General features: G+C 46.3%; 2 protein-coding genes and 1 long non-coding RNA gene across 5 annotated transcripts; 2 read left to right on the top strand and 1 right to left on the bottom strand.

Annotated features, from left to right (window-relative positions):
• The first annotated feature begins 6,370 nt into the window (after window positions 1-6,370).
• On the top strand, window positions 6,371-17,709 carry exosc2 (exosome component 2). Of its 2 annotated transcripts, XM_038782193.1 has the most exons (9): window positions 6,372-6,553; window positions 9,841-9,942; window positions 11,204-11,249; window positions 12,875-12,964; window positions 13,721-13,786; window positions 14,583-14,651; window positions 15,934-16,110; window positions 16,442-16,570; window positions 17,580-17,709. In XM_038782193.1, exons 1-9 carry the CDS (start codon window positions 6,438-6,440, stop codon window positions 17,658-17,660), a joined length of 876 nt encoding a protein of 291 aa, XP_038638121.1. In that variant the 5' UTR covers window positions 6,372-6,437; the 3' UTR covers window positions 17,661-17,709. The 2 variants fall into 2 exon arrangements, with proteins under 2 accessions (XP_038638122.1, XP_038638121.1); XM_038782194.1 differs by lacking the exons at window positions 13,721-13,786; window positions 14,583-14,651 and having other exon boundaries at window positions 6,371-6,553.
• A 7,214-nt stretch (window positions 17,710-24,923) lies between these two features.
• LOC119955805 lies at window positions 24,924-29,835 on the top strand. Its single transcript, XR_005458530.1, has 2 exons — window positions 24,924-25,051; window positions 29,302-29,835. It is a non-coding gene; the product is annotated as an uncharacterized LOC119955805 (long non-coding RNA).
• Window positions 29,836-46,735: 16,900 nt separating this feature from the next.
• On the bottom strand, window positions 46,736-226,020 carry abl1 (c-abl oncogene 1, non-receptor tyrosine kinase). 2 transcript variants are annotated; one of them, XM_038782500.1, is made up of 11 exons: window positions 225,585-226,020; window positions 97,628-97,792; window positions 96,488-96,783; window positions 70,752-71,024; window positions 58,924-59,008; window positions 55,407-55,584; window positions 54,033-54,217; window positions 52,981-53,133; window positions 51,748-51,837; window positions 49,836-50,006; window positions 46,736-48,487 (listed from the first exon to the last, which is right to left on the bottom strand). In XM_038782500.1, exons 1-11 carry the CDS (start codon window positions 225,715-225,717, stop codon window positions 46,752-46,754), a joined length of 3,465 nt encoding a protein of 1,154 aa, XP_038638428.1. In that variant the 5' UTR covers window positions 225,718-226,020; the 3' UTR covers window positions 46,736-46,751. The 2 variants fall into 2 exon arrangements, with proteins under 2 accessions (XP_038638428.1, XP_038638429.1); XM_038782501.1 differs by lacking the exon at window positions 225,585-226,020 and adding an exon at window positions 130,837-131,380.
• Window positions 226,021-251,378: the final 25,358 nt, after the last annotated feature.

Raw genomic sequence — 251,378 nt, 5'->3', positions numbered from 1 at the left:
CACAAGCAACTTGACACCTGATTTCAACAAACTGGTAAATGACTGCAGTCAGATGCATCATTCTCATTGACATTGTTCTGTTACTGAGTTACTTTGTTTTTCAAATAAATGTGCTTTTTTTTCTTTAAAGACCTTTTATTTTGGCTATTTAAAATATTAATTATTTTACTTAATATACTATGCGGCCCTTTAAAATTGTGAATTTCTGAATGTGGCCCTTGCACGGAAAGGTTTGCCCACCCCTGCCATAGAACATGCAGTGCAGAAGGAGTCTGCACTGACCCACTTCAGCCCTCATTTCCACCCTATCCCCGTAACCCAATAACCCCTCCTAACCTTTTTGGACACTCAGCGCAATTTTAGCATAGCTAACCTGCACGTCTTTGGACTGTGGGAGGAAACCGGAGCACCCGGAGGAAACCCACGCAGACACGGGGAGAACGTGCAGGCTCCGCACAGACAGTGACCCAGCGGGGAATCGAACCTGGGACCCTGGTGCTGTGAAGCCACAGTGCTATCCACTTGTACGACCGTGCTGCCCAAAAGTTAAAGTCCAACAGGTTTATTTGGAATCACTAGCTTTTTGGAGTGTAGCTCCTTCAGCAGGTGTAGGAGCTGCGCTCCGAAAGCTCGTCATTCTAAATAAACCCGTTGAACTTTAACCTGGTGTTTTAAATTCTTACTGTGCCCACCCCAGTCCAACACCAGCATCTCCACATCGTGTACTACTACTCAGTAAAGAAGATGTGTAAAGAGGTCAGATCAGTCCATAAGAGGGTCTATCGTGTCCGCACCGGCTCCCAAATGTGCTACACAGCTAGCCCAACCCTATCTCAGTAGTCCTTTAAATCAATCCCTTTCAAATATATATCCAGCTCTCTTTTGAAACCTCCTATGGAAACTGCTTTCACCACTCTCTCAGGCAGCGCATTCAAAATCCCAACAACTCTCCGAGTAAAGAAGTTTTTCCTCAGGTCACTCCGAGCTCTCTTGCTGACCATCTTCAAAATTGTGACCCCTAGTCACTGACATAATGTGGTGAATGTATTATGCCAATAATCCACCCTTGTATTTGTATCTGTGCTATACTGTTGCAGAGGGCAGCAGAGCGGAGCTACTGATTGCCTGTTCCGGGGAGATTTGCATACGTGCAGTGCAGTCACCCTAATTTGAAGGTGGTTTGCGAAGGGGCTGTTGTCAAGTGACTAGTGGTGTTCCACAGGGATCCGTGCTCGGACCTCTGATGTTTGTGATCTACATAAATGACCTGGAGGAAGGTATAGGTTGTCTGATTAGCAAGTTTGCAGATGATACTAAGATTGGTTGAGTTGCAGATAGCGAGGAGGACTGTCAGAGAATACAACAAAATATAGATTGGAGAGTTGGGCAGAGAAATGGCAGATGGAGTTCAATCAAAGCAAATGCGAGGTGATGCATTTTGGAAGATCAAATTCAAGAGCGGACTATATGGTCAATGGAAGGGTCTTGGGGAAAATTAATGTGCAGAGAGATCTGGGAGTTCAGGTCCATTGTACCCTGAAGGTGGCAACGCAGGTTGATAGAGTGGTCAAGAAGGCATACAGCATGCTTGCCTTCATCGGACGGGGTATTGAGTACAAGAGTTGGCAGGTCATGTTACAGTTGTATAGGACTTTGGTTCGGCCACATTTGGAATACTGCATGCAGTTCTGGTCGCCACATTACCAGAAGGATGTGGATGCCTTGGAGAGGGTGCAGAGGAGGTTCACCAGGATGTTGCCTGGTATGGAGGGTGCTAGCTATGAAGAAAGGTTGAGTAGATTAGGATTGTTTTCGTTGGAAAGACGGAGGTTGAGGGGGGACCTGATTGAGGTCTACAAAATTATGAGAGGTATGGACAGGGTGGATAGCAACAAGCTTTTCCCAAGAGTGGGGGTGTCAGTTACAAGGGGTCACGATTTCAAGGTGAGAGGGGGAAAGTTTAAGGGAGATGTGCGTGGAAAGTTTTTTACGCAGAGGGTGGTGGGTGCCTGGAACGCTTTACCAGCGGAGGTGGTAGAGGCGGGCACGATAGCATCATTTAAGAAGCATCTAGACAGGTATATGAATGGTCGGGAACAGAGGGAAGTAGACCTTGGAAAATAGGAGACAGGTTTAGATAAAGGATCTGGATCGGCGCAGGCTGGGAGGGCCGAAGGGCCTGTTCCTGTGCTGTCATTTTCTTTGTTCTTTGTTGCGGGCTTCTCCTATGGGCCATTGTATGGCATTACCCATAGGGGTACATGTTGGGGCATGTATGGGCTCCGCCCATGGGTCCTCCCCTTGAAGGGAGGTATAAAGAGCAATCGACCTGTAGGCAGTTCTCAGTATTGGATCAGTCGCAGGCAGGCACTGTTCTAAGTTGATTAAAGCCACGGTTTACTTCTACTCTTGTCTCGAGTGAATTGATGGTCACATCACATACCAACTAGTGGAAACAAGATATCTTATTAAATTTGGTCATTGTAAATCCGAACTACTAGAAAAGGGTCCTTCATAGAATCAAGGCTGGGTTCATATAGCTGTTTGCATATAGCCAAACAGAATGGCTACATAACTGCACTTCTAAAAGGTAATTTTATTGAATATCTGCTTCAGTACTAAGGGAGTGCTGCAGCTGTCTTCATTTGAGACGTAAACCAAGATCTTGTCTGTCCCCTCAGGCAGATCTGTAAAAAAATTCTCTGGCACTATTTCAAACAAGAGCAATGGAGGTGTGTGTCCTGGCCAATTTATCCTTCAACCAGCATCACTCAAAACATTATCTGGTCATTATCACATGGCTATTTGTGGGAATTTACAGTGTGCTAATGATTTGCTGTGTATTGTTAATATCCCGGATCAGACCCCAACATTTGGTCGTGTACCGGACAAGAACCCCAAGCACTTTGTTTTATTTGTAAAACTGTGATTAAAGGATACTACGCCCCAGGAGTGATTCCGCTGACCAAAACGTATCTTTAATATTAAAACAAACTTTATTCTTAATACAAGATTAAACACATTAACATCACAGAAAATAGCTTACAATTAACAGTTAAACAATTATTTTATTCGCAGTTAGAACTGACGGCTTTTATTATTCTCGAGAGTAGGACACACACATTTGATGTTTCTTGCTTGCGGCTACAACCTGACCAACAATTCTGTCCAGGTCTCTCTGCCCCTGTGGAGTCAGTCTGCGGCCACCATTGGGATCCTTTTCGACCATCTTCAGCCCCTCGAGACCCTGCAGCACCTTCCTGGCCACGCACTTGGAGCCACGACTGAAGTGACTGGGTTTCACACCGTTCCGCTGATGGCCACTGTAAATCTTGGTCATGGCGCCAACTCCGACACCAACCCGCAGGTATAGGTGACGCACTGTGGAGGCAGCTCGTGTATAGAACCAGTTCTCATCATAAGATGCCAATTCTTTGTGTTTGCCCAGCTTCACTGTGTCGACCCAATCAGGCACTTTTATCTTGCCAGACTTCTTGAGACAAGCACCCAGAGCTTTGACTGGGATCCAGGGAGGAAGGGCCAGTTAAACAATTCTTAACAATAATAGGAAACACTTTCACATCTAACTGATACCATCTCCATCTCCAATTAAGCAAAGCCCACCACAGATCAAAAAAGATTTATAAATAAAGTTCGCAAGCATAGGGATGCTTGCTGTTCACTGGATAGAGATTTCTTGGAAAAGACTGCTTGAAGAGAGAAAGAAATTAGCTGCAAGTCTCGCTGTCTTTTGGGGCCTGAAAACTAAACTGCTTGCCACAAGCCTAGCTCCCCACATTAATTTTATATTCTCTATCCCCTTTAGACTCCCTGATCTGCTTACCTAAGTCTAAACACGACTCTCCAGGAATCTCCTTCCTATAAGCAAAAGTCCATCAAGCCTCCCTTTGTAAACATAAGGTTGGAATGAATGATGATCTCGCTTTTATGACATCATAATTGCATTTTATTTTACAGCCAAGGTCTGGATATCTTAACTAGATTCTTTAAAAAAATATTAGGCAACAGATATATATATATTTATACCTGAACTCAGGCTTTTAAAGACATTACCGCAACAGATATATATAATAATCTTCATTGTCACAAGTAGGCTTACATTAACACTGCAGTGAAGTTACTGTGAAAAGCCCCTAGTCCCCACATTCTGGCACCTGTTCGTGTACACAGAGGGAGAATTCAGAATACCCAAATTACCTAACACCACGCCTTTATATATAATATAATCAATATTTTAAAATCCTAATTACAACAGTGACTTTACTTCAGTTAATCCACTGCTTAAGTGATTTGAGACATTCTGACAATGTGAAATGCACTGTATCATTGCACCTTTTTTTAGTAAATGTCTAACCGAAGACGTGGAACAGGAACTTGAATAGGTAGCCCCTTGCCAGCACAGACAATTTGGCCCATTAATATTTATCCATCTTTCTACAACGTCCACATCAGAAGTTTTGGCATAATGGAGGGGAGCGCATAAAGAAAATCAAGTCAGGTTGTCGAGACTAGGCCGCCTCCCTGCAGAAGTAACTTGGCTAGCCCCACCCCTGCCTTTCCCCCTGTGCTTTCTATTGCCTTCAGGGCTTGGGTGGGGCGCTCTTTCCATAATTCAATTCCCACTCAAAAGCCCCATTCAAATCTTTCCCCCATCCGCATCTGGGTGGGAAAAGTGGAGGCAAGCTTATGTCAAAACTCAAATTACTGCGGATGCTGGAATCTGAAATCAGAGAGGACAAAAGATGTGAAAGGTCACTGGGGACTGCCATTAACACTCTTTCCCCTTGGTATCTGTGGCCATTAGCACCCGGTTTCCCTGGGTTTCTGTGGCTATGACTCATCTTTCATTCTCACTCCACAGTATAAATATTTCCCACTTTCTCTGTCTGTTAGCTTTGACAAAGAGCCATCGGACCCGAAACGTTAGCTCTTTTCTCTCCCTACAGATGCTGCCAGACTTGCTGAGATTTACCAGCATTTTCCCTTTTGTTATGTGAAAACTTGTTGAGTAAGAGGTCTATCAACACCAGGTTAAAGTCCAACAGGTTTATTTGGAATCACTAGCTTTCGGAGCGTAGCTCCTTCATCAGGGGGCACAGCCTTGTGATAAACGTTAAATTTTTTTGCGGGTATTCTGTGTTGTGTTATGCTTCTTCATGTAGCATAGGCTGCTTCCTTGATGTATACTCTGAGAAAGGAAGGTTCAGACTTGGATATAGGTTTAACACATTTATTGAACAGTTAACAATTCTACTTGAGTTCGACTCTGCTGCTAATCTTGCTATAGTAACTCAGTCTAACTAACCAGTCTGCTCTAAGCCATGCAGTGGGTGTGATGCTCCGATCTGCCCCTAAGTGTCGCCTAGGGAAAAGAGAAAGTGTGCGTGCCCTGTCCTTTTATATGGGTAGCCCCCTTGTGGTTGTGTCAGCTCTGGGTGTCTTGACTGCCTATTGGTCGTGTCCTATCTTACTGACCTATTGGTTGAATGTCTGTTTGTCCTGATGTCTCCGGTGCTCCCTCTAGTGTTTATTTAGTCCCAGTGTATTTACATTAACCCCTTGTGTATTTACAGTGATGCATATCACCACATTCTGAACAGTCAGCTGGCTGGATCTGGACGCCAGCAGAGCCGCCCGTGCTGTTGGGATGAAGGAATCATTCATTTGAAGACCATGTTGTGGGGTTGGTTGTGGAATCAAAATGGCGGCGCCCATTTTCCGGCGCCGGGGAGACCCGCGGCGAGCCGTTTCAGAATTTTACTGACGGTAAAACGTGTTGTCACATCGATCGGGCAACGAAGAGAGCCGACGCCACATCGTCCAGAGGCTGACGACGATTCCTCCTCAAGAGGTGCCGACCAGAAGCGGCTCGCCAGCCAACAGGATGGCGGCGGCGGGAGGCCGGCCGCCAGCAATCAACATGGCGACGGGCGCCCGGTCAGGCGATTTGCCAGGAGGAAAAATGGCGACCCCCATCAGCGGGTCGACTGCCAGCACTAAAGATGGCGAAGACCGTACTAAGATTTAAATATAAAATGGTGACCTGAGGCGTTCGCCCTGTTTTTTTTTTCCTCATCCGCAGGCCCTCTAAATATTTACATTATTTCATTTCATTTTATGTGCTTATTCCAGCATCCCGGCAGTATTTTATTTACAGGTATCGCCCCTGCACTCACTCCCGCCAGTGTCAAAGGTTGTCACGATTATGGATGGATTGCCTGCGATATTGTCATTGGTCAAAGCGGACTTGCCAGAATGAAAGATGGCGATCTAGTCATTGGTAGAAGCGGATCTGCCAGTAGGAAAGATGGCGACAGTCATTGATCGAAGCGGACCTGCCAGCATGAAAGATGGCTTTGGTTACAAATGGCGACTCGCTTGGGGGGGCGGGGGCCGCCGCCGCGCCAGTCTGAAAGATGGCGGTAGACATTCGGTTAGCGACGGCGCGAAAGCGCGTCCCTTTACCGGCGGACGTGGGTAAACATTTGGTGTCACCGGGAGACACGATCACCACCGACACCGGCTTCATGAGGTAAAACCATAAAAAAAATGAGGTGAAGTTTGGTTGAAAAGTGAAGCGAGGGAGGAGGGAATCCGACGTGCGTGGCCGGTCGGTCGGGCCTCGGCTTTGAGTTGTTGAATGATCGGTGGGAGGCTGGTATAACGGCTCAGACTCCATCGCCATCAATATAAGCGAATGGGCAACAACTGAACTCGCTCAGCATCTGACCCACAAGCTGGTATTGACCACACCTGCGGTCACTGATGGCGGTTCTGGGCTCCAGCACATGGAGGAGGTACAAAAAGGGGGGGATGCTGCTGGAATGGGTGCCTGAATCAGAGGTTTATAAATATCCCTTAAAAGTCTTATGGCACCAGGTTTATTTGGAATCACTAGCTTTCGGAGTGTAGCTCCTTCACCTGCGCCAATCAGGTCACCGTACTCACCGCTGGATCGCAAGTGTCCGCCGTGTCAATGAAACAAATGCACCGACTTCTGACGTTTTGAATCATCGGCAATCAAGCCAGATCCACTCTGCCACAGTCCAGGGAACAACTTTGAAAGGTCCAACCGTTCCGCAAAGCAAGCTCGCGCTCTGCGCCCTCGACAGAGGGCGGGTGACAATCTGTTAACTGAGCTGTTCGGTCTCTGAGGGCGTGCTCCGTCTAGTCTTTGGTACAAGATGTTTATTCAAGAGTAATTTGTCTTACACAATGGTTAGCACTGCTGCCTCACGGCGGCGAGGACACTGATTCGATCTTGCCCCCGTGTCCGTGTGGAGTTTGCACGTTCTTCCCCCGTGTCAGCATGGGTCTCACCCCCACAAAGATTTTTAAAATAAATTTGGAGTACCCAATTCTGTTTTTCTAATTGAGGGACAATTTAGCATGGCTAATCTACCTAGCCTGTACATCTTTGAGTTATGGGGGCAAAACCCATGTAAACACGGGGAGAATGTGCAAACTCCACACGGACAGTGATCCAGAGCCGGAATCAAACCTGGGACCTCGCCGCCGTGAGGCAGCAGTGCTAACCACTGCACCACCGTGCTGCCCCCAAAGATGTGCAGGTTAGGTGGGTTGGCTATGCTAAATTTCCCTTTAATTGGAAAAAAAATTAACAAAAGAAGAAAAAAAAGTAAATTGTTTCTATTTTATCAGAATTGATGTATTAGGTGAAACAGCAAGGGAAAAGAATCAACACATCTGTGATAACCCTCACAAAGACCACAGGGAATCACTCAGCAATTTCCCCGTGGGGCTTGTGGAGGACGAGTTCCCATAGTAACAAGCGGGGGCTCATTACCGACCCCTTAAAATGCCATCCCAGCCGCGGACAGGGTGTTCTATTAGTTCGGAGCTGGGAGATTTGTGTTATGCGCCTAGGGTGCAGCTTTATTTTTAAAGTTTGGAATAAATCTGTTTAAACCTTCACCTCTGTGTTTCCTGAATTACTACAACATCGCTATGTATTGATTTCTATGCTCTTTTGCAAACACAGCTAGACTGCCATTTGCAAACATAGCTCAACTTCTAGCATATTTAATAGACCTCTAGCTCATGGCCACCCTCCTCAAATATCTTCTTGCATTCATTCCAATGTTTCAATATCAAGATCCATTAAGCTGAAGGTTGAGGATATTTGGATGTTGCTACACCACTTAACTTGCCAAAATTGCATATTTCAACCTTCATTGGCAGCCATGCAGTGCAATCTGTTGTTCAGTTTGTGAAAATCACCAACTAATCAAAGACAAGTTATTCTGTTATTAACCTGTGTGTCATTACAACTCCGTATCCTGTCGCTCTAACCATGAAGGGCATCAAAAGCAAGTGGCGAGTGCATTGAGCCAATGTTGACATTGAAAGATTATGAAAGGGGTTCAATGGAATAGATGCAGAGAGAATATTTCCACTTGTGGGGCTTTGAAAATCAAAGCTCACACTCTGCTGCTTGATGTCCCAGATGTGGGAGAGCCTTTATCATTCTGCACCGTAACTCTATCTACCTTCCTTCGTCCTGTATTTTCTTAATATCATTTTACAGTGGTGAGAGTATGTAGGATAAGGGAACATAACCTTAAAATCAGAGCTAAGCCATTCAAAAATTAGGGAACACTAAAAACGGTAAATGGTTGCATTTAATAACTTTAAATCTGAGGTTATTAGATCATGCTGCCCAAGGATATGCAGCTATGGTAGATGGACACCTAACATTTAAACACAGATCAACCATGATTTGAACAGACGGGCTGAATGGTCTATCCCGGTTTCTACCAAAAATCTACCAATTTCAGTTGTGAAATTATCAATAGGTACCTGAGCCCGACTACCTTTTGAATGGAGTGACTAGATTTCCACTAACCTTTTGGTGTGGAGGAATATGTTGACTTCACCCCTGAATGGCAGGCTCTAAGTTTAGGGTTAGACTTTCGCACCGGCCTGCAATCTCCACTTTCCTGCTACAAGAGGAGATAGTTTTTCTTTATTCACCCCATCAAATCATTTAATTATTTTAAACACCCTGATTAAATCACCCCTTAATCTCCTATACTCGAGGGAATTTAAACCTAATCTATGCACTCTGCCCCCCCCCCCCCCCCCCCCTAATTTAACCCTATTGCCAAAACTGTAGTCTTGCTATGGTGCCTTTTATGGATATACAGAGGGAGAAATCACAGATTAACCATCGTTGATAATGTGAAACCCTATTGAAATGGTTTTAAAAACCTACAACACATTTTGTAGGGAAGTTCAAACTAACGGTGTTACATTTTGGTGCAAAGGAACAGGAAGTGGCCATTTAGCCCTTCAAGCCTGTTACTCATTTTAGTGAGATCTTGGCTGATTTGCAACATAATTTCACGTTTCGGCCTTTTCCCAATGTCCTTTAAGCCCTTTGGTCAACAAAAATCTATCAATCTTTGATATGAAATGATCAAGTGACTACATTTCACAATGCCTGCAAAATGCTTTGGGATTTCATGAAAGCAAACAGAATATTATCCCATTGGATGCTTCCTGACTTCTTAACCAATTGTTTGTTCTAATATTTTTCTAATAAATTGTAATCAATTCAAAGAAACTGAAAAATAATCATACGGTTTCCTTTTCCAGTCTCCCTGTGGGTTTTTTTTCCTCCTGGGCTTTTTCAGCAATGTACAGGACATTAAACAGTAACTCCCAGAGAATCAGGAACCCTGACTGGGAGAGGACAAATCTAACAACTGAAAAAAACTCGAGCCTGAGTGTGTAACTGCTCTGGGTTTTGTGTGTGTGCAGACTCCCTGTTACAGTATAAATCTTGTCTTTTTCCAGAGGCCATGGTACATACATGGAAGATGAGAAACTCATTGCATCGGTCGCCGGGGCTGTGGAAAGAGTCAATAAATTGATATGTGTCAAGCCACTTCAAACAAGGCAAGTCTTCAACTTTTATTGGCTGGAATTTTCCGATTTTGTTTTCAGAGTGTCAGCTCGGGCGGGAGATATGGAGTGTAGCATGCCAGCTTTTATTCCCCATAATTTTAGACACTCTGACGAGTTTACTGCCCAGTCACGGCCCTCTCTTCCCTGGAGGCTGTTGTGATTCACATTGGGATGCCATCGTTTTGGGACTCCTGCTCAATTCCCCACCCCTTCTGACGTTCGGGGGAGGAAAATCACCCCCACTGTCACTACTGTGCACATTTCATCGCCGAGCAATTGCACAACCTTTGGCTATATTAGAACCTGAAAGTGGAAGCCATTCGGCTTAAAGAGTTATGCAATTAGTCCTGCACCCCTTCTCCTTTTCCGTAAGTCATATTGAGGTCTTTTAAAATTTGTGTTGCAAGACCCCTTTTCAATGTGACCGCTCCATGGAAAAGGCTTATTTCATTTTTCACTCCTTTTGCCAGCGCCTTCCCCTCCTTTAAGTATTTTCTGTCCACTTAAACAGGTAGACAGGATTAGGGGGCAGGGGCTTGTTTAAGCATCAAAACTATAAGCTAGTACCTCCAGCGATGCATAACATCTCTGGACTGTTAGCTACATTATACATTAAAGTCCAGGAATGGACTTGAGCCCATAACCATAAGTGACACTGCTATCACAAGACAGGTTAACAGCAGAAAGACTCTTTAGGAACCTTGATATGAATACCTTTATTAATCAGGTGTCAAATTCTATTTTCAGTAATTTGGCTTCCAGGATCTTTCTGGTGATTTGGAAATTGTATTGCCCAATTTCGTTCAATTTATCACGATCGTGAGCCTGTGGCTATGTTGATGGTTTAAAGGAAGAACTTACATTTGAACCAGAAAAATAAACCAATCATGATCAGCAACAGCTTAGTAAAACATTCTGATGTACCTCACAGTCAGACACTGAACGAAAGACACAGACATTACGACAGATGATTAAGTACTTAACCATAGAGGTAGGTTTAAAACAGCACCTAAAAGGAGGGGAAGGATGGAGAGGTTAATGGAGGTAAATCCAGGGTTTACGGGCTAGACATCTAAAGATGGCTTTGGTGGGATGAAGAGAGTGGGGACTGTTTAAGAGCCTAGATGTGGAGGTATTTGGGAGATTTAAACACGAGAATGTGAAATATAAACTTAGATGTTGTTGCAGCAGGACGTAATATGCATTTTTGAATGCAGTTGATTAATAATGTTAATCTGAATTATTTCAATAGATACAATGGAGAAGTTGGAGATGTTGTTGTGGGCAGAATTACAGAGGTAAATTAAAACCGTTCCATTTTGTAAGAGGGGTACAAAACTACTTGCTGCGATTCAAGAAAATGCATTTAGAAAAGTTCAAATAAAATGTTTTTGATGAAACTATAACTGGTTGTGTGCATGCCAATTGAATATCTCTCATGAGCATCTTGATTTCATATAAATACTTTGGGGTGAAATGGGTATTTTATTTTATTGGAATTGTGACGAGCTGAGGACATAACACCTCAGAATAAGGCCATTCAGCCCATAAAGTCAGTACAGTCCCTCTGAAAGAGCACCCGACCTAGGCCAAGTTCCCCCATCCCATCCCTGGAGCCCCATCTAATCTGCACATCCTTGGAAACTAAGGGCCAATTTAGCATGGCCAATCCACCTATCCTGCATATAATTGGACAGCGGGAGGAAACCCACGCAGACACGGGGAGTACGTGCAAATTCCACAGTCACCCAAGGCCGGAATTGAACCCTTGTCCCTGACGTTGTGAGGCAGCAGTGCTAACCACTGCGCCACCACAACATGATGAGGGACTTTGCATAACCTGACCCAAATAAATCGTTCAGTATGGTGAAGAGTTCAAACACCAGGACAGAGATTTAAAACAAGGGAGTTGGAAGACTGACAGTCTGGTGAAAGATTTTATTTTTGATATGTATGAGAATTAAGTTATAAGAAAGGCCACTGATGGTAAACAAAAGAAGCAGAGAGAAGTTATTGAAAAGTGTCGTGGGTTGATCTTTGCAAAAATTGATTTGTTGGGACAACGAATGGCTTTTTCCAGATAAGAGCTTCTTTTGACTGAGTATTGTTTGTGTGACTGAATACAGTTTCTCTACTACATCATGTCCGTTTGCTATTGGAAAGAGTGATATTTATAAAGACATTCACCTTTTCTGTGATGCAATCTCTGCTCCCGTTAGTGAGAAACCAGACCTCTCCCCTCTGTCAACATTATTTTAAAAAATAAATTTAGAGTACCCAATTCATTTTCTCCAATTAAGGGACAATTTAGCGTGGCCAATCCACCTACCCTGCACATCTTTGTGTTGTGGGGGCGAAACCCACGCAAACACGGGGAGAATGTGTAAACGCCACACGGACAGTGACCCAGAGCTGGGATCAAACCTGGGACCTCGGTGCCGTGAGGCAGCAGTGCCAACCACTGCACCACCATGCTGCCCTTCTGTGAACATTATTAACCATTTGTGAATTACTGTGTACATCCCAAACCAGCCATCTCCTCTACCTCCCTGCATATATTATCTATCCCTTTAACTGTCGTAATCCTTCTTCCCTCTGTCTTTGATTCACCATTGCTACCTGCTGCCCCTTTCCAAACTCTCTTGTCCACTAGATGTTGTCACCCTTCTTCCTGTCAACAAATTCCTCATTTGAATTTGCGTCCCCGCTAACCTGTGTATCTTGTTTTGTCACATTACGGTACAAAGTGCTCAGCTATCTCTGTCTGCATGCAAAGTGTCTTGCTGCTGCTACAGAGCTGCTGGATGTTCATTGCCCTGTCCACATTGTACGGCACAGGATTAGGAACCCTGTGGCCTGGGGAATGGCAGGGCTGGCTGGGTGTGGGTTTTAAAGAAAGTAACAACTTTCTGAATAATTGTAGGTGCAGCAGAAGCGATGGAAAGTGGAGACCAACTCCAGACTTGACTCTGTGCTGCTTCTCTCATCTGTTAATCTTCCTGGAGGGGAACTGGTGAGTAAAAGACTTGCATTTCTATAGCACCTTTCACCACCTCAGTATATCTCAAAGCGCATTACAGCCAATATACTTTTTGAAATGTAGTCACTGTGTAACTCCGGATGTGTGGCAGCAAGTCCCCGTAAACGGCATTGATCGGATAATCTGTCCTAGTGATATTTCCTGAGGGATAAATATTAGTCAAAATAGGATGTCAGATCTTTTATGTCCAACTGAGAGGTTTAATGTCTCACCAAAAAACAGCACCTCTGACAGTTCAGCGCTTGCTGGATTTTTGTGCTCCAGTTTCTGGAGTGGTGTATATTGTGTACTGTGGATGTCACACAGTTCAATGCAGCAAAGAGCGATTCATCCCAGATATCTGTTGGGAACCCTGCTTCCTGTTTATTTCCATCAGTACCTTGGCCTGGAGGATGTCTGAGTCTTGTTTTTCGATCCAAGGCTGTCTCAAATGCTGTGTGTCTTATCACAGCTAATATTAAAAAACAGAAAATACTGAAAAACCGCTCCAGGTCTGGCAGCATCTGTGGAATTCTGAAGAGTCCTATTGGACTCCAAAGGTTAACTCTTGTTTCTGTCACCACAGATGCTTCCAGACCTACTGAGCTGTTCCAGTAATTTCTGTTATTTCAGATTTCCAGCATCACCGTATTCTGCTTTCACTGAAGCTGACAGCTTGTCCATGCATTTCTCTGGGATGAACATGCTCTCGCTTCCTGTTACCATTATATAAGCTTTGTCTCCTTACAGAGAAGAAGATCTGCTGAGGATGAACTGATGATGAGGGACTACCTGCAAGAGGGAGACCTGATCAGTGTATCCTTTTCACTGACCAATGTGGGGTTCTTGGGGCTGATTCCTCCATCGGGCACTCCTGATCTGATGTAAGACTACTCAGTAAATCCTGATCCTAGGAGAATAATTTTTCTGCCTACTGGGCAACAAGTCATTACTACAGGCTGCAATTTCCCCAGTGCTGTTCCTCGCCAGGAACATCTGGATCAGTTCTGGAGAGAATTCGGTCTTTTGAAATTCTAAACACACAGAATAAGACTTTTTTTCAAATTTAGATTACCCAATTAATTTTATCCAATTAAGGGGCAATTTAGCGTGGCCAATCCACCTACCCTGCACATCTTTGGGTTGTGGGGGCGAAACCCACGCAGACACGGGGAGAATGTGCAAACTTCACACGGACAGTGACCCAGGGTCGGGATCAAACCCAGGACCGTGGCTCCGTAGTCCCAGTGCTAACCACTACGCTGCCATGCTGCCCTTAAGCTTCTTTTTCAACAATCCTTTACCACGTAGGCATCAGGTGCCCTTGGAGAGTCTTTTTTGCTGTTTCAGCTCAGTGTCATCAGTGAAGAGTCCAGATGTACAAGCTGCTGTTCTACATTTGCCCACAAAACCCATCTTGCTGAGCTGCAGTTTTTCCACACGCGAGTCTGTTAGCCTCTACTACATCATGCCTCACGGCACAGTGTTAGCCATTTCTCTCCACGGCAATTCGAATCGATCCTGGTCCGATTTGCCTCAACTTTACCTGTCCTGGGCTCCACATCCTTTAATACCCTTTGCCTATTGTTGATTTTCCTTATCACACACTCAGGCAGAGGTACAGGCTGTGTTTGCAGATGGTGCTCTGTCCTTGCACACCAGGAGTCTGAAGTATGGCAAGGTATCGTGATGCAGTTATTCACAATAAGTTTGAAGAAAAACATATTGTATGCAAATTTCAACTTGAATTTACATAGAGCCTTTGATTTGTAAAACACCTCAAACTGCTTCACCGGATGAATTATCCAATATAATTTGTCACTGAGATCCTAAAGAGATATTAGGATAAGTAAATCTAAGATTTGTCACAAGTATACGTTATAGGCGTTTCAAAGGAAGAGAGGTGGAGAAATTTGGGGCAGAAATTGCAGAGCTGGGGTGGGCCCAGCTGAAAGTATGGTCACCAGTGGTGATGTGATAGAAATCAAGGAGGTTAGGGTTGGAGGATTGCAGAGATCTCAGAGGGTTGTCGGGCTGGAGGAGCTTAGTGACAGGAAGAAGGGATGCCATGGAGGGATTAAACATGAGTGAAATTTTAAAATTGAGAGATTGCTGGACTGAACCAGTTTAATGATTTTGATTGTTACACTTCTGTTTTATAACTGATTTGCTAAACCTCAAGAGCTGCCTGAATCGATTGGGTGCAGGCATGGCCAGTCATTGGAACAGATCCGCTTTAAGGTTATTGAACAGAATGTGGAAAAGCTTTGTGCAATGAGTGATTAGGATTTGGAATGTACTGCCTTAAAGAGTGCTGGGTCCAGATTCAACAGTGACCTTTAAATGGAATTCGATAAACACTTGGGAGAAATATTTGCGGCTGTATTGGGATAGGAAGGAGAGGGATTAATTGGAGTCATTGTAGAATCGATGGGCAAATGGTCTCCTTAGATCATAGAACATACAGTGCAGAATTAAGCCCTCACTTCCGCCCTTTCCCCGTAACCCGATCTAACCTTTTTGGTCACTAAGGGCAATTTATCATGGCCAATCCACCTAACCTGCACATCTTTGGACTGTGGGAGGAAACCGGAGCACCCGGAGGAAATCCATGCAGACACGGGGAGAACGTGCAGACTCCGCACAGACAGTGACCCAGCGGGGAATCGAACCCGGGACCCTGGCGTTGTGAAGCCACAGTGCTATCCACTTGTGCTACCGTGCTGCCCTTGTGTTGTACACAAGGTTTTTCACAGGAACTCCATTGAAGCCTACATGTGACAAGCTATTATTATTATTATTATTCTGTGATGCTAAATTTGTGCTGTAAATTCCTTATAGGACTCGGTGTTGATGAGTTCTCTTTTCTGATGCATGGCACGTTTATAATGGAACTTTCCCATGTGCAAAAGGGTATTCCTATATCCATTTTTCTTTTTCAACCTTTCTTTCTCTATGGTCAGCTGGGCCAGGGGACAGTGGTCCAGGTCTCCCCTTCCCTTGTAAAGCGTCGAAAGACTCACTTTCACAACCTGCCCTGTGGAGCTGCCATCATCCTTGGAAATAACGGTTACATCTGGATTTATCCAATCATGGAACAGAAGGATGACGAGGCGGGAGGATTTGTGACTAATTTAGAGGTGAGGACCAGACGTGTGCTCGTGAGGGGGGTGGGGTCTAAACTTTGCGCTCAGGTGCCTAGAGTGAGACTTGAAACTTCTGAGGTAGAGACAATAGTGCTGCTTACTGAGCCATGGCTTTGAGATAGTTTCCTCCAAGTTTTGTCAACTCTGGGATTTGCGTTTCAATGAAGTCTGGCGATGTAACTTACGGTAGAGCTTCATCTCCTACATGTCTGTTTAAAATGATTTTGTCCTAACCTGGGCCGATTTACTGCGATGTCACTTAAGGCTCCGTAAGCACAAATCAATCTTAAAATATCAGTGCTTTTCCCTTTGCTTCTGATTACAGCCAGTTCCTTTGTCAGACAGAGAGGTGATCTCACGACTCCGCAACTGTATCATTGCCCTGAATGTTCACAAGATGCTGTTGTATGATACCAGTGTTCTGTATTGCTACGAGGCCTCACTGCATCAACAGGTAATGTTTCTGACACAAACTAGCAGTGATGGATTTGAAATTTTAATGTGTCTTCAGTTTTTGCATTCACCTAGATTTCTCAGTTTAGAATCATAGAATTTAGGGAAATAGTTTTTCCTTAAAAATTTAGAGCACCCAATTCATTTTTTCCAATTAAGGGCAATTTAGCGTGGCCAATCCACCGACCCTGCACATCTTTGTGTTGTGGGGGAAAAACCCATGCAACAGGTTTGGAAAAAGTTAAAAGTCCAGCTCTCCCTGTACACTTTGCTCCATTTAGCAATTTTCATCGTTTATTACTTGGGTATTATTCTTAACAGTGTTGGGTGGCATGGTGGTGCAGTGGTTAACACGACGCCAAGGACCCAGGTTCGATTTCGGCCCGTGTCTGCGTGGGTCTCACCCCCACAAATCCCGAAAAGATGTGCAGGGTAGGTGAATCTGCCACGCTAAATTGCCCCTTAATTGGGGAAAAAGAAATTGGGTACTCTAAATTTATTTTTAAAAAATCATGTTTAAACACACACTTCAAATTTCCTTCTCCATTTTAAGGGAGGTTTTGACCTGTTTGCTCAAAAAACTGTTGTTAAAATCATAGAGGAGAAGGCATATGCTTTTGCATGATCAGACTGGTCACTGTAATTTATAGACAGGTTTTACTTCAAAACATAATCCCTGATAGAGCAGTCACTGTCTTTCTATGCCTGTGTTATACAGCAGGTCAGTTAGCAGTTGAGAGAATATACACTTTAATGGTAACTGTTAGTAACTGTCAGTAATGTGCCTTTTTATCGGCTCTCTGTGAATCATTTAAGCACCTTTTAAAGTCAATAATTGACCCTGTTGTATTCAGTTCTCTAGCGGTTGTGTTGCTTTCCTTCCAGCCCTTTTTGTTTTCCTCCCATTTGTAGTGATTGAATGTTCACCGGAGGGAAACATGAAGGTAATGATTTGTCCATCCAGTATGTGTAAATTCCACTTGCCCATGTTGTTTCTGATCTCATTGCAGATTAAAGACATTCTGAAGCCTGAAATAATGGAAGAAATAGTGATGGAGACAAGACAACGTCTAATTGATCAGGAAGGATAACATGATTTTCCTTGTAATATATTTTGAATAAAACTTTACAATAAACTGGTTTTTGTTTCTGGAGTCACAGAAAGCACGTTACCCTTCATCCAACCAAACCATTAATTGCGTTAACATATCGCCTGGAATATAGCAAAAAAGTTGCTTCACAGCACCATTTCTTTTTTAAAATAAATTTAGAGTACCCAATTATTTTTTCCAATTAAGGGGAAATTTAGAGTGGCCAATCTACCTATCCTGCACATCTTTGGGTTGTGGGGGTGAAACCCACGCAAACACGGGGAGAATGTGCAAACTCCACGCGGACAGTGACCCAGGGCCGGGATTCGAACCCGCCGTAGGCAGCAATGCTAACCACTGTGCCGCCGTGCTGCCCCACAGCACCATTTCTAAAGAAAATGTTGACACGAGCAAGAGGACCGGTGACAAAAACCTTATTCAAAGAGGTGATTTTAAAGATTGTGATGCAAGGGATGGAGCGGTTTGAAAAGGATATGTCAGAGCTGACAGCTGAACGCACAACCGTCCTGGTGGAATGATGAAAATCAGGGATGTACAAGAGACCAGAAAGTAAAGGAATGCAGGTACAACAAAGGGTTGGAGGGCGGAGGAGGTCAGGGATTTGGAAACAAGGATGAGAACTTTAAATTTGATGCATTGGCAGATCATACCTGCTGGTGCCAATAAGAGGATTGTGAACCGCATAATATTGTTGTAAGGGGAAAGTCCCAAACCAACTCCCCTCTAAGAGCACAGTTCAAGAATCTGTAATTACTGTCCTCCCTTTCTCACTTACTAAAAATCAGGTTAGTGTTGTTGCTATTAAGGGATGAATATGAAGGCAGTACAGTGGCACAGTGGTTAGCATTGCTGCCTACGGCGCTGCGGACCCGGGTTCGATCCCGGCTCTGGGTCACTGTCCGTGTGGAGTTTGCACATTCTCCCCGTGTCTGCGTGGGTTTCACCCCACAACCCAAAAGATGTACAGGTTAGGTGAATTGGACATGCTAAATTGCCCCTTAATTGGAAAAAATAATAATTGGGTACTCTAAAAAAAAAATTTTTTTAAAAAGGGATGAATATGATGTTCTTGTGCTGTTTCAAGAGGTATTAACATGCCTGCTTTGCAAAGGATTCTCCCAAATCACAGCATCTGTTTCTTGAATTTCAAATGTCATTAAGTGTTAAAACGAGAGATGGCAGATTTGTGGATTTGAGAGGGGGGAGGCAAGAGTGAGGATTTTACTGGAATCAAGAATATTAAAGATGAAAATGAGGGAAAGATCAGTAGCTGCATAAGCATCAGACTAATGAGGCACATTAAGAGGATGTATCCCACGTAATGCAATGAAACAAGCATCAAGATGGGATTATTTGCGTCTGGGCTGACGTTGGCTGTTCCACACCACTCGCATTGCTGCAACTCCAGGGAGATGTGTTACAAACTACCCCTTCGGGCCTTCAATTCTAATCATTGCTGCGCCGTTCAATTGCTTATACAGATGTCATCTAAGACATGACCGTACAAAACCATCTCACCCAACAGCACCTGCTCACAAATAAGAACATTGCACGACAACATTTGTCAGTCGTTTAACCTTCTAAAGGCTGAAAGTCATGCCTGATCTACGTTATAAAAGAACACATCATCCTAAATTAAACAATTCCAGAGGTGAAAACAAGCCACAAACAAAATAAAGGTAGTAGAATCATACAGCACAGCAGGAAACCATTAGGCCCCCTGTCAGCCTTTGAAAGAGCAATCCCAATTACTCCCACTCCCCTGCAAGTTATTGCTGAAATTCCTTCCACCGCCCTTTCACTCAGTTTATTCCAGACCACAACTCGCTGAGTAAATGAAATTCCATCTCCCCAGTTAATTTGACAATTCTCATAAATCTGGTTACTGACCCTCTGACCAGTGTATTCAGTTTTTCATCCATTTATTATCAAGACCATTTGCCTTGCAATCTGAAGATTCACTAATGCACCAGGTAAGGTCACAAGGCTTTAGGTGAAGACAGACGATTTAAAAACCCATCCTAGAAGATTAATCCAACAGCTTCCCCAATGCAGCATCACCTGTTTTCTTTACACATACAGTATTTTGGCCTCAAACTTCCTGGAAAGCAGCACATTAAAAAGAAAACTGCTTTTACCAACCCTGAACCTCTGTCACCTACCTCTGCCACCATTTGAAAGTACTCTGTGTTTGCAATGTCATATTTGCCAATAACAAAGGGGTTCCAACTTTCACAACCTTAGGGAGAGCTTTTTAAAAAAATGCAGCCACTATTGCAGCCTGGGACCAAAAGTGGCCCATCCGCAGCCCATAGATATTTTCTTGATTGTTGCCCAGACGCTGAATTACGACTTTTCACTGGTTTCCATCCGCATAACTTTTTTTCCTCACTCTCTCGGAATCCAAATATTGAAAATATTTCTCTTAATAATCTTTATTAGTGTCACACGTTAACACTGCAATGAAGTTACTCTGAAAAGCCCCTAGTCGTCACTTTCCGGCGCCTGTTCGAGTACACTGAGGGAGAATTCAGAATGTCTAAATTACCTAATAAGCACGTCTTTCGGGACTTGTGGGAGGAAACCGGAGCATCCAGAGGAAACCCATGCAGACACGGGGAGAAGGTGCAGACTCCACACAGACAGTGACCTAAGCAGGAATCAAACATAGAACATACAGTGCAGAAGGAGGCCATTTGGCCCATCGAGTCTGCACTGACCCACTTAAGTCCTCACTTCCACCCTATCCCCGTAACCCAATAACCCCTCCTAACCTTTTTGGTCACTAAGGGCAATTTATCACGGCCAATCCACCTAACCGGCACGTCTTTGGACTGTGGGAGGAAACCGGAGCACCCGGAGGAAACCCATGCAGACACGGGGAGAACATGCTGACTCCGCACAGACAGTGACCCAGCGGGGGAATCGAACCCAGGACCCTGGCGCTGTGAAGCAACGGTGCTAACCACTGCTATCGTTCAACCCAGTTTGTTTCTATCATTTGAAGCTGATGAACCAGCCCGATTTCAATCTTGCGGCCCACTGAGATGAAGGAGAGCCACTCATGCGACCCAGCCTCGGTTGCCCATCACTGCCCTATTGCAAAGTAGGAAACTCAGCTGCTGATCTGCACACAGCAAACACCCACAAATGAGAAAAAAATCATAACAACAACATTTGTTTTGACATTTGGATTTGAGGGGAAATATTGGCCAGGACACCAGGAATAACTCCCCTCCTCTTCTTTTAAATAGTGGCATGGGATCTTTACCTTCACCAGAGAGGCAGATGGAGCCTCAGTTTAATGTCACATCTGAAAGACTGCATCTCCTGGCAGAGCAGCACCGGGATGTCAGCCTAGATTTCTGTGTTCAAAGGGCGGCATGGTGGCTCAATGGTTAGCACCGAGGACCCGGGTTCGATCCCGGCTCTGGGTCATTGTCAGTGTGGAGTTTGCACATTCTCCCCGTGACTGCGTGGGTTTCGTCCCACAACCCAAAAATGTGCAGGGCCGGTGGATTGGCCACGTTAAATTGTCCCTTAATTTGAAAAAAAAAGAATTCGGTACTCTAAAAAATGTTTTTAAAAGATTTCAAGTTTCTGGAGTGGAGACTTGGAAGTCACAATTTCGGAGTCAGAGGCAGGATTGCCACCAACTGGGCCATGCAGTGCACGGTTTAGCTCAGTGCTCTAGTGTTATGGGCCAGGGTTTAGAGAACTCCAAAGTCATAGTCATAGAACATACAGTGCAGAAGGAGGCCATTCGGCCCATCGAGTCTGCACCGACCTGTATCATGGAATTCACCTGACCCACAACTTTTAATAGATTGTGGTATGGGGAGCACACGGCCCACTCTACAGGTGTGGTACAGCAGAAATGGAAAAGTATTTTTTAAAGAAAAACAATGTTTATTCTATGAACTCAAGTTAACCTTTTTAAAACATAGTGAATATCTTAGCAACCATTAATTCAAATACAACCCCAAAAGAATACAACACTAAGTAATCCTTAATAACTTCCCAGACAACATCCAGAAGACAAAAGAAACACCTTTTAACAGAAGCACATTGGGTTTACATTCACTACTGAAAACATTCATAATTCTGAATTCACCAAATGATCAGGAGATAGTCTTTTCATGGCAGAGATATCAACAGTACACCTGCTTTGGCTGGCTTCAGCTCCAACACTGAAAACAAAACTAAAACACACCCTGCAGCAAACAGCCTAAAACGAAAGTAAAAAGCTGACATCCAGCCCAGCTCCACCCACTCTCTGACATCACTGATAAACACCCATTTCTTAGAGGTACATTTCTTAAACACCCATTTCTTAAAGGTACTCTCACATGACACTAGACAGCTGGTTTGTGATGCAGAACCAGCTGAGAATTCTGAATTCTCCCTCTGTGTACCCGATCAGGCGCCGGAATGTGGCGACCAGAGGCTTTTCACAGAAACTTCATTGCAGCGTTAAAAAAAGCCTACTTGAGACAATAAAAGGTTATTTATTTATGACTAGATACTAACACACCAACGTTTAAATCTCATCCCACCCATGAAGTACAATACATCCTGTTAACTTTATTTAGTTGAAGCATCTCCCCAGTGACAGATATTTCAAGCATTCACTTCCTGCCCATGGGTCAGGCATGTCTAGTTGGTGCCACCATTGGCAGCTCAGAAGTTGAATAAGAAAGTGCCATTTTTGGTCTTGGGAGTAGTACTTCTGGTTGGATAGGACTGAGAACTCAAGGGATTATTAACACATGCCATGCCAGAATATAAAGACTCAGTTTCCTTTTTCACGTCTGTCTCTAAATGAAAAGGGTTGCGTTGTTCTGTTTCTCCCGTCTTACCAACAGAATCCATCCCAGTTTATCTACTGCTCAAGTTCAAAATAACAAAACACATTGATGAACATCTCTATTAAATCTCCTCTCAATCTCTCCAATCTATTCTCATCACTGACGTTTCTCATCCCTGGAACCATTAACGTAACTCCTGTACTTTCTCCAGTGCTTTCACATCCTGGTTAAATAAGACTATACTATTAAAAGTGAAATTTACATTATTAATTAAGGATCATTTGCCTGGCAACACGGTGGCACCGTGGTTAGCATTGCTGCCTCATGGCGCTGAGGTCCCAGGTTCGATCCTGGCTCTGGGTCACTGTCCGTGTGGAATTTGCACATTTTCCCTGTGTCTGCGTGGGTTTCGCCCCCACAACCCAAAGATATGCAGGGTAGGTGGATTAACCATGATAAATTGCCCCTTAATTAATTGTAAAAAATGAATTGGGTACTCTAAGTTTATTTAAAAAAGAATCATTTGCCTGTTAATTCAGGTGTAATTTACATTGGTTCTGATTCATGTTAAAGTAAAAGCTACAACGTAATCTTGTTGGTAATTTCCTCCTCTAGGGATCACAAGTCCTGAAAGACATGCTTGTTAGGTGAATTAGACATTCTGAATTCTCCCTCCATGTACCCAAAAAGGCGTCGGAGTGTGGCAACTAGGGGATTTTCACAGTAACTTTATTGCAGTGTTAATGTCAGCCTACTTGTGACAATAATAAAGATTATTATTATGATGATTCTGTGACTCAGTAAATTCAGTTTTTGGGGTTTACTGTTTCCCCACAGGGATCAGAACACCTTCACACTTACACAGAAACTTCAGAGAGTCGTGAACACAGCCCAGTCCATCACACAAACCTGCCTCCCATCCATGGACTCTGTCTACATCTCCCGCTGCCTGGGGAAAGCGGGCAGCATAATCAAAGACCCCACCCACCCAGCTTACTCACTCTTCTAACTTCTTCCATCGGGCAGGAGATACAGAAGTCTGAGAACACGCACAAACAGATTCAAGAACAGCTTCTTCCCCGCTGTTACCAGACTCCTAAACGACCCACTTATGGACGGACCTGATTAATACTACACCCTGTATGCTTCATCCGATGCCGGTGTCTATGTATTTACATTGTGTACCTTGTGTTGCCCTGTGATGTATTTTCTTTTCATATACCAAATGATGTGTTTGAGCTGCTCGCTGAAAAATACTTTTCACTGTACCTCGGTACACGTGACAATAAACAAATCCAATCCAACAAAACGTGTAGGCTAGAGGCAAAGGGCAAAACGATTGTATGCAGGATGAAATTAAAAACATCCAACCTACTTATTACTTAGACACACATTAATGTATTAAAATATAATAGAATGTCCCCACTTTAAGATGGAACATTTTGGAAGATCAAGCATCATGCAGAGGGCCTGTAAACTGGAGCTGATTGCACCAGATCTTGGCAATGGAATAAATAATTCCCTTTGATTGAAACATGCTTTCTTACGGTAGCTAGTGAACCCAGGAGGTGGGTTGTGTTAATTGCATGTTTTCTTGTCATTTAATATATGGAAGACCATTAATCAGTCAGTAATAAAACTAATGATTAAAAACCTCATGCAGGAATCTTAAGAGGAGTTACTGTTAAGAAAACTAATAACCATTTGTTGCAACATTCAACATGAAGGAAATCTGATGCTAACAATCTGATGATATGGGGATGTCTTGCAAACTGTGATCATAATGTGATTGAATTTGATTTTAGCTTTGGGAGAGAGAGAGTCACAAACTAAATTTCATATTTAAGTAAGACAAGGGATGAGAAATAAATTGCAGGCAGTAAAACCAGGCTAAGTCGTTCGGCAAATGTATGTTTTTGGTAAAATAATAAGTCAGTGCATTCCCCAAAAGTGGTGTTTTTGTGGCCACTCTGGGTGAAGGGCAACATTTATTCCCCCTTATGTTCTCAGTGAAATATTCACAGGGTGAATATTTCACTGTTTAGCACACTGGGCTAAATCGCTGGCTTTTAAAGCAGACCAAGCAGGCCAGCAGCACGGTTCGATTCCCGTACCAGCCTCCCCGGACAGGGTCCGGAATGTGGCGACTAGGGACTTTTCACAGTAACTTCATTGAAGCCTACTCGTGACAATAAGTGATTTTCATTTCATTTCATTCAAAATTACTTCCTATGACTTTCAAGTTAATAAGAGTTGTTAAGAAAATACATTTAAGATACTCTATTACTCATTCCGCATTAAGAAAGATTGAGTGAAGATTATGATTCACAAAACACTGGAGAAATGCTCTTTGGAATTGAATGACAAGGGTTTACCTGCCCTGAAGGTACTAGAATTGCTCCCTCTATTTCAGCTTCCTGCTATCTGCAGTTTAGTGGAGGGTCTGCAATGACACAGACTTGTTTAAGCGTTCAGTATATAAATGCAGCAAGCAATGGATCGGAACAAGTCTGTCATCAATCTGAGGAAACCTAATCTCCTTCATCCCTGGGACATCAGAATGTAAGCACTGTTGATTATTTTATAAATAGCACCATTCATGTGAAATGAGATGAGATGTGAATTATCCGGGCAGCACGGTGGCGCAGTGGGTTAGCACTGCTGCCTCGCGGCGCCGAGGCCCCAGGTTCGATCCCGGCTCTGGGTCACTGTCCGTGTGGCATTTGCACATTCTCCCCGTGTTTGCGCGGGTTTTGCCCCCACAACCCAAAGATGTGCAGGCTAGGTGGATTGGCCACGCTAAATTGCCCTTTAATTAGAAAAAATACTCAAATTTTAAAAAATAGATGTGAATTATCCCATGCTGGTAAACAAATTTATTTACAAAGATACTAACTTAACAACAATGTGAAAATGCTTTGGTGCGATGTGCAGTTGAGTGCGCCAATATTTAGATATTAAAACCAACCGAGTCTCCGACTGAGAGTCAAACTTGCAAGTATCAGGTCGCAGTTACGTTATATCTCAGATCTGTGCTCGCTGGAAGTTTGCAAGATGTTAACTTGATGCTCTGGGTGAAGGAGGATTTTCAATTTTTAAAAAACCATCATCGGAAGTTGGGAGCGTTGCAACCTCCAGGCGAATCTGAGAGAAGGCTGATTATTTACTGTAACTGATAAGAGTTTCAAACAATGCACAGTAAAGGATTTGTCAGAAGTTGCAGACCGGAAGCCTCATCTTAAAACAGATGACACGGCACATCTGTAAAGTTTAATTCATGAAATTCACTTAGAATCAACATGTATAAGATTGTTTGTAATCGATCAAGGAGATTATCACTGTTACAAATATTTTAATTTAAGAATGTTGATGTGTAGATAACAAGATACAGGAGCCACCTCATTTAATTAATTAAAATCATTTTCACTGGTGTATAAATAAGGGTCAGGAAATATAAATGTAATCGCATCCATGGTAAAGAACAAAAAATGCTAATTGTAAATTAGAGGTCTAATTCACACAAAGTCCTGTTCCTCCATAACTCCTGTGCTTACTGACCTTCGTTTCGCTATGACCTGGCCGTAATTATAAAATCCCACCTTCAATTGCAAATCCCATCCCTCATCTCAATAATCTCCTACAACCAAGGGCAGCACGGTGGCACAGTGGTTAGCATTGCTGCCTATGGCGCTGAGGACCCGGGTTCGCCCTGGGTCACTGTCCGTGTGGAGTTTGCACATTCTCCCCGTTTTCACCCCCACAACCCAAAGATGTGCCGGCTAGGTGGATTGGCCACGCTAAATTGCCTCTTAATTAGAAAAAAAATAATTGGGTACTCTAAATAAATAATCTCCTACAACCCTCTGAAAAAGATGCACTGCTCCAAATCCCACTCCTTTCCCATGACTGATTTCCTTCCCTTCACCATTGGCAGCCACGCCTTCAACTGGTTAGACCCGCAGTTCTGGAATTCCCTCCCTATAGATTTCTGTGTATCCCTCTGTTTGGATTTGGCCCTGGGTTAATGTCGGGTGCAGTTGCCGAATGCGGCCTGTTTACATCAACGCCATGAACTTGGGGTCTTTTCAGTTGCATTGGGGTACGAGGCAGGGGTGTACGTTGTTGTTTGCATTGGCAATTGAGTCGTCGGCCATTGCATCAATGGCCTTAAATACGGTGTAGTTGGATTGTTAGAGGTGGGGTGGCGTGTAGGGTGGGTGTCACTATTCGCTGATGATTTGCTGATACATTAGGGATCTGGGGTTGTGTATAGGGAGTATTTTGCAGAGCTACGTGCCTTCTCTGGCTACAAGTTGAACATACTGATAAGTGAGGAGGGGGGAGGGGGGGGAATGCCGCTACGGTTGGCGGGGTCTAGTTTTCGATACCTAGGGGTCCAGGTGGCAGAGGATGGGCCGGCTTCGGGGATTGAATTACATAAGCCTGGTAGGTCGAATCACGGCGGACTTACAGAGGTAGGGTAGTCTCCTGATGGTCCAGGAGCAATCGGTCTAGATGAACACCTTGCCGTGATTTCTACTTTTATTTCAGGGTCCCCTGGTGTTCCTGCCCAAGTCATTTTTCTGAAAGGTTGAGAGACTTACTCCGGCTTTATTTGGGTAGGAAAGGTCCCGAGGGAGCTGCTTCAGAAGGAGAGACAGGCAGGGGATTTTGTGCTGCCAAATTTGCTGTAGTATTATTGGGCAGCCAACACGGGACGTGTTGGGCTGGTGTGAGGACCCGGGGGCTCTCTGGGTTCAGATGGAGTCAGGGTCATGTAGGGGGACATGTATGGGGGCATTGGTAACAGCGCCACTTCCGTTGGCGCTGGCAAAGTGGTCAACAAATCCAGGGGTGGTGGCCACACTAAAAATATGGTGGCAACCATATAAATATAAATATAGCTCCTAAATCATTCTTAGGGGCAGCACGGTAGCATGGTGGTTAGCATAAATGCTTCACAGCTCCAGGGTCCCAGGTTCGGTTCCTGGCTGGGTCACTGTCTGTGCAGAGTCTGCACATCCTCCCCGTGTGTGCGTGGGTTTCCTCCGGGTGCTCCGGTTTCCTCCCACAGTCCAAAGATGTGCGGGTTAGGTGGATTGGCCATGCTAAATTGCCCATAGTGTCCTAAAAAAGTAAGGTTAAGGGGGGGGGGGGGGGTTGTTGGGTTACGGGTATAGGGTGGATACGTGGGTTTGAGTAGGGTGATCATTGCTCGGCACAACATCGAGGGCCGAAGGGCCTGTTCTGTGCTGTACTGTTCTATGTTCTAACTCCGCCTGCATTTTACATTGGGGCAGCTCCAAGACTGACTCACCTGTTCGAGTCGGCAAAGCTAGATGCCAGATTTTGTGTGTGGAAATGGAAAGTGCTGGTAGAGTGGGGGATTTATTCATGGAGGGACGGCTTTGCCAGTTTGGAGGAGAGCTACAGGAGAAATTTGGGTTGTTAGACTCGGAAATGTTTAGGTACCTCCAGGTGCAGAACTTTTATTTTCATTTTTCCAATTAAGGGGCGATTTAGTGTGGCCAATCCACCTACCCTGCACATCTTTGGGTTGTGGGGATGAGACCCATGCAGACACGGGGAGAATGTGTAAACTCCACACGGACAATGACCTGCGTTTTCGGCCCCGGAAGGCAGCAGTGCTAACCACTGTGCCACCCTGAATCTTCTGTTTCAATAAGATCATTGCTCATTCTTCTCAACTCCAGAGAATAGATGCCCAATTTACTCAATTTCTTGTCATAGGACAAGGCTTCTTGGTGGTGTAAAACACTTATGATTCTATGACAATCCTTTTATCCCCAGGACCAATCTAGTGAACCTCTGCAGTACAGCCTCCAATGCAAATAAATTGTTCCTTAAACATGGAGACCTAACAGTGTTCCAGGACTGGTCTCACCAAAGCCCTGTACGATCACAGCAAGCCTTCTTTATTTTTGTTCCCCAATCCTTGCACTTTATATTGATTCATTGTATTTAAGGCCTTTTGAGCTCAAGACTGGATAAGGTACAAGGGAAGAAAAATTTGAAACGTGGCAGAATGTCGACTCTTTTCCCCTCGGGTTTATAATTAGTCGCAGGCCAACACTCATTTCCCAATTGGAAACAAAACCAAGATTTGTTCTTTGCATATTGGAGATTGCATTTATCACTAATTCCGCAGATTTACCGATAGTGTTGGGCTTTCTTCCTGAACCACGATATTCCTTGTGTTGGGAATCCAACAGCTCAAACCAGTGGAATATTTTTCTATTTGTACAGCAATTTCTAAATGGTCAAATTCTAATATAAATTCAACTCTTTGTCCTTTTAAAATTGATACTATTTTAAAAAGGTGGAATACAGGATATGAAGATCTTGCCCTGAGTTAGTAGGACTCTCGTCTGAGTCAGACAAGTTCTGGGTTCAAATTTCACTCCAAGCAGTTGAACACAAACTCTCGGCGGCCTGCCAGTACAGTGTTGAGGGAATGCCGTGCTGTTTTTCAGATGCAACATCACACCAAGGTCGAACCCGCTCTCTCAGGAGAACTACACGGGATCAGGGGAGTCTTCCGGTGTCCTGATAAATATTTACCTCTTAACTAAAATCACTGAATCAGATTATCTAGTCTTTATCATATATCTGTTTGTGGAAGTTTGCTGTGTGTAAATTGGTTGCTGTCTTTCCTACATAACAGTGATTACAATTCAAAAGTACTTAATTTGCTGTGATGCACTTTGTTGTCATGAGCTTGTGAAAAGGGCTGTAGAAATGTAACTTCAGTAGCTCATTGCTAATTGTTATTCTTTCTTTTCGAGTTGTAGATGAAGGTGGTGGGCTTTATCCTGTTGATAATCTCGCTGACAAACAGTCTGTCACCTGATCCTTGGCGGTTAGACAATGAAAATCGGGGGAAAGGCCAGGCAAAGGGAATTCCAGGCCACAGACTCCGGTTTCCCTTCGGCCTCCAACTCGAGAAGAAATCTCGGGACTTTCTGAATGGCCTGCGGAGCACCGCCAAGCAGCTGCAGGGGATGGAACTAGGGCGAGCAGGGTTCAGGTTCAGGTTCGGGAGAGGGGAGAGCCAGGCACCACCCCAAGCGAGAGTGGGCTGGAGAAATGGATGAGCCCCTCCTGAACATAGTGCCTGAGGGAGGAGCAAGGAAATGATTGAAAGCAAAAATGAAAGATGAATCAGAATAGGCAAGAAAATTAAATAAAACCCATGGATGTTTAGCAAGTGAAAGAAAAAGTGGAAATTACCCCTGGTATGGTGAATCATGTAATTACTTGTAGGGCAACATTGTTGTCATCATCATTTGTATCGGTTCTAATTAAATGATTTTGTTCATCACAAACATATTAGCACTATGTTTCTTTCTTTAAGTGGAGTTAATTTCCTTTCAACTGATGTAGGTTTTAAATTTTACTTTGTAATACTCTTGACAGGCATTGTACATTTTGGAGGCTGCTAAATCACCAAACGGTCAGCTTTGCCCCTTCTGTTCCCAATACTCTCCAAAACCGGAATAAATATTTCATCGGTGCACCTTTCACACCTGTGTATTGTGTTGCGTTAAAGCTGCATTATACAGAGTGGATTAACTTTCTAGTAAAGGAGATGCATGCCAGGCACTTGTTAGCTTACTTGTGGTCTAAAGAAATCTCTTTTTTTTTAAAAGATAAATTTAGAGTATCCACTTATTTTCTTCCCATTAAGGGGCACTTTAGCGTGGCCAATCCACCTACTCTGCACATCTTTGGATTATGGGGGTGAGACGCATGCAGACACAGGGAGAATGTGCAAACTCCACACAGACAGTGAACCGGAGCCAGGATCGAACCCGGGTCCTCGGTGCCATGAGGCAGCAGTGCTAGCCACTGTGCCACCCAGTCTAAAGAAATCTCTGCTGTATATTACTGTATATCACATTGGGAACAGGACTAGGCAATGCAGCCCCACCAGCCCCTTCTGCCGTTCAATTCGACTATGGCTGATCTGTATCCCAGTAGCTGCACAGTTTGAGCAGAGTTTCACTGTACACAGCTGTAAAGAGAAACCCGCTGGGTATCTTGCACAGTGAACACTGAAATATTGCTAGGTTTCTGTAGCATTACTTAAGGCATGTCTGTGATCTGTGGCATACTAACCTGGATATACCTTAAATAGCAGTGCAGCACCTTGCAAACCACGAGCATCAGCACAGGACATTCAGGAGCAACATATATTATTATATGTGTCACATGTCACTCACAACACTTTGTTAATTAACGCAAAGGAATCTTAAAATCTACCCAACATATCCGAATTTGCAATGTTCTTTGAGCAACGATCAAACTCGGGATGACCTCAGGCTGCATTTACTTCTGTAAGGCTGAGGAAACAAGGTTTCCTGGAGGGCAGGGCGCTGGAGGGATACAAGATAGCCAGGAGGGAACTGAAGAAAGGGATTAGGAAAGTTAAGAGAGGGCACGAAAAATCTTTGGTGGGTAGGATCAAGGAAAATCCCAAGGCCTTTTACACATATGTGAGAAATATGAGAATGACTAGAGCGAGGGTGGGTCCGATCAAGGACAGTAGCGGGAGATTGTGTATTGAATCAGAAGAGATAGGAGAGGTCTTGAACGAGTATTTTTCTTCAGTATTTACGAATGAGAGGGGCCATTTTGTTGGAGAGGACAGTGTGAAACAGACTGGTAATCTCGAGGAGATACTTGTTAGGAAGGAAGATGTGTTGGGCATTTTGAATAACTTGAGGATAGACAAGTCCCCCGGGCCTGACGGGATATAGAATATATAGAACAGTACAGTACAGAACAGGCCCTTCGGCCCTCGATGTTGTGCCGAACAATGATCACCCTACTCAAACCCACGTATGCACCCTATACCCATAACCCAACAACCCCCCCTTAACCTTACTTTTTAGGACACTACGGGCAATTTAGCATGGCCAATCCACCTAACCCGCACATCTTTGGACTGTGGGAGGAAACCGGAGCACCCGGAGGAAACCCACGCACACACGGGGAGGACGTGCAGACTCCACACAGACAGTGACCCAGCCGGGAATCGAACCTGGGACCCTGGAGCTGTGAAGCATTTATGCTAACCACCATGCTATCCAAGGATTCTCGGGGAAGCAAGAGATGAAATTGCAGAGCCGTTGGCAAAGATCTTTTCGTCCTCACTGTCAACAGGGGTGGTACCAGGGGATTGGCGAGTGGCGAATGTCGTGCCCCTGTTCAAAAAAGGGAATAGGGATAACCCTGGGAATTACAGGCCAGTTAGTCTTACTTCGGTGATAGGCAAAGTAATGGAAAGGGTACTGAGGGTTAGGATTTCTGAGCATCTGGAAAGACACTGCTTGATTAGGGATAGTCAGCACGGATTTGTGAGGGGTAGGTCTTGCCTCACAAGTCTTATTGAATTCTTTGAGGAGGTGACCAAGCACGTGGATGAAGGTAAAGCAGTGGATGTAGTGTACATGTATTTTAGTAAGGCATATGATAAGGTTCCCCATGGTAGGCTTATGCAGAAAGTAAGGAGGCATGGGATAGTGGGATATTTGGTCACTTGGATAACGAACTGGCTAACCGATAGAAGTCAGAGAGTGGTGGTGGATGGCAAATATTCAGCCTGGAGCCCAGTTGCCAGTGGCGTACCGCCGGGATCAGTTCTGGGTCCTCTGCTGTTTGTGATTTTCATTAATGACTTGGATGAGTTGAAGGGTGGGTCAGTAAATTTGCAGATGATACAAAGATTGGTGGAGTTGTGGATAGTGAGGAGGGCTGTTGTCGGCTGCAAAGAGACATAGATAGGATGCAGAGCTGGGCTGAGAAGTGGCAGATGGAGTTTAACTCTGAAAAGTGTGAGGTTGTCCATTTTGGAAGGACAAATATGAATGCGGAATACAGGGTTAACGGTAGGGTTCTTGGCAATGTGGAGGAGCAGAGAGATCTTGGGGTCTATTTTCATAGATCTTTGAAAGTTGCCACTCAAGTGGATAGAGCTGTGAAGAAGGCCTATGGTGTGCTGCGTTCATTAGCAGTGGGATTGAATTTAAGAGCCGTGAGGTGATGATGCAGCTGTACAAAACCTTGGTAAGGCCACATTTGGAGTACTGCGTGCAGTTCTGGTCACCTCATTTTAGGAAGGATGTGAAAACTTTGGAAAAGGTGCAAAGGAGATTTACCAGGATGTTGCCTGGAATGGAGAGTAGGTCTTACGAGGAAAGGTTGAGGGTGCTAGGCCTTTTCTCATTAGAACGGAGAAGGATGAGGGGCGACTTGATAGAGGTTTATAAGATGATCAGGGGAATAGATAGAGTAGACAGTCAGAGACTTTTTCCCCGGGTGGAACACACCATTACAAGGGGACATAAATTTAAGGTGAATGGTGGAAGATATAGAGGGGATGTCAGAGGTAGGTTCTTTACCCAGAGAGTAGTGGGGGCATGGAATGCACTGCCTGTGGAAGTAGTTGAGTCAGAAACATTAGGGACCTTCAAGCGGCTATTGGATAGGTACATGGATTACGGTAGAATGATGGGGTGTAGATTAATTTGTTCTTAATCTAGAACAAAAGTTCGGCACAACATCGTGGGCCGAAGGGCCTGTTCTGTGCTGTATTTTTCTATGTTCTATGTTACCTTCAGTAAACAGACTCTCTGATCTTTAGTAGGTCAATTTAAACACAGCTCTGCCTCAGCAACAGAATAATGTGAATTAATTTGTGGGACACTGCAACTACTCCAACAACTAAAACATTCCGGAGCCACCATATCTGCACTTTTCACAAACAAGCCTGACTTTCTTCAGCCGGAGCATGATTAAATCACTTAGACTTTATAACATTCAAGACCCAAACAAACACTCTTTAGTGAAACAAAGTATATGGGCGGAATTCTCCGTAGCCTGACGGCAAAATCGGGATCGGGCGCAGAATGGCTTTCGACGCCGGATCCGGGGCAGGCACCGGTTTGACGCGGGTTCACATGCTCCGCCCCCTCCAAGTCAGCGTCACCGGGACGTGCGGCGCGCAGTTACACCGTTGGCACGTCATCAGCCGGCCCACTTGTGATGCTCTGTCCCCGATGGCGCGGGCCACATGTGGTTCCAGCGGTCGGGAACCCTGCGTTCTGGCTGTGGACAGTATCCAGTGCTGCCACACTCGTCCGGGATCCATGCTGCTGGCTGGTGCTTCTCCTAGGGATGGGGGGGCCTCTGGGGTCAGGGTGGGTGGGTTAGGGTTCCCACAAGGCTGATGCTATGCTTTCTGGTGCGACCAGTGAAGACCGTCATCCCCGCGCATGCGCAGCGCAAGACCCGGCGACTCTCCAGCGTTTTCCATGCAATCCGTGGGTGGTTCACACTGCGCCGGTGCTAGCCCCTCACCGTTACCAGAACCGGTGAGGGGTTCGTGCCAATTTTCCCGTCGTGAACCACCCACGGATTCTCCGTTGGCACTGGCACTTAGCCGCTGGAAAAGGGAATTTCGCCCATGGCTTTTTAAAAACACCTGTCCTTCCAAAACGGTACATTCTCTGATGTGCTGAGTATATCCTCATTGGCCTAAGTGTGAATAGCGAGGATCTCACTGATTTATCAAATCTATTTTGTCTACTGGAACTAACTGGGGTCGTACCTTTCACTAAACCTTCCTCATGTAGTCATTGTGCTGTAGGAGGTAATGTTTTAACATCTTGAAAGTTGTGAACTTAGTATTTAATTACGGATTGCAGATATTATTTAAATATCAATGTGTATTAAATTAGTAAGTATAGCGTTTGTGAACTTTAAAGTTCAGATGGTCATTGAGCCAATTATAAAAATTAGTATGTTAATTATGTGATAACTTTATGTTGCACTTTCATATTAGCCCCTGGATTGGAGAGCCTGTTTGGGGGAGGGGGCTCTGGGTGTTCTCTGGTTATTGCTTCTCCTGTTAAGGGAAACAGATTCTCCCCTATTCACTCTATCAGAACCTTTTGTGAAATCTCCCCTTAACCTTCCCTGCTCCAAGGAAATCAACTCCAGTCTCACGTAAGTGAACTTGTATGATTTTGGGAGACCTGCCTGCATCCCCTCCGACCTTCATATTCCAGGACATCAAAGTTTAGAACATATATCGAGCGAACCTTGCCCTGGGTTTAACTCGATAAGAATTTGCAACTTTCGCAATTCCCTTTGAACCTGGAGGGAGTTGGAACCAAGCTGCTGTCCAACTAACCGTGAGATCTGAGGGGCAGCACGGTGGCCTAGTGGTTAGCACAACCGCCTCACGGCGCTGAGGTCCCAGGTTCGATCCCGGCTCTGGGTCACTGTCCGTGTGGAGTTTGCACATTCTCCCCGTGTCTGCGTGGGTTTCGCCCCCACAACCCAAAAATGTGCAGAGTAGGTGGATTGGCCAGGCTAAATTGCCCCTTAATTGGAAAAAATAATTGGGTAATCTAAATTTATAAAAAAAAAACCATGAGATCTGCACCTTGCTGTCATACCCACAGGTCGTTCCTCAGCTTACGCAAAACTCCAGTGAAACGGGGAGCAAGCCTAGGAGCAGCATCTGATCTTCCCGATGGACACGTTGCAGCCTTCGTGGCTCAATGTTGCATTCGGCAGCTTTAGATTTTCACCGTTCCCTCTCCTCCATCTTAAATCTCTTTTAATATCCCATACATAGAATCATCGAGTCTGCACCAACCCCCTGAAACCCCACCCAACCTGCACATCTTTGGACACCAAGGGGAAATTTAGCATGGCCAATCCGCCTCACCTGCACATTTTTGGACTGTGGGGGGAAACCCACAGACACAGGGGAGAATGAGCAAACGCCACACAGTCACCCAAGGCCAGAATTGAACCCGGGCCCCTGTGAGGCAGCAGTACTAGCAACTATGCAGTGCTGCCCATGTATTGTCTCAATGCAAGCCCACACCCCACAAAAGGCCATCTTTCTCGTTCTTAAAGTTGCGACTTCTTGTTGCAGTTTCTCCAGCTCTAACACATTCAAAGAACTCAATGTTAACTCTGTTTCTTGGGCGGCACTGTGGTGCAGTGGTTAGCACTGCTGCCTGCAGCACCGAGGATCCGGGTTCAATCCCGGCCCTGGATCAGTGTGTGGAGTTTGCACATTCTCCCCGTGTCTGCGTGGGTTTCGCCCCCACAACCCAAAGATGTGCAGGCTAGGTGGATTGGCCACGCTAAATTGCCCCTTAATTGGAAAAGATGAATTGGATATTCCAAATTTAAAAACTCTTGTTTTAGTTATTTTCCACTTGTTTCAGATTCCAGCATCCACAGTATTTTGCTCATTTTAAACAGAGAGATCTATTCATTTACATGTTCGGCAGCAGGCTATGTGAGCGAGAAGAATGCATATCCAGGAAGTCTTGGGAACTGAATTTTGGAGAATTAAGGAACTGGATCGGTTCAGTATGGTCAGTATGGAAGGAACCTATTAGAAATACAGTTCAGATTAGTACTGCTCGGACAATGATGAAAAATACTAGAAATGCTGTGTCTAATTACAAGAGAATAGTTTAGCGTCAGATTGTGATCATTTGCTTTTTTCCTTTCAAATGGATAAGATTCTTAATGTAAATGCATTTATTGTTAAGAATTGGAGAAAATTAAGATAAAAAAAGATGAAGTTGGGATAAAATAAAAAGGGGAGCTTTCTGAAGGGATGTTTTGATATGCAAATTAGCCTATCAGTGAGAAAAGCAAGTGTTTACCTACATGACCAGAGAAGAACAATGGGGTGTACAAAAGATTGAGTTCAAAGTGGAGATAAGGGAACAAGCATTTATATGCTAAAAGCCATATAAACTACATTTATGCAACCTGTCCTCATACTTTAACACCCGTTGCCCCATTTCCAGGTACTGCCTTTGCAATCCAGCCCGACAATCTCCAGAAACTCAGGCCGAAACGTGGTGTTATTTTTTGGCTTTGGTTTACTGATTGAGTGCTGTGTACCTGGAGCTGTTCTTGCTGTTATCAGTGGATCAGTCTTAACTCAGAATACCAGTTTTCAACCACTTGAGCTATCTCGTTAGGCCTCATCTGGAGATTGCGTCCAGTTCTGGAGACCATACTTGAGGAAGGATGAGAAGGCATTGGAGAGAGTACAGAGGAGATTCACAAGGATGGGTCCAGGGATGGAGAACCATAGCTATGATAGATTGGAGAGGTCAGTTTTCCTTGGAAAAAAGGCAGAGGAGCGGCTTGGCTTGGTAGGGGTATTGAAGATCTAGAGGGGTATGGACAAGGTAAACTGTTCCTTGTCAACAGTACATCAAGAACTAGAGGGCACAGATTCAAAATAATGGGCTAAATCAGTAGAAGTGATGTGAGGAAAAGGTTTTTCACCCAGAGGGTGGTTAGGGTCTGGAATTAACTTCCTGGGGGGGGGGGGGGGGGGGGGGGGATGATGGATGGAGGCAGGTTTGATCAAGGTTTTCAAAAGGGAATTGCATTTCAATCTGAAAACACAGAATGTGCAAGGTTACAGGGATAAGTCAGTGAGTGGGACGAGGTAGAATGCTCTATGGGCCAAATGGCTTCCTTTTGCATTGTAAAGATTGTGATCTGCAAATTAATGGGAATATAATGCCCATCACAATCTCAACATGTCCCAAAGTTCCTCACAACCGAATAAGTACTCGTTGAAGTGTAGTTAATGCTGTAATGTGGAAGCAGGACAGCACGGCTGTTAGCATTCATGGTGCCGAGGACCTGGCTTCTATCCCTGCCCCAGGCAACTGTCTGCACATTCTCCCCATGTCTGCGTGGGTCTCACCCCCACAACCCAAAGATGTGCAGGGTAGGTGGATTGGCCACGCTAAATTGCCCCTTAATTGGGAAAAAAAGAATTGGGTACTCTAAATTTATTTTAGAAAAGAAAACGTGGAAGGTAATTTGCACCAAACAAGCTCCCACAAAAGGAAAGAGATGAAGGACTAGATTTTTTTTGTGTGTGATGTTGGTTAGAGGTTAAATATTAGTCAGGCTGCAGAGGATAACTGTCCTGTTCGGCCCATTAAGTCTGCACCGGCTCTTGGAAAGAGCACCCTACCCAATGTCAACACCTCCACCCTATCCCCATAACCCAGTAACCCCACCCAACACTAAGGGCAATTTTGGACACTAAAGGCAATTGATCATGCCCAATCCACCTAACCTGCACATCTTTGGACTGTGGGAGGAAACCGAAGCACCCGGAGGAAACCCACGCACACATGGGGAGAACGTGCAGACTCCGCACAGACAGTGACCCAAACCGGGAATCGAACCTGGGACCCTGGAGCGGAGAAGCAATTGTGCTAACCACAGTGCTACCGTGCTGCCCTATTCATCTTTGGAATAGTGTCCCTGGGATCATTTATATCCACCCAAGGCAGCACTTCAGTTCAACTGCTCATCCAAAAGACAGCACTTCTGACAGTGCAGCACTCCCTCTGTTTTGGTAATTGATCAGCCTGGATCATGTGCATAAGTCTCTGACAGAGTGTAGTATGTGACCCATTGAGCCATGGTTGACACCTAACAGACCTCTTGACACAAGGACATGAACCAAGAATGGAGGATTACCTGAATTTTGCGAGTCTTCACATCTGGCTTGCTGCTAATGGTAGACTTGGATTTTCAAAGCACCTTTCATGACCTTGAAACAATTCAGAAAGCCTTACAGCCAATGTGCAAATCGCTGTTGTAATGTACAACTTATTAAAAATTGTTTTCACGGGATTTGGGTGTCACTGATTTGGACAGCAATTATTGCCTCATCCAGAATTCCCCTTAGAAACATAGTGGTGAGCTGCCTTCTTAAACCACTGCAGTCCATGTGGTGTAGGCACACCCACTGAGGGTGCTCGAGGATTTTGACCCAGCGACAGTGAAGGAGCGGTGATATATTTCCAAGTCAGGGTGATGAGTGGCTTGGAGGGGAACTTGCAGGTGGTGATGCTTCCATGTATCCGCTGTCCTTTCTAGGTGATAGAGTTCACGAAGGGGTCTTGGTGAGTTGCTGCAATGCATCTTGTAGATGTTACACACCGCAGCCATTGTGCATTGGTGGTGGAGGGAGTGGATGATTAAGGTGGTGGATGGGGGTGCCAACCAAGCGGGCTGCTCTGCCTGGATGGTGTTGAGCCTGTGTGTTGTTGGGAGCTGCACTCATCCAGGCAAGAGGATGGAATTGCATCACACTCCTGACTTGTACCTTGCAGATAGATGGTGGCTTTGGGGAGTCAGGAGGCAAGTTATACATCACAGAATTTGGCCTCCGATCTGATCAATTCTGGATAAATTTCAAAGAAAACCAAAGGAGATCGCCATGTACATAAACACAAACTGTATTTGACCAAGAAAATTAAAATTGCACCATAGATGTTACAGAAACAAAAAGAGACATTTACACATAGAGGAATACATGAATCACCCTTCAAAATGCTGGTAATAACAAGAGAAAGATCAGATAATAGTGGCACAATATGCTGTTCAAATAAAAACCAACAAAACCAAACAGTACCATGGCAAAAAGAATTGATCCTGTTATTAACAAAAGGCATTTATGCAAGTTTCTTCAATTCCAACTCACAGCAGTCAGTGAGGGCGAGAGTGACAAAAAGTCATAACTTAACACTAATACTGAAATGATTTTATAAAAAAAACTATAAATGGAACCAAGGTGATTGACAATGATACCGTCTAACACAATCAAATCGCAAAAGACGATCCAAAGGAGCTTTGTTTTGGGGGGGGGGGGGTTAATTGCATTATCGTTAATGTTCTCAACAGGCGACCGGTCTTTGATTTATAGATGGTAAAATGTCGAAAGGTCATTCATTGTGTCTGCTCTCCCAGGAATAATGTCTGGCTTATCAAACCTCCTTTGATTATAACTCCTGTAAACACTGGCGATGGCTACTATATCCTTCTGGGTTCAACTTTCTGATGGGTGTAAACACTAGCGATGGCTATCAAGTTGCCACTGGGATCATTGACAATGCGCTTTGCTTTGAAAGGACCCAGAGGTGTGCACTGAAACTGGCTTTGGAGGGCAATTGCCGACGATTCCAAATTCAATTTAATGTAAAAGGAGCGATTTGAAAATCAGCAACAGTTTATTCAGGTGACCACACCTGCTGGTATTTCAATATCTAAATAAACATTGTAACCAACAAATTGGTTATTCCGAATCTGAATGGTAGTTCTGTTGCCTCCGTGGAGTTTGAAAGATAAAAATATTTCCACACATGAAATAGCACCAATGGCTCAGGAGGGCCGAGCGACTCCAGGTTTATTTACAAAGAGGGATCTGTAGCCACACGCTCAACCGAGTGCGAGATTACCAAACACATCTCCATTCGTGTGCTAGTCTGTAACAATCAGGCATACAACACACGCAAAAGCATCCTACCGATAATTCCATCCAAAACTACTCATTAACGAATGTGAAGACAAAACTCGATGGTGGATGCCATTCACAAAGGAATACTTTGGACAGCAGCCTGGGACCTGAGTGCACTGGCTTCATGTTTGAAGGGATCAAGATGTGCTGACTGACGCTCCGACCTGATTGTAACTTTCCACTCAATTTGTAGATGGGGCAGGTTATTCTCGGGGAATATCTGCCGCTGTGTGGAAACTACCTCCATTAAAAAAAAGTGAAAGTCACCAGGTTTGAAACAGCCTGCAGCCCCCATCTGGTCAATAGAGGGTGTGTACATGTGAGCGGCAATTGGGGAGAGTGGGAACAGAGAGAGAAAAAAAACTAAAATGTAAAAACCTGAGTCAAATAAATAAATAAATAAAGGTCAACCCTATCGCACTCACATTACACACCCACCACTCCGCCCAGATTGACAAATTCACAGAAGTGACCAAATATGGGGAATGACTGCCCCACATATGCAGCAAGAATCAGATGAAGCATCTTGGCCAGTGCTAGTTGTCACTTGTCTTTCTTTTAAATCGCAAAGTGACATTAAATGTTGAGACTTTTGAGTGTTTTAAGTACCAGTTTTGAATCGTTAGCATCCATGAACATGGGTCAGTCAGGCTGCAAGTTAACAAGGCTCCAGTCATATTCAGGGTGAAATCTCTCTGGAAAATGTGCTTCTTGTGCTCATGGATATCTTCTTTGTTGGACATACTACAGGAAATTATTCTGGGTCAATGGCACCCCAAGGGACATCTTAAATTCACCTCAAATGCTTTAAATGTTTTTTTTTAAAAAAAGGTACAAATTAAAAATATGTGCCATCTTTTAAAAAACTGTTAGAGTCCACATTTTCACACATTGCTGTTACCGTACAGCCTATAGCTACAGAATTGGAGAGGGTTAAATATTGACTATTTAGGTCAAGGGCACTTTCAGGTCTGATGGCAGTAAAGGTCTGCAAAATACATGACTAATGGACTGAACCTGGCTTATTACGGTCAAACTGGACATGGTGGTTTTGTGATGTAGTTATACTGCACGCAATTTAGCAACTCAATCTGCCAGCTCTATTTCCCATCAATATTTAAAGAAAAGAATGATCTGTACAACTGGGCACTTTACTTCTGACCCAGTTGTATCTATATGGGGCTCAGACAGCAACTAAGTTCTGAAACTGGATTTTAATACCAACGGCCACAGATGAAGGCGAACCAAAACAGTGTTGTTAATTGCAGAATTATTGAATCAGCTCCAGAATTAGTTGCTGGTTCCGAAGGGAATGGTATTCCCGAAGATTGCCTCCCTCTGAAAGCATTCATAATTAGTAAAGATTATATGCTCTTTGACCTTAATAGGGACAGAACAAGAGGGTCTGTTATCGGCAGGAACAGATCGGAACTGAAGAACACTCAGTCAAGAGAAACACTGCTCAGGCTCAGACTAACATGAGAGGGGAAGAAAGTAGGCAGAGGACTTTGGAAACCCACTTCTCCACTTGTAGGGCAATGCCACTGACTGCAGGCTATTAAAGAGCATTGCTCAAATGCCAATATTTGGAAGTTTGAACAAACGATAGGTAATGATTCATCTAAAAGAACGCTGGGAAGGAATGATTGGGAAACGGCGATAGGGTGGATGACGAGCAGCGAGAGTACAGTGGAGCACAGTAACAGATCCATTGGGTTGAACAGCTTTGCTGTATATTTTGTGGATTTGGGGGCAGGTAGGTGATAGAACTGTAGGAGGGTGATGGATAAAGGCACTTTGGGGTACTGTGCACTGTTCTCATCTCCATATGACAAACGGGACATAGAGACACTTGAGGAGATGGAAAGAAGATTCACAAGGGTGATACCAGAAATAGGTTATAACTATCAGGAAAGGCTGGGGTCCTTTCCTCCAGAAAAGAGAAAGCGGAGGAGTGACCCAATAGAGATCTAATTTAATAGGACAGACATAAATGAACATGGTCTTCTAAGAGGCTTCAGGCAAAACCTTTTTTACCCAAAGAACGGTGAAAATGTGAAACTCGCTACTGCAATGAGTAGCTGAAGCAAATAGTATGGATGCATTTATGGGGAAGCTAAGAGCGAAGGAGAAAAGAATACAAGGTTTGTGGTGATATGGTTAAAAGAGGAAGGTGGGAAGAGGCTGATGTGGAGAATAAACATTGGCACGGACCAGCCTGCGTCGAATGTTTCTGCACTGTAAATTCTGTGCAATTCCAAAACACCTGACGCACTAATTGTATGAGGCTATTTATTTATTCAATTGTTTGAGAAATAAAATTACATGAAATTAAGAATCATTACCCAATAACAATTGAAGAGGCTATAAAACGAGGTGAGAGCTGAGGCGATCAAACTTGATAATCAAGCAAAGTTGTCACCTTTATGATGCACAGTAATTTTATGGCCTAGTTTTATTGTCCAGGCGCATCGTTGTGCTGCCAAAATCTGTTGGGAGTGGTATGCATAATTAATCCACGATAGTGATTGCATCCCATTTCCATTAATAAGGGATGTTATCGCTAAGAGTTCAGATACGTCTAATTTGAAGTTGATTTTACTGAGTATAAAGGGTCCTAGCAGAGTCAGACTGCTCTGTCTACACAAACTCAATAATTCAGCACCTGTATTTGCATTGGGCTTCTACTGCCTTGAGTTTAGGGGCAATCTGATTGAGACGTTTAGACTGATGAAGGGATTCAATAAGGCAGATACAGAGATATTATGATGTCTGGCGAGGAAACCAAGAACGAGAGCAGAAAATCTGAACATTAAAGAGTGAAAATGGGAAATATTTCTTCATCTGGAACTCTCTCTCCCGAAAGACTGTGGGTACTGGGAGACAATTTTCAAAATTGAGACTGGTTAGATTTCTGTTGGGTGAGGGATATGAAAGGAATACGCAAAGGAGGGTAAATGGAGTCAACACAGATCAACAATGATAGCAACGAATGGTGGAACAGGTATGAGGGGCTGAATGGTCGATTCCTGCTCTTTATGGTCCTAATCCAGCCAAGCTCTCGTGGCGAGTAAATGTTGACATGGACTGGTTGGGCAAAAAGGTTTGTTTTTGTAATTTAACTTGTGTCCGATTTTCTATGCAAAATGCTGCTTTCACACTGATCTAGCCTGACTTTGCACACTGTGGTCTTTGTAAATGCATCAAGTTGAGTGTGTTGCTGTGCGAGACCCACGGAGAGGAGCTGGTGGCACTTCAATCAATATAAAGCCAGCTTATGGCAACAACTTGTGGTCAAGTCTCCAATATTGAAGCCAAGGTGCAGCTTCTGTGCAAATGAGCACAGTTGGGAATAATATGGCCCTTCCAAGAGCACTTATAATACTGTTCACAGGGATGGGAAAAAAAACAGTATCTTGTGCATCTATACCATATACATACTATTTGGAAAACTGGGAATCCCTTCACAAAGGAAAAATACTGCTGCAAGGTACAGAATGAAAACAATGCAACAATGAAAGTTTCATCGGTATTAGTGGAATCGCAGTTGACCTTGTCTGGCCGTCACAGAGGCTGCATCTTCGGTGACTATTCCTTTAAGGAGGGATCACAAAAGAGCACTAAGACCACTTCTTAAATATTTATACATGGCCTTCAGCAATAAAACTAGACCTCAGTGGAGAAAATATAGACGTATTTGATTTCTTTCAAGTTTTTTTCAGATCATTTAAGTGAAAGGAAAATAAAATACTAAGTTATCACATTTGCATACAATCCAACTCTGATGTGGCCACTTTCAGCCTCCCTGCTCCAGATGTCAGAGCAGTACAATTCGATCATTACAATATAAAAACATCCCGTTGTAATAACCAACAGAAGAAATGGCTTCACTTTGCCATTGTTGAGTTTGGTGGATGCTTAAAATTCTTCCACAATTGATTAACAAACTTGAAAAATATCTCTATTTGGCTGAATCAAACTCTTGACTGCTGTGGGAAGGAAGTTAAGGCATTGCTTAATAAAACAAAAGTGTAAAGATAAACTTCACGCCTAAACAATCTCGATATTTCACATTGTGTTTCTACGGGTCTGTTTTCCAAGCCCCCCCTGAATCAGAGTGAGTCGTGTCCAAGCTAATCACGCACATTAGTGGTGTATTTAAGTGTCAGCCATTGCCAATGACCCGACTGCCACATAAGCAGTGCATAATGTACATCTCAACAGCTTTATTATGGGCTGCATGTGTGATTCCATCAAATCAAAAGACAGTTATTTCTCTCCCCATCCCAACACGCTCTTCCCCGCCCCTCCCCTCCCCCACCCTCCTCCCTCCCTGCCCTTTTAAAATAACACTCCTTAAACTGCTAGTTCATGTTGACATCAGGAACGAGAATATCCATGGGCAGCCTTGATGTAAGGTCTTGGATGTAGCCTAACGATTACTAAAATGCTTGTGAATTGTTCAGTTTTGCAGGCAAGTTTCTGCAGTCATTAGCAACATTCTGGCTGGTGAAAGTCACAAGCTAAGTTAAAGTGTTCCATTTGGTTCAAACGACCCGGCTTACTTTGCCCGAGTGAGTTGTGCAATTGGCAAATAACTTTTAACATTTTGCTGGTGGCAATCTTAGTTGCAGAGAGAGAGAGTGAGAGAGAGAGAGAGTGTGCGTGTGTGAGAGTGAGACAGAGTGAGAGAGAGAGAGAGAGCGTGAGACCACAAGAGAGTGCGAGAGAGAGGGAGCGCCCGCGAGAGAGAGAGCGTGTGTGAGAGCGAGAGAGAGAGAGGTCTTCCCACATAAATGAGAATTTATTGCATTCAAGCCCTGTGGTGAGATCTCAGATTGGGCGAGGCTGAGACACAAGAATATAAATATTGAAAGATGGGAGAAGTCCTGAAGTCTGCTTCAGTTCCAATGTTATCATTGTAACATGTTACATATAGTTCTTAGAACCCATTATTTTGATGCTGATCTAAATATTAATACTGCCACTCTCAATCTTGTTGAATCTCAGTAAAATTCATTTGGCCAGAACTATATAATCTTCATCTGAGATTAAGGCTTTGCTTAGTTGTTGTATCTGCTCATCACATTGCTGATTGCAGGGCTTTGCTATGTGCGTATTGGTTGTGGCCTTTTCTACATTACAGCAGTGACTATCCTTCAACACTAGGCCGTGAGAAGCACTGAATAAAAGCAAGTCTTTCTTTTTAAAACTGATTTAAGTGGACGTGACAGGATCACTTGTCTCACCAGAAGGGCAAAAGCAGTGGAATACCTCGGTGCTTTCATCCAGAAAAGCTTGCATTTTGAAATCGCCTTTCACAATCTCGGCATGTCCCAAAGCGCTTTACGTTATAGTTTCAAAGTGTAGGCACAGTTATAACGCAAGGGGGCGGGGGTATTGAGTGAATCATTTGTTTTAAGGATGTTAGTTGAGGGATAAACATTGGCCTGGACACCGGGGAGATTTCTCCAGTTCTTCTTTGAAGTATTGCCACAGAATCGTTTACGTTCCACCTCAAAGGGGCAGACAAAGCCTTGGCTTAACGTCTTATCCAAAAGACGGCACCTTCTTACGGTGCAGCACTCCTTCAGGACGCCATTGGAATTTAAATATCTGGAGTTGAGTTTGGACCCACAACCTTTTGACTCGGAGGTAGAAGTGTTACCTTTGCTGACAATGTTTTACTCACGTCCTGGCACCAGTGGCCCTCAAAGCCGAGGCAATTTGGTTCCATTTGCCCTTGTATTTCCTATTTCCTGGTTGTGTCATTCTAATTTTGCAGGCTTGGAGGATGTTCTCAAGCTGGAAGTGAATATGTTCTAAACAAGGTCACCCAGAGGGGTTACTTTCACAGATTAATGGATTAGCATCAGCAGTATTAAGCGGTCTGTGGTTTAATGGGTATATGGATTAAATGTTCCTCCACGGATCCATGCTTACCCACCTATGGTGCCCCACGGGACAGAATGCTTGGCTATCCTCTGACTGACCTAGGGCACCTTTAATACCGATGGTATCTCCCAATGTAATTCAGGAAGTGCCAGATTCATCACAGATGTTTGTGGGGAGAAGCTGAAACGTATCGTGTTGAGTCATTTTTGGTTAAATTGCTAGAACAGTTTTTTTCCCCTGCAGACCATTTGAGTATGTTAAATAGGTCAAATTGAGTGAGATTTTGCCAAGCAACCCTGTGTGGCTGAAATACTGAGTACCGATAGAAACTAGTCTGTTTAGCTCGGATTATGGACAATTGGGTTTTAGCTTTCTGCATTTACACTGTCAAATGTACACGCTGCTTCAGGGCTGCTGGCCCTCCAAGAACCTGGACACTCCAGTCAGCAGGCTGTTACACAGTCCCCTCCAAAAAATAATCAAGGGCAAGTAGTGAAAGGAGAATGGTAGTGAGGGATGATGTGCCAGAAACCTGCCAAAGTATCTGGTGACACTTTTCAGTTAACTAATCAGTTCATGTGGGATAAAGTGGGTTTCCTTCTCCCCCGCCTTCCCCAACTACCCCTCTCTCCTTAAAAAGAGGGGGAAAAGAATAGAATATGTTGATAAAGTGATGTTGTGCAAGCTGAATGGCCTGTTTCTGTGCAGTAAAATTGTTTGTATGTGATAACAAAGCCTTAACAAGAGGCAACTGAAGCAGACAGAGGGATTTATAGGGCCACTCAGCAACAAATGCCATGTTTCTGTGCACGCCTCTGGCAGCAAGAAGCCGAATTCAAGTCCTTCTCCTGATTCTATCATACTGTTACGGAGTCTGGGAGCAGCTTTCTGCGTAGATATATCCCCCAACCGCCCCTAACCCCCCCCCCCGCATCTCCCCAAACCCCACCTCCCCCTGAGCCTTTGCTACCTCTGGACGATATCACTGATTTCTTTCACAGACAAAAGCAGTTTGGTAAAGTCCTGGCTGACTGAGCAGATCTGGAGCTGCCGGAGGTTGCTCTCCAGCTTGTTGATGGCCTCCCTGAAGGCAAACTTATTGCGCATCTGCTGGATGGAGTCCACGTAGCTGGTGCAGAAGGTGTAGAGGTTCTTGGCTGCCTCCAGCACCGCGCTGTGGCTGGCCATCTGCTCAGAGTTCTTGCCGATAGCCACCCGCAGAGCCTCGGTGCTTTCCAAGACGGTGTCCTTGGTGATGTTGGCACTGGCCAGCCTCTCCGGCTGCAGCCGTGTCTTGCGCAGGGAGACTCTGGTGGAGATGAGGGGGATGAAGGCTGTGGCGGAGGAGGTCTGCTGCTCGCCGCTTGGGTTCGTCAAGCCAGGCTGTACAGAGGACGAGGAGGAGGCTGATGGTCTTGTTGAGGACTGGGGCTTTGGTGTGGAGTGCAGGGCAGGCCTTTTAACCACATCCCCTGCTGGGGGTGGCTTAACGGTGTCACCACCTGAAGTGTCCACGACGGGCTTGGATTTAATGCCCAAGGCACTCTCACCTGCGGACTCATGAGTCGGACTCCGAGGCGGCCTAACTGATTTAGCAGCCGGCGGAGGAGGGGGTGCTGGTTTTGATTTTGGTACCTTGCCCCGGTCCCGGACAGGAGCAGACAGCAGTTGCTCAGGAGCCTGCTTGAACCTTCGAGCCCTCGAGTCCTCGGTAAGCAGGTTCACCCCCCCCAGAAATGAGGTGGAGCTCTGCTTCAGTGCAGTAGGAGCCAGGCAAGAGGCAACATGCTCCTGTGGGGAAGCAGAATTTAAGGCACAAATCTTCCCACCCTCATCTTTGTCCTTGAGACCGGGACTGCTGGACACGATGGCTGCTGCCTGCCTACGGACAAGCTTCGGCGTCGATGCCGGTGGGCTTGAGCTCGGACTCGACTCCAGGTTCCCAAAAACGTCGTCATTTAACTCATCTGTCTTTTTTGGCAGCCGAGGGGCAGCGGTCAGGCTTCCCCGAGGAACCATGTCCGCTTTTGTCTCGTTCGTCCTCTTCCGAGGCAATGCTGGCTTCTCATTCCTGTCGCAACCCAAGGCCTGAGTGGACTCAGCCTGCTTTCCCGCAGACTGCAGGTCCCGGGGCAGCGTCAGGGCTTTCCTCTCCATCTCTTTGCTGCCTGGGGGCATTGAAGAAGCAGAGCAAGATCTCATGAAGCGCTTGGAGTTGGAGATGGTTTCCTCCTCATTCCCCACAGCTTTGCTCGAGGTCAAAGTGCTGGACTTCTTCAAGTGTGGAGAGAAGAACCCAGTTGTTCCCAAGAAGCTTCCATTGGCAACTCCACCACCTCCATTGTTGGCATTTTGAGCCCCAGTGATAAACGAGTGCTGTAATTTGCTGGGGTCGATTGCATCAAGAGGTGCCACGCTGTTGACAAAGGCTCCATTATTTACATCTTTACCGGTTGTGCTGGCGTCCTCTGCCACCTCCCCCTTCCTCTCCGACTGCCCATCCATGTCACGGAAAGAGCTGCTGCGTTTGGGAGGGGCAGGCGCAGTCTTCTTCTTCTTTTTGATGAAGGAACTGAAAATGGAACTGGATTTGCCTTTCTCCTTGGTGAAAGACTGCAGACGGTCATCATCCAAGTTGCTGTCTGGATCTCTGTCCTTGCGTGGCAGCATCGGAGAAACCGCCATCTCATGGTCCCCGGAATCTGCGCAAAGAGAGACAAACATGAATAGCAACAACTGCTGTCCTGCACAGGATTACACTCTGGACAACTAAATGTTTTTCTCAGTTCAGGTGAGACTCTCAAACTGAAACTTAAAAATTTTGTTTCTCTCCACAGATGCTACCAGATCTGTTATTTCCAGTATTTTCCGTTCTTGTAACAAACATTACCCTGCATGTCCAAACAACTGATTGTACGAACTTTAGCAAAAGCTACTCTACAAGAGTTGCTCCTCTGTCTGGCCATGGGTGTGGGTGTGTAGTACTGCGGTTATTTGTGCAAGTGGGGAGACTTTGGGCAGTAGAGAGGTCGCTCTGCACTGCAGCTAGTCGCGTGGTTGGGTGGGGAACTGCTTGTGTGGGTGCGATGGAAGGTGCAGAGATGGACCGGCGCTTGAGTCCAGCTCAGGCTAAAAGGATGAAAGATCTTCCACGAGACGAGTTTGGATGTGCCCAAAGCAGTTCTGAGTGGGCATGGACCGACAAACATTGCCCTTATGAAGCAATAACTAGCAGCTTCGCTCAGAGGCCAGGGCGCATCTGTTACAGATATGGGTGCAGCAGGGGGAACCTTTCTGGCATTTGGGAATAAGAAAACTATTTGTGGCACAGTCATGGGACCTTTACTGAGTTGTGTGCCATTTCTCAGGATGAACACCCCCCCTCCCCTCAGTTTGATCAGCACAAAAAGGCGAGGCAAATAAAACTATAAATGTTATTTTCAACGATTACACTGTACATATACCACTCAGCATTCAGCCTCTGAGCATCTTATTAATTAGGCAGTGCAATGCAACTCACAGTTTAAAACAGAGGCAATAATAATTCAATAAAATCCCAACATTTTACTGCTGGTTTCCAGAGTTCTCTGCAATTCAACGAATACTCAAACAAAGAATAAGTTTGCTTTCAACACAAGATGTAACTATGAGTTAGATCGTACGAGGTTCATGTGCTGCATAAATGCCAGTGTAGACCAGGTGAGCCAAGTGGCCTGTTTCTGTAAAGATTATGGTCAAGAGTGACATTCAGAGGGCAGCAAGGTGGCACAGTGGGTTAGCTCTATTGCCTCACGCGCCGAGGTCCCAGGTTCTATCCCGGCTCTCGGTCACTCGTGTGGAGTTTGCACATTCTCCCCGTGTCTGCGTGGGTTTCGCCCCCACAACCCAATGATGTACAGGGTAGGTGGATTGGCCACGCTAAATGGCCCCTCAATTGGAAAAAATGAATTGGGTACTCTAAATTTTTTTTTTTTTTTTAAAAGTGACACACAGGTTCAATGTGTAACTCTACTTCTGTTACCGATGCCTCCTGTGCAGTTTCACACGTACCATGCTGGCTCAGAACTTTAAATATTGAATGTGAGGCCTCCTGGACTTCAATTGGCTCTTTGCTTTCGGTTGCTCGGCGAAGGGTGCGCGTTTTGGTTGGCAGCTCCGGTGCCTGGGGCCTGTTGGTGCCGCAGAATTTCCTTCCTTTCTTCCCCAGTTCTTTCTCAACCTCTGTAAAGCACATGGCAAAGATCAGCACGACATCCCAGGTCTGTTAAAACAATGACGTTTTTGAATTCCTGCTTACATTATGACAGGATTTCTAAAGTAAAGGAGATGCGGGATGTTCAGACAATCTACTCAGTTTTACAGCTAGCTGGAAGTCCAGAATGTTATCGTGGACCCATTAAATAATGCAAGCGCTTAAATATTTAACAATTTATTGATCTACAAAATGTAAAACAGTGCACCATGTAACTGCATACATGACGTACAAATGTCAGATTTTGCAAACAAAAACGGAACTTACTATGCTAACCCAATTAATTAGCCACAAAACATTTAGTTATAGATTGATCTCTTTGTGCTGCAAATACTGACACATCCAATCACTCCCAGTGAATACCGACACACCCAACCACTCCCAGTGAATACTGACACACCCAATCACTCCCAGTGAATACTGACACACCCAATCACTCCCAGTGAATACCGACACACCCAATCACTCCCAGTGAATACCGACACACCCAACCACTCCCAGTGAATACTGACACACCCAATCACTCCCAGTGAATACTGACACATCCAATCACTCCCAGTGAATACCGACACACCCAATCACTCCCAGTGAATACTGACACACCCAATCACTCCCAGTGAATACTGACACACACCCAATCACTCCCAGTGAATACTGACACACCCAATCACTCCCAGTGAATACCGACACACACCCAATCACTCCGGTGAATACCGACACACCCAATCACTCCCAGTGAATACTGACACACCCAATCACTCCCAGTGAATACTGACACACCCAATCACTCCCAGTGAATACTGACACACCCAATCACTCCCAGTGAATACTGACACACCCAATCACTCCCAGTGAATACCGACACACACCCAATCACTCCCAGTGAATACTGACACACCCAATCACTCCGGTGAATACTGACACACACCCAATCACTCCCACTGAATACTGACACACCCAATCACTCCCAGTGAATACCGACACACACCCAATCACTCCCAGTGAATACCGACACACACCCAATCACTCCGGTGAATACTGACACACACCCAATCACTCCCACTGAATACTGACACACCCAATCACTCCCAGTGAATACCGACACACACCCAATCACTCCGGTGAATACTGACACACACCCAATCACTCCCAGTGAATACCGACACACACCCAATCACTCCCAGTGAATACCGACACACACCCAATCACTCCCAGTGAATACTGACACACGCAATCACTCCGGTGAATACTGACACACTCAATCACTCCGGTGAATACTGACGCAAGCCTAACCATTCCCAGTGATTATTCACATGCATCCAATCATCCTCTGTAAATATTGGCATACTCCCATCATCCTCTGCTAATTTTATTATATATTTATATATCATTAACATTCGTAGAGGACCTTGCAGAAAACAGAGACACTGCCAAGAACCACTGTAAACATTGGCATAATTCCAATGGATTCCTTGCCCTAATTATTGAAGTTCTGCTATACAAATGTAAAATGACACCATTATTGCAGATTAAAGAGATTTATTAGTACACAGCATTGAAATAAAGTGCAAGGGAGTTTGAAAAATAGAGAAATAAAAGAATGCAGAATTTTTGTTTGAGGCGTGTACTGCCTTGGAGAGACTGAAACCAACAAACTCTGCCTACCACTTATATAACCTGGTCTGTCTGCCCTCCGCCACCAGCACTTACCTTCTGATATGCTGGATTCCTGGAACATTGTATCAAAAGCTCGATGGATGTCTGCGAATGATGGCCGGTCCCCTGGGTTCCACTTCCAACCTAGAGACGAGCATCGTGGTTAGAAGTTTCCTTAGTGAGGTAAAGCCTTCCCATCCAACAGCGATACTGCGGCCTGTTTCCTAACACTAACTCATCTACTGATTTACTGAGGGAGGTGAGCAGGTTTCCTCTGCCCCTACCGCGGATGAAGCAGAGAGTTAAGCCGTGGTGAAGAATGGAGTCCTGGCACCGCCTAGCCGCCGACCAGCTAGCTGAAATCAAAGCAATAGCACCAATGTTTTTCCGCCCAGACCAGCTCTCAGCATTCAAACCTTTCTTGCCTTAATGGTAGCCAGCTGTTTAATCGAGCTCCGTTAATTAGAGAGCGGTGTAATTGTGGCAGCTCCAGGGCGTGGGACAGTTGGGGCAAATAACACAGAAGTGGGTGGCACGGTGGTTAGCACTATTGCTTCACAGTGTCAGGTACTCGGGTTCGATTCCCGACTTGGGTCACTGTCTGTGCGGATTCTGCACGTTCTCCCTGTGTCAGTGTAGGTTTCCCCCGGGTGCTCCGGTTTCCTCCCACTAGTCCTGAAAGTTGTGCTGTTAGGTGAATTGGACATTCTGAATTCTCCCTCTGTGACCCGAACAGGCGCCTGAATGTGGCGACTACGGGATTTTCACAGTAACTTCATTGCAGTGTAAATGTAAGCCTACTTGTGACCCTAATACAGATTAAAAGATTATTATTATCATAACTGTGTGTGGACTGAGTATTATTGTTGGGCTGCTGGCTGTGGAGGCCAGCATCAATACAGCACCTCCAGTGGCTTGAGGATAGAACTGTAGCGTGACTGGCAGTTACCGTAAGTATGAACACGGGAATTTATAATGGCAAAAGCTGACCAGGAAATGCTGGCAGTTGTAGCACTTTTGTATGTTACACTATCTAAACTTGCCACTGAATTTTTAAAAATAAATTTAGAGTCCTCAATTTTCCCCCCCCCCCAATTAAGGGGCAATTTAGTGTGACCAATCCTCCTACCCTGCACATCTTTTTGGGTTGTGGGGTGAGACCTACACAGACATGGGGAGAATGGGGAGACATGGTGCAAACTCCACATGGTCAGTGACCCGGGGCCGGGATCGAACCCAGGTCCTCGGCGTCGTGGACTTGCCGTTGAATTGACTCTGTGTACTCACATGCTCGCATCAACTCGTAGACTTTCTCTGGACAACCTTCAGGCCGCTCCATCCTGTAATCCTTTTCCAACAGGTCATAAACTTGCGAAAGGTCAATTCCAGGGTAAGGGGACATGCCGTATGTCGCAATCTCCCACAGGAGGACACCAAAGGCTGGGGGAAAATGACATTATATATCTGAACTAATATAACATACAGAAAGAGATCATTTTCTTTGCAGCATTACGTGCGCAGTTGCAGTCTAATGATATTCCATCATGAGACACCCTGGTCTCCTTCACATAGAAATGAGTGCAAGGCTGGTTTAGCACACCGGGCTAAATAGCTGGCTTTTAAAGCAGACCAAGGCAGGCCAGCAGCACGGGTTCAATTCCCGTACCAGCCGCCCCGAACAGGCGCCAGAATGTGGCGACTAGGGGCTTTTCACAGTAACTTCATTTGAAGCCTACTTGTGACAATAAGCGATTTTCATTTTACATTTCAAGAAATGGTCAAATCATTTAAGATGTTCAAAGATAAACAATGGCAGGATGATGCAATTTCACATGTGGAGGGCAGTTGCCTCTCGGACCCTGTAAATGATTCCGGGGTCGATCATTATGGATTTTGTTTAATACGGTCCCTATTATTTCTATCCACTCAGCCATGAGCTTGGACAATGCAGCTGTATGGTGATGGGGTGGGTGCAGGGAAGGGTTTGTAAAATTAATTGGATAAACACACCAAAGCTGAACGACTCCCAGTGGAAGCAACTGCTGGAAATTCAGCTTTCCGACATCACCGGCATCAATAACACACCCACAGGCGGCAAACCATAATGAAGTAAGTGGAACTCAACAGAGCTGCTAAACACAACACTAATAAGAGGGGTGTGGGGGAAGAAGGGGAGACTGGGAAATCTAGCAAATGGCTCAAGTGGATTGCACGAGCTTTGGTTTTAATAGTGAGGTTTCTTTAACCAGAGTTAATTATTCCACCGCAGCCAAAAGCACTTGCACTCGGTGCAAGAATCTTAACAATGCACATTATAAATATTCAGTCTATGTACGTACCCCACACATCGGATTTGATTGAAAATTTGTTGTAGGCCAGACTCTCTGGAGCAGTCCATTTAATGGGAAACTTTGCCCCAGCGTGTGCTGTGTACGTGTCCCCCGTCATTAACCTACTTAACCCAAAATCAGCCACTTTAACCAAGTGGTTCTCCCCTACAAGGCAATTCCTAGCGGCAAGATCCCTAGGAGAAGGCACAAAGAACGATCAGATTCAAAGTTACAAGAGACAATCAGACGCTGCAGCAATTTACAATTGGACACTAGAAAAGTTACATTGGGAGAATTAGATGGCTATGAAGCCACATATGCCTGTGACGAGTGTGCAGGCAGTTTGCTAATGACTGCATTGTCCAGACTGAAAGATAGAGACCCAACATTAACACAGCTATTAATTTCAAAATGGCAATTCCTTCTTCTCAGACAGTTGTAGCTGTGGAAAATAAATCCTGGTCTAATGACCAGTACATATAGCGATTGTCCAATTCATTACCTTACTTTCAGAAATCATTGTATGAATGGATCTTTCAGTGCCTTGAAAATAACCGACTTCCATAGAATTCCAGGGCAGAAGGAGGCCATTCGGCCCATTGAATTTGTACGAATCCTCCAAGAGACAGCACCCTACCTAGGCCCACTCCCCGTAACCTGCACATCCTTGGGCACTAGGGACAATGTAGCATGGCCAATCCACCTAACTGGCACATCTTTGTGCCTATGGGAGGAAGCCCATGCAGACATGGGGAGAAAGTGCAAACTCTACACAGTCACCCAAGGCTGAAATTGAACCCAGGTCCTTGGTGCTGTGAGGCAGCAGTGCTAACCACTGTGCCACCCTTCACTTCCACGTGAACATGCTATTACAGCATGTGAGCAGTGAACTCATTTACACAGGGTTCAGGCTGTTTCTGCCTGAGAAAAGCTTAGATTTGTCCAAGCCAGTGTTATTTTAAAGATTGCAGATAGCAACACAAGTCCTGGTTAGAGTAGACAACTGGGTAATTCTCATGCTGTGGTCTATTCAACAAGGAGCTGACGTTTAAAAATAAATTTTATGGCAGCACGGTGGCACAGTGGTTAGCATTGTTGCCTACGGCGCTGAGGACTCGGGTTCGATCCCGGCCCCGGGTCAATGTCCGTGTAGAGTTTGCACATTCTCCCGTGTCTGCGTGGGTTTTGCCCCCACAACCCAAAAGATGTGCAGGATAGGTGGGTTGGCCACGCTAAATTGCCCATTAATTAGAAAATATAATTGGGTACGCTAAATTTAAAACAAAAATACATTTTAAACATGACAATTTTCTGCAGTGAATCTCAATCCTACTTGGTGAAATGAATCACACCCTAATAGGATTGAGTACGAGGACAATGTACCTGTGAATGAAATTTTTCTTCTCCAAATATTCCATCGCAGAGGAGATCTGAGTTGCCATGTATAGCAGCACAACAGCATTCACCTCCTCCTTGTTGCAATCACGCAGGTAATCCAGAAGGTTACCATGAGTCATAAACTCTGTGATGATGTAAAATGGAGGCTCCCGGGTACATACACCTTTAGGGAGAAATGACACAAGGGACTCATTGTAAAAGTGTTACCAACATTCTACATGGTGTTCAAATCCATTCTGTGTTCCCAGCTGGGTGAATGACCTATTGCTCAAACACTAACTTGTGCAGAGAAACTAGATCCAAAAAATAAAACATTTTAAAATAAACATTTTAATGTTGTTTTGATGTCTGATAAAATCATTGTTTCCCAACTTTTTCCCCATATAAAATGGGATGCATTATTCTGATTTATGAAAGGTTACTTTCCAATCATAACATTGCAAAGTTTCCCGTGTCGCCTATTCTGAGTATCCACTGGGTTACTGGCTGTGATTTTAGAATAAACAATTCTGTATCCCCTTTTGCAACAGGAATTCACCGTTTTAGTAAATCCCTGCTGTTGGTTTCCGTTACCCCTCTGTTACGGACATACAAAAACGACAGCCAGGAAAAGATCAGCTGATTCATCAAGCGGTTGGCTACCTGTCCATCAGTTCTCACATTCTTACTAAAAATTAATGAAATTGGATGCCCTTAACTTCAAAACAAGTTCCCCAAGTCCTCAAATCCAGGCACGCACGAGCAAAAAATTCCAGAATTTAATTTCTCCGCATCAATCAAACTTTTAGAGATCTGTATCAAGTCCCAACAACAGGAATGTGCAATTAACAGAATTATAGAGCTCAGTTAGCACAATAAAACACTTCGAGCTGCTTCACAGGAGTGGTCGCAAACCCCTCCCTCACCTTTCCCTTTTTTTTTGTTTTTGTTTTATAAATTTAGAGTACCCAATTCATTTTTTCTAATTAGGGTGGCCAATCCACCTACCCTGCACATCTTTAGGTTGTGGGGGTGAAACCCACGCAGACACGGGGAGAATGTGTAAACTCCACACGGACAGTGACCCAGAGCCGGGATCGAACCTGGGACCTCGGCGCCGTGAGGCGTCAGTGCTAACCACTGTGCCGCCCTCCATTTTCATGAATAACCCTTAATTTTGGGTACATATATATATATATTAATAAAATGCCTTTAATATTGTAAAATAAGGATATATTAGGGCAGGTGACAGAAAGCTTGGTCAAAAACGTAGGTTTTAAGGAATGGCTTAAAAAGAGAAAAGTGGGGCTGCATGGTGGCGCAGTGGTTAGCACTGCTGCCTCTCGGCGTCGAGGTCCCAGGTTCCATCCCGGCTCTGGATCACTGTCGATGTGAAGTTTGCACATTCTCCGTGCGTTTGCGTGGGTTTTGCCCCCACAACCCAAAGATGTGTAGGGTAGGTGGATTAGCCACGCTAAATTGCCCCTTAATTGGAAAAAAATTAATTGGGTACTCTAAATTTATTTTTTTTCAATTCATGAAAATGGTTTGATTGGTATTTCTTGCAAATAAAGCATGTCCTTAGAGCCATTGGGCAGCGTGACCTGTTTCTTTTAATTGAGCGCAAAAAATTCAAAAGGATAATTATTTTTTGCTCGACTGTAATAAAATGGGGTAGATGGACAGAGAGATCTTGGGGTGGGGGTGCGGATATATAAATCACTAAAGTTAATGCCTCAAGTTAAAAAGGTCAAAAAAGCAAACACGGCACCACGGTTGACTTCCAGAGGGGCCAAATTGAAAAGCAGAGGCGCCGTCTTAGGTCTGGGTATAATCCTAGTTAGACCTCACTTAGAGCACTGTGAACATCAGTTCTACAACCTCCCCGTGAACTCTCTGTGATAACTATATATCCCTTTGCATGACGATAACCACAAATTAAGGGTTAAAAAAGGCAAGAGACACTGGACAAGATGCAAAAATAGTTTAAAAGGATTACACCATAACTAAGAGGTTATCACCATCTAGAAGGACTGAACTCGCTGGAGTTCTCTCTGGAAAAGAGAAGCCCTGCTGGAGGTGCTAGCACAAAGAGGTTGAATAGGGTAGATGTGGAAAAGCTTCCACTTGTGGCAGAGGCCAAAAATTGTGCTGAGAAATAGCCACTAATAAAACCAACAGGGAATTCAGCAGGAGTTCCTTTACTCAGAATGCAAAACTCCCTAATGCAATGAGTAGTTGAGGCAAATAGTATCCCTTAAATGCATCTCTGCTACGTGAACACTAGAGGGAAAAAAAACAATTAAAGGTTCTGCTAATACGGTTAAGATAAAGAGTGGTAAGAGACAGCTTGTGTGGTGAATGAACACAGCACAGACCAGTTGGGCTTGTTTCAGTGCTGTACGTTCTATTCAACTCTGTACAGTTCTGTTATACAGTGAACTGTTCCATCAGTTTCATAAAATGACTAGTGCAAAAGGAAGCCCATCGAGTCTGCACCGACCGTCTGAAAGAGCACCCCTCCCTAGGCCTTGCCCCCACCCTATCCCCGCAACCCAGTAAGCCCACCTAACCTTTTAGACACTAAGGGGCAATTTAGCATGGCCAATAAACATGGCCAATTAACCTATCCTGCACATCTTTGGGTTGTGGGGACGAAACCCACGCAAACACGGGGAGAATGTGCAAACTCCACATGGACAGTGACCCAGAGCCGCAATTGGACCTGGGACCTCAGCGCCGTGAGACGGCAGTGCTAACCTCTGTGCCACCGTGCTTCCCATAGGGGCAATTTATCATGGCCAATCTACCTACCCTGCACATCTTTGGACATTGGAACATGGGAGGAAACTGGAGCACCCGGAGGAAACCCACGCAGACACGGGGAGAATGTACAAACTCCACACACAGAGACCCAAGGCTGGTATTGAAACCGGGTCTCTGACGTTGTGAGGCAGCAGTGCTAACCACTGTGCCACCGTGGCGCCCGTTCGTGCATACACTGCCTCAGAAGTAACTAAAGATGTAAAAACCACTAAATGTCCAGTAATTTATTCTCAGGGCACATTTACTGTAGTTTGAAATATATTGAGGTCATGATTCAAGGCTTCACAACAACACCTACGCCTGGGGAGTTTAATTGAATCTGCAAGTGCAATGCAGCCAAGTTTAATTTCAGGACTGCTGTCAGTACATGTAGTTTATTATCTTCAAATTTCCCTTCTCAATGATAATTCAGTATAAGTATGCTGCTTTATCCACTTAAATCTAATATCATTCAATTTGCAGCCGCAGTTATTGTTATAGGTTTGGAGGCCTCTGCTAGTGTCTGGTTCCACATTGGAGTCAGGCTAACCCCATGCCCCTTTTCTCTCTTATATCTTTTAATATATTTCTTCACGTCCCAACTTAGCTTCCTCTTTCACGCCATGATTGAATGAGATCCCGTATTCTCAGTCTAAAAAGTCGAGTACTCAAATACTGGCACCGGTGTTGAAAAGTCACCTCACCTGTAAAGACTTACCTAGCAGCTGTACCAGGTTGGGATGCTTAATTTCCTTCATAACTGCAGCCTCTTTCAAGAATTCTTCCACTTCCATTGTATCTTCCTGCAGAAAGAGAACAGCTCTGCATTAAGCACGGAGGAGCAAATGGTGCAGGGATGCTGGCATCGCACACAATATAAATGAAGAGCTTGATCCATCCGCTGCCAATCCGTGGTAAGAGACTATGGCAGGAGTGGTCTCAATCACACATGCAGTTTCGTAACTGAAATGCCAATGCCTTCCTCCCCATAAAGAACATATATATGTTTTGCTGCAGACATTTGTTCGCAGGCCTCACGTACCAAGATGTTACGCGTAACAACTGTACACAGAGGTTAGCCAAATCTGGAATTCACGGATGGAGACAATGAAGTTGCAATTTCATAACTACACGCAAATATCGTATTTCATCTCAGCACCCATGGTACATGGCTGAACTGCAAATTCTGCTTAACATTCCCTTAGGGAGATGAGAAATGTTTTTATGCAGTTTCGATAATAACTTTCAAAAGGAAATCAGATCAATACTTGAAAAGAAAAATTTACAAGGCCTCTGCGCAAGCGGTGCGGTGGCACCAACTGGACGAACCTTTCAAAAGGACTGGCATCGGCACGATGGGCTGAATGGTCTCCTAAGCTCGGTCACTCTACAATTCTAGAAAGGGGCTCAAATTGATACGCACCTCATCTTGTACAGATTTTACTCAAAGTATGTCACCTGAAATGAGTTACTTTGAAGTGGTAGCTTTTATATATGAGAACACAGTGAGCGACTAGTTAAACAAGCCTCATTATTACTCGAGGTCTCGACTTCTGAGTGTATCTGGGCACTTCTCCCAATCCTACCCTGTTACCATTTATTGCGCACCCTATCAGTGTTCTTTCAAACAAAAAAATTGCCAGTTTATACTGCAATCATTTTGTAAGAACTCCTCATTTCTGTGCGGCACGGGGGCACAGTGGTTAGCACTGCTGCCTCACAGCATCGAGGACCCAGGTTCAATCCCAGCCCCGGGTCACTGTGTGGAGTTTCAACATTCTCCCCGTGTCTGCGTGGGTCTCACCCCCACAACCCAAGCAGGTTAGGTGAATTGGTCACGCTAAACGGTCCTTAATTGGAAAAAAATAATAATTGGGTTCTTTAAATTAAAAAAAAAAGCTTTTAAAAAAAGAACTAATTTCCGCACTGCGAGTTGAAAGAATCCCTGAAATTGCTGAGCAAAGTGGAACCGTTGTGTGCTAAGTAAGACAAGTCGTGGGTAGATGGTGCTGCCATGTGGTAATGTTCACTTGTTTTTGGGATGTGGGTGACACTGACACGGCTAAACTGGTAGCTTGGAAAACATTAAGAATTGACCATGTAGCGTGGAACTGATACCACACACAAGGTGGAGGCGGCAATGTTTATGACAATTGGACGATTTTGCGCTAACCCAGAAACGACCAAATTTATTTTGAGTTCAACTTCACAACTTACTCTGCAGCATTTGAACATTGGAATTGCAACCCCAGTACAATAACTACAAGGCTAAACTACATGGTACATTTCTATCAATACTATTGTCAAGGTGGATGGCACGGTGACGCAATGGTTAGCACTGCTGCCTCACAGCGCCGAGGGCCCGGGTTCGATCCCGGCCCCGGGTCACTGTCCATGTGGAGTTTGCACATTCTCCCCGTGTCTGTGTGGGTCTCACCCCCACAACCCTAAAAGATGTGCAGGGTAGGATAATTGACCACGCTAACTTGCCCCTTAATTGGAAATAAAGAATTGGGTACGCTAAACATATTTTAAAAAATACTATTGTAATGCCAATGTCCATTAAAGTCACGGTCCGCAAGATTCTGAAACCAAAAAGAAAATGCTGGAAAATCTCAGCAGGTCTGGCAGCATCTGGAGGGAGAGAAAAGAGCTAACGTTTCGAGTCCAGATGACCCTTTGTCAAAGCCGAACTCGGTCATCTGGACTCGAAATGTTCGCTCTTTTCTCTCCCTACAGATGCTGCCAGACCTGCTGAGATTTTCCAGCATTTTCTTTTTGATTTCAGATTCCAGCATCCGCAGTAATTTGCTTTTGTCCACAAGGTTCTGTTGCTTGTGACACTGTGCAGTAGAACATCGATTGACAATATCACTGAAATATATTGGCACTGAGGACAAATGCTTTGACGCTACACACACACACACACACACACATCTTATGTAATCCAAGGAAAACACAGCAGGAACCACTCGTCAAGAGGGTTTCATGCAGCAGCTCAACAGAAATCAGGCGGATCGGTTGCACCCTCGCCCAGTATCCAGGGTCGGTTCCACCCTCGCCCAGTATCCAGGGTCGGTTCCACCCTCGCCCAGTATCCAGGGTCAGTTGCACCCTCGCCCAGTATCCAGGGTCAGTTCCACCCTCACCCAGTATCCAGGGTCGGTTCCACCCTCGCCCAGTATCCAGGGTCTGTTCCACCCTCGCCCAGTATCCAGGGTCGGTTCCACCCTCGCCCAGTATCCAGGGTCTGTTCCACCCTCACCCAGTATCCAGGGTCGGTTCCACCCTCGCCCAGTATCCAGGGTGGCCCTTGGTTGAATTCCCTCTACTCTAGAATCAACTAAATGTCACATTTTAAAGTGTTGTGCAGTAACTGGAGTATCTCATTTGTAGCTGGATTACATTTAGAGTTTTGAATTCTTGATCCGTAAATCTGATGGGGGCAACTCAAAAAGCATCTCCGAAGGGTCCAGTTCATTTGGAACTGCCCTCTTTGCTGCAATAATACAGAACTAATCACACACTACTCTCCTGTTTCCTCTGCTTTAAATGTTTAACTACTTTGTCCTTGAAGGACACAATGGTCTCAAAAACTAAATTTGTCCAGACGTTAAGATGCACAGTGCAAGTGGGAAGCCGTAACAATTTTAGTTAGAAAAGATTATTCTACCTGCTTATAGAGGATATAGCAAAGGTCCTATTGTGAAGAGAGCACACACGGTGAGCTTCCTCGAGGGGACACCCCCTCTGCACTGACCCGGTTATCGTGCAATGCTGCCTGATTAGGGTCTGAACTGTCACACGAGTAAGAACAGTAAAACTTAGAGACCGGAGTCTCTAAACATCACTTTGCATTCAGTTCAGACCTGGTTCCTGCTGCAAAGGTTTAGCTGGTAGTCCTCGGTGTCAACGCCAAATTTGTAAATGCACCCTAACTGAATCATGGAAAATTAAGAAAAGATAAGGCTACAATAGAGTCCCTGTACAATTCGCTGTTCGATCTTTCCACTGACTTTCACTTCCAGGAAACTAGCATTACAAATGCTTTCTCCTCATCTTGAAAGCAATGATAACAGATAAACATGCACTTATACAGCGCCTCCCACATCCTCAGGATTTGACAAAGCACTGCACAGCCAATGAAGTAATTTATATAAAAAGTGGGGCCATTCGTTTTGCCAGATGTGCAGCCAATTTATTAAAGCTCAGGTTACTCAAACAACAATTAGATAAATGACCGTTTGTGTGGGTGTGGGTATAGGTGTGGGGGGAGGCGGGGAAATGCCTCACCTAGATGCGATGGGCCAAATGGTCTCCTTTTGCGCTGTTATGATTCTATTATCTGTTGAAGATGGCATTAAGGGAGGAATATGGGCAGGAGCACTGGGCAGCCTTCCCTGCTCTTTGTTGACGGTGCCAGGGTAGCCCTTCTATCATCATCCAATAGGCAGATACAGCCACTGTTTAGCACAGAATCAGAGACTGGTGCAGAAGAGGCCATTCATCCCATTGTACCAGTGCTAATATTTCAGCACAGCAGTCCAGATAGTCTTACATTCCTGCTCTTTCCCCGTAGCCCTGCAATTTTCTTCCATTTCTTAGCCAAAAGACAGCATCAGTGAAATATCAGGCTAGATTACACACACAAGTTGTGGAGCGGTGTTTGAACCAATAACCTTCCGACTGTGAGATTAACTGGTCATCATTGAACCCAAGCTGGATGATCTATACAATGTGGAACTTGCTATCTGGGCTTGGACCCTTCTGCCTACTTCTCAGCTCTCCAACCATGGCTCAGCTCCAACAGACCCTGCACCAATTTTGTGACTTCAAACATTATCCACTTTGAACACCCGCTTTCTGCGAAATAGAACAGGTGGCCGGTGGCGATTGAGTACACCGGTGTTGAAACAATTCTCCAGGGCAAATGTTGACCCTGCCAGCAGGTGGAGACAGTGCAAGTTGTTGGGGAGTCTCCTGTACTTTAAATTTCATTGCGGGAGGATGTAGAGGAAGAACTAAGCTGAAACTGACAGATCAGTGGATTAATAGGATGTCGACATCAACGGTTGAAACATTCTGTATACACCTCGAGCTCGGTACGCGCCTCGAGCTCGGTACGCGCCTCGAGCTCGGTACGCGCCTCGAGCTCGGTACGCGCCTCGAGCTCGGTACGCGCCTCGAGCCCAGTATGCGCCTCGAGCTCGGTATGCGCCTCGAGCTCCTTTCAAATGGGCCTTAAAAGTGAACGACATATTCTCACATGAGAATCACCTGCTCAAAATCATAGAATCTCTACAATGCAGGAGGCCATTCGGCCTATCGAGTCTACACTGACCATCTGAAAGAGCATTCTACCTAGGGCCCCCGCCACTCCAACCTACACATCTTTTGATACTACAGGGAAATTTAGCACGGCCAATCCACCTAACCTGCACATCTGAAAATCATTGTTTATTTGAAATTTAGGGCTGTGAAGCTCCTTGGGATGTTTTATAATGTTAACGGCGCTACATAACTGCAAGTGGTTGTTATGCTAGTTCAGCAAGAGCTAAACCAGAATTTGTAAGTGGGTAAGTTCAATATGAAGGCTCTCAGCAGGGGCGGCACGGTGACACGGTGACCAGCACTGCTGCCTCGCGGGGCCGAGGACCCGGGTTCGATATAGGACCGGGGCCCACTGTCTGTATGGAGTTTGCACATTCTCCCCGTGTCGGCGTGGGTCTCACCCCCACAACCCAAAGATGTGCAGGGTAGGTGAACTGGCCATGGTAAATTGGAAAAAAAATATAACTGGGTACTCTAAATTTAAAAAACCAAAATGATGTCTCTTACTTGTTCACTTTATAAACTGGGGGCTCTCCACTTTTCGGATAATTGGGGTTCCAATGCACAGAGAAGGTTTTTCACCGAAGCCCACCCTCTTGTAATAGGGTATAATTTCATGTGCGTCACTTGAGTCATCAACTCAAATTGTCGCCATAGTCAGCATGTGCAAAACAACTCTCTCAAGGCAGAATGCAATTTAGAGGGATGAAAGCTTGAGACTTTATGCAACAGTCTCAGTTCAACCCGCTTTCTGGGGAACAACACTGCAGCTTTATGATGGCTAAGTGAAATTCTAATTGATCGGAATGTCAGTTCATTGTCAGGTTATCAATGTGCATATACAGCACCAAGATTTCTAATCGGTATGTAGCAGTGTTTTTCAAACTTTTTTTCCGGGGACCCATTTTTACCAACCGGCCGACCTGCGCGACCCGCGCCGGCCGACCTGCGCGACCCGCGCCGGCCGACCCGCGCCGTCCGACCTGCGCGGCCCGCGCCGGCCGACCTGCGCGACCGACCTGCGCGACCCACGCCGTCCGACCTGCGCGACCCACGCCGTCCGACCTGCGCGACCCACGCCGTCCGACCTGCGCGACCCACGCCGTCCGACCTGCGCGACCCACGCCGTCCGACCTGCGCGACCCACGCCAGCCGACCTGCGCGACCCACGCCAGCCGACCTGCGCGACCCACGCCAGCCGACCTGCGCGACCCACGCCAGCCGACCTGCGCGACCCACGCCAGCCGACCTGCGCGACCCACCATTTTCTATTATCTTGTTTGTTGCTGACAAAAATGGAGGAAATCGTTTTTGGTCCCTCTGGCCCCAATGGTCCCTATGGCCCCCCCCCCGTACTTCAAAAAAAAAAAGGCTGTGACCATTTTAAAAAATGCGGCCGCACTGCGCATGTGTGCCCGATCGTCGGTGCGCATGCATTTGCGCATGCGCACCGATGATCGCGCACGCATATGCAGTGCGGCCAGGCTAAATTTTTTTTTTCTTTTCCTGGCCATTTGAAGGCCGTTCGCAGCCGGCATTATTAAAAGGCAGCTACTGCGGCTGTTGCACACGGATTTGCGCGATCAGGAGCGCCGCGACAGACGGCTCCTCGACCCTCCCGACACCCGCCCGCGACACACCTGCGGGTCGCACCCCCGAGTTTGATAATGTCTGGTATAGTATTAACACCCAATTCAACCAAAACCTGCAAGATTATATATCGAACACTAGGTGGGGCTCATGGCCCACTCAATAACAACGTGTAATATAATTGGGCATATTAACACTGCAGTTTATTTGAAGTTTTCTGATGAACATTGTCCTCCCATACTGGGGTTGAGAGAGAGAGAGAGAGAGAGAGAGAGAGAGAGAGAGAGAGAGAGAGAGTTATCCTGACTTCATCTTGAGGGCCAATGTATCAAACGGTGAATTGTTGGGCGATGAACTCTCAGGTAGGTCAATCGCATTAAAGGTGGGGGAGAGGCCGAAGCCGGGGCCATCAACACTGGGCAAACAGGGAGAGTTTTCCGTCACAAGACAACCACAAACTCGAGCCAAGAGCCTTGCTAAAAGTGGCAAACATGCATCTCCTGCACAGGGTGCTTCTCCATTTTCCAATCCCAACTGTGAGTTACCAATTTTCTTCAGCAGCTCGAGTCATATCTGCTTATGATGACAAAAGTCCGAACCCACTCAATCAATTATCCACCAAAAATCATCTCCAACAAGAGAGAATCCATCTCCCGATGACATTCAATGGCATAACTTTCATCGAACCCCCACTATCAATCTCTTTGTGGCCACACACCACCCCAACGTGAAAATATATCACTGTTCCTCCACTGTTACGGAGTTAAAGACCTGGAAATCGCCCGTAACAGCACCGTGAGTGGACTGATAACAGCTGGAACTGCAGCTGGCCAAGAAGATGGCTCACCCCCTCACGCCCCTCCCCCTCCCCCTCAGGATGGACAACAAATGCTGGCCTTGACAGCAACATTCACATCCCGCGAAGGAATGAAAAAAATGCAAAAGATCCCAAGATGTCAGAAGCAATTAGATAAAACTTGGTAAAAAGGGATGTTTGAAGACTGACTAAAAGTTTGGTCAAGGAGGTAGGTTTCAAGTAGACGCTTAAAGGAGGAACGAACGCGCGAGATTCCAGAGCTCAGGACCTTGGTAGATGAAAGGATAAAGGGAGTGAGGGGCGTGCAAGAGGCGAAAGATGGAAGAATGCAGACTTCCCAAAGAACTGTACAGCTGGGGGGCTGAGACATAAACTGGCAGGGGTGAGATGATTGAAAGGTTTGAACACGATGATGAGAATTTAAAAAAAATTGACGCCTTGCTGGACTGAGAGCCAACAAAGGTCAGCAAGCTCAGGGATTGGTGAATGAATAGCTCTCGGTACGAGTTCAGAGGCAGAGTGTAGGATGAATTCGGGTTTATGGAGGATACAGGCCATGCAGGAGAGCATTGGAATATCCGAGCCCGGACACAAGGGAAAACACTGCAAAGCCAGGATTTACCAGCGGTGCAGGCAGGAAATTGCAATCCTCAGGGGGCAGCAGGAGATTCCAATGTCTTGTATAAGAAGCACTACCACCCTGTGAGAGCGTCAGATCTCAGGTAGGGGCCCTCCAGCCTAAAGTAACCAAAATTCCCAAAGCAATCTCCCAGTGTTATCATCTGTATACAGACATGTATGTAAAGAAAAACAGCAGCTCTTATAACTCCCTTTCATCACGCAATGGATATTGTCATTGTACACTCAGGTGTTCTGGCTCAACAACTACACACTGGGATTGTGGAGGTCAGACATGCCCGGAATTCCCCCCCAATTGATTAACCAGCTCATTTTTAATTTCCTTCACAATATTCTGTCTACATTTATAAAAATATTTTTACAATTAAACCAACCTCTCTTCTGCCCTCAGTCTTGCATGGATTGATTCCTGATCTGTGGCAACTCTAACCACCTGAACTTCCCATGGCCCGTCTCTGACTTTCCCGCTCTTTTTCCTCTCCCTGTCAGCTTGTCACCATGTGCCATTGTTACCTTGAAGTCACTTTCTCCACTGCCCTTCATAGGTCTTCTTCCTGTCCCTAAACCCCCTCAACACTCCCCGGAAACATCCACACACAAGAAAGATAAATTGGGGAACTCTTTTGATTCGGAACCGCCGGTGGGGGATGAAGGCATGAGGCAGTTTTTGGATGGACTGAATTTCCTGGTGGTTGAGAAGGGGAAGGTTCAGGAGGTTGGGAGCTCCCATCCTGCTGGGGGAAATAATGGGGTGTGTGGGTTGGATGCAATCTGGGAGGCCCCTGGTCTGGACGGGTTCCCAGCAGAGTTTTATAAGAAGTTTGGCACGGAATTGGGATCCCTACTGGTGGAGGTGTTTTGTTGTCGTCGTTAGAAAACGGGGCAGAGAGGGCGGGCTGTGACGGAGGGGTTTGTGTATCTGGAAAGTGGTTTGTGAAGAATCGCCCACAACTGGACACGGATCCACAAATGGAATCTGGCCAAGCAGGTGGAGGAAGTTAAACAGGACCTGCAGAGGTGGGACCCTCTCCCACTCTCCCTGGCAGGAAGGATGCAGATGATCAGGATGAATGTACTTGTCCAGGTTCCTCTCCCGATTCATATCCATACCGATCTACATCCCCAAGGATGCAATATCACCACTGGGCATCAACAGTGGAAAGAGTGAAGGGATGGAGAAAGGAACCAGACCCCGAATGGATATAAATGGAGCAGGGTTCCTGCATAGGGATGTCCCTCTGGGCTCTGGCCACAACAGCGCTACCATCCCCACCAAGCACTCCATGAGCCCAGTGGTAGTAGACTCACTCCGGTCATGTAACCAGGTAAGACAACCAATGTCCATCACCCCATCTGCAACAACCATAGGTTCACGCCAGCCAAAATGGATGCCACCTTCAAAACGTGGAGACAGGACATGACGTTAGGAACTACCACATGGACAGTGGATTGACAAAGATTTGGGGAGGGGGGCTACTGGGGAAGGCACTCTCCCCACTGCATGAGACAAGAGAAAAATAGGAGAGCTAGGGTTTGAAATAGGGTGGGGGACTCTGGAGCGAAGCACTGAGTAGGGTCAACTCCACCTCCACATGCACAAGACTAAGCCTAATGCAGCTGAAAGTGGTGCACAGAGTACACATAACCCGAATGAACAGGTTCTTTTCGGAAGTGGGGGACAAATATGAACTGTGCCAGGGAGGCCTGGCAAACCACACCCACATGGGCATGCCCCAGACATGATGGGTTATGGACATCCTTCTTCGGGGTGATGTCCAAGGTTGTGGGGAGGAGGGTGGAGCCATGCCCGGAAGTGGAAGTCTTCAGGGTATCAGAACAGCCAGAACGCTTAAGGGAGAAGAGGGCCAACACTCTAGCCTTTGCCTCCCTAATCGCCTGCTGAAGAATCCTGCTCGGCTGGCGATCAGCAGCACCACCTAAAGATGTAGACTGGCTGGCCGGCCTGTCGGAATTTCTCCAATTGGAAAAAATCAAATTCACCATCCGGGCGCCAGAAGAGGGCTTCCACAAGTCGTGGCGGCCATTCACCAACTTGCTCCAGGACCGGTTTGTAGCCAGCAGCCTATAGTCCAGGAGGGGGAGGGTGGGGACCCCACAGAGGGATCACAGACACTAATGAAAAGGGGGAAGGGGAAAGAAGAGGGAGGCACAGGACCTAACCCCCCTCCCCCCCCGACCGAATTTTTGTAAATACATGCAACTAAATAATAACAAGAACAACCTATCACAATGTAACATATGTATAACTGTGCTACCCCAGTATGTACAGCAGGACTGATGAACCAGCGAACAACGAAAACATGCCAGATAGTAAGGGAGGGGAGGGGGTCTTGGGGAAGTAGGGGGAATGAAATGAATTGTCACGAGTAGGCTTCAATGAAGTTACTGTGAAAAGCCCCTAGTCGCCACATTCCGGCGCCTGTCCGGGGAGGCTGGTACGGGAATTGAACCGTGCTGCTGGCCTGCTTGGTCTGCTTTAAAAGCCAGCGATTTAGCTCAGTGAGCTAAACCAGCCCCTGTTTTTTTTTTGGGGGGGCGGGGGGGGGGGGGGGGTTTAGGAGTCTAATTCAAATGCTGGGCACTTGCAAACTGTGACTGATATGTATAGATTTGCTTATGTTTACTTCTATTTTTGTTGTGTATAAAAAGAAAAATGTTTCAATCAGATCACCTCCCATTCTGCTAAATTCTGGGGAATTACATGACTCAATCTGTCCTGATAAGGAAATTTCCTCTTCTCAGGATACATTCCAGAGAACCTTTGTTTCATTCCCACTGGGACAAGCCTTCATATTTGCATTTATTCACATTGTGACTATTTGTTGGATGTACAATATTTAACCTGTAATCTTTCATCGCCTTGCAGTAATTCACCAATGACTTCAAACATTTATATCAAACTGGATACAACTAATAATTAATTTGTAACTTGTTTGTGTGCATGCATCAATTAGTGTACGGCACATTAAGATAGACATGATTTATTTCATATCTGTTTTTATAGGAAGGGGACTTCCATTTTTGTTTCGTGCCTTTCACCACCTCAGGACGCCCTGGCATTCTGCAGCCAATGAAGTAATTTTGGTCTGGAGACAGCGATGACTCAGTGGGCAGTATTTTCAGCTGAGCCAGGAGGCCGTGGATTTCAACCCCACTACAGGGGACCTGACCACAAAATCTAGGCTGGCGCTCCCAGAGTAGCACTGCGGGAATGCTGGAGCTTTGGAAGTGGCGTCTGTCGGATGAGACACTAAACCGAGGTGCTGCCTACCCCCCCCTGGTGGAGGCAAAAGATCTCATGGCATTCTTCTGCAGAGCAACAGAGGAGTTTCCTGAATATTTATCCCTCAGCCACCACCAAAACAGACGGTCATTTTCACACTGCTGCTTGTGGGAGCTTGCTGGGTACAATTTTGCTGCTGCATTTTCTGCATTACAACAGTGGCAGCGCTTCCAAAGCTGTAAAGTGCTTCAGGATGTCCTGAGGTTGCGCAATAGAACCACAAGAATTTATTTCTTTAATGTAGGTTTCGCGGTTCATCTGAAAGACTGCAGCTCCAGGCAGTGCAGCACTCTTTTGATATTGCACCAACCTGGATCACGTTTCCACATCGCTAGAGTGGAATGTGAAACTACGCTCTTTGAATCCATAGAATCATAGAACTTACAGTGCAGAAGGAGGCCATTCAGCCCATCGCGTCTGCACCAACCCTTGGAAAGAGCACCCTACTTAAGTCCATACCTCCACCCCATCCCCAATAACCCCACCTAACCTTTTTGGACACTAAGGGCAATTCAGCATGGCCAATGCACCTAACCGGCTCATCTTCAGACTGTGGGAGGAAACCAGAGCACCCGGAGGAAACCCACGCAGACACGGGGAGAACGCGCAGACTCCGCAGTGACCCAAGCCAGAAATCGAACCCAGGACCCTGGCGCTGTGAAGCAACAGTGCTACCCACGTTATCCCATGCCACCCATCCAGAGATCATGGTGTGTGGTATATATAGCCAACGCCCCTTTTTTTGATTGTCCAATAACTGATAATAACTAATTATAAATGTGTAAACTGCATTTTCTTCCCAACATTCTGCTGGAATCAAACCAGCATTTCAGTGTGCAAGAGCCGAGAAGGAAATCTACTATACCTTCAGTGTCTTCACTGCCACTGTGAGATTGTATTTCTTCCACACGCCCTCGTATACCTCACCGTACTGTCCTCCACCCAGCTTGTGCTTCATCGTAATGTCTGTTCGTTCAATCTCCCATTTGTCATAATTAGGGGAGACTCCGTAAATCGTGGGCTTGTTACGTTTGGGAGCTGGGTAGTGTAGGGTGGTGATAAGTCCATCGGCCACCGTCGAGTGGTGGTGAACAAGCTCTGCCAAGGTGTTGAAACGACTCTCTGAAGATACGTACAGCTGCAAAAAACAAGGCAGGCAAGGGTTACCAGTATTCAAAACAACACTGGGAAATTCTGTTCATTTTGGGAAAGGTCAGCGTTAACCTGACTCTGTATTACTCCACATTCCTCAGCTCCGACAATGCATCAAAAGTCCATTCCAGCCCTGCCCTCTCCCAAAACTGCTCGACTTTGCTACCTTCAGATATATTTCCCTGTAAATTCCTTTACTTCCTCTCTATCCATTCTATGTTCTATGAGGGCCAAAGGGACCCAAAACCATTTCCTCCATTTTTGGCAGCAGCAAACAAGGTAAGAGAAAATGGTGGGTCGCGCAGGTCGGCCTGGTTGGGTCCCGAAGGTTGGCCGGTTGGTAAAAATGGGTCCCCGGAAAAAAGTTTGAAGAACACTGGGTTAATGCGTCATCAGTTGCACCTCATGATCACTCGAGGGCCAGACCAACAGGGGTATAAAAGGGAGCCACATTGGAGCTCTCTCTCTCTGTTGGGTGCACTGTATTCAAAGCAGCAGCAGACTAGTACAGATGGTCAGTGGAGTTATGTATAGTTACCAGTTTGATCTTGTTAACCTTCTCACTTGTATCAAAGTTAAAGTAGAGAACTCATGTAAATATTGTTATAGTTACTCAATAAACCTTTTGTTACTACTGGAAGAGTTCGAATCTTCTTCATTGGGATTCAGAATACCTCGTCACTAACCAAGGTTTGAGTAGCACATGTTACCTACCAGACAGTTAACAAAACATCTACTTGGACTTTAGCAAGGCTTTTGATAAGATCCCACATGGGAGACTGATAGGAATCCAATGACATTTGGCAAATTGGATCCAGTATTGGCCGAGTGGCAGGAAGCAGAGGGTTATGCTCGAGGGGCGTTTTTCTGACTGGAAGCCTATGGCCAGTGGGATCCTGTAGGGATCAGTGTTGGGACCATTTTGGTTTGTGATTTATATAAAGGACTTAGACATGAATGTACGAGGAATATAGGAGAGCTGATCAGTAAGTTCTCAGATGATACGAAAATTGGTGCGGTGGTAACTAGTGAAGAGGACAGCTTTAGATTACAGGAGGATATAGATGGGTTGGTCAGGTGGACTGATCAGTGGCAAATGGAATTGTATCTGGATAAGTGAGTATCAAATAATTTTTCCCCCCCCAATTAAGGGGCAATTTAGCGTGGCCAATTCACTTACCCTGCACATCTTTGGGTTGTGGGAGGGCAGCATGGTGGCGCAGTGGGTCAGCCCTGCTGCCTCACAGCGCCAGGATCCCAGGTTCGATTCCTGGCTTGGGTCACTGTGTGTGCGGAGTCTGCACGCTTCCCCCCCCCCCCGTCTGCGTGGGTTTCCTGCCACAGTCCAAAGACATGCAGGTTAGGTGAATTGGCCATGCTAAATTGCCCTTAGTGACCAAAAAGGTTAGGAGGGGTTATTGGGTTACAGGGATAGGGTGGAAGTGGGAGCTTAAGTGGGTCGGTGCAGACTCGATGGGCCGAATGGCCTCCTTCTGCATTGTATGTTTTATGGCTGTTTTTGACTGGTGCAGAGGCGATGGGCCGAAGGGCATTTTCTGTGCTGCAGGCCTCCATGATCTTCTCAAGGGCAATTAGGGATGGGGAAATAAAGGCTGGCTCAGCCAGAGACACTAATCCCCTGAATGAATAAGATAAAACAGGCCATGCCACCCAAAAGATCCACGTTGGTGTTTATGCTCGCACACAAGTCTCCGCCCTTCCTAATTATCCTAATCCATTAACATACCCGTCCTATTGGCTGAATGTATTTATCTAGCTTCTCCTTAAATGCATCAATGTGAATCACCTCAACCACGCCATCTGGTAGCAAGTTACAAATTTCCATTCCACTCTGGGCAAAGACGTCTCTCCTGAACACACCGCTGGATTTAGTAGTGATCATCTTAAATGTATGGTCCCGAATTGGGGCAGACAGTGGTATAGAGGTAATACCACTGGGTGAGTAATCCAGAGGCCCTGGTTAATGCTCTGGGGACGGGTTCAAATCCCACCACAGCAGCTGGTGGAATTTAACTCAATGAATAAACATTTGGAACTGAGAGCTAGTCAGTAATGGTGACCATGAAACTATCATTGACTGTCTTAAAAACCCATCTGGTTCAATAATGGGAATCATGGTGGCACAGTAGTTAGCACTGCTGCCTCACAGCGCCAGGGACCCAGTTCAATTCTGGACTTTGGTTACTGTGTGTGGAGTTTGTACGTTCTCCCCATGACTGCGTGGGTTTCCTCCGCCGCTCCGATTTCCTCCCACAGTCCAAAGGTGTGCAGGTTAGGTGGATTGGCTGTAAGTTGCCCCTTCGTGTCCAGGGAAATGCAGGTTAGGTTCTGTGGATAGGGCGGGCTGGACAGGCGAGTGGACATGTGCAGAGTGCTCATTTGAACGTTAGGTGCAGACTCGATGGGCCAAATGTTTTCCTTCTGTACTGTAGGGATTCTAATATCCTTTAGGGTAGGAAATCTATCTATAGATCACTCCTACAGTCATGTGGTTGACTCATAACTGCCCTCTGAAATGATCTGGCAGGCCACTCAGCTGAAGGGCAATTATAGATGAGGAATAAATGCTGGAATTGGCAGTGATAGCCATGTCCCATGAAAGAATAAATGCTTCTAGCCTCACCCACTGAACTGACCGGTGCAGTGACAGTATGTAAATAACTGTGTTCACAAGCACAAGTTATTGTTGAGGATGGGACACCTTTGGAGGATGGAGGAGCTGGTTCGGGGGAGGAATAACAGCAACTGTAACAGACACAGCATGTAGTGTTCCCAAACTATCTGAAACAGGTTATTAGGTTATTTATTTCACTGCTGTTTGTGGGAGCTTGTGCTTTACAAATTGGCTGCCACGTTTCCTAAATTGCAATGATGTCCATGTTTCTAAAATACTTTACTGACTTCATTAGCTGTGCTTTTGTGATGTCCTGAGGTTATAAAAATCGCTGTACAATTCCCAGATCTCTGTCCTCTTCTCCCACCCAGGGTGAGAGAAAGGGATAAATAAGCTCAGAACCACTTATGATGGGGATTTTTTCCCCAGCTTATAAAAGCTGAAAATAACTCGACTCACTATAGTCGTTGAGCAGTTGGCAGATTAATTGGGCTTTTTTGGTGCTGAGTGGTACAAGACAAAATAGCTTCCAGAAGATAATGCTGCATCCAGCCACTGGCCTCAGCAGCCAGGGATTCAACCAGCGGTGGCACCATTATAACCCTAGTCGGTTATGCTTAAAGTGGCAGATCCCATCAAACTTGGCAAATAGGCCAACTCTGGCCCACATCATCCGGTGGTCTTACCACAAAGGTACCCCAGAAGATATGCTTGGGGGACCCCTTGGAAGTCCCCATGCACTGAGTACATGGAAGTTTTAACTTCCTTCAAACTCAAAGATCTCAAATCTCAATTCACAGAATCGTTACCCAGCAAAGGTTAGATGGGTTAAAACCAGTTTTTAATATCTGGGTAACTATTCCATCCCACCCCCCAACTCTCCACTGGACCCCTCAACTCTCCACTGGACAGCGCCTCCCCATGCCCCAATCCCAAACTCTCCACTACATTCTCCCCCCCCCCCCCCCCCCCCCCCCCCCCCCCCACCCCCGATTCTCCATTGGATAACACTCCCAGCTCTCCACTCTACTCCGCCCCTCCTCTCAACAACTCACCACTGGAACTCCGTGGCCCCCCCCCTCAAAAACTCTCCACTGCGACCGATGTGGCCAATGTGAATGGGAAGACCAACAGAAAGTTTGTCAACCACTTGGGGAGTTGCACTTGGGGAGTTGCACTTGGGGAGTTGACAAGTCCAGCTAGCGTAGTGAATACTCCTGTCACTCTGTCCTGACAAAGGGAGCCGGGGACTCCCATTTCCGTTCAACCAGCTGCATCTGTCAAGGGCGATTTATGTGGTGCCTCCTGAGGCAGCACTGACTGTCGACCACTCAAAAGAGTGCCAAGCCTGTGGCAGAGCTACGGAGGTCCGGGAGGGCCCGGAGGTCTCCGAGTTGATTGACTTTTTGATGGACTCTCCTTCCCTGTTAACTATGTTAACATTTGTAACGTCAGTATATAGTTTTTGGGGTAGTTGTAAAGGTGGAGGGGTGGGGTAGCGCAGCCCATTCAAAGGAGTGGGCTCCACACGTTACTTGACTGGTTTGGCGGCAATCGCATGGGAATGGGACAACCCCAGCCAATGGGCAGTGTGGACCAGGGTGCCGAAGTGTAGTATTCGGTACCTCTTAGCTTAGTTAACTGCCTTTGTCCTTCATCAATAAACCCCTTTGTCAACTACTGGAAGCCTCCAGTGTATGTCGCAAGCCATCATAGGGACATTTAAATTTCCCGGAATATGGATGGTAGTGCCATGAAAAGGGGGTGGGGCTTGGCTTCCCCTGACTCTCCTATACTACAAAGGCAGGACTCCAGGAACAAGGGGGCTCCACATTTCCCAGGTTGCCAGTTTGGAAGTCTGGGCGGGAAACGAGAAGCTCCAGTGCAAGGTAAGTAAAAAGTAACCCATCCTTTGTGGAGATTGCGTGGGTCTCACCTCCACAACCTAAAGATAGAACATAGAACATTACAGCGCAGTACGGGCCCTTCAGCCCTCGATGTTGCGCCGACCTGTGAAACCATCTGAAGCCTATCTGACCTACGCTATTCCATTTTCATCCATATGTCTATCCAGCGACCACTTAAATGCTCTTAAAGTTGGCGAGTCTACTACTGTTGCAGGCAGGGCGTTCCACACCCCTACTACTCTGAGTAAAGAAACTGCCTCTGACATCTGTCCTATATCTACCACCCCTCAATTTAAAGCTATGTCCCCTCGTGTTGGTCATCACCATCCGAGGAAAAAGACTCTCACTGTCCACCCTATCTAACCCTCTATCTTATATGTCTCTATTAAGTCACCTCTCAACCTTCTCCTCTCTAACGAAAACAACCTCAAGTCCCTGAGCCTTTCCTCGTAAGACCTTCCCTCCATACCAGGCAACATCCTAGTAAATCTCCTCTGAACCCTTTCCAAAGCTTCCACATCCTTCCTATAATGTGGTGACCAGAACTGCACGCAGTACTCCAGGAGCGGCCGCACCAGAGTTATGTACAGCTGCAGCATGACCTTGTGGCTCGGAAACTCAATCCCCCTGCTGATAAAGGCTAGCACACCAGATGCCTTCTTAACAGCCCTATTAACCTGGGTGGCAACTTTCAGGGATTTATGTACCTGGATGCCGAGGTCTCTCTATTCATCTACACTACCAAGAATCTTGCCATTAGCCCAGTACTCTGCATTCCTGTTACTCCTTCCAAAGTGAACCACCTCACACTTTTCCGCATTAAACTCCATCTGCCACCTCTCAGCCCAGCTCTGCAGCTTATCTATGTCCCTCTGTATCCTATAACATCCTTCAGCACTATCCACAACTCCACCGACCTTTGTGTCATCTGCAAATTTACTAACCCATCCTTCTACACCTTCTTCCAGGTCATTTATAAAAATGACAAACAGCAGTGGCCCCAAAACAGATCCTTGCGGTACACCACTAGTAACTGAACTCCAGGATGAACATTTGCCATCAACTGTCTTCTTTCAGCTAGCCAATTACTGATCCAAACCGCTAAATCACCTTCAATCCCATACTTCCTTATTTTCTGCAATAGCCTACCGTGTGGTACCTTATCAAACGCCTTACTGAAATCCATATACACCACATCAACCGCTTTACCCTCATCTACCTGTTTGGTCACCTTCTCAAAAAACTCAATAAGGTTTGTGAGGCATGACCTACCCTTCACAAAACCGTGTTGACTATCGCTAATCAACTTGTTCTTTTCAAGATGATTATAAACCCTATCTCTTATAACTTTTTTCAACATTTTACCCACAACCGAAGTAAGGCTCACAGGTCTATAATTACCAGGGTTGTCTCTACTCCCCTTCTTGAACAAGGGGACACCATTTGCTATCCTCCAATCTTCCGGCACTATTCCTGTCGACAAAGACGACATAAAGATCAAGGACAAAGGCTCTGCAATCTCCTCCCTGGCTTCCCAGAGAATCCTAGGATAAATCCCATCTGGCCCAGGGGACTTATCTATTTTTACACTTTCCAAAATTGCTAACATCTCTTCCTTGTGAACCTCAATTCCATCTAGCCTGGTCGACTGAACCTGAGTATTCTCCTCGACAACATTGTCTTTCTCCAGTGTAAACACTGACGAAAAATATCCATTTAACGCTTCCCCTATCTCCTCTGATTCCACACACAACTTTTCACTACTATCCTTGATTGGCCCTAATCTTACTCTAGTCATTCTTTTGTTCCTGATATACCTATAGAAGGCCTTAGGGTTTTCCTTGATCCTATCCACCAATGACTTTTCGTGTCCTCTCCTCGCTCTTCTTAACTCTCCCTTTAGGTCCTTCCTGGCTAACTTGTAACTCTCAAGTGCCCTAACTGAGCCTTCATGTCTTATCCTAACATAAGCCTTCTTCTTCCTCTTGACAAGTGTTTCAACTTCCTTAGTAAACCACGGTTCACTTGCTCGACAACTTCCTCCCTGCCTGACAGGTACATACTTATCAAGGAAACGCAGTAGCTGTTCCTTGAAAAAGCTCCACATTTCGATTGTACCCATCCCCTGCAGTTTCCTTCCCCATCCTATACATCCTAAATCTTGCCAAATAGCATCATAATTGCCTTTCCCCCAGCTATAATTCTTGCCTTGCGGTATATACCTATCCCTGCCCATTGCTAAAGTAAACATAACCGAATTGTGATCACTATCATCAAAGTGCTCACCTACATCTAAATCTAACACCTGGCCGGGTTCATTACCTAGTACCAAATCCAATGTGGCCTCGCCCCTTGTTGGCCTGTCTACATACTGCGTCAGATGTGCATGGTAGGTGGATTGGCCACGCTAAATTACCCCTTAATTGGGGGGGGGGGGGGGGGGGTTCTTTAAGTAAATAGGAACTGAGTGGCAATCTGAGAGTGATTGAAAATTCGGCCCATTGTTGGACACAAACTTTCCTGTAATCGAGACAATGATGTGAAGTTAATACGCAGCAAGTGCAGAGTCTAAAATGTAAGGGCCAAGATTGTGCATATGGGGTATAATGAGTCCATATATGTAGGGAAGCATCTCAGTTATATGGACACCTACGTCACAAGCAAGATCTCATAGGTTTCAATAAAGGGGCTTGCAATCATAGGGTCTTGTCTTCCAGACAAGCGTGTTAATACAATGAATTACTTTGAAGTGCACAGTCATATTTGGTACATTGCAAGCGATCACAAACTGCACTGGCTATTATCAGAAAGACTGGCCAAGGCAGCACTAGAACTTGCTGCTAAGAGTGTCACAGTATTTCTAACATCCACCTGAGGCAGCAGGGGGGAGAGATAATGCCTTGTTTATTGCTTCAGCCAAAGAATGGCACTTCAGACAATGCAGACCTCCCTCAGTTCGGCAGTTTTAAGGTAACAACCTCGGTAACGGTGCTCAAGTGCTGGAGAGAAGGGGGATTGAAATTACAAGACTGAATCAGGTGGAAGAGTGACTAACTAGCGCCAAGTCACTCCAGGCTGAATTTTCGTGTAATTCTGTTGAAATACTGGAAATGAGGGGAAAGTTTCTAAAAAGAAAAGATCTGAATTCTGACGGGGTAAACCATGAGCCAAAAGCAATTTTCACTCTCGCCCACACAAGGTTAGTAAAATGTAATCTCACCTCCTACAAACAGTGCAATCTCCTTTAATGACAATAACATAATCAGCAGGAAGGAATCCTATCAACTACACTGACAAGTTGAATGCTCCTGCCTGGAACCACAACTATTTAAATACTAAACTTACTGCGTGAGTCAGTGTAATTGTTTTTCTTCAAAACCAATGTCGAGTTCAGGTCAAACAGTGTACTGGAAGAAGCTTTTATATGAATTTTTTTTTGAGGCCATGCACTCGAGTGCAACCTCGTTACCTCGTCTTTTTATTGGCCTCAAACAACTTATATTTATGACGGCAGTTTTATAGCTGAAAAAAAACATCCAAGGCACTTTGAGGATTGTGGAATAAACACATAGCACGCCAAAGGAAAGCGAGGTAGGGTTGACTGAAATCCCCAAACATGGGTCGACGAGAGTTTCAGCAGGAAATAGACTGGAGGTTGGGACAGGGGTAGTTAGCGCCAAGGCTGTGGAAGTTCAGTGTTTGCCTGGAGGAGGACATTATTGTGTTGCAAGAGGAGGTTACAGGTAGGAAGGGGTGAGGTTATAAAGGAATTTAGTCACAAGGCTGAGAATATTACATTTCAGGTATTGGAGGACCTTCTGAAGCCAATGTAGATGAGTTATGGACAACAATTTGTATTCCTATAGCACCTTTAACACAATAAAATATTTCGAAAGGGTGGCACGGTGCCCCATGGCGCTGAGGACCCAGGCTCGATCCCAGCCCTGGGTCACTGTCCATGTGGAGTTTGCACATTCGTCCTGTGTCTGTGTGGGTCTCACCCCCACAACCCAAAAAAGCTAATTTTTTCTTGTACCACTCAGTAACAATAAAGCCCAATTAATCTGCCAACTGCTCCAATTGGTGGACTCCATCCTGGAAGTCGACAGAAAACACTCCGAAGCCCCGACTGTAGAGCTGCTGGCAGAGAGAAAAAAGCTGCAAATGGATTTTAACCTGCTATCCACTAGGAAAGCAGTGTACCAACTCCGCCAGACACCGTCTTATCCTCTCCGTGCTCCGACTTTCAGACAGTTTCTTGTTGTGATCCCCACTCCTCCTCCACGTGCAGCTGCTCCTCTGACCAGGGCCAGTCTCTCCTCTTCTTTTCCTCTTCAGCTCCGTGGAACGGAGCTTTGGCGCCTGGGCAGGGCGAGGGAGGCAGGGCCGATTTCGCGGGGCTTTAATTCTTTTAAAGAACCTGCCGGGAAAACCCCTGAAAAACCCCTGAAAAAGCTGCAATTTTGTGGATCTACGAACACGGAGACAAGGCTGGCCACCTATTGGCTCACTAGCTGAGAAAGCAGGCAGCCACAAGGGAAATAGCGCAGGTAAAGGATAGCAGAGGCAGACTGGTAACAGAACCAAAGGAGGTCAATCGGGCATTTGAGACCGTCTACCAGGGACTGTACGTCTCAGAGCCGCCCCAAGGGGATGAAACAGTTCCTAGACGGAATGGAACTACCAGTTGTGGGGGAAGACAGACGGGGGGAGCTGGAAGCACCAATTGACCTGGGAGAAATCATGGAGAGCATCAGCTCCATGCAGGCGGGGAAGGCACCGGGACCAGACGGGTTCCCGGTGGACTTCTACAAAGAATTTGCACCAGTCCTGGCCCCACACTTAAGGGACATGTTCGCAGACTCACTGGCAGGGGGCACCCTGCCCCCCATGCTAGCACAGGCCACAATTTCACTGATACCCAAAAAAGATAAAGACTTGATGGAATGTGGATCATACAGACCCATTTCACTGCTGAACGTGGATGCGAAAATACTCGCAAAGGTCCTGGCCAAAAGGCTGGAGGGCTGTGTACCAGAGGACCAAACAGGCTTCGTCAAGGGTAGGCAGCTCACAGCAAACATCAGTCAGCTGCTGAACGTAATAATGACCCCCTCCGGGGAGAGAACAGCAGAGGTGATCGTCTCCCTGGACGCAGAAAAGGCCTTCGACAGAGTCAAATGGAAATACCTCGTCGAGGTACTCAAACGGTTTGCGCTAGGAGCGGGATTCACCACCTGGGTGAGGCTCCTGTACAACGCTCCCAAAGCCAGCGTCCAATCTAACATCACCAGCTCTGAATACATCCGGCTGCAGAGAGGAATAAGACAGGGCTGCCCCCTGTCCCCACTCTTGTTCGCGCTAGCGATCAAACCCGTGGCGATAGCCCTGCGGGACGCGAAAAGCTGGAAGGTAATCTGGAGAGGAGGCAGAGAGCAGAGTCTCACTATCCAGGTGACCTGCTCCTCTATGTCTCGAAGCACAGGAGGGACTGAAGGCAATACTACAAATACTGAAAGAGTTGGCAACCTTGTCGGGCTACAAACTTAACCTGGGCAAAAGCGAGGCATTCCCAGTGAACCCAAACGGGGGAGGGAGAGAGCTGGAGGGGCTCCCGTTAAAACAGCCCAGAACAGATTCCGCTACCTGGAGATCCAGATACTGGACACAGATCCACAAGTGGAAGCTAACCAGCCTGGTGGAGGAAGTAAGAGGAGACCTTCAAAGGTGGGGCTCACTCCCACTCTCCCTGGCGGGAAGAGTGCAGACGATCAAGATGAACGTACTGCCAAGGTTCCTCTTCCCGTTTAGATCAATTCCGATCTTCATCCCCAAGGCCTTTTTCCAAAACGTAGATAGTCTATTCATGGCGTTTGTGAGGGGGTGGGTAAGAACCCGAGAATTCCCAAACAGACACTGCAAAAAAGGAAAATCAATGGGGGTTTGGCCGTACCAAACCTACAATACTACCATTGGGCAGCAACGGCAGAAAGAGTGAGTGGATGGGTACAAGAACCTGACACAGATTAGGTACAAATGGAGGAGGCATCCTGTAAAGCAGGGGTGGGCAAACTACGGCCCGCGGGCCGCATGCGGCCCGCCAAAGGTTTTTATGCGGCCCACCAAGATCAAGTCATAAAAAAATTTTTTTTTTTTTTAATAAGGTTAATTGGGGGGGCTGTTGGGTTACTGGTATAGGGTGGATACGTTGACTTGAGTAGGGTGATGATTGCTCGGCACAACATCGAGGGCCGAAGGGCCTGTTCTGTGCTGTACTGTTCTATGTTCTATATGAGGCGCCCAGAATCATAACCGGGTGAAGCGCCATTTTTGAAAAGTAGAGAAAAAGATGGCTAAAGGCAGGATGCCGCCGGGGGAAGCGCTGAGGTATATGCCGCACGCTAATTGGTTACAACCGGGACTATTAATTACTATACTATGCGGCCCTTTAAAATTGTGAATTTCTGAATGTGGCCCTTGCACGGAAAAGTTTGCCCACCCCTGCTGTAAAGGAACGACCCTCTGGGCCCTGGCCACAGGCTCCCATCCTCCTCAACAAGATACACAACGAGCCCAGTGGTAACAGCCACGCTGAGAACATGGACCCAGCTGAGACAACACTTCGGGATAGCCAAAATGGTTCCCATATGTGGCAATCACAGATTCCCCCCGTCCCAGCCATGCTGGATACCACCTTCAAAAGATGGAGGCGGGATAGGGGCACATTGACGGTCGGGAGATGAGGGTGGGGGGGCTACTCCCCCCTTTTAACTTTTTTTTCTCTCCACTCTGTCCGGAAAATAAAAGAAAAGCACAGCAAAAAAAAAAAAGGGGATGGCGGCAACAGGGAGGAACCATAGACCGATCCAGAGGGCAACAAAATGCACATGGGGTCAGTTAAACGAAGGATAAACTAACCTCTCTGTATAATAAAGGAAATTAGCGTGGACTAGAAAAATGTGATGTGTATATATACACACCTGGTTATAAATATGGGAAATGCCAATAAAAAGATTTATTAAAAAATGAATAAATGTGCACAGTACAACGGATCCTGGTTATTAACATCTATATGATCAGTAATCCAAATGATCAGTAATCGAGAATGGTCATTGCAGTCTCCCATTTTTACTCCTATGAGGCACTTTTAGCAACGGTTCTGCATCTCCGCTGGGCCTTTCCCTGTAAAATAAATAAATGCTGTACTCCCTAGCATCAATTTTTTTGTTTAATTCACAAAATGTTACTGTAAGCTGAGCTGCCTGCGATCCTGGTGATCAGCTTGATTGAACAGCTAAGACAAGTCCACTTCAACACCACACTGGAGCTATGTGAGAAAGCCTCAGGTTGCATTCCTGACGGAGGCCTCCCTCAGCAGGTTATGCTGCAATCTTTATGTTGATGCCCATCTTACAGACTTCAGCTGACATGCTCCAATAACCAGTCAGGACACCGGTTATGTTTTCAGCTTGTTTCTAGCTAAATTTCAAATATGAAAAAAAACCAAAACAATTTGGTCAGCAATTGCAGCAAGTTGAGAAACTGCTTAAACTAGGTGTGTACAATGGGTTACACTAAAGGGATGGAAGCTGGAGAGGCTAGGAGGTGGGAGAAATGACTGAAGAGGTTGAAATAAAATAAAAATTTGCATTGACATAGTGCCTTTCACAATGGCAGGACGTCCCAAATCACTTTACAGACAACAGATGACCGTTGAAATGTAGCCACTGCAACGTCAGAGGGCCCTGAGATACGATGAATTACTCAGAGCAGTCAGCACGTGTGTAGCTTTGGGAAGCGAAACTACAGCGATTTCCACATCAATCACGACGCTGTTGAAATAGTGTGGTACATTCTTTCAAAAGCCGGTAATGCAGATTGCAGAGTTTAAGAGAACATTAATTATCTAATATTCAAGTTCCAGGAGATCTTTTGAAGGAGCCCCTGGTGGTGTTGTATTTTGAAACTCTAGCATCTCTTCAGAGGGATGTTTGTAATCACCCAGGTACATGTTGGCTTTTGCTTGATCAAACAAACCATGGCTGTATTTTTGCTGGTATGGCATTCACCACCTCCAGTCATACATTTTCATCTTTTGAAACTCATTCTACGTAATTATCTTTATGCTTTTTTTTTTACCCAATTGAAGGTGCACTGCAATGCAGACTGGGCAACACCAGGGCAAAGGGTAGCAGCACAAAGGCCCCGATTAAGTGGCTTTCACAGCAAGGCTATTCTACCGAACAGTCTTGTTGCAACAATAAACATAATATATTAACCATGAATAAACACCCACTTCAATTTTTAAAATTATTTCAGGACCGCATTTCATAATGGGAATGAGCTATTGAATGACAAATACATTTCTAAATGTGTCTAAATATAATGCACAGTCCTGGGCGAGAACTCCAAATACAAGTAATTGGTTTTGCTGTTGTTTTTAAACCTGTACTGAAGACACACAGAAGTGGCAGACTGTATGATTCTCTCAAAGGAGCAGTGATTACAATTCTAGAGGCAACAAATATAGGAGAACTTGAAAAGAAAATTAAAAATAAAGCACTTCCATTTAATACATGCTGTATTAGGGGCTGGTTTAGCTCACTGGGCTAAATCATTGGCTTTTAAAGCAGACCAAGCAGGCCAGCAGCACGGTTCGATTCCTGTACCAGCCTCCCCGGACAGGCGCCGGAATGTGGCGACTAGGGGCTTTTCACAGTAACTTCATTGAAGCCTACTCGTGAGAATAAGCGGATTTTCATTTTCATTTCATTTCATTTTCAATACATGCCTGCCATAATCTAATGAATGGTGGAGCATGTTTGAACGGTTGAATGGCCTCATCACGTTTCTACAGAGCACTTTTTACACCCCCAGGATGTTTCAAAGTATTTCACAGCCAATTAGTTACAAATGGTTTCTGAGACCCTATTATCTTCATACTAGAGATTTGAAAGAATGTATTAGTCAGCCGTGCTTTGAATGTGACCACTGCTGTAAACTACACTAGCTGTTCCTGTAAACAAAGTGTGGCTCAGACGCTTTGTAACAAAGCTACCCGTGGCAAAGTTAAATCAAATCAGTCGATTCAAAAACAGTACTAGAAATTATTTTCAATTAGGCAAAGCAACACATATTTAACCCAGATCAAGATGCCCTAATGCAGCCAGCCCATCTCCCACTGACAATCATGTAGAAAATAAGAATCTAAAAAGGTTAGAGGAGGAAATGATCTAGGAGCATCAAGTCATTAAAGGTAACCCAGGTTGACAAGGTGGTTTAAGAAGCAAACCAAGCATTTCTAGAACGATATATTACAATCCCTGTAGATACCAATAATGTTTAAAGAGACTCGAAGCCCCAGTGACCAACTCAAATGATAACAATCTTTTACCGTAACAAACTAGAATCATAGAATCCTTACAGTGCAGGAGGCAGCCATTCGGCCCATTATGGTTGCATGGACCCTCCGAAAGAGCATCCTACCTTGGCACACACTTCAACCCCTATCCCAGTGATCCCATAACCCCATCTAACCTGTACATCTTTGTACACTAAGGAGCTTTTCATCATGGCCAATTCACCTAATTTTCATCATGGCCAATCCACCTAATTTTCATCATGGCCAATCCACCTAATTTTCATCATGGCCAATCCACCTAATTTTCATCATGGCCAATCCACCTAATTTTCATCATGGCCAATCCACCTAACCTGCACATCTTTGGACTGTGGGAGGAAACCGGAGCACCCGGAGGAAACCCACGCAGTTGGGGGAGAACGTGCAAACTGCACACAGGCAGTTACCCGAGGCTGGAATAGAACCCGGGTCCCTGGTGCTGCAAGGCAGCGATGCTAACCACTGTGCCACCCTGTCACAGCATCAACGTAACATTACTTACAAATCAAGCCCCTCGCCCATAACCTCCTAAAATGACTGGAAACACCCTGGGCTGGATTCTCCGTTCCTGAGGCTGTGCCGTTGCCAATGGAGGATCTGTGGTGTTTCGCAACGGGAAAATCTGCGCGAACTCCGCACCAATTTCGCTACCAGTGAGGGGCTAGCACTGGCGCCGTGTGAAACACCTGGCAAACGGTTGGAGAATCTCCGGGTCCGTGCTGCGCATGCGCAGGGCTGACAAGCTGCAGCTGCTCATATGCCTACACCCCCCCCACGCATGCATCGATCGTGCTGGAAAAGATGGTCCAGCTATGCTGGACTGCATACCCGCTCACCCCGACTACAGTCCACCTCCTGGCCACCCCCCCCCCCCCCCCCCCCCCCCCCAAGTGCCAAGTGTGGCAGTGCTGCACACTGTCCAAAAGCCCCCTCTCTCCCTCCACAGCCACCACGCCAGACTCACGACCGCTGAGACCACATGTGGCCCGCGCCGTTGGGAACTTGGGCTACTGGAGGTGAAGCATCGTGGGTATTCCAATGGGGTTGCGACTGCGCACCGTACGCATCTCAATGACGCCGATTTGGAGAAATTGGCGCCTGCTGCAATTTTGCCGTCAGGGGCCATTCTCCCCGCAATCACCCAAGCCGGGAATTGAACCTCGGACTGTGAAGCCACAGTGATAACTACTGTGATACCGTGCTGCTCTTGATGCCAATGCGTTTTGCCACAAGATTACTATCCAAAGCACTGGAATGAGACACTAACAAACGTGCGTGTCAACCTGGCCTTCCTGTAGGAGGTTTGATGGGGGTGGTGGTGGGGGGGGGGTTTGAAAAACATTTTTGCAATGAATGATATGTTGTAGAGTCAGGATCTGCACATGCAGTCTTAGAATGACTATTCCAGTGCAAACTAGTTTCCAGTCCCCTGACAACCCCCTGCAAAGAATTTTATCAGACATTCCTCTCCCTAAATAGTTGGGATCAAGCAATTGCAGAACCAGTAGTCAGCTAATCTCTGGGGTCTCGGCAAGTGCAGACGGCTGAAGGCAGTGTTTTTTTTCTTCCCTTCTACATGGTTTTCTGCGTCACTAGAATAAAAACAATGTCTGTTGACTGCACGGCTGCAACCAAATCCTCCAGAGCCTCCCGACATTCCCTTCAAATACCAACACCACTGGGGACCAGTGCCATGGCCTAAGACCCCCCCCCCGGTCACATACTTCAAATGTGTTACTTTCAAAATTCTGACAACTTTTCCAGCTACACAACAGGCGACTATTAATTTTATCAGTATCCCCATTTGAATCTAATGAATAATAACCAAACTTGGAGGCAACGACTGAACATACTCTGCTTTCAAGCTTCACCCAAGTTCAGATGCCTGACTGTGAACTCAAATTAGATGCATAAAGTTTGTCACCTCGCTTTTAGTGCTTCTGAGGAAAGCTGTGTGCTGGAGTGATGACTGTTATTGCCAGCTCTCCTGCTAACAGCCAGCATGTTCGGGATGAGGAAACCACACTAAGCACCGGAATATTTTTTTCCACAGCAAACCTCGTGCCACCAAACTGTTAGTTTTCCCACTACTACTTCTAGACACAGCCACTGAATCCAGAATTCCTGGTTTACAAATCCTTCCACGGTCCGGTGCATTGCTCCCTCTGCGCCCTCCCCCAGCCTTGCATTTCAGCTCCTGCCTTTCAGTCTTCTGACTGGGCCTTCGTGTCAATTAGTGCACATCCTGCTCCCCCACTTCACAGGCAGACCGTCAGTCTTCTTGGCCTTACACATCGTAAACTGTGCCTTAAACTCCTCCTTAGTTATATCCCCAAGTGCCTCTTTCTTAACTGTAGACAGTGTTAAGATTCCTTCCATTTTATTTTCACTTTGCTACTATGCCTTTTATTATATCGTTATTGTTTTCTTTGTTCCAGGATTGTTATTTGAGATATATGTTTAAGTCAAACGGAGAATTCAAAGTTTCAAATTTGTCACACATTTGCATTTGGGAAAAGAAATCCCAGACTTTCTGGCACCCAGCAGATCGGTGGGATTTGGTTTGATTAGTTGCCTTGCAGCCAATGGGGTGGCCAGGGACAGTGTTCTGCCGAGCAGACTGGTTCCTGTCAGGTGGGGTTTTTCGGAGAGAACCCAGCAGGAGACACAAGACCCTTGAAGTAAGAAGCTGTGTTTTCTCCCTCTTGGCTGCTGGCTGCCTGCTGGCCCTGTGGGTCTACAGTGAAGGTCATTACAAGTTGAAGAAAAAGATAACATCCAACTGAAGGTCTAAAGTGAAGAAAGGAACTAGGTGGAAGATATCCATATGAAGTCAAAGATCCCTAACTTTTATATTTTATCATTATTTTCATCCCTCTCCACCACCCTTTTCCTCTATGTTCTCTGTATGTGTATATACACAATGTAATATATATACTTCAATATATTGTGTATAGTTGTATTGTTGCCTATTTAATACTGATTATTGCTAAATAATAAAAGGTTAGTTGTGATAAAATTTACTTAATCGGGATCAAACCAAAGACACTGGATTTTTAAAAATAAATAAATTTAGATTACCCAATTTGTTTTCCCCAATTAGGGGCAATTTAGTGTAGCCAATCTACCCAGCCTGCACATCTTTGGGTTGTGGGGGTGAGACCCACGCAGACACGAATGTGCAAACTCCACACGGACAGTGACCCGGGGCAGGAATCGAACCTGGGTCCTTGGCACCGTGAGGCAGCTGGGTTAACCCACTGTGCCACCATGCTGCCCAAAAGACACTGGATATTGAAGTAACTTCAATTTCACCCATGTTACAACCCCGGGTCAAGTGGGGCTGGGATTGACCGCGGTCTAGCCGAGAGTGCCGTGACAACACGCAAAGAAACATAAATAATAACAGCTCCAGGCTAATCAAGATATTTTTCCGTTATTTCAAACAAAGGTGGACTGTTATAAATGTGCTTTTAATATTTGTAACTCACCATCAATAATTATTTTCAGAAATTAATCACAGAAGGCTAACAAATTCTTAATTGAATATGTTCAAACAATTTACTAGATAACCATGAACAACAGTGGGCAAACTTACATTTAGAGAGTGTCGGACCCCATCTGCAGAATACTCCAAAGCACTCAACGATCAATCGATTATATTGAGATGCAATCATAGTTATATGCAGCACGGTAGCATTGTGGATAGCACAATCGCTTCACAGCTCCAGGGTCCCAGGTACAATTCCGGCTTGGGTCACTGTCTGTGCGGAGTCTGCACATCCTCCCAGTATGTGCGTGGGTTTCCTCCGGGTGCTCTGGTTTCCTCCCGCAGTCCAAAGATGTGCGGGTTAGGTGGATTGGCCATGATAAATTGCCCTTCGTGTCCAAAATTGCCCTTAGTGTTGGGTGGGGTTACTGAGTTATGGGGATAGGGTGGAGGTGTTGACCTTGGGTAGGGTTCTCTTTCCAAGAGCCGGTGCAGACTCGATGGGCTGAACGGCCTCCTCCTTCTGCACTGTAAATTCTATATCTATATATTAAAAAAATGTTTTTTTTTTTAAATTTAAGAGTACCCAATTAATTTTTTCCAATTAAGAGGCAATTTAGCGTGGCCAATCCACCTACCCTGCACGCCTTTGGGCTGTAGAGGTGAAGCCCACGCAAACACGGGGAGAATGTGCAAATTCCACACGGACAGTGACCCAGGGCCGGGATTGAACCTGGGACCTTGGCGCCATGAGGCAGCAGTGCTAACCACTGTGCTGCCCACTATATGCGCAAACATGACACATGGTGCCACAAGTAACATTTGGATAAATAACCAGATCATACATTTTTGGGCTGTGTTGGTTGCGGTTTGAATGTTGGACAGAACATTACAACTCCCTGTTCTTCTGGCAATAGCACCAGAAGTTTTTTTTTTAGCATCCACCCAAGGTGGCAGACAGGGACACAGTTTTTTTACATCTCATTCGAAAACCAATTTCCAACAATACACTGATTGTGTTCCAGGTGTGTGGTGGGGCCTTGAACCCATGACCTTCTGAACGAAACGCCAAAATGAGCTAGATCCATATAACCGCGGTTCAAATTACTCACAGTGGGATGGGGGGGGGGGGGGATAATAGCAGCACGTGACTCACTTCCTCACCCTGTAGCCATCTCCAAACCCCAGTGAGAGGGTGATGCAATACTTGGCTGAATGGGTGCAGCTCAGGAAGCTCAATATCATCTATAACAAAGCAGTTCCCTTCATTGGAATCGATATCCACTCCCTCCACCACCCATCCATTGAGGTTGCAGTGTATACAATCGACAGGATGCCCAGCAGCAACAAATCATAATACTTCATCAGCACCTTTTACACACACACACACACACACACACACACACACACACACACACACACACACACACACACACACACACACCACCACCCTGTAACACTCAGAACAAGAGCAGAAATACTAATTTCAAGTCATATACCATCCAGATTTGGACATATCCTGCTGCTGGTGCCAGCATCCTGGATTACCTATCAAACATTATGATAGCATCACGTGGACTACAGTGGTTCAAGGAAAAGGGCCACTATATTCTCAAGATAATTCTGCCACAGTGTCATCCTGCACTTTGAGAACACTTCATAAAAAAATTATTCCCATGCTTTTGAACTAGAAAAAAATGCCCTAAGGCACGTCACAGAGGTTTATGGAAAGAAAAGAGGGGCAATTAGGAGGTGTAGCCACCTGAGGTGGCCACATCCCGATTCCAAAATGGACACCCTCGCAAAGAGTGCAGGGAAAAATGGACAGCGCTAGAGAAAACAAGCAGGTGCAAGGTTTTCTGTGTATTAGGACCTGCAAAACCCAGACAGAACTGAAACCAATAGCCATTAGCATAGTAATGAGCTATCTCCGGGGACAAAAAGAAACATTGAAACAATCGAGACCAGGACAGACTCCCCGGCACCAGCGGGAGCTAAAACAAAGGCAGGCCAACGGCCACATAGGGCCCGCCTAACGATCAGGGAACAACCCCGGTATTGGAGAAAATCAATACGAATGATTGGGACATGGTCCAATTAATTGGGACCAAGTCCGGGGTCCGCCCAGAAGGGCGCGAAACCCCCGGGGGCTATAAAGCAGAGTCCCCAAGGTCAGTTCGCTCTCTTGGAAGATCTCTTCACCTTCACGAGAGGCCGCCAAGCACCAGCTAAGTAAGTCTAAGGTCAACGCACGCTACGAGATAGATGCTCCTAGCTACTATCCCATACCAGTTCGAAGCCAGCAGTATCAGAACCGGACAACGGCCATTGTTCCTCTGACTGAGTGGGCCACTCGAAGCTAAGTATAGGCTTTTAGTAGTAGGTGTAGTTTAGCGAGTAGAGTTTATGCATGAGTAATAATTGACTGTGCATGTAAATAAATGTGTATTGATTTCAAACTTACTAACTGGTGTATCGAGTTATTGATCAGTATTCGGCTTTGAACCCTGTGGTGGTATCAGAAAGATACCTGGCGACTCTTGAGCAAAGGTAATTAAAACGGAGCAAATTAAGGGAAAGCATAACGAGCAACAGAGGAGAGGTCAAACGTTTGGGGTTTAAGGAGCAGAGGGATCAACAGTCTTTCCTCAGAACTTTTGAGCTCTAGGTATCGGTCATGTGGCTGGTTTCAAAATGACAGTTCATGATAACAGACTGGAATCTGTTACGGAATTCCAAGGTGGGAGGAAGGGAATGATCGCCGAGTCATTGGCTTAGGATGCGGAAGGGTTGCATCATTTCAACAGCAAATTCGGTCCCAATCCAGCTTCTCCAATATAATATCCAACGAACAAAAAACAAATCTGAACTTTGATAACATTACTGAAACATTTTAAGGCTATTTTGAATTGTAAGTAATTCCTGACAGTGTCATTTTCTATAATAATAATCTTCATTGTCACAAGTAGGCTTGCATTAACAATGCAATGAACGGGCAGCACGGTGGCACAGTGGTTAGCATTGCTGCCTACGGCACTGAGGACCCGGGTTCGAATCCCGGCCCTGGGTCACTGTCTGTGTGGAGTTTGCACATTCTCCCCGTGTCTGCGTGGGTTTCGCCCCCACAACCCAAAAAAAAAGATGTGCAGGATAGGTGGATTGGCCACGCTAAATTGCCCCTTAATTGGAAAAAATAATTGGGTACTCTAAATTTATTTTAAAAAAGAGAAAAAAACACTGCAATGAAGTTACTGTGAAAATCCCCTAGTCGCCACACTCCGGCACCTGTTCGGGTACACAGAGGGAGAATTCAGGATGTCCAATTCACCTAGCAGCTCGTCTTTCGGGACTTGTGGGAGGAAACCGGAGCACCCGGAGGAAACCCACGCAGACACGGGGAGAATGTGCAGACTCCACACAGACAGTGACCCAAGCCGGGGATCAAACCTGGGACCGTGAAGCAACAGTGCTAACCGCTGTGCTACCGTGCTGTTCGGTGGGTGAATGAAGCAGCATTACTCCACTATTCAGATAACACAGAATAGCGTGCATACTTTGAACCAGCTTTTGGAGGAGGGAACAACACTGTATAAACCCTTTCAACTGTCACCACTTTCTAACCAGCTACATTCTCGAAAAGACCGATTCCCCTCTCGCTGGAAAGATCAGAGACCTTCTTCTATTGCTCTAACATGGACACTTCACATTCTCCAGTTCACATTTCATTTCTTTACATGTACATATAGATATTTAGACAGAAAAATACAAGCAAAATATTCAACTGTACTTAAGGTGATTGATTTGATTGTTATATAAAGCTCTGACTTTTAGACATTCAAAGTTCATCTCCTCACATTCAATATCCAGAATGTCCAGATCCTCTCCTTCCGTTTGATAATTTACAGCAAGCATATACTGAAGAGGAACCTATGGTGGATTGAATTTGGGTTTTCTCCCAGTCCAGCAACTAGCAGTCCCTTAACTAGCAGCCCCGATAAAGTAGGGTGGCACAGTAGTTAGCACTGCTGCCGCACAGTGCTAGGAACCCAGGTGGCCTTGGGTGACTGTCCATGTGGAATTTACACTTTCTCGCTGTGTCTGCGTGGGTTTCGTCCGGGTGCTTCGGTTTCCTCCCGCATCAAAGATGCAGTTAGGTGGATTGGCCATAATCAATGCCTGGGATTACGAGGATAGGGTGGGGAAGTGGGCCTAGGCAGTGCTCTTTCGGAGGGTCAGTGCAGACTTGATGGGCTGAATGGCCTCCTTCTGTACTGTGGGGATTCTATGAATAATATGTTTTGCTAAAAGGAGACTGAGGATCAAATTGTTGAAAACACAGCTCAATGTGGATGGTCTCAGCAATAAACTTTGATCTGAAAAATATTTACAAAGCTAAAAGCTGGAGTCTTCATCATGGGGGAGAGAGAGAGAGAGAGAGAGAGACAGAGAGAGGCAGAGACAGAGAGACAGAGACAGAGAGACAGAGAGAGAGAGAGAGAGAGAGACACACAGAGAGAGAGAGAGACAGAGAGAGAGAGAGAGGCAGAGACAGAGAGACAGAGAGACACAGAGACAGAGACAGAGACACAGAGACAGAGACAGAGAGAGAGAGAGAGAGAGACAGAGAGAGAGACAGAGAGAGAGAGAAAGAGAGAGAGACAGAGAGAGAGACAGAGAGAGACAGAGACGGAGACGGAGACAGAGAGGGGGAGAGAGAGGGGAGAGAGGGGAGAGAGGGGAGAGAGGGGGAGGTAGAGGGGAGAGAGAGGGGAGAGAGAGGGGGAGAGAGAGGGGGAGAGAGAGGGGGAGAGAGAGGGGGAGAGAGAGGGGGAGAGAGAGAGAGAGAGAGAGAGAGGAGAGAGAGAGAGACACAGAGATAGTGAGAGAGACAGAGAGAGACAGAGAGAAGAGACAGAGAGAAAAGACAGAGACAGAGAGAAGAGACAGAGACAGAGAGAGAGAGACAGAGACAGAGAGAGAGAGAGAGAGAAAGACAGACAGAGAGAGAAAGACAGAGACAGAGACAGAGACAGAGAGAGACAGAGACAGAGAGAGAGAGAGAGAGAGAGAGAGAGAGAGAGAGAGAGAGAGAGAGAGAGAGAGAGATGGGGGGGGGGGGGGGCAGGGGGGGAGACAGAGAGAGAAGGGTGGAGATCCAATTCTCAGAAACTCTTTCCCATCTCCTCTTTGAAATTTTTTAATTCTGAATTTAGTTCCAGTGACTGGCAGCTGGCTGGACTACATCATTCAAGTGGGCTTCTCAGATCAAGGGCCTGACCTGACATGTCACAGCCCCTTGAGACTGCCTTCGGTCTCGAGACAGACCTCAATATCCCTTCTCAGTTTCAAAAGGAGAATAAAGTGCTGCACCTTTCAGATGTATAGGAGCGAAGCACAGAGTTTTGCACAGATTGTAATATCGCCTCCAGCTATCCTTTTTCAGCTGTTCATGGTATTTGGGAGCCTGGGGCAGGGCCAGCGTTTATTACCTGTACTTAATTGTCCATCAGACGTGGATGAGCCACCTTCTTGAGCTATAGCAGTCCGTGTCGTGGTTGTCGGCCCACAATGCTATTTGGTTGGAAGTTCCAGGGCTTTGAGCCAGCAATGGCGAAGGAACGGCAAGTAATCTCCATCCCAAGTGACAATCTCCCTTGAACCAGGGGTGGTGGGAGTGAGCGACATATTCAGAATTTAAAACCGCTCCCATCCAAAATGCTTCATTAAGTGAATAGCCAATTCTACATCAAGATACTGCTGAGGAATGTTACTAAAACTGTGACCCCGAGTTTGAAATGCACCAAATACTGGAATCAAATCTCCAAATTGAATTCCCATTCCAAAATATTTCATATTGAGGGAGTAAAACATTCACAAAAGGGCAATTTCAGCAAAGTAACATCTGAATCCGATTTGCCTCAGACGTACTGTATTTGCTGCTTATTTTATGTCCTTCCCGCCTTCTTTAATTCTACACATCTGTCGTGTTAAATCACCAATAATGGAATGATGCCATGGATCCTTCTAGAAACTCTTACTATTTATTCTAAAACTCTGGATAGAAATGGCTAGATACGTCAGAGAAGAGATCAAATTTCTTCAGAACTATGCAATAATAATATTACTTCCTGTATCTCTGTATCTGACCATAACAAAGCTTATTTGCAAGAAAGAGTTTTCCAAGCATGAATCAGATTTTCTTCCTGTCTAGGCACTTTGCCTATTTAGTACACTCCTAAATTAAACAGTTTATATCCTAAGTCAGCTGTGATTAAAATAAAGTGAAACTCTGATTCAACAGGCAAGTTATTGTTTAGCATTGTTAGATTGTTGGTGCTGTAACTGATCTTCAAGTACAGAGAGAATACGTAGCCATCATTGGGGAACGGTGAACCTTGTCCGCTCGAGTAATGTCAGTCTAACTTGTACTTTCTCTCAGGCAGGTCACGGCTTCAAATCTCAGTCCAGTAAATCAACCGGGAATTCCAGCATCGTGGTCTTTTGGTAAACGTTTACTGTGTACCTTGGACATTACAGGGCATAATGTTTAAATCTATGCTCCAGGTAAACTACGCCTCTCATGTTGTTGGTGCAAACAGATATTGAGCACTTTTGGTTTAGGATAAATCCATCAATGAGGCAGCTGCATCGCAAATAAATGAAATTCAAAGCAGGTCAAACGAATGCACGCCAAACCAAGTTGCCTGCGTTTCAAGAACTGGAAAGTATCGGGCACTATTTGGTTTCGGCTGACTCTACAACAGACCCGAGTAAAGGTGTCTTTTGTTGTCTTGCTTAAATGAGATACAAATTTGCTTCTGTCCAAATATCCCATGGTAAAAGGGCATGTATAGGTCCCCAAGGCATAACCAGAGGGCCAGGGATTTCTTCCAGTGAACTGGCAGGTGGCCCATTTGGAACAATGTCACACACCAGGATCGCAGCGTCTTCTTGCTTCAAACTGGATTGCCTTCTGGATCATGGTGTTCCAGGACCCAGATATCTTGTCCTTCTTTCTGGCGACAGAAAAGGAAGGAAACAGCAGCCTCCGGGGATCTGCAGCCACCAGGAGCAAGCAACAAACAAAACCTGCAGCTGTGAACTACTCTCTCAACCAACACATAGGCTAATTTGTCATTTGCGATAGGCTTCAGCTGTGCAGCCAGAGGCTGGTCACAGTGAAAGGGAAAGAAGTTGAATTTCAGCACTGAAGGCACAGCAAGGCTCTGTCCTGAAAGTGTTCAGTAGGAGGGCCAGGCTGAAAGCTCCAGCTTGCCCTTGTTATGTGTCCGCACTGTGGTTAGTGGTTAGCACTGCTGCCTCTCAGCACCAAGGACCCAGGTTCGATCACTGTCCATGTGCAGTTTGCACATTCTCCCTGTGTCTGCCTGGGTCTCACCCCCACAACCCAAAAAGTGTAGGTGAATTAGCCACGTTATAAAATGAAGAATGAGGAGCAAAAAAGATGAAAATGTTTGATAGGATAGAGAAGATGCTTCCACTTGCGCTGGAGGCCCAAACCAGGGGTCATAAATACAAGATAGTCAGACCTTTAAGCCAATAGGGAAATCAAGAGAAAACTTAAAACATTTACTAACGGATGTGATCATCATTGACAAAACCAGTGTTTATTTTCAATCCCCAATTGCCTTCAAGAGTGTGGTGGTGGACCTTCATGAGCCACTGAAAACTCCATGTGGTGTAGGCACTTCCACAGTGTGGCTAGGTGGGAAGGTTTACCCAGAGTGTGGTCCGAATGTGGAACTCTATCAACAAGGCAGGAGGAGGTTTATTTGAAGGAGAAACAGAAACGTGAACCAGTTGGGCTGGATGGCCTGTTTACATGCTGTAAGTTCTATTTATATACATCAAATGACCAAGTTACATGAAGCACCACAAAACCATGATCAATAAAAGATAACTTCATAGGCATCTCGGTTGTTAATCCTGATACAACGATGATATATTTTGCACGCCAAAGTCAATGGAAGTCAATAGCCAGGAGTGGGAGACATACCTTTCCATCAGACGCAGTGTTTATCCTGTAGTGGTATACCCTTCCTTCATAACGAAGTGATATGGATCTTTGTCCGGGGCTACTTTCGCTCTCTCGCACCAGAAAACTCCCATTGATGCCGCTGCTGAGGAGGTACTCTGCAGCGTTGCGGGAGACTGGTCCATGGTACCAGGAGTGTTTCTCTAGACTGTTAACAGGTGTAATGTAGTTGCTGGGAACCCAGCCCTGACCATTTTTAGTCTGAGCCTCGCACCATTCTCCATTGTGGTTGTATCCCAAAACACGAAGCTTTTCACCTGCCAGAAAGAGAATCTGTTACTGGAGATCTCAATACGCAAGTTGCTGCATCACAAGCTCGACACAGGCTCGACAAAAGCACGAACATAGAAGCAATCCATCTTTTTTGCAGCTTAGATGTCATTGGACAGTTTTCTATCGCAAGCTACAAACTAGATGTTAGGTGAATCGTTATTCAGGGTATGTCAAACCAAACCAACAATTCTACTTCTATCTCACCCTAGTTGTGAACCATAATCAGAGGTCAATAACTATATATTTGGAAAGACTAAAAATAAGTGGTTACATTTAGCGAGACAAATTGTAAATTCTGATTAAAAACTGCAGTATCTCCACCATCCAAAAGATGGATGTAGAAATTTGCAGGACAAAGAACAATTTCCAGTTTTGGAATGTTGACCAACTCTCAAATATTAAGTAGCGCACTTATAAACAATTGCACATATTTTAGGAACCCCCCCAAAAAAATTGCATGAGGTTATGTAAGGTGGCATGGGTTCAAAGGTAATTTAGATGCCACATTTGTGCCAAAAGTGCTGGCAAACCAAATCCCATTTAATATCTTTGTAACTTATATATTTTGTTCCCCCTCATCACAACTTCAGCTTGTACAAGCAAAATGTCCATCAGCAGGGATTTGGTGACTTGGGGCAATAGCCTAGGTTAACATGCAGTGTTCCTCCTTTAGGGTCATCTACTGTCTTCTCCTCGTGGCATCCTTGGCTTTCCCACCTCTCACTCAGCCCATTTTGTCTCTCTATTTTATTCTAGCTCTGTATCAAGTTCGATGACCATGAATAGATTCAGCAATTTCTTTCGGAAGCATGTCGTTTTGCTGCTCACCTTTGGTTATGCTGAGTGTATTGTCCCCGCTGGCAACAAAGTCATACAGTGCAACAAAGAGGTTGGGGTCATTTTCACTCGGACAAGCAAGCAAGTTCTCTTTGGAGTTCCACCGGGCAGCCTCGTTCAGGCCCTGTGACTCAAAATCTGGACGGTGCAGAGCTTCTGGAAAGAAAACAAAATGGAGATTAGAACACTTGTTCACATTATTCGTTGAAGCACCTAGTTAAACCCTGCTACGCCAGTCAGATGGTAGTTATTCACTTCAATTACCAAGCTTTGTAATATTACACTTGGCTCATTCCACAAAATACTTCCGACAGCTGGTAAAATCACTGGGGCTGTCAGGTTCTCACTGATAATTACACTTAGGTGCATTTTGAAAGATATTCGAGGAGGAGCTGAAAGGAATACATCCTCAGAATTCTAAGAACTTGTATGACATCTGACTGCTGCCTTCTTGAGATTCTCCCCATAACATTCCATGCCTGATAATGCACAGCCAATATGGCCTAGAAAACCAAACTGTCGCCCTGCATCCTGACCCACGAAACCCAGAGAAGTTGTTTAATTTGAGCTCCGAGTTCTACTGTGCTGTTTCATCCCATTTGCTTTTTTGATACCTGGAGGTTTGGAAAGGGTGGTTCTCGCGCTATTGGCTTATTTAAGAATCCTAAATCTAAACAGCAATGGCATTTAGGATCCACCCCGTCTACAACAGCATAATCTCAGATTAAGGGGTCGTCCATTTCAGACAGAGGTGAGGAGGAATTTCTTCTCTCAAAGGGTAGTGCACCTATGGAATTCTTTACTGCAGAGAGCTGTAGAGGCTGGGTCATTAGATACGTTCAAGGCCTGTTCAAGACAGATTTTAAATCAGTAAAGGAATCAAGGGTTATGGGGATAAGGTGGGAAAGTGGAGTTGAAGATTATCATTTCAGATCAGTCATGATCTCGTTGAATGGTGCAGCAGTCTCGATGGGGCGAATGGCCTACTTCTGCTCCTGCATCGCATGGTCAGAGATAGGCACAAATCAATAAGCTCTTCCCTGGCTCATTGAGACCCAGACTAAAGGCAATAATCTGATTATCCTGGTATCTTCAATCAGGTTAATGATCGAAACAAGTAAATAAGCCTTGTTACAATTACATTATCCATGTTCACTGACCTACACTGAGATCTGATCCGGCAATGCCTTGATTCTAAAAATCTCATCCTTGCTTTCAAATCTCTCGGTGGTTTTGTCCTTTCCTATATCTAACTTCCTCTCGCCCTCCAATCCTCCCAAGATAACAATCCCTGCTCCTCCAATTCTGGCCTCTGATTTAAGTCACTCTACCACTGGTGACCATGCCCCCAGCTGCTGGGTCTTAAGCACAGAAACCCCACCATCCCATCCACCTCTCTTCTTAAACATGTAACTCTGTGACCAAGTTTTCAGTCAGCTGTCCAAACGTGATTTAAATGTCAAATTTTGTTTGACAGCACTCCTGTGAAGTGGCTTGGGGATTTTCTAATACGCTAGAAGTACTATATAAATACAAATTGTGGAACAACTCAGCGACACAACAACTCATTATAGACTAGTGAATATACTGATCAACTACACGGAATCACCATCTGCTGGGTGTGGGGCTAGTTGAGACTGATTGGAGTGCATTATCAATATCTGGGCAGACAGCAAGAAAGGAGTTGCCAAATGTGTCATCATCTACAGGAGACTGACGAGTGGAAACAGGGATCATTGAGCATTTTCTGAGCCCTACCCCCTAATTTAATGGTACACATCAATAAAATCATGAGCGCAAAAAGTTTGGAATCCACTGCAATAAAATGCATTATTATGCTGTTACCAGGCTCCTGAATGACCCACTTATGGACTGATCTGATCTCCCCACACATCTTCTCTACTGAGTAGCAGTGCACTCCGTAAGCTTCACCTGATGTCTGTGTCTATGGATCTACATTGTGTATTTGGGGCTGTTTAGGGGCTGTTTAGCACAGGGATAAATAAATCGCTGGCTTTGAAAGCAGACCCAGGCAGGCCAGCAGCACGGTTCAATTCCCGTAACAGCCTCCCCGAATAGGCGCCGGAATGTGGCTTTTCACAGTAACTTCATTTGAAGCCTACTTGTGACAATAAGCGATTTTCATTTCATTTCATTTCATTCATTTATGTATGCCCTATGTTTTTTTTCATGTATGGAATGATCTGTCTGAACTATCACTCAGAACCATGCTTTTCACGGTACCTCGGTACACATGGCAATAAACAAATCCAAATCCATTGATGCAGAAAGGCTTCAGGCGTGACATTAAATGCAGAAGATAGAATAGACAAAGAAAATCTGTTCCCATCAGATGATGATACAAGGACTACGGGACACAGATTTAAGGTTTTGGGCAAGAGATGGGGAGGGGGGGGGAAATGTGAGGAAAAATTATTTTTACACAGCAGAGACAGTGACAGATTTCAAGAGGAAACTGGATGAGCACTCGAGGGAAATAAACTTCAGAGCCTTGGGAATAGATGGGGTGGGTTGGGACTGATTAGACTGCTGTACGGAAAGCCAGCATCGACTCAGTGGACCGATTGGCTTCCTTCGGTGCCATAATAACTATAAGAGTGAATCTACGGTGAAACAAAAGTGAAGGCAGCTGATAAAACAGGGTAAAGTACCTGCAACTTCCACAGCACACTCAAAACAGAGCTGAGAAATTTATATTTGTTCTGAATATTTTAAGATGCCTTGGAATGTATAGTTCAGTTTTACAATGTAATCCCACCCTCTCTAAAAACAACTATCCCAGTGGAAAAGTAAGATTAACGTGCACGGATAAGCATAAATACAACAACCAGCAACAGGGCACATAAGTATGATTACAGTTCAAAAAGCACTTCACAGACTGTCAGCTGAAATGACACGGGGCACCCTCTGATCGCAGAAGGAGCTATTCCATAAATACAATTTTTTTATTACTTTCAACTCTTGTGCTCATTGAGTTATCACTTTGAAACAGAAAATATTGAGGAACGTCTGTCTATATAACATTGTATTTTCCTGCAGGGTTATTAAAAAATCTACCAATGATCTCATGTGAAATGTAAACACTTCATCTGCTTTCAACCGTGGGAAATATTCTTACTATTAAATCCAATTGTTCCATCCAATACCATCTCCGCAAAAATCAGAAATGTGCCTAACGCTGCTTTTTAAGTCTGCTGACACTGTTACTATATAGATAGACTGCTCCCAGTGACAATTTGAAGTATGTTTTCTGGTCAACGTGCTGCAGGCAAGAATGAAAATCCACACAAGTACTGTTTATTTATTTATGTTAATAGCTTGCAGTTAGCTAAGAATGCGATGTTCATCCTGAGCTCAAATCCAGGACTCAGGTTTAACGGAATAGTGTTTGAATCCACGCCGCTGCTCAGTAACAGCTTCATTCAATGTATTTACTGATAAACAAATGTTCTATACTCAGTGCAACTATCCCTTTTGTGCATCTCCACATCTATCAAAATAATTTTTTTTTGCACCTTGCATGTGTTTAAAAAAGCACCGATTCCTCCTGAACGGATTCCAATTGGCATACTTGCCTCGTCAACACAAACTCGAATGAATCTTGATATTTAATAAGACTTTGTTGCCTTCAAGAATCAGGCCATCTGAAATACAGCAGAATACAAAGTGCCATACATAGTGTAACGCACCAGCTCATACCCCCGGCTTGCTGCAAGGTAACTGCTAGCATAGAGTATTGTGACATGTATCCTCCAATTGCCAGCCCTGCAGAGAGGCAGCAAGTCAGTCTGATCTCTTGGGTTGAGAACGGGAATTTGCATTATCAAGCACCCAACACAATTTGTTCCCTCTCTGGATCACTGCCAATCACCCTCTTCTATCTGGAAAGACTGCACCATCTGCCTCTCAACACCATGAACCAATGCTTCTCAAGGGCCAGTCAGACGTGAGGAAGGAGTCAAAGAAATTATGGGCGGCTTGGTAGCACAGTGGTTAGCACTGTTGCTCCACAGCGCCAGAGTCCCAGATTCGATTCCCGGCTTGGATCACTGTCTGTGCGGAGTCTGCATGTTCTCCCAGTGTCTGTGTGGGTTTCCTCCGGGTGGTCCGGTTTCCTCCGGTTTCCTCCCACAAGTCCCGAAAGATGTACTTGTTAGGTAATTTGGACATTCTGAATTCTCCCTCCGTGTACCTGAACAGGTGCCGGAATATGGCGACTAGGGGCTTTTCACAGTAACTTCATTGCAGTGTCACTGTAAACCTATTTGTGACAATCAAGATTATATTTAACAAATGACAAAAGGTTTCATGGTCCAGGGCCAAATGGAGTGTTTGATGAATTCCCAGAAGTCGCAGGAGATTGAGAAAGTCTCTCAGTATTGGTCAGTCAGGAGGAGCTGTGTGAAATGATTTCGCTGGCATTTTACCATGTTTGAAGAGGCTGCGAAGGATGCAAGTCATATTTTCTCAAGACGACAGGGGACATGATTGTGTAGTTCCAACAAGTCGCAAACTAGAATATCTCTATGAAATAGCCACACAGTAATACATAAGTAAAAGCAATCTGATTTGCTTACGCATACTGAAACAATCCACTGATATTGCAGGTTATCACAGAAACCACAACTGATTGGTTACCAGTTCCTTTTCGCAACCTGATCCTTTACATAGATAAGTCAATCAAAAAGCCACAAATTTGTAGCCGATTCATGCACTAATACCCAGTTCTGAACAAGAATCGTATTCGACTCGAAACGTTAACTCTGCTTCTCTCTCCACAGATGTTGCCAGACCGGAGTGTTTCTAGCACACTTGGGGTCGGATTAAAGGTTGCTGCCATTTTTACAATGCCAGGTCCAACCGGGCCACCTTTAGTGCCTCATACATGATTTTTTTTGCTTTAATACTGCGAGTGCAAACTATGTGTAACACTTCATGCTGTGGGATATATTTTTAAAACAAACAGATGTGGCCAATGTTGCAATCACTGTTTACAGTGCAATGTCTCAGGGTTTGAACTCAGCATGAAATACACTCCAGAGGTGGATGTATGTGAAGACAGGATAGATTCAAGAGGTCATGCTGGCAATTTAATATTGGATTCTGGTAAGACTGCGGGTTGAGCTGACGCCCAGCTTGCCAATATAAATAGGGCATTTTATTTGTTTGAATATGGGTGTATGCAGTTTACACTGAAATGTACTGCTCTGATGCATTAAAGGAGTTCATTCTGGAATATAATTTGATTCTGTTTCATTGCTTTGTAATTTAACCTTTAGAAAGTTAAAATGCAAGCTATTTAAACTCTGAAGAAGGAAAATGCCTTGTCACATGAAATCAATATGAGATGGAATTGGGTGCGAAGCAGAGTGTAGAAATTTGGAACGGTCTTCCAGAAATTTATGCTAGGTCAATTGTTCATTTTAAGGGCAGCACGGTGGCCTAGTGGTTAGCACAACCGCCTCACGGCGCTGAGGTCCCAGGTTCGATCCCGGCTCTGGGTCACTGTCCGTGTGGAGTTTGCACATTCTCCCCATGTCTGCGTGGGTTTCGCCCCCACAACCCAAAAATGTGCAGAGTAGGTGGATTGGACACGCTAAATTGCCCCTTAATTGGAAAAAATAATTGGGTAATCTAAATTTATAATTTAAAAAAATTGTTCATTTTAAATCTGACGTTGATAAATTAAAGATATTGAGGGATAGTGGTGCAAATCAGCATTGTTCGCACTAAATGGCAGAACAGGCTTGAAGGGATAAATAAACCCCTCCAATTCCTATGTTCCTATCATACTGACTGCCCAATTAGTTGTTCCCCCAGAGTAAGTACGACATGCCTTATGTGTGGCCCTCATTGTCACCATTCCATTTTTTGCAGCCAGGTTCCAGCGACATGTAGGAATCCAATTGCTGAATCAGCAGAGTACCATAGGGGCCAGCTCTTCCTTCCCGTTGTTGCAAAATTTGGAAGCAGCTCTGACTAATCCTGTACTGTGGGTCGCTTCCCCAAGCTAAGGAATCTGAAGGCTGTTCAGCTGTTTCCTGTCGGCTCCAATCCTTCAATATTACATTGTCGAGTTTAGTCCACAGGAAATGAACTCAGAAGGCAGCATGCCGTGGAAGAGGAATTTAAATACCTTCACCCTGTACAACAAGGTGCACCACTAATATTTCCGAACCAACAAATGTTCCCTTCATCTCGCTCCCCACATACCACATGTTCCCTGGGAATTCAGTCTGTATTATTTTAACTTGGCAGGTTTTAAATGATTCCGCAGCATAATCATTGATTTTTCTTTTCTTGAACTGTTCTGCAAATACAAAGCTGTTCATTATTATGGGTTGGTTACTGGAGGTTTGACGTCATCTTGGTGCATTGCAAAACTCACATTCTTGCCCTGGGTTTACCCATGCTTCTTCTGACTGTAAACGCCATCTCAGTAAAGCCCTGATGGCTAAAAATCCAGCATTTCCCAGGTGTGCAATTAAAGCAAGGGACAAAGCAGGACCTTGCATAGAAAATAATTTTAAAAAATTAATTTGTGGAATGTGGGCATCATTGACAAGACCAGCAGCTACTGCCATACCTTTAGGCGACGACGATCAGCTTTTTTCTTGAATTGCCCCTTAGTGTCCAACGGTTGGGTGGGGTTACGGGGTTGGGATGGGGGAGTGGGCCTAGGTAAGGTGCTCTTCGGGACGGCACGGTGGCACTGCTGCCTCACAGCTCGAGGGACCTGGGTTCAATTCCACACTTGGGTGACTGTCTGTGTGGAGTTTGCACTTTCTCCCCGTGTCTGGATGGGTTTCCTCCGGGTGCTCCAGTTTCCTCCCACAGTCCAAAGAGGTGCAGGTTAGGTGGATTGGCCATGCTAAATTACCCCTTAGTGTCCAAAAGGTTAGGTGGGGTTACGGGGATAGGGTGGAGGCGTGGGCTTAGGTGGGGTGCTCTGTCAAGGGCTGATGTGGACTCGATGGGCCAAATGGCTTCCTTCTGCACTGTAAATTCTATGATTCCATGCTGTAGTCTGTGAGACGGTGTTCCCACATTGCTGTTAGATTGGGAGATCCAAGAGTTTGACCCAGTGAGGATGGAGCAACAATGATATATGTCCAAGTCGGGACACTGTGACAAGGAGGGGAATTTGGTGGCTATGTTGTCCCCATGCGCCTGCTGCCCTTGATCTCCTAGGTGATGGTGGCCTTGCACTTGGGAGGTGCTTTGAAGAATCCTCGGTGAATAGTGCACCCTGGAGATAGGACGTGCTGCAGCTGACTAATTGCATTGGTGCTGGAGGGAGCGGATGTTTGAAGTACAGGTTGACACAAGCACAACAGTACATGAAATGTAATCACAAATACAACAGTTAGAGGCAGAAATCAATTTTGGCCAGAAGGAAATGAGAAAAAGAACTAAAAGAAATAATGTACACTTGTCATTGCTAAATTCAGATTTTTCTAAGCTATGTCCTAGCTCAGAAAGAGAGGGAAATAATTTGGACCATCAAAATTTTGCTATTATTCTGCCACAAGAACCACCTACACTAATCCCACTCGCCACAATGTTCATCTTCCAGCAACTGCCTTCTTCTCTTTCAAACAAATATATCAGCTTTTTGTTCCAACAATGATCTGCAGCAGAGAATTCCACAGTCTAACCACTGCAGAATGTTTTTCCGACCTCCCCTTTAACTATTTCTGCAGTCATCTTACATTTTTTCTTTTCTGTTACCATCTTTCTGATTGAGGGCTGCATGGTGGCGCAGTGGTTAGCACTGCTGCCTCACGGCACCGAAGACCCGGGTTCGATGCCGGCCCTGGGTCACTGTCCGTGTGGAGTTTGCACATTCTCCCCGTGTCTGTGTGGGTCTCACCCTCACAACCCAACATGTGCAGGGTAGGTGGACTGGCCACGCTAAGTTGCCCCTTAATTCTAATAAAATAAATAATTGGGTACTCTGAATTTCTTTTTTAAGAACCATCTTGCTGATCAGTAGAAATGAGCTGTCCATCTTTATCTTATGGTCCTACCACCCTTTGTTTCCCCGAGGACCTCTATCAAATGACGTAGTAATATTCTCAACTGATTGATAAAAGCCCACAGTTCTAAAGTATTTCTTCACAAATTGAATCATCAGTCCTGGTCATATTTGAATGTTATCTGTGCGCTCGACTAGTTATGCACTCCCCTGGCCTGAGTCCCATTTTCTATCCTTCATAGACTCGAGTTCATCCAAATACCCTGTTGCTCAGGCCCCAAACCTGCAGCAAGTTCCAATTACCATCACCCCCTGACCTGCATTAGCAAGTTAGACAGTGTCGCAATTTTGACATTTTCTTCCTTCTTTTTAAATCCTTCTATTTCCTCGCCCTTCCTCATCTCTAAATCCCCTCCACTCCCAACTGACCTCCATGGGTCTCTGCACTCCTTTAATTCTGGCTGCTTGCGCAATCCTGATATTAATCCTCCCACCCCTGGGGGCTGTGCCTTCTGCTGTCTGGAGCCTAAGCTCTGGAATTCTCTCCCCAAGCTTCTCTGCCTCCCTCTCTTCTCTTAACAAGCTCCGAAAAATCAGCCTTTGAGGGTAACTTTTGGGTCATCTGTCCTAACAACTTCTTTTGGGTCACAGTGTCAATTTTGTTTGGTAACGCTTTAGGGCACAGTTAAAGGAACTGTGTAAATGCAAGCTGCTGCTGTTGACTCTTTGGCATCTCTTTTTTATTGTTCCTATAATAACAAATCTTGAATAAGAGCCACACATTTGTGTTGAGGATTTAAAATGTAGCAACGTCAGATGGAGAAAACCGTACGTACGATTTTGATGTAACTGAACAAATTACCAGGATTTGAAACAAGAAGGTCATAGGAACAGGGACAGGCCATTTAACCCATTGAACCTGTTCCGCCATTTAATTGTGATGGAATGCAGCTCCAACAACTCTCAAGAAACTCGACAATATTCAGAACAAAGCAGTAGTATCCAATCCACCACCTTAAAACATTCACTCTCTCCACCATCAGCACAGAGTGGCAGCAGTGTATACTAACAAACATTTTGCAGCAAAACCCTGGGACTGTTTAGACAGGACCTTACAATTCCCTGATCTCCACCACTTAGGAGGACAAGGGCAGCAGACTCATGGGAACACCATCACCTGCAATTTCTCTTCCGAGCCACACATTCCTGGAAACTATATCGCTGATCTTCCACTGTTGCTGCAACCTGGAACTGACGGAATCCTGGAGTTTCCCAACAGTAGTGTGGATGTACATACACCACATGGATTGTTGCAGTTCAAGGCAGCAGTTCACCACCATCTTCTTGAGGGCAATTAGGCATGGGCTACAAATGCTGGCCTTCCCCAGTGACACCCACATCCCATGACCGAACAAATAGAAAGCTTATGGCTGATCTGACAGCCAGTCAACAATATAATAAACTTCCTCACAACAAAGAATCTCACGGTGCAAAAGAGAAGTGAGAATTAAAATGGCATGCTATAGCTTTCAAAATACTGCTCTAGCAGGCATCCTATATCCCTTCCACTCCTGGACTTAGGCGGGCTGTAATGGAATCTACACTTCTTCCTCTATTGATCTCACACCCTGCCTTCCATTGTGTGTCATATAACATACTGCATCTGTGAAGGAGCAAAATGCCCTCAGGTGCTTCACAGGAGCAACTATCAAAACAAAGTTTTATACTGGGCCACACAAGGAGTTCTTACGATATGTTAGGGGTTTTCAAACTCGGGGCCACGACACATGGTGGGTCACGGGCGGATGTCAGGAGGGTCGCGGGAAAAGCGCCCAATGGCTGCAACCGACTTTCAAGCATGCCAGCCGTCCTGCACACGCGTACCCTCTCTGGCCGTGCGCAGACCCAGAGCCCAACAGAGCAGACCATCTCCTCCTGACATCAGCACGCCGTACCAGGACCAAACTGCTTTAAAAAAATGATGGGGTCTTCCCACCATAAGCAGCAGCAGGGAGCAGGTCACACGCCCGGCACGTACACGGACGCCACACATCCGTACTTTCGGCGCAAAAATCACAAGAGGCGAGGTTCATCCATTTTGTAGCTGCCCGCAAACAAGCAACAGGACTATGTGAAGAACTGAAGATGGGTCATTTTGTAATAAGGAAGAGAGGGCCAGAGCCTCAAATAGACCAGGATATCACAACTGTATCTGGAGAGAGATTCTCGGGAGAGTCCACAGCAGGACAAAGCCGTGCTGGTGCGAGCTGTATGCAAACTCCAGGACCTCTGGTGAACAGCCAACAAAGAAAAGGCTGGAAGCAGGAATAAAGCAGTGTAAAATGATTTCTTACGGTGTGGCTTTGTTAATTGTGTCATTTCAAAGCTCATGTGTGTTATATGCAGGGAAGTACTGATAAATGAAAGTTTAAAACCCTCAAAACTTCAAAGGCATTTGAACGCTAAGAATCGTCAGCTGAAATCCTGAGCAGAAATCTCATACTGAATGACAAAGCAAGTGAGATCGTGAGGACCAAGCAGATTCACCTGTCACATTAAAGATAAGAAATAATGGTGGGTCACGGAGGGAGGCCGACGTGACACATGGAGGCTGGTGGCGTGGGTCGCAGAGGACGGGTGGCGTGGGTCGCAGAGGTCGGGCGGCCTGGGTCACGATGGCCGTCCAGCCTGGGGTGTGAAGGTCAACCCGGAAGTAAAAGTGGGTCCTGGGGGAAAAAACGTTTGAAAAACACTAGGACGTGTAACCAAAAGCTTGATTTTCTAAAAGAAAATTTAGAGTGCCTAATTTTTTCCAATTAAGGGGCAATTTAGCATGGCCAATCCACCTATCCTGCACATCTTTTGGGTTCTGGGGGTGAAACCCACGCAAACACAGGGAGAATGTGCAAACTCCACACAGACAGTGACCCAGAGCCAGGATTCGAACCCGGGCCCTCAGCACCGTACCAAACGCTTGATTGAAGGTTTTTTAAAGAGCATCTTAAGAGAGCAAGGAGGCAATGTGGAGCAGTTTAGGAAGAGGATCCGAGAGCTGAGCATCAGACCACCTGTAGGCATCGCTGCCAGTGGTGCAGCTGAATCAAAAAATGGAAATGTAAAAGAGTAATTACACAGAGATCTTGGAAGGTTATAGGGCTGCAGGAGGTTACACTAAACCTTTCTTTTGACATTTTTGACTTCTACTCCCTTTTGTCCAATTTAGGCAGCTCAATATATTTTCCTCATGATCAGGAGATTGACTGAGTTAAGTCAGTCCCATTTTTATTACAAGGGATTCGAATAATTTTTAAATAGGGTTAATTTGGGGAACTGGATTCTGTCCAGTGTTCGATGAAAACCACAAGTCAGTGACCAGGCTCAAGACCCTGATTTTGTCATTATCCTATCAAGATACCCAATACAGTTGATCACTGGTTCCTCCTCAAGCAGGGATGGTATAATATCTGAACCTAAGCCAATTTATAATCACTCCTGGGTGTGTGCTTGTCAACTGAAGTGTCGCCACAGTTCTATTAATCTGTTGTTCCCTTGCCTCAACCAGAACTGGATAATTTATCATTTGGGAAAGGAAAGGATCGGCGATATGCGGGTTAGGTGGATTGGCCATGCTAAATTGCCCTTAGTGTCCTAAAAAAAAGGTTAAGTGGGGGTTGCTGGGTTACGGGTATAGGGTAGATATGTGGGCTTGAGTAGGATGATCTTTGCTCGGCACAACATGGAGGGCCGAAGGTGTTCATATGTTCTATGAACTCGGCCTGGTGGAGTCCAAAGGTTTTCAAACAAAGAACAAAGAAAAGTACAGCACAGGAACAGGCCCTTCAGCCCTCCAAGCCTGTGACTACCATGCTGCCCATCTAAACTAAAATCTTCTGCACTTGCGGGGTCCGTATCCCCTCTATTCCCATCCTATTCATGTATTTTCAAGATGCCCCTTAAACATCACTATCGTCCCTGCTTCCACCACCTCCTCCGGCAGCGAGTTCCAGGCATCCACTACCCTCTGTGTAAAAAAACTTATCTCGTACATCTCCTCTAAACCTTGCCCCTCACACCTTAAATCTATGCCCCCTAGCATTGACCCCTCTATCCTGGGGAAAAGTCTCTGACTATCCACTCTCTCTATGCTCCTCATAATTTTGTAGATCTCTATCAGGTCGCCCCTCAACCTCCATTGTTCCAGTGAGAACAAAGTTTATTCAACCTCTCCTCATAGCTAATGTCCTCCATACCAGGCAACATCCTGGTAAATCTCTTCTGCTCCCTCTCTAAAGCCTCCACATCCTTCTGGTAGTGTGGTGACCAGAATTCAACACTATACTCCAAGTGTGGCCTAACCAAGGTTCTATACAGCTGCAATATGACTTGCCAATTTTTATACTCAATGCCCCGGCCAGTGAAGGCAAGCATGCTGTATGTCTTCTTGACTACCTTTTCCACCTGTGTTGCCCCTTTCAGTGACCTGTGGACCTGTACACCTAGATCTCTGTGACTTTCAATACTCTTTAGGGTTCTACCATTCACTGTATATTCCCTTCCTGCATTAGACCTTCCAAAATGTATTACCTCACATTTGTCTGGATTAAACTCCATCTGCCATCTCTCCGCTCAAGTTTCCAAACAATCTCAGCTCAGTTACCAGGCTGGGCCCATGCTTGTTTTAACCTGAAAAGAGCAGCAGTCTGCCCAAAACTTGTCGATGAAGCTCGAACGATAACTCTAAGGAAACTGATCCAACCTGCTCTTGGGAAACTGCAACGGCCCTTTTTCTATATCGGAAGCAGGTTAGAAACCCTCCACACTCCAGCCCACAGTTACGGGCACTTTCCACACTATTTGAGTCACTTCTGCTCAGGAAATGTGTTTTCCACTTCATTTTTCCAAAATATCTGCCCCCTGGGAGTTTCCACCACGCATGTAGAAAACAGCCAGTTACATTTCACGTTTCTGCTTTCAGTTACAAATCACCATCAGCCACATAAAGTAATCCCAATATCAGTAGAGTATATATCAGAAAGATTTGGAACGTTGCGGGGCATCCATTTGCTCTCACAGTTAGGCTCCAGCTTCAGTAGAGTTATCCCATTTAGGATGCAGACACAAGGGAGCTGGGTCCACTGCTCCCTTGGAGCCAGTATTCAGGATGGGTGCCAGCAAATTAATGGCGGAGGCAATTCCCAAAGCATGACGCACCGGGACTAATTATCAGATTTCAGTCCACGTACTGGAGTCAGGTCAGTCTTGCCTCAGTGAGCAGCAGCAAGCAGCTTGGAATCAGAAAATTGTGGGTTGAATCCTCACTCCAGAACTTGAGCTCACCACCAAGGCTCATGTTCAAGAGCAGTCCTGAGGGATTGCGGCACAGCGAGAAGTGCCGTCTTTCAGATGAGACATTTAATCAAGGTCACATATGTCCATCGAGTCCCTACAGTGCAGGAGGCTATTCAGCCCATCGAGTCTGCAAAGACCCTCTGATAGAGCACCCCACCTAGGTCCACTCACCAGCCTGATTCCCGCAACCCCTAACCCATAACCTGCAAATCTTTGGAAACAAAGGGGCAACTTTCACATGGCAAATCCACCTAACCTGCACTTTCTGGACTGTGAGAAGAAACCCAAGCAGGCACAGGCTAACGTGCAAAGTCCACATAGACAGTCACCCAAGGCCGGATGGGTGGCACGACGACACAGTGGTTAGCACTGTTGCCTCACAGAGCCAGGGACTTGGGTTCAATTCCGGCCTTGGGTCAGTGTGTGTGTGTGGAGTTTGCACGTTCTCCCCGTGGGTTAGGTGGATTGACTATGCTAAATTGTCCCTTAGTATCCAAAAAGATGTGTAGGTTAGATTCAGGAGTTAATGGGATAGGGTGGGGGAGTGAGCTTGGGTGAAGTACTCTTTCAGAGAGTCGGTGTAGACTCGATGATCCAAATGGCCTCCTTCTGCACTGTAAGGATTCTCTGATTCTATGAATTCAACCCGGGTCCCTGGCGCTGTGAGGCAGCAGTGCTAACCACTTTACCATCGTGCTGTCCATTCAGGTGGACAGAAAGATCCCAATGGTCACTATTTCAAAGAGAAGGGATGCCTCAGACAATATTTATCCCTCAGCCAACAACAATAAACAGATTATATAACCACATCTCTCATTGTGAGCCCGATTGGAGTGAGAGAGTGAGGACTAAGCAGGCTCCCCTTTCACATTAAACGTAAGCAAACGCGCGGCGTGTGGTGAAGGTCGGCCGGCGTGAGTCCCGAAGTTCGGCCGCTTGACAAAAGTGGGTCCCAGGAAAAAAAGTTTGTAAAACACCACCTCAGTGCATAAAGTGCTTGAGAACTTTAAAAGAAAACAGAAAGAAAGCTCAGATTGTTTAATTTAGTTCACTGCACTGTGTTTACTGAACTTATGCAGACTTCATTCCATCAAGTTATGTAAAAACATTCCTGGTCTTGCCTAAAACCATCAAGTCCTATTCTGACTGGTGAATCATTCAAGGACAGTCACGCGTGGACAAATGTGGAAAACTCTACCGGTTTGCTGAGCAATTCTGAACATTAGGACACAAATAACATGGAAACATTTGAAGGGAAGTTAGATAAAACATACGCGAGAAAGAGGAATACATGGATGTGGTGATACAATCTGTAAAAACCATACGGAACCCTCAAGTTCTAACGTGCAAGTTATATTGAATGCACATCACAGAAAGAAGCCGTTCAGCCCATCTGACCCTATCAATGTTTATGTCTCAACCAAGCCTTCTCCCGCTCTCCTTCATCCCATCAACATATTCTTCTATTCCTTTCTCTCTCTCATGATCATCTAGCTTCCCCTTAAATGCATCAATGCCACTCACCTCACCAACTCTCTGTGGCAGCACGTTCCACATTCTAACCACTATCTGGTTAAAGAGGTTTCTTCTGACTTTCCTACTGGCTTTATTGGTAACTATTCTACATTAATGACCGCCAGTGGTGGATTCTTCCCCGCCACAAAGTGTGAATGTTTTCTCCATATATACGCTATTGAATCCCTTCATACTTTTTTTTTTTAAAGTCCTCATTAGAAAAAAAGGAGCTGCAATAATAAGTCAGAAATACACATCTTGGCACTTTTAGAAAGACAAATCTTTTGGTATTGTGGCACAAGAAATCGATACAATGTCAATGTCCTATCTGCTTTAAACAGGATTTCCAGCCATTTTTGAGAAATTAAACAGATATCTCGGAAAATTATTCCTGATCGTCCATGTCCAAAATTCAAAATAGGACAAAGCGACAAAAGCACAAATAGCACGGATTTGCCTGGTCTGCGGAGGATTTGGATTATTTGTCACGTGCACCGAGGTATTGTTCTACGTACAGTCGAGAGATCGTTCCATACATGAGAAAAACATTGGCCCAACTAATAATCAACTAAGTAAATCCAATATATTTTTATTCTTTTCCGTTCCAATCTCCTCTTGCAGAACGTTCTGTTTTTATTTCAGATTTTACAACACCCGCAGTGTTAGTGTTAGTTTTACTTGTGTGTTAATGTTCAAGTCCCCATCACATCTCTCCCAGGAAGGCCCACCGCAAAGATCTGCTCTTCTCTCCCTCAGGATTTCCACTACTTTTCTTTTAACTTTCATTGCTTGTCTGTCCCCTCACAACACTCTCCCCGCAACCCCCCCCCCAAATCGTCCCTGCCCCCACCCCATCCAACCCTTTCTCTGCCTCAAATCTGTTACATCTCTAACTTTTTTCCAGTTCTGGGAAAAAGTCAGGAAACCGCACGTCAACTCAGTTTCTCTCTCCACAGATACTGTCTGACCTGTTGAGTATTTCAGGCATTTTCTGCTCTCCTTGCCTCAGCCCCGCTGACATTCGATGTTGAAGCTCAGTCCCAGGCACAACAGCTTTCCCAAGTGGGCTTATCATTACTTCTTTTTGCAATGGCCCATGTTCAGGTCAGGACCCAGATGTCTGGAGAGTGCTAACTGCTTCCTTGCTTTTGCACCACCAAATTGTCTCCCTTACTTTGGTAACAGAATTTGGAGATAAATAAAAAGTTGGATCTATGATTTTGCCAGGGAATAAATGATACAAGAGAAACATCCTCATGGATAAGACGCTCAGAATCCAACCCAAGAAGTGTCAGTGCAGAAAGGATTCATCGTGCTATATAACACTTCGGACAGTGATTGGTAACGGGCCACTTGACTAGTGAGGTCACCTGACACGTTACAATGACACTGTGGGAAGTTACTTGAAGATCATTCTTTCAATTGGGTCTTTTGTAGGCACTCCTACAGGTTAAATGTGGCCTACACAGCCAGCATGAAAATTTTAAAAATCACTCGAGAGCAAGGGAGGAAGATCAGTCTTCCTGTACAAACCTCCCATGAGGGACCCTGCTAATTCTCTTCCTCCTCACTACAGCTGGTCAAAATGACATTCCAGGAATTCCTCGGCGGCTAATTGACGGGAATGCCAACTGATCACCCTGCCGGCTCCAAGTGAAAAGGGAGCCACAGAAACGAACGGCAGTTTAGGACAGAATTCTCTTCACAGGGTTTCAACATTTTGACAAGAAAAACAAAGGTAGCGTTGCACCAATTCTGCAGTCCTGCTCATCTGCAGACTTCTTCACCCCATCATTGGTGGTCCTGCCTCCAGCTGCCTCCGCCCAAAATCTTGGAATTTCCTTCCTAAACCTATCAGCCTCTCCACCACTCTCCTCCTCTAAGACACTCCTTAATTGGCTCCCCCCCTGGCTACAAAGTGCTTTGCGACGTCTCATAGTCACAAGAAGTGGTCTACAAATGAGAATCTTATTTTAATGTGGTAAAGACTCTATCGCTGACTAAGCTTTCGGGCACATGCCTGAGATTGCCTTTAATGTCTTGGTGTCAAATTATGTTTGATTACGCTTCCATGAGGAAACTAGAGTAGAGACATTCTACTCTGCTAAACGTGCTATACAACTGTAATTAGTTATTTAAGCACACCTCTCATTCCAGCATAGTATGTAATCAAAGTCCCAAAGCATTACCTATTCAAACTGCTACAAGACTCTGGACAAAGGTGTAACTTTCCCCCACGTTCACCAAATAACCAACAGAAGCTTAAACACAAACTTCAATAAAGGAACATTAACACAGAAGGCGAGTGAAATCTGAAATAAAAAACAGAAAATGTTGGATAATATACTGCGATCGTCCAGGTTCAAACTGTGAGAAAGAAACGGAGTTAACCTTGGCTGAAATGGTCACAGACCTGTAAATGTTGATTTTATTTTGCTCTCTACAGTAAGCTGCCTGTTGAATGTTTCTAACATTCTCGGTTTATATTTATCAAAAGAACATCGACCAACTTGGGGATCCTGCTCTCAACTTTCTGCTACAACCCTCTAATAATTCCTTCAGGTGGGGGAAGGAAGAGGCCGTGATATATTCAGTACCTGCCTCAATATTAATAACTCACCCGTGCCACAAAATATTGAGGATGCTTTCTCAATACAACAAATTTTAGCTAATTTTACTCTATGGGACAAGATTTGAAGGTCAAACATTGAATGCACTTGACACTTCAGTACCTGGAAGTTGGTTTAGCTCAGTTGGACAGCTAGTTTGCGATGCAGGTTCAATTCCCGTATTGGCTGAGGTTATTCATGAAGGCCCCACCTTCTCAATTGAGGTGTGGTAATCCTCAGGTTAAATCACCACCAGTCCGCTCTCCTTCTCCAAGGGGAAAGCAGCCTATGGTCATCTGGTCTATGGAGGCTTTACTTACTTTACCAGGAGGTCACTGTAGTCATATAACGCAAAGATCCTTCAACAATACCTTTCAAACCCACAACCTCTACCACCTCAAAGAACAAAGGCAGCAGATACACCTGCAAATTCCCCTCCAAACCGTACACCATTCTGATGTGGAACTATATCCCCATTGCTTTACTGTTGCTGGGTCAAAGCTTTGGAACTCCCTTTCTAACAGTACTGTGTGGATGTTCCTACAACACAAGGACAGCAGCAATTTAAGAAGGTGGCTCACCATCACCGACTCAAGGACATTTAGGGATGAGCAACAAATGCTGGCCTTGCCAGCAACACCCACAGCCCATGAAAGAATAAATAAATAAAAATTTCACAGATTAGACTGGGGATCTTGAAGCTGATGCTTAATAAGCATTGCCATTGAGGACTTCCGCTTCTTCTCCTAAATCCAGTGCACATGGTGGGAATGCCATTCCTGGGTAAGGGAGGAGGAAATGGGTCAGTGCCCTCATCAGTGCCAGTGGTGTCTGACTGATATGCATTGTATGGATTGCCAGGTGAGGGCAAATCACGTGCATAGCAAATATTTAGCTGATAGTCAAATAAGCAGTGGACAAGTTGGGACTTCCGGTGATGGCGAGCGGGAGACGGCCGCATAATGGAGGGCGCCCGTTCGGGAACGGCATTGTCGGGGCTTTAAGCCCAGTCCCATGGTCCACGGAGGCGTCAAAGGACCGTAGAAGGCGCAGAGGAGGTACAGCAGAAGAAGATGTCAAGGATCAGTAAGAAAACGGCCGTTAAAAAAGCAGCTGAGGGCCCATCGGGGAGTGGAGAGGTCACCACTGGGTCACCAGGGAAAAGGAGGCTGGAGCACCAGGGGAGGCTGCGCATTGCTTACGGCTGAAGAAATAACCACGGTGATGGCTGCAGAATTCGAAAGGCAGTTTACAAAATACATGGAGACAATGAGGAAGGAGGTGAGGGAGGTTTTGAGTGTGCTGGTGGAGGAGGTGATTTTCCCCGGTGACGACGGCGGTGACGACGGCGGTGGCGAGCGCAGTGGCAGAGGTGCGGAAGCAAGGGGAGACGGTGAAGGAAGTGGAGGAGACGGTGTTGCAGCACGGTGATCAACTTACCTCGATGGGGAAGGAGATGTAGAAGGTGATGGAGGTGAACAAGGATCTGCGAGGAAAATTGGAAAACCTGTAAAACAGATCCAGGCGACAGAATTTGAGGATTGTGGGGCTGCCTGAAGGAGATGAAGGGCCGAGGCCGACAGAGTATTTTGCCGCTATGCTGGCAAAACTATTGGGGGAGGGGGAGGATCCCTCCCGATATGAAGTGGATCGGGCTCATCGGTCGTGGAGGCCTGTACCAAAGGCAGGTGAGCCGCCAAGAGTAGTGACTTTGTGCTTCCGTAGGTACAGTGCGAAGGAGAAGGTCCTGTGCTGGGCTAAGCAGAAGCGGGTGGTGCAGTGGGCTGGAGCTGGTATATGTGTATACCAGGACTTTACGGTTGAGCTAGCGAGGAGGCGGGCTGCTTTCAACCGGGTGAAGAGGGCACTGCACATTAGTACGGTGCAGTGCGACATTGTATATCCAGCGAAGCTGAGGGTGACTTATAAGCTCAAGGACTTTTATTTTGGAACGGCGGACGCAGCGGAGGAGTTTGCGAAAGCAGAAGGACTGTGGCAGAACTGAGAAATGGCCATGTGCCTATGTAACCTCAGGACTGTATTTTCTTCTTTTTTGGTTCTTCTTTTTTGTTTCACTGCGTGCGGGTGCACGGGCTAAAGGAGCCAATGGTGTATATATTTGGACAAGGGAAGTGATGGGGCTTGCGATAGAAATGAGGGCTCTTTGGGGTGTAGGTGGATATGAGGGGTGTGTGTGCTAAAAGGGGATTTCTGGGTTTTCCTAGGGCCGGGCAAGGGGGAAAGGGACCCAGGCGGGGGCCTCCGCGCTGTCCGCTTTAAACCGGCCAGTGAATGGGAGTGAGGTGGGGGGCGGGGCTGCGGCCATCAGAGCCTGGCAGAACAGGGTCTGAGTGGTCTAGCCGGGGTGGAAAGTTGGGGGGAAGGAACCGAGGTTGGGGGGGGAGGAGTTTTACAAGAGGCAGTGGGCAGGAGGAGTTGGAGGGAGGGGGGGGGGGGGGAGGATTTACAACTCTTGGGTATCACGTACTGTTCTCTTTCAGAGGTTGGACGACGTTGAGTGTGGAGGGTGGGGGAGTAGACTCTATGGTGACCATGGGAGGTCCCGGACTCCATTTTTCTTTTTCTCCTTTGTTTTTTGTTTCCACCGTGGGAGAGTTTGTTTTATTGGATGCATATATTGACAGGTGGGCCGTTGTTTGGGGTGGTGGGAGGGTGGGATCGTTGTTATTGTTAAGGGGATTGATTTTGTATTTGTTACCGTTTACTGTTTGTGGGTGGGGTGTGAATTTGAGGAAAATGTGAAAATGGAGAATAAAAACATTTTTTTAAAAAATAAGCAGTGGACACTCAAGTCTCAAAACATCACACATGAAGGGCTCCTTAAATATAGCATTGGAGGCCTACTGGTTGCACCATGTAGGACAGAGGGTTTCAGGGAAAGGAATAAAACACCCATTATGCCTTGAAGATTCTTTCTACCCTACTCTCGTTAACCCTGAGACTCAACCTCAATGGCCATAAAACAGAGCTTCAAGGCAATGGTTTGGATTTCTTTATTGATTTCCACTCGTGGAAATATGAAGTATCTGGAGCCTTTTTAAAAAAAATTAAAGACATTTTATACATAGCAAGTTGTCTTTTTCATTATTGATGGCTGATAAACTCAACAGTCAGGGCAGCACGGTGGCGCAGTGCTTAGCACTGCTGCCTCACGGCGGCGAGGTCCCAGGTTCGATCCCGGCTCTGGGTCACTGTCCGTGTGGAGTTTGCACATTCGCCCGTGTCTGCGTGGGTCTCCCCCCCCCTCCCCCAACCCAAGGATGTGCAAGGTAGGTGGACTGGCTATGCTAAATTGCCCCTTCATTGGGAAAAAAAAGAATTGGGTACTCCCATTTTTTTTTTAAACACAACAGTTGTCGCAAGGTCACAGAAATCTGCCAGTATCAAAACACCACGGCCGCTTTTTTTAAACCAAGGGAACAAGGTTACCAAAAAGCAATTCTATTTCTCTGAGCCTCCAGTCAATGCACAAAAGTTGAACAAGAGATCCAATACTTCCACAAGGTAGAGGGTGGAAGCTACTTTAACAGTGGTTGAGGCAGAGGATGCAGACTCGTCAGAGTTAGATAAAGTAAGGTGGGAGAAAACTCATGTGAAGCATCAACAGTTGGGACAAATGGTTTGTTTCTACTTTGTGAATACGATGACTTGTCTTTTGTGCTGGAGAGAAAAGCAATTGTGCGCCAAATTGCAGCTTCTAATCAGCTGCACAAGCACACGTTGAACTAACTTACGCTGGCGTTGAGGAGTGGGGGCTTGTTTAGGGGACTGATATTTCTATCAGTTATCTGGCCATACTTGCACAGATCAGCGGACAGGCGAAATTAAATGTGTTATTCTTCCATCCATGCTTCAAACTTATCTAAAACTTGTGAAATGTGCTCAGAACAACAATAAAAAAGACAATTTCCTTCTCGTTAAGTCAAAGGATTGAAGGCTGATAGTAACTGCTCGTAACTGCTAGTGTTGCTTTGGACCGGGCTATCTTTTGCATACCCACTCTGGTTCCTGCTTCCAAGATCTTGGCTGAATATTCAGAAATTACGGCTGCATGTCGTAGAATCCCTACAGTTCAGAAGGAGGCTGTTTAGCCCATTGATTCTGCACTGGCCCTTGCTCTGATGGAGCACCCTACCTAGGCCCATCTCCAGCCCCCATCCCCGTAACCCCACCTAACCTTTTCGGCAATATTTGCACTGCCAATCCACCTAACCTGCACAACGTTGGACTGTGGAAACCCACACAGACATGGGGAGAAAGGGCAAACTCCACACAGACAGTGACCCAGGTTGGAATTGAACCCGGGTGCCTGGCGCTGTGAGGCAGCAGTGCTAACCACTGTGCCACCCCAGGACATAAATTATACTCAGAAACGTGGACTGTTGACAGGAGCACTTCAAATTGAAAACTGCTTTAAATTGAAAAGGAGAAATAGTTTTTTTAATCTTTTTTCAAAAAAAGTTTATTAAAAAAGCGTTGAGATGGAACAAAACACAATTTAAACACCAAGTATCTATTTCTTCTGCAGTCATGTTAGTGGCTCTTAATCACCCTGGATGGAACCCCACACATTCATTTCTTGTAAAAATAATTACTTTCCTGGTTAGTTTTGCAAAAAGATGGAGGAAGAGGAAAACATTAACAAGATACAAGCAAGATCCACCAAAAGATTTCCAGCACACTTTTGAATAAGCACAAGTGCACCACAAATACTACATATCAAAACCTGGCCACTGTTGGTACCTACGGGGTCAAATCTGAAACATGCGGAAGGCACGGTGGTTAGCACTGCTGCATCGCAGTGCCAAGGTCCCGGGTTCAATCCCGGCCCTGGCTCACTGTCCGTGTGGAGTTTGCACTGGGTCTCACCCTCGCGGCCGAAAAGGATGTGGTTAGGTGGATTGGCCACGCTAAATTGCCCCTTAATTGGGAAAAAAAATAATTGGATACTCTAAATTTGTTTTGTTTTTAAATTTGAAACATGCAACAATTCTTGCTGCAGGCGAGATCTATTATTGAACCTATCTGTGGCTATGTGTAAGCTATCCATCCATCTGTAATTCTCACTTGGTGCAACATAAAATTTATCAAACAGTGAAATAGTGAGTGAACAAAGAGAAACTCTCTTTGGTGGCAGAATGGTCAGTATCCAGAGGACACAGATTTAAGGTGATTGGCAAAGGAACCAGAGGTGACACGAGGAAACTTGCTTTTTTTCACTTTTATACAGCAAGTTGTTGTGATCGGGAAAGTGCTGCCCGAAAGAGCAATGGACGTCAATTCAATAGTAACATTCAAAAGAGAATCAGTTCAATAATGAATGGGAAAAAAAGTTATGGTGAAAGAGCAATGAACCAAAGAGTCAGCACAGACATAATGGGTTGAATGGCCTCCTATTGTGCTGTAATATCCTACGGCGTTATTAAGGGCGGACACACTGGTGATTAACGTTGGTTAACTGTAGGAGTAAATCATTTCCTATTGTGTAACGCAGTGCATAGTCGCTGAGAAAGGCTCAGAAGAAGCAAAAGTAAAATAGATTAAAGAGCGTTGGGTCAGAGAGGGAAGTTGGGAGAATAAAGGCAAGGAAGGGATGGAGCACCAGAGAGGTGTTGGAAGAGTTTTCTCAGATGCGAAAACAGTATTTAAGTCTTGGACACCGTTGAGCTTCTTAGGATTGAGAAAGAGAAGCATTTGGCATGACTTTTCCAATCATTCTACTGGTTACACCAGTGCAAAGAGCAAAACTACACAAACCAAGGTGGCACCAACTTCCATCGGAATGGCCGAGTTAGTCAATATCAGCCTAAAAGGTTTAGAGCAGCTACAATTTGCTGTAGCTACCCTGGATGAGTAAAGGGAATGTTAGCCAGGGATCCCATTCCTTATTACTATCCAGGGACACTTGCTGGAAGTGTGCAGCTGTGTGTGTTAGTCAATGACAGGATCAGACTTAGCCGTGGTAATATCTTCTCCCTCCCCAATCTATACCACTGCCCCACATTCTAAAGACCATTTCAGCAGGTGACTGCAAGATTCATCATCATGCGTGAACAAATAGCATTCCAGGGAGTCACCAGCCCCAGGGGGGGACGGGACAGTAAGAAAATGGATAGGGGAACAGCATTTGGCACAAAAATTGAAATTGAGCTTTTTGGAAGCAGTTTTAGCAATGAAGGAAATGTGGGAATTCCATTTGTGTTCAATGTCTCCACTGAGGCCAAGAATGTCGACAAATGAAATGAAGGGCATCAGTCAAGCATCAATTAGAGATCTAGCAATGAGCATCGTGGCAGACAGCAAACTCTTTGATTTGACAACAGCAACACTTCAATTTATTTCTTGCTGATAAGGGGAGTGGAACAGGTTATTTAACTTGGCTTTAGAAAGAAAGGCTAACCATTTACACTGCGCCACAGCACTCCTCTCAAAAAAATCTGAGTGCTTTAGATACAATGAATTACTTTGAAGTGAAGGGACTGTTGTCATCTAGGCAAATACATCACACACAGGTCCCTGAAATAACATAATAAACGTCTTGATAATCTGGCTTTTGAGAAATATTAGCCAGGATATAAATTTCCCTGCTCTTCTCTGAAATACCGCTGTGCAATCTATCAGTCCCTCAATACTGCACTGGGAGTGCCAGCCTGGAAAGTACACTGAAGTCTGGAGTGGGACTTAGATCTACAACTTGGTTATGAACCATTGAAACATTTGGGGCGGAATCCCCCCCCCCCCCCGGTGGGAGAATCGCCAGGGCGCCGAGCGAGACCCGCCACGCCCACCCGGCACCCGCACATGATTCCCCCCCCCCCCAAACTGGCGCGGCGAGATTCACGCTGGCTGTTGCGGCGATTCTACGGCCCGGATGGGCTGAGTGGCCTGCCCAACATGACAGATTCCCGGAATAGAGGGCTGGGAGCGGCCTCCGACGCCGGAGTGAAACACTCCAGTTTTTCACTCCGGCGTCGGTACTTAAGTCTCCCGATGGGCAAATTGCGCCCCAGACATCTGCATCGTTCAAACAAGTCATTGCTCAGGGCGGCACCGTAGCGCAGTGGTTAGCACTGTTGCATCCGGCGCTGAGGACCGGGTTCGATCCTGGTCCCGGGTCACTGTCCGAGTGGAGTTTGCACATTCTCCCCATGTCTGTGTGGGTCTCACCCCCAGAACCTAAAGTTGTGCAGGGTGGGTGGATTGGCCACCCTAAATTGCCCTTTAATTGAAAAAAATAATTGGGTACTCTAAATTTATTTTAAAAAGTAACTACTTTATAATACTTCCTCCTGCATATAAATGTAAACTCCAGCACATTAATTTGAACTGTACAGTTCAATGACACAGCCGGTGACTAACTTCTATTTAACTGATTGACCGTTACTAGAGCAGTTCACCAATCTAGAACCTCATTTCCTGGCACTGCATTAAACAGATCAATTCCTCAGATACATACTCAGCAACTTACATATTCCTGCAATTCCCCAATAAAATTCCTAATCACACATCAAAAAAAAACCTACGCTTGCCATTTGCTTGCATTTAGGAGCCACTTCAAAGCAGACTTTTAAGCAGTACTTAACAAACAGAATTGCTGGATCAATTGTTCCAACATGCTAAAGGTATGTTTGTAATGTACATGTAATAAACGCTTACGGGTAGAATCTTACATTCCCCTGCCAGTGGGTTTGTAGACAAGAGAGTCACCGCAACATTCTTCGGATGGCACTCCCACCCGACTCCCCCACTCTCCGACCTCCACAAATTTTAGTGAGGCAGGCAAGATCTAGACGAGCCTGCCTACCCTTGGCCCAGCTGAGGCCCTAAGCGGCCAATTAATGAGTTTCCCACCAGCCTCATTTTCAGGAAGAGCAGCCCCCCCCCCCCCCCTCCCCACCGCCTCTCCACCAACACCGCTCCCCCCACACACCCCCAACCTCACTTCCCCTGCTACCCCCGAGACCCCCAAATTGGCCTGCTCCAGGTCTTGCGCTCAGAAGCTCCGAGGTGTAACTTCCTCCTGACTGCGGGGCAGAAGTCCCTCTTCCCGTCAATTAACACTCACCGCAGCATTGCATGGCTGTGGGGCAACCGTTATCAGTCCGGCCATCTCCTCGGATGGCAGGAAGAGAGGTCCCACCATCCTAAAACTCCTAGCCTCTATCTTACGGATTACAGTGGTTTTATTAATGTCAAACACACGGCACAATGCTGACCAATAAAAGTAAAAAAGAACTGAAACATGTTACAGCTAAAACAGTAAAGTACGGCAATGGCAGAGAGCTGGTGGATTGACAACGAGACTGTAGGTTTCAGCCGAGAGAGCTAAGTTTTAATCAGACTCATCTGACATCTTTGTACGAGGACGCCACAGCGAATGGGGAGCAGTAACTTTATTGGGATTTTGTGGTATCATCTGAGAAAACAAGAGTTCAGAAGGAAGGCATCCTCCCCTGCAAGTGGGGTGGTGTCGCCAGAATGTGGACCATATTATTACAGATCGATCCACCACACCTCCACCTCCAGAGAGGAAAGTTCAGTGTGACCTTTGAGGATGAAACTTGGGAGGAAGAGAACGGGGAAAAACACAAATTTCAAAAGAAGAATTTAAAACAAAGAATCAAATCAACCACATATTTAGTTTCCTATCCATCAATCCCGCGTAAAGGCCTCGTCACAGATGTAGGTCATCGCTTTTCACAGAAGTCACTCGCTTTCCCTGCTCTCTGATTTTACAGCTGCTCCTTCTGAATCCTGTAAACATCCACTCGTGTGCTACCCCACAATTGGACTGTCACATTTCAGTGAAGTTTATGTTGCTGCCTGCAAGTCAATGGGCAAGAAACATAGACACTAGGAGCAGGAGTAGATCATTTGTCCCCTAGAACCTGCTCCGCCATTCAACATGATGATGGCTGATCCTCTATCTCAATGCCATACTCCAGCCCTCTCCCCAAACCCCTTGATGCCCTGGTGTCTAGAAATCTGTATATTTCCTTCTTAAATATGATGTGACTTGGCCTCCACAGCCTTCAGTGGTAGTGAATTGCACAGATTTATCACCATGCAGAAATTTCTCCTAATCTCAATCTTAAATGGCCTGATACCTATCCTGAAATTTTGAAAGCTTGTTCTAGACCCCCTCCCCCTGCCAGGGAGAACATCACACCTGCATCCAGTCTATCCAGCTGCCAGAATGAGATCCCCTCATTTTTCTAAGCTCCAGTAAATACAGGCCTAGTGGACCCAGTCTCTCCTCCTCAAACAAAGGTGAAAAGCTGGAGAGTGTGACCGACTGAACCAAGCTGACAGATACCTTCAGAAGACGGAGCACATTAAACATTCCTCACAGAGGTCCCCTGCAACATGAATGCTACCTTTAAAGCACCAAGAAATTTAACGAAACAGGAAGGCCTGGTGGCAGAGTTCCACGGAATACCAACAGGGTGAAAGAATTGAAGCTCGATTTCCACCATGCAATTCTCGACATTAGTCACTGCAGAAATCTGCCGAGGGAGATGTTAGCCAGCTTCCCCAGGGACGAAAACGTAAACCAGAGTCATACTGAATCACTCAACGTACTTTATACTGGTTGACGTGCACCAGCAACGGCTGCTGACAGCAGCATGTTGCCCAGTCCCCACCTTTGCTACTACTGGTGAGTGGTGGAGAAAGCATCCAGAAGCTAGAGTGTGGACTGCTCGAGTCAGCGCCATTTTATTCAAGTCGGATTAAACCCTGTACATCATCAACAAACTACCGCCAAAGAACAGCTAAGCAGTTTAAATCCTGGAATTCCCTCTCTGATAGCACTGTGGGTGTACCTCCACCTCAGGGGCTGCAGCGGTTCAAGAAGGCAGCCCACCACTACCACCTTGTGAAGGCCAACGAGGGATGGACAATAAATGCCGACTTAGCTAGCAATGTCCACATACCATAAAATTAACTTTTTTAAAATGCATTAGCAAATTTACACACGCCTGAGCACCCATTACAGGTGGGTTCATTCTGCTACCTGGAGTGAAGTTCTCCACATCATCGAACATCCAGTTTCCCACAGTTATCCAACAGCAACTTTTTTTTTAAAATTTAGATTACCCAATTTTTTTTCCCCATTAAGGGCCAAGTTAACGTGGCCAACCCACCTACTCTGCACATTTTTGGGTTGTGGGGGCGAAACCCATGCAAACACGGGGAGAATGTACAAACTCCACACGGACAGTGACCCAGAGCCGGGATTGAACCTGGGACCTCAGCGCCGTGAGGCAGCTGTGCTAACCACTAGGCCATCGTGCTGCCCCCTCCAACAGTAACTTTGACCATGCTTGTCAAATCCAGTGGCTACAAAGCCATAGTTAGATGGCCAGGCCATCAGTGCTGTGCTTGTTCAGCATCGGGCAACTACAAAATATTGTAGGTGTATACAGTTCAAGGTTAAGGGAGATGGTTTGAAACCTATCACTGTATTTTCCTGCAAACCTCAGATCTCTATACTCTAGCCTCTTGTCAATCCCCGACTTTAACCGCTCCACCACTGGTGGTTGTGCCTTCAGCTGGCCTGGTCATGAGCCCTGGAATTTATTCCCTCGTCTCTCCCTACTCTTAAGCTGCTCCTCAAAACCTGCCTCTTTGATTAAACTTTTGGTCACCTGTCCCAACATCGAATGTAACTTGATGTCAAAATTGTCTGATAACACACCTGCAATGCACCTTGGGATATTTTACTACATTAGAAGAGCAATATAAAATGCAAGTTGCTTTTATTGAAAGGCTGGCCATCATCGCTTGGCCAGATGGCACCACCTTGCCCACTATTTTGGGGGACCAGGTTTTCACATTTTTTTCTTAAATTGTATAAATTTAGAATACCCAATTCTTTTTTCCCCCCTAATTAAGGGGCAATTTAGCGTGGCCAATCCACCTATCCTGCATATCTTTGGGGTTGTGGGCGTGAGATCATTGCAGACCTGGGGAGATTGTGCAAACTCTACACAGACAGTAACCCGGAGATGGGAACCCACATAACCGTGTGTTATAGAGAAGGAAAAATAAATAGCTGCATTTATACAGCACCTTTTCATGACCTCAGAATGTCCCAAAGCACTTTACAAGTGAAGTACATTTGAAATGTGGTCACTGCTGCAATGCACTTCAAACTCACAAACGACAATGAGATCATGACCAGATTGTTTATTTTTAGTGATGCTGCTCGGCAGACAAATACTCGTCAGGACATTAGAGAGAAATCCCCAGCTCTTCTTCAAAATATTGTCATGGGATCCTCTAAGTCTACATGAGGGGCAGACACTCAACCCAACTGAAAGACGTTGGGTGACAGCTCAAATCTCTGGAATGAACGCACAACCTTCTGACCAGGGGCCAAGAGACACAAAAACAGGTTCAATATCTACCCTCTGAACAATATTCTGCAAAACATACTCGGGTGATGTGCACCTGGATTGCAGAGCAACTTCGCTCCAGAAAATCATCTGCATTATATGCAAACAATTTTTTAAAAATGTTTTACAACTTATTTTCAAACCAGGGTTGACAAGTCCCCAAAGATAGTAAATTTCAGTGTTTCTCTCAACGTGGTACTGCTTCTGCTGCTGCCTGCTCAGAAAACGCACTATTTGTAACCACAAAACCATTTTCCTTTAGACAACTGACACTTTGCGAAACTGGGACCGAGATCCTGGAGGTTGTGGCAAATCTTAAAAGGAGTGGGAATTTCCAGACCGACCCCTTTCCCCATACAGAGAAATGTTTGAATACTACCCTTTCACAACTAAGACAACAGATTTAATTTTTTTTAAATAAATTTAGAGCACCCAATTATTCTTTTTTCAATTAAGGGGCAATTTAGCGTGGCCAATCCACCGAGCCTGCACATCATTGGGTTGTGGGGGCGAAACCCACTCAAACACGGGGAGAATGTGCAAACTCCACACGGACAGCGACCCAGAGCCGGGATCGAACCTGGGACCTCAGCACCGTGAGGCAGCAATGCCAACCACTGCGCCACCGTGCTGCCCCCTTGATCATGCTAAATTGCCCCTTAATTGGAAAAAATGAATTGGGTACTCTAGAATTTATATATATTTTTTTAAATTTAGCGTGACCAATCCATCTAACCTGCACATCGTTTTTGGGTTGTGGGGGTGAAACCCACGCAGACACAGGGAGAATGTGCAAACTCCACATCAGACAGTGACCCAGGGCCAGATCCTCAGCAATGCTAACCACTGCGCCACCTTGCTGCCCTTGACAACAGATTTAATTGATAAATGCTGTAAACCAAACAAATTTGCTCAGTGTACTGTCACCTGCAAGTAAAAATTTGGAGTCTCCGAATTAGGAGAAAAGTATTTGCTGCCTCGTTGCAAATGTGTTTTGTCTTGATATTTATTCAGTGGGAGGTCAACTATCTATCTCTGCATCATGTCAGGTTCCCAGCATTCCCACCTTATCAAACAGAATAATCCATCAACCTGTCCGTGACAAATATAGATTCTGATCAGGGTAGGCATCAGCAAGTTTCCTTCTGTCTCTGCTGAGAGGCAAACTGTATTTACTCTCAGGCATGCGCATAGCAGTCAAATGTCTCAAGTGGATGAGTAACGTTCACCTGATACCTTGACAGGTAGGCTATTTCCAAGAGTCAGGGACTGCAGCGGTTCAAGGCAGCAGCTCACCACCACTTTCTCAAGGGCAACTAGGGATGGGCAATATATGCTGGCCCAGTCAGTGATGCCCTAAATTGATTTTGAAAAAGTCTGGGCAGTGTCAGCTGGCCTTGACTTTATTGGTTATGGTCAGCACGGCGGTGCAGTGGTTAGCACTGCTGCCTCACAGTGCCAAGGACCAGGGTTCGATCCTGGTTCCAGGTCACTGTCCGTGTGTGGTTTGCACATTCTTCCCGTGTCTGCGTGGGTCTCGCCCCCACAACCCGAAAAAATGCAGGTAGGTGGAATGGCCACGCTAAATTGCCCCTTAATTAGGAAAAAGAATTGGGTACTCTAAATTAATTTATTTTATTTTTTTTAAAAGACTTTATTGGTTAGGAGGGCAGCACGGTAGCATTGTGGATAGCACAATTGCTTCACAGCTCCAGGGTCCCAGGTTCGATTCCCGGCTTGGGTCACTGTCTGTGCGGAGTCTGCACATTCTCCCCATGCCTGCGTGGGTTTCCTCCGGGTGCTCCGGTTTCCTCCCACAGTCCAAAGATGTGCAGGTTAGGTGGATTGGCCATGATAAATTGCCCTTCATGTCCAAAATTGCCCTTAGTGTTGGGTGGGGTTACTGGGTTATGGGGATAGGGTGGAGGTGTGGACTTGGGTAGGGTGCTCTTTCCAAGAGCCGGTGCAGACTCGATGGGCCAAAAGGCCTCCTTCTGTACTGTAAATTCCATAAGAAATTCTATAAGAATAAGCAATACTGGACAATAGGTTTATAGTTTCTGAAGTCTTGCAATTAACTCTTCACCCACACAAAGCTACAACAACTTGCACTTGTATCAAACTTTTAACCTGGAAATACCCCAAGGCATTCCAGAGACGTATAATTTTTATTTCAAAAATGGATACTTTGAAAAGAAAACACTGAAGAGACAAAATCGGTCATTTTCTGCTAGTTTTCCTGACCTTAAGGTAAAACCAAGAATACAACCTACAGTAAATATGTCCAAAATTAATAAACCTGTACCATACCTCAGGATGAGCCACTTGCAGCTCTTCAAGGTTGAAGCCAGATTACATACAAATCCAACTTTAGCACTGTTCATGGCATGATATTCCTGACCGTATAAGAACTATGCACCATCTGAATTATAACAAAGAACGGATATAGCTGATTTGCAAGTTCTGCCCCAAGCTACATCTTCAGGTACTGTTCTGAAAAAGGAAACAATGGAAGACAGGAGACTAACTCTGTCAGACTCAAATCAGCCAGTTAGTCAAAACCAAAATCTTTAGAATTCCCGTTGGTGAATCTTTGGAATTTGTGCCTCAGAGGGCTGTGGAGGCTTAGTCATTCAGCATGTTCAAGGCTGAGATGAATCGATTTCTTCATCAAGGGGTATGGGGATAGTGCAGAAAATTGGGTTGGAAGTTGATGATCAGTCATGATCCCACTGAATGGGAGAGTGGGCTCGATGGACTAAATGGCCTACTCCTGCTCCTACTTCTTAAGTTCTTATGAAAACTTCACAAATAATTTGCGTGGTGGGTTTAAGAAGTACTAACTTCTGGATGGGGCATCTACCCGAACAGGCGCTGGAATGTGGTGACTATGGGCTTTTCACAGTAACTTAATTGCAGTGTTAATGTAAGCCTACTTGTGACACTAATAAAGATTATAATATCACCAAAAGAAAAAGTAATCTATATAATTATTACTAATAAAAGGGCAGCACGGCAGCATGGTGGTTAGCATAAATGCTTCACAGCTCCAGGGTCCCAGGTTCGATTCCCGGCTGGGTCACTGTCTATGCGGAGTCTGCACGTCCTCCCCGTGTGTGCGTGGGTTTCCTCCGGGTGCTCCGGTTTCCTCCCACAGTCCAAAGATGTGCGGGTTAGGTGGATTGGCCATGCTAAATTGCCCGTAGTATCCTAAAAAGTAAGGTTGGGGGGGGGGGTTGTTGGATAACGGGTATAGGGTGATACGTGGGTTTGAGTAGGGTGATCATTGCTCGGCACAACATCGAGGGCCGAAGGGCCTGTTCTGTGCTGTACTGTTCTATCTATCTAAATCATCTTCTCGGGGCGGCACGGTAGCGCAGTAGTTAGCACTGCTGCCTCACGCCGCCGAGGACCCAGGTTCGATCCCTGCCTCAGGTCACTGTCCATGTAGAGTTTGCACATTCTCCCCGTTTCTGCATGGGTCTCACCCCCACAACCCAAAGATGTGCAGGGAGGTGAATTGGCCATGCTAAATTGGCCCTTCATTGGGGGGGGAAACAATAAAATTGGGTACTCTTAAATTTATAAAGAAAATTTTTTTTTAATGAAATAAACCTTCGCCTTCCCTACGGTGTACCTTTAGAAGTGTCACATAAAAAACATGCTTTCTTAAAAAATTAATCAAGCATATCAGTCCATCCTGTCAATTGTTCCACTGTTTCAGTGATTACATCGGTCATGTGAATTTGCAATACAGTTAGTTGGGAACAAAATATTACAGCACATTTCAATTGTACTATGAATGCTGCAACCCTAATTATAAAGCTTTGGGGTAGGTTGATAGGTTAAAGCAATGTCAAAAGAAAACTCACGAGGGATGAATTGCTGCACAACAGAACGTGTGTCAAAGTTACACATTTCCCCCACAGGACTGATTTCTCTCTGGCACACAACATTTTTAACACAGCTTTGCCTTTGACGTGCAGAGAACTCACCATTTTTAAACTCGTTGGGCAATCTACAATCTAAGATGTGCCCAATGCGGGGAGCAGCGATCCTCACACGTGGGGAGGGGGTGGAAACACCAGGCTAAAAGTTAGCTACTCTGGCAAAGAGCAAAATGTCTTCCAAAATTCAGCTGTTTACGTCTGAGCCGACGCAGGCTGCCATCTCCCCCACTCTGTCTCTCTCCCCAGTCACATGAGAGAAGAGGCCTCTGCAAAGGTTTTTTCTCTCTCTCTCTCACAGAGCTTCAGGAATTCATTGCAGGGCCTCTCTCCCTCCCTCCAGGCACTGAAAACTCCTTACCTTCTAGGTAGCAGCTGGACGAAGCAGAGAGAGTCTTCCTTGATTTACACCCCACCAGTTTACGGCAAATCTCCAGCATTTTCATTTGTTAAGCTTCAATTCCAAGTGATTTCCTTTTTCTCCTCTCTCTCTTGGTTTGTCCCCCCCCACCCCCCTTTTCTTCCTTGTTTAGAAGTGGTCTCCCACGTTTTATAGTGAAAAGAATTCCAACTCCAAACCCCTGCTCAGGGTTGTGTGCTTCACATTCAAAAGCAGAAAGGGGGGGGGGGGGGGGGAGAAGAGGCACTCAATGTTTGATTTAAGAGAAAACTTTCCTTTAGGTTGCAGTCGGATCTGAAGCTCATCGAACATGCACCGCACCCATTTTTTTTTCGTAGCAGTAATTCAAACCCAACTTAACTTTTTTGGGCGAATTAGGTGTCCGGAGCGGTGGAGAGAGGCTGTGCGAGACATATGAGCCTGCTTTTCCTGAGCTCTCCTGACTATCACACCCCGCCCCTCTCTCTCTGCCTCCCTCCCAGGACTGACTGGGAGACTTGCTTACGTTACACATCCAACAATGAAGCTCTTTGAAGCTCCTGCCTGGCTTCCATGGGTGACATCAGCAGACTGGAGCCACCCCCACACCGAGTTTTATAATAAAAGCCAGTCAAAGCTCAGCCTGCTCGTTCTTGTGTTTCTCAGAGGCACTGGCAAGTGGGGCTCGGGAGGAAGGGAGGAATCGGAAAATAATTACAAGCAACCTAGAATTCACAGTCATAGAATTTACAGTGCAGGAGGTAACTTCACATTTCCATCACTTTTACAAAACAAAACAAAAACAGGCTGATTGGTACCTTCCCCGCAACCCAAACAAAAATCCTCAGTTTAAAATAATTATCTTTATTGTCACAAGTAGGCTTACATTAACACTGCAATGAAGTTGAAATGAAATGAAAATCACTTATTGTCACAAGTAGGCTTCAAATGAAGTTACTGTGAAAAGCCCCCAGTCGCCACATTCCGGCGCCTGTTCGGGTGCACGGAGGAAGAATTCAGAATGTCCAATTCACCTAACAAGCACGTCTTTCGGGACGTGTGGGAGGAAACCAGAGCACCCAGAGGAAACCCACCCAGACACGGGGAGAATGTGCAGACACCGCACAAACAGTAACCCAAGCTGGAAATCAAACCTGGGACCCTGGGGGTGCAGTGGTTAGCATTGCTGCCTAGGCACCGAGGTTCCAGGTTCGATTGCGGCTCTGGGTCACTGTCCTTGTGGAGTTTGCACATTCTCCGTGTCTGCATGGGTTTCACCCCACAACCCAAAGATAGGGGCCTCACGGTAGCATGGTGGTTAGCATCAATGCTTCACAGCTCCAGGGTCCCAGGTTCGATTCCCGGCTGGGTCACTGTCTGTGTGGAGTCTGCACGTCCTCCCCGTGTGTGCGTGGGTTTCCTCCGGGTGCTCCGGTTTCCTCCCACAGTCCAAAAGATGTGCGGGTTAGGTGGATTGGCCATGCTAAATTGCCCGTAGTGTAAGGTTAATGGGGGGATTGTTGGGTTACGGGTATACGGGTTACGTGGGTTTAAGTAGGGTGATCATTGCTCGGCACAACATCGAGGGCCGAAGGGCCTGTTCTGTGCTGTACTGTTCTATGTTCTATGTGCAGGGTAGGTGGATTGGCACGCTAAATTGCCCCTTAATTTTTAATTTTTTTAAAAGACCCTGGGACCCTGGAGCAGAATGGTTAAGAAAAAGGTGGACATGAGGATATTTTTTTTTTAAAGCGCAAGGAGTGGTTAGGAGTTTGAATACACTGCTTGAAGTGGATGCAGATTTAATAAAATATTCAAAAAAAGGAAATAGATAAATACGTGAAGGAGGAGATTTTTTAAAAAATTAGGGGCAATTTAGCGTGGCCAATCCACCTATCCTACACATCTTTTGGGTTGTGGGGTGAAACCCACGCAGACACGGGGAGATTGTGCAAACTCCTCACAGTGACCCAGGGCTGGGATTCGAACCCGGGTCCTCAGCGCCGTAGGCAGCAATGCAAACCACTGTGCCACCGTGCTGCCCCGTGAAGGAAGAGAATTGCCGGAATATGGGGAAAGAGGCAGGGAATGGGTCGAACTAATTGCTGTTTGAAAGAGCGGGCATTGGATAGATGGACTGAATGGCCTCCTCATGTTTTGTAACCCTGTGCAACGAGTTATGATCTGGAAAGCACTGCATGGAACTGTCAAAATTATTTGCATATAAACTTGAAGGAAAACTTACAGGGCTACTCAGAAAGGGAGATGGGGTACATTAATTACATAGCTCTTTCAAACAACAGCATAATGGGATGAATGGCCACCGCTGTGCTCTATGATTTCACATTTCCAATTTTAGGAATTATTTTCTCATTGACTTTGTAACGTCAAGATCATAAAGGTCTCATTTGCATAAATTTTCTGTCACTGCTCATTAAAAGTTCTTTATTTGCACATGTTATGGAAATTATGAGGATGCAATCACACACTCCTCCTCGTGGGACCCCTACACCCATACAGTGGAAAGCTGTAATTACAATGTGACAAATTTACATAGAAATTTTCAATGTAAAACTGCACACTGGAATAATAATAATCTTTATTGTCACAAGTAGGCTTACATTAACACTGCAAAGTTAGCATGAAAACACCCTAGTCGCCACATTCCGGCGCCTGTTCGGTTACTCGGAGGGAGAATTCAGAATGTCCAAATTACCTAATTGCACGTCTTTCGGGACTTGTGGGAGGAAACCGGAGCACCTGGAGGAAACCCAGGTAGACACGCGGGGAACGTGCAGACTCCGCACAGACAGTGAACCAAACCGGGAATCGAACCTGGGACCCTGGCGCTGTGAAGCAACAATGCTAACCACCGTGCCACTGTACTATAAAAAGCAATGTGGTAGGGCAGCACGGTGGCCTAGTGGTTAGCACAACCGCCTCACGGCGCTGAGGTCCCAGGTTCGATCCCGGCTCTGGGTCACTGTCCGTGTGGAGTTTGCACATTCTCCCCGTGTCTGCGTGGGTTTCGCCCCCACAACCCAAAAATGTGCAGAGTAGGTGGATTGGCCATGCTAAATTGCCCCTTAATTGGAAAAAATAATTGGGTAATCTAAATTTTAAAAAAAAAGCAATGTGGTGATGTTAAAATGACGATTGACGCACATATACCCATCCCAATGTAATTATTTAAGAAACAGGACCAAGAGTGCGCCATAGATCCCAGAACCCGCTCTACCATTTAACAAGATCGAGCCTGACCTTCCACCTCAACTTCATATTTCTGCCCCATCCTCATATCCCTTGATTCCTGTATTATCAAGAAATCTGTTGATCTTGAGCCTTGAATATGTGGAATTATTGACTATTCCCAGCTCATTCCAAAGATTTATAACCTTCTGGCTGAAGAAATATTCTTCTCATCTCAGTCCTTTATCCTGATTCCCTAGTTCTAGACTGACCAGCCCGGGGCAACAGCCTCTTAGCATCAACCCTGTAAAGACCCCTAAAAGCCTTATACATTTCAATGTGATCACCATCAATCATGCAAAATCCGAGAAATATAGGCCCATTCTACTCAATTATCCCCATTACCTGATTCATACCAGTGTTTCTAAGCAACTCTACCATATATGGCATCATAACTGAACTTGATTCTGCTGTAACCTAATGTCCAGCACACATGCCAGTAGAGGTAACTGGATTTCAATCAAGATCTGACTTATTTCCCCGAACCCTGGCACCAATTGTACTACCTGCTACCACCATTAGCTTCAACTAACTCTACAGAGACCAATAATTGAACTAGAAACATTACTGATCTGTATGGGTCAGTGACCGTCATTAAACTGGGCCATTGAAACACATGCCATAAACGTAGTGTAAATTTATGGACATTATTATTCCTCGTACCGTTTGGGATTTGACAATCACTGAAGTTTCTAGACCCGTTCTAGAGCTGTAACCTATTGAATATAAATTACTGTTACTAAATGCTTAACAAATTCCACTCTCTGCTAGTTTAATGGCAGGGTTTACATTTTTTTATAAAAGGGGCTAATACCTCTTTTAAGGATTTTGTGCAAGTGCTTTAGGGCATTTGTACAATAAAATGGCAGGATTGGTTCCACCCTGTAGTTTGGATATTTTAAATGCACTTTAAGGAAATTTTACTTGGAACAGTTTACCCATTTCCTTCCCATTATAAGCCACTAACCATCGTGCTTCATGCTTTGGCTGAGGAGCGGAGTAAAAGCGGAGAGGCTTTGACAACAGCTGTCAATGCATTTCATCAGCAGCAGCAGGAAGTATGACTCAAACAACTTAAGGTGGCCAATAACAATGTGGAACACCTACTCCATCCAGTCACTCAACTAGGAACAGACCATACTCATCCAAATAAGGAAACAGTGATCTAAGTAACAGGAAGCCATACACTCAAACGTACTACCTAATTCTTGAAGGCCAAGTGCTATGCTGTTACAGGATAGCAATACCGCACTTAGTCTGTTTCCTTGCTTCTGCTGAACATTAGCAGAGGCTGCAGTTATTGTACAGGCAAACGTTGCTGTCAATCTGCACATAGCAAGGTCCCACAAACACGCAAGGCCTCCAAGACTTGCAATTATATCGTGCTCTTCACCTCACCATCACCAGATGTCCCCAAGAGCTTCACAGCCAATAAAATCCTTTTGATGCACAGTCACTGTTGTAATGTAAGAAATGTGGCAGCCGACATGCGCACAGCAAGCTCCCATAAACAGCAATGTGATAATGGCCTGATCGTTTGTTTCTGTGATATTGATTACGGGATAAATATTTGCCAAGACAACAGGAATAACTACCCTGCTCTGCTTTGAAAGGGCCGTGGGTCATTTACTGGCATCCGAACAGGCAGCTGGGACCTTGGTTTAACAGCTGAAAGGTGGCACTTCCATCAGTGCAGTACTCCCTCAGTACCGGTCTGGAAGGTCAGCCTTGATTCTTGAACCAAACCCCTGGAATGGAACTTGAACCCAGAACATTGTGATGCAAAGGTGAATGCAACGCACTGAGAGCCACAGCTGACAGTGGCCCGCAACTTCCAGTGGAGAGGCAATCGAAGCAGATTGCCACTCCTCCTGTAATTACTTATGTTGAAATGAAATGAAACTGAAATGAAAATCGCTTATTGTCACGAGTAGGCTTCGACGAAGTTACTGTGAAATGCCCCTAGTCGCCACATTCCGGCGCCTGTCCGGGGAGGCTGGTACGGGAATCGAACCGTGCTGCTGGCCTGCTTTAAAAGCCAGCGATTTAGCAGTGAGCTAAACCCGCCCCTCCAACTTCTCCCATCTTTCCTGTCCTTCGGACAAAAATCTGTGCAATGCAATGTGCCCCCAGGGCCTACAATTAAGGACAGCTCAGTCAAAGGTAAGTAAGCCATGTCCCCAGTTGCACAGTACTCGGTATCGAGTTAGATCGTTTTGGAAGTGGGGTGCTAACCCTATTTGTCTCTTCACAGATACGACCAAACCGGAGTATCTCCAGCATTTTATGTTTTTATTTCAAAATTGCAAGCATCCACAGTATTGAGGGCTATCACCGAGTCAAGGTGCAACTATTTAACAGGGGCAAAGCATCATCAGTCGAATTAATGTGACACTGTGACATTATGAAGCTTATATTAAAACCTCTTCTGTGCCGCTCTACCAGGTTTAATCTCAAGTATCCCCCAAACTGTGGGAAGCACAGGAACATAGTGGTTAGCACTGTTGCTTCACAGCTCCAGGGTCCCAAGTTCGATTCCTGGCCTGGGTCACTGTCTGTGCGGAGTTTGCACGTTCTCAGTGTCTGCGTGGGTTTCCTCTGGGTGCTCTGGTTCCCTCCCACAAGTCCCTAAAGACATGCTTGTTAGGTGAATTGGACATTCTGAATTCTGTGTACCTGAACAGGTGCCGGAATGTGGCGACTAGGAGCTTTTCACAGTAACTTCATTGCAGTGTTACTGTAAGCCTACTTGGCCATAAAGATTATTTTTAAAAAAGCATCTCAGGCAGTGAAGCTAAATGGGAGCTTGGGTGTGTGGAGGGGCTGCTTCACTCAAGAGCCTCCACGTGCTTCAAAAGGCTGGCTCAGCAGCCATCTTCGTTTACACAAGACATCAAGTGGAAACTTATCTGTCAACCTGGAGAACTTTCATTTATATAGCACTCTTCACAACCTGAAGATGTCCCAAACCCTTTACACCCAATTAAATTTCAAACTGTGGTGTCTGTGGCAATACAGGAAACGCATTTGCAAATAGAACAAAGAACAAACAAACGTACAGCACAGGAACAGGCCCTTCAGCCCTTCAAGCCTGTGCCGACCATGCTGCCCGTCTAAACTAAAATCTTCTACACTTCCGGGGACCGCATCCCTCTATTTCCATCCTATTCATGTATTTGTCAAGATGCCCCTTAAATGTCACTATCGTCCCTGCTTCCACCACCTCCTCCGGCAGCAAGTTCCAGGCACCCACTACCCTCTGTGTAAAAAAAACATACCTCATACGGGCAGCACAGTAGCATTGTGGATAGCACAATCGCTTCACAGCTCCAGGGTCCCAGGTTCGATTCCGGCTTGGGTCACTATCTGTGCGGAATCTGCACATCCTCCCTGTGTCTGCGTGGGTTTCCTCCGGGTGCTCTGGTTTCCTCCCACAGTCCAAAGATGTGCAGGTTAGGTGGATTGGCCATGATAAATTGCCCTTAGTGTCCAAAATTGCCCTTAGTGTTGGGTGGGGTTACTGGGTTATGGGGATAGGGTGGAGGTGTTAACCTTGGGTAGGGTGCTCTTTCCAGGAGCCGGTGCAGACACGATGGGCCGAATGGCCTCCTTCTGCACTGTAAATTCTATGTAATGCATCTCCTCTAAACCTTTCCCCTCGCACCTTAAACCTATGCCCCCTAGTAATTGACCCCTCTACCCTGGGAAAAAGTCTCTGACTATCCACTCTGTCTATGCTCCTCATAATTTTGTAGATCTCTATCATGTCGCCCCCTCAACCTCCATTGTTCCAGTGAGAACAAACCAAGTTTAATCAACCTCTCCTCATAACTAATGCCCTCCATACCAGGCAACATCCTGGTAAATCTCTTCTGCACCCTCTCGAAAGCCTCCACATCCTTCTGGTAGTGTGGCAATCAGAAATGAACACTATACTCCAATTGTGGCCTAACTAAGGTTCTATACAGCTGCAACATGACTAGCCAATTTTTATACTCAATGCCCCGGCCAATGAAGGCAAGCATGCCTTCTTAACTACCTTCTCCACCTGTGATGCCCCTTTCAGTGGCCTGTGGACCTGTACACCTAGATCACTCGGACTGTCATTCTGGAGGGTTTAACCATTCACTATATATTCCCTACCTGTATTAGACCTTCCAAAATGCATTACCTCACATTTGTCCGGGTTAAACTTCATCTGACATCTCGCCGCCCAAGTCTCCAAACGATCTAAATCCTGCTGTATCCTCTGACAGTCCTCATCGCTATCCGCAATTCCACCAACCTTTGTGTCGTCCGCAAACTTACTAATCATTTCCTCCAAATCATTTATATATACTACAAACAGCAAAGGTCCCAGCACTGATCCTTGCGGAACACCACTAGTCACAGCCCTCCAATTAGAAAAGCACCCTTCCATTGCTACTCTCTGCCTTCTATGACCTAGCCAGTTCTGTATCCACCTTTCCAGCTCACCCTTGATCCCGTGTGACTTCACCTTTTGTACCAGTCTGCCATGAGAGACCTTGTCAAAGGCCTTACTGAAGTCCACATAAACAACATCCACTGCCCTACCTGCATCAATCTTTGTGATCTCCTCGAAAAACTCTATGAAGTTAGTGAGACACAACCTCCCCTTCAAAAAAACCATGCTGTCTCTCACTAATACGATCACTTGCTTCTAAATGGGAGTCGCTCTTGTCTCAAAGAATTCTCTCCAGTAATTACCCTACCACTGATGCAAGGCTCCCCGGCCTGTAGTTCCCTGGATTATCCTTGCTACCCTTCTTTAAAAAAAGGAACAACATTGGCTATTCTCCAGTCCTCCGGGACATCACCTGAAGACAGCGAGGATCCAAAGATTTCTGTCAAGGCCTCAGCAATTTCCTCTCTTACCTCCTTCAGTATTCTGGGGTAGATCCCATCAGGCCCTGGGGACCTATCCACCTTAATATTTTTCAAGACGCCCAACACCTCATCTTTTTGGATCTCAATGTGACCCAGGCTATCTACATACCCTTCTCCAGACTCAACATCCACCAATTCCTTTTCTTTGGTGAATACTGATGCAGAGTATTCATTTAATACCTCACCTATTTCCTCTGGCTCCACACATAGATTCCCTCTCCTGTCCTTCAGTGGGCCAACCCTTTCCCTGGCTACCCTCTTGCTTTTTATATACGTGTAAAAAGCCTTGGGATTTTCCTTAACCCCCTATTTGCCAATGACTTTTCGTGACCCTTTTTAGCCCTCCTGACTCCTTGCTTAAGTTCCATCCTACTTTCCTTATATTCCACACAAGCTTCGTCTGTTCCCAGCCTTCTAGCTCTGACAAATGCCTCCTTTTTCTTTTTGACGAGGCCTACAATATCTCTCGTTATCCAAGGATCACGAAATTTGCCATATTTATCCTTCTTCCTCACAGGAACATGCCAGTCCTGAATTCCTTTCAACTGACATTTGAAAGCCTCTCACATGTCAGATGTTGATTTACCCTCAAACATTCGCCCCCAATCTATGTTCTTCAGTTCCCGCCTAATATTGTTAGAATTAGCCTTCCCCCAATTTAGCACATTCACCCTAGGACCACCCTTATACTTGTCCACCAGCACTTTTAAAACTTACTGAATTGTGGTCACTGTTCCCGAAATGCTCCCCTACTGAAACTTCTACCACCTGGCCGGGCTCATAGCAAATAGCAATGCCTCCCACATGTAGCAATGTGTTAATGATCAGATTATCTTTTAATGATCACCGAGAGATAATTATTTGGTGGGACACTAGGGGGAACACCCAAGAGGGCTGTCTGGGCTTCAACTTAGCATCTCACCCAACAGTTGATACCTCAGACTGTACAGTACTTCCTCGGTTCTGCACTGAAGTTGTTCAGTTTGGATTTTTCGGCTGAGCTCTCTGAATTAGAGATGAGAGTACCACCCACTGAGCAATGGGTGACACATCCAAGTAAAAGCACTGAATAAGAGTCCTTTTGACTTAAAACATTAGCTCTATTTTCTATCTCCACAGATGCTGTCAGGCCTGTTGGTTTTTTTCCAGCATTCTGTTTTCCTTCCAGATTTCCAGCAGCTGCGGTATTTTGCTTTTATTTAAATAAAAGCATGAAGTCAGCCTCAAGCAGCAACGCTTTGGATGCTGTTGGAAGTAACTTTTCCACGGTTTGCCAGTCAGGTTTGTTAGAACTCAGATGGTTCACATGGTGAAAGTTACAACTGCAGCACAGTCTACTTATAAACTTTAATTCACAGAGAAACTCATTACGGGCCATGCGCCTTATTCATTTTTACAGGATATGGGCGTCGCTGGCTAGGCCAGCATTTGTTGCCCACCCCTAATTGCCTTTCAGAAGGTGGTGGAGCTCCAATCCAATGATCACAATTTCAACTTGCTCCGATATACTCATCTGAGTTTAACACATTTTAAAAAAGGACAAATTAACAAAAGACCAAATGTTTGCTCCTATATATAGGAGCACAGGTGAATTAACACCCACCACTTGAATACACCCAATTGATATTATGTATTCGGTCATGGGATTAAAAGGTTGACATAGGCTTAATAGAAAGTTCCTCAGCAGAACCAAGGGTACCTACCAGTTTTCAAACTGTGGGAATCTGCAAGATTCATAGAACACAAGCAACTGGTGGCCATCACAGACTCGAGGAATGCTCAACAGCCCACAAAATGATGTTTGCCAGGATAAGGAGACATGGGAATGGTGCTGAGCTTATTGTTCCACTTCCTGCTGATCTATTCAGCCCTCCCAAGGTACAACTCCGATCAAGAAGGCCGCTCTGGAAAAACCCTCCCACACAGGACTTTAACGCAAACTCCACCTGGACAAATGAATGGGAATCATTGGACAAGACAATCAGGGGGCATGTCTCAAATCCAACCCAACAACTGCCTGGTTTCAACCTTCCAAGAAGAGGATGGTCCACCCTTTAACAGGTTCAGGACCGACCACAGCCCCTGCGTGGCCAACCTCTGCAGATGGGGCAATAGTGTCAACCCCCTATGTGCCTGGATGAGAGAAAACTGTGCACCATGTCACAGACGAATGTCCAGTCCACAGACTCAACAGAGGCCTGTTCGCAACTCAACACAGCAGGGCCAGGAGAAACAGCTCGGCTTAGGGAATTTGGATTCGCTAAATAAAGTGGGAAACTGTTGATAAATGAGAAATAGGGATTGTGCTCAGTGATATCATATTCTAACGAGCTCTCCGTTTACAATCCAAGCAAAAGGAGTGTCTAGATTGTCATCTCCCTTCCTTCCCCTCCTCATGTTTTGCTCCTCAGCTTGTCTCTTGATAGTTGTTGGCAAGGCCTCTCCCCTCATGGTTGCAAATTTCTGCCGTATGGAACCACAAATCTTGAGACCCGCTCAGAGAGTATTTCAGGACTTCTCTAGAGTGGTCCAGGCAGAGGAACCATAATCACAGTGCGGCGATAGTCTATTCTATCACATTTCATAGGGAAACTATATGCATGTGTTGCGAACCGAAGTCATGAGCCATGTGATCAGCAGAAAGCCTTCATCATCCAGTGGATCCCTTTGGTTTGTCATGGTGACTGAAATACACATGGTACAGCGGACTGCCGCAGAATTAAGGCATATCAGCCTTCAGGGAAACAAACACTGGCCTGCATGTAATGTTGCGCATGGTCACAATCCAGCTGCACACTGAGGGAGTGGAATCCCTTTCCGTCCTCCTACGTGGTAGAGTTGTTGTATCACAAAGCATTATGCATGCCATCAACGGAAACGTTCAAACCTCAGATTGCTCCACTTGCTTCTCTCTTGCAAGATAGAATGGAATGAAATAAAGTTCTCTCGCTTTGAACAGGGAGTCTCCCTTATGCAACTGCTCATTACCACAATCTCATTTGCCACCAATAGCAATGAGTTCCTTGACCTACTCTTAAGTTGGCGATGCGGTTGGAACAGTTCGCACATTTTACCGATGACCTGTTTAATAAGTGCAATCTTCTTAAAAAGTGGTTGTTGCTGAGGTACAGAGAAGAAAATTGTTCCCAGAATATTCGAGATGGATATGGCCTTATGCCGAGAACCTTTCTCCCTCTCCTCCAGCAGCTTGCTCTGCTATGTATGTCCTCGGCTTATTCTCCCAGTCATGCTCTACAGCGAGAGCAACGTCTACTTGTAAACCATATCTGGAAAGTACCAGTTTGTGCAGAAGCCTTGAAGTGAGCAAAAGGTCCTTCAGCCTCTGTCACACAACCCACTGTAAATTTCCAACACTTGAAATATTTGCAGAAAACGCCAAAAATGAGTAGGATCATAATAACAGCCAACAGAAATCATCAGCAAGTAACCAAGTATTTGATGATCATTTTAAATATAGCCAGCGGGGTCACTAAGTCCTCCTTGCTGCTTAACACGTGATCAGCTGTGAGAGGTTAAGGAAGGGGGTCAGCTGGAGCATGAAGTTCCAGAAAGGCACCAGGTTAAAGTCCAACATGTTTGTTTCAAACACTAGCTTTCGGAGCACTGCTCCTTCCTCACCTGAGGAAGGAGCAGTGCTCCGAAAGCTATAGTGTTTGAAACAAACATGTTGGACTTTAACCTGGTGTTGTAAGACTTTTTACTGTGCTCACCCCAGTCCAACGCCGGCATCTCCACATCATTCCAAAAAGGCAGCACTTTTGATGCAAGTTTCAATATTGCCATGATTGATGTCATGATCTCTCAGCTCTGCATATTCCAGTGGATTTTAAATGGATTAAGTCTGGAGACAGCAGGAACAGTACATAGGGGATTTTTTTGACAACATAAAAGGGCCATCAATGTAAAAGGGCAAAGCTTATTTATGCGGGAGGGTCAAGTTAAAAGTAATGACCTCCTGCTTTAGGCAGAATTCTGCAACCACTTAAGAGATTAATTTTTGATGAATCCGGAGGAATATTCTGTTGCCAAGTGTTAGAATCCCAAATGAGAAGCCGACCATTTACAATTTGTGCAACTGTGCCACAAGAATGACTAGCCGATAGGTAGCTTTTATGTCAAAACAAAACTTTAATTTATCACAGAATTAACTACATTTACAATAAAGAAATAGCTTCACAGTTAACAGTTCTCAAGGAAAAGAAGAATATCTTAACTTTCTTTTAAACCTACCACTTTTTACAGGTGCACCATCGAAAGCATCCTATCTGGCTGCATCACAGCCTGGTATGGCAACTGCTTGGCCCAAGACCACAAGAAACTACAAAGAGTCGTGAACACAGCCCAGTCCATCACACGAACCCGCCTCCCATTCATTGATTCTGTCTACACCTCCTCCTGCCTTGGGAAAGCGGGCAGCATAATCAAAGACCCCTCCCACCTGGCTTACTCACTCTTCCAACTTCTTCCATCGGGCAGGAGGTACAGAAGTCTGAGAACACGCACTAACAGATTCAAAAACAGCTTCTTCCTCGCTGTTACCAGACTCCTGAATGGCCCTCTTATGGACTGAACTGATCTCTCTACACATCTTCTCTACTACGTAGTACTACACTCCTGTATGCTTCACCCAGTGCCGATGCCTCTGTATTTACATTGTGTATTTCGGTTTGCCTTTTGTATTTTTCCATGTATGGAATGGTCCGTCTGGACTGTATGCAGAACAATACTTTTCACTGTACCTCGGTACACGTGACAACAAAACAAATACTATACAAGCAAACCACAATATATTAAATGCCACTCATGAATAAAATTAACAATCTTGATTTTACTTGCTTTTCTCTGTGCAGAGCCTTTGCAGAGAACACCTTTCAGAACAAGCTGAAACAGAATAGAGTGCTAGGGCCTATTGACTCTTCAGACAGGTCTTGCTCTTCGCATTAATTTCATCATCTGTACCCAATGCATAAGACATTTGTTGACTCTTCTTACAAGATGTCCCTTGACTTATTTAGCCAGAACCAAACACAGTAGCCCTTGTATAGTATCTACACCCCAGGGGTCTTTCAAACCTTAACAATATTTCATTAACTAGCTATCTGTAAACAAGTTAAATGGTTCTCAAGATCTATGAGCAGAACATGTCATCTGCAAATCAATGATTACTGCACCTTTACAACACCTTAAGCATCACTCTAGCAGTCATGCTGTCAGTATGCATCTGAACCCAGGTTTTAATAACATTACTGCAAAATAACATAAAATATGACAATTTCTTACATTCAACACACAAGATAAATAGGACTGCTCGGCCACTAGTATCTGGCATTCACTAACAGTATTGACAAAAAACAAACAAAAAGTACAATTAACTAAAGAGTTAGATGCCAGTTCATGTGCCAAATTCAGATGGGGGGGGGCACGCAAAGAGAGGGGAAGGGAACCGTCAGTGAACACATATAGGGAGTGGTGATTGGGCCTCACATGGATTGGGGGCATGCTTGGAGGATATGGGTGCATAGGGAGACAGTGTCTAGGGATTCATAGGGGTTGGAGGGGCTGGCGAGAGGGCGCCCAGGGGGTGGGGCACACGAGGATTTTAGTGCGACTGAGGGGTCACAGAGGCAGGGGTGCACATGGGCCGAGGGAAACCAAGCAAAGGCTGAGGTGAGACTGGATGGAGTGTGTCCGGCCTTATTTGGGAGCTCCTTTCACTAACTAGAAAGTGGAAGACACAAAGGAATCTTCTTGCAGAGCTCAACGGGAACAGCGACAGCTGCAACATGGGCCCAAACAAAACCAAAGCCATTTTACAAGACAATGTATTCAGTGTTTTGTGAGGCATGCTAAACAAACATTTCCCCCTTTGATGTTATAGAGTTTACTAGAAGAACTTCAGAAATCATCTACGCCTGTGCCAAAGGATCTTAAGTATTCTTTTAACAAACATATTAAATGTGGACACTAAAGAACTGAGCTTGAAGAAGTAGGTTACCCAAAATAACACGATTTCTCAGGAACACGGATTGTGAAATAAAATCTATTAGTATATCTTTGGGGCGCGCAGCAATTCTCTGCTTAGCTCATCAATCTACAGCTTTAGAGACAGCTGTCCAAGAGTACAAACTCTAAAGCACACAAACAAATCTGTTCAACATTACAAAGATCAGCACTTACCTTCCAGCATCCTGCCTATGGTGCGTCAAACAAAGAGTAACAAATATTTCAGGTGACTGCGAATGTATAAATGAGATAAGTATGGTTGGGAGGTGGGGGTGAAACGACCATTCAGCAGACAACGACACACAGCTATTGTTCACGGTTCATCACTGCCGGGACACTGAAGCACCACCTTATTAATCATGCAAGCAAGATATTCAAATAGGCGGACGGAGGCATCCTATTCCTTATGCTCGAGGTCTGTCTGTTTCCATATCGAAGGAGCTATACCGCTTCTCACATCCAATTTTCAATGCTTGTGCTGGCACCAACTACTCCTAAATGTTCCCTCCTCCCCTCATTGCCCTGATTACACAACCATGGTCAACAGTGAAACAAACAGACATTTATGCGTGACTGGCGAGCAAGCCTGGAGGTAGGGAGAAGACTGGAGCAAAACACAAAGGTTTGCAATAAGCAATATTAATGGTTATAAGGCTCCCAGTCACCATCATTTTCCATCACTTTAGGATATTGCCCAGCTCTCCCATTACAAACTCAAATTTTCCAGAGTCAGAATCCTGAAACACCCTCCCAAAATGTAGGTGTACCTACATTACATAGACTACAGTGCTTCAAGTAGGCAGCTTACCACCACCTTCTCAAGAGCAATTAGGGATGGACAATAAACGCTGGCCCAGCCAACAATGCCCACATCCAGTGAAAAAAAATTAAGAATAATGTTTGTACAAACATTGTCACGTACATCTGATCAAAGGCAAGTTTCAGATAATCAAATTAACAACAATTTGCCCAATACAAAAGGAATTACCTCCCCCCCACCCCATCTCCACAACAACCTGCATTTACATAGTGCCTTCAACATGGTAAAATCTCCCAAAGTGCTTCAAACAAAATTTGACAATGAACCACACGTGGAGATGTTGGTAAAGATAATCACAAGCTTGGTCAGACAGATAGGTTTTAAGGAGTTTAGGAGGGAGAGAGGTGGAGAGGTTTAGGGAGGGAACTTCAGAGCTAAGGGCCCAGCCATCTGAAGGCATGGGTTGGCAATGGTGACAAAGATCTGGAATGCACAAGAAGTCCGAATTCGAGAAGTTCTCAAGAGGATTGTGGGGCTGAAGGAAATTAATATCTTTCTGGACTAGACAGCCCCATCCGTCATCCAGCACAAGAGGCACAATGAGGTGTATGTGCAGCGAAAAGATAAGTTGGTTATGAGAAAGAATCGCCGTGTCTGGCTGGTTCCTCAATCTGAGGGCCACAAAGGTTTTGATGGCTGCCTTTGTTGCTGAGGGATACAATGACAAACTGAACTTTGGCTGCCAGTGACAAGAAAACACTCGTCTCCTCAAAGCTCGAATATAAAGCATATTCCAGTCTGCTTGAATGGTGTTTGAGCTCAGACTAAGGCTACAAACGCAGCACAAGTCTCAAAAAGAGGATAGTGTGAATGAATGGAATCATAGCCCGACCAACTCCAGCAAGTGCAGGCTAAGGGCGGCACAGTGGCACAGTGATTAGCACTGCTGCCTCACAGCACCAGGGATCCTGGTTCGATACCAACTTCGGGTGACCATCTGTACGCACATTCTCCCCGCGACTGCATGGGTCTCACCCCCACAACTCCAAGTATGGACAGCGTAGGTGGATTTCACAGCACCAGGGAGCCGGGTTCGATTCCCGGCTTGGGTCACTGTCTATGTGGAGTCTGCACATTCTCCTCGTGTCTGTGTGGATTTCCTCCAGATGCTCCAGTTTCCTCCCACAGTCCAAAGATGTGCAGGTTTGGTGGATTGGCCGTGCTAAATTGCCCGAGGTCAGGTTATGGGGGTAGGGTGGAGGACTGGGCCTAGATAGGGTGCTCTTTCAGTGGGTCGGTGCGGACTCGATGGGCTGAATGGCCTCCTTCTGCATTAGTAAGTGAATGGGATTACAGCCCTAACTACTCAAGGGAGGCACAGAACACGTGTACATCTGCAGTGAAGTCCCAGATAGGATAGACTACTGAGTGCCTGTATCCAGCTATTCTCGGTCATTCCTGTGACCAGCATCATATTTAAAAAGGAAAAAATTAACAGGTATGGGGAAAAAAATCAGGAATGACTGGGCAGCTTTGCAAAGAGCCAACACAGGCACAATGAGCCAAATGGCCTCTTCCTGTGCTGTAAGATTCTAGGATCAACAAAATAAATTTCACCCTGAAGCTTGCAATACCACCAGATTACCTTCTGCAACTCTGTCCCAAGCATTTGTCTTTGAAGTCTTGCTCATTGTACGTCTTATTCTAAAAAGCACCATGGTGCCTTTTACCCTTACGGACCAGGCCATGGAGATTGCACTGGAGCCTCACGATGCTTTTGAGGGAAAGGACCCTCCCTGCGTTCGACATGGATGCAGTTCTGACCTTTGCTGTGACGCTAAATTGCCCCTTAATTCGAAAAAATGAATTGGGTACTCTAAATTTTAAAAAATGATACCGGCACTAAAGGGTTAAAATGTGAGCATAGATGCATAAACTAGGCTTGCAATCACTCAAGTTCAGATGGCTGAAGAGTGATTTAACTATGATGTTTAAAAACCATCGAGATTTGATAGGAAGGGTGCAGAGAAACAATTGAAATTTCCATAGACTAGAATCTAATCACCAATGTGCCTTGTGGTTCTATTCATCCCTTTATTGTTGGAGCGGTTTCCAAGTCAGATAAAGCTAACAAAGATGTCATTCCCAACAATTCAATCTTGTTCTCCAGTAATACTTTAAAAATCTTGTGACACAACAGAGGAACAAGTGCTGTGTGGAAACAGCAGCGTCGAGTGTTACCGCATGGGGCTTAATCTGCAACATTTCAGCCTGTGAAGAGGCACTGTGCAAAGGTCAGATCATTTCCACTGGGAGAGAAAGCAAAACCAGAAACCAATTGGGAGATTCACGGTGGGGGTGGTATTTCTCAAATAGACCCTTGACCTGCATTGTTGCAAGTCTGGAAACAGATCACACCCTCTGTTGCAGCTGTGCATGGTCTGAAAATGAAAGAATAATTGTTCTGAATGCAATTGGCTTCCCTTGACCCACAATCCCTCTCCATCACTACTGCACCGTGGCATAATGAACATAGCGAATTCCGTGCAAAGTACCACTCACATCGAAGATTCGCATGTTTTCCCATATCACATCAGAAATTATTCAATACCATAATTGGCCATTCCAAACTGCTAAGCAAGTACACAACAGCATAACTTTTGAATGTACATGTTTCAGCAGGGCAGAATAAAATCCCAAGTATGATACAGGCAGCTGACTCAGGAATTATCTCACATTTCAGAATTAAATGCTACATGGAAGTCACAAAAAATCAGCTTAGCAATGTGTTACAATGTGTAAATTGCACAGCATACGTGTCCTTGCCCAAGCACAATCACAAGGGGAGGAAATGCAGTATTTTTGATTAGAAAGTTACATTTACAGCTGCCATTATCAGAAGTATTCAGGGTCACTGCTTTTAAGGTGACTAAATAAGATGCTCAGTTTTTCTTACACAGAAAACAAAAATATGGCATCTCCTGGTGTTGAGTAGAGCTCCACAATTCCATTAACCCTGACACAAAAACCAGTATCCTCGCTAATGTTCTAATTCCTTCTGTGTTTGGTAGGATGGGCCTTGTAGAAGGGGATAAGGAGATAATGTGCTCTATGTAAAAGTTCAGCAGACATAGCTGGCAAATTTTCGGCAAAAAAAGTAACGCGGGTGTAACTTTTAAAGTTTGTGATCTTTTCTCCAGTAATAATCTTAATCACCTTTATTAGTGTCACAAGTAGGCTTACATTAACACTGTAATGAAGTTACTGCGAAAATCCCCTAGTCGCCACAATCCGGCACCTGTATGGGTACACCGAAGGAGAATTCAGAATGTCCAATTCACCTAACAAGCACGTCTTTCAGGACTTGTGGGAGGAAACCGGAGCACCCGGAGGAAACCCACGCAGACTCCGCACAGATAGTGACCCAAACCGGGAATCGAACCTGGGACCCTGGCGCTGTGAAGCAACAGTGCTAACCACTGTGATACCATAGCGTCCTCTAACATTAGGACCCGCATGTTGGACCTTAAATGGTTCTTTCTGGTCTTGTACATCCTTACAAACATCTTCCAGCTTCTAACTCGGTTACATATTCCCAATTAATTTCATACATTGTACTCTACAACTGCAATGGAAATTAATGATCTCCAGAATTCCCTAAATCTTATTCTTGCCTCTCTCTCGCCTCTATAAAATTTACCTCAGTGACCACAGAATTCTGCAGTTCAGAAGGAAGCCATTCGGCTCATCGTGCCTCTGCCAGCCCTTTGGAAAAGCTTTCCAATTAGACGAGCTCCGCTTGCTCTTTCTCTACAGCTCTCTAAATGTTTCCCTTTCAAATATTTATCCAATTCCCTTTTGAAAGTTTCAACTGAATCAGCTTCCACCAGCCTTTTAGGCAGTGCAATCCAGATCATTTAAAAAGTTAACCCCATGTCATTTCTGGTTCTTTTGCCAATCACCTTAAGTCTACACCCTCTGCTTTCTGATCCAGAGATTTGAAATTAACAACTAGAAAAGTATATTTATATCACAGTGTGTAGCACTGTTGCTTCAGAGCCAGGGTTCCAGGTTCGATTCCCGGCTTAGGTCACTGACTCCCCGTGTTTGCGTGGGTTTCCTCCGGGTGCTCCGGTTTCCTCCCACAAGTCCCGAAAGACGTGATGTTAGGTGAATTGGACATTTTGAATTCTCCCTCAGTGTACCCGAACAGGCGCTGGAGTGTGGTGACTAGGGGCTTTTCACAGTAACTTCATTGCAGTGTCACTGTAAGCCTACTTGTAACAATAATAAAGAGCATTATTATTATATACACAAGCAGCACCTTTATCTTAAAGTAGCTTTTGATCACCTGTCCGAATATCAAGTGGCTCGGTGTCAAATGTACTTTTCCGGCACTTTATTAAAGACAAGATAGAAGTGCAAGTTCCTGTTAACTGCTCATGGTCTTAACACACCATGTTCGATATCACAGTTTGACTAGTATAAAATACTTCTTACAATTAACCATACTCTCTGTAAAGTCCCATACCAGCCTCCCCGAATAGGCGCCGGAATGTGGCGACGAGGGGCTTTTCACAGTAACTTCATTGAAGCCTACTCGTGACAATAAGCGATTTTCATTTCATTATCATTTCATTTTCAAAGTCTCACACTTGCTGCCACACTTTTCCCACCAAACTTTTATTGATAACACCCTAACTGTTGAAAAACAACAAATACTCTGACTCACTGTGAGCACTGCCTCTGGAGATTGGCTCAACTCAAACGAGAAGTTGGTGTTTTGTTGCAGTTTATTCCAAATACTAGTGATCGAAAGATTAGCCCCCATTTTATGGCAGCTGAGCTCCTGGAGCTAAGTGTGTAGAAAGCAGAACATGTCGTTCTGCACTCAAGGAATTACAACATTCACATTGCTTCAGAGATACGATTCTTAAAAAAAAAACTTTGATAGGGGAGCAGATTGCTCAGTTTAATTAGAAAGGGATGTGTGAAAAAATAAATGTGACTAATTTCTTCCCACACATCCGCAAGTCTACAGGGGGACTGTTGGTTCTGATGCAAGCTGGGTTTTCTAAACCATCACTTTTGAATATTTGCCGCAGTGAAAAATCTTTTTTTTAATAAATTGTTTGGTTTGCGGAGTTGAAATTTGATCTCCAAGCATGTTCTGCAGGCCTGTCAGGCTCCGTGGATAGAACTGTGAGCCAAATGCAGATTAAGGCCAGACAGTTTGAGCATTATGGTTTCTATCACCTCCCTTGTAGCTTTTGCAGTGTTGCTTCTGCCAGTGGTTAGGGGCAAAAACGAACCAACCTGTCCACATCGCATCACCTGCTGCACACAGAGCCAAATCAGAAATTTAAAACCAGCCACCAGTACATCATGGCTGCATTAAATGTGCTTTTATATTGTTGCTTCTTCAGTGGGTGGCACAGTGGTTAGCACTGCTGCCCCACGGCACGGTGGCACAGTGGTTAGCACTGCTGCCTTGTGGCGCCACGGACCTTGGTTCGATCCTGGCCCCGGAGTCACTGTCCGTGTGGCGTTTGCACATTCTCCCCGTGTCTACGTGGGTCTCGCCCCCACAACCCAAAGATGCGCAGGATAGGTAGATTGGACACGCTAGATTGCTCCTTAATTAGAAGAAAATTGGGTCCTCTAAATTTGTTTTAAAAATATTGTTGCATCGGTTTCGGGAAGTGCTGCAACACTTGTCCTCCCAAGTGCACTCTTACCCCAATTGTTTATCCACCATCGTTTGCCACTGCTGCCAACTGTGCCTCAATGGGTAACAGAGTCCAAGACATAAGATTGAAGGTTCAAGTCCCACTCAAGCACATCATCTCGGCTAACACTCAGTACTCAGGGAGTGTTGTAGTGTGAAGGTGTTACAATACCCTGGGCTTGTGCGGTCAATTCCAGCCCCACTTGAACAGGAGTCACAATACAATTGAACTTAACTCAATTTTAAAAACACCCAAAATCTTTGGCTGCCCAATAACTAGTCACCATGCTTGTAAATTTATACACAACTTTTATTATTAACAATAATCTTAATTAAATAGGCAGCAAAGACAATTGGTTAATGATCTTATTTCTAACACCCCCCACTCTAACTCACCTACACACAAAGACAGACAAACACAGGGGAAAGCGAGGTGTAAAATTAATACCAAAAGTAAAATGATAAAAGTCTGTTTCAGATGGACGTCTTCCAGTTGGATTCTTTCAATCTCAGCCTCCAGAGTCTGTAATGGTTTTCACTGGAGAGTGTGCGAGAGGGAACAAGAGCGAGCAACGCTCAACCCCTCCTGTCAGCGACCAGGAGCTTTCTCCTGGGTTCTGTGAACACCCCACCTGGCAGGGCCCAATCACTGTCCGTTGCTGAGCAGAATACAATCCATTGGCCACCAGCCAATCAATCGAACCAAATCCTTCCAATCTCTGGGGTGCCATAAAGTCAGAGTTCTTCTGTTCAAAATCTAAATCTTCATAGCAAGTTTACTATTTTGCAACTTTGGAGGTCCTCACTTCCCCTGTTCAACTTAAAGATCCATGGACCAAAACCGATAACAACAAAGTAAAAGAAATAGTAAATAAGGGAATCAACCGTACAAAGATGTCACCTAACAGATGGCTTGTTAAACCGATACCCCATCCTCCAAAATTCCCATAATTCAAAACAGGGAATTAGAATCTGGAAGTTCATCTGGGGCCAATATTTAACACTCAATCTAAGAGATTATTTGTTTATTTGTCACATTGCTGTTTGCGAGAGCTTGCTGCACACACATTGGCTACTGTGTTTCCTACTTTACAACAGTGACTTTGCTATAAAGAACTTTTAAGACATTCTAATGTCATGGAAGGCATTATTAGATAAATAAGGATGAAGGGGTTATCTTGTGAGGAAAGGTTGGACAGGCTGGGCCTGCACATCCTCTGGAGTTTAGAAGAATGAAAGGTGACCTGATTGAAACATGCAAGATCCTGGGGGAATTTCATCAGGTGATGCTGAGAATATGTTTCCCGTTGCGGGAGATGCCAGACCTAGGGGGCACAGTTTAAAAGTAAGGGATCTCCCATTTACAACAGAGATGAGGAGAATTAATTCCCCCCCCCGGAGGGTCATTAGTATGTGGAATTCTCTTCCCCTAGAGCAGTGGAGGCACCATCATTTCATATATTTAAGGCCGAGTTAGATAGGTTCTTGATTAAGGGAGTCAAGGGGTAGACAAGAAAGTAGAGTTACGGCAACAATCAGATCAGTCATGATCTTATCAAAGACGGACGGACTCGAGGGGCTGAATGGCCTACTCCAGCAACCAATTCATTCATATGTTCACGTGCTCATTTGTAAATTCTTTCTTTTTCTATTATATCTGGTCAGAGGTGGAACTGGTAAACTCAGCCGCAGTTCAAAAAAACTCTCACAAAACAAATGAGGTCGCCAGTTATGTTGTCAATCTAAGATCTTAGATTTCTAAGTACTAGAAGGAATACGCATTTACTATTTGCTGTAGTTTTATATCATAACTAAGATCCAAGGGTGTAACTGAGGGTCAGTATATCATGTTCACAAAGGACATCCAAGTGGGGGACATTACACTTTCAGCAGCTCCAAGGCAAAAAGAATTCTTGTTTTTGCAAAGAGCTTAAGCGGAAGCTAGAGAAGCACATGAAGGAGAAAGAATAGAATAATATACTTATAGTGTTAGATGAAGTAGGGTGGGAGGAAGCTCAAGTGAGCATGAACACTGGTGAGGAGCAGTCGAGCCAAATGTCCTGTTTCTATGTTGCAACATTCAATGCAAGTCAAAAATATCTGTGACGCTGAAAAAGAGGAACAATCAGAAAAATGTGCCGCTCATTATGAAGTGGGTCTGGCACGGGGGTGGGGGGGAGGGGAGGAGCAGGAACACACAGAAACTATTGCACTAATCTATAAACTAGCAAGAAAAATACTTGGACTTTCACTGCCCACTGGTCCTTGGCCAGTGTTACAATGGGTGTTGCACCTCATTAATGGCAACTAACCCTCTATTTTTAATCTGCCTGTTTTGATTAGGTTTGGGCAGAAGACACTTTCTTATTTAAAAAAATAAAAACTGTGATGCTGATGTTTTTTTGTGTACAGTGCCAGGGTCTGGCAGACTGGTTCAATCCTACAATTCTCCAAAATAGTTTTCCCGGCTGTGATGGTCTCATTGGAGGGAACAAGTTAGGACTAGACATTTTTGCAATAAAAAGGGGAATAACTAGGGTGTATTACCAAGGAGGCCAGATCAAGGGATGCGTTAGCTTTGGGTGGGTGAGAACACGAAAGGGAAAACCTGAACCATTTACAGTAAAAAGTAAATATAGAAACTAGAATTACAGCTGAGACGGAGGCCATTCAGCCAATCGTGCCTGTGTTTGTTCTTGGAAAAAGTAGCTATTCTTAGTTCCTGCTTTTTCATCCAGAGCCCTGCAAATTCCTCATCTTCAAGTACCTATCCATCTCCCCTCTTTTAAAACGCTAGTCATGATGATCTGAAATGCACCGCTTGAAAAGGAAGTAGATTTTTTTCTTGAAGCACAAATATTTGCAGAGCTCTGGGCGGAAGAGCTAGAACAGCAACAATGGGCCAAATCTCCTCTTTCAGCTCCTCGTTCTATGATTTTAAAAAGTTTTACAACACCAGGTTAAAGTCCAACTGGTTTGTTTCGAGTCACTAGCTTTCGGAGCACAGCTCCTTCCTCAGGTGAATTCACCTGAGGAAGGAGCTGTGCTCTGAAAGCTAGCGACTTGAAACAAACCTGTTGGACTTTGGTGTTGTAAGACTTCTTACTGTGCTCAACTCAGTCCAACGCCGGCATCTCCACATTATGATTTTAAACAAACACATCAGTTTTCCCTCAATGGACGCTGGTGCTAATTGTGGTGTCCCAGCCAATGCCCAGCTGAGATCACCCAACGCAGTAAGGAACCAGGGATCGAACCTGGAACATTTCAGACTTTTAGCGTTCAGCTATGCATTGGTTTGATTAGCTGAATGATGATGCAACCTAACGACTGAATTCAATTAAGCAGATCATTGTAGAAAATGGTATCCTTTTTATGCTTTTCATCTATTAACAATCATGCTGAAAAATTCCATCCAGCACATTCAGAGTGCGAATTGAAAATGACTAGATTGTAGAGGGACTTGTATTCAAAGTAAGAATCTGCCTGACCAGAGAAGTGGGCATTTAGAAGAAAAAAAATAGATTCATAGATGTTTGCAGCACAGAAGGAGGCAATTTGGCTTATTGGTCAACAAAAGATCAGACTACACTAATACCATTTCCCAGCACTTGGCCCATAGCCCTGGAGGTTATGGCAGTGCAAGTGAATATCTAAATGCCCTTTTAGCCCTCCAAGTGCATTACCTCACACTTTTCTGGCTGAAGAATAAAGAGTGCAATGCACGATTGACACAAGGGGGAGGGGGGAGGGGGGAGAGAGAGAGAGAGAGAGAGAGAGAGGAGAGAGAGAGAGAGAGAGAGAGGGGGAGAGGGAGAGGGAGAGGGAGAGAGAGGAGGAGAGAAGAAGAGAGAACTGTTGCAAACATTGGCCGTCATGTTTTCAACAGCGATTACACTTCATAGCCTGTAAAGCACTTTGGAGCATCCCGAGATTATGAAAGTCGCTATATAAATACAAGTCTTGTCTTTGTCAGGGTACCGGTAAATTGGGGAGGACCACATTCTCCCAATGTCACAAAGAAAAAAGTTTATTCTCTCTTTTTGGACCACTTATTCCAACCATACAGAATGACTGATGCAACAAAACTATAGCGTGCTCATCTCTGGATAATAACTTCTTTATCCCAGTGTAGCACTGACCGCTGTCGGATGAGGCATTTAACTGCTCTCTTGGATGGATCTAACAGGTCTCATGGCACTACTTCAAAAGAGCTGGGGAGTTCTTCCCAGCGTCCTGAACAATATCTAGCCTTCAACCAACATCAGTAAAACGGATTAGCGGCATCACGTGGCTGTTTGTGGGAGCTTGCAGTGCACAAATTGGCTGCTGTGCTTCCTCCAACAGTAATTGCACTTCAAAACTACATAATTGAAAGACAGTCAAACACCCTGCTGATATTTCAAACCTAATAACAATTGGGAACCTAATGGCCATGGAACAAAAACCCAGCAAGGAATCACGCCGTCAGTAAAGTACAAGGAAACAGTCAGAAAACAAACGCAATTGGAAGAGAGTAAAAATATTAGCGACAAAAGGCTTGTAGCTTCATGTTACGGATGAACAGCTTGGGGATTTTGGTTGTCCTTCCTGGATTCTAACGAACTGCAAGTTGTGAAGAAAGAATTTCAACATATGTCAAACAGAAAACATTTCCATATATATCTTAAAATTTGTAAACGGGAGAGAAACTAAACATTTTTGTGCCCTCAACAAATCACAAAAATGGAGCTCTGCTTGAGCATGGTGCTGGGTTAAAATCCTAAAACGTCCTCCCTAACAATACTGTGGGTGTACCTACATGACTGCAGCATTTAGGGCAGTCGCTGACCATCACCTTCTCAAGAGCAATTACAAATGGGCAATAAACACTGGCCTGCAAGCAACGCATCCATGGACAAAAGAAAAGTCGAATGAGTTTCCTTCCCGGGAACAGTAACCAGTTGGGTTTTTTGAACAGTGGTCATTTATTTCTGGTGTCAATCCACAGATTTTGTGAATTCCATTCATGGTTGGAATTGACCTCAACACCTTTAGTTCCATTAGTCCAAAACCACAACTGATAAGAGGATCACAGCCTGAGGTGGCTTTCCATAAATAAATTATCTGGTCATTATTACCTGCTGTTTGTGGGAGTTTGTTGTCCACATATTGGCTGTGTGTTTCCAAATTTGCAACAGTGACTGCATTTAAAGTATTTGGAAAACACTTTGGGGTGCCTAGTGGTTGTGAAAGGCCCCACAATCGCAATAAATTTTTCCAATTATCCATTCACCTGAGGTTTGAGGTCTTGATTTTGATATTCCTTGCAAGACTATTTTTCCGTAACTTACTATCTGCTTTTTCATCCTTTCCTGTTCTCCATCTCTTTCCCATTGCCTGGATCCATTTTTTTTTTTTTGCATGCTTTTTCTTTCAGCTTTGTGGCATCTCTTACCTCTTTGGATTAGAGGCCCAGTGGTTCCCAGTGGGATTAGTAGCCGAGTAACTTGGGTCCCTCTGGAGTTTAGAATAACGAGGGTCAATCTTATTGAAACACAGAAGATTCTGAAAGGTCTTGATAGGGTAGACACAGAGGTTGTATCCCCTGGCTGGGTCATCGAGAACACATGGGTGTCAACGTATAAGCAGTTGCAAATATTTTAGTTTATTGACAGTATCGAAATACAGTACAAATGCGGATCAACGGAAAGATTCACCAGCCCAGCCCACTGGGAAAAGACCGCTTAAACATGGAGCATGGTAGAGGAGAGAGGGGGAAAAAAACATTCCACTCCTCCAGCACATTATAAACAAAACCAAACACAGAGCAACCACCGAAGGAAAACACAAAACAGGCAAGATGACAATGAAGACACCAACCGTACACCAAGGACAAAAAACCAAATCAAAGATCAAATGAACAACGCCACCAGCGTTGAGCAAATGAACAACCCCAACCCTCCGGGCCCCAGCATCAAACCTAAATCACCGGGAGGATGCAAAGAAGCGACTCAAACCACCAGAAAAGGATACTGGCACTGGTCCAGCAGAAGAAGGAGAGAGAACACCCCACCCACTCACCAGCATCGGTAGCGTGCACCAAAACAAACCACAAAACAGTCAGGAATATAACAGGACACCAGCTGCACACCAAAGATGTGCAGGTTAGGTGGATTGGCGGCCAAAAAGGTTAAGTGGGGTTACTGGGTTACAGAGATAGGGTGGAGGCGTGGGCTTGAGCAGTGTGCCCTTTCCAAGGACCAGTGCAGACACCAAGGGTCAAATGGCCTCTTTCTGCACTGTAAATTCGATGATTCTATGAAAGACAAGATCGAGACAGAAAACAAAATGAATATAATACCGCCAGCTGCTGAGTCAGCGCATGCGCACCCCTACCCACCCCGCGGCCCCAACAGCAGACCCACATCGATGGAAAGACCCATTGCGTGTACGGGAAAGCACATGTGTGAATGTCAGTGCGTGCATATCAGCGAGAGTGTGTTTGCATAAACAGCATAGGTGAGAATGAGTGCATCAGCAGTTACATCCTTTGGCAAGGACTCTTTCAGATCAAATGATTGCTGCCTTAAAACAATTCTAGGAAGACAATTTCTAGCTGCTTTCCTATTGAATGCAGACAACTCCTGATAAAGCAAAAGATGGAGGATTTGATGGCGGTCAAGTTTTGAGATTGACAAAACATTAACTGCAGATTCCAGTGCAAAGATGGAGTTTAGTTATTGATGTGCAGTCTGAAGATACCTGTACGTTTAACCAATTTGAGAGTTGAGACAAAAAAGTGGATGTGAGATGGCGGCTGCAGACACTTAAAGCTGAGAAATGCACGAGCAATGGTTAATCAATGTTATCAGTGTGATTCTAAGTATCGTTATGTAATATGTTACCCACAGAAATAATCAAGATTTTGAAATAACGCATGAAACATAATTCTGAGGCTAAAAATGATTGCAACAACCATGAAGGAATTGTGTAGTTCATTGAGAGTTTAATCCAGTATTTTGATGGCATTCATTTAACTGTGCAGTTTTGGTTAGCGGTTACACATCTACAGTGTGCGGAGTGGACTGGCTTAACTGCTACCTGGAGTTTCTTAACAAGGTGGATCGACAGAAGGTCCAGGCATATGAAAGCTCTATGCGCTTCACCTTTCATAGAATTTACAGTGCAGAAGGAGGCCATTCAGCCCATCAAGTCTGCACCAGCTCTTGGAAAGAGCACCCTACCCAAGGTCAACACCTCCACCCTATCTCCATAATCCAGTAACCCCACCTAACACTACGGGCAATTTTGGACACAAAGGGCAATTTATCATGTCCAATCCACCTAACCTGCACATCTTTGGACTGTGGGAGGAAACTGGAGCACCCGGAGGAAACCTACGCACACACGGGGAGGATGACACCTTTGGAGATGACAACATGCTCGCATCTTCCAAAAGCAGGTTTGCTAGGATCAGCCTCTTCTTCAGTACAGACATGGTTTTTAGTGACATATCTCTATTGTTCAGCGGATCTTCAATTGCAAAAAGTACAGATGACACTTGACGTGAAGAATTACAGAGCGACCACCTTCAGATCAGGCCATTAAGGAAGTTAGAAATTTCTCAAAGAAGTCTTGTTAACTTCTGGGAATAATAATTTGGCACACGAAAAAGATTTGGAAGTTGCAGAGTGTTTGCACATCTGGTGCCTCAAAAACTGAAAGCATTACTACAAGATGCTGGCGTGCTTGATAAAGAATAGGAGCACCTTATTGAGCAAGTCATGGCTCGGTGTGAAATTTAAGAGCTTGTCAGTAGCCAGGGAATTTAACGATACAGTGGCAATGGACTTAAGTATGAGACAAAGATAGGGGACTGGATTCTCCTTTTTTGGGTCCATGTCCATACTCCGTCAGCTTGAAGGGGCCGCATATTCATTGCTCTAGCAGTGGCCCGTCGGGATAGCCCGAGCAGTGGACCGTCGGGGTGCTCGCAGCTTTTGTTGCAGATACGGGCCCCCGCACATCTGGGCCAGAGGCCGTGCATGCACATGCGGCAGCCTCCCGTGGCCAGGCCGTGCTCCATGGCAGTCTCAAACCTTCCAAATAGTGCCCCTGATCGGTCGCATGCCCGACCTTGACCACCCGGTGCCCACCCCCCCCCCCCCCCCCCCCCTCCGCCCTCCAATTGGCCGCAGCCGCGGATCCACGCCGTCAGGACTTTGGCTGGTCGGGGGTGGAGAATGGCGGGGCAGGCCTCCAGCAATGGCTGCCGGTAGGAGATACACAACGCGGCGTACTCTGGAAAGTGCCATGCTTTTCGGGGCCCAGAGAATTGGGGATCCTACGTCCTTCCCGATTTTGTGCACGGGAATGGATTCTCCGCCCCGGCTCTGGCCGCGATTTCATCATCGGGATGCGGAGAATCCAGCCCAGGGTCTCCTTCTTTTGTAACGCTGTATATAGATATGGTGACCAAATTTGGCATATCCTCCGGAAAGTTTGTGATTCCAGGAGAAGCTCACCAACCTGCAATCAGGACTCTGATCACATGCAGGAAAGATCGTGGAGCAGCAGTACAGGGAGTGGGGGGGTGCAAGTAGAGGTCAGAGTTTGACAAGAAAAAGAACTATGGAATAAGCTAAGAATGTCACTGGAAGCTTAAGCTCTCCTGATAGAGGCTTTAGCAGCTGCTAATAAATTGGAAGATAAGCTGATAAAGGAAGTAAAACAAAAAGTTGGAAAGAATTTGGAATATATACTGAAATACCAGACAGGGTACAGTCAGCCTTGTGTCTCAGATGAATGTACACAGAAAAGGTGCTCCCCGACGGCATATACAAAGCTAAAGTTAGACTAGTAGCTCAGAGTTTCGAGAAGAGACTTGAAATCAAGATGTCAGAGGGAGGTACAGTGGCACAGTGGTTGGCACTGCTGCCTCACGGCACCGAGGTCCCAGGTTCGATCACAGCCGTGGGTCACTGTCCGTGTGGAGTTTGCACATTCTCCCAGTGTTTGCTTCAGTTTTGCCCCCACAACCCAAAAGATGTGCAGGGTAGGTGGATTGACCACGCTAAATTGCCCCTGAATTGGAAAAAATGAATTGAGTACTCTAAATATTTTTTTAAAAATCAGAATGAACTCCCCAACTGCAGGGAAAGGAAGCTTGAAGATTTTTTCATCCATCTTAGCAACATACACTTGGGCTGCAAATAGATAATATAAAAGCGGTGGTTTTTTTGTGCAGGGGGAGAAATTTCAACGTGAAGTATTTTTTAAACTACCTAAAGAAGCCAGCGATTATAGAAGGGAAAATTGTGGAAATTAAACGTGTTTATGGTTTGATGATGCATCAAGTGTACGGCATTTTGGATTTTTCTGGGGAGATTCTATAGAATCTCATCAATAAAATCTAGACGGAATTGCAAGTTAGGATCAAGACTTCAGAAGCCTTTAGATACATAGGTTTATAGACATTGAGGAAAATAAGTCAGTGACATTGAATCAACAATCTTATGAAGCAATTGTTAGACCCATACCAATAAATTGGGTCAGATCCTCACAAAGGGGATCCAGTGTTCATCGTTTTTTTATTTTCATTTTCCCCCCGCGCAATTTAGCACATCTTTGGGATGTGGGGGTAAGTCCCACGCAGACACGGGGAGAATGTACAAACTTCACACGGACAGTGACCCGGGGCAGATATCGAATCCGGGTCCTTGGTGCCTTGAGGCAGCAGTGCTAACCATTGCGCCAATGAGCCGCCTGAGGATCTAGTGTTCAAGGAAGGAAGAGACCAATTGAGAAGTTTGGTTGGACAATTGAACTGGTTGTGAACTGTGTTGGAGCAGAGTACTAAGGCAGGGGCTGGTTTAGCACAGGGCTAAATGGCTGGCTTTAAAAGCAGACCGAGGCAGGCCAGCAGCACGGTTCAATTCCTGTATCAGCCTCCCCGAACAGGCGTCGGAATGTGGCGACTGGGGCTTTTCACAGTAACTTCATTTGAAGCCTACTTATGACAATAAAAGCGATTTTCATTCATTTTCATTCAAGCATGCTACGGTAGAGGAAGTTCCGAGAGCAAACAAAAGACAAAATAAATTAAATTTGATGAAATGTATACAGCCTTGCGTGAATCAGTTGATAGGAAGTTGGCCACTTCGCAAGTCAATCTTCTAGATACATATTATAGCACACAGGGTCCATCATATTCTTGGTGACAAAGAAAGATAAATGTAGCCCATTGGCTTGAGAAGCCAAGACAATTGGCAGTGAAAAGCACCATAGCTGCTGAAAAACTGGCATTAGTAGAAGCCATAGATACAGGGATCTACTGATCCAAGATACTGACAGACATCCTATACAAAGGGAAAAGTGAGAAAGTTTGCCCAGAGTGCTTTGTTGATAACCAATCCCCTGGGACAATGTCTACTCAACGAAAAGTATCATTGAAAAAAGCTACGAATGGACCTGGCTAGCCTAAAAGACATGTTAGAGAGATCTCCAAGGTACGATAGGTTGACACAAGTCACGAATTATAAGACTGTTTTACGAAAAATGCCTGCTCCAAAGAGAAAAAACAAATCGCTAAAAATTTTGGAGAGATGTCTTGTGTTATAATAAAGAACTATTTTTTCCACTTTAAATACAAAGTGGGATCTATAATGATAAAGCATTACCGGAAACAACATGTTCTTGAATTCATTTCTAAAGCCAAAAGAAAGGGAAATCTGTCAATGTACCAGCAGTTACATCCTATGGCAATTACATTGTCACACCAACTACACAGGTGATAATAATCTTTATTGTCACAAGTAGGCTTACATTAACACTGCAATGACGTTACTGTGAAAAGCCCCTAGTCGACATATTCCGGCGCCTGTTCAGGTACACGGAGGGAGAATTCAGAATGTCCAATTCACCTAACAGCACGTCTTTCGGGACTTGTGGGAGGAAACCGGAGCATTTAGAACTATACCCCATTATTGAATAAATTTAAAGTCAGGTGTTATCATAGAATCATAGAATTTACAGTGTAGAAGGAGGCCATTCGGCCCATCGAGTCTACACCGACCCTTGGAAGAGTACCGTTGAAGGCCCATGTCTTTACCCTATCCATGTCTGTATTTCTACAGACACAGTCCTCTCTCATCTTCAAAAAGTCCATCTTTGATCCATCTGTCCAATTCAACAACCCATCCATCTTTGTTCTCCTTTTCAAAAGGTCCTTCAATGTGTAGGGTCAGTTAATACACGAGCCAAACTTCTTTTCCACAACCTGTGGCGACCCCGACTTAATGTTGATAAAGTTCCTGCGCATATCTGATATTCCTGTTATTTGGTTCTATGCAGACAACGATCCTTCACATATTTGATATTTAAATTGAATCAGTTTTGGGGTTTTCACTGAATACTGCCAGACAGTTAGCTAATTCCATTTGCCATTTCTCCACCCAATTTTGCGCCTGCCTATATCCTGCTGTATTCTCTGACAATCTTCATCACTGTCCCCAACTCCAGCAATCTTAGTATCATCCGCAAACTTGCTAATGTATCAGGATCAGAGGAGATTATCTAACTCAAATACCCAGGAGATGCCCACTAAAAACACAACCTACGTTTGATTTTTGACGCCTTTTCCCCAATTTAAATGAGTGACCAAATGAGCGCGTCTGACCAACACAGTCAACCAGCATTTTAGCAACTCTGGTGATGGTTATTCATAGCTGTTTGCTTCTACCTTTTGGCCTATCCTCAAAACTCTGCTGCCTATATTCTGTTCCAATCACCTATTGTCCACCTCCTTTCTGGCCAACATTGGCTCCTGACCCACCAGTGTCTCAAATTTAGAAAGTTCTCATCCTCGTGTTTAGATACCATCTTGGTACCTTCCTATCTCTGTAATCTTCACCTCCCCTATTCTCGCCATTCATTTGACTCTGGTCTCGTGCCCTTGCCCCATCACTGGTGGCTTTGCCTTCACTCAGGTAGGCCCCGAACTCGAGAATTCACTCCTGAAACCGCTCTCCTCCTTAAAAACAATTCTTTGACCAAGCTTTTGTTCACTATCTCTTCTTTTATAATAATCTTTATTAGTGTCACAAGTAGGCTTACATTAACACCACAATGAAGTTACTATGAAAAGCCCCTAGTCGTCACACTCCGGCGCCTGTTTGGGTACACGGAGAGACCATTCAGAATGTCCAATTCACCTAACAAGCGCGTCTTTCGGGACTTGTGGGAGGATCCCGGAGCACCCGGAGGAAACCCACGTAGACATGGGGAGAACATGCAGACTCCACACAGATTGACCCAAGCCAGGAATTGAACCTGGGACCCTGGAGCAGTGAAGCAACAGTGCTACCCACTGTGCTATACGGAGAAGAAACTGGCTTGGGTAAAAGACAAGCTTCAGACTTGCTCCTTCACCAATATTACTGGAATATCGGAATTAACACATTGGCGTCGGGATCAGGGATCGATCATTTCGGACTGCAGTGAGGAGAAATTTCTTCAATTGGTTTTGAATCTTTAGAATTATACCCCATTATTGAATAAATTTAAGGTCAGGTGTTATCATAGAATCATAGAATTTACAGTGTAGGAGGCCATTCGGCCCATCGAGTCTACACTGAGCCATGGAAGAGTACCGTTGAAGGCCCATGTCTTCACCCTATCCATGTTTGTATTTCTACAGAGACAGTCCTCTCATCTTCAAAAAGTCCATCTTTGATCCATCTGTCCAATTCAACAACCCATCCATCTTTGTTCTCCTTTTCAAAAGGTCCTTCAATGTGTAGGGTCAGTTAATACACGAGCCAAACTTCTTTTCCACAACCTGTGGCGACCCCGACTTAATGTTGAAACGGTTCCTGCATATATCTGATATTCCTGTTATTTTGTTCTATGCAGACAACGATCCTTCACATATTTGATATTTAAATTGAATCAGTTTCGGGGTTTTCACTGAATTCTGCCAGACAGTTAGCTTTCAATCAGAATCTACTTTCACCACCCATCGATAGTCAACAACAAGCAAGTTTCCTTCAGAGTGTATTCGAGATGGAGGTGGTACAGTGAGCTGCAGCTTCTGGAGTACAGATGTACCACAGAATGGTGATGCCAAAATAAGCATACATATGTAGCAAATTTAAATATAAAGAAAACAATGCAGAATTGGCCAAGCACACAAGATGTGACCCGAAAGATGAGAATCTGCCAGCATAGAAGCACAAATCAGTAGAACGGATTCATTCAGCATCCCCGTCTCCCGTTTTATTTAGTGAAATGGCTGCCACACAGCAAGAGTAAGGTCTTTTTTTTGTTTTGTTTTTTAAATTTAGAGTATCCAATTAATTTTTTCCGATTAAGGGGCAATTTAGCGTGGCCAATCCACCTAACTTGCACATCTTTGGGTTGTGGGGGTGAAATCCACGCAAACACGGGGAGAACGTGCAAACGCCACAGACAGTGACCTGGGGTCAGGATGAAACCCGGGTCCTTGGTGCCGTGAGACAGCAGTGCTAACCGCTATGCCGCCGTGCTGCCCCTGCAAGAGTATGGTCTCAAGTAACATGTAGCTCACAATCATTTCAGCTATCAGACCTGGCAGGCATCACTAAACATTGCCTATCCTCTTCAAAATGGAAGTATTTAAAGCAGTATTTTCCATTTTTATTCCAGATTACCAGCATCCCTGTGTTGTTGTAATTTTAAATCAGTGGTCTTCAGTGAAGTATGTTACTGGATCCTTATACAAAGATTTGAAATAGAAAACTGTCTGTCTGCTATGTCACATTGTCTTATTTTAGATTTCAAGTGCGAAATAACTTGTGACATTCAATCCCAGACTCCACTGGGATTCAAAGAGACTGGGACTACTGCAGTGCCGAAGACTAACAACCTAGCACCATCTGTTAGTCACAAATACCATTAGAAAAATTCTTACAAGGTTTGATCCAACTTGATGGGGATCCAAATTGGATTCCCAATGCAGGACACGGGTCAGAGTATACAATTACCATTAATAAATGAAAGGAGATTTACTGCATGCAATCTGAATTATTTTAAAATGTTTTGTTTTTCCAAATTTGGGATGATGACTTTAAGATAAGGTCCGTGTAGCTCTGTTGCTGCGGCAAGTACGTTACATAGCTACACCACCCCACCTAGTCATCTGCGTTTTTCCCCCAACTCCACTTGCGTTTCTCCCCCAAACACTTGCCCGATTGTCTCCATCGCCGCTTCCGAAAGTCAAACAGCCCATCTCTTCGACTTTGCCTTCAAACTAACTCTTTCCGATTCGTCCTCGCTCTTGCCTCGTCTCCTTCCTTCTCTTTGCCTTGCAATGTGCTTTCTAACGTGTGAGGGACACTGTACTTGCTGTCTTGGTTGATTAACTCGTGGATTTCAATAAGCAAAGCCAGGGCTCAACAGCGAGGGAAAAATGAATAGGAGAACTGAATCTTTCAACTGAGCTGGTGGCCAATTGGTCCACTGTGCCCGTGTCAGTTCTCTGATAGAACTGTCTGATTTAGTCCCAATGCAGTGGCTTGACTTTTCTGTAGCGTACAACTGCTTTTTCAGATTCTTTCATGTATTCACTTTGCAGTCACACATGACGTCTCAAATATGCTGTAGTAAAATAACAACGCAGAAGCATCGATTTTATAAACTAGTTAAAGCAGTTTAGGGGTGCACACCATAGAATGTAATTAATTTCAACAGCACGTGTCATTTAATACATCAAAACCCAAAGAATCACTGACAGAAAAAATACAAGCAGCAGCTTTTCCTGGAGAAGTGCCCCGAGAGAGAGAGAGAGATAGAGAGTGCATCCACAGCGTCCTGAGGGCCATTAATAATCCAACCACGTGTCCATTTTGCAGTGTGCAACCCAGAACCAGCTGACAGCTGTACAACAACAAGCCTCCTAGAGTTAAAAAAGCAGCAGCCTGCATTGCTTCCTTCACTCTGGTTTACCACAGTTCGATAAGAATTTGTAACGGTCAAATTGCATATAAACAACCACATTTTGACCAACTTTGGAGCAGTTCAACCCAAACTCTAACGTGGCAATTTGCTGGATTTTATGCCACTTCTGTTCACATCACAAATGTTCTGACGGTGTTCAATTTTTAACATAAAATGCACTGATTATAAAAGGAGATTAAGGAAAACAATTTTCAATTAGACAGCAAGTAGAGGTATATTTGCATGTCTGCCAAGCATCCCAATTGACAAGTACTTGTATTTTTAATATGCCCAATATATGCACTGAGCTCAATTCGAAGACCAAGTTCAGGTCTCAGCTGCACTCAACTGAAATACTCACCATTTGAGGCAACTGAACAGATGCAAAAGAATCAGAAGCAACGGATACAGATTCAATGGTAACCTTCAAAAAGGTAATTAGATAATTACTTGACAGAAAAAATTACAAAGATTATGGGCAAGAGAGCACAGGAGTGGGACTAATCAAAGTGCTATTTCACACAGACTCAATGGGCTGTCAGGCCTCCTTCTGTGGTGTACTATTCTAAGGTTCGAGTGTGAGAAAACAGAATGGTCATGGACAAAGGAGGGAATGGGTGAGGAATGTGTATTACCCAAATGCACCTTTCAGTCTGTGGAATCCATTGTGTTGGACTGTGTATTCCCCAACAAAAGGTAAAAATGTGGATATGAAATTAAGTATGTTTCCAGGTTCCTTGGAGATTCCCTGCCATTCAGGCAAGGGCCGTCGTGCCTAGTTGCCCTGGGTCACCGCAAGGAGGCACTGCAAAGGATTTTGGTTATGCAAAGCCGTAACCGAGACTTACGCACTCAGTTCCGGCTTTGCAGTAAGCTAGCCAGCGACAGTGGAGCGTGCAACTGTACTTGACGCATAACATCACCATGCGGCAAAATCACTGACAAAAGTCACTAACGAAGCAGTCCTTTCGAAGGCAAACGGGCCAAGCACGCTAGTCTAATGAAGCAAAGAAGGCTACATTGACTTGGGCATGCGCACAGGATGAAAGACGGTTACAGCCCCAAGATTATGCTATAGACAGAGATAGCTCATGTCAAGAAACAAGCAGCACACGCGAAGCTCTGATTTAAGCATGATGTTCAAGAAACACGAAAGCCCTCAACATCAATCACAACAAGTGAGGAAACTATAGCTGACGATCGATGCAAATGGCAACACCAGCTGTGGGCAGGAGTTTGCCAACACAATGACGTAGCTTCCGAAACTCCAAAGCAATGCCAGCCCTGCAAACAAGGCATCAATAGAGATCATCCTGCACAACTAGCAAGGGACAAACAACCAGTAGCAGCCTTTGCCTTTCCATAATCGTCTTGTTCACCTTGGTGCACAAGACGATCCCATCTGACATCAAAGTTCTGAGGCTACATCCCATCAGTAGGATAACAATCAATCAAGTATGTTTCAGTAGCAAAAGTGGTCATCTGGACTCATTGCACTTGGTAAAAGACAACACAGGCTAATTATACCAGACAAAAGGCAAGTGCTATCAACCAAGCCTGCTGCCAACTTCAACTTTGGGGTATGTGGGTTCAAATCCCACTCAACATTGTACAGCAAGTGGCTCATTCGGTATTGAGTGAGTGCTTCCCTGACATACTAAACCAAACACTATCCTGCACGTTCAGTTGAATGTAAAAGACTCAACAGCAGTTATTTGAAGAGGAGCAGGGAGCTTTTCACCAATAGGGAAACTGGGGACACTTTTAAAATTAGGGGTCACTCTTTTAGGACAGATGAGGAGAAAAGTTTCTGAGGGTTGTATGACTCTGAAACTCTGCCTCAGAGGGCAGTGGTTGCAGGGTCATTGAATATTTTTAACGTTGAGATAGATTGTTCTTGTTAGGCAAGGGTATCAATGGTTATTGAGGGTAGAAGGGAATGTAGAATGTGAACATAGATCCGCCATTATTGAAAGTAGGAGCACGCTTGTGGGCCAAATGGGGCCTATCAAGGCCAAATCAGCAAGGATAGATAATATCTGGTCATTTGTTTCTCCTGGGATCTTGCAATGTACACATCGGTGCAGTATGGTAGCACAGTGGTTAGCAGTGTTGCATCACAGCTCCAGGGTCCCAGGTTCAATTCCCAGCTTCTGTCACTGTCTGTGCAGAGTCTGCATGTTCTCCCAGTGTCTGCGTGGGTTTGCTCCGGGTGCTCCGGTTTCCTCCCACATGTCCCGAAAGACGTGCTATTAAGTAATTTGGACAAACTGAATTGTCCCTCTTGTGTACACGAACCGGTGCCGGAATGTGGTGACTGGGGGATTTTCAGAGTAACTTCATTGCAGTGTTAATGTAAGCCTACTTGTGACAATGTGGCATGACAATAGTGAATGCACTTCAAAAGTAATTATTAGATGTAAAGTGCTATGGAAATTCCCATAGGCATGGACTTTAATAATAATAATTCCTGCCTAAAGAAAAGTCTCCATAGTCCCAGATGACCATAGGCTGCTTTCCCCTTTGAGGGGGAGAGCTGACTGGTGGTTATTTAACCTGAGGGTCACCACACGTCAAGCGAGAGGCAAGGTTGAGCAGACAGAGCATTCATGAATAACCTCAGCCGGTACGAGAATTAAACCCACGCTGTTGGCCTTGTTCGACATCTCAAACCAGCTGTCCAGTCAACTAAGCTAAACCAGCCCCTAATAGGCAGAATAAGATACAATGCAAAGCAAGTTCTTTCTTTAGAAAAGAGGATTAACTTTGGGAAGAAAACAGTGGTGCAAGATAATGAAGTCAATATATGGGAGAGTGGGATGGAATCCCATTTTCCTTTGCAAATAATTATACCCATGTAACAAATTGGCAGACACCACACCAGTTCCAGAACCAATCTTAAGAATGCCTGTGCAGTTTAGAGATTCAAGAGAAACTATATTAGATTATTTCCAAACACATTCACAGTGCTATTAACTTTGTTTGACTACAAAAACAATATTTTTACTGTAACATTAGTTGTACAATCCCTTCAGAGATAAAAACGGGCCATATTACGCAAGTGCAGTGTTTTCAATGTTTGTAGCCAGAGGTCATTGATCACTGAAACTCTGCCAACTGAATCACAAGGCAAGTGGAGCAACTTTCCTATCTGTGCAGGCAAACAACAAAACTGCAGGCGGCCTGATGATGGCAGCTTTTCCAGTAACTAGTGCTTACCGTACATCCAGTCACTATTTCTCAAGCCGACCACCAGAAATAAATTGTTGCTGGTCGAAGGAAGGCATTGCAATTTGTATGCCTCCAGTTTCAGCATCATAAGTGTTTGTTGTGGCGCTATCACCTCTGAGTCAGAAGGTCGTGAATTCAATCCCCACTCCTGAGTTTGGAGTCCATAATCTGGGATGACACACCCAGTGAACCATTTCTGACAGAATGCTGTACCGTCAGCGGCCATCTTTCTGGAAGAGAAGTGAAACTGAGGTCGTGTCTAGCTTGGGTGGATGCAAAAGAGTCTATGGTCATTATTTGTTTATTTTTTAATTTAGAGTTTGAGGGCAATTTAGCGTGGCCAAATAAACTTATCCTGCACATCTTTGGGTTGTGGGGGTTGAGACCCACGCAGACAGGGGGAGAAGGTGCAAACTCCACATGGACAGTGACCTGGGACAGGCATCGAACACGGATCCTTTGCGGCGTGAGTCAGCAGTGTACCACCGTGCTGCCCTTCTTCATATTTAGCACCAATAATTAAATTTGCAGCAGATACAAGTACCTCAGCACTTTTTAAGATTTGCCCACAAATAGAAACAGAACTTCCCCAACTGAATATATATTAAGGAAGGTTGTTCTGAAGGAGTTTATCATAACAAGCAAGTTGCCAAGATTTGAACCATAATACCCAATTTAATACATCAGGCATTTGAAGAGGTCATGTTTTCGGACACACACATCCCGTCGGCCCCCCAAAACCCTCTACTCCCTCATCAATTGAAAATCTATCTAACTCGAGCTTCAATGTTTCAATGGCCCAGCCTTCACATTGGAGGAGAATTCCAAAGACTAACAACCGCCAGTGAAAAAAATCTATTCTCACCTCCATCTTAAATGGGAGACCTTTCATTTTGAAACCGTGCTCCCTAGTTCAAGAGTCCCCCATGAGGGAAAACATCCTTTAGCATTTACCCTGTCAAGCCACCTCAGCATCTTATACATTTCAACAAGATAATGTCCTCCTGACATTTCCGTTGCTACCCTCTCGAAGGAGACAGGACAGAGTGGTGTCTGGCATCTGGGTAGGAGAGGAGAAGGTGTCGGGCATCTACCAAGAGTTGCTGGAGGAAGCCTCAGTGGAGGAACTGAAGGGCAAGTGGGAGGAGGAGCTAGGGGAGGAGCTAGATGATGGCCTGTGGGCAGGGTGATTTCTTCCTCATCATGTGCCAGGCTCAGCTTAATTCAGTTTAAGGTGGTACACCGGGCTCACATGACGACGGCGAGAATGAGCAAGTTCTTTGGGGGGGGGGAGGACAGGTGTGCGAGGTGTTCGGGGAGTCCGACGAACCATATCCATATGTTCTGCGCATGCCCACACTTAAAGAATTCTGGCAGGGCTTTGTGAGGGCTATGTCCAGGATTTTGGACATGCGGGTGAAGCCGAGTCCAACAATAGCGATCTTTGGGGTGTCAGAGGATCCGGGAGTGCAGGAAGCGAAAGAGGCCGAGGTGTTAGCTTTTGCCTCCCTGGTACCCCGGAGATGGATCTTGTTAATGTGGAGAGACTCAAAACCCCCGAGTGTGGAGACCTGGGTTAGTGACATGGCTGGGTTTCTCAGCCTGGAGCAAATAAAGTTTGCCTTGAGAGGGTCCTTGCTGGGGTTCTCCCGGCGGTGGCAACCTTTCCTTGACTTTCTGGGGAGCAGTAAAATGTCAGCAGCAGCAAGTGGGGGGGGGGGGGGGGGGGGGCTCAGGTGGGGGAACTGTCTATTTAATGTATATTTTCTTTTTGTATGATGATAAAAGCCACTTAGTTTTGTTAAATATGTTTCGTTTATTTTTCGTTCATTTTTCTGTTATTAGTTATGCAAAAATTCTGTTTGAAAAAGCTTTAATAAAAACAATTTTTAAAAAAAGATAATGTCCTCCTTCTCAACTGAATAAGTATAGGCCCAACTTGTTCAACCTTTCCTCAGGAGACAAAACCCTCAATCCCAGGAATCAGGCAAGTGAACCATCTCTTAACTGCTTCCAGTGCAATGGGAGTTAGAACTTATAACACTGAAAAAAGAACCACGTACTACTCATGAAACAGACAAGTATAAAATCATTGAATAGTCACAGCACACAAGATGCCTACTCAACCCATCAAGCCTAAACTGGCTCTCGAAGTGCAATTTGACTGAGCGCACACCCTAGCCCTTTCACCATCGCCCTCCAATCTCTTTCACTTCAGGTGCTTATTCAAGTCCCTTTTGAAAGCAATGATTGAATCTACCTCCACCACTCACTGAGGCAGTGTATTCCAGGTCCTAACCACACAATGCACAAAGATGTAGGTAACTAAAATATTAATGAGGATGAAGGACACCAGCAGTTCGATCAGAAAATAATTTCATTATTGCCGAACCCCAACAATAATAGAGGGCATGGGCTAAATGACATCGAGGATCATCAGTAACATGGAGGCGGGCGGACTGTGTGTTCAATACCACTCTTTGATAGTTGGAAACAGTCTGATAATTAGTTAGTTTGGTTTCTTTAGTGGGCAGCATGGTGGCATAGTGGTTAGCACTGCAGCCTCACGGCACCGAAGTCCCAGGTTTGATCTCCGCCCTGAGTCACTGACCGTGTGGAGTTTGCACATTCTCCCCGTGTCTGCGTGGGTCTTATCCCCACAACCCAAAGATGTGCAGGGCAGGTGGATTGGCCACACTAAATTGTCCCTTAATTGGAAAAAATGAATTGGGTACTCTAAAAAAAATTTTTAAAGTTTGGTTTCTTTGGAGGGAGAGTTTACGAACATTGCTGCAAGTAAATAGAGGGGCTTTGAGACAACTACACATTTCAATATATGTTTTAGACTGGTTTAGCCACAGGAGCGCATTGGAGAACCTGAAGTTGTAGTTATGGTGCTTGCAAAGCAGGCCTCAAACACTGAATATGTTCTCACATCTTACAATCTTAACTGTGCTGTTAGCAGTACGCATACAACATTCTGAACACACAAATTGTTCTGAAATATAAGCTTACAGATTCCACCAAATTCAGATGGGGTGTGGGGGAAACAAAAGGAAGATCTGGGTATTCAAAATGACACAACTATGATCGGACATAGTGCGTTTGGCAACTTTTCCAGCTTGCTTCTAAACAAACAAAGCTCATTGTAGACAAATGCAAAAATATTCCTTAAGGGGAATAAAAACGTGTTGGAAATACTCAGCAGGTCTAGCAGCATCCATGGAGAGAGAAACAGGGTTAACGTTTCATGTCGATAGTCTTTCATTAGAAATGTGTCAAATTTTAATTAAATGCAAAGATGAGAAGAGAGGCAAGAACAAAAGGATGAATGAAATGAATGAAAATCGCTTATTGTCACAAGTAGGCTTCAAATGAAGTTACCGTGAAAAGCCCCTAGTCGCCACATTCCGGTGCCTGTTCGGGGAGGCTGGTACGGGAATTGAACCGTGCTGCTGGCCTGCCCTGGTCTGCCTTCAAAGCCAGCGATTTAGCAGTGTGCTGGGGTAGTCTATGGAAAATGAAGACATTAAATTATGAAAGAGTTGACGGTGCAAATCAAAAGGAGATGGAAATGGGGCAAACTAAAGAAACAAAAGATGGGTCTGGAGAAGTTGTAAATGGGAAAAGCAGAATCATTACCACAACTGCCATCAAAAACAAATCTGAAACTGTCAAACCCAATGAAGAGTCAGGAAAGCTATACGGTAGCTTATCGAAAGATGGGGTGGTGTTCCTCAAGATTATAGACTTCATTGGAACAGTCTGAAGGGGAGTAGGTTGGCATACTTGTCTGCCACGTCCAAACAGCACAAGGCAACCATGAACTGGGAAATGCTGAAGTGGATTACAAATCTGTCACACTCAAATCTCTTGAAGTCATCCTATTCCATGCTCTTTGTAAGGCTGTACTGAGGAGCAGTGTACAGAGTTCTGGTTGCCATCATGTTCAAGCCCGAGAGACAATGCAGACAAAAGCAAGAACGCTGCTTTCCCAGTCCCAAATGGGCGATCTGTGAGGAATTACTCGATCGATGGAGGTCCTGAATTTTATAAAAAGACACATCGCAGAGGAAACCCAAGAGACAGATAAAGGTGCCCAGAACATATTCCCAGATATACCAAGTTGGCAGGACAAGAGCGTTCAGGCTCGAGGTTGCAAGGGATAAATTTAAAGCAGGAGCCAGAAATTCTTCACACGGCGGCTGACCAATGCTGGATTAAGAGCTGGATTAACAGCTGGGGCAGGTTGCCAAAAATAGTTGAGACCAGGGCACTAATTCATTTGCAAAACATTGGATGTTGCAAAACAGGACGAGAGCAGGGTTGGCATTCTGCAAGGTTGAAATCTAATTGGTCAAAATAACGACTTCTTCTGAATTTATGGTGTGAAAGTATTCAAGTCTTACTGCAGTAAATTGCCTACAGTTGAAATTTAGTACAGTAGTTATTTTGTTGTGCATCAAATTTCTGTACTGAATACAATTCAAGGCAGTACAGTGCAAATATTGGAATAGATGGTTAATTATCTTAAGTAGTCCACTTTATTAAGGGAAGATTTGCTTACATTGTTCAGATGAGAGACAGGTGTCCTTAAAAACCAGAGGCTCTGATCAAGAAAAGGGCGCTCAAGGGAAAAAGGGAACAATCCCAAATTCTGGTTTAGGGAAACTCTCATCTGCAAGGTCAACTTATCGATGTTACAGAAGAAGCGGGGGGAAAGGGATAGCATAATGGCAAAACCAGTAAAGTCTCCAAAAAAAAAACACATTTACAGTAACTCGTATACTCAAAATGTAAATGAAAAACAGATGGGCATCACTGGCTCAATTCCCACTCCACACCAGGGGAATTTGGGCAACGGCCCACGTGTCGATGAAATCCTGGGATAGCTTCAACAACACTGGTAATTTGTTATTCCTTCGCCGTTTCTTGTGCTTTGAAAGCCTGGTTTAAGTGTTAAGATCCATCGTTTGACATGTTCTGAAGCACCAAACCGGTGAGGCTGCTCCTCCCAGGCTTTTCATTAAGGAACCTTTTTCAAACATCAATCTAATTTGCTTACCGTGACATTTTAACATTTCCATCACTTTTAGCACAGGGCTACAATTTCCATTTCTCATTTGACATGACAAAACAAAGCAATAACTCTACATTTTCTCTCCCGCCCGACCCCAATGTGGGAAAATCATATTCCCCCACCACTCTATACAGCCCGATATGCAGCAATTTATTTTGTCTGAGAGATACAGAGATGTTCTTATAGCCCATATCTCCCGTCCTTCCCTCCAACTTTAACGAGGTGCAATTAAAATCGCAGTTGCAACTAAAGACTTAAGACTGATCCAACAGAAGTAATTTCCCAGCTTGAGGGATTTGATTTGATTTATTGTCACATGGACCGAAGTACAGTGAAAAGTATTTTTCTGTGGCTGAGGGAACGTACATAGTAGACAAAAAAAATAATCAACAGAGAACATTGACAAATGGTACATCGACAAACAGTGATTGGTTACAGTGCGGAACAAGGGCCAAACAAAGCAAATACATGAGCAAGAGTAGCACAGGGCATCGTGAATAGTGTTCCTACAGGGAACAGATCAGCCCAAGGGAGAGTCGTTGAGGAGTCTGGTAGCTGTGGGGAAAAAGCTGTTCCTATGTCTGGATGTGCGAGTCTTCAGACTTCTGTACCTTATGCCTGATGGAAGGGTCTGGAAGAAGGCAATGCCTGGGTGGGAGGGATCTCTGATAATGCTGTCTGCCTTCCTGAGGCAGCGGGAGGTGTAGACAGAATCAATGTTGGGGTGGCAAGCTCGTGTGATGCATTGGGCTGCGTTCACTGCACTCTGCAGTTTATTGCGATCTTGGGCCGAGCAGTTGCCATACCAAGCTGTGATGCAGCCGGATAGGATGCTCTCTATCGCACATCTGCAGAAGTTTGAGAGAGTTGATGCAGACATGCCAAATTTCTTTAGCTTCCATAAGAAGTAGAGATGTTGTTGGGCTTTCTGGACTGTTGCATCAACGCGAGTGGACCAGGACAAACTGTTGGTGATGGTGACCCCCAGGAACTTAAAGCTATCGACCACCTCCACTTCGGAGCCATTGATGCAGATGGGAGTGCGTGTCGTGTTACGCTTCCTGAAGTCGATGATCAGTTCCTTGGTCTTTCCAACATTTAGAGAGAGGTTGTTTTCGGTACACCATGCAACCAAGTGATTTATCTCCCTCCTGTAGTCTGATTAGTCGTTGTTTGAGATGCAACCCACCACAGTCATATCATCCACAAACTTATAGATGGAGATGGAGTTAAATCTTATCACACATTCATGTGTGTGTAGGGAGTACAGTAGAGGACTGAGAACACATCCTTGCGGGGCCCCGGTGTTGAGGACTATTGTGGAGGAGGTGCAGTTGCCTATCCTGACAGATTGCAGTCTGTTGGTGAGGAAGTCGAGGATCCAGCTGCACAGGGAGGGGTCGTCCAAGATTGCAAAGTTTGGTTATTAGTCTTGTCGGGGTAATGGTGTTGAAGGTGGAGCTGTAGTCGATGAACAGCAGTCTTACATAGGTGTCCTTGTCGAGGTGTTCGAGTGTCGATTGTAGAACCAGGGAGAGAGCATCCGCTGTGGACCGGTTGCGGTGATAGGCAAACTACAGGGGATCAAGACCGTCTGGGAGGCTGGCAGTGATCCATCTCATGACTAGCCGCTCGAAGCATTTCATGATAACAGACATCAGGGCAACCGGTCGGTCGTCGTTGAGGCAGGCAACCTTGTTCTTCTTTGGTACTGGTATTATGGTGGGGAGGTGGGGACCTCAGAGCAGAGGAGTGAGGTGTTGAAAATATCTGCAAATGCACTCGGCAGCTGGTCTGCGCAGGCTCTGAGTGCTCGCCCAGGGACTCCGTTGGGACTGAACATGAGCATAAACTTGAATTAATTCTGACAAAAGTAAATCACTCCATTTGGCTGATTGAAAAGTCATACAATTATTATAGCTGTTGCTCGCTGCAGAGGAGACATGTATTATAACAAAATACTTCAGGACCAGGACCTTGTAAATAGTATTTTTGAAAATGCACCCATAATTTAAAATTATTTTCAGTGCTTCTCGCAACTTGCATATAACTGATGATTATAATCGCTGTACAATAAAAGAGATTTTATTGAGTGAAGTGATCACCCGTGATGTTATTCACTGGTAGTCTGAAATATACATGGAAATTTGCTGCAAAGTTGGTCAAATCCTTCCCTCCAAGGAAGTGTTCTAAATCGGCAATCCAAGTAATTGGAGCAGCTTGTAAATTTCTGGCTCCAGGTCTCTCTCACACGCAGCCAAATCCGAACTTTCAAACCAGCCACCAGTACATCACGGCTGCATTAAGTGTGCTTTTATATTGTTGCATCAGTGGGTGGCACGGTGGCACAGTAGTCAGTGCTGCTGCCTCACAGTGCCAAAGACCCGGGTTCAATCCCGGCCCCGGGTCACTGTGTGGAGTTTGCACATTCACCCCATGTCTGCGTGGGTCTCACCCCTACAACCCAAAGATGTGCAGGGTAGGTGGATTAGCCATGCTAAATTGCACCTTAATTGGAACAACAAAGAATTGGGTACTCTAAATTTATTTTTAAAAAGGTACCCAGCATGGCAGCTCCAATTTCTCAATTTAAAAAATAAATAAATTTTATTCTCCTCATTTTCAACAATAAACAACCAAAGAAAAAAAAAAAACAAATACAATAACAATTCCCCACACATAAACCGCCCCCAGCCCAATATATAGACCAAAACATCCACCCATACATTCCAGGGAAAAAAACCCCACAAATAAACAATCCATAAACAGTGTAACCAAAGACAACAATATTGCCAGCCCCACCTCCCTAATGTTCAATGGCAACCAATTCTCGGAAGTGCATAATAAACAGCACCCATGAATTGTGAAACCCTTCCCCTTCAGCTGAGACTTTACCTTCCCGAGAGTCATAGAAATCCCCCCCCCCTCAAGCCATGTCACAGGATGGAGAAGCTAACCTCCACCCCAACAAGACCCGCCTCGGAGTCTGCACGTTCTCCTCGTGTCTGCGTGTGTTCCCTCCGGGTGCTCCGGTTTCCTCCCACAAGCCCCGAAAGATGTGCTGTTAGGTGAATTGGACATTCTGAATGCTCTCTGTGTACCCGAACGGACGCCGGAATGAGGCGACCAGGCGATTTTCACGGTAACTTCATTGCAGTGTTAATGTAAGCCTACTTGTGACAATAAAGATTAAGGAAGTGGCCCTAGAAATAGTAGATCCAGTAATGGTTATTTCCCAAATAACCACTACTGGATGTTTTACTGCAAATTGCATAGTGCATTGGTGAGGTGACACCTGGAGTATTGTGTGCAGTTTTGGTGACCTTACCCGAGGAAGGACGTTCTTGCTAGGAGGGGAGTGCAACAAAGGTTTACCAGGCTGATTCCTGGGGTGGCGGGACTGTCACATGAGCAGAAACTAAATTGGTTAGGATTGTATTCACTGGGGTTTAGAAGAGTGAGAAGGATCTCATTGAAACATATAAAATTCTAACAGGATTAGATAGAGTAGATTCAGAAACAATGTTCCCGATGGCAGGGGAGGCCAAAACTAGAACCCAAGGATAAGGGGTAAACCTTTTAGGCTGAGGCAAGGAGAAATGGCTTCACCCAGAGAGTGGTGAAGCTGTGGAATTTGCACTACAGAAAGTAGTTGAGGCCAAAACATTTGTGTAATGTTAAGAAAGAAAATAGATATAGCTTAAGGGGCTAAAGGGATATTGGGGGGGGGGGGGGGGGGGGCAGGATCAGGGTATTGAACATGATGATCAGCCATGATCATAATGAATGGCGGAGCAGCTCGAAGGGCCAAATGGCCTCCTACTTGCTTCTATTTTCTACGCATGTCTATGTATTAATCGGTTAGAAAGAAGCTGGTTCGGGAATAAATAATCGGCAGTAGTAGCATGTTTTGTATTCCAATTTCTCCCGCAATAAAGACTGAGCTAGAAACACAATCACTGGAAAAATGGAAATTGTGGGGGAAAAAATGAAATGAAAATCGCTTATTGTCACAGGTAGGCTTCAAATGAAGTTACTGTGAAAAGCCCCTAGTCGGCACATTCCAGCGCCTGTTCGGGGAGGCTGGTACGGGAATTGAACCCACGCTGCTGGCCTGCCTTGGTCTGCTTTAAAAGCCAGCTATTTAGCCCTGTGCTAAACCAGTCCCTTCGGCTGGAGATGGAGATACAAAATGGAGATACTCCTCACATAATCCTCAGGAACCAATCTGACGGGAAGCAGTTTTTTCTTTGAAGTGAAATAATTAGAACTTTAAAAAAGGCAGCAAACTATTTTGGTCGTTATAAAAGATTATTGAGATTCTCGAGTTCTGATGATTGACTCCAAATGTCAACTTGGTTCCTCGCTCCACAGACACTGTCACATCTGCTCAGTTTTCCAGATTTTATTATTACCGGGGCTGAATTTCCCACCAAAACAGGGACAAGGAGAAAACGCTGCAACATATTCCGACACAGACAAGTGTCCCACACCATGCTTCGCAGTAAATCACATGTCTGGCTGCAAGTCTGGATTTAGCAGGCTGCCAGTGTGATCCCAAGATGGTTTAAATCAAAAAAAACTCATGAATGGAGGTAGAAGGGATGGAGACTCGTTTCATATTTTATAATTGTCACCCCCTCCTTTCAAGTCAAATACAAAAACTAAACTAAACTTTTTTTTAAATCATCTGGTCAGATAGTTCTGACTGGAGAGACCGGATTTCTCAGTACAGAAAACAACATATACTGTATCGATTTCAACACACACTGCTTTTGTGTTGCCCAACGCTCAATTCAAACTAAATAGAAGATTGCAGCACAGGACATCAACGGATAGGCAAAATCCTAGAGCTCAGTCCAACCCAACGCCCAAACAGTTAGCGTTACCCTCCGTAATAAACGCTCATACAACTTAATGTCCTTCAGTAACACTTAACTAAATTCCAAGAAGCACATTGACTCATTGAGTTTTACTGCAGCACATTCCGTTACAAGCCTGTAGTACTATAAACATGCAGCCAAATGTCCTTGATTCAGAAGTCTGCCAGAGAAGGGTTTTTTTCTTGTATATCGGCAGGCTGACACTTTGTTGAATACGGAACTTATTCCAGAAAGGAGGGGAAACCAAGCAATTCAAAAGCACCACGTATCCAAGTGGACGTTGGGAGGTGGTAGAAGCATAACTGCGGCATAAATCTCTTAATCGATGACTCGCTCGGCAGTATCTGCGAGTAGGGTGTGCATCATATACATTGAAATTAGAATACAGAGCATATCAGTTCACATGACACATTCATCAATCCAAATGGACAACCATCAAATCTGAAATTGCAGAGAACAGTTAGGGGAAAAGGACCAACTGTAAAGATATCTTTTAATCTTGTTTTATAGAACTAGATTTATATTTTAGGTCTGTAACTCACTTAAGATGTAAATATTTAGAAATAAAAAGAGAGTTCTGGGAAGCATTAGTAATAAGGGCATGCACTAGTTTTGTGCTTAGCATGCGAGTTAAGGCCGGCAAATGTCAGTAAAGCTAGAAACGCCCCTTAGTCATCTATTCCTGGTAAAGCTGCAATAGCATTTATACACTATATAAAGTACGGGCAGAATAGTGGCACAGTGATTCGCACTGCTGCCTCACTCCAGGGTCCAGGTCCAATTCCGGCTTCGGGTGACTGTGGTGTTTGCACTTTCTCCCCGTGTCTGCTCTGGGTACTCCTATTTCCTCCCACAGTCCAAAGATGTGCAGGTTAGGTGGATTGGTTACGCTAAATCGTCCCTTTGTGTCCAAAGATTAGGTGGGGTTACGGGGATGTGGTGGAAACATGGGCTTAATTAGGGCGCTCTTTCCTAGGGGCGGTGCAGACTCGATGGGCCAAATGGCTCTCTTCTGCACTGTAAATTCTATGACCCTATGACAAAATAGCTTTTTAAAAATAAATTTAGAGTACCCAATTCATTTTCTTCCAATTAAGGCGCGGCCAATCCACCTAACCTGCACACCTTTGAGTTGTGGGGGGCGAGACCCACGCGAACACGGGGAGAATGTGCAAACTCCAGAAGGACAGTGACCCAGAGCTGGGATCAAACCTGGGAGCTTGGTGCCTCAAGGCAGCAATGCTAGCCACTGCACCACCGTGCTGCCTCGACAAAATAGCTTTTAACAGGCAGCACTTCATTCCAGGGAAACAAACCGTGGGTGTCGCTGGCTGAGCCAGTATTTATTACCCATCACGGTGCCGTTAAGAGTCAACCATATTGCTGTGGCTCTGGAGTCACCTGTAGGGCAGACCAGGTAAGGACGGCACATTTCCTTCTCTAAAGAACATTAATGAACCAGATGGGTTTTTAATGACAATCGGCAATGGTTTTCATGGTCATCGTTAGACTTTTTAAAAAAAATTCCAGTGGGATTTGAACCTGGGTCCCCAGAGCATTACTCTGGGTCTCTGGTTTACAAGTCCAGTAACAGTACCACTAGGCCACCACCTCCCCTAATTAAACACATAGTAAGCTCTTAAATTCAGCTGGTCTGTCAAACAGAGGCAGCAAGAGATAGGCTAATTCACAACCAGTCCAGACTTCACTTATGGACAGGCCACTGGGAGGAATCAATTAACTTTTACAAAAGTAGACAGATCTTTAATGTCCATCTGAACATACAGCGGGCCTCGACTCCCTCAACTGAGCCATGCCATTTCTGACGGGTGCACTTTCATTCAGTAATGCACTCGAATTAAAAACCCGTCAGGGGTTTGAATTCATAACCTTGGTAACTCAGAGGCAAGTGCCTTGAATGCTGGGATTTACAAGTTGGTTACCATATTTCCAAATGTTCCCATTATTTAAGGTAAAACAGAATGTCCTGATAAACACCTGCTTGGAGCACTTCTGGTGGCGGCCTTGGAGTGGTGGTCGCCCGTTACGTGGCTCCTGCCCACGGTTGGATTTTTTTGGACCTTTCGCCTGTTTTGCAGGGTGTTACGCAGGTGGAAAACGAAGGAACAGTGAGAGCTAGTGAGTCTCCTTGGGCAGTGATGTCTCAGCCCTACCACACGAGAAGTGTAACGAGTAAAGGGTAACAGTCAGACCAGGAGGACTCTCGAGGTGGTCAGGGGAAAAAGATGGGAAAGCTCTGTGACGTTGTTGCCCGCACAGTGGTCAACGGAGCAGCTGGTGGAGTTTTTAAGCGGCCAAAGTCCAGCAGCAGAGGAAGGAGGCCTCAGAAGGCTTGGCTAACAGGGCGGCATGGTGGTGCAATGGTTAGCACTGCTGCCAAGGTGCCGAGGACCGGAGTGGCCGCTGTCTGTGTGGAGTTTGCACATTCTCCCCGTGTCTGCATGGGTTTCATCCCCACAACCCAAAGATGTGCAGGGTAGATGGATTGGTCAAGCTAAATTGCCCCTTAATTTGAAAAAGAAATTGTGTCCTCTAAATTTAAAAAAAGACGTGGCTACGGCGGCAGAGGCAATTCGGGCTGCCCTAGAGCGAGTGGATCAGAGGTTGGAGGCGCAGAATATGTTGCCCCAGAACGAGGAGTCGATGGCTGAACACGAGGACCAGTTGGTCTCGTTGGAGGCGGAGTTGGTGATGGTGACGGAAGGCCAGAATAAGCTACAGGAGAAGGTGGACGACGTGGAGAATCGCTCAAGCGGGCAGAATCTCAGAATCATTGGACTGCCTGAGGGGATCAAGGGGACGCCGGTCACGAAATATGTGGCCGAATGTTTGAGAAGCTGGTGGGGGAACGGGTATTTGACCGACTTCCTGGAGTGGGTCAGGCTCACAGGTCGCTGAGGAGGAGGCCGAGAGCTGTCAAGGACGATCATTGTGCAGCTACACCGCTACTTAGACAAGGAGCAGACCAGGGAATGTACTTGGGAAGGTCATGCGGTGCACATTTACTTGGATTTGGATGCAGAGTTGGCCAAGTGGCAGGCCAGGTTCAACAGGGTCAAGTCAGCCCTATTCAGGAACAAAGTGGGGTTTGTGCTGCTGTACCCTGCCCGTTTGTAGGTCACAGGAGGGAGAGGAACATTATCTCGATACCGGAGGAGGCGAGTACGTTTCTAAGGGACCATGGACTAGGGAGTCACGTGCACATTGGAACTTGGGTGGCTACCACCAGGGAGGGAGGGGAACTATTATGCTTGCGTCAGGTTAGGATTGGCATTGGTTATAAATACCTACTGGGGTTTAATTAGTTGGTTGTAATAGGGTAGACCAGTTATAACCTCTCGTCTCCATTCCCCTGAATGGGCCGATCAAGACTGTCCTGCGTCTTTGCGCACTTAAAGAGCTTGAAGGCAGATGTAGTGTTAATGCAAGAGACTCATTTAAAGGTTCAGATCAAATGAGGTTGAGAAAAGGGTGGGTGGGGCAAGTGTTTCATTCAGGGCTGGCTATGAAGACGAGTGGGACAGCGATGCTGGTGAGTAAGTGGGTGGTGTTTTCGGCTGGCAGTATTGTGGCGGTTCCTGGTGGCAGATTTGTGATGGAGTGCAGGAGGCGGGAGGGGGGGTTGAAGGTCCCGGATCTGGACACACCGGTCGATTGTTCATTCACTCAGGAAAAAGATAATATTGTGGAGGAGAATGATGAGACCCAGGCTATTAGAATAGATGGCATTGAGGTGCGTAGGGAAGAAGTGTTGGCAATTCTGGACAAGGTGAAAATAGATAAGTCCCCGGGGCCTGATGGGATTTATCCTAGGATTCTCTGGGAAGCCAGGGAAGAGATTGCTGAGCCTTTGGCTTTGATTTTTAGGTCATCATTGGCTACAGGAATAGTGCCAGAGGACTGGAGGATAGCAAATGTGGTCCCTTTGTTCAAGAAGGGGAGTAGAGATAACCCCGGTAACTATAGGCCGGTGAGCCTAACGTCTGTGGTGGGTAAAGTCTTGGAGAGGATTATAAAAGATACGATTTATAATCATCTAGATAGGAATAATATGATTAGGGATAGTCAGCATGGTTTTGTGAAGGGTAGGTCATGCCTCACAAACCTTATCGAGTTCTTTGAGAAGGTGACTGAACAGGTGGACGAGGGTAGAGCAGTTGATGTGGTGTATATGGATTTCAGTAAAGCGTTTGATAAGGTTCCCCACGGTCGGCTATTGCAGAAAATACGGAGGCTGGGGATTGAGGGTGATTTAGAGATGTGGATCAGAAATTGGCTAGTTGAAAGAAGACAGAGAGTGGTGGTTGATGGGAAATGTTCAGAATGGAGTTCAGTTACGAGTGGCGTACCACAAGGATCTGTTCTGGGGCCGTTGCTGTTTGTCATTTTTATAAATGACCTAGAGGAGGGCGCAGAAGGATGGGTGAGTAAATTTGCAGACGACACTAAAGTCGGTGGAGTTGTAGACAGTGCGGAAGGATGTTGCAGGTTACAGAGGGACATAGATAAGCTACAGAGCTGGGCTGAGAGGTGGCAAATGGAGTTTAATGTGGAGAAGTGTGAGGTGATTCAATTTGGAAAGAATAACAGGAATGAGGAATATTTGGCTAATGGTAAAATTCTTGGTAGTGTGGATGAGCAGAGGTATCTCGGTGTCCATATACATAGATCCCTGAAAGTTGCCACCCAGGTTGATAGGGTTGTGAAGAAGGCCTATGGTGTGATGGCCTTTATTGGTAGAGGGATTGAGTTCCGGAGCCATGAGGTCATGTTGCAGTTGCACAAAACTCTAGTACGGCCGCATTTGGAGTATTGCGTACAGTTCTGGTCGCCTCATTATAGGAAGGACGTGGAAGCTTTGGAACGGGTGCAGAGGAGATTTACCAGGATGTTGCCTGGTATGGAGGGGAAAGATTATGAGGAAAGGCTGATGGACTTGAGGTTGTTTTCGTTAGAGAGAAGAAGGTTAAGAGGTGACTTAATAGAGGCATACAAAATGATCAGAGGGTTAGATAGGGTGGACAGCGAGAGCCTTCTCCCGCGGATGGAGGTGGCTAGCACGAGGGGACATAGCCTTAAATTGAGGGGCAATAGATATAGGACAGAGGTCAGAGGTGGGTTTTTTTTACGCAAAGAGTGGTGAGGCCGTGGAATGCCCTACCTGCAACAGTAGTGAACTCGCCAACATTGAGGGCATTTAAAAGTTTATTGGATAAGCATATGGATGATAAGGGCATAGTGTAGGTTAGATGGCCTTTAGTGTTTTCCATGTCGGTGCAACATTGAGGGCCGAAGGGCCTGTACTGCGTTGTATCGTTCTATGTTCTATGTTATAAGAGGTTGCTCCCGGGGGTGGGTTGGACAGAATTTACGATCATAGTCTCAGATCCTGGTGGACTTGCAAGTGGAAAAAGGGGGGTACCGGCAGCCGCAGTAGAGGTTGGATGACGGGTTGCTGACTGATAAGGGGGTCTGTGAAAGGATAGGGGTGGCTATATGAAATTACGTGGAGCTAAATAAGATGAATGAGGTCTCGGTAGTGTGGGAAGCGTTGAAGGCGGTGATCAGTGGGGAATTTATTACAATCAGGACGCAAAAGGCAAAGATTGGTGTAGGCCATTCTGGAGGTAGATCAGAGGTATTCGGCTGCCCTGGAGGAGGCGCTGCTGAAAGAGAAGCTCCTGATGGATTTGAGCTCATGTCTACGGGGAAGGTGATGGGGCAGTTGCTTCAGGTCAGGGGGTTGATGTAGGAGCATGATGCTGATGCATCAGTTGAGGTGGGAGGTGGCGGTGAGGGAGATTGGTAGCATTAAAGATTGGGGGGGGGGTAAAGTAGACACGGAGTCGGGTGAGGTAAACGGCTATTTGAGGTCTCTTATCATAGGCTGTACAGTTCGGAGCCTCCGGTCGGGACACGAGGTCGTTTCTGGACAGACTGGAGTTCACTGTGGTCAAGGAAGGGAAGGTACAAGGGTTGCGTGTTGTGAATAGGTTGGGGCAAGTAATGGAGTGCATGGGGTCGATGCAATCTGGGAAAACCCCAGGTCCTGACAGGTTCCCGGCAGAGTTCTTTAAAAAAATGTTTGGCAGAGAATCTCGCAGGCTTCAATTTCGCTTTTTTTTTTAAAAGGGCAAGGATCCAGAAGAATGTGGTTCTTACCGCCTGATATCATTACTGAATGTACATGCGAAGTTGCTGGCGAAGGAGCTGCCAAAACATATAGACGACTGTATGCCTGGGGGTTTTTCCTCTCTACTATTTCATCCTCAACCGTGATTTCGCACACAGTTGTCGACAGGGCTCTCAACAGTGTGCGGTCCATCTCCCGTGTCACTACCCTCGCCCCCTCCCCTCCCTCCCAGAACAAGGATAGAGTCCCCCTTGTTCTCACATTTCACACCACCAGCCTCCCTATGCAAAGCATAATCCTCCGCCATTTTCGCCAACTCCAGCGAGATGCCACCACCAAACACATCTTCCCTGTCAGCATTCTGCAGAGACTGTTCCCTCCGAGACAATCTAGTCCACTCCTGCCCCATACCCAACACCTCTCCATCACGCAAACCAGCCTCCCATCCACTGACTCGGTCTACAATTACCGCTGCCTCGGAAAGGCAGCCAGCATAATTAAGGATCCCACGCACCCCGGACAGACTCTCTTCCACCTTCTTCCGTCTGGAACAAAGATACAAAAGTTTGAGGTCACGTACCAACCGACTCAAGAACAGCTTCTTCCCTGCTGCCATCAGACTTCTGAATGGACCTACCTCGTATTAAGTTGATCTTTCCCTACACCTAGCTATAACTGTAACATTATATTCTGCAGTCTCTCCTTTCTTCCCTATGTACGGTAAGCATTTTCTGTACAGCATGCAAGAAACAATATTTTTCACTGTATACTGATACATGTGACAATAATGAATCAAATCAAATCATCCATGGCACCTTCCCATGCAATTGCAGGTGTAACACTTGCCCCTTTACCTCTTCTATGCTTAACATCCCAGGCCCAAAACACTCATCCCAGGTTAAGCGTTTCACTTGCACCTCTGTCAATTTGGTCTATTGCATTCGCTGCTCCCAATGTGGTCTTCCTCTATATCGTTTACCCTCTGATGTTAGTTTCTCTGCTGTTTGGCCTTTCACACCTTTTGTTCTCTCTGGGGACTGCCATTAGCACTCTGGTTTCTTGGTTTCTGTGGCTATTTGCACTCTGTTCCCTTGGTTTCTGTGGCTATGACTCATCTTTCATTCTCACTCCACAGTATAAATATTTCCCACTTTCTAGGTCTTTTAGCTTTGACAAAGGGTCATATGGACTTTTTTCTCTCCCTACAGATGCTGCCAGACCTGCTGAGATTTTCCAGCATTTTCTCTTTGGTTTATTATGTATGCCGGGGTTGATAGGGGAGGACCAAATGGGGTTTGTGAAAGGGCGGCAGCTGTCGGCGAATATTACGCTGTTGAATGTGATTATGATGCCCCAGGGGGGCCAGGAAACAGAGGTGATAGTGTCTGTGGATGCGGGTTGAGTGGGCATATTTGTTTGAGGTGTTGGGACGGTTTGGGTTTGGGCAGTGGTTGGTAAATTGGGTCAGGTTATTCTTTAGGTTGGGCAGCACGGTGGCCTAGTGGTTAGCACAACCGCCTCACGGCGCTGAGGTCCCAGGTTCGATCCCGGCTCTGGGTCACTGTCCGTGTGGAGTTTGCACATTCTCCCTGTGTCTGCGTGGGTTTCGCCCCCACAACCCAAAAATGTGCAGAGTAGGTGGATTGGCCACGCTAAATTGCCCCTTAATTGGAAAAAATAATTGGGTAATCTAAATTTATTTTAAAAAAAGGTTATTCTTTAGGGCCCCCATGGCGCGTGTTCGTACAAACAATATGAGCTCAGGGAGGAGGTGGGTGTACTGGTATTGTCACTTCACTAGTAAACCAGAGACCCAGAGTAATGCTCTGGGGATCCAGGTTCAAATCCCACCACTGCAGATGGTGAAATTTGAATTTAAAAAAAACCTGGAATGAAAATCAAAAGAGGAGCATGAAACCCTTTTCAATGGTCATAAAAATCGATCTGGTTCACTGATGTCCTTCAGGGAAGGAAATCTGTCATCCTTACCCGGTCTGGCCTACATGTGACTCCAGACCCACAGCAATGTGGTTGACTCTTAAATGCCCCCTCAAGGGCAATTAGGAATGGGCAATAAGTGCTGGCACAGCCAGCGATGCTCACATCCCATGAATGAGTATAAAAAAAAATTTTGATCTGCACAAGGAATGAGGCAGGGTGCTGCTGTCTCCATTGCTTTTTGCTTTGCCGATTTAACCATTGGTGACAGCATTTAGAACCTTGGGGTCGGGGGAGAGAGAGCGAGAGCGAGAGCGAAAGCAGATGGAACACCGGGTCCCTTTATGCAGATGAAACCCAGTGGAAAGCTTTGATAGGATCATAGGGGATAATGGGGTAGTTTGGCTCGTTTTTGGAGTACAAACTCAACATGGAAAAAAGCGAGGTATCCCGGTCAATGCGCAGATGAGGGGTAACAATTTGGATAGTTGCTGTTTCAGTTGGTCTGGGCGATTTTCCAGTACTTGGGGATACTAGTGCCGCAGAGTTTGACCCAATTGCATATGCCAAATTTGATGTATCTAGTGAAGGGGGTGAAGCAGAATTTTAAGAAGCAGAACGGGGCGTTCTGTCGCTGTAACTGGCTCGAAGGGTCCGGACAGTTAAAATCACGGTGCTGCCGAAGTTTCTGCTCGTCTTCCAAAATTTTCTAACTTTTATGTCCAATTGTTTTTTCGATCGAGTCAAAAGGATGATCTCGGAGTTTAAATGGGCAGGTAGGGTACCCTGGATCAGGAGGGTGCTCTTGGAGACGGACAACTGAGTGGAGGGTTGAAGTGGCAAACCTGCTGAATTAATACTGGCCGGCGAATGTTGAGAAGGTCACAAAGGCGCAGTGGGGGTGAGGTCGGTGTAGGGGTGGATGGAGGAAGCCTCTTGTAGATGAATGGGTTGAAGGGCGCAGTCATTGGCACTTCTTCCATTTTCGCTGACCAGGTACACCACAAGCCCCGTGGTGGTATCGGTGCTAAGGATATGGAATCAATGCCGGCAGCATTTTAAGATGGAGGGGATGTCACTGTGGGCGCCGTGTGTAGCAATCACAGGTTTGTTCTGGTGGACATAGATTGCATGTTTCGGGCATGGGAGAGGGTAGGGATAGAGTGCTTTAGGGACCTGCTCCCTGAGGCAGATGGAGCACGGGAAGAGTTCCAGCTACCAAGGGAAAATGGGTTTTGATATCTGCAGGTCAGGCACTTCATTAGGAAGGAGTGGTTACATCTTTTTTTTTTTTTAAATTTAGTGTACTCAATTCATTTTTTCCAATTAAGGGGCAATTTAGAGTGGCCAATTCACCTACCCTGCACATCTTTGGGTTGTGGGGCGAAACCCACGCAAACACGGGGAGAATGTGCTAACTCCACATGGACAGTGACCCAGAGCCGGGATCGAACCTGGGACCTCAGCGCCGTGAGGCAACAGGGCTAACCCACTGAGCCACCGTACTGCCGAGTGGTTACATCTCTGAAGCTACCACCCCCAGCGCAAGATAAAACTTTGCCTGAGGACGAGATTGGGGAGAACACAATCTCGGACATATAAGGGGAGTTGATGGAGAGAGGGCGGTCTATGGTGGAGGAAATAAAACAGCTATGGGAAGAGGAGCTTGGGGGTGGGGGGGGGGGGGGGGGGAAAGAGTTGTAGAGGTGGGGTTATGAAGTGAGGCTCTACGTAAACAAGTCCTCTTCATGTGCAAGATTGACTCTCATCCAATTGAGGTGCATAGGGCGCACATGACGATGTCCAGGATGAGTCGGTTCTCTTCAGGAGCAGAAGATAGATGCAGGCGTTGCACAAGGGGACCTGCAAATCATGTCCACATGTTCAGGGCACGCCCAAAGTTGGAGAAGTTTTGAGAGGCCTTTGCTGCAACTATATTGAAAGTGCTCGGGGTAAAGGTGGCTCCGGGTCCATGGGTGGCAATATTTAGAGTTTCGGATGATCCAGGACTGCAGGTGGGGAGAAAGGTTGACATGTTGGCCTTTGCCTCTCCGATAGCCCAGAAGCAGATGTTTTTAGGGTGGTGGGGCCCAGAGCCGCCTAAAGCGATGGTGTGGCTAAGTGGCAGTGTTTCTGTATCTGGAGAAGATAAAGTTTGCGATTGGAGGCACAGGTGATGAGTTCTTCTCGAGCTGGAGATTGTTCATTGATTTCTTTCATAATGTCAGCAGAGGGTTTTTGGGGGTGGTGGTTTCTTCGCTATTAATAGTTAGAAAACGAGGCCGAGGCAGTGTCAGAGGAGTTCGGTGTTTGGCGGGTGTTTTGTGAAGGTTGATTGTTTGATGTGATGTTTCTTATTGCTTTCTGTATAAAATTGAAAATGTCTGAAATAAAAATTGTGTTTTTTTTTAAAACACCTGCCTGGAGACATGCCCATGTCATCTGTTTGTATAGGGCGTCAATGTATCAGCAAGTGCATGCTTTGGAAAATACATTGTTACGCTAACTGCCTTATTAAAGACTGATGATAGCGATTGTCTCAACATCCTAGAGAGTAGAAATGGACACAGCTGGAGGGAAAAAAAATATTCCCCGATCATATGGGTAGCACGGAAGCACAAGTGGATAGCACTGTGGCTTCACAGCGGCAGGGTCCCAGGTTCGATTCCCGGCTTAGGTCACTGTCTGTGCGGAGTCTGCACGTTCTCCCAGTGTCTGCGTGGGTTTCCTCCGGGTGCTCCGGTTTCCTCCCACAGTCCAAAGACGTGCAGGTTAGGTGGATTGGCCATGATAAATTGCCCTTAATGACAAAAAAAGGTTAGAAGTTATTGGGTTACGGGGGTAGGGTGGAAGTGAGGGCTTAAGTGGGTCACTGCAGATTCGATGGGCTGAATGGCCTCTTTCTGCACTCTGTTCTATATACTAACATATCAGATCAACGGGGGGACTTAAACAGAAGCCCACTGAAATGCCAAGTGGCAGTCTTACTACCTTTACATAGTGTGTGTGAGACATAGGACAACTACATTTCAGAAGTGCAAAAACAAAGAAACTACTGTTGTGGGGAAACAGATGGATTGTTTTGTGTTGACAAGAAAGCAAGATTCTGGAGAGAACATTAATTTTCTGTTTGAAAGGAAGGAAACAGAACAGATGGGCTGTTTTAAGAAACAGGGAGCTACTGAGGTGGGTTTTGCTGGTGAAAACAGATTCAGAAAACTTAGACTGGATGGAACGATTTTCAAAAGACACTGGAAGTTATGACCTCGCCTGGTGGGGACCAGTGAGCTTGCCGGAGACCTGGGAGATACTTTGGAACTGTTCCTATAATACTGCACATCTGCCAGAAGTAGAGTGCACAGCAAAGGAGCCGTAATACATATTTTGATTGCGCTACTTCATGCAAAAGTACTATTTATTTCATTCAATTTATTAGTTGCCTGTTGAATAATGTTTGATCTTTGTTGATTTTAGTTTGTTTGTTACAGTACAAGTCTTAAACTATGAAATCTTGTCCTTTGGTTATTTCTGTTGTTTGCTGGGAAATTAATCTTTTTTTAAATGCTGTTAGTCTCTAGGTATCAAAACACGAATGCTGCCAACTGAGAAAAGCTGACAAGCGGACAAACAGTTTTAAAGCGATTAACTGTTGCACTTGATTAGACCTTCCTTTCCAATCTCAGCCAAGAAATGTAGCTTACTAGACTGAACAAAAGGTAGCATTTTGCATGTTAAAGATTTGTGTAGGAATGTATAATTCCTAATGCTGCACTTATTTTAGTGAAGTGTAGCATGGACTAGCCATGCAGGGTTAGTGGTGCAGCAAGTTCTCATCATACACAGGCCAAAATGCACAAGTTATGTGAAGCATTTTATACATGAATCTGCCAAGGGTCACATTCTTTATTACAAGTCAATGTGTGCCAGTCACTGTACGTGTCTCTCTCTATCAAAATACAATGCTTTTAAATAAAAAAATGTTTTGAAAGTCCTGGGAAAGTTGTAGTAGGCGACAAAAGCGCCCACGCTGCCTTTGCCTAATGCAAAGTATTGCACGAGATCCTCGCTGGTACAATACACAGACACAACCCTCCCTCTCGGCAGTGAATGGTGACTGTTGAACTTGTGCCTTCCATTCCGCGATTACAAAAGCTGAAAAAAGATCCAGTTTAAAAAAACCAAGACTTGCAGCACAAAGCATCTACAAATATTTTTTTTAAAAATAAATTTAGAGTGCCCAATTTTTAAAAGAAATTTTTCCAGTTAAGGGTCAATTTAGCGTGACCAATCCACCTATTCTGCACATTTAGGAGGGTGAAACTCACACAGACAGGGGGAGAATGTGCAAACTCCACACAGTCAGTGACCCAGGGCCGGGATTTGAACCCGGTTCCTCAGCGTCGCAGGCAGCAATGCTAACCACTTTGCCACGTGCCCCCCAAAACATCAACAAACATGACAAAATGTGGACAGGAACAGGAACCTGACAAATTGGTGGTTATAAATTACGCGTTCCTCACCATTCGCCTATCGGAGAGACTTAACTGGGTGAAATTATCAACCAATGCAGAACACTATGCTCAAGCGAGGGGAAATCAACAGCGTCTATCAATATCGCACCACGGTCTTCAAGCGGTCAATTCAGGGAGACATGTACCATCTTCAAAGTTGGAGGGGAGTTTAGATAGATTATTGCCTCAGTAACAAAATAACAGTTCTGTTTACAGAACTGAACAAGTCTTTCAGCTCAATCCTCGCATGTGCCAGCTATGTGACAGCCTTGAATTAATCACAATGATGGTTTCCAGGATTTTTTTTTCCTCCAACCTTGAGTATTTTAAATCTATCTTTTTAATCTTTTTATACAGCTAACACTGCTAATGTTTAATGATGCCCTGGTTTTGGCGCATAAGCCCACCCAATACAACTCACATGTGGATTACTCAGTGGTGCAGTTACCTAAGGTGCGCAGCCATCTGGCCGATGGTGAAGTAAAATATACCAGGCAAAAGAATGGGCCCACTGTCTTTTCTGTTGACTAAAATGTTTCTGTTGCTAATTTTACAACATTCCTCCAGCATACGGAGTTTACTACACTCTTTCTCCCCTCCACTCGTTAACTTTGTTCCCTGTGCACTCACAAACATTTGCTTTCACAAAGCATGTGTTTGTAATGGACAACCATCCGCACAGAATGTCTTATGTCAGGACCGACCCAAGATAGACTAGATGAAGGCATTTTATCTCCTCCTCCAATACCAAACCTATTGTCTTCCATTACAGCATCTCGCATTTTCTTAAATGAGAATAGTCAACCGTTCTTCTAGGTAAAACATTCCAGCTGTTGATCACGCTGTTATATTTCCCAATGTCAGTCCTCCATAGCCTCAAACCTCTTGCCCTGTTGGCCCTGCATATCAGTTCTTCTATTTCCCATCTGGACTACCCCCTTTCAAGGCTGAAGAGCTGTATCTTATCAAGCTACTGCTCAGGGCTCTTCCCTTGGTAACAGAGAACTAGCTTTATTGCTCTCCTGTGCACTGTCTGTAACACCTGGGCATTATCCCAATGCACCGATAATAAAAACATTTTAAGGCAGCTTTTCATTAAAATGTCCCACGACATTCACTGGAGCATTACAAAACAAAATCCTCTCCTTGTAGGCGAGTCTAGGACCAGAGGGCATAATCTCAGGTAAAGGGTCACCCATTTAACACAGAGATGAGGAGGAATTTCTTCTGAGGGTAGTGAATCTGTGGAATTCTTTACCCCAGAAGGCGGTTGAAGCTGGGTTGTTAAGTATGTTCAAGGTTGAGATTGACAGATTTCTAATCAGTCAAGGAATCAAGGGTTCTGGGGATCAGTGGGAAAGTGAAGTTGAGGTTCATCATATCAGATCATTCATGATCTCACTGAGTAGTGGAGCAGAATCAATGGTCCGAATCGCCTACTTCTGCACCTACATCTTATTACCTTATGATACCAAACTAAATAAGGCGATATTATCATAGAATTTACAGTGCAGGAGGCCGCCATTCGGCCCATCAGGTCTGCACCGGCTCTTGGAAAGAGCACCCTACCCAAGGTCAACACCTCCACCCTATCCCCATAACCCAGCAACCCCACCCAACACTAAGGGCAATTTTGGACACTAAGGGCAATTTATCATGGCCAATCCACCTAACCTGCATATCTTTGGACTGTGGGAGGAAACCGGAGCACCCGGAGGAAACCCACGCGCACACGGGGAGGATGTGCAGACTCCGCACAGACAGTGACCCAAGCAGGAATCGAACATGGGACCCACTACTGTTCACAGGATGTCTGCGGTTTTGCTCAATGCCTGAACATCCCTACTTCTGACCTTAAAAGGGAGGAAAGGCCTTTGATGAAGCGGCTGAAGTCAGTAGGGCCTAAGACACTACACTGAGGAACTTCAGCAGTGATGTCCTGGGGTTGAGATGGTTAATCTCCAACAATCACAACCATCTTCCTTTGTACTAGGTATGACCCCAACCAGCAAAGAGCTTTCCCCTCGTCTCCAGTTTTGCTGGGGTCAATTGCTGCTTTGAGATCAAGGGCAGTCACTCTCACCTCTCCTTTGGAGTTCAGCCCTTTTATCCCTGTTTACCAAAACTGTATGAGATTAGATGCAGAATGGCCTTGAAAGAACCTAATCTGAGCATCAGTCAGCAGGATGTTGCTGAGTAAATGTCACTTGATAGCACTGTTGATGACAATTTTCATCACTTTGCTGATGATTGAGAGTAGACTGGTGGTAATTGGCCGAGTTGGATTTGACTTGGTTTTTCTGCACAGGACATACCGAGGCAATTTTCCACATGGCTGGCTGAATGCCAGAGTTGTAGTTGTACTGGAACAGCTTGGTTAGGGACGCAGCTACTTCTGGAGCACAAGTCTTCAGTACTGTTGCTGGAATGTTGTCAGGACCCATAGACTTTGCAGTATCCAGTACCCTCAGCCATTCCTTTAGAACATAGAACATAGAACAGTACAGCACAGAACAGGCCCTTCGGCCCTCGATGTTGTGCCGAGCAATGATTTCTTTAAATGTTTTTTAAAATAAATTTAGAGTACCCAGTTATGTTCACCCATTCCTTGATATCACATGGAGTAAATTGAATTGGCTGAACTGGCATCTGGAATGCTGGGGATCTCAATAGGAGGCAGAGATTAATCATCTACTTGGCACTGATTTGCTGTTTAATGGGAAATGGAGCAGTAATAATATTTATTATTGTCACAAGTAGGCTTACATTAACACTGCAATGAAGTCACTGTGAAAACCCCTTAGTTGCATCACTCCGGCGCCTGTTCAGGTACACCGAGGGAGAATTCAGAATTCACCACTAGCACGCCTTTCAGGACTTGCGCGAGGAAACCGGAGCACCCGGAGGAAACCCACGCAGACACGGGGAGAACGTGCAGACTCCGCACAGACAATGACCCAAGCCAGGAATCGCACTTGGGGCACTGCCGCTGTGAAGCAACAGTGCTAACCACTGTGCTACATGCCGACCGAGTAGCGTTTCCTCCAATGAGGTTGGGGATATTTGTGGAGACTCCTCCTCTGGGTTGTTGTCTAATTATCCTCCACCATTCACAGCTGGATTTGGCAGCACTGCAGAACTTTGATCTGATCAATTGGTTATGGGATTGCTCAGCTCCGTCTATTGCCAGTGGTTAGCATTGCTGCATACGGCGCTGAGGACCTGGGTTTGAATCCCGGCCCTGGGTCACTATCCGTGTGGAGTTAGCACGTTCTCCCCGTGTCTACGTGGGTTTCACCCCCACAACCCAAAGATGTGCAGGATAGGCGGATTGCCCCTTAGTTGGAAAAAATAATTGGGTACTCTAAATTTAGAAAAAGAAAAAAAAGCTCTCTGTCTATTGCATGCTGCTTATGCCGTTCACCACACAAGTAGTCCTGTGTTTCAGCTTCACCAGATCGACACCTTTTTCCAAGTATGTCTGGTGCGGCTACTGGCAACCCCTCCTGCAGTCACTGAACCAGGATTGATCCCTCAGCTTGATGGTAAAGGTAGAGTGGGGGATATGCTGGGCCATGAGGTTGCAGATTGTGGTTGGATGGATTTCTGTTACATAGAACAGTACAGCACAGAACAGGCCCTTCGGCCCTCAATGTTGTGCCGAGCCATGATCACCCTACTCAAACCCACGTATCCACCCTATACCCGTAACCCAACAACCCCCCCCTTAACCTTACCTTTTTTAGGACACTACGGGCAATTTAGCATGGCCAATCCACCTAACCCGCACATCTTTGAACTGTGGGAGGAAACCGGAGCACCCGGAGGAAACCCACGCACACAGGGGGAGGACGTGCAGACTCCACACAGACAGTGACCCAGCCGGGAATCGAACCTGGGACCCTGGAGCTGTGAAGCATTTATGCTAACCACCATGCTACCCTGCTGCCCCAGTTGTTACTGATGTCCCTCCAACACCTATGGATGTTTTGAGTTGTTAGATCCGTTCATAATCTATCCCATTTAGCACAGCACGATGGAGGGTTTCCTCAATGTGAAGACAAGGCTTCATCTCCACAAGGGCTGTGAAAGTGGTCACGCCTACCGATACGGTCATGGGTTGATGTGTCTGCAATGAGTAGAATGGTGAGGACAAGGTCAAGTAGATATTTCCCTCTCATTGGTCCCCTCACCACCTGCCACACACCTAGTCTAGCAGAAATGTCTTTTACGGCTCGTTCAGTAGTGGTGTCTCCTGCTGTGTCCCAAGCAAGTGAAGTAATGCTTCCAGATGCCTAAAGCGTGTTTGATAATGGTCCAATTTGAGAATCTAAAAGAAAACCTACATCCTTGCAATTTTGAGCTCTTTGCTTTGATCCAAGTTAATGGACAAAAGTTACGGTCATGCCATCATAAGTATTGCAACGAAAAAATGATATTTTACCAGACTGAAGATGGGAACCAAGAAATTAGTCAGGAAAAATCAAACTGAACAGCTTATTTTATACTCTCAACAAATTGTTCTTATTTCCTAGCTTACACAGTTACATCTGAAACATACAAATAGTTGGAAAGAAAATAAATCGGAGAATAGGACAGCTTAAAAGGAGGCTGTTTGTTCCATCCTCCCCGTCAGTTCTTTGAAAGTTTTCCAATTAACCTCACTCCCCTGTTCTTTTCCCAGAGTTCTAAGTTTTTCCCCCTTTAAGCGTTCATCTAATTCCCTTTTGCATGTTAACTTTTAATTTTGCTTCCACCACCTTTTCAGGCAGCACATTTCAGATCACAACAATGGACCTGAGGAAGGAGCAGTGCTCCGAAAGCTAGTGTTTGAAACAAACATGATGGACTTTAACCTGGTGTTGTAAGACTTCTTACTGTGCTCACGTCTAACAAGACAGAGTCTAACCATCTCTCCTTGACATTCAATGGGATTATCATCACTGAATCATATCCTGGGAGTTACCAATGACCAGAAACTGAACTGCACCAGTCAGCAGCACGGTAGCATTGTGGTTAGCACAATTGCTTCAAAGCTCCAGTGTCCCGGGTTCGATTCCCGGCTGGGTCACTATCTGTGCGGAGTCTGCACGTTCTCCCCGTGTGTGTGTGGGTTTCCTCCGGGTGCTTCGGTTTCCTCCCACAGTCCAAAGATGTGCAGGTTAGGTGGATTGGCCATGCTAAATTGCATATAGTGTCCAAAATTGCCCTTAGTGTTGGGTGGGGTTACTGAGTTATGGGGATAGGGTGGGGTTGTGGGCTTGGGTAGGGTGCTCTTTCCAAGAGTCGGTGCAGACTCGATGGGCCGAATGGCCTCCTTCTGCACTGTAAATGCTATGAACAAGAGCAGATCAGAGGCTGAGAATTCTGCAGAGAGTAACTCACCTCCTAGCTCCCCAAAGCCTATCCACCTTCTGCAAGACACAACTTATGAGGATGATGGAATACTCTCCATTTACATTGATGAGTACAGCTCCACCAATACTCGACGGTCCAGGACAAAGCAGCCTGCTTGATCTGCACCCCATCCACCAGCTTAAACATTCTTCCCCCTCCACCACTGCTACAGTGGCAGCAATGTGTATGACACACACGATGCACTTTAGAAACTCCCAGGGGCACCTTCAAAACCCTCCACCTCTACCACCTAGAATAACAAGGGCAGCAGATACAAGGGAACAACATCACCTACACATTCCCCTCAAGCCACTCACCAAACTGAAATGAAAAATGAAATGAAAAGAAAATCGCTTATTGTCACAAGTAGGCTTCAATGAAGTTACTGTGAAAAGCCCCTGGTCGCCACATTCCGGCGCCTGTTCGGGGAGGCTGGTACGGGAATTGAACCGTGCTGCTGGCCTGCCTTGGTCTGCTTTAAAAGCCAGCTATTTAGCCCAGTGTGCTAAACCAATCCCAACCAACTGACGTGGAACTCCATCACTGTTCATGGTCACTGGGGCAAAATCCAGTAACTCCCTTCTTGACAGATCTTGGATTTTAATTGTGATCCCAGGCCAAGCTCCAACAGTGGCTTGGATACGGGACCAAAACCCCAAAAGTTTAAGGATTCAATAGATACCATTGAAAGAATGATGTGCTCCAGGAATGATTGCACGAAGAAATAGGGCTTAGGTATTTTAAAATCAAAACTTTATCATGACTACAGTATTAAACGTTTTAACTTCACACCCACAAAGAACAGGTTACAATTACACCTTAAACACCACAACTCAATTTGTCATGAAACAAGAAAAAGAGACACAGTTTTCTAACTATCTTACAATAGGAGAATTGTGGACTCGGCGTCAGGCAGATCAGAATTCAACTCCTCTCTCCAAAACCTTCTGCATAAACCTGCCTCTCTGGGCGGCACGGTGGCTCCGTGGTTAGCACTGCTGCCTTACAATGCCGAGGACCCGGGTTCGATCCCAGCCCCGGATCACTGTCCGTGTGGAGTTTGCACATTCTCCCCGTGTTTGCGTGGGTTTCGCCCCCACAATCCAAAGATGTGCAGGGTAGGTGGATTGGCCATGCTAAATTGCCCCTTAATTGGACAAAATGATTGGGTACACTAAAATTTTTTATAAATCATTATTTATGATGCTGCAGCACATTAAGTGCAGTGAGGCAAAACAATTCTGTTGCTGAAATCAAGTTGGGCTGAAATGAAAGGTGGCAGTATGGCAGGGGATGTGGAACAGACCTTGATGCCCAGAGTGGGATGTCGAACAAGGACAGGAGAGTTGTAAAGAACTGCTCAACATTTAGCATCCATGCTAATGTGTGAAGGATCACCACACAGGTCATAGAATCATAAATTTACAGTGCAGGAGGCCATTCGGTCCATCGAGTCTGCGCTGGCTCTTGGAAAGAACACCCTACATAAGCCCACACCTCCACCCTATCCCCATAACCCAGTAACCCCACCTAACCTTTTGGACACAAAGGACAATTTAGCATGACAATCCACTTCAACTGCGCATCTTTGGACAGTGGGAGGAAACCGGAGCGCCCGGAGAAAACCCACCCCAGACACGGGGAGACCGTGCAGACTCCGCACAGACATAACCCAAGCCAGGAATTGAACCTGGGACCCTGGTGCTTTAGTAACACTGTCAAATAGGCTTGCTTTAACCATCTATATATTATTGAATAGTTATTAAACAGCATGTACTCTGACACCCCAAGAACACCTTGTGAAATCTTGTGAAACAAGCTCCAATTACTTCTCTAGATTCCTTCAACAAGGCTGGGGACTGATCCCACAATGAATACCATACCTTCTATTACAGATGTGCAAGTGCTACTCGTGGAGTTAACAGCTGCACACGAGCTAATAATGCTCCTATTTGGAGATGCAATGTTGCTTATTCTGCTTTTGCTGGGAAGACCTACAATTATAAATTCACAAAGCTGAGGTGTCTGTGGAAGGATTTGTGTTAAACCCACAAAACCATAAGCACATCCTGCTGATAAATCTCAATACACGTCCTCACATTAACCACAAAACCATAAATGGCAACTTAGCTTCAACATGACATTTCATCACCTTTCCTTTCATCGCACTGCCAGCATTCACAAGAACAAATACTGACATACAGGACAAGTGTATGTGTATGGGTGTGCAAGTGAGGGAAAGCACACAGGGGGTGTACAGATGTGTTCCCCTTTCCCCGTCAGTTAATGCTGTTCGTTTGTAATTTGTTCCAGTGCTGCCAAAGATCCACACTAGAGACAACAAAATCTATTCTCTTCATGTGGCAACGGAGTATTTTCTGTTTTGGCTTTTTATTACATCTTTGTTTCCCATTTTGTTTTGTTCAGTCTGGAGTAAACTGAACAAAACCACATTTTTGTTACTAAATAAGCTATTACCACCAGCAAAGTGCAAACTATTTGCTGTTACTAATGAGATATTTACAAACTAATTAAACCAGAGATTACACAACCATCATGGCAATCACTGACAGAAAGCTACCACGCGACCTGTGCAGTTAACTTCTTTCAGAACCAAATAAAAATCCTAAAATAAGGCACTGCGGGGGTGGCATGTGGCGCAGTGGTTAGCACTGGGACTGCGGCACTGAGGTCCCAGGTTCGAATCCTGGCTCTGGGTCACTATCCATGTGGAGTTTGCATATTCTCTCCATGTCTGCGTGGGTCTCACCCCCACAACCCAAAGATGTGCAGATTAGGTGGATTGACCACGCTAAATTGCCCCTTAATTGGAAACAAAATAATTGGGTACTCTAAATTTCTCTTTTAAAAAAATAAGGCACTGAATAGGGTAAACTCCAGACCTGCTCTTGCACAAGGGGGAGCCTAATACAGGTTAAAGTTGTACACAGGATACATATGACTCAGGCGAGAATGAATCCAGGTGGTGGCAGATGTGTGTGAGAAGTGTGGGCAGGGGCCAGTGAATAACGCACACATGTTCTGCGGTTGTGAAAAATTGGGAGAGATTCTGGGCGGGAGTGTTCACGGTCTTGGCCAGGATAGTGGAGGAGGAGGTGGAACCAGACCCTTTGGTGGCGATATTTGGGGTTGCAGAGAAGCCGGAGCTCATGGAGAGGAGAAAGGCTGATGTTGTGGTTCACCTCTCTGATTGCATGGCGCCGAATTTTACTGGTGTGGCGGTCGGCATCGCCACCGGGGGTTGCGGCTTGGTTGGGTGACTGGTATGACTTCCTGCGGTTGTAGAAGATAAAGTACGAGTTAAGGGGCTCTGCAGAGGGGCTTGAGAAAAGGTGGGGATGTTTGTGACCTTGTTTGAGGAGTTATAGGTCGCGGGTAGGGGGTGAAAAGGGAAAAAAGTTGTACAAACTGTACAGTTGAAAGTTGGGAAGCATGTTTCCCAGAGTGTTTATTTGCTGTAACCTTTTTTGTACATGTTTGTAATAAAACATATTTTTTTAAATCCTTAATATGAGCAAAATATACTCGTCATAATTCCCAGACGAGTTCTCGGTGATGTGTTTTTAAAGTTCTCAGTAAAAGAAAACTCAGTTTAATCAATAACTAAAACATTTCCACAGGATGTGGATGAAATACGTTATCTACTTGTACTAGCTGGAGTTGAAAGCTATAGATTTTTCAGCAACAGAAAAGTCCCAATCACCAAGGTGGCATTTAAACAACCAAAGCTCAAGGATGCCAGTGACTGAGTGCATTTCCAGTCATTTTACAATTATCAAGTTACAGAGAATACATTTTAGCTCCACTATTAAACCTATCCTCCATTTTAGATATGCATGTAGCAGGGAAGAAAACATATTGTTCCAGCCTATACAGAACACAAACTCAAGTAGGGCATGAGGCTAAAGCCTGGAAGCAACTCCATCCTGTTGTCCAAGTACATAATGTTCGACAATCTGATCACACTGTGCAATCAACTTCTTTTTTTAAAATAAATTTAGAGTGTCCAATTAATTTTTTCCAAATTAAGGGGCAATTTAGCATGGCCAATCCACCCATCCTGCACATCTTTGGGTTGTGGGGGCAGCAGTGCTAACCACTGCGTCACTGTGCTGCCCACACTTTAACCACAGTTAACATATCTGTCTTCCCCCACAGTCTTTCGCCCCTTGCTTATCAAGAATCTATCGAGCTCTGTCTTAAAAATGTTCAAAGACTCTGCCTCAATCACCTTTTGATAAAGAGAATTCCAAAGTCTCACAACCCTCAAAATAAAGTCCTCATCCCCAGCTTAAATAAGCAACACCTTATTTTTAAAACAATGGCTCCTAGTAGGAGATTCTTTCCACAACCACATTGTCAAGTCCCTCTTATTGGTTTCAATCAAGTCGCATCCTACACTTCCAGCGGATAGAAGCTAACCAGCCTTTCCTCATAAGACATTCCAGGTATTAGTCCAGTAAATCTTCGGGGCGGCATGGTGACAGCTCAGTAGTCACCTGTATAACTGAAGACTTCTCCCTATTCCCGTGTTCAAATTTCACTTGCAAAAATCGATATCTTTAGGTTTGCAAATTACATGCCACATCCGATTCCCAGATTCCTCTGCACCTCAGAACTCTCCATCTCACACCATTTAAATCATTTTTCTATTTTATTTGCCCTGCTAAAATGCACAACCTCACATTTTCCCACATTATATTCCATTTGCCAGATGTTTTCCCACTTACTTACATAGAACATACAGTGCAGAAGGAGGCCATCCGGCCCATCGAGTCTGCACTGACCCACTTAAGCCCTCACACTTCCACCTTATCCCCCTAACCCAATAACCCCTCCTAACCTTTTTGGACACCAAGGGCAATTTAGCATGTCCAATCCACCTAACCTGCATGTCTTTGGACTGTGGGAGGAAACCGGAGCACCCGGAGGAAACCCACGCAGACACGGGAAGAACATGCAGACTCCGCACAGACAGTGACCCAGCGGGGAATCAAACCTGGGACCCTGGCGCTGTGAAGCCACAGTGCTAACCATTATGCTACCGCGCTGCCCGTAAACTATCTATATCCTAGGGCAGCACGGTGGCCTAGTGGTTAGCACAGCTGCCTCATGGCACTGAGGTCCCAGGTTCGATCCCGGCTCTGGGTCACTGTCAGTGTGCAGTTTGCACATTTTCCCCGTGTCTGCATGGGTTTCGCCCCCACAACCCAAAAATGTGCAGAGTAGGTGGACTGGCCACGCTAAATTGACCCTTAATTAGAAAAAATAATTGGGTACTCTAAATTTTTTTTAAAACTATCTATATCCTTCTGTAGCATCCTTCTATCTCTTCAGTGACAATTGGGCAGGGTAATGATCTGTAGGGAAAGAATTTGCAGAGGGGATTGGGAAAGTTCAGTGGAGTGAGACTAATTGAATTGCTCTTCAAAAGGGCCAAGTAGGATAGGCATGAAGGGCTGAGTGGCCCTTTTCAGTGCTGTGTAAATTCATGATCTATGGACACCTTGGATCTATGGATTCCTTGTATATTCTTTTGAACAAGAATGGTATTAATCTAAAGTGTTCCAAGATTATTGAAAACACATATCTTGGTCTACAGATTTGTGCCCCAAGATTAAAAATACAAATCACGTACTGAAGTCCTTCACTTGAAATTTTAAATGCTTAATTGTAACATTTGGCTAGTTGGTGTATTAATTCATGCCCATTCTCAGTTCTTTGGCACCTTGACATTTTTTTTTTTAAACTACTGCACACCAATAAATTTGAAACAGTAATTGCTCCACTATAAATGCTCCTTGGATATTAACAAATGGGTTTCCTCCGGGTGCTCCCGATTTCCTCCCACAAGTCCCGAAAGACGTGCTGTTAGGTGAATTGGACATACTGAATTCTCCCTCTGTGTACCCGAACAGGCGCCGGAGTGTGGCAACTAGGGGATTTTCACAGTAACTTCCTTGCAGTGTTAATGTAAGCCTACTTGTGACAATAAAGATTTTTTTTTTTTTGTCTTTTTTTTAAAACTTTTAAAATGTTGTGAAACCTACAACTATGGACGAAACAGAGGCTGAAGTGAAAAAGCTCAAAATCTAATTTACTCCTCACTAGATTCATAATGAGTATCCACTCGATTCAGTTTTCCAAAGTAACTTTAGTATCATGTGTTGTTCAGTTAGCGTGACCAGGAAATGCACTGTACTCTGTACACAGAGGTCTGGTAAATGTCATCCACATATTTTGGAACTGATCTGCTGCTCATTACTTGCAAGAAAAATAGTGTTTGTGGGGAGGGGGAGGGAAAGTGTGCGGTTAGAGAACGTCTGTTAAGAATCTGCAGGATGCTCAAGCAATCAAAATTTATAACATACTGTTGTGAAAGAGTAATCACAAATGTAAAATAATTTTTAATAGCTACTTGCAATGGAACCATTTATATTCTGCAAATCTGCTCATAGTGTAATCAACTTGTATATTTCTACAAGAGGCTAATGAAGGATTTTTGGAATTGATGGCAATGTACCCAAGATCAGAATTATTTGGATTATGTATTCAGGCAATTGTTATATGTGGACATTTTTAACCCTTTGCAGAAATGTCATATATTTTAACTAGCGCGGGTTCAAATCCTGTACCGGCTACCCCGAACAGGCACCGAAATGTGGCGACTAGGGGCTTTTCACAGTAACTTCACTGAAGTCTACTTGTGACAATAGCAATTATTTATTATCTGCACTTGCACCTCAAGAGTCAGAGATCCATGCCCTTTGTTTGGACACACTTACTTCCAGCACTGCACTCAGTTCTGGTTTCCAAACTATAAAAATATAGAGGCACTGAAGAAATGCAAATAATTCCATTACAATGATATAGAACTGAGAGGATATGTTTGTTAAGAAAGGATGAACAGGGGCTCTTTTCCTCAGAAAAGGCACAGAAGATCTGACAGTGGTCTTTAAAATTAGGAGAGGATTTGACCCGGTAGACTTACGGAGATAAAAACTCGAGATTAGAAATACAAGATAGTCACGAATAAATCCAATTGGGAATTCGGGAGAAATTTCTTTACCCAGAGAGTAGGTAGAATGTGGGCAGCACGGTAGCACAGTGGATAGCACTGTGGCTTCACAGCGCCAGGGTCCCAGGTTTGATTCCCTGCTGGGTCACTGCCCGTGCGGAGTCTGCACGTTCTCCCAGTGTCTGTGTGGGTTTCCTCCGGGTGCTCTGGTTTCCTCCCACAGTCCAAAGACCTGCAGGTTAGGTGGATTGGCCACGCTAAATTTCCCTTAGTATCCAAAACGTTTAGGAGGGGTTATTGGGTTACGGGGATAGGGTGCAAGTGAGGACTTAAGTGGGTCGGTGTCCAAAAAGGTTAAGTGGGGTTACGGGGATAAGGTGGGCTTGGGTAGGGTGCTCTTTCCAAGGGCTGTTGCAGACTCGATGGGCCGAATGGGCCACTTCGGCACTGTATGTTCTATGTAATCTATGTACCACAGGGCATGGTTGTTGAGGGGAAGAGATGCATTTAAGGAGAAGATTAATACACAGGAGAAAAGGATAAAGGGATGCGCGATTAGAATCATAGAATTTACAGTGCTGAAAGAGTCCATTCGGCCCATCGAGTCTGCAACAGCCCTTGGAAAGAGCACCCTACCCAAGCCCACCCTATCCCTGTAACCCCACTTAACCTTTTTGGACACCAAGGGCAATTTAATATGGTCAATCCACCTAACTCACACATCTTTGGACTGTGGGAGGAATCTGGAGCACCCGGAGGAAACCCACGCAGACACAGGGAGAACGTGCAGACGCCACACAGACAGTGACCCAAGTCGGGAATCGAACCCGGGACCCGGAGCTGTGAAGCAACTGTACTAACCAATATGCTACCGTGCTGCGCCGGTAGTGTTAGATGAAGAGAAGAGGGAGGAGACTCGAACAGCAGCATGGACCTTTGGGCTGAGTGGCCTATTTCAGTGTTGCAGATTCTAAGCTATAGAACTTGGGCGTATTCTGGTCTGGCACTTCATAGAACATAAAACCATGCAGCACAGTACAGGCCCTTCGGCCCATGATGCTGTGCCGAACTAGTCTGAAACTAAGATCAAATCAACCTACTCCCAATCATTCTAGTGCACTCCATATGCCTATCCAATAACCGCTTGAAAGTTCCTAAAGTGCCCGACTCCACTACCATTGCTGGGGGTGCGTTCCACTCTCAACCACTCTCTGAGTAAAGAACCTACCTCTGACATCCCTCCTATATCTTCCATCATGAACCTTATAGTTATGCCCCTTGTAACAGCTACATCCATCCGAGGAAAAAGTCACTGAACGTCCACTCTATCTATCCCTCTCATCATCTTATACACCTCAATTAAGTCCCCTCTCACCCTCCTTCTCTCCAATGAGAAAAGCCCTAGCTCCCTCAACCTTTCCTCATAAGACCCACCCTCCAATCCAGGCAGCATCCTGGTAAATCTCCTTTGCACCCTTCCCAATGCTTCCATATCCTTCCTATAATGAGGTGACCAGAACTGCACACAATACTCCAAATGTGGTCTAACCAAGGTCTTGTACAGTTGCAGCATAACCGCACGGCTCTTAAACTCAATAAGCACACTTCAGTGCAAGCGTTTCGAGGGAAGCTTGGAGGCGATGGTGTTCCTATGCACCTGTTGCCCTTGCCCTGCCAGGTGATAAGAGACTGCGAGCTTAGAAAGTCCTGGCATTTTTTTCTGAATATCAAAATAAAATTGTGGGGAGACTTCTGCCAAAGAATTACAAACTGTAAACAAAATTGCTTTTTTTTAAAAATCAGTTAAGTAAAGTAAAAGTAATTTCTGAAATGTCCTCTTGCTGATTGTGTTTTAAGATATTTCAAATGATTACTGCGAAGACTTTGTTTTCATTAACCGTTCCTATTAAGAATCCACTCACTCAGTTGACAGAAAGTTAGTCATGCTGCAACAATCTAAACTAACAACCTCAAAGCTGCAGAACACGTTTGGTTAAAGAACTACAAAATCTAATGGGAATTGGCTTCAAGAGGAAATGGGGGAGGGGTGCAATACTGGTGGGCCATGTGTGCCACGATTCTGGCCTCCGACTCAAATGTATTTGGCAAATAGGGGTGGGGGAAATAGGGAGCGTGCTGCTATTTACACTGCGCACGTTCACGTCATTGCAGGCAAAAGTGATTTATTGCCGGTCAGACACATGGCTTTTATTTAATTGCAAAAAAGACACATGGGACAGAGCTTTCTCCAGCATTAGCATTTCCTGTGTAGGGACTGACAGGAGGTAACTTTTGCATCGGGCTGTGACTCAGTTGAATCCTGTGGGGTGGAGTTTTCTCAGTGAAACCGGTCATTATACTTCAGGTTGGTAGCTGCAACAGCAAATTGACACGCCATGTTCGTTGTTACTAGGTAGGCAGTAGCCACTTGAGTTACGTTAAACAGATAAACTTTGGCAAATCATACCAACTGTCTTCCAGCATTGAGTGTTCATGTCACAGGCCAAGGCATTTGATGAGGAATCGATTCAGGCACTGGGAGAAAGTATCTACTGTATTACAACCCAATTTGACATTGATCATTCATGAGTGCTTCAAGAGGCTGGCCATGGGACACATCAACTCCATACTGCCAGAATACCATAGTCCAATGCAATTCACATACCGCCACAATCGGTCCACAGCAGACGCCAGCCCCCTGGCTCTACACTCATCCCTGGAGCATCTCGACAACAAGAACTCCTACGTCTACTCCTAGTCATTGACTACAGCTCCGCCTTCAAGACCATAATCCCAACCAAGCTCATACCAAAACTCCAAAACATAGAACTTGGCCCCTGCCTCTGCAACTGGATCCTCGACTTCTTGACCCACAGACCACATTCAGTAAGAACAAACAACACCTCCTCCACAATAGTCTTCAATACCGGGGCGCCACAAGGCTGCGCACTTAGCCCCCACACATATGACTGTGGGGCAAAATGTGGCTCCAGTCCATCTACTAGTTTACTGATGACACGACCGTGTGGGTCAGACCTCGAACAACGATGAATCAGAGTACAGGAGGGAGATAGAGAACCTAGTGGCGTGGTGTAACGACAACAACCTCTCTCTCTGTGTGTCAGCAAAATTAAGGAGCTGGTCATTGGATTGGATTTGTTTATTGTCACGTGTACCGAGGTACAGTGAAAAATATTTTTCTGCGAGCAGCTCAACAGATCATTAAGTACATGGGAAGAAAAGAGAAGAAAAGAAAATACATAATAGGGCAACACAAGATATACAATGTAACTACATAAGCACTGGCATCGGATGAAGCATACAGGTGTAGTGTTAATGAGGTCAGTCCATAAGAGGGTCATTTAGGAGTCTGGTGACAGTGGGGAAGAAGCTGTTTTTGAGTCTTTTCTTGCGTGTTCTCAGACTTCTGTATCTCCTGCCCGATGGAAGAGTGAGTAAGCCAGTGGGAGGGATCTTTGATTATGCTGCCCGCTTTCCCCAGGCAGCGGGAGGTGTAGATGGAGTCAATAGATGGGAGGCAGGTTCGTGTGATGGACTGGGTATTCACGACTCTCTGAAGTTTCTTGCGGTCCTGGGCCGAGCAGTTGCCATACCAGGCTGTGATGCAGCCCGATAGGATGCTTTCTTTTTTTTTAAATAATTTTTATTGAAATTTTTCGATACAAACATTTACCCCTACTACATTTTAAATTATAACACAACAAATCCCCCCTGGAAAATCCTCCCCACGCCCTCCCCCGCGCGCACCCCCCCCCCCTCCCCCCCCCCCCCCCCCCCCGCGCTACCAGTCTAGCAACCAAACCGTTTTTCCCTTTCTGCCGATGGCCTCGGGCAGTCATTGCCCGCGACCCCCCGCTGACGTGCTCCCTTCGTTGCTATCCCCCCCCCCCTCCCTTCCCCCCCCCCCCCCCCCTCCCTTTCCCCCCCCCCCTTTCTCCCCGGGTTGCTGCTGTTTCGGCCTCCAGTTCCTATCTCTGATCCAGAAAGTCAAGGAAGGGCTGCCACCGCCGGAAGAACCCCTGTACCGACCCTCTCAGGGCGAATTTGATTCTTTCCAATTGGATGAAGCTTGCCATGTCGTTTAACCAGGTGTTAACACTTGGTGGCCTTGTGTCCCTTCACTGAATCAAGATCCTTTTCCGAGCTACCAAGGACGCAAAGGCCAATATTCCGGCCTCCCCTGCCTCCTGTACTCCTGGCTCCACCCCAACCCCAAAAATCGCTAGCCCCCACCCTGGTTTGACCCTGGTTCCCACCACTCTCGATACCGTCCCCGCCACCCCCTCCCAGAACTCTTCCAGTGCCGGGCACATCCAGAACATATGTACATGGTTCGCAGGGCTTCCCGAACACCTAACACACCTGTCCTCACCCCCGAAGAACCGACTCATCCTAGTCCCCGTCATATGGGCTCTGTGCAGCACCTTAAATTGGATGAGGCCCAACCTTGCGCACGACGACGACGAATTGACCCTCTCTAAGGCATCCGCCCATGTCCCATCTTCTATCTGCTCTCCCAGCTCCGCTTCCCACTTGTCTTTCAGCTCCTCTATCGATACCTCCTCCACCTCCTGCATTATTTTGTAGATGTCCGAGACCTTCCCTTCTCCGACCCAGACCCCTGACAGCACCCTATCACTCACCCCTCTATCGGGAAGCAAGGGAAATCCTTCCACCTGTCGTCTGGCAAATGCCTTCACCTGCAGGTATCTAAACGTGTTCCCCGGGGGGAGCTCAAATTTCTCCTCCAGCTCTCCCAGGCTCGCAAACCTCCCCTCTATGAACATGTCCCTCAGTTGCCTGATGCCCGCCCTGTGCCAGCTCTGGAATCCCCTGCCAGTGTTCCCCGGGACAAATCTGTGGTTCCCTCTCAGTGGCGCCGCCATCAGACCCCCCACTTCCCCCCTGTGTCGCCTCCACTGCCCCCAGATTTTCAGGGTGGCCGCCACTACCGGACTCGTGGTATACCTTGTGGGGGGGAGCGGCCATGGTGCCGTTACTAGCGCCCCCAGGCTTGTATTGCCGCAGGACGCCCTCTCCATACGTTTCCAAGCTGCCCCCTCCCCCTCCATCACCCACTTGCGCACCATCGATGCGTTCGCCGCCCAGTAGTATCCGGAAAGATTGGGTAGCGCTAATCCTCCCCTGTCCCTACTCCGTTCCAAGAAAATCCTTCTCACTCTAGGGGTGCCATGTGCCCACACATAGCCCATAATGCTGCTAGTTACCTTCTTGAAGAAGGCCCTGGGGAGAAAGATGGGCAAGCACTGAAACAGAAACAAGAACCTCGGGAGGACCGTCATTTTGACTGACTGCACCCTCCCTGCTAGCGACAGCGGTACCATGTCCCACCTCTTGAACTCCTCCTCCATCTGCTCCACCAGCCTTGAAAAGTTCAGCTTGTGGAGGGTCCCCCAGTTCCTTGCCACCTGCACCCCCAAGTACCTGAAGCTCTTTACTGCTCTCTTAAAGGGGAGCCGCCCAATTCCCTCCCCCTGATCTCCCGGGTGTATCACAAAGACCTCACTTTTACCCACATTTAATTTATATCCCGAAAAGTCCCCAAACTCCGCTAGTATTTCCATTACCTCCGGCATTCCCCCTTCCGGGTCCGCCACATATAACAACAAATCATCCGCATAGAGTGATACCCGATGTTCCTCCCCTCCCCTTGTCAGTCCTCTCCACCCCCCTGAACCCCTCAGTGCCATCGCCAACGGTTCGATCGCTAATGCAAATAGTAAGGGGGATAGGGGGCATCCCTGCCTGGTACCTCGATGGAGCCCAAAATACTCTGACCTCCTCCCGTTTGTAACCACACTCGCCATCGGGGCCGAATACAGCAGCTTCACCCACTTGATAAATCCCTCCCCAAACCCAAACCGTTCCAGCGTCTCCCACAGGTATTCCCACTCCACCCTATCGAATGCCTTCTCCGCATCCAGTGCTACCACTATCTCAGCCTCCCCCTCCACTGCTGGCATCATAATCACATTCAACAGTCTCCGGACATTTGTGTTAAGTTGTCGTCCCTTTACGAACCCCGTCTGGTCCTCATGGATTACCCCTGGCACACAATCCTCTATTCTGGTTGCCAGGACCTTTGCCAACAGTTTGGCATCTACATTCAAGAGGGAGATAGGCCTGTAGGACCCGCACTGTACAGGGTCTTTGTCCCGCTTCAGGATCAAGGAGATCAGGGCCTGTGACATTGTCGGGGGCAGAACCCCCCCCTCTCGCGCCTCATTGAAGGCTCGCACCAGCACTGGACCCACCAAGTCCACATACTTCTTATAAAATTCCACCGGGAACCCATCCGGCCCCGGCGCCTTCCCCGCCTGCATCTGGCCTATCCCTTTAACTAGCTCCTGCAGCTCTATCGGCGCCCCCAGCCCCTCCACCCGTTCCTCCTGGACCTTTGGGAACCTCAATCTATCGAGGAAGTTCTCCATTCCCCCCCCTCCTCCTGGGCGGCTCAGACCGGTACAATTCCCTGTAGAAATCCCTGAAGACCCCGTTCACCTCTTGCCCCTTCTGCACTACGTTCCCTCCCTTCTCTCTCACTCCCCCAATCTCTCTGGCTGCATCTCGCTTGCGCAGCTGGTGTGCTAGCATCCTGCTCGCCTTTTCCCCGTACTCATAGACCGCGCCCTGTGCCCTTCTCCATTGCGTCTCCGCCTTCCTAGTGGTCAGTAGGTCAAACTGGGCCTGTAAACTGCGCCGCTCCCTCAACAGCCCCTCCTCTGGTGTCTCCGCATATCTCCTGTCCACTTCTATAAGTTCCCCCACCAGTCTCTCCCTCTCCTGCCTCTCCTTCCTTTCTCTGTGTGCCCTTATGGAGATCAGCTCTCCTCTGATCACTGCTTTCAGGGCCTCCCAGACTACCCCCACCTTCACCTCGCCCGTGTCGTTCGTGCCCAGATATCTCTCAATGCCCTTCCGGACCCTTCCGCACACCTCATCGTCCGCCAGCAGCCCCACATCCAGGCGCCACAACGGGCGCTGGTCCCGTGCTTCCCCCAGTTCTACCTCTACCCAATGTGGTGCATGGTCCGAAATCGCAATGGCCGAGTACTCCGTGTCCTGCACTCTCGAAATCAGCCCCCTGCTCAGTACAAAAAAGTCTATTCTGGAGTACACCCTGTGGACGTGGGAGAAAAAAGAATACTCCCTCGCCCTTGGCCTGCCAAATCTCCAAGGGTCTACCCCCCCCATCTGCTCCATGAACCCCCTTAGCACCTCTGCCGCTGCCGGCCTCCTATTCGTCCTGGAACTCGATCTGTCCAGCCCTGGGTCGAGCACTGTATTGAAGTCCCCCCCCATGATCAGGCCCCCTGCCTCCAGACCCGGAATGAGGCCCAACAGGCGCCTCATAAAACCCGCGTCATCCCAATTCGGGGCATACATATTCACCAGCACCACATTCTCTCCCTGCAGCCTACCCTTCACCATCACGTACCTACCCTCCTTATCTGCTACCACCTGCGCCGCCACGAACGACACCCTCTTTCCCACCAAAATCGCCACCCCCCGGTTCTTTGCGTCCAAGCCTGAGTGGAACACCTGTCCCACCCACCCCCTTCTCAGGCGTACCTGGTCTACTACTCTCAAGTGAGTCTCCTACAACATTGCCACATCCGCCTGCAGTCCCTTTAGGTGTGAAAAAACCCTTGCTCTCTTGACCGGCCCATTCAGCCCCCTCACGTTCCAAGTAACCAACCGGGTCGCGGAGCGACCTGTCCCTTTCCCCTGTCTATTAGCCATGTCCTGTCCCCTGTTCGCCCCGGGTCGACCCTCCCTTCTGACCCGTTCCCCATGGCGATGGCCCCCCCCCCTCTCTCCTCCCGTTCTTCCCTTCCCGTCCTCGGCCTTTCCAGCAGCAACCCGGTATCCCCCCCTAACCCCCCTTCCCCCCCCCCCCCCCCGGCTAGGACCCCTCCTAGCCGCGGTGTATCCACCATCGTACTCCCGAGAGTCAGCTGATTTTCGCTGACCCGGCTGCCCCTGCCACACTCCGACTCCTCCCGATGTGGGGGGGGAGGGGCCTCCCCCCCCCCCTTGCCATCCCTCTCTGACCCCGCTTCAGCGCGGGAAAAGCCGCCATTGCTGGCCACACCCCACTCTTCTCTCCTCCCCCTTCCTCCGTCCCGCGCGCGGGAAACAGGGGAAAGCCCGCGCTTTTGCCCGGCCACACCCTACCCCGCCATCTTCAATTCCACCCCCGTCCCCATCCAAGCCCATAAAAAAGCCCCCTTAAAACGAGAGGAAGAAAAAAGAGAAAAAGAAAACCCGCATAACCAACTTGCACCCCCCCCGTCCCGCCTCCCCAACTTAACAATATAACAATATAAATAACAAATCTCAAATAAATACATAAATACATAACTATGCCTGCATAACTAAATAACTACCCAATAATAACGTATTTAACCATCACCCTCCATCGAACAGAACAGTAACCATAACCCTTAAAGAACAGATCAAAAAACAGTAAAAAAAAGCCCCCCCTACAACAACAATAATTAAGGGAAGTTGGCAACGGGAAGAGACACACAAAAAGGAACAAAGAAACCCCCCATAACACAAGTTTCAAAGAAACCAAACGATCCATCAACTTTAACCAAGTTCCGACCTGGCCTAAGAAAGACATGGGCCACTTGATCAGTCAAGGGTACTCGGGCGGCCTCGACCGCCGGCGTTCCCAAGTTCTAGTTCAGGTCCAGCTTTTCCTCCCGAACAAAAGTCCATGCCTCCTCTGGGGTCTCAAAGTAATGGTGCTGGTCCTTGTAGGTGACCCACAAGCGCGCTGGCTGCAGCATTCCGAACTTGATCCTCTTTGCGTGCAGCACCGCCTTCGTCCGGTTAAACCGGGCCCGCCGCTTTGCCACCTCCGCACTCCAGTCCTGATATATCCGCACCGTCGAATTCTCCCATTTGCTGCTTTTCTCCCTCTTGGCCCACCTCAGCACTTTCTCCCGATCACAGAAACGCTGGAATCGCACCAGCACCGCCCTCGGGGGCTCGTTCGCCCTAGGCCGCCTAGCCATGACCCAATATGCTTCTTCCAGCTCCAGAGGCGATGGACCGGCCCCCTCTCCCATCAGGGAGCTCAGCATCTCCGCTACATATTTCGGGAGATCAGGCCCCTCCAGGCCTTCTGCTAGGCCCAGGATCCTCAAGTTCTTCCGCCTCATTCGAGTGTCCAGCTCCTCAAAGCGGCTCTGCCATTTCAGGTGGAGTGCCTCGTGCACCTCCACCTTTCCCACGAGGACCGTGGCCTCCTCCTCCCTTGCAGTCATCTCCTGCTGCAGCTCTCTTATCGACGCCTCTTGGGTCGCCTGGGCCCCCATCAGCCTTGTGGTCGTCGCGTTCATGGACTCTAAGAGTTCCACTTTCAGCTCCGTAAAACACCGGAGGAGAGCAGCCTGCTGCTCCTCCGCCCATTTTCTCCAATCTTCTAGTGCGCCACCGGCCGCCATTTTGGTCCTCTTCCCCCGCTTTTTTCGGGGAGCTGCTGCCGCTTTTTTTGTCGCCCCACTCCGAGTACCGACCATAAAGTTGGTCTCACTCTCCTCAGGGAGCCTTCCCCCACCGGGATTCGTCTTTACAGTACCGTCGGGGCCCTCCAATCGGCCCTTAAACACCTTTGTCGCAGGAGCTGCCAAATGTGCGACTTAGCTGGTCATAGCCGCAACCGGAAGTCCTCGATAGGATGCTTTCTATGGTGCATCTGTACAAGTTGGTCAGGGTTAATGTGGGCATGCTGAATTTCCTTAGTTTCCTGAGGAAGTCTAGGCGCTGTTATGTTTTCTTGGTGGTAGCGTCGACGTAGGTGGACCAGGACAGGTTTTTGGAGACGTGCACCCCTAGGAATTTGAAACTGCTAACCACCTCCACCTCGGCCCCATTGATGCTGACAGGGGTGTGTACAGTACTTTGCTTCCTGAAATCAATGGCCAGCTCTTTAGTTTTGCTGGCATTGAGGGAGAGATTATTGTCGCTACACCACTCCACTAGGTTCTCTATCTCCCTCCTGTATTCTCACTCGTCGTTATTCGAGATCCGGCCCACTATGGTCGTAATGTCAGAAAACTTGCAGATGGAGTTGGAACCATGTTTTGCCACGCAGTCGTGTGTGTACAGTGAGTAGAGTAGGGGGCTAAGTACGCAGCCTTGAGGGGCTATTGAGGACTATTGTGAAGGAGGTGTTGTTCGTTCTTACTGATTGTGGTCTGTTGGTCAGAAAATCGAGGATCCGGGACATGTTGCCGCTGTCGCTGGCGGGCAGGGTGCAGTCAGTCAAGATGACGGTGCTCCCGAGGTTTTTGTTCCTGTTCCAGTGCCTCCCCATCCTTATCCCGAAGGCCTTTTTTAGGAGGGTCAACAGGAGTATTATGGGATTTGTATGGGCGCATGGGACTCCGAGGGTGAGAAGGGTGTTTTTGGAGCGGGGCAGGGATGGGGGGGGGGCTGGCGTTGTCCAACCTCTGTGGGTACTATTGGGCTGCCAATGCAGCGACGGTGCGTAAGTGGGTAATGGACGGGGCAGGGGCAGCATGGAAGAGGATGGAGATGGCGTTGTGTGGACACGAGCCTGGAGGCGCTGGTAACGGCGCCGTTGCCGCTCCCTCCAACGAGATATACCACGAGCCCGGTGGTGGCGGCTACCCTCAAAATCTGGGGGCAATGGAGACGGGATAGGGGGAGGTGGAGGGCTCGATGGAGTCCCCGATACAGGGGAACCACCGGTTTGTACCAGGGAGCATCGTTGGCGGGTTACTTGGCTGGCACAGGGTAGGTATTAGGAGGTTGAGGGACCTGTTTGTGGATGGGAGGTTTGCAAGCCTGGGTGAGTTAGAGGGGAAGTTTGGGCTCCCCCGGGGAACATGTTTAGGTACATGCAGGTGAGGGCGTTTGCCAGGTGGCAGTTGGAAGGGTTCCCTCTGCTGCCCCCACGTGTGGTACGAGACGGTGCTCTCGGGGGTGTGGGTTGGAGGAGGGAGGATTTCTGACGTGTACCACGTCATGCAGGAGGTGGATGAGGCCTCGGTGGAGGAGCTGAAGGATAAATGGGAAGAGGAGCTGGGTGAGTAGATTGAGGGGGGACGTGGGCAGATGCCCTGGAAAGAGTGAATTCCTCCTCTTCCTGTGCGAGGCTTACCCTCATACAGTTCAATGTGCTGCATAGGGCCCACATGACCGGGACGAGGATGAGTAGGTTTTTCGGGGGCGAAGACAGGTGTGCTACGTGCTCGGGCCCAGCGAAACAGGCCCATATGTTCTGGGCATGCCCAGCACTGGGGGAATTTTGGAAGGGGGTAGCATCCAGGGTCAAACCGGGCTGGGGGCTCGCAATTTTTGGGGTTGCAGTGGAGCCGGGAGTGCAGGAGGCGAAAGAGGCCGGTGTTCAGGTATTTGCGTCCCTAGTAGCCCGGCGGAGGATTTTGCTTCAATGGAAGGATGCGAGGCCCCCAAGCGTGGAGGCCTGGATCAATGATATGGCGGGGTTCATTAAATTGGAGAGGGTGAAATTTGCCCCGAGGGGATCAGTACAGGGGTTTTTTAGGCGGTGGCAGCCTTTCCTTGACTTCGTGGCAGAAGGGTTGGTTTTGGTGGTTATTGTGTTTTTTCTCTTTTTTTGTTGGTAATACTGTTTTCTTGTTGTTACTTTCTGTTTTTGATATTTTTCGAAAATCTCAATAAAAATTATTTTAAAAAAAAAGAAAATCGAGGATCCAGTTGCAGAGTGGAGAGCCAAGTCCTAGGTTTTGGAGCTTTGATATGAGCTTGGCTGGGATTATGGTGTTGAAGGCGGAGCTGTAGTCAATAAATAGGAGTCTGATGTAGGAGTCCTTGTTTTCGAGATGCTCTAGGGAAGAGTGTAGGGCCAGGGAAATGGCGTCTGATGTGGACCGGTTGCAATGGTTTGTGAATTGCAGTGGATCAAGGTGTTCCGGGAGTATGGAGGTGATGCACTTCATGATCAACCTCTCGAAGCACTTCATTACGACTGAAGTCAGGGCCACCGGACGGTAGTCATTGAGGCATGTTGCCTGATTCTTCTTTGGTACCAGTATGATGGTGGTCTTCTTGAAGCAGGTGGGGACCTCGGAGTGGAGTAGGGACAGGTTAAAGATGTCTGTGAATACCTCTGCCAGCTGGTCCGTGCAGGCTCTGACTGCACAACCAGGGATCCCGTCCGGGCCCGTCGCCTTCCCTTTCAGGAAGGCCGATCTGACTTTGGAAGCTGTGATGGTGGGTATGGGTGAATTATGGGCTGCTGGGGCACTCGACAGCGGATTGTTGGTTACCTGCTCGAACCGACCATAGAATGCATTGAGTTCATCGGGGAGGGGTGCGCTGCTGGTGGAGATACTGCTCGGCTTCGCTTTGTAGCCCATTATGTTGTTTAGTCCTTGCCACAACCGCCGAGAGTCTGTCTGTGACTCTAGCTTGGTTTGATATTCTCTCTTGACATCTCGGATGGCTTTGCGGAGGTCGCACCTGGATTTCTTGTATAGGTCAGGGACGTCTGCCTTGAACGCCTCAGATCTGTCCTTCAGTAGGGAGTCAATCTCGCAATTGAGCCATGGTTTCCACTTGGGGAACGTACGTACTGCTTTCTTTGGCACGCAGTCATCCACACATTTGGTGGTGAAGTCTGTGACGGTGGTGGTATGCTCATTTAAGTTGGTCGCTTCATTGACTTCAGGAAGCAAAGTGTCGTCTCTCCCCCCCCCCCCCCCCCCCGTCTGCATCAATGGTGCCGAGGTGGAGATGGTTGACCGCTTTAAATTCCTAGGTGTGCACATCACCAACAATCTGTCCTGGTCCACCCACGCCGATGCTACGGCCAAGAAAGCACAACAGCGTCTATATTTCCTCAGAAAACTAAAGAAATTCGACATGTCCACAGTGACTCTTACCAATTTTTACAGATGCACCATAGAAGGCATCCTATCTGGCTGCATCGTAGTCTGGTATGGCCAACCAGCGATGCCCACATCCCGTAAATGAATTTTTAAAAAAATTCAAGATAATGTTTTTGCTTCTGTGTTCTGCCTCTATTTTACAACACCAAGTGTATTGCATGCCTCTTTAAACTGATTTCTCAATTTGTCCGGCCACTATCAAAACATTCTGTACATATGCTTCCTGATCTATTCTTGCATCGCCACCTCCCCACAATCTAAAATTGTACTTTTTTTATTTATATTGTTTCTCCTCATTCTTCCTGCACAATGAATCACTTCACACATTCTCTGTTAAATTTCATTTCCATGTGTCTTTCATCAGTCTCTGTCCTCCTGAAGTCTGTTAATACCCTCCTCACTACTACTCTATTTGCCCCTTAGCAAGGTTGTCCACAGAAAGAAAGAGACTTGCATACATTTTTTTTTTAATTCATTTACGTGATGTGGGCATCGCTGGTTAGGCCAGCATTTATTGCCTAACCCTAGTTGTCCTTCAAAAGGTGGTGGTGAGCTACATTCTTGAACAGCTGCAGTCCTTGAGGTGTAGGTACACCCACTGTGCTGTTAGGGGGGGGGGGGTTTCCAGGATTTTGCCCCAGCGACAGTGAAGGGACGGCAATATATTTCCAAGTCAGGGTGGTGAGTGACTTGGAGGGGAACTTCCATGTGGTGGGGTTCCCAGGTATCTGTGCTCATGCCCTTCTAGGTGGTAGTGGTCGTGGGTTTGGAAGGTGATATCTATGGAATCTTGGTGAGTTACTGCAGTGCATCTTGTAGATGGTACACACGGCTGCCACTGTGCATCGGTGGTGCAGGGTTTGAATGTTTGTGGAAGGAGGAACAATCAAGCAGGCTGCTTTGTCCTGAGCATCTTGAGTGTTGTTGGAGTTGCACTCGTCCAGGCAAGTGGAAAGAATTCCATTACACTCCTGACTTGTGCCTTGTAGATGGTGGACAGGCTTTGGGTGGTCAGGTGGTGAGTTACTCGCTGTAGGATTCCTAGCCTTTGACCTGCCCTGGTTACCACAGTATTAATGTGGCTGGTCCAGTTCAGTTTCTGATCAATGGTAACCCCCATGATGTTGATAGTGAGGGATTCAGCAATGGTAGTGGCATTGAATGTCAAGGGGCTATGGTTAGATCCTCTCTTGTAGGAGATGGTCATTACCTGGCACTTGCGTGGTGCAAATGTAACTTGCCACTTCTCAGCTCAAGCCTGGATATCTATCATCCAGGTCTTGCTGCATTTGGACATGGACTGCTTCATCATCTGAGGAGTCTCAAATGGTGCTGAACATTGTGCAGTCATCCGCAAACATCCCCACATCTGACCTTATGATGGAAGGGAGATCATTGATGAAGCAGTTGAGATGATTGGGCCTAGGACATTACCCTGAGGAACTCCTGCAGTGATGTGCTGGAGCAGAGATGATTGATCTACAACCACCACAGCTATCTTTCTTTGTACCAGGTATGACTCCAACCAGTGGAGAGTCCCCCCCCCCCCCCCCCCCCCCCCGATTCCCATCGACTCCAGTTTAGCTAGGACTCCTTGATGCCATACTCAGTCAAATGCTACCTTGGTGTCAACAGTAGTCACTCTCACCTTATCTCTGGTGTTTAGCTCTTTTGTCCATGTTAAGATCAGGAGCTGAGTAACCCTGGCAGAACCCAAATTGAGCATCCATGAGCAGGTTATTGCCAGGTAAGTGCCGCTTGATAGCACTGTTGATGACTCCTTCCATCACTTTGCTGATGGTAGAGAGTAGACGGATAGAGGGGGGGGTAATTGGCTGGGTTGGATTTGTCCTGTTTCCTGGGTACAGGACACACCTGGGCAATATCGCATAATACAGTTCTTCTTTGTATCAATGGTATTTTGCCGGGGGGGGGGGCAGGAGAAAAGAGAAGAGTCAACAAACTTAAACTCAACCATAGCAGTAAGCAACGGCGGCACGTGGTGCAGTGGTTAGCACTGGGACTACGGCAGTGAGGTCCCGGGTTTGAATCCCGGCCCTGGCTCACTGTCTACGTGGAGTCTGCACATTCTCCATTCTTCCCGTGTCTGCGTGGGTTTCACCCCCACAACCCAAAGATGTGCAGGTTAGGTGGATTGCCCAACCCTAGTTGGGCTAAACTGCCCATAATTGGGAACTCAAAATTTTTTTTTTTTTTTTTAAAACATGGCAATAAGGGATGAACATTTTGGAGTTTGGATGGATTACTTTTGCACATTAATTAAGTATTTATAAAATTTTCCTTGAGAAGAGCACATGGTTGATGTAGAGTTCACGATAGGAACAATTGCATATGATCTGTGGAAGAAGTGGGCTGGATGAACAGAACAGATTTTCTTCTTTCAATACCTTTCTGCTTTCAGAAGTTACTAATGGACACATCATTCTAAATGTAGTTTCACTGGTTCTTATCAAAATGCACTATGTTCAGGGCCAGAGTTCTGCGGTACTGTTGTACTAAGGACATACCAGAATAGAACATGGTATACTAACCCTGCTTCCGTTGATAATTCTCTGAAAGGAATACCAGAAAATAACTCATTTGTATCTGTCAGAATACTAGAGATTGAGCCAAATACCCAAGTTTGGAAGCTAACTCAAAAAGAACAAGCTGCTTTGCTATTTCATCTTTTTGGAGTTACATTTGTTTTATTACGCAGAGTATTCTGGGAAGTCCCAACAGTCAAAAAGCACCTGAACACCGGATTATATAAACTAACTTCCCAAAGAGGCATCTGCATTCCTCCAATTTCTTTTCAATTCATTCTGATGGGACGTGGGCTTCGCTGGCTAGACCAGCATTTGTTGCCCATCACTAACTGCCCTCGAGAAGGTGGTGGTGGGCACTGGAAGAATTCTGGAAGGGGGTGGCGAGGACGGTGTCGAGGGTGGTGGGATCCAGGGTCAAGCCAGGATGGGGACTCGCGATTTTTGGGGTTGGGGTGGAGCCGGGAGTGCAGGAGGCGAAAGAGGCCGGCGTGCTGGCCTTTGCGTCCCTAGTAGCCCGGCGAAGGATTTTGCTACAATGGAAGGATGCGAGGCCCCCAAGCGTGGAGACCTGGATCAATGACATGGCGGGTTTCATTAAGCTCGAGAAGGTCAAATTCGCCCTGAGAGGGTCGGTACAAGGGTTCTTTAGGCGGTGGCAACCTTTTCTCGACTTTCTGGCTCAACGATAGGGTACAGGGACAGTAGCAGCAGCAACCCGGGGGGGAGGGGGGGGAAGGGGGAGGGAAAAGGGGGGGGGCGGACAATGACTATGTTTGTTTATTTAATTTAAATTTATTTTAAGTTCTTTTGTTGTTCATTGGGGTTGGGGGGTGGGGGGATGGGATACATATGGTCTGGGGGTGTTACAGTTATTATGGGTTATTTTGTTGCATTTCATTGTTTGTCGTTATGTTTTATATTTTCTGGGGGCAGCACGGTGGCCTAGTGGTTAGCACAACCGTCTCACGGCACCAAGGTCCCAGGTTCGATCCCGGCTCTGGGTCACTGTCCGTGTGGAGTTTGCACATTCTCCCCGTGTCTGCGTGGGTTTCGCCCCCACAACCCAAAAATGTGCAGAGTAGGTGGATTGGCCACGCTAAATTGCCCTTTAATAGAAAAAATTAATTGGGTAATCTAAATTTTAAAAAAAAAATGTTTTATATTTTCTGTAAAAAATTCCAATAAAAATTATATTTTTAAAAAAAGAGAAGGTGGTGGTGAACTGCCTTCTTGAACTGCTGCAGTCCATGTGGTGTAGGTGCATCCACTGTGCTATTAGGGAGTTCCAGGCTTTTGACACAGCGACAGTGAAGGTATGGTGAAATATTTCAAAATCAGTGGTGAGTGACTTGGAGGGGAACCTCCAGGTGGTGGTGGTGCTCCCAGGTTTCTGATGCTCTTGTCCTGCTAGAAGGTAGGGTTAGGACACTTGTCTAAGGGACCTTGGTGAGTCACTGCAGTGCATCGTGTAGATGGTACACACAGCTGCTACTGTGCACGGTGGTGGAAGGAGCGGAGGTGAATGTGGAAGGGTGTCAATCAAGCGGGGCTGCTTTGTCCTGGATGGTGTGGAGCTTCAAGTGTTGTTGGAGCTGCACATCCAGACAAGTGGAGAGTGACTTGTAGCCGGTGAACAGGCTCTGGGGATTCAGGAGGCGAGTTAATTGCCACAGGATTCACAGTTTCTGCTCTTGTAACAGTATTTTTATGGCGAGTCCAGTTCAGTTTCTGGTCAACGGTAAACCCCAGCACGTTGATAGTGGGAGATCCAGTGATAGTAATGCCATTAAATGTCATGAGGTGATGGCTTGATTCTCTCGTTGTAGGTGGTCATTGCCTGGCACTTGTGTGGCGCGAATGTTACCTGACATTTGTTAGCCCAAGCCTGGATATTGTCCAGCTCTTGCTGTATGCTGTATTTGCACATGGACTGCTTTAGTATCTATGGGTGGCACATTGGTTAGCACTGCTGCCTCACAGCTCCAGGGACCTGGGTTTAATTCCGGCCTTGGGTGACTGTATGGAGTTTGCACTTTCTCCCCGTGTCTACGTGGGTTTCTTCCAGGTGCTCCAGTTTCCTCCCACAGTCCAAAGCTGTACAAGTTAGGTGGGTTGGCCATGCTAAATTGCCCCTAGTGTCCACAAGGTTAGGGTGGTTACTGGGATAGGGAGGAGGCGTGGGCTTAAGTAGGGTGCTTTTTCCAAGGGCCGGTGCAGACTCAATGGGCCAAATGGCCTCCGTCCGCACTGTAAGTTCAAAGAGTTGCAAATGGTGCTGAACATTGCGCGATCATCAGTGAACATCCCCACTTCAGACCCTATGATGGGACTAAGATCATTGATGAAGCAGCTGAGATGGGTGAGCCTGGGATAATACCCTGACAAACTCCTGCAGTAATGTCTCAGGACAGAGATGTCGGGGCAGCACGGTGACACAGTGGGTTAGCCCTGCTGCCTCACGGTGCCGAGGCCCCAGGTTCGATCCCGGCTCTGGAGATTGTCCGTGTGGAGTTTGCACGTTCTCAGTGTGTTAGAATTTACAGCGAAGTACAGGCCCTCGATGTTGCGCCGACCTGTGAAACCACTCTAAAGCCCATCTACACTATTCCCTTAACATCCATATCTTGATTCATGTCGCATTACATTCACCCCCCACCATCTGGCCTGGACTTGCAAAATCTTACCAACTATCCTGAGGTGTGAATTGTCTTGAGACAATTGTCTCTTTAACCTGGGATTACCCCCTATCTCTGGATCTGTAATGATTTGATTACCCGCAAATGCTCGCATTCCAAGCATTGTCTGGCAACTCTGACTTTGTCTATATAAATGTTTCTGGAACATACCTCTCCATTCACCTGATGAAGGAGCAGTGCTCCGAAAGCTTGTGTTTGAAACAAACCTGTTGGACTTTAACCTGGTGTTGTAAGACTTCTTACTGTGCTCACCCCAGTCCAACGCCGGCATCTCCACATCATGACCATTTAAATGCCCTTAATGTTGGTAAGTCCATTAATGTTGCAGGCAGGGCATTCCACGCCCTTACTACTCTCTGAGTAAAGAACCTACCTCAGACATCTGCCCTATATCTATCTCCCCTCAAATTAAAGCTATGTCCCCTCGTGCTAGACATCTCCATCCGAGGAAAAAGGCTCTCACTGTCCACCCTATCTAATCCTCTGATCATCTTGTATTCCTCTATTAAGTCACCTCTTAACTTTCTTCTCTCTAACGAAAACAGCCTCAAGTCCCTCAGCGTTCCCTCATAAGATCTTCCCTCCATACCAGGCAACATCCTGGTAAATCTCCTCTGCACCCTTTCCAATGCTTCCACATCCTTCCTATAATGTGGCGACCAGAATTGCACGCCCAGGTGGTGGTGAGCCACTGTTCATTACTATTACAGTGACACAGACTTTTGCACATCAAAATTTGTTTGCGTGGGTTCCGCCCCCACAACCCAAAAATGTGGGTTGTGGGGATGAAACCCACGCAGACACAGGGAGAATGAGTAAACTCCACACAGTGACCCAGGGCCGGGATCGAACACAGGTCCTCGGCGCCGTAGGCAGCAGTGCTAACCACGGCCCCACCATGCGGCCCCTGTGGTAGATTGTTCCAATTTGAATTTGTACATTGAAATCACAATCACCTGCTTACAGGGCACATCCAATGAGAAATTGCACACAAGAGCAAACTAATGACCTGACTTTAAAAACATCGAAGTGTGGACTCAATGGCCTCCTTCTGCACTGTAGGAATTCTACGGAAGTCTCCTTCACAGCTATTAACTTCTTGGAGCACAGGAACATGAGGCGGCCATTCAGCCCATCTAGCCTATTCCATCATTCAATTACAGAATGACTGATCTGTATCTTTATCTGCCTTGGTCCCGGATTTCCAAAACCCTTGGCTGACATGTCTATCAACTTGCAGTCGCTCCAGCTAACTAAAGACATTGCAGAGATGGTGGTGTAGTGGTGATGTCACTGGACTAGTAATCCAGAGGCCCAGGCTAATGTTCTGAGGACATGGGTTCAAATCCCACCGCGGCAGCTGGTGGAATTTAAATTCAATTAAATTAGCTGGAATATCAAAGTAATCTCAGAAATGGTGAGCATAAAACTATCATTGATTATTGTAAAGACCCACCTGGTTGACTAATATCCCCTTTCGGGGAAGGAAATCTGCCATCCTTACCTGGTCTGACCTTCATTTGACCCCAGACCCCCAGCAATGTGGCTGACTCTTAACTACCCTCTGAAATAGCCTAGCAAGCCACTCAATTCAAGGGTAATTAGGGATGGGCAACACTCGCATGCCATGAATGAATAAGGAAAATAAACCTGAGAGAAGCATATCATGAGTAATGGCCCGATCGAAGTCTTGAACATTATGAAAGGATTCTTGTGGAGGAAACCAAAATTCTGGGTCATACAGATAAGCTTGTCCTCATAAATCCAGCAGAAAATTTGGGAGAAACTGCTTTACACAGAGTGGTTAGAATGTGGAACACAGTACCACAAGGATTACATAGATGCGGTTTTGAGGAAGCTAGATAAGCATGAGAGGCAGAAAGTAACAGAAACGTTCCTTGATACAGTGAGATGACGACGGCTCGTTTGGTTAGGTTGAACGGTCCATTTTGCTGCTGTAGATTCTATGTAATACAATGATGGAGTGAAAATCACAGTACAACTCCACTGGAGAACATAAACGTGACTAAATTAGAGTACATTGGTGTCTTCAAATTATAAGAAGAGGATGTACTTCATACTGAAAGTACTCCCTCTTGATTCGGCTTCTCTGCTTCTTGAATATGCCACTTCCAGACACACCTGTATCATAAAGCACCTGCAGCATTGGTGGTGCTGTGGGATTGCTTCTAATAGAGTATTAAAAATAATTACGTGCATGTAGAAGAACCTGTAGCAACAGTGAGTAAGTAACCTCAAATGGACAGAGTTTAAATCTGATAAGTGCTTTCCCGCTTTGCTCTTGCGCTCATCTAACAAACTGTAGCAGCAACAGACTTTGAAATATGAACATATTAATGATTTGAAGCAAGCAGCCACCATGCTGGTCATGATCAGTGGGACGAGTAGCAATTTTCAAATGGATGGAATCGCAAGTAGCGATCACCAAAAACATTAACAGAATTCTCAAAATTCCACCAACAATTTTAGAATTTATTTCTACATGTTGATCGTTTACAAGTCGATTACATAACCCCAACCCCCTTTCCCTCCCCTGTAATAAAATAGAATTTAGATTGATTGACTTTACCAGCTTGGAATCATGTTTTCTTTCGTTTGATGGAGATGGTTGCCAGCAACAATCTAAAGTCTCCAATGATCAGATATGTCCTTACCATGCTCCACAAACACATTGAAATGCTGAGCTCCATGTTTGGCTGCTTCTCTCCTTCCTCCTTTGATAAAGTGCAGCGCAGGCAGAGTCGGCCTTCTTTGGTCCGCAAGAACTTTGCCTGGTTGTTGCCCCATAAATTAACCCACTCCAGGTCCAGGTAATCAAAAAAATACAAATATATATATATATATATATACTCTTTTCCGACTGAGAGTGATGTGGGTATGACGAGGAGGATTAGACAGGAGAAGCAAGTGTAGCAAGGAGGGTCCCGGGATCTGGAGGATGGGGAAGTCACAGGCTGGGGACAGAGTTGGGGAGAGGTCACAAGCCAGAAATCAGGAGGGTTCACAGGCTGTGGTAGACAGAGGGGTCACAGGGGGGGTGTCACAGGCTTGGGGTCAGGGAAGGGGGGGGTCACAGGCTTGGGGTCAGGGAAGGGGGGGGGGGTCACAGGCTTGGGGTCAGGGAAGGGGGGGGGTCACAGGCTTGGGGTCTGGGAAGGGGAGTAACAGGTAGGGGTCATGGAAGGGGGGTCAGCGAAGGGGGTCACAGGTAGGGGTCAGGGAAAGGAGGTCATAGGTAGGGGTCAGGGAAAGGGGGTCACAGGTGGGAGTCAGCAAAGGGGTAGTGACAGGCTTGGGGTTAGGGAGGTCACATGTAGGGGTCAGGGAAGGCGGGTCACAGGCTTAGGGTTAGGGAAGGGGGTCACGGGCAGGGGTCAGGGAAGGGGCAGACTGTCAAGCTAGGGGTCAGAGAGGAGGTGTCAAAGCCTGGGGCAGATAGGTCACACAGGCTGGGGGTCAGAGGCTAGAGTTCAGAGTTCCCAGCCCGGTCTTTTTGGAGGGGGTCTGACCCTCCGGGTCCCTCACGGGCTGTTCCGGGCCGTGTCCGTTCCCACCGGGTCCGCTTCACTCATACTGGTCTGGGTGCCTCCCCCGGAGCGCTGGGGGGGGGTGAGGCAGGGACACGGGACCGGATCGGGCTGGGCTGAGCTGGAAGCCGCTGTCCCGCTCCCTCAGCCCGAGGCGCCCGCCATCCGGGCAACGAATGGAGGCCACGCGCCCTGCGTCTGACGTCACCGCGCCGCCGTCAGCGAAGGAGGGGCCAAGGAGCCGTTAGTCCCCCCCCGTCCCCAAACCCAGCCCCCCTCCAGACCACTCCCCCCTCCAGACCACTCCCAACACCCCTCCCCCCCAACACACCCCCTCCCCACACACATCCCCTCCCCAACATGTGCGCACGCCCCTCACACCCCCTCCCCAACACCCCTCTCCCCAAAACCCCTTCCCTACACACCCTCCCCAACACCCCTCTCCCCAAAACCCCCTCCCCACACACATCCCCCCAACACACCCCCTCCCCAACACCCCTTCCCCACACACCCTCCCCAACACACATCCCCTCCCCAACACCCCCCCCCCCACACACCTCTCCCCAAAACCCCTCCCCTACACACCCTCCCCAACACCCCCCCAGACACATCCCCTCCCCAACACCCCTCCCCCCAACACACCCCCTCCCCACACACATCCCCTCCCCAACACCCCTCCCCCCAACACACCCCCTCCCCACACACATCCCCCCAACACACCCCCTCGCCACACACATCCCCCCAACACACCCCCTCGCCAACACCCCTTCCCCACACACCCTCCCCAACACACATCCCCTCCCCAACACCCCTCTCCCCCCTCACACCCCCTCCCCAACACCCCTCTCCCAAAACCCCTTCCCTACACACCCTCCCCAACACACATCCCCTCCCCAACACCCCCTCCCCAACACCCCTCTCCCAAAACCCCTTCCCCACACACCCTCCCCAACACACATCCCCTCCCCAACACCCCTTCCCCCCAACACACCCCCTCCCCAACACCCCTTCCCTACACACCCTCCCCAACACACATCCCCTCCCCAACACCCCCCCCCACACACCTCTCCCCAAAACCCCTTCCCTACACACCCTCCCCAACACACATCCCCTCCCCAACACCCCCCCCCACACACCTCCCCCTCACACCCCTCTCCCCAAAACCCCTTCCCTACACACCCTCCCCAACACACATCCCCTCCCCAACACCCCTCTCCCCAAAACCCCTCCCCTACACACCTCCCCCTCACACCCCCTTCCCAAAATCCCTTCCCCCACACACCCTCCCCAACACCCCTCCCCAGACACATCCCCTCCCCAACACCCCTCCCCCAAAACCCCTTCCCTACACACCCTCCCCAACACCCCTCCCCTCCCCAACACCCCTCCCCCACACACCCCTCCCCCTCACACCCCCTCCCCAAAACCCCTTCTACGACACCCCCTCCCCAACACCCCCCCCAGACACATCCCCTCCCAACACCCCTCCCACACACACCCTCTCCCCCTCCCCCAGACACATCCCCTGCCCCACACACCCACCCCCCTCCCCCACACACCCTCCCCCTCACACCCCCTCCCCAAAACCCCTTCCCCCACACACCCTCCCCAACACCCCCCAGACACATCCCCTCCCCAACACCCCTCCCCCACACACCCTCTCACCCCCTCCCCAACACCCCTCCCCCAGACACATCCCCTCCCCAACACCCCTCCCCCTCACACCCCCTCCCCAACACCCCTCCCCCACACACATCCCCTCCCCAACACCTGCCCAAGCCCCCCTCACCCCCTCCCCAAAACCCCTCCCTCACACCCCTCTCCCCAAAACCCCTCCCCTACACACCTCCCCCTCACACCCCCTCCCCAAAACCCCTTCCCCCACACACATCCTCCCCAACACCCCTCCCCCACACACCCTCCCCCCCTCCCCAACACCCCTCCCCCAGACACATCCCCTCCCCAACACCCCTCCCCCACACACCCTCCACCCTCCCCCAAACACCTCCCCCTCACACCCCCTCCCCAAAACCCCTTCCTCCACACACCCTCCCCAACACCCCCCAGACACATCCCCTCCCCAACACCCCTCCCCCACACACCCTCCCCCACACACCTCCCCCTCACACCCCCTACCCAAAACCCCTTCCCCCACACACCCTCCCCAACACCCCCCCCCAGACACATCCCCTCCCAACACCCCTCCCACACACACCCTCTCCCCCTCCCCAACACCCCTCCCCCCTCCCCCACACACCCTCCCCCACACACCTCCCCCTCACACACCCTCCCCAAAACCCCTTCCCCCACACACCCTCCCCAGACACATCCCCTCCCCAACACCCCTCCCCCACACCTTCTCACCCCCTCCCCAACACCCCTCCCCCAGACACATCCCCTCCCCAACACCCCTCCCCCTCACACTCCCTCCCCAACACCTCTCCCCCACACACATCCCCTCCCCAACACCTGCCAAAGCCCCCCTCACCCCCTCCCCAAAACCCCTCCCTCACACCACCTCCCCAACACCCCTCTCCAACACCCCTCCCCCTCACACCCCCTCCCAACACCCCTCCCCCAGACACATCCCCTCCCCCAGACACATCCCCTCCCCAACACCCCTCCCCCACACACCCTCAAACCCCCTCCCCAACACCCCTCCCCCACACACATCCCCTCCCCAACACCCCTCCCCCACACACCCCCTCCCCAACACCTGCCCCAACCCCCTCACACCCCTACCCCCTCCCAACATCGCCTCACGCACTCACACCCACCCTCACATCTCCCCCCTCACACTCCATCCCCCACACCCGCAACCAACTCACTGCCCCTCCAGACCCTACCCCCTCCCCAACACCCCTCCCCCACACACCCTCCCCCTCGCCAACCCCCTCACACCCCCAAACCCCTCCCCACCCCACAGACCCCCGCACCCCATCCCCAACACCCCGCACACCCCCACCCCCTGACCACAACAAAGTCACTGCCCCTCCAGACCCCACCCCCTCCCCTTCCCCCAACCTTCCTCCTCAACACGTGCCCCAACCCAAACCCCCTCACATCTCCTCCCCCTTACAAACCCCCACCCCTACCCTCCCCCCCACACACACCCTCACCACCCCCTCTCTAACCCCTTTGCCAACCTCTTCACCCACAAACCCGTCCCACAGACCCCCATCACCCCCACCCACCCAATACCCCCTCCCCCACAACACCTCCTCCCCCCCAGAGACCTCCTATCCACAACCCTCTCACACCCCCATCCCCACAGCCCCCTCCCCCCACAGACCCCCCTCATCCCCCAGCCTGCCCTCACCCCACAAATTCCCATCCTCCCCTAGTCCTCCTCCCCCCCATAGTCCCCTTTCCCTCAGACCCCTCCCCTAGCCCCCCCACAGATGCCCCCCCACAGACCCACCACCCTCACCCATCTTCCCCCTCCCCACCCCTCATCCCCCTCCCCAGCTGCTCCCCCAAACACCACCTCCCACACCAGAGATGCCCCTCATCCCCACCCCATCCCAACACCCCTCCCCCAACCCCCTCCCACCATCCTGTTCTTGAAAATACAGAAACGTGTGTCATTTGAAACATGGAAGTCTGGCAATATCTGGTCTGAGAGGATACAGGGAAAGATCCCACAAAAGGTTAATAGCTGCAAAGAGTAGGATTATAAAATGCAGATTCTTTCTCACAAGCAGGCTTAGCAAACACAGGATTCATGTAATAAGCTAAAACAATGTCTCACACCTTCATTGAATGTAACTATCTTAGGAAGCATCTGGAAAAGCATGGATGAGAGTTTCAATTGAATTAAGTGACGAATGTTTAAAACAGGCAGGTCTTTCAAGTCATAACCAAGTAAAATTTTAGCATATAGCTAAAAGCAAAGGTTTCACATCTTCATTGAAATTAACTCTCTTAGTAAACAGCTGGAAAGGATGGATGATGCTCAGTCGAATTTATTGTCAATTCTAAGTGTAAAATTCTACTAAGATCAAGTCAATTAAAAGAAAATTGGAGACAACCTGTCTATGAAGAACATAATTTAAAGTCAAAATCAAAGGCAAAGTTATGAGCTGGGGACAATTGGAAAATTAAATTATTCAAATGACAGAAATTAGAAGCAACACCTATTGAAACCAAAGCATTTTTTGAACATCACAAAGGACAATGTAATCAGATCTGAGAGGTAAGGTTATGCCCAAAATGAATACTTAGTTGTATTAGAATGTTTACATCAAAGATACTTTTTTTAAATCAAAGTGAAATAAGTTAATTTACAATAAGGCTCTAAAAACTTAATAATTGGTAGAAAGAGAATATGCACGTCCTCCCCGTGTGTGCGTGGGTTTCCTCCGGGTGCTCCGGTTTCCTCCCACAGTCCAAAGATGTGCGGGGTTAGGTGGATTGGCAATGCTAAATTGCCCTTAGTGTCCTAAAAAGTAAGGTTAAGGGGGAGTTGTTGGGTTACGGGTATAGGGTAGATACGTGAGTTTGAGTAGGGTGATCATTGCTCGGCACAACATCGAGGGCCGAAGGGCCTGTTCTGTGCTGTACTGTTCTAAATTCTAAATTCTAAATAAACCCAGGGAGCAGAGGCAGACCAGCAACAGGACAGGAGGGGAGGAGAACTCAGAGAGAGAAGAGAAGCATATACAGCTCGGTCATGGGAAAGACAAGACAAGCAGCCGAGTTTAAACAGCTAAGGAAGACTAGAATTTAAACAGGATTCAGTCAGCTGAGATAGCTAGCAGAGCCAGCTCTTATAGCTCAGTACATGGGATCGACAAGACACAGCAACAGAGCTAACCAGCGAACACATCTCAAGAAGACCAGACTTTAAAGAAGATTGATTGTTAAGGTGGGTCTGAAGGTCCCTTCAACCAACCAGCAGGATCCAGAAGCAAGACCTTTTCACCTTAATATAAAGAAAGTGTTTGCAGCTTTTAAAAGAAAACATATAATAATAAAATAACTTAACCTGAAAAAGTGGTTATTCCTAAAGACTACATTACTTACTTAGCAATGCAGGACCCAGGACATCGATGCTACTAAGTGGTAAGTAGATAAAATCTTCGGTGAAGGTATGGGTTATACCGGGGGATAACTTGAAAATATAGTTTGACCTGAATAGCACCCACTGAAGCCTGCATCGGAGTCAGGGAGTGAGAATCTCTGTTCACCATTTAGAATGTCGGCCCTTTTTGGTATAGGGGGAATTCTAAGAATAGTGGTGAGTTTTCAAAAACAACCCCCTCCCCCAACCCCCCCCCCCCACCCACGCCCACACATACCCTCCGCCGCACAACACTCCCTCCCCACCCACCCCTTTCTCCCCTCACATCTCCCTCCTCCCCACACTCCCTTCCCCACACACACCTAAACCCACCACATCCATCACACCCCACCCCTCACACCACAACAATACCTCAACCTTGCCTCCCTCACACCACCCCTTCCCCATCCCAACACCCCTCCCCCCACACCACCCCCTCTCCCCCCAGAAACCCCCCTTATCCCCAACCCCCTCACATCCCCAACCCCAACCCCACAGCCACTACAGACCCCCACAAACCCCCCTCATCCCCACAGATCCCCACAGCCTCCCATCCTGCCCCAGTTCCCCTCCCCCCCCCACAGTCCCCCCTCCCCCCCACAGACCCCTACCCCCTCAGACCCCCTCATCCTGCCCCCACACAGACCCACCACCCTCACCCATCTTCATCACCCATCTTCATCACCCTCTTCACCACCCTCTTCACCACCCTCTTCACCACCCTCTTCATCACGCATCTTCATCACCCTCTTCATCATCCTCTTCATCACCCTCTTCACCACCCTCTTTATCACCCTTCATCACCCTCTTCACCCCCTTCATCATCCCCTTCAGCCTCTTCATCACCCTCTTCATTTCCCTCTTCATCCCCCTCTTCATCACATCCTTCAAAACCCTCTTCATCACCCTCTTCATCTCCACACTCTCATCAACCCCTTCCAATGTTTGCTGGCACTAGTCAGCTGGTAAGAATTGTCTGCTTCACACCCTCTTCACCCCCTTTAGGCAAGGAACAGGACCGCACCTGTGAATAAGACGAGTTTACTAGTAGGTGATCCAAGATTTTGCCAGCCCGGAAGGTTAACGAGCTCTGTCTCGCTCTCCTTCTGCTTATTAACTTCCACAGTCACCTTGATGAAGCCCTTCAGCAGCACGACCTCCTCAGTACACCCTCAAGACCACAGCAGATGGTTGCATTGGCCGATACTTCAATTTCTGACGGTATATCGATTCAGGCATAAGTGATATTGCAGTGCCTGCAGTGTGTACTACTAGAGTGTACTACCCAACTTAAATTCCTTAAGCTGACTTGACACTTTGGTACTTGGGGAGTCTGCAGCTGGATTACTTACTGTAAACTTTGCAGTATTATTTTTTTGGTACACACTTTATGTACTGATGAAGGTTGGCGTGACCAACACGCCTTGGCAATGTGACCAACTTTACTGCAATGTTTGCATTTATTCTCCGTGCTCTAACGATCTCCAGCCATATGTCCCACTTGGTTGCTACAATGACCTGGTAGGTTCTTGGTGGACGTGCTTCTCACAGACTCCATCTTATGGACTATAGCTCGAACTCCAATCAGTGAAGCTTCTCTCAAAGCATGTTTCATAGATGTTACGATTTCTAGAGCAGAATTTAGGGTTAATGCACCTTCAATCAACAATTTCCTTTGATTTGGCTTAATTTCTGGGGTCACAAACTAACTGGTTGCGAAGTGTATCAACCAAAATCTGGCCAAAATTGCAGAACTTTTCTAGCTTCTGCAATGATGCTACATATTGTGAAATGTTTACCCCTTCCTCATGTGCACAATAGCGAAAGCGGAATCTTTTAGCTATTAATAGTGGACAAGAAGAAAAATGTTCTGGCAAGACATCATTAAGTTATCATATGACTTATCTCCAGGTTTAGCTGGGTGGACTCAATTCTATAGCAACATGAATACTTTCCTCCCAACTGAGCTGAGAAAGGTTGCAGTGTGCAGGCCGGCTGCTCTCTGGTTGGCTTTCGGGAATGACTGGAAACTTTCCTCATAAGAGTTCCATGTCTCCTCCTTCTCAAACGTGTCCATGGCGCCTTTTCTTCACGCTATTTTAGGATTGCAGCTCCCCGATCTGTGCTACTCGCCCTTCAGTCTGTCTTCCCTGCCCTTTATTTCCTCTTCGTTTCAAGCAAACTCACAGCTCACAACCAGACCAGCTGTTTCTGGGCCCCGCTATCAGTTCCCAGGCAGTGGGTTGCAGAGTTGGCAACCCCATAGGTTCACGTTCCCGCGCCCATTTCAGTGCTTTGTTCTCAGTCTCCGCAGCTCTACCCACTGCCCCAGTAAGCCTACTGAAAACTTCAATCCTCCGTTTGAAGCAAGTCCCCAGTAATTCGCAGTTATCCGATAGTTTTTTTTTTACATCTTTTACTTGCACCAGCAGCTGTCACGATCGGCCAGATGATTCGCCAACATCATAGAACAGTACAGCACAGAACTGGCCCTCCGGCCCTCGATGTTGTGCCGAGCAATGATCACCCTACTCAAACCCACGTATCCACCCTATACCCGTAACCCAACAACCCCCCCTTAACCTTACTTTTTAGGACACTACGGGCAATTTAGCATGGCCAATCCACCTAACCCGCACATCTTTGGACTGTGGGAGGAAACCGGAGCACCCGGAGGAAACCCACGCACACACGGGGAGGACGTGCAGACTCCGCACAGACAGTGACCCAGCCGGGAATCGAACCTGGGACCCTGGAGCTGTGAAGCATTTATGCTAACCACCATGCTACCGTGCTGCCCAAATTAGCCCAAACATCCTGCTACAAATTGCCCAGTGTTTACTTCCACAGCAATGAATTTGTCTTGAACGTCGACGATATTTCCCCCGACTTCACTCCCGATGGTGTATGACGTCCTGGCCCAGAAAATCATAATCTGAAGTAGCATACGTCATAGACAACCCAGATCCTGTCGGCAGTTTCTTTCTTGTTATGTTCTTTGTTGTAGCCGCAAAGGGAAAGAATCAGAGGCAGCAGCTGTCGAGTTTGTACAACATAGAACAAGAGCTTTATTTACAAGGTGCTGCTCAAACAGGGTACAACTCCACAAAAGCTCATTAAACGCTCCGATTACATCATTGCATAACATGTGACATTACACTAGCCAATGGTGTTACTCTGATACGGAACATTATATTTGTAAAAAAATTCAATTCGGTTTGTCAGTCATGATCTACCCTTTACCAGCCCGAGTTTGGGGGCCAGCTTAGCTCAGTTGGCTGGATGCTGTTTCGTGATACAGAGCGAGGCCAGCGGTGCAAGTTCAATTCCCGCACCTGTTGAGGTTATTCATGAAGGCCCCACCTTCTCAACCTTGCCCCTCGCCTGAGGTGTGGTTAAATCACCACCAGTCAGCTCTCCCCCCTCAAAGGGGAAAGCAGCCTCTGGTCATCTGGGAGTATGGAGACTTTGGGCAGGAATCCTGCCTGAGGTCAATGGAGTTCTCCATTGTACGTGGCTCGCCCGTGGTGTTCTTGCAGTGAGCAGGGTGGGTGAATGCAGCCCTTACAAACCCAAGCTGGCTCTCTCCAATCAGGTGAAAACTTTCAAGGTGTTCAGTCGCTCTACCCTTATTTACACATTCTGGTCATTTCTGCACAACTAGCGTTAGGATAATTGGCCTGTAATTCCCAGATTCCTGCTCTCATCTTTAATAGCCGAGTGGCGTACACAATATTCCAATCTAAAGAACCCTCTTGAATTGAAAGAATTTTGGAAGATTATAGGTTGAATATTGGCAATGTTCTCACTTCCTAGAAAACCATCTGTTTGGTTTAGTTGTTTTGCCTCTGTGATGAACGGTATTTACCTTTAACACCTTGCCCCTTTAAGAGGCTTGGAACCCTGGGGGACTCCGCCTCTGGCTACGCCCCCAGGAAACAGTATATAGGATAAGGCTCCATGTGGCGAGCACACTTCTCTCGAATGCTGTCCTGTTCTCTGTATATTAAAGCCTTTTGATTACCGACCTCGCTCTCGCGTCGTAATTGAGAGTGCCTCAGCCTCTCTTTAGTGCCATTACTTTCCTTAATACTAAAAGTTGCTGACACTAATTATGGTGAATCACTGTCCCAAAGTCAATATTAGTTTCCTTGGGAAATACAAATCAATACAAAGCCTCCAGTTATGAGAAGAGACTGGAGAAGCTGGGATTCTTCTCCCTGGAGCAAGGAAGGTCACAGAGAGATCTGACGGCGCTGTTATAAACCATGAAGGGTTTTGATAGAGCAAATAAGGAGAAGAAAGCTTTATAAATCCAACGACGTAATGCTACAAAGGAATATAAGATAGTTAACAATATAAACTGTGTAAAAATGACTAGAGCACGGGCAGCACGCTGGCGCAGTGGTTAGCATTGCTGCTTCATGGCGCTGAGGACCCGGGTTCGATCCCAGCCCTGGGTCACTGTCCGTGTGGAGTTTGCACATTCTCCCCGTGTCTGCGTGGGTTTCACCCCCACAACCCAAAGATGTGCAGGTTAGGTGGATTGGCCACGCTAAATTGCCCGTTAACCGGGAAACGATCGGGCGCGCCGTTCCTGATGGTCCCAATGGTGGGAGGAGCGGCCATCTTTTGCTTGGAGGATGGCAGGCAAGTTTGAAAATGCCTGTGGATCGGGCGGAGAGGTGAGGCAGCAATGGGGGGGTGGTCAGCGGGTTGGAGAAAGAAACTTAAATGTCCGCGGGTCGGGACTCACCCCCAGGTTTGTGCGGAGGGGTCCGGGTGTCGGCCGGTGTCCAGGAGGTTTTGAGCCGAGCGAATGGGGTGAGTGAGACCTGGGGCGCTTGAGGGGGAGGTGAGGCCTCTCCATCCCCATGGTTAAGAGGAAGATCACCCCCTTGTGAGCATTTTGATCCGATTCCCAGTGCACCAGCGCCTGAGGCTCGGTGTGCTGCTCCCCCCCCCCCCCCCCCCCCCACACACCCCCACCCCACCCTGGCGTGCCTCCTCTCAGGGAAATGAGGCTTGTGCGGGCCCACGTGTCCATCTGCTGGGACAGGCCCTAGTGACTGAGCCCTCACCCCTGTTCGGGGTGAGTCCCAGCACGTGGTTTGCGGTTTGGTTTTGTGGGGTTACTGGGCACCAGGTTTTATTTTTGGGGGGGTTGTATTTGGTAAAGCCCTGGGCCGCACTGAGTGCCAGGTTGAGAAATAAATGATAACGTGGTTATTCTCTGGAGCCCGCAGGTTTATACATCTTATCTTAGTATCTGAGTTTGCAATTTGAAAATAAGTCCCCATCTCAACGGAGAGCAACTCCCCTCTTGCGACATAAACCAAACTTTGGTGTAAAATGACATGAACCCTGAAAAGTGTGTACCAATTTTGGTATTCACGCAGGAGAGCTGAATGTTTGGAGAATGCAGGCTTCAGTGTTGTACCTTCTCGAACATTTAACCTCTGTGTCATGGCTCAAAATTGCTAGCTTGAAGAAATTTAGCATTTTGGCGTGAATTGCCTTCTGGAAAGAAATTGGATTTTTAAAGCTAGATTGCGATACCAGCTGAAATAATGCTCTTATGTTGTTATCTCTGGTCCCTTGATGTCCAAAATAAAATACTTATTGCAAACAAACAAAAAAGAATGGCGCCCGTTGCAATCTTTAAAATGAAAATAAATTGAGCTGTCTGAAGTTTTCCAGAAAGAAGCTGTAGAAGGGAGCAGGTCACACGCCTTGCACGCACACTTGACATTAAGCGGGCTCCACGTATTTTAGTTTTTGGTGCCAAATCGCGGAGCAGCGTTGCTTCCATTTTCCAGCTGCTGGCAAGCAAGACAAGTGAACTGTGAAGGTGATTGAAGTAAAAGATGGCCAGAAACTCAAATAGGCAGTTTACCTGTTGGACAGGATCTCAAACAGAATCTGCTTGACAGAACTGCGCAGGAGAGTCCAGGGCAGGACAGAGCAGTGCTAGTGTTAGTTCTGTACAGAGCTCCAGGACCTCTGGTTAAAAGCCTACAAAGGGGCAGCACGGTGACACAGTGGTAGCACTGCAGTCTCATGGCGCCGAGGTCCCAGGTTCGATCCCGGCTCTGGGTCGCTGTCCGTGTGGAGTTTGCACATTCTCCCCGTGTTTGCGTGGGTTTCGCCCCCACAACCCAAAGATATGCAAGGTAGGTGGATTGTGCAAGGTAGGTGCTAAATTGCCCCTTAATTGGAAAAACTGAATTAGGTACTCTAAATTTATTTTTAAAAAACAGCCTACAAAGAAGAACCTTAACTCGGGAACAAAACAGTGTGAAGATGATTTCTTGAGGTATGGTTTTGTCCTTCATGAGGACCTCCATGTGCGAGGTTGGATTTTTTGTTTTCATAAAGATGAAGACGTCACAAAGCAACTGGCTGAAGCCTGCAGCTGATGTGAACTTTGTCCGTTCCTCCTTTGCACCTGATTCAAGTGAGATCGTGAGGATCAAGCTGGCTCCCCTTTTGCATTAAAGGTAAGCAAACATGGCGTGTGTCACGAACGTCGGCCGGCGTGGGTCACAAAGGTCGGCCAGTTGGGTAAAGTGGGTCCAGGGAATAAAAAAAATTGTGAAACACTGAACTAGAGGATATCAGACTTCCAGTTGGAGGCACAAATCCTGGAACATTTAAGGAGCATGTGAATGCTGGACTCAGAGGGTTTGCAATGGGAAATTAGAAGGTACCTCTGGATAGATGAAAGAAGGTGAGCAGAACGGCTTTCTGCAATGGACGTATCCCATGCTGTTGTTGGCTCCCATCCATGTCTCTCACTCCGGGTCATCCAGCTGAACTCAGTGAGTCATTAGCCAATAGTTTACAGGGACTGAGGAAGACACATTCCATTCTTATTAGGAGGGAAATCTAGGATTGCGACGGTTGGTTTTGGGTCCGAGCATTTTCACTCGCGCAAGCTGTAACCTTGGTCACTTGTGGCACACAGAGATGTGAATTATTTGTGTCCTATTTAAAGATCATACTTGAGGGGTTCATGATGGAACCCTGTCATCCACACTGTGCTGTCCTTGTTTATTGTTCCGCACTCAGTACTCTGAAATAAAAAGCAGGCATTTAGCGTCAGGAAAGATGGGTTCCTAGTTAAGGAGCAGTGTCTACACCAGTAAACATCCGGATACAATAACCTCCCCTTTCTCTTTACAGACCTTGGCAAACCTGTCCAGAGAATCGTGACGTGCAAAAGGAGGCCATTCGGCCCACTGTGACTGTGCCAGCTCTTTCGAAGTGCTATCCAATTAGTCCCACTCATCCGGTGTTGTCCCCATAGACCCACAATCTTTTTTCTTTATACAGTACTTACCCTTTGTAAGAATCTCTTCCACCTGTTCCACCTGCGTTCAAGATCATGAAAGAAATCAGACCCCCCCCCAACAATTATGTTAAATCCGTGTCCAAGTTATCAACCGCCCTGCCAGTGGAAAGACTTTCTAGTTATTTACTCTTATCAAAACCCCTGATCATTTTGAGAATCTCCTTAACCTTCTCTGTCTAGGGAGAACTACCCATCCTCTCCACGCTGGTTTAGCTCACTCAGCTAAATCGCTGGCTTTTAAAGCAGACCAAGCAGGCCAGCAGCACGGTTCGATTCCCGTACCAGCCTCCCCGGACAGGCGCCGGAATGTGGCGACTAGGGGCTTTTCACAGTAACTTCATTGAAGCCTACTCGTGACAATAAGCGATTTTCATTTCATTTTCATTTCTCTCTATATAACTGAAGTACTTCATCCCTGATCCCATTCTGGTGATTCTCCTCCGCATCCTCTCCAAGTTCTGGACGTCCTGTCTTTCCATTGGGAGTGTGCAATTGGGGGCGTCTTGCTTTAATAGAGTACTTGTCACAGTTTCTGCACACTCGGGTTCAAAACCAATGACTGCCTGAGGTTCAGACTAGCCTGCCCAGTGACAAAAGTGCTGCCCAGAATTAGACATTTCCTGCCATAGATCCTCAGCATTCTTTTCTAATTTACACAATATCAAATTCAGGGTTTGAATCAGAGCAGCAATTATTTTTCTTTGACCGATGTAGGAGTGTGGTTTTGTGGTTTGCACTCTTACTCAATCTGGTGAAATCCTCTGCTGATTTACTCAGTCATTGTCTATTTCTCTTCCTTTCTGAGGACTTTGGACTTGGTAGAGATGCTGTGAGGCTGTTTCCCCTCGGTGCAGAGTACAACTCAGGGTCACAATTTCAGATTAGGAGATTGGCCACATTCGGAGAAATGTCTAGTCTCCGAGGGTTGTGAATCTTTGGAATTCTCCACCTCAGGGAACCGTGGATCCTCAGTTGTTGAATATATTCAAGACTTAAGTTAACATTTTTGAACATGGAGGGAATGCAGGGGGAGATGGTTCGGGTGGATAAGTATAGTTGAGGTAGGAGAACAGCTCTGATTTTATCTTTGACAAATAGTCATCCAGCCTCGAAACGTTAGCTCCCTTCTCTCTCCACAGACGCTGTCAGACATGCTGAGATTGTCCAGTATTTTCTGTTTTTGTTTCATATTCTTGCATCCGCGGTAATTTGCTTTTATGATTTTATCAAATGGTGGAACTGGCGAGAAAGGTCGTGATGGAGCCATCAATTCACTAGACACGTGCTTTAAGATATGAACAGTGGTTTTAATCTACTTACAACAGAGCCAGCCTGTTCCGCGTTGAACTCTCGATGAACTGAACGACTGGCTCTGAGCATTGGTATTTATACAGCAGTCCAGGGGGAGGAGTCATGGGCGGAGCCAAGGGTGGAGCCCTGTACAAACTCCTAAGCATTCCCAACGCTACTCCCCCTAGTGGTCGGGCAACACAACTGCGCGTACAAATGCATGGTCTCATGTATATACAATACAGTGTGAATTACGGAGTTACATACACCACAGGTCGCACAGCCATCTGCTACTCCTATTCCTTGTGCTCTGATGTACCTCTCATTTTCCCACACCTGTAGCAGAGTTCCTACCGTTGTGACATGGTTAAACTATAGGGAAAATGAGAAATCAAGTGAGGAGGAAATGGGTTATCTGGACCTCGATGGGAGGCTTATTTTCACAGGGAAAAAAAAAGAACAACCATTTTCTGTCTCATCCCAACTTGGCTCAGTTTCCTCTGAGTCAGAGGGTTGTAGGTTGAAACCCATGCTCAGGCATGACCACGTTATCTAAACTGACATACCACTGTGAAACAAAGTTTCACGTGTTCATTAGAAGTAGTGTCTTTTTAAAATGAACTGCTAGGCCGGGCAGGTCCAGTGTGCCTGTTTTAGGTAGATCAGGCAGACACTAATAATATTTGAAGAAGAACAGAACTGCTGTTTCTGGCCAACGTACCTGCGCAGCTCAGCTCCAGCAGAGATGGGTAAATCTGTAATTCATCTCACTGCTATCCGTGGCAACTTGCTGTGCATAAAATGTCTGCGGCATTTGCCTGCATAACAAAGTTGCTCACTGTACACAGAGAATCTCTGAATGCTTCTCAGAATTATAATAAGAAGCAACAGAAATATTCATCTTCATGCTGGCTACTTTCTTAACAGGTAAAATACAGATTGAAAGGGTGAAAGGGGAAGGAATGACACCATGTCTGGTTAATCAGTTAGTAATGAGTCAATGAAAGACTCCAGTCACACACAAATGCAATTTGTCAACCAGTTTTCTTTCTTACCCCTCCTTTCCTCTTTTCTTTAACCTCTCCCAACCCTCTCTCTCATTTATCCCACCACTCTCTCTCACTTCTCCATCACTCTCTCTTTTTTTTTTTTTTTCTTTTTTTTTTAAATTTAGCGTACCCAATTATTTTTTCCAATTAAGGGGCAATTTAGTGTGGCCAATCCACCTATCCTGCACATCTTTTGGGTTGTGGGGGCGAAACCCACGCAGACACGGGGAGAATGTGCAAACTCCACACGGACAGTGACCCAGGGCCGGGATTCGAACCCGGGTCCTCAGCGCCGTAGGCAACAATGCTAACCACTGTGCCACCGTGCTGCCCGCTCCATCACTCTCTCATGCTCTCTCTCTCTCTCTCTCTCAATCTCTCTCTCACATAACTCCCCCCTCAGCTTTGCTCAGTGTAACCTTTTCTGTTCAGCTCCATGGAGTGGGGCTATGGAGGTAAGTGTGACACCTCATCGGCCATGGCAGACATTCACAAATTGTTGGGACTCCGCAATCCATTTGCAGGACCTGACACTGTGTTTGCATTGTGGAGAGTTGGTGGCAGCGGGATTGCGCAGTGGTTAGCACTGCTGCCTCACGGCGCCAAGGTCCCAGGTTCGATCCCTGCCACGGGTCACTGTCCGTGTAGCGTTTGCACATTCTCACCGTGTTTGCGTGGGTTTCGTCCTCAGAACCCAAAGATGTGCAGGCTAGGTGGATTGGCCACGCTAAATTGCCCCTTAATTGGAAAAAATGAATTGGGTACTATAAATTTTTTTCAAAGGAGTTCCCTTTGGCTGTTTTATTTCGGGGGGGGAGCTGATTTTTCTGAGCAGCTTGATACAGTGAGTTAGTGTGTATGGGTGGAACCAGCTGGTGCCAGGTCCCTGAGGGAGACAGTATCTTGGCGGCCGTCGGGGTACGTCACATAGACATACTGGGCGTTGGCATGGAGCAAGTGTACCCTGTCCACCAACGGGTCCGTCTTGTGGAGTCGGACGTGCCTACGGAGCAGGACCAGTCCTGGAGCTGTGTGCCAAGTCAGGAGCAACACCCCGGACGTGGACTTCCTAGGGAAGGCAAAAAAGACGTTCATGGGGTGTGTTATTTGTAGTGGTGCACAGTAGTGACCGGATGGAGTGAGTGCATAAGGGAGGACCTCCTGCCAGCGAGAGGCTGGGAGGTTCCTGGACCGTAGGGCCAGCTGGCCAGCCCTCCAAACCGCCCCGTTCTCCCTCTCTACCTGCCCGTTTCCCCGGGAGTTGTACCTGGTCGTCCTGCTGGAGGCGATACCCCCTGCTGAGCAGGAACTGAAACTGACGCAGCTCATCACTCATGAATGAGGATCCCCTGTCACTCTGGATGTAGGCGGGGAAACCGAACAGAGCGAGTGCGAGTACGTGTCCGGCGAAGAGTGAGTTCGCTTTCTGCGCGTAGTTCTCTTTGAGGAGCGCTATCGCGTCCACGTAAGACGGGATGTCCTGGATCAGCGGAAAGACGCTGGAGCTCAATCTTGAGTACAGGATCTGTATCTTCTGAGCCTCCATCGGTGTGTTGGTCGCTGAGTTTATGTAAGCCTCGAAGCAAGCTAGCCAGTGATTAAAGTCTCTTCTGAGGTCGGCCGATTGCGGATCCAGCTGCAGGTGATCCGGTTTGAATCGGAGGTCCATCTTGTAGAAAATCTTACTGCAATAAATTGATGCACGATCAATTGTACAAAGACTCAGATTGGGTACAACTGTGGCTTTATTGCAGTCAGATGCGTGGCCTCCGACAGTAGCTGTCGAAATGGCAGTTGAATAGAGGACACGCATATTTATACTCCTCTTCCTGGGCGGAGCCAGCAGGCAGGGGCTACCAGCGAACCTGAAATCAGGCCCTACGTTACATCACCTAATACAGGTGCAACAGTTGTTTACCACATCCGGGTGCTCCGGTTTCTTCCCACAGTCCAAAGACATGCAAATTAGGTGGATTGGCCATGATAAATTGCCCTTAGTGGCCAAAAAGATTAGGAGGGGTTATTGGGTTACGGGGATGGGGTGGAAGTGAGGGCTTAAGTGGGTCGGAGCAGACTCAATGGGCCGAATAGCCTCCTTCTGCTCTGTATGTTCTATGTTGTGTGTTTTGAAAGGAAAAACAACTTGCTGTAGAGAAAGGAGATTTGGGGAGAGCAGATGAATGGGGATAGTTTTGAATTGCTCTAGCACAGAGCCCAGCACAGACATAATGGATTGAGACGCCTCCTTCCGTGACATATGCTTGATAGTTTCCCTGGTTCTCACTGACCTCGGTTTGTGTTAATGATTCCATAGCTTAAAAGAGATGATGAGACGATGTCATCATTACATTAATCAGCTTATTCTCACCCACCAAATCAACATACCTGAGGCTTACAGTGTCTGGCTGGAACTGGGGCAAGCAATTCAGATAAAATGAGTCAAGATGATTCAGGACATCATTCCTTTTTAACTATGTTCTTTTCATTCAAACAGTTATGTGAAGAGAACGGAGAAACTGCGATTGTTCTTCTTACAGCAGAGAAGTTAAGGGGAAATTTAATACAGTCGTTCAAAATTATGAAGGATTTTTATACTGTAGTGCCTTTCAGAATCACCGGACACCTCCAAGCACTTTACAGCCAGTGAAGTACTTCTGAAAAGTCTGTGTGACAGAGGACGATGCACTCCACAAACTCCAGGATCATGGGCAGGATTCACCGCCCACGCTCACCCGGCAATGGACGTTTCTTTTTACAAAAATCATTTTATTAGAGTATTTGTAGTTTTTATAATAATAACAATAACAGCAACATAAACATAGTATATAAAACATTTCCATCCCTATCACAATCTTTGCACCCCCAACAATGAAACAATAGCCTAACCCCCCCCCCCCATCTAGATTTATGCCTCTGCTGACATTTTAATTTTCTCCGAGAAAGTTGACAAACGGCTGCCACCTCCGGACAAATCCCAATATTGACCCTCTTAGGGCAAACTTTATTTTCTGGAGACTGAGAAACCCAGCCATGTCACTAACCCGGGTCTCTAATTTTGGGGTTTTCGACATTAACAGAATCCGTCTCCAGGCTACCAGGGAGGCAAAGGCCAAAACGTCAGCGCCTCTCGCCCCCTGGACTTCCGGCTCTTCCGACACTCCAAAAATCGGCACCTATGTACTCGGCACCACCCGTGTTTTTAGCACCGTGGACATAGCCTTAGCAAAACCCTGCCAAAACCCTCTAAGCTTCGGGCATGCCCAAAACATGTGGACATGGTTTGCTGGACCTCCCGCGCACCTCGCACACCTGTCCTCTACCCCAAAGAACTTGATCATCCAGGCCACCATCACGCGTGCCCAGTGAACTACCTTAAATTGTATCAGGCTAACCCTGACACATGATGAGGAGGTATTAACGCTGCTTAAGGCATCTGCCCACAGACCTGCCTCCACCTCCCCCTAGTTCATCTTCCCGCTTGACCTTTACTTCCTCTATCTGAATTTCCTCCGACTCCATAAGTTCTTTGTAGATATCTGATACTCTCCCCTCTCCCACCCACGTTCTGGAAACTGTTGCTGTATTCCTCCGGGTGCTCCGGTTTCCTCCCACAGTCCAAAGACATGCAGGTTAGGTGGATTGGCCATGATAAATTGCCCTTAGTGACCAAAAAGGTTAGGAGGGGTTATTGGGTTACGGGGGTAGGGTGGAAGTGAGGGCTTAAATGGGTCGGAGCAGACTCGATGGGCCGAATGGCCTCCTTCTGCTCTGTATGTTCTATGTTGTATGTTCTAAAAGGAAAAACAACTTGCTGTAGAGAAAGGAGATTTGGGGAGAGCGGATGAATGGGGATAATTTTGAATTGCTCTAGCACAGAGCCCAGCACAGACATAATGGATTGAGAGGCCTCCTTCCGTGACATATACTTGATAGTTTCCCTGGTTCTCACTGATCTCGGTTTGTGTTCTGCCCCCGTGGTGTCAGGAGTGGGAAGGTCAGAACCTGCCTTACGATAACGGCCCGTTACATGGTTCCCGTCTCGTCCGTGACGGCCTCTACTAAATAGCACTACACTCTGTCTGCTTCATCCGATGTCTATATATTTACATAATAATAATCATCTTTATTATTGTCACAAGTAGGCTCACATTAACACTGCAATGAAGTTACTGTGAAAAGCTCCCAGTCGCCACATTCCGGCGCCTGTTTGGATGCACAGAGGGAGAATTCAGAATGTCCAATTCACCTAACACCTTTCGGGATTTGTGGGAGGAAACCGGAGCGCCGGGAGGAAACCCACACATACACGGGAGAACGTGCAGAGTCGCACAGACAGTGACCCAAGTGGGAATTGAACCTGGACCCCTGGCGCTGTGAAGCAACAGTGCTAACCACTGTGCCACCGCGCCACTCAAATAGCCTTGGTTGCGTTTTAACTCACGTGCTCTGGAACACTCGTCCAGTAACGTGAGACCAAGAAAGCAGAACAGCGTCTATACTTCCTCAGGAAACAAAGGAAATTCAGCATGTCCAGATTAACTCTAACTAACTTTTACAAATGCCCCACAGAAAGTATCCTATCTACCTGCATCACAGCCTGGTATGACAACTGCTCAGCCCAAGACCATAAGAAACTACAGAGAGTCGTGAACACAGGCCAGTCCATCACATGAACCCGCCTCCCATCCATTGACTCTGTCTACACCTCCCGCTGCCTTGGGAAAGCGGGCAGGATAATCAAAGACCCCCTCCCACCCGGGTTATTCTCTCTTCCAGCCTCTTCCATCGGGCAAGAGATACAAAAGTCTGCGACCACGCACTAACAGATTCAAAGACAGCTTCTTCCCCGCTGCTACCAGACTCCCACACGACCCTCTTATGGACTGAACTGATCTCTCATCATCTTTATTGTGGCAGCACGACACTCCGCATGCTTCAACCAATGTCTGTGTCTATGTATTTACATTGCGTATTTATCGTATGTCCTATGTTTTTCATGTATGGAACAATCTGCCTAGACGCTACGCAGAACAATACTTTTCACTGTACCTCTAAATCTAAAGGTGGGCATGGCCAAAAGAACCAGCACATTATTTTACTTGTTATGACCTTGGATCTAAACTTAATATACTTGTTTAATTGAGGGTATGTATGTGTTATTCCTTTTAATAATGTGCTGCTCGTCAGTATCCAGGAAGTAAAGCTGGGATTTCAATGTAACAAACTCATGTACAAAGGCCTTGAAGTGGGTGCGATGGAGAGCTACCAGAATGGTATGAAGGCTAACAGAACGTAACTTGTGCGGAGAGTAGAGAAGCTGGGGTTGTGCTCTTTAGAGCAGGGACCGATAAGGGGAGTGTGGTGAACCACTGTGCCCCTGTATTAGGGGATGTACGGTAGGACCTGCACTACAGGTTCACCGGTAGCCCCTGCCGGCTAGCTCCGCCCACAAGGAGCCGTATAAATATGCGTGTCCTCCTCCTGATCAGCCATTTCGCCAGCTGCAGCAGGAGGCCACGTATCCGACTGTAATAAAGCCACAGTTGTACCAATCTGAGTCTTTCGTGCAATTGATCGTGCATCAGGGAGCTTTACTGACATGTTCAAAATGGTAAGTTTTGGCAGAGAAATTCTTTCCATCGGCAGGTGAAAATTGGCAAAAAGAACGGGGTCATGAGGAGCAGCGGCTTGTTATGATCCAGGTTGCAATGTCTGAAAGAGCGATGGACATGGATTCAGTAGGTGCCCTCAAAAAGGAATTGGATATTTTTTTAAAAACAAAAGAGTTGCAGTGCTTTAAGGAAAGGCTTGGGGGGGGGGGGGGGGGGGGGGGGGGTTGGATGGGAGGGGGGGCAGCGGTGGGGTGGGGGGGGGCGCGGGGAAGGGGTTAGTGGGAAGAATTGGATAAGAATTGGATTGCTCCTTCAAAGAGTGAGCAAAGAACAATGGGTGGAATTTTCCCAAAAACAACAAACTAAAATTTTCCGTGAGAAAACAGGTGTCATTCCCGCCGGCCCCGGGGGCACGTGCCGGATCGCAATCTTCAAATACTTTGGGGAAATGTTTCCCCCCCCCCCCCCCCACATGGAAAATGCCAAGACTGAGGCATTTACCTGCCTCCCGGAGGGGGTGGGGTAATCGGAGCACTTCAGCAAAGGGGGTGCAGCATTTAATCAGCTCCTCAGCATTTGATTGGATGTAAGCCAGGAGGATGGCAGCGAGGAAACCAGCTTCTAGATTAATGGAGAGGACACGCTGCCCTTTGCTGGATGCTGTGGAGGAGAGGCAGGCTGCAATATACCCTCGGGCTGGCAGGACACCTGACAGCAAGGTGACAAATCCCACCTGGGTCACAGTGACAGCATTGGTCAGTGACAGCAATCTGACCATGAGGATCGGGGTGCAATGTAGGAAAAAGATAAATGACCTCCTCCGATCAGACAGGGAAAGTCCTCCCGGTCTCCTATTGGAACCCTTCCGTCACCCCAGAATGTCATGCCGTCACCTTGCAGCTTGCCAGCGCCCATCCTGCCAACAGCATCCTCAAACCCCCCCCCCTCAGACACCCACAGCACTCCTCAGCAGAACCCCCCCTCTGATAGGGCAGCACGGTGGCACAGTGGTTAGCACTGCTGCCTCACAGCGCTGAGGACCCGGGTTCGAATCCCGGCTCTGGGTCACTGTCCGTGTGGAGTTTGCACATTCTCCCCGTGTCTACGTGGGTTTCGCCCCCACAACCCAAAGATGTGCCGGGTAGGTGGATTGGGCACGCTAAATTGCCCCTTAATTGGAAAAAATGAACTGGGTATTCTAAATTTATTTTTAAAAAGAACCCCACTCTGCTCAGGCACAGCGCCCACACAAGCAAGTTGTCATCAATTCGACAGGCATCCAGCTCACATTATTCACATCTGTGATCCAACGGGAGAAGCTCACCCACAGCCGCCCAGAGAGAAAGAAGACGGGCGGTGGGATCCCTGACTTGGAGGTCCTGATTCCGTACATGGCGTGAGTGCTCAGGGAGGAGCAGGAGCCGGCCTGCACTGAGGGCGAGGTGGGTCTGCGATAGAAAAGTGAGGATGGGATTGGATTTGTTTATTGTCACCTGTACAGAGGTACAGCGAAAAGTATTTTTTTTGCGAGCAGCTCAAACAGATCATTTGAAATGAAATGAAAATGGAAATCGCTTATTGTCACGAGTAGGCTTCAATGAAGTTACTGTGAAAAGCCCCTAGTCGCCACATTCCGGCGCCTGTCCGGGGAGGCTGGTACGGGAATTGAACCGTGCTGCTGACCCGCTTGGTCTGCTTTAAAAGCCAGCGATTTAGCCTTGTGAGCTAAACCAGCCCCTGAAAATAGTACATGAAAATAAAATAAATAAAATAAATACAAAATAGGGCAACACAGGGTACACAATGTAAATACATAGGCACCGGCATTGCGTGAAGTATACAGGAGTGTAATATTAATCAGTCCATAAGGGGGTCGTTTAGGAGTCTGGTAACAGTAGGGACCACGGCACCTTCATCCAGATAACCAGTCTCAGGCCCATACCAGGCCACGGACTAAAAACATGACCTTTGCCTTGCAGGACCATCAACCAAAGAGCCTGGCCCGTCTACCACAGTGTCCCACCGCTCACCCTCGACAACACGTCGGAAGAGATCTTGGAGGAGGAAACAAATGAAGCGTCACTGCTATCACCCGCACCATCCACCATCGCAGAGACACACAGCTCGATGGGCAACCTTAGCAGCGAGGCTTCTGGGTCGCTATCTGGTGAGCGTCACACTGCTTCTGATGCACATCAGGTGAAGGCAGGAATGTCCCAGGGACCAGACAGTTGGAGGTCACCTGGACCCCAGGACTCAGCTGTGCCCCAGCCAAGCTCCGTGCCTCTGGGCACATTCATTCCTCAGCTGCTTGAGATGCGAAGGCAGAGCCGGGAATACCAGGAGAGGGTGTCAATGACATTCCTGCGACTTCAAGGTCGAATGGAGCAGTTCCAAAGCCTTCTGTTGTTGCAGGCGATGCATCGCACCCAGGCCAACACTGCAAAGGGTGGCATCCACAGCAGAAAGGCTGGGGGAATCCATGATTGAAGAGCTCTGAAGGATGGCTCAGTCCCTGAAGACCATGGCTGAGGGGTTCAGACAATGTGTACAGACAATGGCGAGCCCCCAGGACTGGCAGTGCCAAGTGACTTTGGGTCTTCTTTATTTTTTAGTTTTCTTAAAATGAATTTAGTGTACCCAATTATTTTTCTCCAATTACCCGGAGGATGGAGGAAACACTGGAGCACATCCCGGGGCCTTCCGCCCAGGAGACTCTGGGAGTGACCAGCCAACTGAATCGCCCATTCCTGATACTGGCGCAACCCAGGGGCAGCGGGCAGAACAGGGTGATGCTGCCACACCAGTGCCACCAAAATGTAGGCTGGTTCTCCAGAGGAATCCGCCAAGAGTATCTCAGGCAATTGGGCGTGGATGGCAGCTGGCCATCTCCACCTCTGATGGTTTAAAGGCTCAGGAATTATTGGGGCACAGAGTGGGCACAGATGAAGTTAGGCACAGATAGTAGGGGGTCCTTACTAAAAGTTACAAATACACATGTCACTACATTAAAAACTCTTGTTCTTCATAACCTGAAGGCCTGACTGTGGTTAACCCTCCTCCCAGTGGGATAGGGCTTTTCCCCATCTGGACACAGCTCTTCGCACAGGTCTTCAATGTCAAGCAAACGGTTAGGCCACTCAAAGCCAACGTTACATAAATCCTGAAAGGACTCAGGTTTTGTAAGTGATCCCTACTCTGCCTCTTGTGCTAAGGGATAAAGGGGTCTCGGACCAAACCTCACTCACACATGAGCCGGGGAGTCAGCGTGCTGGCATCAGATAGAAGCCAGACAGCAGCAGTGGCTGAAGACCATCACAGATCTTTCCTCACAGCAGATCACGACAATGGGAGAAACCTTTGGGGCCTGTGCTGTAGGGCCCCACTGGACCTGTCAACGCAAACGTGCACCTTGAGAAGGCCAATGCAGCACTCCAGCACAGACCAGGTGGCATTGTGCGCCTCATTTATTGGTCCTCTTAGATCTCAGGCCTCCGCAGTGGCGCCATCAGGTAAGATGTCCCCAAAAAGCCAACCCTGCAGCCTGGGGTGATTCTCAGAAATCTCAGCGATTTGCGATTGCCCAAAGATGAAGCTGTCACGGATGCTCCCTTGCAAAACCTGCACACCTGTACACCAACCTCATCTGGTGGTCACACAGCAGCGGCTATCGAGAAAGTGGACCCCTTTCCTGTTGATGAAGGTTTGATGCCAAAGGGGGGCATAGAGCGACATGCATGCAGGCGATCGCCCCCTGCACCCATAGCAAAGCATGTGTAGTCCAGAAACAGTTTATATAGTTATATCTCATTACTTTATTTCAAGAGTTAGTTCAGTAGAGCGTCAAACTCATTTATTAGTTTTATCGTTACTTAATAAATTTGTTTACATCGAAGACTCGCGTATTCTTCAAGATCATCTGCAACCAATAAGATATTGCTTTGACCAAGTAATACAACATGGTACCAGGAGTCGCAATATAATAACAGTGACCAATGGTGGGAGTGTGTGAGGGGGTCAAGACAGGTTAGTGGAAGGACACCATGAGGTAGAAATTCCGCAGCCAGAGTTGACAACACTCTGTCCATGCTCTGGACTTCACACAAGTTGGATTTCAGATTTAAACTAAAAATATTGTGGTTTAATAAAAATCTGAGCAACAGAAAACTGTATTGGGGAGGGGGGGTGTTGAAGGAGACCAAACCTATGGTGGTCAATTTGAACGGTTTACTGGTCTTCCTCTTGGTTCCTGTAACATTTGAAATGAAAATCGCTTATTGTCACGAGTAGGCTTCAATGAAGTTACTGTGAAAAGCCCCTAGTCGCCACATTCGCCTGTCCGGGGAGGCTGGTACGGGAATCGAACCGTGCTGCTGGCCTGCTTGGTCTGCTTTTTTTAAAAGCCAGCGATTTAGCTTTGTGAGCTAAACCAGCCCCATTTAAGATGTCCACTGGTGTTCCTGTCTCTTCAGAGAGTAAATGAGGAAAACAAAACACAAGACATCTGGTGGACAAACGCTCTGGAGAGAGGAACAGTTTTTAAAAAATTTTTAA

Source organism: Scyliorhinus canicula, chromosome 21 (genome assembly GCF_902713615.1).
Source record: "Scyliorhinus canicula chromosome 21, sScyCan1.1, whole genome shotgun sequence".
NCBI lineage: Eukaryota > Metazoa > Chordata > Chondrichthyes > Carcharhiniformes > Scyliorhinidae > Scyliorhinus > Scyliorhinus canicula.
The sequence above is the reverse complement of the archived record's forward strand: the minus strand, read 5'-3'. Positions and strand labels throughout refer to the sequence as shown.

Excerpts from the sequence above, each read along its gene's own strand:
- exosc2 (XM_038782193.1), top strand. The coding sequence starts at position 6,438 with ATGGCGGTAGACATTCGGTTAGCGACGGCGCGAAAGCGCGTCCCTTTA. Across the intron at positions 6,554-9,840 it reads ACCGACACCGGCTTCATGAG|AGGCCATGGTACATACATGG; the intron begins GTAAAACCATAA and ends GTCTTTTTCCAG. Across the intron at positions 14,652-15,933 it reads GGAGTCTGAAGTATGGCAAG|CTGGGCCAGGGGACAGTGGT; the intron begins GTATCGTGATGC and ends CTCTATGGTCAG.
- abl1 (XM_038782500.1), bottom strand. The coding sequence starts at position 225,717 with ATGGGGCAACAACCAGGCAAAGTTCTTGCGGACCAAAGAAGGCCGACT. Across the intron at positions 53,134-54,032 it reads AATCAAATCCGATGTGTGGG|CCTTTGGTGTCCTCCTGTGG; the intron begins GTACGTACATAG and ends ATTTTCCCCCAG. Across the intron at positions 50,007-51,747 it reads GGAATCCAGCATATCAGAAG|AGGTTGAGAAAGAACTGGGG; the intron begins GTAAGTGCTGGT and ends TGTGCTTTACAG.